Source organism: Periophthalmus magnuspinnatus, chromosome 20 (genome assembly GCF_009829125.3).
Source record: "Periophthalmus magnuspinnatus isolate fPerMag1 chromosome 20, fPerMag1.2.pri, whole genome shotgun sequence".
NCBI classification, from domain to species: Eukaryota; Metazoa; Chordata; class Actinopteri; order Gobiiformes; family Gobiidae; genus Periophthalmus; species Periophthalmus magnuspinnatus.
This window is the reverse complement of record NC_047145.1, coordinates 8,300,590-8,562,540: the sequence shown is the minus strand read 5'-3', so window position 1 is coordinate 8,562,540 and position 261,951 is coordinate 8,300,590. Positions and strand designations below refer to the sequence as shown.

At 39.2% G+C, this 261,951-nt stretch overlaps 3 protein-coding genes across 14 annotated transcripts in view; all 3 read right to left on the bottom strand.

The window, feature by feature from the left end:
- Positions 1-23,112: 23,112 nt before the first annotated feature.
- Positions 23,113-42,687, bottom strand: ift74 (intraflagellar transport 74). The gene is made up of 20 exons (XM_033986053.2): positions 42,624-42,687; positions 41,399-41,517; positions 40,998-41,139; positions 40,085-40,133; positions 39,910-40,008; positions 39,300-39,360; positions 39,110-39,169; positions 38,680-38,741; positions 31,298-31,436; positions 30,549-30,611; positions 29,418-29,561; positions 28,736-28,776; positions 28,575-28,654; positions 28,414-28,467; positions 27,407-27,504; positions 26,504-26,630; positions 25,266-25,429; positions 24,747-24,872; positions 24,167-24,227; positions 23,113-23,764 (listed from the first exon to the last, which is right to left on the bottom strand). The coding sequence occupies exons 2-20, from the start codon at positions 41,510-41,512 to the stop codon at positions 23,643-23,645; spliced, it is 1,806 nt and encodes a 601-aa protein (XP_033841944.1). The 5' UTR covers positions 41,513-41,517; positions 42,624-42,687; the 3' UTR covers positions 23,113-23,642.
- Positions 42,688-43,901: 1,214 nt separating this feature from the next.
- Positions 43,902-155,852, bottom strand: LOC117388678 (microtubule-associated protein 4). 12 transcript variants are annotated; one of them, XM_055230107.1, is made up of 18 exons: positions 155,759-155,852; positions 133,182-133,288; positions 116,988-117,176; positions 114,945-115,001; positions 95,171-95,260; positions 92,242-92,412; positions 85,676-87,022; positions 61,746-62,740; positions 61,042-61,335; positions 59,663-59,816; positions 59,227-59,289; positions 56,445-56,776; positions 54,629-54,685; positions 52,891-52,983; positions 51,878-51,959; positions 51,388-51,500; positions 49,190-49,346; positions 43,902-48,560 (listed from the first exon to the last, which is right to left on the bottom strand). In XM_055230107.1, the coding sequence occupies exons 3-18, from the start codon at positions 117,172-117,174 to the stop codon at positions 48,553-48,555; spliced, it is 4,200 nt and encodes a 1,399-aa protein (XP_055086082.1). In that variant the 5' UTR covers positions 117,175-117,176; positions 133,182-133,288; positions 155,759-155,852; the 3' UTR covers positions 43,902-48,552. The 12 variants fall into 12 exon arrangements, with proteins under 12 accessions (XP_055086082.1, XP_055086084.1, XP_055086085.1 ...); XM_055230109.1 differs by having other exon boundaries at positions 43,902-48,423; positions 155,759-155,843; XM_055230110.1 differs by having other exon boundaries at positions 56,445-56,773; positions 155,759-155,843.
- Positions 155,853-164,500: 8,648 nt separating this feature from the next.
- The window catches only part of kcnh2b (potassium voltage-gated channel, subfamily H (eag-related), member 2b), a 251,259-nt gene continuing 153,808 nt past the window's right edge, over positions 164,501-261,951 (bottom strand). The window contains exons 7-22 of the mRNA XM_033985980.2: positions 181,158-181,337; positions 178,898-179,001; positions 178,059-178,197; positions 176,196-176,350; positions 175,396-175,490; positions 175,112-175,252; positions 173,589-173,788; positions 171,385-171,637; positions 170,182-170,375; positions 169,332-169,434; positions 169,033-169,187; positions 168,336-168,477; positions 167,398-167,587; positions 165,623-165,728; positions 165,075-165,155; positions 164,501-164,806 (exon numbers count right to left, since the gene is read on the bottom strand). Of these exons, the coding sequence (XP_033841871.1) occupies positions 164,501-164,806; positions 165,075-165,155; positions 165,623-165,728; positions 167,398-167,587; positions 168,336-168,477; positions 169,033-169,187; positions 169,332-169,434; positions 170,182-170,375; positions 171,385-171,637; positions 173,589-173,788; positions 175,112-175,252; positions 175,396-175,490; positions 176,196-176,350; positions 178,059-178,197; positions 178,898-179,001; positions 181,158-181,337 (2,544 nt within the window). The remainder of the gene's footprint in view (positions 164,807-165,074; positions 165,156-165,622; positions 165,729-167,397; positions 167,588-168,335; positions 168,478-169,032; positions 169,188-169,331; positions 169,435-170,181; positions 170,376-171,384; positions 171,638-173,588; positions 173,789-175,111; positions 175,253-175,395; positions 175,491-176,195; positions 176,351-178,058; positions 178,198-178,897; positions 179,002-181,157; positions 181,338-261,951) is intronic.

The window sequence follows — 261,951 nt, the reverse complement described above, 5'->3', positions numbered from 1 at the left end:
TCTCATTCTCAGTATATGGTTTGCCATCTGTTTGCCTCCATGGAGCTTTGCCTGGAATGCTCAGTAGTGTGGAATTAAACTTAAATATCTTCATGGAGACAAGCAGCCAATCTTGCTGACAAGGGAGTGGATGTTTTTCAAGGTATTTGTGAGCAATAAAAACATCTGGAACTGAATAAATGCAAGCTATATCTTTGTAATGGCATATTGTGTAACATTCAAGAGCAAGCAACATCATCTCCACTGAGACAAACCCCTGACAACATCTTAAATACAAAACAAGTAAAAGTTCGGACAGGCCTTCCACATTCAGTGTTTTTTTCGTTTTTGTTTACTACTTTATACATGACTGAAGACATCAAAGATATGAAGCAACATGTGTGGAATTATGAAGCAAAGATTTATGTTTTATATTTTCAGCTTCTTCATGGTGGCCACGTGAAAAAGTGTGTCCAGACTTTTGAGTGGTCCTGTATGTGAGCAACATGTAGAGAGATTATTATTATTATTATTATTATTATTATTATTATTATTATTATTATAACTGTGGACTCTTATCTCTTCCTCCTACATTTTGCTAGCTCACTCCCACCTGTATATAAGTTAGTCCTAATATTCCACAGTACCCTATCTATCTATATATATGGTCTGTAATTCAAATGCATGCGTGCAGTTGAAGTCTGGCTCCTGCTTTGGTTTATTCCCTGTCATCACTGCTGTAGTAAGATGGATCTTTGGTTATACTTTATGTCCTATCTGTTCTGTACATCTCTGTGCGTCTCTGTGGGTGTGTGGGGTGGGCTCTGGAGCAAACCGGAGCCCTGAGCAGAGCTAGAGAGTTTGGGCTGACGGAGAACACATGTCCAAACAGGAGCTACATAAATCTGAGGAGGCTTCACAGTCCCCAGAAGGTCCAGTCATTACAAGAGATCACATCCATCTGCTGTCAGGACGATCAACCAACCGCTTTTTAAGCAGGATTTACTGCAAACTGACGAAGTGTTTTTTCTTGATTTTTCAGATTTTTCCAAATCTGGACCAATCATTAAAGGTGCTGTACCTGATTTTTAGGTTCAGGGCCTAGCCTTTAGGGGGCCCTAAGCTGAATTTGCCTTCAGGGGCCCACGCCACTTCAGTGCCACATATTCATATTTGACAACATTAAGACATCATCACAACCATCATCATCACAAAGACTGCAAATTCTACAATTCACAACAGCAATAACCACAAGTATAACAGTATAAAAACATGTAAGGAAGGGGGGTCTGCCAGAGAAATTTTTGAATTCTGGACATTTTTTTCTTGGTTTCTGGTGCATTTTAATGTATTCCAGTTGACTAAAGTGGACTTACATTTATCAATTCTTTATATTATAAAATGCAGGGTTGGATAAAGCAGTCAGAAGATGTGCTTTAGCATGAGTACACTTGCACACACTTCAAAATCATATCACTCAAGAAGTAAGAAGTAGTGATCCAAGTTAAGAGTTGCATAAGAGAAACAGCCTGGACATAACGTCAGATTTATAATATATAATCAGATCATTATTTAAAGACTGAACATTAAATAAAATTTTAGGATCACATTATTTTTATGTTTATTGTCAGATTTTGGATACTGTGATTTCACGTAAATGTTCATATTAATGAGTAGGATGCACAGATACGATACCAGTATCAGGTGCCAGTACTCGTACTCATCAATGGGCTGCCTATACCAAGAGTCCACAGAGCAGTGTGCAGAAGCCATAAAGCTGCACATTCAGCACAGCTGTAATCATATGTGACTGTCACATGAAATATACAAACCTTTAGGACTAAAAGGTGTTTATAATTCACAGAAGATACCAGCAAAGTGCTTGTGTTTACGATAATAGCTAACGTTGCTTATTATAATTGACAAACACATTTAGCGACTGGACAGAGCGAGTTCAGAGCTTTTAAAAGACGTACAGCATGAACATATTAGTCAGAGTGTGGCCCTGATAAAAGTAACACAACACTCACTGTTATGCTAACAGTAGCTCGTTAGCAGTTAGCGTGTTAGCAGTTAGCGCGGAGCGCAGTCTGCAGATCCTATTCTGAATTATCACTCATATCTTCTGCTGTTTAGTGACAAAAGGATCAGACACAACCAAAAACAGCCAGTGTAATAAAGAGACTCACCTGCTGTCCTCTGTTCCTCTGAGGTGTGTCCTGTCTGTCCTCTGTTCCTGAGGTGTGTCCTGTCCTGCAGATTTATACACGTCCAGTTTCACTGTTTTATCTGCAGGTCCAATGATGTACAGTGGAGACATATTTCGAGTCTTCTCTGAAAAGTCCTGTCCCCAAAACGATCTTCCTCTGGCTCTTCAAACATTGTCCCGAACTTTAGATAAACTGAACGTCACAAACCTTTAGTCTTATTCAAATGTCCCTCTGCTGCCTCAGTGCTCCCAGAATGCACCTGGAGGGGAGGGGTCCCTCACACAGGTGTAAACACAGAGCTGTCCACACCACTGTCTGATTAAAAAACAAATGTAGGCAACACATATCTAGTTACTGGAAATAAAACACATCTGATCATTTGAGAAGTATATTTAGACTAGTATAAACACCCGAGTGACATTTAGTTTTCGAAAAAAAAACTACTTTCCAATCATTATTTTCAAAATAAACGTGGGCTCTTGGGGGCCCTCTGGTGGCTTGATTAGGCTTGATTAGGTTCTACACAAAATGAATTATTGGGAGCTTCAAGTAATGTTATAATGTTGCTACCACCTGGAGTTGTGTTTTGTTTCATTCAGACACGTTTGAGTAATCCTGCATTATAGTCTGTCTACATCTCATTGTGAGGGCTGAAATGATCCAACTGATTCTAGTAAAGGTGTATGGAGTTTAAATACACAGCGGAGCACTTCCTGTATTACCACATGACATCACAAGGTGGAACAAAGCGTTTTCTGTTTGAGAGAAGAACACTGCCTAAATATGCAGGGTTTGAGCATTAAACATGTGGGAATGAAAAATGTTTTTGATGAGGAAACAACATTGTATCATACATCAGAAAAAAGTGAAATATGGGCATTTTAAAACATGAAAAACAGAAGTAGTTCATTTTAAACAGTTTGTACAGTTGTCTCTCACTATATCGCGGTTCACCTTTCGCAGCCTCGCTATTTTGCACATTTTTTGTGCAATTTTGCATGCCTATTTTTTTACAGCATATGATCACGCATTGTGTTCTGCGTCCTGATTGGCTAACGGACTGTAGACCATTGTCCATCAGTCTCTGTGCAGTACAGAATGTGTTCAGCCAAATTTACATTAATGTTGGATCACAGTGTTACTCTGAAGTGCTGTATGTTTGCAACTTTTCTCCCCGACAAAACCCACAATGTCGATGAAACGTTCTGCACCGACAAAGGCGCCTACGAAGGTTTGAACTTTGAGAGTGTTTAAACAAGAGCGAAATGTGAGAAAATGTATGTCTATGTGAGAAAAGTGTATAAAGTGTGTGGTGAGGGGTTTTACAGCCTTTAAACATATATAATAAAAAAAAAATCTAAAAAATAAAGCTGACTACTTTGCGGATTTCACCTATTGCAGGTTATTTTTAGAACATAACCCCCGCAATAAATGAGGGACCAGTGTAGTCCAACGTTATTCCTCACTTACCTTACGAATTCTGAACATTCTAATGATGGACCTTGATCAGTTTATAAACTCTTCTCACAACTTTCTGAGGTCACAGTGGTTTGGTGTCACAGTGATGCTAATAGCAGCTAGTATGCTAAAGTGCACTTCCTGTCTCCCAAACACTTTATTCTTAGATGTAGTATGAAAGACAGTGTATAATTATAACCACTCACACAGAGACCCAAGGACTTTAGGAGAGCCAGTACAGCACTTAATATATTCAGTATTTGGAATAGAATCAGCCCCTCAGTTCACGGCGTTATCAGGACTCTGGGCTCACCTTGATCTTGCTCAGACCTTAGATTTACGTGAGACTAGACTATTTTACGTGTTTTGAGCTCTTTCAGGCGAAAATATCATCGCTCATAATGTGGGGCTGACAAGACATATCTTAAGTAATGTAATATTATATTTTTTTACTCTTATTTGGGCTGAATGAAAATGTTGTTCCTTTTGCCCTAACCCTCCAAGATAAAACTCCATGAATAATGTCCCGAAGTTTTAGTTATGGTTTAAACTTTCTATTTCCATGGAATTGTGCAGCTGACGTGCCACCTCCAGAAAGTTACATGCTGTATCTTTAAAAAAATAGCTTACTGTTAATATGAAACATCCCGCTAGTCTTTAATTACTCTAGCGCCTTGAATCGTTCTTCGTTCGCGTATAATTGATTTGTGATTCACTGAAATATAGAGATTTTCCTGTAAAATTTCCCCAGCTAAACTTAGTAACAGACTTGGATTTTCAGACATCCTCCTTCTGTCAGCTTTTACACTAGTCCTAACCCAGTCTGGCCTTGTTGACCCGAGCGTTGGTTGTTTTCAGTGCCTCCCTGTGTCCTCTGCACTTCCTCTGTGTGTCAAAAAGAGTTATTTCTGTTTCCTGTGGACTTGTGAGCACGTCCTCTCTGTTCTCACATCCTCCTTTTTTATTAGGAGTGGGAACTAAGCACTTTTTTCGCGACTAACGTGTGTATTTTGTGTTTTAATAGGATTATCTAATGTTTCGTAGTCTTCTTTTTCTGATCAAAAATGTTTAAATTTAAGCATGTGCTGCCTCCAGTGGTCACTGCAACTGGTGACATCACACAAGACTGTCCTGATTAAAGCTAGGTGTGTCTGTTTACAAACACCTGGCTGCAGGGGCGGAGTTTGAAGTGTTGATACCTGTTAGACGAATCAGACTGTTACTTACACCCCCAGACCCCGCCCCTCGTCCCTCCTCACAGTTCCCTTTAGTCCTCCAGGTGCTGCCCAGTATAGCAGCTCTATTTGAAATGTGGTTGTAGGTGGAGTTTAGTAGTTTAGTCCCATTTTAAAAACAGCATCGGTGAAAGAAATGTCTTCTGTTTACTGCATAGACACTGATGCATAAGTAGCAAATCATACTAAGGACAGAGTTTTTTTTTTGGGGGGGGGGGGGGGGGTTAAAATTGCTGGAGTGCCACAAGTACAAGGCATGGCCCCTTTATTGTTTTTAAATATTATGTACAAAAAAATAAAAAGAATTGTGATATTGTTTTCCAAAATCTGAATCAGACTACAACCATAATATTTGATGCGCCACATACTGGGTATATACGGGCCAGAGTAACAGACATCCTAGAGATTGACTGATTAAGGTTTTTTGGATGGCTGATACCGATTTTAAGTTATTTTCTCGCATCTACAACATTGTTTTACTACTAACCCATTATGGAGCAGTGTAATCTCATTTTCTGCAATGCCTTGTATGCACTTAAATCTTAAAATAAAGTAGTATGCGTCAATTGGTCAGCCCAAACCAAATATCGGCCTGGGCTGAGACTTATATTCGACTTGCAAAAAAGTGCTAATATCAGCCCTTATATTGGTCTATCTCCAGTTCACTTTTGCACATAAGCCACATGAAAACTGGGGCTAAACTGGGACTAAACATGAAACTAACTAGACTAGGACTAAATCAAGACTAGACCAGGACTAAACTGGGCTCAAACCGGGACCAAATCATGGGAAGTGTGAACATACCCTTAAAGCTCCCATTTTCCTGTGTTTTCTCCCATATATCACCACTATCTATGTTACATCTGTCTGATAATGTGACCAGAGCACACAGGTGAGGCTGAACAAAGGCCAGGTGAGGGGAGGTCTAACCAAAAAGGTTATTTGTGTTGTAATTTGCTCTTAAATGGTATGGTCTTATTATAGAGTTATATTTATTTGGAAATTCACAAAAGGGCATGTGTGCTATGTGCAGACGGAGGACATGGACACATCTGTGGTCAGTGATCCCAGGGCCAAACCCACGTCCGGATGCCCAGGCACTCCGGATGGCCAGGCACGCTGCTCTTTTCCTGGACAAACAGCCTCGTGGAAGTGGAAGGCATTCATTATGAAGCAGAGCAGGCCAGGATATGAAAAACATGCACCGTGGCCTCCGCTAATGTGTTTGTGTGGAGGATTGTGTGTTGTACTTTAGGAGACTTTCTGACCCTAAAACCCAAATAAGTTTTCCAGCATTTATGCAGAGTCGTACCACTGGAACCATCCTGATGGTTAGGATGAGAGCGACATTTTCCAAACTCATAAAAGCTCATAAAACAGGAAACGTACCAAACATCATAGCTCTGTTTCTTGACGAGCAGGTTTAGTGACAACTTTTGACATTTATTTAATTTAATTTTAATGATATGAAGCGGAGCAGGGTTGGGCCTGGTTACTTGGATGGGAGATTGCTGGGAATACCAGGTGCCACAGTGGGACAGCAGTGGCAAAGCAGTTCGCCCACAGTGCCTCATATAAATGCGGTGCGTGTGTGTGTGCGTGTATGTGTTGGTTGTGGTGGTTGGAGGGACCAATGACGCACAGTCTTACTTCCGTCAGTCTGTCCTTTGGCAGTTGTGGCTGAATTACTAGTATCGCTACTTGAATGAATGAATAATGTAGCAAATTGTAAAGCAACTTTGAATATCTTGTAATAAAGTGCTATAAGACTAATGCATTATTATATTTAGCAATTTACACATTGTCCATACTAAGGTTTAACTTAAGGTTTAACTTAGTCTGAATGACCAAGAATCATTACCAGTAATATTTTTATAATAACAATGAGTGAATACCAGAGTAGAGGCTTGTTTTTTGTTTTTTTTAAGAATGTCTGCGTAATTTTTCTAATGAAGGGTCACCCTCCTGCTTGTCTCCCTGGAGGTATATGAAGATGGCAGTGCACTTACAGAGAGTATTTTGCTAAATTTATTTATTTATTTTTTTTGTTTTTTGCTTTATATGATGTTATAACATTTCAAACCCTGGATTACAAAATAAAGGAAATTCCAAGAATAGTTAGAAGCAGAGAATAGTAAAATATTCACTTTTTGCACATATTAAATACACAGTATCTATTAGTTTTGTGCACACACTTAGTGCTCTGCTGCTGCACATGGATCACACAGACTCTCTGATCCAGACTGAGGCAGGGCTCTGGCTCGGTCTAAATCCTGGTGCATATTTGTACAGCATTAGCTTTGTTCACAGATCACACATTTCTGACATGCTTGGAGTGAGGCGGGGGGAGGCCAGGAGCACATGTTTACATGTGCTGGCCCAAGGAATAACATTGATCCTTAAGTAAATGTAATCTGTGCTCCACTGTAAACACTCGCAGCACTAATGGCCTGAGAACAAATGAGGACCTGCTGGTGGGCCGGACTACCAGACCCCAAACCCCACCCCCAAACTCCACACATCCAAATTAAATCTCACTTAGGTCTAAACATGTGGGTTAAAACATATCTGGAGAAGGAGCTCATGGTGCGGTGTTTGAGCTGAATCATGATCGGTGCATGTGAACAAGAACCAACCCAAAGGGGCTGTAAAGTGATGTCATCACTGTGACTTTGGCCACTTCTGGTGATGTGCCCATCAAGCCGATGTGCCCAGACACTGTGCACGTTCTAAACCACAAACATGTGCTGCTTGCTTTTAGCTTGATGCTAGCTAAACAGTCAGTCCAGAGGGACAATTGGTCATTAAAAGGAATGACATTTTGGAACAGAGATATAAACTATGGTTAAGGTTAGGATTAGGAAATTGTTATGGTTAGGATTTGGTTAATGTTGGTCAGTCCTTCCGGGCCAGACTACCTTAGAATTACACTACAGGACACGGTGTATGATTATAATGATCTAATATGATGTTACACTTCGAAATATAAATCATACTTATGTTGAAATGGAAAATATTGAATAAATTCAGATAAGCGCAGGTCTATTTTTTCGACAAGCTGTCACTTTGACTGATGGTGTATTTTACTTCTATGGGGTATTAACTGCTAACACATAAAGTGTATTTAGATCATATTGTTACCTTTTACTGTTTTGAAAATGCTATACATTATATTAATGTGCATCCCACTAATGAAACTTCTGCACATCACATCAGGTTTATCAAGTTGTGGTGCACAGTTTTGTATCATGTTTTTGTATATTTATGGAGAATTGTCGTGTGGGAGCATGAATAAGGCTAAGTAGGCTTGTGGCCTAAGCATTGGGTAGAATCTCACAGCTGACCACAAGGAGGGTTTGAATAGTGCATCGCAATATAGTTCAAACACGCATGGATGACATGTAAAACCTCTTCAGACATGTTTTTAATAATGGAACAATGTTATAACATGGTAGAAAGCTCAAATAAATGATTTTACATAATACCCCTCTTTAAGATGGCAGTGAGCTGTCTCACTGTTGAGGCTGGAGGTGGCTGATGGTCCAAAGCTCCAGTTGGAGCTCCATGTCCTCCATTGTAGCTCAATGTCTGTGATGATGGTGTTGGCCAGTTGGGCTTTGGTCTGTTGAGTTCTAAGATATTTGGTGTGGGGGAGCTGTCCTCCACACCTCCGACCCACTATGCCCCCCTGCTCTGTCCCACAGGAGTAGGGGGCCAGTGGGGCAGGGGGGCTGGAGCTGTCACAAAGGCAGCCCAGGCCCGGATCTGTGCAGAGATAAGACAGGCAACAGGAAGGAGACTACCCAGAAGCAACACCACACAGCCACCATTCATTTTTCAGGAAGAAAGAAAAACAACATCAGCTATATCAGATGGAACAGAGACACGGGTAAAATATGGCCCACTAGAAGTCATTATGAGATTATGACTGTCTGTTCTCATAAGTTTACTTTTTTAAGATCAAAGTGTCTGTGAGACGCTGTATTCCCTCATTTCCCTCATTTCCCTCATTCGTCCAGGAGTGGTTCAATGTAGAGATGGTTTCAGTGGTGGTTGTCTAATTATAATAATATATCTGATTTATATAGTGCTTTTTTGGACACTCAAAGATGCTTTTGAATATGAAAAAGGGAGCAAAACTATGGTAGCAATCAGGGGGAATGCCAGATTGAACAGGTGAGTTTTTAGTAGTGATTTGAAGTGCTGTAATGAGTTGTGAAGTGTGCGTTAGCGTGATTTGAGCATTACTGTGATGGTAAAATTCTATTCTGGTCTCTGAAAGTTGTGAAAAGTGCTTATAAACCAGAGGTGGGAACTTGCATGTTGTAACTTGGACTCAAGTCAGACGTGAGTGAAAATTTCGAGGATTTGAGACTTGATTTGAAAAACGGAACTTGACTTTGACTTGAAGGGTAATGACTCGGGAGTTGACTTGCCCTTGGACTTGAGATGAGTTAATGCTTCTCTCTCTCAAAAACAAACAAACAAACAAAAAAAAACGTTTTTAGAAAAAACCTTTGTCTTTACTGTTAATACATTCAGTGCTTAATTTTACAGGAACAAACTGGAACATGTCCCTCCTCAGTCTTGTATTTGTCACTAGTGATGTGACAGTAACTGAAATACTGTGATATTATGGCATCAAATGTCTCACAATAATATTGGGGACTGTCACAGTAAATTAGATTAACAAGCTCCACTGCTTAAATGTTGTTGCAGCAACAGTTAATAAACAGAGGGAACTACACAGACCATGATCCTTTGCCCCATTTCAGTGCATGAAATAACTGTTTTGTAAAAGGGAACATAAGCACATCTACAATTCTGATAATAATTCATTCAGATAAACAGTTTTGGGCATGGTTAGTACCATGACCACAGGGAATACCAGGTGTCACAGTGGACCAGCAGTGGGTCTAGAGGAAACTGATATTGTGTCTTTATGCAAGACACTTCACCCACCTTTTCACACTCTAAGTCAATAAAGACCAAGGCTATGGTGTCAAAAAGCACCAAAATTAATTGAAAAGGCCTGGACCTGATAAGTTGACCCTAAGTTTTCCTGCAGTAATTGCATTTAATTACTTCTGTATTTGAGAGAGTCCACGTGGTCTGCTCCGCTCCCAGTCATGTCATATCTACATGTCATGTGTGGATAAGGACACTGGCACCAGAGCAGAGCCACCTCTTTTGTTTACTGTTTTCACTGCACACATGAATCACTGCTCCTCTGCATACAGGACAAGGAAACGACAGGTGAAGAGAGAGAGGGAGGAGAAAGAGAGGAAGAGCAGAAAGAGAGGACAGGCAGGAGCAGGACAATGACAATGAGAGGAAAAGAGGGTAAGAGAAAGAGCAGACCGGAGGAGGACAATCACAGGACAATGGAAAGGGCCGCACAGAGACAGAGAGAGAGAAAGAGAGAAGGTAGATATTGAGAGAAGCATGAGAGAGAAAGAGAGAGGAGAGAGAAATCATCTGCGCATGGAGCTGGACAATGACAGGCAAAAAGAGAGAAGAGATGACAGAGAGAGGAGAGAGATGAGCAGGTCAATGGCAGGTAAAGAGAGAGAGAGAGGGATAAAGAGGATAGAGAGGATAGAGAGATAAGAGAGAGGAGAGACAAGAGCAGGATCATGCAACTGCTCCACAGGCCCAATAAAACCCCCTGACGTCTCTGATTGTGTCATCACAGTGTGAATGTTTGTGTCTGTGAGCACGAGCACAGAGACATCAGCAAACAGCAGCTTTACATAGATTTACATCTCTTATAATGAAGACGTGATAAACAAATACTGTGAATGAAGTCTGTGAGCAAAGCCACGCCCTCACAAACAAACAAATAAATATAACAAACAGAACAACGCTGGACACACTTTGTAACGGTTGTAGAGGAGGGAGATATAACCAAACATGGATTTTAAAAAAGAGTTATTGAAATATGCAAACATTGTCTATAATTTAAATGAAAACTGTAAAACGTTACAGCTGATTAGTCTGTTAATTAAAGAGAGAAAGAGAGATAGAAGAGAGAGAGAGAAAAGAGCGAGAGAAAGAAGAGAGAGAAGAGAGATAGAAGAGGAGAGAGTGCGCGCTAGAGAGAAGAGAGCGATAGAAGAGAGGAGAGAGAGAAAAGAGAAGAGAAGAGAGAGTGAGAGAGATAGAAGAGAAGAGAGCATGCGCTAGAGAGAAGACAGATAGAAGAGAAGAGAGAGGAAAGAGAAAAGAGAAAAGAGGGAGAGAGAAGAGTGAGAGAGAAGAGAAGAGAGAGAGAGAAGAGAGAGAGAGTGAGAGAGAGAGAAGGGAGAGAGAACAGAGCAAGAGAGAGAAGAGAAAAGAGTGAGAGAGAAAGAAAAGACAGAGAAGAGAAAAGAGCGAGAGAAAGAAAAGAGAGAGAAGAGAGAGAGGAGAAGAGAGCAAGAGAGAGAAGAGAGAAGAGAAAACGACAGAAAGATAGAAGAGAAGTGAGTGAGAGAGAAGAGAAAATAGTGAGAGAAGAGAGTGAGTGAGAGAGAGAGAGAAGAGAGCAAGAGAGAGAGAGAAAAGAGAGAGAGAGAGAGAGAGAGAGTTAAATTACTATCCTAATACACCAGAAATCTGACCAGAACTGAAGAGGTCGCTTGATGAGCAGGGAAACATCTTCACTCCAAAACATTTGTCCAGTCAACAGAAGTGATGTTTCTTTTGCTAGACCCTAATACAGTTTTTAGGATTTAAAAAAAACAATGCAGAAATACATTTGTAGCTTAATTTACTGATTTGCATTGCAGCAGGATATAGTTTATACCAGAGTCAAAATCAGTGTGACAGCCAGGGGGAGTCATGAGCAGCTCTTCAGTCAGGAGGGACGGATTCACCTGGCTGTCTATGATTCTCCAATCTATAACTCAATTGCTAACTAAACAATAAGCTAGTAATGTACAGCTACATCAAATATTTGTGTGTGGCCTCTTACTTAATTTAATAATAATAATAAATAATGATAATACATTAGTCTTCATTAGTTCATTAGTTTCCAAACACTCAAAGTCACTTTACAATTTTGTGCATTTTTCATTCACTCCACACTCGCTGATGGTAAACTACTATTGTAGCCACAGCTGCCCTGGAGTAGAGTGACTGTAGTGAGGCTGCCAATCTGCACAATCTGCCCCTCCAAACATCACCAACACATTCATAATAAGTAATGTGTGTGAAGTGTTATTAACACAAGGACATAACATAAGAGCTTTGTTACCTGCAGCACCTTGTATTCCCAGTGGTCTCCCATTCAAGTACTAATCAAGCCCAGCACTGCTTAGATTCTGAGATTAGACGACATCAGGCTTTGACACGGTTTGGCCACAATTACTAACTTGTACATTATAATGCACTGGTGAGACAAGAGTGAGCTGAGCGATGCAAATCAAGCAACGCATCTTCATGAGATTAACCTAAGTAAACTATATGCAAATGACAAAGAAGTGACCAATCACAGGACAGGTCTGACAAAGCCCCACTGTGGCACCTCGTTTTCCCAGTGGTCTCCCATCCAAGTACTAACCAGGGCCAGCCCTGCATAGCTTCTGAGATCAGACGAGCTCAGGCTTTGACACGGTGGTATAATGTGCGTCCATACTATATTCCAAACTTACCTGTACACAGATCAGCGGCGGTCCTGCTTCATGTTTGCTTTATTTAAGATGATAGTGATCTTGGAGGGGGTTCCTGAGCAGAACAGCAGAGGGGAGCCGTCTTAGTTCTGGTGCTGATGCGATGTTCAAAAAGAAACACATACTCATAAGCTGGAGTCTTCAGATCACAGCGAGGAGTGTGTAACCTGATACACATGGAACAACACTGAGAGTCTTTTAAGATCAAAAACATATATTCTTCTGGACAGTGTAAAGGAATAACATACTGAGGAGGTCCAGTCAGCTTTGAACATAGGCAAGGCTTCGGAAATGAGTGCTGATGAAAAAGTCCAAAAATGTTTTAAAGAATCAATGCAAAATGTAAATAACTTGGTAACACTTCAGTTTAGTGACCACATTAATTGCCAATTGACTTTTTTAACTTTTAACCACATTATATTGTTCCCTTATCCAAAACATACCTGGAGTTGTACAGTATTTTTACTTCATTCACATGTAAAGTCATCTTCTCTGAGCACTCATAAATGCTGTTTGAATTTGCCCAGATTGTTGCATCATAGATAAAAATTCAGACTTCTACTGAACTGTTTTTAAGTCTATAAACCATCACTGTACTCATTAAGCAGAGTGGTTCTGTTAGCGTAGCATTAACGTTTCCCAAGTGCTTCAGCTGTTCCCGTTGCTGACAGCAGAGGGAGCTCCAGCACCTAAATACCTAATTGGAAATGGAGGTGAAGTTAATAAAGTATATTTTCCAAATGTAGACATTATTTTAAGTTAGAAAATGTGTAATACTTATCCAAGGTGACCAAAAGCATGTTTAAAAGAGAGTTAAAGCCACAAGAATGCATCATATCTATTCTTTAAAGAAGGAGTATTACGCAAGAATGATTTTTTTTTTGTAGCTTTCTACCATGTTATAACATCGTTTCCACATCAAAAACATGGCCAAAGAGGTTGTAGATGTCATCCATGCATGTTTGAGTATTTTAGCGATCTCTCTCTTCTGCGTAATGCTCCTACACAACAATTCCCCATAAATATATTAAAGCCTGATACAAAACTGTACACAACAATTTGACAAACCTGTTGTGATGTGCAGTAGTTTCAACAGTTGTGTTGTGATAGCGCTCTGAAAGTGGAGTGACTTTACATGGGGAGCAAAGGGAGACTTAGAGCTTCAAAAATGAAACTAAAACTAAAAAAGAACTTGTTTCATACTTGTTTTTTTGTTTAGTATAGCAGTTTCAAAAAAATAAAAAATAACCTAAATATGTTATGTGTTATGTTAATACCCCATAGAAGTATAACACCTCTTCTTTAACTACTATGTGCCACATATGTGTTTGAGTGTTGCCATTACATTTCGTCACAGGAATTTCATTATTTTGCGTATGATTTTGCGTGTGCACAGCTGTTGGCCTGGCTGTTTGGAGATGGCCCTTAAACTGGGGGCCCCTGACTGGCCCCTCACACCACACAGAGCCCCTTTGTGTCAGACACTAGCAGACTGGGACTGCTGCACCAGAAGATTTACATGTGATGATGGAGAGAGTGAGAGCCGCAGCCGCGGAGCACAGAAATACTGAGATTCATGTCAAATATGGAATCCCTCATAGACCTGTACTGTCTGTCTGCTCCAAGCAATAAGGCTCTGATGACAAAGACTTTTACTTATATGCTAGGAAAGGTGTTGTTTTGTGTTGTACCTAATGGGTTTTCCAAAAAATTTGGCAAACCCATTAGGTAGTATCTGATTTTCAAAATGTATTGAAAATCAGATACTAATCGATACTAAAACTAGTATCGAATCTAGATTCTCATTTGAGTGGGTATCGCTACTAAGTCACATTCACAGGACAGATATGAACTGTTCCTGAAGAGCTTTGAAATGATCTTGACTTGTACACCCATGGACCACTGTGGAACATAGACGACTGAGGCACATTTTTGCCATTTCAGATGCACTAATATACATTTCATACCAGTTTCAGGACAAATCACATTGATTGGTAGATGTAAGATTTCATGGACTGCAAATAAAGAAATGGCACAAAATTTGCACTCATGTCATAAAATATAAAACAGAATATCCCCACCTGAACCCCAGCACCTGCAGTCAATCATTACTCAGTGCTAGTGCAGCCATATACTGAGAATGAGAAACGCTTGTACGTATCCTCTATCTGCAGGTTAAGACACTAGCAACCCAAATGTGATTGTAGTTCATTTTTAAACCACTAAGAGTGAAGGAAAATTGGTTAAATTTGAGTATATCTGGTGTTTTAATAGCGTTCTCTTCTGTTCTTGTTTATGTTTTGTCGATTTTAGTGTGAACTAAGTAGCGGTGTGACATCTCACAGAACTGTCCTGATTACAGCCATCAGGTTATTCTATGAAGTGAGATATGTGGCTAAACAGTGTTAGTCAAGATCAAAACCTGGATTTCCTGTATCACTACAGCGGGTCACTTTTTAGATCACTATAGTAACAGAGGCAAGAGAACTAATCTGATCCGCAGCAAAATAATAATAATAATAATAATAATAATAATAATAATAATAATAATAATAATAATAATAATAATAATAATAATAATAATAATAATAATAATAAAGTTTGCAATCTGCATCTGTAAAAACTTTTTAGGACAAGTTTAGGCTACAGAAGTGTAAAAAATGTATGTGAAGCTTCAATCGATAGTAGAATGAGTTAAGTACGTGCAGCTTTTAAAATGGTACAATGGCGCCATCTGCTGGACAATGTGGATATAGCGCTTGGCTTATCTGTGTCCCCAGACACAAAGTTAATACTGTATATTCAAATACAACTTTTATTGATAACAACTGTAATGCTGATTTATTTTTAATTATAAAAACACCGGACATGTTGGCCAAGTTGTTATAATTTAGTGTTTTGATTCTCAAGACGATTGATTAGTACGATCAGAAAGCAGAATGAGTCTCACATGAGCCTCTCGTGTGTGTTGCCAGTTTCAGTGCTGAAATCTAGTTGGTTAGCATCACACCCCCAGGGAATGTTGATGACATAAGCTGCAAAGTATCAATATATGTATGTGTGTGTGTGTGTGTGTGTGTGTGTGTGTGTGTGTGTGTGTGTGTGTACAGGTGGTGTGTGGCGGTGCCCCTCTCCCTGCTCTGGGCTTTCTCTTCTCGGGTTGGGGCTCTCAGTGGGAGCCTGTCAAAACTTCTTCTCTTCTTAATGGACGAACCAATGGTCAAACTGAGCCAGGACGGGTCTGGTCTGCTCCTCCAAACAGGCACAGAGGCTTATGTTGTATTGAGCTCAGTCACACGTTGGAGCAGTGGCGTGATCTTGCCCTGTTGGTCGCCCTCATCATGAGCACCCATTAAGGAAATATGACTCTTGACATGTACAATAATTTACATTTTACTTTTTTAGTTATTGTTCAGTTAACTCTATAATTTATCATTTTTGGAAAGAAATAGCCAGTGTTCACCTAATGGGCCAACTTTTGTGTGACATAAAACTTGTGCGATAATGTGAACGTTTGCTTCCAGATTCCAGACGTCTGGAGTACAGTGGCTACACAGAAGTGGAACACAAATTAGATCTGTGTAAAACTGATAATAGTGAAGGAGGTGGAAGAAATGTGGACAAAATACTGTCAATAAATGTGAATCTAAAGTTTATTGTAAGTATGTAAATAAACTTTAAAAGAATTCCATGTTAATTTTTTATGTAAAAAACTTAACACAAGTGTCCATGCCTGTATATACCTAGTATACCTACCAAGAGTACCTAAAATACCTAGAGTACCTGCCAGCGTCTCTGGAGGAGAGCACGTCCATGCCCTGCTGCTTACACTGGTAACACACAGTCACCATGAAGACCAGGGAGTCCAGGATGTCGAGACCCCTCCAAATAGCACTGCTCCTCTGGACACACTGGGTGCAAAAATTCACTGAACCCTTTAAAAAAGTGTTTGTGATATTTAGAATATTCATACCCTGTATCATAACGCAAAAAATACTGAAATTTACACATGTAGACATCTAACAATGGCCTAGAATATAACATACATTTATGTCTACATTAAAATCCAGATAAATGTGTATGACTGTGATTTTTAAAAGTTTATTAAAACATGTCTGAAAGCATGTTCTCTTTGGCTGCTGTGGTCCCACAGCTGTGTGAACATCTCCCAGGTCTTCACAGAAATCACTCATCTTCTCCAAAGCCCTTGGCCTGCAGTCCCTGGACACATCAGGAGAGCAAAAGAAGGGCTGCAATGTGCCACACAGAGAGGCCTACTTCAGTACTGTCACTTACTACACAGCCTACTGTAATTATGTATTTTCAGTCTATGACATCACCAAACCAGTAACCCCAAATGAAAACTAGTCAACTTATACTTACTTATAACACTGAAACATTATAAGCTGGTACACATTACTCTTGTGTTTACCTGAATGACTTTCCGGTTAACCAGCTCTTTGGACAGTGCCAAACCCAAATCGCTGGAAAAATCATTTAAATAAGGATGTTCATATTTGTAGAGCTTTGTGAAGCCAAAATGTACCTGTAATCACCAAACCGTGGCCTGTCTCTGTGTGGTAGTCTGTGTGCTGGCCTCTGATCTACTCCACCCTGCAGCAGAGGGAGCTGGTACAGGTACTGTCCACTGGAGGGAGTTCTCTCACTGCTGACTGACAAGAGGCAGGCCTACGGTACAGTGTGCAGTCATGTGTAATTGGAGCCCACAGTCATCAGAGGCTTTGGAGGACTTTGCACCAAACCACAGAAGTAAGTTCTTACTTTGTGAGTTTTGTTCAATGACAATGGCAATAAATCTTTTTTCTGATTCTGATTTAAACTGTGGCTGATGCAGTGGGACTGAGAAAGGAGGCTGTGAACGCTAAGATCTGGGTGAAACAACAACATTGATACCAGTCTCTGATCTTTACTTATATTTAAACCAATAGTATTCATACTCATGGTTTCAAACTAAGAATTTTTGAGCACTTAAAAAAAAAGCCATAATTTATAAGGTAAGTTTAGTGAGTTTAGTGTGTAGCTTTCCAGTAGACTCCAGAAAGTAATGGACTACCCACCAGAAAAGTAAATTGTACAAAAAATATTTACAATTATATAATTATTAAAAAACGAATTCCAAAAAATAACCCCGTTTATTGACAGATTTCCGGACACTCAGGGTGCTCTTCTGATCAGCTCCATCTTGTTCTTCATCTTCTGGAGACACGTTTTTTTCTCGTCAGCTTCATCAGATCACAGGACCACAGCTGGCGCCTCCCAACCGGTCACCATGGAAAAACAGAAAGAGACAATGTTAAGACACTGAGTAAACATTCAGAAGCAGCTTCAGTGGAATTAATATTATTATTTTCTTACGTTTTTTTGAGATCACAGATCACAGGACAACAGCTGGCGCCTCCAAACCGGTCGCCATGGAAAAACAGAAAGACACAGTAATCAGTGTTCAAAATCAGCTTCTATGAAATTATTATTTTCTTATGTTTTTTCTCGTCAGCTTCATCAGATTACAGGACCACAGCTGGCCCCTCCAAACCGGTCACCATGCAAAAACAGAAAGAGATAATGTTAAGACACTGAGTAAACATTCAGAAGCAGCTTCAATGGAATTATTATTATTATTATTATTATTATTTTCTTACTTTTTTCTGTCAGCTTCATCAGATCATAGGCCCCTCCAAACCGGTCACCATGCAAAAACAGAAAGAGAGACACAGTGTTAAGACAGTAAACATTCAAAATCAACTTCTATCGAATTATTATTACTATTTTCTTACTTTTTTTCTGTCAGCTTCATCAGATCATAGGACCACAGCTGGCCCCTCCAAACTGGTCACCATGCAAAAACAGAAAGAGACAATGAGACACTGAGAGACAAAGACACTGAGTAAACATCAGGAAGCAGATTCAGGAATTATCATTATTTTCTTACCACATGTTTTTGATCATGTCTCATTCTTCATCTTCCGGACGTTTTTTTCTCTTCAGCTTCATCAGATCACAGGACCACAGCTGGCCCCTCCAAACCAGTCGCCATGTTAAGACACAGAAACAGAGACATACACATGTTAAGACATACACATCCAAAAGCAGTTTCCACTGTCTTACCTCATGTTTGTTTTGATTATTATTATCAGATTCCAATGTTTTTTTAAGATCACATTAATTAGAATAAAACACCTAAACCTACACATAGATACAAACAAAGTACTTAATTTACAAAAAGAACCAAAAAAACATGTACATAATGTTTCAAATGAAACAAAAAAAAAGAGGAGAAGCGAGTACTGTCTCGCCGACCTACGAGTCAGTGAACGTACCCAGACCTCCAGATACAATCATGTTACATTATGAAACCATCACATAAAAGACGAAACAACAATAACAAGAGATATATGGACTGTCCCAGTGACTGGTGAGTCAGTGAACAAACCCACATCTCCAGATACAATCATTCAGAACAATCAAACTCACTATTTCTGAACAGTCTACAATCAGACTGTTTACAAAGGCTTAAAACTAACAATTAAAGAAACCAAATACAACAACAAAAAGAGGAGAAGAAGGGACTGTCCCACTGACCGATGAGTCAGTGAAAAAACCCACATCTCCAGATACAATCATTCATCACAGTACAAGTCAGTATATGTACAATCTCCAAAGAGATTGTTTACAAAGGTTTACAGTAAAATGCCTATTGGATTTGAAATGGCACGTTACCATCAGACAGTGCAATTTGAACACAACGTAAACAGGAGAAAATTTGTGAACAAAGCCATATCTCTACATATTATTATTATTCACTCACATTTATAATGTGAGATACTTGTTGAGAATATGGCCTCACTGTTTTAAAGCGCTATATAAAGGCTGATCTTGTGTCCGAGTTACTATTTCCTCAAAGGACAAACGCACAGCTTTGTTTGAGCAGAATTAGCTTCAGTGTATCAGAAGGGGGCGCTGCATTAGACGTGGTAGCTGCTGGTTAAAGGTCAGTATTGCACTGGGCTGGTGGGGTCTAAAGCAGGGTCAGAATACCCCAAAGCCAGTCACGCTCTGGACTCTTCAAAATCACTGCTGCATTGGTAATATAAGTTAATGTAATCTGACTATTACTACTGTTACTACTACAGCATTTTTTTGGTCTTTTTTGTGTCATGCAAATAAAATTAGTCTTTAGCAGTTGTACTACTAAGTACTATAAAACACCTCTAACCCTCCTATGCCCAGAAAAGCAAAATAAATGCAAGGTGTACTATGCAGGACTTTCTGACAAACTTTAAGACTAAAATAATTTTGTGTATCAATTAGAACCCACTGTTTCAGTCCAATGTAACCTGAGGTGCAATCACATAATACATGTATTATATTATTGTGTGGCCATGGGCTCTGGCCATATGGTTAAGAATCACTCAATGATAACATGACTAATGACAAAACTTTAAATTTTGTCATCAAGGTTTCTAAAGTTTTCATGAAATCCTATATAATAATCCTTGCAGTTTTTTTACAACTTAAAAACTATAACGTTTCAGAAAGTACAAGGCGTACTATGCAGAAATTTCTGTAAAACTGCAATACTCAGATTCAATTCATAATAGTTATTACACTAAACTCAATAATTAAAGGTGTCTGTTGTTTTATGAAATTCTACATAATATTCCTTAACTTCAATCTACTCCTTTTTTTATGGAAGCCCGTTTCCGCCTTGAAAAAAAAAATAAAAGCCCCACAGAAAGTCGAAATTACGAGTTTTAAACTCGTAATTAGGAGTTTAAAACTCGTAATTAGGACTTTTAAAACTACTAATTATGAGTTTAAAACTCGTAATTATGAGTTTTAAAACTACTAATTATGAGTTTAAAACTCGTAATTAGAACTTTTAAAGTCTTAATTGAGCTTGTAGCACACTGCAACTGAGTGTACAGAGCAGAGGAGACAGGAGGAGGACTGTTATGTTTATCACCTACATACTTTTAAAAAATGAATAAATTAAGCTCCAGTAAAGTTTCTGGCGTCTTGAACAAATCAGTGGGCCCTGAGTGCTGTTCTGACCACTCATGAGCTGTGCTCTGTGTCTGTGAGCGCTCGTTTTCCTGGTCTGAGCAGAGTGCCAGCTGGTCACAACCCCGCTGGTTTATTGAGGAAATTATTAAAATACCAAATTCATTTAATCAAAATTGATAAGGTTCACTTTTTGTAAATGTTACATTCCCAAAATTACGAGTTATAAACTCATAATTCATACTTTTAAAAGTCCTAATTACGAGTTTTAAACTCATAATTAGGAGTTTTAAAACTCCTAATTACGAGTTTAAAACTACTAATTACGAGTTTAAAACTCGTAATTTCGACTTTCTGTGGGGCTTTTATTTTTTTTTTCAAGGCGGAAACGGGCTTCCATATTTTTTAAATCAATCAAGCAAGAAATCAATGGGATGGTGGGTGTGGTTGAAAGTGGTAATGTCGCCGCATTAAGCCAAGCTCTAAGTCTCAGAGGCTGAGTTCAGTCCTCGTCCGACTCAGAGTCTTTGAGCCTTGAAGCTAAACCAAAACCGCACAATGAAATACTGTGTCTTTTAGCCCACCATCACCACACTATCATCAGTATAAGTACTTTGAAGGGACACTGCCAGCATTTGAGTTTGTTTAGTCGGAGGAACCAGACAGCAGCCTATATTCTCATAAAAATACGACTTTATTCTCGTAATATTACGACTTTTTCTTTATTCTCGTAAAATTACGACTTTAATGTCGAAATGCTACGACTTTATTCTCGTAGCTCTCGCTTATTTTGTTTTAATTTAAGTGACCCTTATACTCCGTCGTATTGGATAAACCATTTCATTAATCTTTTTCTCTGTGATGGCAGATGAGGCACCGCCTCCCCTGACTGCACGTCATTGACTGGGCTGATATTCTTAACTCATTCAAGACAAAAAATATCAATAGTAATTGCCAGATATTGCCAGATATAACTTCTTACTATTTTGTCAGTGAAAGATGTGTGTCAGCTATTTGGGATTCACTGTACACTGTTTGCAGCGTGTGGAGAAGAGTGACCTCCTGAGGACCCACGGAGAAGTGCAGGTGATGGAGAGTCAAATAGCAACTGTGCTTCTCAAAGATAGATACTGAACAGAGAAGCTTAGAGGCCCAGATCTACCACACCAGACACGACCCAAGGTGTAGGCTGTGCAAAGAGGCCCCTGAGACAATCCAGTACATAATTACAGGGTGTCAGATGCTGGCAGGAAAAGCATACATGGAGCGGCATAACCAAGTGGTGGGCATAGTGTACAGAAACATCTGTGAAGAGTACGGACTGAAAACCCCAAGATCAAAGTGGAAAACACCTCCAAAGGTAGTGGAGAATGATCGAGCCAAGATCCTGTGGGACTTCCAGATACAGACTAACAGAATGGTGATGGACCAACCGGACATTGTGGTGGTGGATAAACAAAAAAAACAAAGCCGTTGTGGTGGAACATGAGAAATTAGAGAAATACCATGGGCTCAAAGAAGAGCTGGAGAAGGCCTGGAAGGTGAAGGCATCAGTGGTGCCCGTGTTCATCGGAGCACTCAGGGCAGTGACCCCGAAACTGGAGGAGTGGCTATAGCAAATCCCAGGAAAAACATCAGTCATCTCAATCCAGAAAAGTGCAGTACAGTACTAGGAATAGCAAAGATACTGTGCAAAACCCTGCATGGAAAAGAGGGGATGAGACCACCCGCAGAGAGTGAGGATGAGATTTTTTATTTTTTTATATGCAAAATGTCCTGCCCCACTACAGACATATTGTTTAAGCAGCCCTTGCATCCAATTATGAAAGCCTAACTTTACTAACAGAGCTTCGGACAGAGCAGTCTCCAGTTAAACTTTAAACCTAAAAGGACTCTCTCTGATCTGAACTGCTGTAAACCTCAGTAGTGGCTGTATTACTGGGCCATTATGTCATGTCCATGTAATTAAGAATAAATCAGCATTACAATTGTTATCGGTAAAAGTCATATTTGATTTGAACATGTTTACCTCACACCTGGGGACACAGAAAGGTCATGTTTATGAAAGTATTACCATGTTAACAAAATCATTACAGTTATGGTAACACTTTTATTTTAGGGACCATATACATTCGAAGTGCAAAAGGTTAGTATTTTGTACTTATTAATGCTTTTTGTCTTAGGCCATATTTACAAGTATTCAGCCATTGTTTATTGTTGTTCATTAGCATCAGTGGCACTTCATGCTTTTGTAGATGCACTATTTAAACTTTAATAAGCATTTGATAAATACTAATATCTGAGTAACAACTAATGAGCATACCAATGACCACTTAGTTGACGCGTTGCTATAGTTTCCATAATAAAATATTTGACTAAAACAATGGTTTCTTTAAAATGTATCTCTAATTACTAAATGACAGCCTTACAAGATGTGAGAATGATAACTGATATTAGCCCACAACAATGCTCTTCCCACCTCCATATCAAAACCACACTGCATAAACTTTGCATAAATTAAAAAAAAAAGAAAGAAAAATCATGAACACAAGGAATGTAAATATAGACTATTAAAGCTTTATTATTAATAGAGTTGAAAATACAGTCACATAGGCTTAAAGTGCATTTGACAGATAAATATATTTTTCTAATTATGACTTGGTTTGGTGGGATAGTACCTGGTTAAAGAGCGGGAATTACCTGTCTATGGGGTATTAAAGGCAAACACATAACATATTTAGATCACTAATGTTACCTTTTATTGTTTTGAAAATGCTATATTTGCCAAAAATAATGTACATGTTTAATAAGTTTATTTTGTTTTTGATGCTCAGAGTCTCCCCTCCCTTTGCTCTCTGTGCTATGTCACTCCCCCTTCAGAGCGCTATCACAACACAATCAGCATGCATCCGACAAATGAAACTACTGCCCATCACATCTGGTTTGTCAGTTGTTGTATCATGTTTTTGTTTATTTATGGAGAATTGTTGTGTGGGACCGTGGGTGAAGTAGGCTTTATCTGTCAAATGCGCTTTAGTATTTTTACTAAACAAAAATATCTTCTATTAAAAGTACTGGTGGACTGTTCATATGAGACTTCGATTGTTTTGCAGTGAGTCAATGAGCATCTTGTTGTACTCTGCTACCTGCTGGCTGACGCGCTGTGCTACCGGGGCATAGTCACTCTCCTGGGACTTGGAGGCAATGACTGGAGTGTAAAGGGTTAAGGAGCGGACAGAAGAACACAGGAGTACTAATTGATGCTTTGCAATGGCATCACACTGGGGGTGTTCCTCTTGTATGCCTATGGCTGAATGTTCAGCTGTTACCATGGTGATGCATTAGCAATAATTACTAAAACGGTTTAATGCTGTCTGAAAACTCAAGAAAATACAAAATGGATTTAAACAACAGGTGTTTGATTTTCAACAAAAATGTGGGAATGACTAACTGAAAAAAACTGTTGGCTAATGCTAGCTAGCTTTTGACTGTAATGTTATTTGAGAGGGCCTTGTTTAACAGCACAAATCAGCTCACTTGTTGTTGTAGTTTTAGATAAGACAGTTCTTTATGATCAGATTATGTAGATTATGTTAAAACAGAAGGATACATTCTTTCATCACAAAGTTGTTCTGCTCTATGTGCTGCCATTTCTTCTCCAGGTTTGTCAGCTGAAAGAAAGAAGGAAACTGTAATGTAATTTTGAATTGTTAACAAAATAAAAAATAGTTCTTAAGCATTATTGTGAATATATTTAAATACAGAAACAGGTAAGAACAACTCATATATCATATCCACAACCGAGTGTGGAGTGAATGAATAATGTGTGATGCTTTCAGAGGCCTCGACAAACCTGTAAATCTATTATTATTATTTAGTATTAGTAGTATATTTATTATTATTATTAGTTTTATTATTATTAGTATTAGTATTATTATAAACAGGTCCATCGACCCTCTTCGTAGTGGTAGAAGATTTTGGTTAACCTGCTCTTATTGCCGAAAAACGGTAGATGTATTTTGATGAGGGAATACTGTTATATCAAGGTTAAAATCTCATAAAAGTAGATTTTTACATAACATGTCGCGTTTACGTGTTTTGAGGATCTAAAAGAAAAATGCATTCTTATTAAATATTCAAACATTTCCATGATGGTGTAGCTGAAGTAGTGCTGCGTGCTGTCTCCAGACCTGAGAATGTGTCTCATTCTCTTCTAGTTTGGCCTTCAAAGCTTCATACGTGACTGTGATGTGGTCCAACAGCTGTCTGAAAGACTCCTGCCTCTGGCTCAGAGACACACGCTGCTCCTCCAGCTTCTGCAACACCGAAGACACACACATGGTGGGGATGTCAGCAAAAAAAACAAAAAAACCCAAACTTACTTATATATATATATATATATATATATATATATATATATATATATATATACACACACACACACACACACACACACACACACATACTGTATATACATTATATTATATTATAAAATTAAGCAATGAACACACATGCGTTTAGACTGGTTAAATCATTATAACTCATACTTGTGTGCAATCTCCACACCATATGGTACTTCATGTAGCCACACTGCTTTGAGTTAGACTGACCATGAGCACCACCGATCACTCACACTCACTAAAGTGTCTTGCCAAAGAACTTAACAGCAGTATGCTCTCGTCAGAGCTGAGACTGAGCAGTCAGTTTACCTTTTTCTTGTCCTCGGCGTTCCTCTTCAGACTATCTATGTCCCTGTATGTCTTCAGCTCTGTCTCCATGGTGACCAGCTGCTGTCTCTGCACCTCCAGCTCTGAGCTGATCTTCCCCTCCAGCTGCTGCACCTTCTCCAGGTCTTGCTGCAAACGCCTGGACTCTAAACACACACACAACATTGGAAACCTCAGGGATTTGGACCACACACAACCGGTGGGTAGAGTAGCCAAAAAGTTTACTCAAGTAACAGTAATGTCACTTCAAAATAATATAGTAAGTAAAAAAGTATTTGGGAAATGACTACTAAGAATAAGAATAACTGTCTGGAAGTAACATCAGATTTAAAGTTTAAAGTTGACTTAATACTAAGGACAAACATTAAATAATGCACAAAATCTATCCATTATTTCCAAAAAATAAGCAAAAATTTGACAAACTAAAGCATACCTGGAGAAGCAGTGCAAGAAACACAAATGTGGCAGTCATTTAAAGGCCCTATATTACGCGATTTTCTTATCTGTGGTATGTTTCTTCATCGAAAACAGACCTGGAGTTGTGTTTTGTTTCGTTCACGCATATTTAACACACAAAACCTGCATAGATAGGCTGAGTAAATGTAACAGAGTGCTACCCACCTCAGCACATTACATGACAAAAGTTAGTGATTGAGAGGTATTTTTAGGTATTTATATGTAAAAATGCAAATTAAACTCATGAGTCACAAGTTTAATCTGTCTTTACATAAAAATACATTGTTTCCTAGTACATTTTTCTGCCTAAATAGTTGACCTCCATCTTGTGAGTGCAGTTTGGGTCAGATAAAAAGAGATATGTTTTTGAGAGTGAGAATTTCTTTAGTGGACTACAGCGCTAGGATTGCTTTGTCTGGAATGCTCCACGGTATGGCATTAAAGTAATCTATTTGGGTTTTATTGAATTACAGTTTTTTTTATTGCTTGAAAAATAAAATAACTAAGAAACATGCATTCTTAGTGTGGGCTAACCTCTCCACAGATCTGACCTATATCTTGGACTGGTGGCATCAAAAGCTCATCTCTGTTGGATAAGTTTAATGTTACACTGCGGAATGCAAGCAAAGCAACATTACCATGGAGATAAACAGATGGTGAACTCTATTTAAATGTAGCCCAGGGACCAGGGAAGGCCTATAGATTTTGTAAAGATTGGCCAGACATTATAAACTACAGTATGGTATTGATAGCATCTGACTGACCCGTGGTGAGGTTCTTGGCAGTGCTCTCTGATTGGTTGACCTCAGTCTCCTTGGTGACCAGGACTTCCTGCATGTTCCGGAGCTCGTTGGCTGTGATAGTGTCCACATGGTGCAGACGTAACATGCTCTGCAACATAACAAGACATTATTGTGGTATTCTAAGCAAGATCCAGTACACTTTCAAAAGCCCCAATAACTTTAAAGAGGGGTATTTTACTTCTATGGAGTGTTAACTCTTAACACATAACATATTTGTTGCTCAACAATAAAGGATCACTCAAACTTGCATGGGTCAAATGAAATACAACTCTGAGAAAGTTAGTGATGAAGGAACACACATTATAACAAAAAGCTCAAATTCAGTTTACATAATGTCTCCTTTTAGACAAACTAAGTCAAATCCTGTTTAATTTTGTATAACCTTCTTAAACTGGTACTAAACACCTAAATTCCAGCCACAACCACATTTCAAGTAGAGCTGCTAAACTGGGCAGTACCTGACGGACTAAAGATGAAAGTGAGAATAGTGTGATTGGTCAAACAGCTATCCACTCTTCAAACTCTGCCCTCGAACCTAGGTGTTTGTAAACATCTGGCTTTAATCTGGACAGTCATGTGTGATGTCACATAGTACTTGAAATTACAGTGTCCACTGGAGTCAGCACACATTTTTGACCACAATACAGCACCTAGCACCTAGTTTGCACTAAAACTGACTATGAACAGTAGACAATGCAGATGTTGACAGATTGGATAAATATAGCCTTCAATATATGATAAATTCCAACATGGACTTTTTGAAAATTTATGGTCTAAAAAATTGTGATGATGACTAAGACACTGAAAAAGTAGTAGTATGTGAAGATATTGTGAGTATTTGTATGATAGACTCCCTGTACAAACCCGGCTGCACTGCTCCAGCAGAGACTTGATGCTCTCCTGGATCTGTCTCTGTTTGTTTTCCTCTTGGTGTCTGGTCTCTTCAAAAGATTCTAAGAAACCTGCACACAAATACACACAAATACACAAGGACTTTTACTCACAGCTGTACTACATAGAAGTCTGGATTTTTTTGTTTTAAATTATCAAATCAAATTATGGCATTCCTTCAGGAATACTCTTAAAGGTCCTATATTACTCTGTCTATCTCAAAGCTCAAAATGCTCTGTTCCACCTTGTGATGTCATGAAGTGGTCGTTTTCGGGTTAACAGCTACCTTTTACCTTTAGTTTAGTAGAGATTGGCAATTTGAGATCTGAAATCATCCAAATTATTCAAGTGAAGGTTATGGAGTTTAAAAACATAGTGGAGCACTTCCTGTATTGCCACATGACATCACCAGGTTGAACAGCGAGTTTTCCGTTCGAGTGAAGAACTCAGCCTAAAAATGCAGAATTCGAGTGTAAAACATGTCTGAATGAAACAAAATAGAACTCCAGGTATTTTTTTGATGAGGGAAAAACATTATAACATAGATCAGAAAACAGCGTAACATGGGCCCTTTAAACGTCTCTGTAAATGTCTTGATTATGGTTTATGATTAGGATTATGGTTGTCATATTTTCAATACAAATTAAAGTCCTGTCCTCATGTCCTGATACAGTCTGTGTCTAGTTCTGACTTGGACCCACTTTAAAGCTGGTTTAGTATTTTGTCCTGTTTTTGCTGCTTCAAATCTCATGGTTCTTATTTTGTCTAGGTTCAGTCCAGATTTTCACCTGGTTTATCTTGGTTTAATTCTTGTTGTATGTATTCTGATTCTGTCCTTTAACATGTTTTAGACTGCTTAGGCTTTGGTTAAATTCTGATTTCCACTATGAATAAACCCTGAAAGAACCATCTGCCATAACTGTTACATATCTGTCTCCTATAAGCTCACATAACATAACAATCATCATATTGATACTTACTGTCCAGCTCCTCTTCTTTTTTCTTCAACTCTTTATATTGCTGCCGACTTTCCCCTTCAAGAAAAAAAGGTTATGTGGACATTTTTGTTTTATTAAAAAAATACTACTAGATTATTGCTACTGCTACTACTACAAATAATACTAATACTCAAATTTCATACCTTGTGCGTCCTCAGAGTCCTGCTCCATCTGTCTGAGCTCCTCTGTGATCTGCCTGGTCCGCTCTCGGATTTCTGCCAGTCTGAAAGCATTGGGAAACACAAATAATCATAAATATTGTTTTTCATTTACGGACAAAGATTTAGTATGAAAAAGTACATACTGTCGCTCCATGCTGGCTATTTCCTGGTTGTCGTCCTTCACCTTCAAAAAAACAAAACAAAACATTTTATCATATTATACCAGGCATGTCCAAACTATGGCCCGGGGGCCAAATGCGGCCCTGAGACCAATTTTTATTGGCCCTCAAACCTTCAGGTGAACTGGCCCAATTGATAATAATCAGTACTTTTAACAGCAAATTTGAGTAATCCTACCAATATAACCTAAATAACATCACACTGCATTGTCAAACAGACCAAATGTTAATATTTCAAGCCTTATTTAAAGTATGAAGTCAAAACTATGTTAAATGCAATCTGAATTATCCACTGTATTGACCACTGTGGCCCTCCGTGTCGAATATTTTTCAAGATATGGCCCTCGGTGAAAAAAGTTTGGGCACCCCTGGCTTATACTATAAAATCAATCAGTCTAATATAAGGTGCATTATGTAACTCTTTCTTCTGGTGGAGGGCCCGCCACCTGCTTGTCTCCTTAGAGATGTCATCGCCGTGCCTGGAATGTTGGCATTCCATGGAGACAAACGTGTGATATTGGCCTCCAAAAATGACAACTTCTGCGATCATTTATTGAAGGCTAAGTCAATATAGTAATTATTGTGACAGGGCTAACTCCTTCTGCATATCCCTGTTGTAGTAGTTGTGATTTGTAATCCTGTGTACCTGTTTGAAGAGCTTGTCCCTCTCCTCCTGTGGTGAGCCCATGTTCTTCTGCTCGGCCTCCATGGCGTCTCTCTTCTGCTCCAGTGAGGAAAAAGTCTGGTGTAGACGCACAACCTCCTGCTTGGTCTGTGACTGGGACAACTCCTGTGCACACGCAAAAGCATAGTTATAGAAAATACAACTGCTCTAGTGCTAGTAGAGCTGAATGTTTTGGGAAAAAAAGATCAAATTGCAATTTTTCGTAAAAACATTGCTATTAGAATTGTGATTTATGTTTTAATAATGGGATTCTAATCACATTAAAGTGCATGTGACAAGTTATACTATTCACTTACATAAAACATAGTTGACATCATTATATTTAGGGTTATACAAAAAAAAAGTATATATATATATATATATATATATATATATATATATATATATATATATATATATATATATATATATATATATATATATATATATATATATATATATATATATATATATATATATATATATATATATATAGCTACCGGATATTTAGTATGACATGCGTAGAGGTAATTCAAAAACTGTTACCTAGTAACCATAATATTAACAAAGGCATAAACTTATCTAAATTACACAATAGTTATGATTAGGTTTATACAATTAAATAACAACACCTTTATTTTGTTAAATGAAGGTTTAAACTGCTGGAAAAATGCCTTCCTTGCAGATAAATTGTCTTGAGGGGATTTCAGAACTCACCGCTAATTCCTGTATTTTTGTATTTTTCTTCTTAGCTTTCCCCCACAAACTGCCATTTAGCTGATGTAAAACTATCTCACCAAACAAAGTCATAATTAGAAAAACATGAAAACCTGTCATATGCACTTAAAGGAGAAATTACAATAAAACTGAACTGACAAACTAACGCAAATATGACATTTGTTTGCACAGATCTAAACTACAGGGTTTGCAGTTTTTATGCAGAATCAGACTGGATATTTAGTTATTTAGAAGGAAATTATTGTGCAGCCTTTGGGATTTACTAATTGCATCTGTTCAAATTATGATTTCAGTTTGATTGCGATTAATCTTGCAACTCTTGCAAGGGGTTGTTTTGTTATTGATTGAACTGCTGTGCTCATTGGTGTAGCTTACAATGTCATAGTCCTCCTTCCTGGTCAGAAGAATGTCCAGCTCTTCCTGAAGAACAGCCAGCTCCTGTCCAACAGAAAAACAAAAAACAGATGTACAGATGTTAGGATCATTTGGGTTAAGAACAAACAAAAGTACTAGGGTTGTCAAAAGTATTAAAATTCAGACAGTAACTAGATACTAAGAAAAAAAAAGTCACATTCACATAACAGAGCTTTAACAACAGCTTTAGAATGATCTTGAGCTGTATCAGAACAAGTATAAGACCACATAGAGTAGTATGCCTATGGACCATATGGAACATACCTGGATGATTGAGGGATCACACACATATAAGACCACATGTTAATGCTGATTTAATATTGAAAATCACATTTTATTGTCTAAATAAAGAGGCTGTGGTATGATCGTGGCATCAGAATCAGTATTGTTATATTAGAGTCTATTTTTAGTTTAGGTCTTTTTTTATTTTATTTTAAGCTATTTATGTATTATCTTGTTTTATTGCATGTACCATTTTCCATCTGTTCTTTAACTGTGCAGTGCAATATTGAAATTTCCTCACTGTGGGACTAATAAAGGCATATCTTATCTTATCTTATTGGGTATTCCTTAGTATCATAACTGAGCTACTGTTGTGACAACACTAAAAAGTACTTCTAAGTATAGTACTGGAGAATCAAAGTGGCTAACAAGAACAGACGGAGAACTTGTCAGATGATGGCACATGAGAGTCTAGCATAGCCTGTGACCTGCAGCAGCTCCTCGTTGTTGGCTGTCATGGTGTAGTACTTTTCCTGTTTGGCCGAGGGCATAGACTGGACCATCTGTTCTGCCACTCTCCTCTCTTTGCGGATGTTCTCCTCCACGGCCCGGATCGCCTCCTCCCTCCTGCACACAACACACAGCACCAGCTAAACACTCCTAAGTCAAAGGCATGATATTAAAGGAAGCGTTTGTAAAATGTTTATTTCGGTTCTCAAGACGATCCATTCAGAAAACCAGAATAAGCCTCACTTGAGTCTCTCACTTGGGTTGCCAGCTTCAGTGTTGACTCTCTCTGATCTGAATAGTTACTACCAAAACTACTCCTAAACTAGAACTAAACCCCAGCACCTGCAGACAATCATTAATCAGTGCTAGTGCAGCCTCTGCAGCTCAGTGAGTGAATTCTGGAGGTTCTGAGCTTTCACATGAGGCCTGTCCATAAACTGAGAATGAGAAACCTTGTGTGTGTCCTCTATCTGCAGGTTAAAGCTCTGGCAACACAGGTTTAGTTGTGATTGTAGTACCTTTTACAACAAGCAGAGTGCAGGCTACATACCCCACCTTTAACTAACAGAGGACACTTGTAACATGGAATATTGTAATAACGCCATTAGGACTGCAACTTATCAAGACTAATAGGATATAAAAAAATATAGTTGTACAGACTCTGTGTGCAGTGGCATTATTAAATCAAAATATCAAAAGAGAATAGACCATTTCTGACTCAGTGGTTAAATCAACTCAAAGGTCACCAGGCTTTTGCAATATCAACATTGATATGTCAAATTATTTGTGATAATCATATGAAGATAAAAGATAATCATATGAATAAAGTATGTTATATTTAAAAGTAATATACTCAAAAATGATACTTTTATGGCTCTTAATGTGAAAAACAATGCAAGTAAAAGTAATTACAAAGACAGTGTACAATTGTGTATAAAAGTGAGGAAAAACTGCTTTGTTAGAAAACTATACAATTTAAAATAAATTTAAAACTAGTAATTTAATATAACCACATCCTTAACCTCAAATTATGACATGACATGATCTGATTTTCTGATTGGAGACACACATACCGCAGGCTGTGTTTGGTGGATTAGCACAGACATCCTTCAGGTAGAGTAAATGTTTAGCTAACAGCCTAACCTATCTCCAAAGCCTAGCCTAGTATGAGAGAGTGACCCAGTTTTACACAGGGTCAAAGTTCTTTTACAGCTCCTTCAGACTGACAGACATGTAATCTTCTTCTACCTCAGCTCTCAGACGGTAAGGGAATACCATTTTTACACTAACTCATCTTTATTATTGTAACTATAACAAACTCTTATATTCTAAAAGTCTATAAACCACACAAAACCAATGTTATAATTTCTATGTCAAATGCTGACTCATTCACTTAGCCTTGACGGTAACATTATGCAAAAAATGTAGAATTTTATAAGCAACAAATACTTAAGTAACAAACAGTACATTCACTGAAAGAAAATTATGTTTAACTGCAAAAATATATACAACAAAATCTTACTGCGACACCAAATTTGAGTAATTGTGTAAGATGACTCAAAGCTCTGGCAGAAATATTCCATAAACACATTTGAAGAATATTTTGTTCGCTGCTCAAGATCTCTCTCACTGTGAATGTATTTTAAAATGCTAAACATATTGCAATACATAAATTGTTAAGTGTGATGCCACTTCCGGGTCCATCATCTGATTGAAAACAATGCACATGTTTACAATTTCCTCTTTTTTAGCGACAACACATCTTACATTAAAAAGATATTCCAGTTGTTTAAAGATAACAAGGTTATAAACATGGATCTATGGCTATAACTGTGACAGAAAGTGTACGAGGGAGATTGAGGTAAGAAGCTAGGCTAGGCTAAAATGGTATTAGCGGAGACCGACAGTTAGTGAGGTATACACACTGGTAATACTTTGTTATGTTAGATCATGGTTAAACATACACTTTTGAAAGATAACTGTCTCTGTTATTTGATGAGAAAGGAACAAAAACAAAGTTATAAATCAGCTGTGAAGTTTCTAGTTGGACCTGAAAGTGACATCACCACTTAACAACTCTATACCAAAAAATACACACAAATATGGAAATATAAATATATAAACATACAAATATGACAATAAATCATATTGATTCCAATTCCATTTGACTTTTTGTTCAAAGTTGTATGTCTATGTGTTTCACCTTACAGTTTATCCACTTTAGCACTATAACAATTAACAATAATAAAAAAAAAAAGTCCTGTGGATATATAAGGGACTGCTCAGGGACTACAGATGGAAACTGGCTTCAGCTATAATCTGGTGGAAAGCATCTTTAATGTTTTCGCACATTGTCCCTGTCAAATAAACTAATAAAAAAAATAAATTAAAATAAATTCAATCTTAAATTGTCCGTTCAGATTTGGATCATGGCACGACCTAGCCAGTCTCCCCTCTGGATCCTCCTAGCTGTTGGCATTGTATTAAATATTCTAGAAGTGAACATAGCGAAGGAGAGCGGAAGAAATGAACAGGTAGGACTTTTTTTTTTTTTTTTTAAGTAAATAACTGCTAACTCAGCAGCATTCAGCCAACTTCCCTTACTCCCCGTAGGTCAAAGATCTGAGCAACAAGCAGCTCCAGACCATCCCTCCCTGTGAGGCTAACTGTACAGTGACCACCCTGATCCTGAATGGAAACCAGATCAGTCTGAATGAATCCGACCGGTTAGCCTTGGTTAGCTACTGTGGGCTAAGTCAACTCTATCTGGACAATAACATTGTGATAGATATAAAGGCCAAGTATTTCAGTGGAGTGCCGAGCCTCAAAGCGCTGTCTCTGTCTGCAAACAAAATCAGCAGGTAAACAAGACGCAGGTTATGTTAAAATGTCTGAATTTCACACAAAACAATTAACTTTTGTAGCCAATAGCTGTGTGATGTCACTTCCAGGTTCATCATTGAAAACAATTACAAACAAACAATTGTTACAAGTTCCTTTTTTTTTTTTTTACAGGCAACACATCTCATGTTAAAAAGACATTGCAGTCGTTTAAAGCTAATAAGATTATAAGATCTATGAACCTACGGTTAGAACTGTGACAGAAAGTGCATGAAGGAGGTTGAGGAGGCTAGGCTAGGCCAGTCACTAAGCAGTGACTGGCAGTTAGTGAAATATACACACTGGTAATCCAATATTATGCTAGAATATTACTACATTATTTACATATTTGATCAAATTTGTGGTTAAACATGCACTTTTGAAAGGTTGTCTCTTGTTTGATGAAAGTTTCAAGTTGGACCTGGAAGTGACATCACCACTTAGCAACTCTATATAGAGCTTGTGATGGAACATCAAAAAACTATTGTCACCATAGAAATCTGACATGTTTGTGGCAGTACTGCAAAACTCTCAGACATATTAGCTGAAACGACGTTACAAAAGTAAACAAAAGTGTGAAAAACTTCTGTGTCACTAAAATCACTATCACTCCATAGTGTTTGAAAACATCTGAATGTACGCAAAGGCTAGTATTTAGCATCTTACATTTTATGAGGTGTGATGTCACAATCCTGAGTGTATTATGCCTAAGTGACATGTTCAAGTTTGATTTTAGACTCAATCCAGAGGCCTTCAGTGGACTGGAGGGTTTAACTGAACTAGACTTATCCAACAACTCACTGTCAAGTATTCCAGACCAGCTGCTCAACACATTCAAGAATCCCCAGGTAGGAGTTTCATACAGAGCAGGTTCATATGCCACCGATGGCCATATTGGTTCAAGTCGCAAGGTAAACAAATATAACTTTAAAGCAAATATGCTGCTCAAATACAGTATCAGTACAGTCTTTACTGCGAGCTGTGGAGCGGACATTTACACAACAACAAATTACATCATACACAAGTACAACTACATTTTAAAATGTGATTTTTTATTTTTTTTTGTGCAGTGATTTTATTCCTAAAATGCTAATGCTAAATGTAACTCAGTTAAATTTACTCAGCTACATTTACTTGAGTAACTTTTTAAAGAAATTGTACTTTTCAGTGTACTTTTCTAGCAGCATGCTTTTACTCCTTCTTGAGTCATATTTTTTTGTATTGAAGTAGCTATTCTTGTATGAAATAATTTGAACATTGAAAATTGATTGTATGAAATAATTTGAACATTGAAAATACCAGCGGTCATGGATTATTTAATATTTTGTGCTTCCAATTACATTAAAGTCAAATGATAAAATACACCGCCTGTCATAATTCTGTGTACGTAAGTCAAGTAAAGGATGTTCCAAAGCCAAATATCTGTGCTTGCTGACCTGAGTGATATTATATTGCAAAAACTGACACATTTCACGCAGCATTTCTGAAACTTTTTTGGGTATATATAAAGAAAAATCATGATTTTGAAAAAAAAAAAAAAAAACACTGTATTTTTTACAGGTGATGAATGTAAAAGGAAACCCCTGGAACTGCTCATGTGAACTTCTAAGCTTTGGTAATATACATTTATCTAATTATCATTCACAATGCTCACTAGTCACTACGGCAGCAAGATTTATCACAATCAAATCAAAATAACTATTTGAATAGATGAAATTACCAAATTGTAAAATGCATTTAATTCTTGTATTGCTGGATGTCAGATGACGTCACATCATTCTATAGGCCAGTGTTTAATAGAGGTGGGGCAGCTAAAATGAATATTGTTAAAATGCAGATTTATATTGAAACATAGAGAGTTCTTAGGTGTAGTCACTAATAGAAATAGTGAAATTCAACATTTGTGAATTTACCTTTTGGACATTTCATGGCAAAGTACAATGTAATCAACAGGAAATTCTGACTCTTGTCCCCTCTTGTCTTGAAAGTTTGACATCATCAAATTGTAAAATCTAAAAACTAGCAATTAGTTAAACAGTTTATATTTCAGTATTCTCTTAATCCTGGATGTTTTGTTTTTTTTAAAAGAGAAGATATTTTCCCCAAATCTTTCAGTCCCAATACCAAGTGGTTTCATCAAATAAATATAAGCCATAAATATAACTGGCTTGCTTTTGGTTCTTCACAGCCTTTACCGCCACATGTGCCTCTCCACAAAGCATGCTGGGACTCCCCCTGACTGAAGCTATAGCCAAATGTTCCTTGGCTCCAACCACAATCAAGCCCACCTCTTCAAAGACACCCCACATTCTGAAGGCTATACTAACCCCACAATTCAACCGCAGCTTGGGGAAAGGTAAGGGCACACTGGTAAAAACTATTACATAGAATTACATACAAATTCCTTTTAATGATAAAATATAATCTTTAAATGTCAGAGGAGCAACCTGTCAAGAGCAGTGAGTACCTGGGGACCCATCTCCATATCTTGAGCTAGGCTTGGTCAGGGCTACTTTAGCTGGAGGATTTGACCTATACTATACTTTACAGTGACATCACACTGGTTGTGTTCTACATGTGTCTCTATGGTGGAATGTTCAGCTGTTACCATGGTGGCACAATGCACACATTAGTAAAGACAGTTAAAAAAGTTTTAAGATCACACGCACATTGAGCTTTTCATAGAAAAAATACAAAATGAATTTAAACAACTCATTTTGATCACAGCCTGTGATCAATATGAGCGATCAATCCTGTTTAGGTGTTTGATTTTCAATAAAAAAGGTGAGAGTGACTTATTGAAAAACTGTTGGCTAAAACTAGCGAGCTGCTGACTGTAATTTGATGAGTGACAGACTTGTTTCAGAGCACAGATCACGTCACCTGAAACACAATTTTTTTCCAGAACTACCCCAATTATGTCACATCTACTGCCAAACAGTTTTAGATAACAACACAAGATTTTTAGTAAAACCTTGAATATAATGACATGAACTACACCTACTACCTGCACTTTATGTGTTGACAACATGGGCAAACAATCACTCTGTAAGTAGCAAAATTTCTATGTAAATAATTCTACAGGAAAATTTGTAAGACCTCTTTTATCTATAACCACAATACCACTCCCACCCTCTTTAACTCACCCCCTGATTTAACCCCCAACCCTCTCTCTCCTCTCAAGACGAGCCCGTCGCACAAGGTAATTCATGGAAGTTCACCATTAGTGTATTAGCCTTGGTTCTCACCACCGCAGTCGTCATCGTGTGTGCTATCAAAGGCCCTTCCTGGTACAGACTCTTCCATAACTACCAGCATCGCAGACTGCACAACCAGACCACCGAGCCCACGGGGACCACTGTGTTCCAGCAGACCTACAGCTTTGAGGAGGAAGGCAGGAGGAAGAGGAGGGGGGGTGACGAAGTGGAGGATGAAGACGGATACTTTGAAGACCCGTACATCAGAAGAGAGGAGTGAGGTGAGGGACAGTGCTCGCTGATGGTGTAGTGGTTTCAGATGTGGTACATACACTACCAGTCAAAAGTTTAGACAAACCTTCTGATTTAATGTTTTTTTTTTTATGTTTACTACTTTATACTGAAGATATCAAATATCTGGCACAAGATGAGGTCAGATTTTCCGACTTCCAAATTTATACTGTAATAACCTGCAATCTCGGAATTCCTACTCAGAAATGCCGGCAATATTTCAGAACCCCAAACTGGTTCCGAGTTAGAAAATCCAACATGGCTGCACTCTGTGTATTGACAGTATTGCCTTTAGATGTTCTGTACTATCCACCGGCTTCTGTGAACCTGCTCCTACAGCAGTTGAGCCTCTGCTGCTATAACGTATGTACTGTAAATATGCACAGTTATGCTTTGTTATACTAATGAATACATGGGGCTAATGTCAACAAAAGCATAGATTGAAATGCTGATTGAAAGTAACAAATAATGTCTGGGTTAATAAATTGACCAGCATTTTGGCAGATGTGAGCACAGTCTTTATTGTTACTTTGAAGTTGTACTATACATAAAATATAATGTACTGGTCCGTGTTTTTTCTGACGTGAGGTCCCAGTTTCGTCCTCTGAGCATAAATGGAACACACTATAACCCTTGGCCTTCTCTAAATGAGCTTCATGAAGTTTTCTGAAATGGTTTTCACTTCACAGGTGTGTCTTGTCAGAGTTCATTAGTGGAATGTAAAAGTGTGTCCAAATTTTTCACTTGTAGTGTATGTGGCTGTTACCTCCTCAGGGTCATTGGGTCGCCTCCTAGCCACAACCGTTTGGTGAAAATTTCTACCCTCTCTATCCCCATTTCATGCTATGGCTGTCCTGTCCAATAAAGCCTTTGAGCCAGAAAATATTTATTTAAAAAAATAATGTTTTCTCATTGGTTGTCATAATACTGTCTAAAAATCAATCGTAAATCTACCCCACTTTTACTTACAATACAAATCAACAGTGACTTACTCTCTCCTTTCAGTGAAGATGTTGTCAATGCTTTCAGCCTTCTGGTCATTCTGAGCCTTCAACTAAAAACAACAAAACAAATGGGAAATGAATTTCAGTAATGCATTGAACTGACCAGTATGGCCTGCATTGTTTGTTCTCATTGTTATATCTCAATGTTTTGTGTTTTATTGGTTGCTTGGTTGATCAGATCCATCGTTGGAACACCCTGTGGGTGGACTGTGATTGTGTTATTGGACTACTACTACAATAATACATAATAGCTTACAATATGCTATATGAAAAACACAAAATTCAGTATATGCATATGTACTTTTTTTAAATTCAGTTGCTCTGGATTACCATCTAAATGGTATCAGCATTGGTGATGAAAAAACCCTTATTGCTTAATCTCTCTTTAAGTTCATTTCTTGGCGACGGTTGTACTTACAATATTATAGTCACTGATCATCTCCTCCATGTCTGTATTGGTGTTCAACTTGTCCACAAGCTATGGATGTACAAACACAAATGAGTTAGTATGTTTACAAAGATTCAACATGCTTTTAGTGTAAGGTTTTAGAAAATGACAAAATATTGATTACATTTGAAATATCTGACACATTTGCAAATAAAAGTACCATGTTATAATCTGCCAGCTGTCCTTGTAAATCTTTAATCTCTGCAGCAAGACCCTCCGCTCTGTAATGAATACATGACAACCAAAATCAAAATACATTTTCAGAAAATCATTAAAATTAATTCAAATAATGCTTTAAAGGACACATATTATGCATTCTCATGGGTTTAATTATCTTTTAAACTTTGCTTTTGGCCATCTTGGGATAAGTATTTCACATTTTCTAACTTAAAATATTGTGTACACACAAAATATACTGTATAAACAACACTCTGTTTCTAATGAGGCCTTTAAGTGTTGGAGCTCCATTTCATTTCATGTGTTTGCTGTGAACACAATTTAACCTCAGAATGAGTCCAGTGATGGTTTATGAGCTTAAAAAATGTGCAAGAGAAACCCAGGGATTTATCTCTAACACAGCAATCCAGACAAAATGCAAACAGAGTACTTTTGAGTATTTAGATGACGATTAATTATGGATTAATGAAATGTGAATGAAAATACAACTCCATGTATGTTTTTGACAGGGGGCCCAATATCACGTGGTTAAAAGCTAAAAAAAATCAGTTTCGCAAAGTATGTGTCTTTTAAATAAAATTGCATATGCTGACGTCTTCTCATAGGACAGGTAGACTGAGTTCTCCTGGTTGAAGTTGTCTATCTCCTTGTGTAGTTTGCTGGTCTCTGTGGTCAGCTCATTAATCTTACTCCTAAAAATTACAAAATACAATGTTAACCACTCTATTGCCAGGAAAAGAAGTGTGCTTCCTGAGAATGTGAGAATACCTGAGAAGACCGAGGTAGTAGGACTTATCCAGGATCTGTCTCTGAGGTCCTGAGGAGAAAAAAACAACAACAGTAATTTGACCTTTAGAAAGGCTAAAAGCTACATTTTGCATTTTTTCTCATAAAAAACTCAAAAAGGTAATACACATTTTAACATTTTCAAAGATAGTATAATTATGGATTATACTGGACAAGATAATTTAAAAAAAAGGTCCATCCACTAATTGACATATAATTGACGGCATCAGCTACTGATCATGCATACATATTATTATTATCATCATCATCATCATCATCATCATCATCATCATCATCATCATCATCATCATCATCATCATCATCATCATCATCATCATCATCATCATCATCAGTAGTAGTAGTAGTAGTAGTAGTAGTAGTAGTAGTAGTAGTAGTAGTAGTAGTAATGCAACCAAAAGGACACCTACATCTTCAACGCAATTATTTTGGAATTTTCGATATCATTTCAATATGTGTTACATAAAAGCAGCTCTGATGTAAATGCATCTCAGTGAAAACATGAAGCAGCAATGTGGCTGAGTGGTTAACATACTTGTCCTACAGCGAGGAGGTTCAGGGGTTTCTGAACTGAACTAAGCCTTTCTGTGTTGAGTGTATGTGCTCCTTGTATCTGTGTATAACCCTGTACCTGTTTGTATGCACACTGACAGAATAAAACAATAAAAACTTTACACGATCTTCCAAAATTATTTGACAGACTCTTTTTATATAGCAGATGCCCTTTCTGTCGCTATCATCCATATAGTATGCATTTGGGCAGTGCAATTAATCACATTTTTATCATTTCATATCATATCATCGTCTTTTAACAGAGAACTCTACAGCTAATTCACCTGTGTTGACAAAAGTGCGTGTGACAGTATGAAGTACTTACCTTTCATTCCGGTCTTCATGCCACTGAGCCCCTGCTGTGTGACTGGTCTGTCTGTGACTTTGATCTGAGCAGACAACACTCCCGGGACAGCTATAGGGATTCCCCCTCTCATCCCAGAAAGGCCTCCTGTACCAGGGACCATCTGAGAAACATAAAGAACAAGGTATTTTAACACCCTCTGCAAAATGAAGGAGGTTTATGGTTGACACCAAGAACAATGTTTTGTTTGAACCACAGGGGGCAGTATTGAGTACATTGTGCATGACAGTTTTACTTCTTGGGCATGGCTTTGTCAACCATACATGTTTCTGCTATTAGGGTTACAACTAATGATTATTGAGCTCTTAAGATAGTGGCTATGTGCATGCCCTCATTCTCAAATATGTGTGTGTGAGGTGTACCCCGGTGCCCACTCGTATGGCTGTGGGAGGGGGTCGCACTGCAGTGGGGGGTCTCCCAGATCCACTCCTGCTCACAGGCCGGGCCAGTCCTGAGGGGGGCCGCTGAGTCGCCATGACAACTGCACACAAACACAGCACATATAAGGATTACACAGCTCTCATGTTATTGAAATGTTTTTGTACAATCAGAATGTTTTTATGGCTCATCTGTGCTATGCTTTAGAATTTAAAATGTGTATCTTGTGAGAAGGAACACTGCAATTTTACTATTGCCTAACAGCTCTAACTTCAGCATTTGTTCTACCTTTAGCTGTTATATTCACCGTTATTGGTTTATTTGATGGGGACTGTGTTAATGGACATAACTGATCATGCTAATATACACTTTTATTATTATTGGTAGTATTATTACATTTTTTATTTATGTACTGTGATATTTACTGTGTAACCTTGTAATATATTTATGTGTGATTGGCCATGTATGTCAGTACTATTAGACACCTGGATTTCTTCTTCTACAGGATGTATTAAGTACCTATCTATGTAGTAAATATTCTGAACTGGAGGACATAGAAGTGCTATCAGTTGCCCTGTGTTTGCTCTCATGAACACACTTTATACACCATGTAGTTTGAAGACAACTTTGGAGGTGAGGTGGTTGAAGTGTTTTGCTCAAGGACACAATGACTGTACCAGTAAAACCACCAATATTCCTTCTATCTACAAGTCCAAATGTATTTTTATTTCCAAAAACATTCACGGGCTTTCTTATATACCGTTCACCCAATGTGTTTTTTTTTTCATTTCAGATTTCTCAGAACGTGAACTGTAGTGGATGTGCATGAGTGGCACATTAGGTCAAAATAAAGTGCATTTAAACCTGGAGCTAACGTTTTAGCCCATGCTACAAACTCAGTTGTATCATTAGCTAAAGAGTTAAACAACTGTCAAGCATTGCACATAAGCTGGAATCTAATATTTACAATACAATTTAACTAAAGAGATGATCAACAAAGTGCGTTACGTCGGGTCTCATTTGAGTTAGCATTCGCACAGTAGCATTAGCTCATGTTAGCTTCTCCTCTCATTACACAGTCTGAGAATAAGACTAAATCCTGACGTATTTCCCGTCCCGTTTTAAGTGTATAAACGCGCTGTGAGGACGTGGTTATCTGTTTGTGAGAAATGTACAGTTTTAGATCAGAGAAATGTTAGCCCGCGGTACCTTCTGAAGATGTTGTCGTTTCCACAGCAACCGTCTTCGAGGTGGCGTGTGGAATCAGTGCTGCCCCTACTGGCTGGGGCGGGTATTACAGGTTTATCAGGCGTATAAAGACGAACTCTGACTCTCAGTTCTCATAAAAAAAGAAAGTCCTTATTATGTGATTTTTTAACACTAAATATCAAGTCAATCTAAATACCAATAAGCCTAAGTAGGAGATGAATTTGCTCAATAGATTTTAATGAATAGCAATTTTAGTAGCCAAACTTAGTAGCCTATATATATAACGTTTGTATTGAGCCAAGTGCAGTTTACAACTTAATTGGAATAAGATCAGTAGAGCTCAAGATATCTTTTTACATTAAAAGATAAACTAATGTAAAAGTAAAATCACTCAAACTGAAAACAAACATGGTAACAGTTTAGGTATATGTATCTGAAACAAATTTGGGTGTTAAGTTTGACACGTAGAAAATGTATGTGCCACACTATCTGAAATGACAATAGTTTATCATTTAACAAGTATCTGTTTCTCTCCTTGATTGGCAAGGCATTTTAGAGGCAAAAAAGTAAAAATAAATAAATAAAAATTAAGCTTTATTTTAGTTATGTTTTTCATTATTATTAGCCAAGTCAGACTAAATACAAATAAACTTAATAACAGCTGAACTTGAACAATGGATGGATAAATTACATAATTTAGAATCCTATAACTTTATTATTAATTTAATGAACCATTGGATTTATATAGCTCCTTTCAAGACACCCTAAGTGCTTTACAATGCATTATTCCTTTACTCCACACTCTGTGGTGGTAAGATACTATTGTAACCACAGGCTGACAGAAGCGAGGCTTCATTCTGACCAATCAGCCCCTCCAACCACCACCAAGTCACACACCACATCCAGGCAATGTGGGTGAAATGTCTTGCCAAAGGACACTGCAACAGATTTTTGCCAGTGATGCCCCACTGTGGAACATGACATTACCAGCGTCTCCCATCCAAGTACTAACCGGCCCGGCATCATTTATGTGAATTAATATGCAAATGTCATTGTATTATGATGCATATCAAATCTGTATCTGAATGAGTAAATAAATAAATGACTGAATAAATATTACTACCACTCTCACAATATAATGTTTATTGCAATAGGCTGACAGTGTGGAATACTTTTTCTTATAGGGCTATCAACAATAATACAGTAAAACTATTTCAATATAGTTACATTTGAATAAGTCTCAGGGGTTGGATAATAAAAACACAAACTACAAATGAGAGTTTTAGGTCATTTTATTCATGTTTAATAATCACATCACTAATTAACAAGTAATCACAATAAACACTTTGTTCAAACCAAGAAAATAAAATTCTTAATTAATGAAAAAAAAACAACAAAAAAACAAAAACACAAAACAATGAGTTTTCTAAAAATGACAAGAGTAATTCTAGCTAACACTACATCCCATTGTTGGTAGCATGCTCTGGCTTTAGCTAGTGTTATGCTAACAGCTGCTATATGTGCAGTAGCTTTCTCACACAAACTGCACGGCTAATGTCAGATTTTTCTCACACAGGGATAGCATCCGGCCAGGGCAAACCTAGTGTACAAACATGCACCGATAGGTCTAGAAAGGATAGTTTCAGCCCACAATGTGTGAAAGAGAAATGATATCATACATTATTAAGGTTCTTTCCACACTCTTTTATTTCCCTTTTAAACGACATCGTGAATTTCTTAAAACTATTTTGTTTAAGTTAAAAAAGTTATTTAATTAAATAAATTGGATTGATTTGTTGGTGCAAGTGGTGTAGCCATTTAGCTTATAGAAATACATTTGCTATTTGTTTACAGACTTGTCAAAACTGAATATAAGTATTTTTGTGGCAATTTAAACCACTATGCTCTAAATAGGAAGGCTATATAGGCTAGTAAATGTATTTAAATTACCGAGGACATAACTGTGCACAAATATTGGCCTATTGCAGATGAAAAAAGTATTATTGTTAAAATCAAAGTAGATTATCTGATTACACAAAAGACCATGCCAGCTGAAATCTCAAAACACAAATCCCAGTTTTCTCTCCCAAAAGAACAAAATTAAAGTTCACCTTTGCGAATTGTCCAAACACAACTAGCATAGGGCTAACATGAACACAACGATAAATAATATACAAAAGTGTTGCGTCTTTTACAATATATCTCAAAAAAACATTCTTTGCATTTTGACGGCCCCTTCCGAATGAAAAAGGGCCCAAATTCCAACAGGAATCCCATCATCATCATCAGAGGAATAGTCAAGTTAAAATGCTAAAACTGTCAAATTCATTGTCTAAAACCCTCCTTCCACTCGACCCATTGCTATATATTTTTTTTAAATTTTTTTAAGCAAATACTAAAATTTAAATTCTCAGGAAAATATGTGGTAAAATCTAGCAAGATGTGGCAAAAATTAAAAATAAACTAAAATAAAAAAATCTAGTCAAGCTGCATCACTTTAAGTATAGGCCTATAATAACAAGTGTGTTAAAGGGATGGTTATGTGGGGTTAAAATAAAGTATACATATTATTGCTCTATTCACATGCAAAACTTGAATACAAATTTTGAAATAATTTTTAGTCTATTTCTGAAAATCTGAATATTTTAAGGCCTTCTGTTAGAGACCTCTTTGATAAATCATTAAGGTGCTTTTCAATTTTTATAAGCAATATTAAAAAGGGGAAGAATATGATATCAAGGCCAGAGTGAAATTGAGAAAGTAATTTTACAAAGAAAACAACTGTATACAGGTATATGATGTGATGAGTAAATTTTGTGATTTTTGCATAAATTCTTACAACTTAAATACAAATTTTGTAGATTTTAAACTGTCATATATTACTGTAAATTTCAAAATAATTCAAATATGTAATGAAAATCTCTCAATCGGATATGGTTTAAAAATAAGGCAGAGATCTAGCTAGAATTCAGCATTGTCCTTTGGTGCATAGCAGTGGGGTCAGCTGCTACACTGTTACTTTAAGGTACTGGGGTGCTACAATATATGTTTTTATATGTAATATTCAAACACATTTTTTTTCTTGCATTAAACATTTTACAAAACCAATTTATTTTCAATGGTTTAAATAATGGCCTTAACTACTTGTATTAATCTGTTGTATTTTTGTTCTTACCTGATATAGAGGCATGCATAGAACAGCAAAATCACCAACATAGATCACGGACAACAGCTTTTCAATGAAGAGATACAAATCCTGTTTAAAAGGCGCTGTACCCGATTTTTGTCCACGTATTTGAGCAAATTGTGTCTTGTCCCAGTACAGATATATTGTAGAAGCAGCTCTAGAGGTCAAAATAAGTAAGCTGTGTGCTGTCTGACAATCAGGAAGTGCACGGTTAGGATGCTATTTCTTGTTTGTTTTACTGTGACAAGCAAAACCGCGGTCATTGTGGTGAATAATTAAGATGCTCAGAATGAATACGCTAAGTGAGAAAAAAATCAGGTCCAGCGCCTTTAAGATGTGTGGGTCATATTTTCACACAGGGGGTTAGTGCAGAGGGCATGGTCTGGTCATGCGGAGAAAGGCAGCTGGAGGCTACGCTAGAATCCAACTTTGATGCTTTGTCAACAATCTTTCTTTAGTCGTTTCAAACTTTCAACTTTTGTAATACCATTCATTTTCTTATCCACAGGTAAGCAGCAGACTACTTCCTATTGACAACAGGCACTTACAGCAGAGGTGGGGGGTACTCAGTTACATTTACTCGAGCAACTTTCAAATAAAATTGTACTTTTTGCAGTACTTTACTTATACTTGAGTAATATGTTTGACAGTGTAATAGTACCCTTACTTGAGTAAAGTTTTTGGTTACTCTTCTCCCTGTGAGTAAATCTACAAGTGACAAAAACTTTATGTTGACAATGTGAAATGATTTAGACATTTGTGTTTCTTGCACCACTTCTTCAAATATGATTTAGTTTGTCTCATTTTTGCTATATTGCTACATACTTGCAAGATTTTGTGTATTATTTAATGTATTGTCCTTAAAATTACATTAACTTCAAATTATAATTAAGATGTTGCAACCTAAATACTAAATACTTTTATAAAAACTGACTTGAGTGACTCTTAGTACCACTACTTTGTACTTCTACTTGTACTTCTAACACTATTTTAAAGTAACAGTGCTCTTTCTCGAGTACAAGTTCTGATTACTCTGCCCACCTCTGCATACAGAACACAGTTCCTCCCACTTAGGAAAAGTCCTTTGAGTCACTTTCTCTTCCAAAATCGACTTCCTGTTTTTTCTAAACAGACTTCCATGCTCTCATTCCTCTTCCCACTGAGTGCCAGGGTGTACAGAATCCTGTGTGTTTCTGTGACTTATGAGCACTAAAAGAAAAATTAAAATTTCTAAAACTATTAAGAAATTTAACAACAGTCTTAAATGAAATGGAAATAAAATCAAAAACACAGAAACTACACGATTTCACGTCAGCACTAGTACAAGGGTGAAACAGGCTAGCGGTTTTAAATGCGTAGTAGATTTACACTACCAGCCAAAAGTTTGGATGCGCCTTCTTATTCATTGTTTTTTTCTTCATCTTTACTACTTTACACATTGAATATATGAAGCAAGATCCATGGAATTTTGTAGCAAACCCCCTTCCCCCAAACTTGCATTTTAGATTCACATTCCTCAGCGCAGCCACCCTTTGCTTCGTCAACTGCGCTGAAAACTCTCGACTTTCTCTCAATGAGCTTCTTGATGAAGTCTCCTGAAACGATTTTCACTTGAAAGCTTTGCCTTATCAGGGTTATAAAATGTCAAAGCAAAGGGTCAAGGCAATTTTGAAGAATCTAAATATAAAACATTAGTTATTTCACACTTGTGTTCCATGTGTGTTCATTCATTCTTTTGACTGATAGTGTAGTTTTTATGTAGGCTTATGAGTTTGAGTGAGTACTGCAGGATAAGTGACCATATTGTTACAACCAGATGGTAAGTCCGAGGGGTACCAGTGAAGTTGACCTGTATGTATATGATTAATATGGAGGAATATGTCATTAAGGGCTGTCCATACATCAAGTCATATTTGGTCAGTTGATTCAAATGGGAAAGGAGGAATTAGCTGGCATAATTCAGATAGGAAAATATATTGGACATTTGGGAACCCATTGAAAGATAGAATATTTTGTTTTAAATTGTTGAATGTGAATATATTACTGTTGCCAAATGAAAATTGGTACTACTAGTCATCGGATATAGTTTCCTTATATAGTAACTACAATGTTAATAATTTTGATTTAGATAAGTTACACCAAAGCATTTTGTTTTTTTGCAATTTGCTTCCAGAATTTGTTACAATTCAGCAAATATTTGAATTTGAAATAGTGACATGGCGAAAACCATTGCCGTATATGAGTAAGGAAGCTGTTTTGAAATGTATAGAGAATTTGACAAAGTAGCATTTTGCCATATTCTACATATAAATTACAAGATTATAGAGCTTGTAATCTATTCTGAAATATTTATAAATAGTAATAATTAGTTGACGAGTGGGGCAGAGACAAGCTGATGCAATCTGCCAAATCCGAGAGTTCAGTTCGATGGGGAGAGAGCGGTGGTGATGCTGGGGCGAGGAGGAGCCATCTGGGCGTAGGGGGGCGGAGCTACTGCTGTGGTTGCCGCGGTAACGGCTGTCCTGGGGAGGGGGCGGGCCGGGTGATGATGTCAGCGCCGTGGTCCGTGCGAGAGCGAGCTTTCCCGCGGAAGTTGAGCTTGAAAAACTCAATCTGCAGCACAGGGGTGACAGAGGGTGGGGTTTAAACGGGGGGGAGGGGGATATGGTATAAACAAGTATGGAGGGATGAGAGGGGGTGAAAAGGGGGTGAGGTGGTGTCGAGGGCAGAGGGACAGAAGAATTAGAGGCCTGCAACATAAGAAGCCAAAGACGGCGAAGGTGATCAGGGTACATGGACACGAACAACACCACAAACAGAATGTCCACAATCAATGTTTGGTCTTAATGTGTAATTTAACTATAAAATATTTGAAATATTTATGTATCAGATATTAACTTGTATGCAGCAATACACTAAATATATTACAGAAATCTTTTATCATTACAAAGCTTAAAAATAAAATGCAAATGGTCCAACTTCATTTTGGGTTGTTGTTTTCCGATTAGCCGACTATTCAAGTGATTAAAATGCAAATATGGTGCATTAAAACACGGTGTCTGATAGAGAATAAAATGCACCATTTATTTATTTTGTTTTTGAATTCTTGATTTAATAATAGCACTATCTTTGTTATAAAAGGTATTTATTTTAGTGATATATATCACACTTGAAAATGTGTCATCGTGACAGGCCTACCTGCAAACACTGAATCTATCTAACTGGACTTATTAGACTTCTAAAACAAACAGTGATTACCCAACACATTAGTAATGGAAACACATATAAACACAAAGACATAAACAAAATACATAACATCTTCCTGACAACATAGATCCACATTTTTCAGTTGGTCATTCTGGTCACGTCCTGTACTCACTTGTCTCGGGGATGAGGGCATCCAGAGCCTGCGCCCCCTCCCCTTCACAGAGGCCGTTGTGATGGGCCGCTCCCCCCTCTGAGCTGGGGCTGGGGGGGGCGGGAGGGTCTGTCGGCACGGCTGTCCCATGGCCCTCTGGCTCCTGGTCCCCCTCAGCCTACATATAAATAGCAGGGTCAGTGGTGAGGTGGGGGCGGCTCCAAAATCAGTTATGGTAGTGTTTTATTGTCCAATGGTACACGATACGGGTATTTGATATAACTGAAGTTGGAGCGAGACTAAAAAGGAAAAAAAGTGATACTAAGAACATAAAAGTAGTGGTAGCAGTGGAAAACAAAAGCAGTGATACACAGGAAAATGGTAAACCGTGCAGAAGTTACATTTTGAATTTTATCAAATGAAAGGTGAAAGTGATTGGATGGAGTGGTGTTGTTGGGTTTCAAATTATATCACAACATTACAGGCCAATAGTATTTAACACAGATGGGGGCAACTATCCCCATCATCACATTCTAAAATCTGAAAACCACTAATATGTATTGATGCTTTGCTGATGCCATCAGCATTCCCTGAGGGGTGGTGAAGCTAACTGAGGGCACTGCTCTGTCTGAAGCTCTGTTACTCAAGTTAGTCTTTAATCTGAGCTTTGTTTTAACACAATCTGAACATAAAGGACTGACTTGGATGGAATTACAATAGGAGAGATTATTTTATACTATTAAAAAGTTTTTCTCAAATAACATTACGGCCACAAGCTAACTAGCATTAGCCAACAGTTTTTCAGTTAGTCACTCTCGCCTTTATTGTTGAAAATCACCTAATCACCCACACAGGACCATGAACGCTTGCATTGATCACAGGCTCATGAAAATGTGTTGTTTAAATCTATTTTGTAGTTTTTCTCTTGAGTTTTCAGACTAGGAACTTTAAAGAAGACTACAATTGGACTGAGGGATTAGATATGAGCATTTAGTCTTCAAAACCATATGTTATGGCTACACAGCATTGTAAACTGATTGTCTTGTTCAAAGAAAATGAACAGTGAAAAAGTGATATTACCACTGACCTGTAGGGGACAATAATCCCCTATCATTTCACTTACAGACATTTGAAGATATACATAATACACCAAAAAATATTGGGTGGGCAGAAATTGGAATAATGTACATGTAAATAATAATTTTAACATCAAAGTTCTTGTTTTATCTACTGATCCACATATGAAAGCCATTGTTCTGATGTATGAGTTACGGTGTAACTAATGTATGAGTTGCGGTGGTTCATCAGGAGTTCACAGAGATTGTCATTAATAGGATTATGTCTATAAATTTTTTTTAAAATAAAATATTACCTGTGTATAGCCCAACAACACAAAGCTGACAGGAGACTGAATGGCCTTTTGTGTTTATTTTTAGACTGGCACTGCTTTCAGATGTTATTTAATATGATTCCTAAAAGTGTCTGTGACTAAAACAGTAACAGTAACAGTGAGCTCATGCAGAGGATACAGGGATGTGAGGGGATAGGCTGAGGGGACAGGGCAGCGATAACTACTGCCTCTGTTGTACAAAGACTTGACCCAAAATATCACAGTAACGGGACGGCGTAAGTTCAGATTAAAGATATACAGGACGGTTAGCAGAAGTTAAGAGAAGTCTGTTTCAGGTTAATAAGACAAACAACAATAATGGAATGTCACTGACACACTAACACTGCACAGATGTGGACACAACACACAAAACCCACTACCTTATACAACACGTGATATAAAACGCAACTTCAAAATAAAAGGCAAATATACATGTATACAAAGCCCTCATAAATGTACCTGAAAAATATGACAATATGTGCAATTAAATATTACTGTGTCTACATATGCACTCTTATTCTTGTTGTCTCAATGGAGGTACACAAGTTTAATGCCATACAGTGAAACATTCTGGGCAAAATAATAATATCTCCACGGAAACAAGTAGATAGTAGATGGCACACTATAAAAATTGCATGATGTGCCTTTAAAAATAGACTTAAATCATACCCACATTTCAAAGTAGTGTAATTCACATTGGGCGAACCTTTTTAATTGTATATTGTGTTGATAAGCAGATAATAGATAATACAAAACGAGTGGGAGGTTGACAGGTGAAAACGGAGATACAGAATTTAACATATTGAAGCAGCATATTGTAATGTCTCACCTTGACGTTGCCTCCTCCAGGACTGTGGCTCACATTATCCAGGGAGCCCACTTTGGACTGAACCTTGTCTTTAAAGTTGACTTTGTGAGACTCGATCTTCACATCACCTCCTCCTGTAAGGGCACAAACAGGGCCGAGACTGTTATATGCATACACTCACATCTGGACTCATATTTGGAACATGTATTTTCAGACACACATTGACTTGTAGAAAGCAGGACCTTAGTTTTAGAGGACACAATGTGAATACAAGCATGTGAACTTGGGTTAGTTTTGAGAACAAACAATAACTCCATCTGCGCAGCAAATAATGTAACCAACTAAACAGCAAGACACTTTGGTGCATAGTTGTTTTGTGACATACCCATGGTTATCAATATGTCTTTAAATATTTCCAATAGTGTTATCAAAAATATATATATATATAAAAAAAAATCAGATATACTAAAGCTAGTATCAAAAATAGATTCTCATTTGAGCAGGTACTCACCAGGCTTGTACTTGATGTTGTCTTTGGAACCGCACTTGGAGGTCACTTTGCTCAGGTCCACCTTCTTATTTGTGATCTGCACCTGTCGCACACACAAAAATAATCAGCAACATCTGTCAGTAAGCTGTAACAAATACACTGATACATATTCACTAAGGGTAGTGTACATTTGTGCTATTGGATCTGATTAAAATATAAGCTTCTAACCATTTAAATCCAGGAGTATACCACATTACAGTACACCTGCACAGTAGACACAAAACGACTAGGATTCAATCTGTTTTCTGGAGCATGGCTGCAAAACTCGCAATGCTAGGAGTAGTAGAAAGGTTAATTTAACTAAAATAATAATTAAAATGTAATTAAAAATATTATTTTAATAAAAGGTTATGGAAAAAAATAGATATTATTATGTTATTAAAATTATATCAAATTTTAAAGCCCCACTGTGTAACATTTTAGCCAAAATACAGACTAAAATATAAATGTGTTTCTCCCCCATTTTGGTTGTGCTTAGTGTACTGAAAAAACAGAAAAAACCCCATTTCTATCCAACATTTCTGCACTGTGAGCCAGCTTGCACCTCCACAAACCTGACTCATAACTTGGATGCTTGTCTACATGGGAATGCTTTTCCTTTGGCTATAATTTTCCACAGTATGGCATCAAATTCATCCATCTCCATGGAGAATGTTCTGAAGCATTCTAAAGTAGTGTTTTGTCCCACCCACTGTTTAATTAGGGCACATTTTTATATTTCACACATATTTATAATGCCTGTATTTGTGTTTATGGGGAAAAAGAATGACAGATGAACGCAGAAAAAGTTAGAAATGTAATCTGTCTAGTTGAGTTAGTGACAACACAGAAGGGGAGCAAGGAGCTGCAGGAAATTGGGTGGGTTTAGTTTGCCAGCATGCTGCCTAACCAGTCCCTCTCAGCTTCTTTCAGCATCCTACCACTATGAGGTTGTTGGTTGGATTCCCGCTGCTTGAGGACCAGACAGTACTTACTTTCCCTCCACCGGGCACATGCTTGAGATTGTCCTTGGAGCCAAGGCGTGAAGTGACGTGGCTGAAGTCCAGTTTTTTGGAGACTATCTCAACCTATACGGACAGACACGTTGTGGCAGCAGGAAGGGGTGGGGTGCGGGACAGGTCATGTCACAGGAAGTAGGACAGGGTGGACACAGAAGAAGAGAGGACAGGAGAAAGATGGAGAAGTCACCAGCACGTAGGGTTAGAGACATAGGGGCTAGAGCAGGTGCTACAGGAGAAAACAGGATTCAGTCTAATGCAACCGACTAAAAAACTATCAGGGTTCCCACGCTTTGGTTCAAATGATTTTCCAGGACATTTTTGGTTAAGTACTATTGCAGTTCACAAATACATACGGTAATACCCTTTTTAGAGTTCTTCTGATAAAGATATACTTTGACTATTCCAGTGACTAATTAAGGATGCCCCGATCCAGTTTTTTGGCTCCTGATCCGATATATTTGGCTGTGCTCCTCTGCCTGATTTGTTCAAAGTTTGGTTTTCACTTTTGAGGCTCAGTGTGGACATTGCAGAGGTAAACAAATACTATCACTGTCATTAATAATGTTTTAGCTGTTTTAGAGCGTCCCAAGTCTGTGTTTAAGCTGCTCTGGATGTTAGCTGCAGCGTTAGCAATGACAGCTGCGTGTGTATTGGCCTGATCTATTCATCAAATCTGATACAAGCTGATACTCTATAAAAGCCTAGATCAGCAGTCGATACCAATACCAGTAGCGGGACATCCCTAATGTAATAATGGCCAAAAATGCAATATGTTATGGTCTAATTTAATGTAACAATAAAGTAATCCCAAAATAACCTTTGGTAAGATCATAAATAAAATACATGAGTAAACTACATTTCTTGGAGCAAATATGTTGTTGGCAGTTTTGAAGATTGGCTGTCATTTCATTATCAGTTGCTACAAGGCCTCCTACACTCTATTCTAGTATTTGAGTATTTCAGTAGTTTGAAATTCAGCAGTTTGAAATGTTAGAGAAACATTAGTACAGACATTACAGACATACCCTTAGAAAGCAGGACCTTAGCTCTGGAGAACACAAAGTGACTACAGGCATTCGAACATGGGTTAGTGTTGAGAAGAGTTAAAACAACTACACTGGCATTGTAAATTATGTAACTGTTGCATAGATGTTATACCCACCCATGGTCATCAATGACAAGTAAAATATTTACAGTGGGGTTAAATTTAGTGGATCATTGGTTTATAAAGCCTCTTGGTTTACCAACTAGAGTTGCTTGATTATGAAAAAAAAAAAGAAGCATGATTCATTAAATCATAATTGTAATCATATTATTCAAACAATTCTTCACATAGACAGAAGGCAGGGCATCAGTGGCTAAAATGAAGAAAACAGATGACTTTTGTAAATGTATTCTACAAGTGGAAAGGTGCATTCAACACACATAAGAGTTAATGTTGATGATCTCAAATATTAATTTACAGAAGTGATTAGCGCAATAATGATAATTGTAATTGAAACTTGATTAATTGCATAGTCCTACTACAAACATTACCAGAGTGTCTTTGATTAAAAGCATATTTCAACAACAGCAACAGCTAAGCCAAAATTTAACCCACAAATCAAACAGAAGAAACCGATGGAAGGTTGATGAGTAGGCAGACACAGATGGTAGAGTGATAGTGTAGATTGTGTATGTAGATAGAGTGTGTGGAGGGAGGAGGACTCACTTTGGCCTGGCTGGGCTCTTTGGAGGCCACACCCTTGCTCTGTGAGGCTGATGACACCTGGGGACCACGCCCAGCAGATCAACAGAAACATGAATAAAACAAAAAAACAACAACAAAAACAAATAAAACAAACAACTCATAATCAAACACAATGGAATAGTGCATGGACAGGTAAGCACAGGGGAATGGATCAGGGTGAGACAGGCTATAATGATCTAATTGTCTCCAACTTATCAACCAAGAGTCATTTCAATTAGCACTATATGAAAAACAAAACATAAATTAAAAAATAAATAAATAATCATAAACAAAATAAATAAAATAGATGTTATAAATATCATGTCAACAATTTGTTATTTAGGCACAATATGGAATATGGTATTATACAGTTTAAATGGTTTAGATTCTGCAGTGATTTATTTGTATTTGCTTTGACAGTACCAAGAAAGCATACTATTAGTTATTTTAGATGAGCGGCTTGCAAACTAATTAATATACTTGGTTATGCATTTGGTATTACTACCCAGCCCAACCAGGCCAACTGTGGCAGAATACCTACTTTGTTCAACTGTCAAATGCAGTAGGCCTACATACCTTCACTGACTTTACCAAACCTAATCTTATCTTAGAAGATTACATTGTAAAAAATAAATAAATGGGTGATCCCCCATTAGGGGCAGGAACTATGCAAAATATGACTTGGGGACAGTTCACACCTTACTGTAAACTACTAGAGTGTGTTAAGCCTGCCACACAATACAGGATTTTTAAACATGTGACAAAAAGTGCAAATCACAGACACAAGAAGAATGCACACGGAGATTTAAAATCTCATCCCAAAGACTACAGTGGGACATGACAGCGAAGAGACCACTCACCACAAGCTAAAAATTGTGAGCGCACCTCACATCAGCTGTTTCTAGTCTAGACTGAAATGACTTGCTTTGAGGAAATAAAATTTTCCAAATATCAGAGCATAGCATTTCTAGTTTAGATATAAGTCAAAACTCTTTTTTTCTGTGTGTGAAATGGTGCAATGCTCTTAATGCAGAGAAGGCTGGCGATAAATTATCCAAGAAGTAGAACTGCGTTTACTGTAGCAGAAGCTTCATCCCAATCCTCGCTGACTGGATTTATGTAAACAGACACGTGAGGATCTACTCAAACTCTAGGAGTCTGTACTTTGATCCTGATGCTCTGTTTTATTGGCTATTGCTATGGTGATGATTTGTGGTTATGATGACAGCGCAGCTCAGAGTTACAATGACAACACATGAGCGCAGTGGATGCAAAATCGCATATGAGTATCCAAAGTCTGGGAGAAGAAAATCGGGTCCTTAATCAAGCAAATTATCTTGTAGTGTGTGGCGGACTCATACTTTTACTCCTACTTGAGTAAAATATTTGACAGTGTAACAGTACTCTTACTTTGGATTACTCTTCCCACTGTGAGTAAGTTTACAAGTGATAAAAGCTTTATGTTGACAAAATGAAATGATTTGGACATTTGTGTTTCTCGCGCCACTCCTTCAGATATGATTAAGTTTTTCTCATCTTTGTTTCTGTCCTTTAAAAATACCAGATTTTGTACATTATTAAATGTTTTGTCCTTCAGATGTTATGTCCTGACAGTTGCTCTTTAAATTACTCTTGCTTGAGTAGTAGTTTTCCCAAATAGACTTTTACTCTTACTTGAGTTATTTCTAGGACCACTATTTTGTACTTCTACTTGAGTAATATCATTCTGAAGTAACATTACTCTTACCTGAGTACAGTATTTGGTTACTCTACACACCCCTGAACCCATAGGACCCACCTTCCCTCCTCCGGGCTGGTGCTTCATATTGTCTGTGGAGCCGATTTTGGAGCGCACGTTGCGGATGTCCGGAGCCGTGGTAGTCCTTGTGGTGGTTGTCCTGGTGGTGCTGGTCCGTGTGGTGGTGCTTCGTGTTGTGGCTGTAGCTGTGGTGCCAGTGGTGGAGGAGGAGGTGGAGGTGGGGCGAGTTGTCCGGGGGGCAGCGGGCTTCTTCTCTCCCACTGACGAGGAGGGCGTGCTGGGCTTGGCTGCCGTGGGGCGTGGGCGAGCTGCTGGAGCACTGGAGGTGGGGGTAGTGCGTGTGGTGGTGGGTTTGGGTTTAGTTGCATCTGCTGGACAAACAAGAGGGTTACAGCTCAGACATTGTGTAGAGTGCAAAATCTGAAACAATGTGTGCAAATTTACACATTTAGTTTACATAGTTATAAAAAGAAAAGAGTTGGAGTCAGGACTTGAAGTTGAAAAAAGAAGCGAGTTACTGCTGCTTAACTATACAAAAGAAACAACTGACAGCAAAACAACAAAAAAGACTGTGCACACATGAAGAAAATTATCTTGTGAGATTTTTTCCCCATGTGTTTCAGGGTTGTCAAAAGTATCAAAGAGCAGGCACTAATCAATATTAAACCTAGTACTGAAACAAGATACTCAATTGAGCAGGTATCATTACTAAAAAAGTAATATAAACAGGACAGAAATTAACCTTGAAAAATTCCAAATTGTGAACTGATTTATACACATCAAAATCCCGTCTTGTCTCGTTCTCGTGGACCTAATCTCGTGGAAATTGTGTCTTGTCGCATCCCTAGTTAATATAGTTCCCTTAATCTTTAAAATAATTGCCTGAGTGGCAAAAACCACACGCTTTACCATACTTTACAATATGGGGCGGAGTTAGAAGTGTGGATACCTACTAGACCAGTCACATTGTTTCTTTTACCTCCAGACTCCGTATTAGTCCTCCAGGTGCTGCCCAGTTTAGTAGCTCTAAATGTGGTTGTGGAAGGGGTTTTGGTGTTTAGTCATGCATGTTCAAATAATCTTTCTGTCCTGCTTTAACCCTTCTAAAACTTTATGTTCGCGAGGAGCCTGGGCTTTTCTTAATTTCCTTCTCTGTAGCCAATGCAAACAACATAAGACCCATGGCAAATCCTTAGCTTAAACTCCACACTACATTGACACCTACATGTTTGGTGCTTAAACTCTGCACTTTCATAACCCCTCTGCAGTGTCAGCCTGCTCTTTGAGTCCTGCTTAGACCCATCACTGCGCCTGTTGAAAATCTTTAATTGACCGGATCCTGTTTTGTATTTCTGTTTGAGATGAGCTATTGGACGGTTCTGTGTGTACTGTGGCAGATCCAAGACATGTCAGCAAGAGTGCCTGTCAGCAGAGCGCCTGTCAGCACGCAGTGATGCTAATCCACACGGCGCTGTTTCCGAGCGCTTTAACGGCATGGGATTTTTCACTTCTGAAGCCTGTGGAGCCACACATGCTGCATTGTCACCGTAAGAATTAGAGGTGTGGGTGCTGACGGTGCTGTGAGGGTGTGAAAAAGTCACAGCATAAGAGAGAGGAAAGCTACGAGACATGATATAATATCAAGCAGGGCACTGATGTCTATGTACCATGGTGGTAAAAGCACATTTAACAGGTTAGGCTGCCCATTTCAGAAGATAGTTACCATAATTAGATTGAAAGTGCCACCATGTAACTTTTTGGTCAAAAAAAGAAAGAAAAACTCAATGTTGAATGTTGCCCTCACAAAAAGAGAAATGTGTCCTTAGTACTTGACGTCCTATTTCCATGGAATTATGCAGGTGATGTGTGTCACCTCCAGAAAGTAGTGTATGCAGTGTTGCCTTAAGTTTTTGTAAATTCTTCCCATATTGGCTTCAAATGAGGTATTTCCCCAGGATTTCATCATTTTTCTTCACAAACTGACCTTTGACTGGTGTAATGCTTAACATTCACAACCAATATTATCCACCCAAAATCTGATTGCATTAGATTAGAGATTTAAGATTCAACATTAATTTTGCTGTACAATTAAAACACACCCATTAGCATTCACATTTGAGAGAAGACTGAAATCTGAACGGCTAAACTAATTCAAAAATCCCATGCATGGGCTTTTTGTATTCTAAGTTAATGTTTAAGAGACAAGAAAAAGTAGTACAAAGTTTAGAGAGCCAAATTGTGATAGCTATAGACAACTGGGGACTCAGAAGCTGATTTCTGTCAATCAAACTGTCCAAGAAGGAATAGCGCTGAATCATGCTTTTGAATCAAAGTGGTCTAAAGAAAGTTCTCACCAAACTGACAAACACAAGCATAGCATAACTGTAGGCATTTGAGTTAAGAGAAAAGGATAAATTGGATTGAGGTAGTCAAGTATTTTGTAGTCACATGTGTCCAGATCGAGATGGCTTGGGTAAGTACAGAGGCGAGATACTGAAAAGATGGGTACAACAATACTTGGGTTGGAACTTAGGGCCTATAGAAGACCAAAATCCCAGAACGTACATAAACATAACACTCAACCTAATTTCTTAATACACAGAACATCTGCAGTATAATCAAAATATGCAATTTTCTATTTTAAGAGCATAGAACAAATAGTCACTGACCTGAGAGAGCACAGAACTGGGTCATACGCTGTTACGCAACTAATTTATGAGTAACACTTGAGTACGCGTTTACACTTTATGAACACAAAATAACTGAGTTGGAATAAAAGACCTAGTTACCTACATTTGACATATGTATTTAAAGGTTGTACCTGTGGATGTCCTCAGTGTGCCAGGCTTCTTCTCCTCCCCAGGTTTGCTCTCTGTCTTTGCGGCTGAAAAAAATTATAAAAAAATCAATATTATAGAGCTGTAAGCCTTTAGTTATTTAGTCATTTCGATCAACCGGTCAATAGTGTATTAGCTGACCAAAATTTGCATTAGTCAACTAATTATTTAAAAAATTCTTCTAAAACTGCCACGATTCGATTTTCTCAGTCATTTCTTAGTAAGTTGTGAACTGAACAATCACGATTATTGAACATCCCTAATTGCAAGACGTTTCATGCCCCACATGAGTCTATTATCTTTCAAAAGCTTTGCCTTGTTCTGGACTTCCCAATCACTTTCCTGTTGTCTAGTTTGAGGATTTCTTCTTAACACAGAAGCTTGTCTTTGGGATTCCCTGAGTGTAAAATGGAGTCGTACCCAGAGGCTTCCTGGTAGCTGTGGAGGATACAGGGCGAGCAGTGGTTGTAGTGCGGGTCGTGGTACTGCTCCTTGGAGCCACTGTTCCGTTTTTGGCTGCAGCATTTGGATCAGTGGAGACCTTCGGCACAGGGGCGCGCTTCTCTGGGACAGTCTGCACACAACATACATAAACATAAGAATGACAATCTAAACACTGTAAGTTATGGTCCAGAAGACAATAGACAAAAAACTTACCACATTTTTTAAATATTTGATTGAACATTTATTTTAATGTTTCATACTTGATGTTTTGATTCCAACATTATGAGTGATTTTGCTAAAGGACATGCGACCCAGGTGTTGTAACTACAAACCCTAAGTTAAAGGCGCTGTACCTTATCTTAAAAACATGAATTTTCATTTTAAACAGTTTGCAGCAGTCCAAACTTATTCAGCACTTCCCAACTCCTTCCTAGCATCCCAAATGTTCATTGTGATGGGTTTAAAATCATCTCTCACAACTTTTAGAGGTCAGGACTGGACAACACACAGCGGTCTCATTTTGATCCAAAGAGTGCTTTACTACACAGAAAAAAGAGGTACAGGCACTTTAAAGGTTGCCTGTTGGATTCCTGCAACTGGCAAGTGGCATACTACTGTTGATGCTATTGGGCAAGACATTTTACACACCTCGCCTTAGCTTGCCACTATCATCAAACCATGCATAGGATATATGGTGAGTGGAGGAAAGTGGGTCAAATGCTGTCCTGGTCCTGTCTGTTTATCACATTTACCCAGATCTGTGTGACTTGACCGTAGAATCCAGGTCAGAGAATGTACTTGGATTCCTAACATCAGACCTGGAGCGGCAGTTAACTGGCCCCTCAGTGGTACTGACGATGCAGCTGAGCCATGGCAGAGCAGACTGAGTCACCCAGCACCCATGGGTGCTCACAGGCTAAATACAGACTGTGTGTGCTTAAAGGGGTCACGCATACAGGGAGTAAGAGATATAGCTGGAGTGATTTTATTGACAGATTCTAAAGAAGGATTGAATTGTCCTTGTGCAATATTGCTGAAGAGGTATAATACTGATTGCCAAGTCAGCTAAATATTTTGGTGTCACAAAAATATAGTTGGTTAAGGAAGTAAACCACAAACTAGCAGGCTTACAGCAACAGCGCACTCTGTGTTTTTCAGACAATATATGCTTGATAATGATATGCAGACAGCACACAGTGGTCTCATTTTGACATCAAGATGTGTATTTACAATATATCTGTTCTACAATACAAAAAAAAAAACTCAAATACATGGAAAAAACAAGTACAGTCCACATCCCTTTAACATCCACCAATTAATCATGTAATTTCACATCTTCTTATTTTCTTACTCACCTTAGGCTTAATGTCCCTAGTAGCAGTTGTAGTAGATGCAGGGCGGCTGCTTGTGGTGCTGGGGGGTCTCTTGGGCCCAGCTGTGGCTGTGCTTGGGGGCCGGGTGCTAGGGACTTTAGCTGTGGTGGCAGTGGGCTTAGCTGCTGTGGGGGCCCTGGCTGTGAGGGTCTTTTTGTCTGTGGCAGAGGAGGGGGTCGGCCTCTTGGTTGCGGCTGTACCAGTAGGGGGCGCTGTGGTGGAGGTGGGCCGAGTTTTGGTTGTGATACCGGGTTTGGCTGGAGCAGCAGAAGCGGGCTGGGATGAGGGAAAATAAAAAAGCAACATAAAAGAAAAATGCAAATTAACTCAAATGTCATGGTATAAAGGGTTAGCAGCAATGAAATTAGAATTATGCAAATGATAGTAATGAGCTAAAATAAACAGTGGTATTAAAAATTGTATGCAGACAAAATAAAAAATCTTGCTTTAAGCAAAAATAGCGACATGTAGGGCTATAAACAATCAGCATAATTTCATAGTTTTATTTAGGGACAGTCCAAAATAAAAAATTTTGAGCCGATGCCAATATCTGATATTTTGCTTGATGCTGTGGCCGATCACCGATATTAAGCACATGTGCAGGGAAGATGGCCATTATCCGAGATTCATAGAACCATACTTACATACATTACTTTTGGTTCGTTTAAATCATAGCTCTCTCTTACCTTGGTCTTCTCTTTGCTAGGCACCACGCTGCTCCCGTTAGTCACAGGCTTAGCTTTTTTAGCTTTATCCCCTGCCTCTGCTTTAGCTTTCTTCTCATCCTTCTTGTCCACAGTCTTCTTCTCGGGTGCTGCTTTGTTCTGCGTCTCCTCCTGGACCGTCTCAGGCTCCTTTTCAACCTTCTTTACCTCCTCTGTCTTGGTTTGCTCCATCTTGGTCTCCTCCTTCTTCTCAATGGGTTCTGGTTCCACCTTCTTAACAATAGGTTCTGGTTCCACCTTCTTAACAATAGGTTCTGGTTCCACCTTATTCTCAACAGTTTTTTGTTCTACCTTCGTTTCGGTTAGTTCTGGTTCTACCTTCGTCTCAACTGGCTTTTGTTCTACCTTTGTCTCAGTTGGTTCTAGCTCTACCTTTTTCTCAATTGGTTTTGGTTCTACCTTCTCTTCAATTGATTCTTGTTCTACCTTCTTCTCTGTTGGTTCTACAATAGGTTCTTGTGGTTCCGGAGTCTTTAATTCTTCCTTCATTTCAGTTTCTGGCAGCTTTTCTGGCGTTTTGTTCAGAACTTTTTCTTCAACAGTTTCTTGAGGTTCTTTGTTGACACCCATCTTTTCCACATTCTCCTCCATTTTGATTGGTGAATGCTCAAATTCTTCTAGATCAGCTCTGTTTTCAGATGGTTCCACCACTTTGACCATCTTCTCATGTTTTTCTTCAACTTGCATTGGTTCAATTTTAGGTGTCTCCTCAACTTTGACTTGTTTTACCTCCATCTCTTCTTTTTTCTCCACTGGTTGGACTTTTGGTGGCTCTGCTTCCATCTTAGCAGGAGGTTCGTCGCTAGTAAATTCTACTGTTACGCTCTTCTGTTCAACTTTATCGGGTGGACTTAGAACTTCTGGCATCTTCAAACTGTCCTCTAGTTTGTCCTCCATCTTCTCATCTTTCTTCATGTCTTCCTTCTTTTCCTCTTTCTCAGTCTTTTCTGGTTCAACTGGAAACAAAGCATAAAAACAAAATAATTAGTGGAGTTAGTAATTAGACGAAAGGGGTTGCCCAAATCCACGTCTAGATAACTAAAATATCTACATTATCTTTGGGTATCCAAGTTTTCCATGGCTGAAGTTGGTTGCTGTCCAAACTTGAAGCTTTTAAGATATTACATGGAAAGCGTAACTAAACATAGTTGGAAGTCTATACTGACAAAACAAAAATAAATCCAACCACTGTAAAGTGACTGCTCCTACATAAAAAAATATACAAAAATCAATCTCGTAATGCTGCTGTCAAAGCCTACTTAAAGTCATTGTTGGATGTGTGCTGTTTTATTTTACATAACTATTACCAAACAAAACTGGCAACTGAGCTGAATACTAACTAAATTCAAGTTTAGATTGTTATCTAGTACTGGCATTTATGTGGCATATAGTGACCACAAGACCTCCTTCTTTGGATGGATGTTGATGTTGTGACCACATGACGTGTCTGCTTTAAGCCATGGAGGAAACTACTTTATAACATATAAAGTAGCGTAATATGGGCCCTTAAAAGTTTTTACATGGGTGTGACTAACCTACCAAGATGAGGCATGTTAAAAGGTGAAAGGATTCAGTCATGGTTAAACCTTTCTTCACTATGTACTAGTCCTAAATATTACAAAGCCATAATTAAACTCACTCTTTTCATTGAGACCACACTTGTACACAACCATCTTACTTTGCCACGAGCACTCATACCAACAACCTTTCAGCTATACCATAACATTAGCATATAAATGACTTACACATTTACATTACATTGACCTGGTTCAACTGTGCATCACTAATGTAAAGCAAAACACACACACACATCTGTGCTGACCTACATACATAGCTGACAATTTTGTGACAAGACAAAAGGGATAGAATAGAAGAGAAAGAGTGTGAATGAACGAGTGATAAACAATACGAGACTCCAGAGGATGTAGTGGTGTGCTTATTAGGGCAGAAATGTGATATGTTTCTGTGCTGACAAAAGCCGAGAGAAATAGCACTGTTTAAGAGCACCACGGGAGGCCACACCCACTCTCCCTGTGATGAGGGCTCTGACAGCTTCTTCAATTCATTTTTATTTTTTCAATTCATTTTATTTTTGTAACGCCCAAAATCACAACAACAGTTGTCTCGAAGGGCGTTCATGTTTTGGTTGATGGGGGAAACCGGAGTACCTGGAGGAAACCCATCCAGACACGGGGAGAAACATGCAAAACTCCACACAGAAAGGCCTGGGCGACCCGGGGATCGAACCAAACCTTCTTGCTGTGAGGCATGAGTGTTGCCACTCAGCCACTGTGCTGCCTACAGGCCTATGAGTCAGTAATTGCAGTGTGCTGGGGCTACAGAGATTCTAGCTTAACAAGACAACCTAAATTTATGTTGAAATTTCCATATGCGATGCTGATACTGATTAGAGTCCAGAGAAACCGATGGTCAATAAGCTCTAACAGTATTTTTGGGCCGACATTTATCGTAATTTTCCCCAAATTAACAAAGGTGAATGTAGAACAAACTAGGGCTGTAAGAATAATCACAATCAAATCGAAATACCAATTTGGATGGTCGCAATTAGCAAACTGAAAATATTTCAGTACCATAATTTCTTCCGCAAACAAATAACAAATAACCATCCAAGCTGCTAACCCTAGTTTCACTGGTACAAACTTGTTCTGAAATGCATATATTTGTTATATTAGTTTGTCAAATCAATTTGTAAATGCAATGTGCAATTTTGCAATCATACAGCCCTAGTACAGACTCAGCCACAACCTTGTTTTACTACAAACAGTAGTGTTTTTTTTTTTTTTTTTTTTTGCAGTACCGTCTTTGGATTTAAGCATTCAAATAAAGTTTTATGCATATTCTTTAGGCAGCTGGTTGGTCCAAACCAAATATCAGCCTCTACTGGAGATATAAAGCCGATTTGCAAAAAAGTGTGAATGTCGTCCAACCAACCAAGAGGTAGACAGGGCTGTCCAGTTAATCAAATTTTAATCCAATCAAAATCCAATTTCTTCAAAAGGTCAATAATCAGCTTGGGTATTTTTAATCAAGAGGACCACCGCCAATCCTGTCAGAAAAACATGTGGTTTGGAACAGAAAATACTTTTTGTGTTACTTGACACTGATTTTGTTCAAAAAAATGTATGAGTCATATGTGTGAGCTAATTAAAAAAATAATAATAATAAAATTGAAACTAGAATCATGTTGGCTTTGGTTTCAATTATATATTTCTGCATTCGACTCAAGAGCAGTGAAACTAAAGAGTATGTTAGGCGATAAAACTGCATGAGAATTAAATTTGAGATCTTATGCAACTGAGATAAACAAGCCACAGTGCCAGGATACACAGTTTACCACGATTTCACCAATATTGCATAAAATGATCAGAGAATTCAGTCCTTTTGTGTTCCTCATGTTGGTACTAACAAAATATATCCTTGAGCTGAAAAGTAACTACTTTAGATATACAACTATTGTCCTAAAATACAATAATTATAAGAGAATGTAGTCATAATTCACTTTGCAGATAAACCTTTTACATGCAGCAGGTTTGGCCCCCAGCACACTATTATGTATTAGTTTGTCTTACTGATGAAAAAAGGCATTGCTCTTGCCCTTATGAGCTTAGATGCCAAATGCGGTTGCCCTTGCTGAAATCTAGAAAAAAAATCTTGCTTTTTAAATTAACATTTTACCTTGCCAAACAGCTATGGATTACACATTTATTTATTTAAAAAGTGTGCAAGCATTTCCAAAACAAATATTAAAATATGTGTAGTTCTACTTTGTCATCTCATTTTGCTCCTACAGCCTTTGTCACAACAGCTTGCCCCAGGACACATATTCAAATGGTGTTTCTTGTGCTGTTAGGATGAATTATTAACTGCAATGTTTCGAGACAGAATCCCATGAATACAAAATCCAAAAGAGCCATTTTTCTTGTTTCTTGGCGACAGGGGATGTTATAAATTTGAGAAAAGAGTCGACTGCTGAATTCTATTGTTTACACCTGGGTTTCTTGGAGAGAGAAACAAAAATCACTGACATTTTGTTGTGAGTTGATGTCTAGATCAACTATGCCAAGGAAAAAGGATGCAACGATATTCAATATAATATGGAATCACATGATACAGATGTCACGATTTGATACACATGTTCGCTCAATATGCACATGTCCCTCCACGCGCACTGTGTGTCATTTATTTTGATCTGGAAAAGAACCAGTTAACATGCCGTCCTCCTCAGACGCAGCAAGTAAACAGCTCCAAAGAGGGTTTCAGCTGAAATAGAGGTGGGTTTTATCTTTCAGTTACTTTTATTTTACGTTGAGAGACCCAGGAATGACAAGAATATGAACAGCATTGGGAGAGCAGCGTTGACAAAGACATGTAAACATAGTGAGAGGAGAGACAGACTGTGGAGGAAAAGAAATAATCCAAATAAATCATCATCAAAAAAGGAAAAGTCTGATAGTGTAATTCTCCAAGCAGTCGATATCATTATAAAAACTAAGTAAAATACTTCACATATAAAAAGTGATGTTTCATGTTACTATCATCAATCGTTTATATTTTACTCATTAACAGAAAAAAATAAATAAGATGAGAATGATTTTTGTTTTTGCAACTCAAAATCAAATCAATATCATGACCCATACATATCGCGATATGTATCGAATAATGGGAAAACTGTATCGTTGCATCCCTACCAAGAACATAGAGTCATTTCCAGGTAGCTGTCTGCGTGACCTCCCTGTAAATGGACTATCCAATAACAGAGGAACATCCAGGGGGAATAGCCACCATGGGAATCTGAATTATTGACAAGGCACAAGGCGGAAGCATCAATCTCTGACATGGAACAAAACAGGATCATATTTACGGAACAAATTCTGGCAGGACTGGCAATTATAAAGATTTACAAGTAGCAATAAATCAATGTCAATATCTGAGAATAATTATTTTATATAATAAAATAATTTATTTTATATTTATATTTAAAGGAACCATATGTAAGATTTTGGTTTTATATTTCATAAACTTGTTTTAACCGTATCCTATGAAATGAGGTAAACATGTTCAAACATAAACATAACTTTTCCTGATAACAACTGAAATGCTGAATCATTTTTAATTACAAAACACTGGACACGATGGCCAAGTTGCTAGTTATAATTTGGTGTTCTCAAAATGATAAGCCACTTAGAAAGTAGGATGAGCCTCTCATTTGGTTTGCCAGTTTCAATGCTGAAATCCAGGTGGTCTAAATCTAAAAGGACTCTTTCTGATCTGAATCGTGACTTCCTAAACTCCAGTACCTTTATAATATATTGTAGCAGCAAACTCATTAACCCAACAACGCAAAGACCTGGCGACCTTTGGAGCAGAGAGGGGCCGATTCACAGCTGACTTTGATTAGAGCAATAAGGACACTCACAGCTCATTTCGTGTTCAAGAGCAGCTCTCCAGCCCCCTGCACAACCCTCCAACAGCTTGTAATAGACTATTTATGCAGATTAAAACACTCGTCTGGAAGGTGGAGGAGAGCAATCGGCATAACATATACATATATTTGTATAGAGAAAAACAAGACGAAGGTTGTGTATTCCAGGTTCATTTAAGACTTAAAGGTACACTATGTAACTTTTCCTAGGGATGTGGCGGGGTTTGTCTTACCCTCTTGTCGTAAAGGACATGCATTTGCTTTGCCTGGAATTTTCCAAAGTAGGATATTAAACCTATCTATCTTGCATTTACTCAACTACAAGTGTTTTTATTGCTCAAAAATGTCTTGAAAAAACCTTTCCGCAGATCTGACTGGTAACTTTGGCCCTGAGGAGTCTCAAACTCAAAGGAGATAGACAAGTTAAATTTCATACTTTCATTCCAGGCATCTCATTGGAGATAAGCAGATGGCAGAGACTTCACCAGAAAAGTTACATAATGCACCTTTAAAATTCACAATATGCCTACAATTTTACAATATCTTTAATACACACCAGATCAAAACTACACAAGACTATTTAAAAAAAATAAAAATAAATATAAAAATATATGACTTTACTATTATCACTACCATTACAACTCTACCGACATCTACTTACAATAGAATCCCATGCACCACCACTAGTACCACTACCACTAAAATCACTGACATGCATTTGCATGTATTCATTTGTTCTTTGATGACCTTGTAAAGAGGTACATAATAACACTTAGTCCTAACACCAGGGACTGATGACACGAAATACAAAATTTCCCTCCAGCAGACACGGGATAAAGAGCACTGGCCCTTTTAGTCCCTCATGGCTATAGCAGACTGTGGTACATACTAAAGGGGCAGGGAGGAGAGCATGAGATGAACCCAATAAAACCAAGACAAAGAAACTGCACTGTTTACACACATTTCAACATTTCTATCTTTCCATTTACCCTCAACCACATATTTTGACTTTATCATCTTTTCATTAGGGGTCACAGTATCAAATTGTAGTTAGGGGGTATGTATTTTCTTTCTCAATAACAAAATTCTAATAATTTATCAATGGATCAGGAATGTACAAAAATGTGCCAGTAAATGTCTTGATTGAGGTTCAAATATCAGATAAAATTAATGGACAATACAAATTTAATTACTTTATACCTGCATTGGAAAGTAACACTACGCATTTCTGTTTTTTGCATAAAAAACAACAAAAAAACAAAAAAAAACAAAAAAAACCCAAACATTATAATCTTGTTCATATATTTTCCACCTCTAAATTTATGTATATATTTTTGCTGTCTGTCTGTTTTTTGAATGGACCACGAGTCCGAAATAAAGATGAATTGAAATTATGTTAAAAGAAGAAGCATTTTACAGTTATTCCTAATCAACTATGGCCAAACTACAGTGTAAAACTCACACTTTCACTCAAACAATACCACTCCTCTTGGATGAAACCATCTTTATATTTTAGTTTTTAAGATTGCTTTGTGACCCAAATAATCACCATTAACCAAATAATCTTGACTTCTCTAGTATTGATAGATATTTTTGAAAACAAGAATCAGCAGGGGGGAGGGGGCTGTGGAAAAAACACTACATCAAAAATACATACATTGTGTATGTGCACTGTGCATACCATGTGCATTGAACTGCTATGCAATATACAAGAGGCAGATTAAACTACATTTCTGACTGCCTACCTCGCACAAACAAGATTATATTAAACACATTTAAATCACACATTACAGTGGATTGAGTTTTAATTGCAATCATAATTTAAATGGTGACAACTAGAAAATTAGATAAGCTGCTATTACTAAGATAATATCATTTCCCCTGCAACAAAACTACCTCTCTACATGGGGTCTCATTCTGTCTAAAAGCTGCTAATTCTGTAATTCAGACCTCTACAAACATGTTCTGAAATGCATGGAATTCTTGTCTTAGTTTAGCTGTTCGTATTTTAATCTTCTCTCAATTTACTTATGCGTGTGGGTGTGTGAACTATAAACTCAATCTTGTGCTAAAATACAGACAGCAAAACTTTAATCTGAAATACCATTTGCCACAAAACACGTACTTCTCTCCAGATTTCTCCAAAGACATTCCCCCTTAATAAACACAAGAACTGTCAACTGTGATGTCGAAATAAAGGGTGTGTGCGCTTGTCCACCTACCCTCCATTGTGATAAATGGGTTAGTGCTGGGGTTGACGGTCAAACTGCTGTAGTTATCTTCGGCAAGGTCACCCTCCAAATTCCATGCAGCGGTTGACCTGTTCCCAAAGTCAAAACCTGCATTATTGGTAACTTGAGCATCCTTGGAGTACAGATCGTAATGGCTAGCTTGCTCATGATCACGGAAGCCTTTGGGACTTGGAGGCACTGGGAGAACTATACCTCCTGTTTCTTTCTCCAACCTTAATCCATCACTCATAAGTTCCACAGGTGACATGGTGTCTTTCATTGGTGGGAGAGGAGATAAGCGGAATCTTTGTTCTTGAGATTGGCGCAAGTCGATATGAGTTGCACCCGCTGCGGACATTGTTGGTGGAGGGGTTGGTGGTTGGTCTTCTGCCACCGTCAAAGATCTCTTCATGGAGTGTGGAGAACGTCGAGGAACACCCATTGGAGATAGGAGCTGGTCCAACCCATCTCCGCTTGGGTACTTATCAGAAAGATCCAGGCTGGTTGGCACCGAAAGATGGGTGCATTCAGACATTGCCCTCCGCATGGCCTTCCGTTGCATCTGAGCTCGTCCCATCAAACACGGCTCCAGATCTTCTTCCTCCTCCTCCTCTTCCTCCTCCATCTCCTCTTCTTCTTCACTATTGTCTCCCGTGGAACCTTCTACCATGCGACCAGGTAAAGGCGACTCCGCACCGACCAAGACATCTCCGGAACTTTCCATCTCCTGCCCAATGACACAATACTTGGAAGAAGCTACCTGGGGCATTGCGACCTTCGGGCTAGATTGCGGGAAATCGGAATTGTCCCAAGATTCCGATGGCGAGATTCCTTCAGTTGGAGACTCTTCCATCAGTCTTGTCTGATCTCTGGGCATGGTGGAGGGGGAGGAACCACCTTGAGAAGATAGCTGTGCTGGAGAAGGAGATGGAGACGATGAGAGACTATCCGGACTCTCACCAGCGCTCCCCAGTGAGGCATTACCCAGAGAAGGGCTGGTGGACATACCTGATGTCCGAACAGGAACTTTCAAATCCACATCCGCACCACCTCCTCGGGGCTGCTCAAAGAAACACAGCTTATCTTCATCGGTAAGAGAACCTCCAGCAACCACCAATCCCCTCGGAGAACCCATGCTTTGCCAATCCCACGACTGAGGTGGCCCTGCAGAGGACATACCCGGACCCTTGCAGAGCTCGCTGTACTCGGAGAATGGATTGGAAGAGTGTTGGTCCGAAAGTGAAGACATGCTGTCCCCCTTTTGGCTTTTGTCCACCCGTTTGAGTCCTTTTGTCCTGGTATGTCCCACTAACTTATCAGCATGTAATATCTGGCAGTTCTTTTGTGGTCTTGCTTTCACTTGTGTGCAGTGAATGGTCCACTTGCACACTGACGCTCCCCCTGGATGTGCAGCTCTGCCTCTGTCTCCCTCTCTCTCCCCCCCACTCTCTCTCTTCACAGCTGTCACATGACCAGGTTGTGGATGCTGATTGGTCACTGCATGCTGCCCAAACTCCACCTCCTGTGGTGGAGTGAGTAGGTAAGCCCCCTCCTCCTCCCCACAGAGCATCCCCTCGACCCGGTTTCTTATTCTGTCATTTAGCATAGTACACTGCAAAAATGATTATGTATTTAAATAGAGCAGATTCATTATATCTGATCAATTGGAATTTTCACATTTTTTAATGAAATAGAATATAATTAGTAATTTGCTATTTTTCATACTCCACTAAAATGAGGTGATTATGTATTGCAATGAGTTGTAATTTTGATCTGGATTATAGACATCTGAAACTAAGAACAAGTCAGTATTATTAGGTTAATCAATAACTGATAATTCTATTCAAAATCTAAGTTACAAAAAAACAAACCAAAATCAAACACACACACACATATATATATACACACACACACACACACACATATACATATATTATATATATATATATATATATATATATACACACACACACACACACATATACATATATTATATATATATATATACACACACACACATATATATATACACATACACACACCCCCCCCACATATATATACACACACACACACACCCACATATATATATACACACACACACCCACATATATATACACACACCCCCACATATATATATATATATATATATATATATATATACATGTTTATATATATGTTTATATATATGTTTTTGTATTTTTTTTGTCTGGATGTTTATGTCCTATTAATATATATTATAATATATATATTTAAAAAGCTGGTGATATACTACAGGAACGTTTTTATAATGAAAACTAAAACATTTCAGAGTTGTTTGGTCATGGTGTCAATAATCGTGAATAATCGTTAATTTGTGATGTTTCCTCTAGCAATAATCATAACACTAAAATTTGATAATGTGACATCTGTGCTACAAAAACACACTGAAACCAGTCAAGCCATCATGATGCAAGTGAAATTAATCTTGAGAGCAAAAGACCCAAATCAAGATACATTCTGACGGAAAATTTTTTTTACAGTGTAGCCCAGGAGTGTCGAGAGGGAGGTGGGAGGGGGCAGTGAACTCAGGAACCTCGGGAACAGTACACACTCTTATAGGTATACATATATGTATGTTGGATGTCTGTGCGACAAATTTCTGACCTATTGGCGCACTGTAAACATGTATTTTCTCATGACCCACTTATGACCGTTTTCAAACCAACTACCAAGAAGATGTAGTATGTATGCAGAATCCATTACATCTGACGCATAGACATATAAAAATCTTAAGAGAGAATGTTGCCACTTTGAATCAGCTCATTGAGCAGCCGGGATGGGATCACACAGGAACAAGTTTGTTTCTCACTTCATTTGAGTTATCATGACGGATTATAATTAGTAGCACGCAACCTGTTAGATGCTAAATGCTGCATAATATGAATAATATTATGAATAACAGTGTTTTTTTTGGGCTCAAAGTCCCTTTATAATTTCATGTATTATTCATTTACTCACCGCATTGAGTAGTGAATTCTGAAGCAACAGCTGCCCTCGGGTAGACTGATGGAAGCGAAGCTGTCTTTGCCATTGGCTGCTACAACTACCACTAATAGGCCACTAATTGTAGCCACGACTGACCATGTGCAATGTGGTGTGCATGTGTGAAACTCCCAAAAGCCATTTAGAGTGACATCCAAAAATCTCGGAAGATTAAAAAAAAAAAAAGTCCTGTGGACACTGGGAATAATGCAGCAAACAAACCTCCATAGTGGTCAATTGAGTATTCCTCATCTTCACTAAATTACATAATAACTACAAGGCTTACAAGTACACATCTCTTTTTACAATATTATATGACTGCATTTATATGATGAAGTGAGCTGGGTAATCTTATTATACTTGTATGTTACTCTATATGGTCCAGTTCTACTAAATCTAACTGTCCCAGACAAAGAAAGTCACTTAAAGTAAAACGACCAAAAGGGCCTTGCATAATTCTTCGATGGTTGTTCACATCAATTGTGAAAAGTGAAATGGAGAGAGCACTGAGAGATGTCATAATGGGTCAGGGTGATGGGTGACACTAGACGGCCCTGTCCTGTGCATGATTGGGTGCGTATATTTGTTTATTAGAGCGTGTGCGTGGTCTGTCCAGTGCTGGGGGTCACCACAGCTGTCCGTCTGATGGCAGCTCTGGCTCTAGACACCAGTGTGGAAGAGGCAGGCAGACAGTCACACTGGGACAGAGCCAGGGGAACAGACCAAACACTGCTTACATAACAAACATTTCCATCTAACTTTATGTAAATAAAGACACTTACATAAAAAAATCCACTTTCCAATAAAATATGGCTTGCAAAGTGGCAGTGGTGTAGTTGGTTGAATGTCAATCCAGAGGATAGCACATACTTTTGTTGTGTCCCTCACTCACATCTACATATTTAGAACTGGTTTATTATGGCAACCCCAAGTAAATAAAGGAAGGAGTCAAAATAAATAGATTTAAAATGAACAGCACCTTACAAAATACTAAAGTATACTTTTTCATGCATAACAGTTTTCACAATCTTGGCAATACAAACAGTTGCACATGGTACTAAACAAGTCATAATTATGAGTCAATTAGTCACAATTAATCCGATCAGTCTTAGCAGTCCTACTGAACAGAGAATCCCCCCCTCCCCCAATAAGCACTTATGCCAACCTGTAACTCAACCGTGATACCACCATCTAATATCCTTACACTTATGCCTAGTCTTTCCCATCTCACTGGCTTATTTCTAGGTGCACAGAATTTAAATGAAGGCACTTGAATGGTATCCCAAAGCACACGTCTACTTTGAGGCAGGCTCCGGTAATCCCCAGCCTTCCCCGCCACAGGAAGAGAGAGACATTCTAAGGGGAAATATTTCTCCAAAAACGTGAAATGGCCAAGAGATTCTGGGAGGAAAGAGGATTATGCCAAGCTGGTATCGGATAAGCAAAAGAGGCAACTAGGTAGACAAGAGAAGATGTGGTACAGTTACAGTTAAATACAGATGGATTGCCTGTTTTAGCATTTTAGGATTTTTCTAAGGTGGCTACACTGTACAAACAAATGCTTTAATTATCATTCTATATCAGCATAGTTCTGGTTATATGAATTAGGTTGAAGCTTTTGATAATGGCTAGTTTTACATGTGCAAGTTTGATATGTTTTCTACTTCAGACTAAGGTTGTCAAAAGTATCAAAAACCAGACACTAATTGATAGTCAAACTAGCATCGAAAGTAGATACTCATTTGAACAAGTTTTGGTACAAAAAATTCACATTCACAAGACAGAAATGAACCTTTCCTGAATAGCTTTAGATCTTGAGCTGTATCAGAATCAGAATGTATCAAGTATAAGACCACATACACTATGTAATTGTGACGAAATAAATTACAGACCAGGTAGAGAGTTGAAAGAAGTTTATCTCATGAGATGAATGAAGTTGCACACAGCAGGCACATGCATATGTGTATGTGCGTGTGAGTGAGTGTGCGAGTGTGTAAGAGAGTGGAGGTGAGAATGTGTCAGGTTGTGTGTAGGAGAGGGAGAGTGCAGGGGTACAAAGGAGCCATCCAGTACCCCAAGAAAGGTACTATCAATAGAAGCCTGATCCTATAAGGATTTACATACCGGTACTGTCCGTACAAGGTCATAAACAGATATACCGTTAACTGTTTACATGAAGGTAGAATACGTCACTTAAAAGATACTTATATTACTTATAAGATCACTTAAAAGATACTTGCAGTCACTGAAAAGATGTATTACAACACCTCGTCAACCGAAAGATGAATACCCGTATCATGTAACAGAAGTAGCAGGTTCCAGTGTAGACATCTTAAAATAAGCATGTGTTGCAATGTTACAGAGAAACAAGTACACCTCAGTGTTGTAACACACAACACACAGTATTCAACACGAGGTTTAAGAGTAAAGTAGTAAAACAAAAAATCATGCTTTCAAACTAGCACCGCCCACGGACCACTTTGGAACGTATCTGGACAACTGAGAGATTACAGATATAAGGCCACATGTTTATATGAAAAAAAAGTGACATTCTAGACATTCTTCTTATTAAGAAAGGGTTCACCTCCCCACAGATCTAACCTGTAACTTGGTCTGTTGCCGCAAACTGACTGCCTTGATGAAGATGGGTTGATTTAATGCCATATTTAATGCCTAGGAAACATTCCAGCCAAAGCAATAACATCTCCATGGAGACAAGCAGATGATGGAAGAGTTACATAATGCACCTTGAATAATGCAGTATAAAACAGAAAACACACACTACTTGCAAGGATTTAACATTTGATTTCCTTGATATTTGAAGAATTTGCTCATATTTGTTCCAGCACACGTCACGTCTTCCTGCCACAGCGTTCCATGTTTGGACAGTTGTCTCTACGCGCCTGTCGCCATGGTACCCAAGTCTCCTGTCTCCCTGTACAGTCAGATCAGTGGGGCTGTCTCTGGGCTGTCGGGCCGGATCACTGTTCATGTCTGCTCCCTCCATCACACTCTGTACTTCCACGTGGCTTCACACTACTATTGTACCACCAAAGCAAAGTTTAGAGGAGCCTAATGACATTACCTGCGTGCTCAGCATTGTTATGGGCTCAAAGAAAGAGGTCAGCTGACTGAATAAATGAGGCCTGTAGAGCTTCTTTTGCATTACCGATGATTCAGTAAATGGTGTCAGCCTTAGTCAACTGATTTTTTTTATTAGTTGACTTAACTAATTGTATTGAATTATAAGAATTTCAGGATGAAGGAGAACACATGAAGTGAGTTAGCTGGAGTTTTGTGAGTAACTGGACAATTTAAAGGAACCATATGCAAGATTTTGAATTGTATAAGTACAACCTATCTGTATCCCCAGAAACAAGATAGACATGTTTAAATAAATTTTATTGGTAACAACTGTAATGCCAATTGAATTTTCTTCATTATAAAACTATTGGACATGATGGCCAAATTGTTTATGATATAATTTTGGTGTTTTGGTTAGTGAATCTGAAGGATGAAGGTTGTTTCAATGCTAAAATTCAGTTGGTTTAAACCTAAAAGACAATCAATCAGTGCTAGTGCAGCCTCTGCATCTCTGAGTGAATTCCATATACTCGGAATGAGAAAAACCTGCATATTAAGGCAGTAGCAACACAGGCTCAGTTGTGATCGTAGTACCTTTTTAAAGCTGAAAAGAGTGCAGAATACATACAGTTTACTAGTCCTTCTTGGTGTGCATGTTTCTGCATGAAATCTGTGATATTGAGAGCTGTTGCTAGTGCCATGTCTTCTTCAATGCCAAAATTAATCTGGCTCAGATTGTCAAAGAGTGGTTCAGGAGCAGCTCCCAAAAAAGGTATAATCAAAAATACCTAAATTCAGTTCTGTAAATGCTGAATAACAAGAGCCACTTGTCTTATCTACAATGACTTTAAAAATATAAATAGATACAGAATATTATATGTTTGTGTCTAATGTTAAACTTATGCTGTACCCCAAAATGTAATTATTAATCTGTTTTAAATTTAATATTTTATTTCTATGTTAAGGATATCCACCATATTACAACATAAGACAACAATATTTAAGGGGTGCTGGCGGGATGACCTCATGGTTTCTGGGTGGTGGACTGGTCAAACCAAAGTGCTTGGGTCCCACTGAGGCCTGCTAATGTACATCAAGCACTCAGACCAACACTACTGGGACAAATGCACAGAGGCACAATTGGGATGAGCAGTGCGGTTTACAGGTTAAAATAATATACGGTTTTATGTTACAATGTCCAATGTAATCCCTTAATGGCCCACCTGCTGTCAAATAAAAGCACTGGGATAACATAATCATTTTGGTTAATTCTATAACGGAAGGCTACATGCTGACTTGGTGATTCTTTTTTATGTAAAGCTTCTCAAAAAACTTGACTCTGATTAGCATACTGTGTAAACATTTTTGTGTTGAGCATTAAAAGGTCCACTATGTGCTGTAGAATAAATTTGAAGTGGTGAGGCTGGGGGTATAACACAGGATTTGTTTTGTTTTGTTTTTGTTTTTTAACCCATAGACATGAATCCTTAAGACACTGTGATAGAAGTTTACATTCCAGTCTAAACCAGTCCATCCTAAAATCTTTTGTTGTAGGAAGTATTAAACGAGATAACAAGGCCTGAGCTGGCAGTGGGGACTGGTAATTGCAATGTCTCATCACTAGGTAACTTGTCTCCATGACAATGTTTTTCCTTTGCTTGAAATGTTTCATTGTAAGACATTAAGTATTTCCATGTAGAAAAAGAGGTGATGGTATCAGGTACAAGAATGTATGCTTTTCAATGTATTTTTGAACAACAAAACCAATAAAAGTAGCTGAATAAACAAGATACAAGATACAGTTAACACAGTAGTATGGAACATTCAAGGGAAAGCAATAATATCTCCATGAGACAAAGTTATATAATGCACCTTTAACTTAATTTAAGTAACAACGGTAAAGATATTGACAATACAGAAATGGCTGAAAGTACAATCTTTGAGGAACTCCGATAATAAGACTACAATACATAAATGATGGCATATTACGTTTTGCCCAATAAAAATGAAAAACATCTATGCAGCTCACATTTTATGCACCCAGAATTTTCCACAATCCAATAGTATACCAGAAATGTAGCCTATTTCTAATCCTTTGGTGTGTCGCTTTGTTCACTTTAATCCCTCTAAAAATATGCAACAGAATCCTTCACCATTTGAATACAGTTTTTGTGCTCTTTCTCCAATCACAGTCCTGGATAAAAAAAAAGCAGCGCTGATGGCTGAGGTGCAGGAGTGTGTGGATGCTAGCGAGACGTAGCATCTTGAGCTAAGTCTATTTTTACCCTGTTGCGCTCTTTCCCTGGCCCGTCAAAACACCCACGTCCTCTCCGAGCATCTATTGTTTCCGCTCTAGCTCCTCATCCCGTCAGTCGCCAAAGAAACTGCCGCAGGTTGTCATGGAAACATGCTAGGCTAATCAGAGTGGCAGTACCAAATAGCTGGGGATGGTTAGGGGGGGTGGATTTCGTGATGAGGGTCATGGAGTACATTCTGGAAAAGATATGCGCTGGCAATGAAAAGTGAAGTAAAAATAATATTTTTGGTGTCTAGTGAGTACAAATTTAACAAACCTGATAGGAACGATAACAGAATGCAAGTGGTTGTGGTTTATTGGAATTTAAGAACAAAAGATAAAACACATCACAGTCTGCTAACCATCCTTCCACCGATAGCTGGTCAACTAAGAATATTTTCAATGAAGATCAAGATAATGTGGGCTATTTTATGTATTAAAGGACCTATATGTGAGTACTTCATTTTGAGTACTCGCCGATATCGAGTACCAATACCAGACATTTTTTTTAACAGGGATTTGATTACAGTGGTAATTTCATAGGGTTTTTATAGTATAGTCTACTTTTTCGTTTTGTTTTCGTTAGATATAATTCCAATATAATGTATTTACATACGGACCTGTCTTTAGTCTTTATCACTTCGTCTCTGCCGACTGAGCCCTGCTAACTGACAGCGAGCCACTTTTAGCATAACAGTTTGTCAATTACAATAAGTCATAATGCATGCACAAGCAAATAATTGCCAATGTCACTTAGTAACTTTAGCTACTATCGTAAAAACAAGTACTGCGCTGATATCCTTTGTGACTATAAAAACCTTTAGACTCCTAAATATTTTCATGAAAGTATATACATGAAAGTCACATATGATTAAAGATGAGCTTAATGTGCAGAACAGTCAATGTGCTTCTTTACGGTCATCGGTCGTCTGCTGAGATGCAGCACAGTGACAGTGGTATCAGTAGCTCACTGACGAGTATGAGTACTGGCACCTCGTATCAGACCGATACCTGATACTGGCACATCGATATATCCTAGCCTGAGCCACCACCCCGCCCCTCCTCTGTACTAGGCTGCTCATCAGGTGGAAAGGATTATTCCAGATTGCGACAGCTCTCCTCGCACATCTCATTTCCCTGTACACTCAGAGGCTACAATAAATCCCCAAGCAGAATGTTTCAGCTGTGGCTAAGACTGTTTTTGATGTCTTTTTAAAATCATTAATCCATACACAGATCCTCCTACACCCCGGCTTGCAGTTATGGAAAATCTTTCATAGCCAGCAACTCATATTTATTTTCTATGTTTTGGTCTCCACAGCTGCGTTCCATGACCTCATGCTGTGCGCTGGTTAAATAAGAAATCTTAAAGGGCACTGGCTTTTTCAATGCACTCAATACACAAAGCATAAAGCAAGCTCTGGTAACTCAAAGGTGACATCACCGGGCCAAGTTAAAGTCATTTTTAAAGCGTGTGTAAGTTTGTGATCTTTAAAAGGATAACTTGTTAGTCTTTCAGAGGTGAGAAAACACAGCCTGAGCTCAAAAACACAAAAGCTGATGGATTTTAAGGAAAGTTTGTACACTTTCCAAGCATTTTAAATTTATAAATGATACTCCATAATAGGACTGCAACGATCATTTTGGTAATCGATTATTCTTTTGATTGATCAATTAGCTGTTTAGATTGCAAAAGGCCAGTGAATAGGAGATTTTTACTCAATTTGAGATGAAGTTAAAGCCATGCAGCTTAAGAACATCTTCAAAAAGTATATTTGCAACAAAACATGGATTTTCACTAAAAACAAAAAATCTACGCATTGTCATTTCGATGTAATTACTGCTCTATCTGAGTCATAAAACCTTTCCTCTCTGAAATTAACAATTATTTGATTACTAAATTAGTTCATTTCAATACTCGATAAGACTTTGTTGCAGCCCCACTCTACTCAGTGGAAAGGCAAGTCTGCTTACAACAACCAGGCCCATTTTTCAACCTATTTTTGAGCAGTAACTGGATAAGAAATACCTGCCATACTATGGAACCATACATTCTAGGAAAAGCAATTACATCTTCACAAAAGCCTGAACACACCATTAAAATTGTTATTTAAGACTTATGTTAAAATATGAAATTATATCAGAAAGTGTACATGTTCTCCACTCCATAGAGAGCTTCCAGAGCCCAGAAGTCCTGTGCTGCTGTGTCATTATCATAGACCATCATTAGTGCCAGCATCTGCCACCGTTTCTGCACCAATAGTAACTGTTCTTTTGTCTCCATGGCAACACACCCCCACCCTCAGTTTTTCTATTTACTTTTTCCATATTTGAGATGATTTTATGTAGGTGACCTTTTCGTGCGGCTCACTTCAGGACAGTTCTATGCGTGCGTGTTATTTGTCACGTACAGAGATAGTGACTGTGCTAATGGCATCGTTATGGGACTAAAGCCATTTAAGTGTGATCGCGAGAGGAGTTTGTCTGTAGGAGGTGGAGCTGGGCGTAATGATGCAGAGGGAATTGGTAAGTTCATTAAAACCAAATAAACATTCTTCATGGTAAAAATGTGTACTTTTTTTGACAAGATTAATTTGCACAATTAATGGTAAGTAGAGAGCAATAATAGTTTTAAATATTATTTTTCTATGAGAGCTGCATTTGCCATATAAAGTCTACGGCTCAGTATGTAGGACATACATTCTGAAAGAAGAACAGAAGTTGTTCTACTTAAAGTGAAAAGAGAGCGACCCAGAAGCACCAAACAAAGGATCAGATCATTATATAATGCAGTTTGCTAAATACTAGAGCAAGTAAACAATTAACAGTTAGGTCAAAAGAATATGTTTTAAGCAATAAGACTAATAGTTAATCCCATTAGGTACACAAAATACTATACTGTTAAACTACAGTTAGCATGAGTGTTTCAGCACCATGGACAGGGACAGCTGAACAGTTGAGCTCAAAGGGTCATTGACAAACAGGACAAACTCTGATAATGTCATTGTCATAATATCTGCAAAATAGGCACCTCTCTAATGTGCATTAAACATAAATGAATGGGAAACATTACAAACATTGATAGGTTGCCCTGTGCATCACTAGAGGCTTTTCTTTACCTGGAACCTTAGGACTTTAATTTCACATAACGTTAGAGATATACCTATTTGTGTAGTTCAATAACGTAGTGTAGTGTAGTTCAATAGATCTAGTTAGTGTAGTTAGCTCCTCCCTTCAGACAAATGTAAAGGAGTCCCACCAGTAATCTGACCAGAATTGAAGAAGGGGTGAAATGTCCTCACTCTAAAACATTTGTCCATTCCTTTGCTATCTAGTAGCTGAAGTCAGGACTGAAGCATTTTGTAATTATTGATGTCCAGGTATGTTTTTGAGGTGTGAAACAAGATTACAAACATGGCCAAACGTTTTGTTAGTATTTTGTTTAGTATCAAGCACAAGTATGACTCTCACGGTTTATGTGAGAAGATGGGCCTGTCCACAGTCCTCAAAACATACCTCGAAGTGACCGCTGTACTGTCCATTTCTGGCCCCTGCAGTGTTCAGGAGCAGGCTACTCCAGACACCTCCCCCAAAGCAGTCACACTACATTAGTTCATAACACGCAACAACCCTAACCAAGAGGAGACGGAAGAAGAGCCGGACTGTACAACTGTCCCTCCCAGGCTTCCATAGCACAGAGGAGCTACAACAACGTGTGGTAAAAATAGTCTGCTTCTATTGTAAACTCAGGTCTTTAAAGAATTTGAGTAGCGAGATGAATTGTAGTTTTACTAATTATTACCATAAAATAAAGCTGGAGGAGAATAGCTTGGTATAGTTAATAATATTGACATTTAAAAGTAAAAAGAGGATTGACACAAGGTTAAAAAGAAAATTCTAAGTTTTAGTAAGCAAGACAAAATATTGCTAATTAAAAAAGCAATCAAACAGTGTGAGTGTTTAATGAAGCATAATATGGCTCTCACCAGACTGATATGCCAACTTGTTGAGTGGAGCTGTATGTAGCCTGCCCTCTTACTGTTTTAAAAAGTAAATACAATCACAACTGAACCTATGCCATAAATGTGCAATGTCTAATTTTTCTGATAGCGGGCCTGCCACCTGCTTGACAACGTGAAGGTGTTATTGTTTTTTTCCTGGAATGTTATACAATATGGCACTTTATTTAACTAACCTTTAACCTGCAGAACCTCTAAAATTCACTCACGGAGCTGCAGAGGCTGCACTAGCATTGATTAATGATTGGCTGTAGGTGCGGGAGTTTAGGTAGTGACGACTCAGATCAGAAAGAGCCCTTTTAAGAGAGCCCGTTTAATGCAACTGGATTTCAACATTGCTCATTCTGCTTTCTGATAACACCAAAGTACAACATAAGTAAGAATAAAACAGCATTAAAATTCTTATCAGCAAAAGCGAGAGACCAAACCAGTTTTGAACAACAGTAGTAAGTGAACTGGAGCACTGTTTGCACTGGGCACCACAGAGCAGAGCGTCTTGGTACAGCAAGGCTCAGAACCTGCTGTCACCAGAACACAAATGAGGCACATTTCCAGTAATTTCACCCACCAAGGTTTACAGCTAAACAAAAACAAACAAGACAAGACAAGTGAAGACAAGATGGAAAGTCAGAGTAAAACTAATTACATTGTAGATTTAGTGGACTAATCCTGTGTGAAAGGCAGGTGTGAACCATAACTGACTCGCACACATTTCTATTTCTATTTGACCAGAGGGTTATTCTAAATTCAAAATACTTCTTCATAGAATCGTTCATAGAACGATAGTTACATTCTGAACTTTTGTTTGTCACAAAAATAAATTGTTCAGTTTCTTATACTTTAGATTCTTCTGTACAGACCTCATACCTTGGCAGTTTTGACTGCACTCTGCTGCCTTCCTCAGAAGTGTCACATGATGTTACGGTATGAAACAAATAGAGGTCTGTACAGAAGAATCTAAACTATAATCAATACAGAAAACCCAGTTAACCTAATGGGACCGTTCAAATTTTTCTATAAAGTCTGGATTTTGCTTCAAAACCGCACTCCAGTCTGACCGAGGACTGGCTGTAGACCTTTCCATAAATAAAGTCATAGTTGATCAGTGATGATTTAAAACAATTTAATCAAGATTAACTGCAGATCCTAGACTTTTAGAACATTACATTTTTATTGGCTTGTACCAGACTATATTTTCTTCTTTCTACCCCCACTTCAAACTCCCCAGTCTGACTATGGAACATGTTGTTTTGTGCACACTGCTGTCTCGTCTTATACACAGTTAAGCAGCACCCTGATGACAGAGGCACACCCTTGGCACCGCTAAGGCTCTTATTACTGTAAGGCAGGGTGAAGGCAGCTGTGAGGGGCTGAATTCTCCTGATCAATCCCCACATCTACATCTACAGCAAGGACAAAAGCGGGTGAAACCCAAGGGTACAGGTGTCCAGTAACATTTTTGCTGTGCCACAATGTTTGTTTTGACATGGACCATGTATTTCTCTGATTGGTTAACTCGACTGTTAATCACACCCATCAGTAATAGTTTTGTTTCCAGACCCAAAAGTCTTTGTAAAATATTGCAAAAAAACCAAAATAATAATAAATGTATGTATGTATATATATATATATATATATATATATATATATATATATATATATATATATATATATATATATATATATATATATATATATATATATATATATATATATATATACACACACACACATACATATATACACACACACACGCGCATTTTCCCATTTTTTTGTTTGTAAACAATTCAGATATACATACATATACGTTGTCATGTCTAATGGGATAGTTATTGAATACAACATTTTTCATCATATTGCGCAGCCGTAAATATTCTCAGTTTTCTATAGTCCAATCCTTTTTTTTTTGTGCTATGTTGGAAAGTTGCACTAACAAGCTTTAATCAGCATTCAGATGGACACAAGTAACATCTTTATGACACAGCATCAGTTTACACCACACATTTGGTCGAAGTGACAAACCAAACTCACAGAGCCTCAGCTATTTTTACCTCCGCTCTCACTCGCTGCAGTAAACATGAACATTTCACAGTCTGCTGGAGCTAATGGAGCCACGCTGAGCTACTCTGACAACAACATACATCACAAGGCACAGTACAAAACAGCCACAAAAACAACTCAAATTCTATCATTTTTCAAACTCAGCTATATACATTTAGTTACACTATATGGAAAAAAACAAGTTCTTTCCAGTCATGGTTAGAACATTGAAATAACAGCCTTAACATACTTGTAGTGATTCCATTACTATTGTATTTTTTTTTAGGAACAATACTAAGAATGCAATGAAAACCTAAATGTATTTGACTACTAAAGCCTCGGTATGCAACTAAAGAGCTAAAAAAAAAAAAAAAGAAGAATAATTAAGTTTTTTTTGTTTGTTTTTTTATTGCACTGAAATGGTAAAAAAACAAAAAAACACAAAACATGCTTCCTTACTGTGAGTGAGCTTGCATTTCATAAAACGTATCTATCTCCATGGAGAATGTTCCTAAGTATGATTTTAACTTTCGCTTTCCATGCAATACTGAAGGTGACATCCCACCACCAGGAAGTTGCACACTGTACCTGTAATTCAAGGCATAGCATCTTCCGGAGTACAAAAACTACCTTACGTAAACCGAATTGCATCGACCTAAAACCAAATCTTCATCTGACTTGCCTTATAATTTCGGACAATTCTTCCAATCAACTTCTAGAACAAGCAAGCAAATTATAACTCAGAATTTTTCCCATATATATTTTGCCGTTTTAAGTATACAGGCAAACTTGAAATTTCCACAATTATACCAAAATTGAGCATAAATTGTAACGTAAAACATGACTCACCTAAAAGTAGATCAGCAGACAGCAATCAGCACATACAAAGGAAGAAAGAGAGAAATAACTGTTAGAATTTGACATGATCAGAATTGACAAAAATCACAATCTACATTTATAATAATTTGATTCAAACGAGAGATTAAATACAGACACTGATTAGTACAAAGATCACCCCACACCTGGATTCAAGAAACTGTTATTGTTAAAAGACAGTTGCACGGTTTTGATTTGGACAGTGCTGTGAAAGAGAATGATTTTGATTGGTTAGTGATATCCATCATCATCAACGTGGTTAACAGAACATTGGTGCAATTTGGTGTGAATTTACAACAGAGTTAGACAAAGGACGTCCCGCAGCCAGAGTTGGACTTGGGTTGGTGCATTAGTTACAAGACAAGAGAAAATTGTCATTGTTGTGATCATGCAAGGAAAAGACACGTTGGTGGTTAGTCTTCTACATCAGTGATTCTCAAACTTAAGGCATCCCCTCAAATATATGTTTTTCAAATACTGCTTTAAATGAACTAAAGTAGGTCTAAATTATGACTTAACAGAACTATACCAGGTGTGAAGAATAAACTTGCAACCAGGCTTAAGTTAAATTTGAACTTAGGGCTGGGTAATTATTTATTTTCTGTTCTGAATGCTTTATTGGACAAAATACCCTCTCTCTCCCAATTTTATACTATAGCTAGAGACATTTGGTAAACGGGTACATTTGAACTAAGACTAAAACCAGACAAAAAGACTCCTGAACACCACAGTTTGAGAACCACTTGATCTAATATTCTAGCATTCACATTGGTCCTAAAAGCTGGTTAACAAACATCAGTGATCTAAACAAGCAAACGCTGGAACACCATGCGGGTAGGGATGTCTAGAACTTCTACTGTCCAGCGCTGACGCCAACAAACCTTCAACAACAGGAGACACTGGTGAGACCTCTGCGGGGTCCCCCACTGAGTCAGCAAAACTGGGAAAGAAAGGCTTGGCTGCTGGGTTAAGCGCAGACCCGGGCGCAGGTGGTGAAGATGGGCTGATTGCTTGAGAGTCCTCGGCTGGAATAGGTTTAGCATCTGGTGAGGTCGGACTCTTTGAAGAAGACGATGATTGCCGTGACTTTCTGGACTTCTTTGTGTCTTTGGGTTGTGACTCTTGAGCTGTAGTTTTCGGGGACCGTAGAGGAGCTGGACTCGGGGTATCAAAGGAGAGGCCAAGGGGAAGCTGGTGACCGGAACTATCAGTGAACTCAAAAATATCGTTACCGCTGCTCACTTGGGATTCGTTGAGGAACCATGAAGCGTCCGACGGGGATAGTGGTGGAGCAGACGCCTGGACGTCATCCTTGGGTGGCGGGCTGGCCTGGGAAGCAGAACTGAATGCCGAAGTGTCTCCGTCTGCCATCACTTGCGAATCTTGGAGGGGTGTAGTTTTGTCAAAGATGCCACTGTCCACCATGTCTCCTGCTGGAACTTCAGGCGAAAACGTAGAAGAGAATGTTTGGTTGCCATTTTCCAGATCCATTAAGAGGTCAAATGAATCATCAGGTTTGGCCGCTGCCGGGAATGATCCAGGCATGGTGAACGGAGGAGCAGTGGCTTTGAGCTCGCTGTTTAGCACCAAGGGGCTGATGGGATTGATTGTTGGCGCGAAAACATCTTGGGATAAAGGAGTCGGAATGAGGCTCTCTTCTGCTGGGGGTTCCGGTCTCCAATTGTGATGATCAGGAAAGGGAGAGTCCACACCACCAGAACTTCCAATCTCCATCATGACGTCAGGGACAATCTGGGCGGTGGCGGCAGTAGATGGAACGAAGGGTTCCGCCATGACGCTCCACTCTTCCGGAATCTTTTTACGGCTTTTGTTTTTCTTGCCTCTGCCTTTGCCGAGCTGTTCCTCCCAGCCAGCCTCCCCTCTGTCCCTCCTCGGACCGATCCTGTTGTAGAAGTCTTCTCCTGGTGAACTTTCTCCCTGGACCTGTGCCTCTGCTGGGCCCCTGCTCTCCATGTGCTCAAACACCCCTTCATCTTTCTGTCGTCTTTTCTTCTTTTTCTTCTGCTTTCGGTCCGATCCCTCAGTTTCTCTCTCGTCACCGCCAGCATGGCCTCCGCTTTCCCGGCCCAGCCACCCATCAGGTTGGTCCTCGGGGCTAGCTCCAAGATGGCTGGCGTGACGACTGATCACCGTGGAGACGCTGGGGGTGAACGGGAGGTCTGAGTCCAAACATGAGCCTTTGTTGGGCCAGGAGTCACCAATTGCACCTTGTTGTGGATGGAGAGGGGATAGTTTCAGTGGAAGAGATATTCATACACATTTCGTTGTAAGTAAATCTTAGAAACACTTAGCGTTCTCATGTTTTTTTTTAAGTGATGCTGTCTGGAATATAAGACAAGGTTACACTGACAATTGATTGACATTCACTCATCGGTAACAAAAAGTGACTAGGCAGCAAGACATTTTTGCCCTATACCTGCAATTGTTATCAGGCAATCCCAGCATGCAGTGGCAGTGGTAGTGCAGAGTACAGAAACTAACTGCATCGGCCGTTAAGTGTAAGCCTGGGCCTTTTCCCGGACTTACAAAGCTCCAGATTGACAGAAGTGGATTCCTGCAGTTAAACAGACTAGCAGCTAATCAAGCCGTGAACGTGAGTGAGGACCTCTCCTGGTCACTTTAACACCCCGGCCATGGTTTAAAAAAGATATTGCTACTTCACTCTATACGATACTTCACTCTACCTGAGCAGAGCAAAGGCTATAGTCTCAGACCAGTCCAACCCTACCCACCTGCTGTTTGATCTGTTACCCTCACTAAGGTGTTACAGCTCGATGTAGTAATTACACTGAAAAGCTTTCTTCCAACAGCTATTAACGTGCTAAATAATTTTCCTGAGAGGGAGTTGCTAATTGTAATTTCATTCTTTGTTTTCTCATTCAATGACAAAGAAATCACTCAATCAAATCACAAACTTCTGCTAAACCAGTGTTTTCTGGGTGTTTCTTACGCTGACATGAGTGATTTAGCCTGCTATGTAGGCTACAACAGTTGTGCATTAGTATATTTTTCACAAATATGTCCAGGGACCCTTTCTGATAATATAAGAAGGTGAAAAGTAAACCAGATGTCCAGATATTGCAGAATTAAGGGGAAATCTATGCAATCTATTCACCTTATTCTGGAAGTTACTGTGGGCGCTTCCATCATCATTTGGCATGTATTATTTTGCATGTGGCTGCCGATCTTGACAGCAAATGATTCTATATGGACCACAGAGATGTTTTAAAGCCTCCCAGAGAATCGGTGCACTATTGAAATATGGTTGCACATGAACATTGAACATTCTGAAAATCAATCTACTTTATCCCGTTTAACCTGAAGTGCCACCACAAAGAAAGCACCGTTTAGCAGCATTTATGGTAAAAGTGGGCAGGGAAGAATAAGGTCAATACTCTTTAAAATAACATCTGTGCCACGTAAAGGTCACTAATGATAGTTTTAAGATAAATCATTGCCTATGACTTGATTTATTGACAAACCCCCCCCCAAAAAAAACAAAATAAAACAGTCTTGATGCCTAGTTCACCACTGCCAATATGGTGTCCCAATCAAATTTGAGCACGTGGGTGCAGGAGCTCTCTTATAAAAAAAACTTATTTACAAATGCACTACCCTCAATGAGTGGAAGTGAATAAGCAGTGAGACATTTTTAATTGTTGTGTCACAACAGTTAAGACTGTAGTATCAGAATATATTGGAAGAGAGTTGGAATAATGTTAAGCACTCTTTTCTCACCACAAGAAGATTCAATTCCTAGACCGAGTAGGGGCTGTCTCTGTGGTGTTCACTAATTTTTTCTTGATCTGCAAGGTTTTTTTCTAAAATAGCATATCCTTCTGGGACAATAATCCTCTGTCTATGTCATTATGAATTCAAATCGGATTTATATAAGATAATAGATATGTGAAGGTTAACTGGCTGGCCCATTTTTCACATTTTGTGATCCCTCTGTACTCTACTATGGATTCATTAAAAGTACCTCGACCTCCAAAATCATATAAACATCGCGCAGTGTAAGTAATTACTAAACTAAAGGAGGCAGAATGTGAATATTCATACTAACAATATAATGTATGTAATGACAAATAGGCATGTGCAATTGAAAGTTTTGCTGCAATACTATTTTTTTTTTATTATCCAATCTGACACTTGGGCTCAGTGTATTTGCAGATATCATTACCAGTCTGATACCGCATAGTGTGAAGTAGTATAGACAAGACAAATTCTTGTGATTTTTGTGAGTTCACAAACTGGAGAATGCATCTTGGAACACCTATCAATTTGGTGAGATTGATAGTAGAAAAAAAGAGAAAAAAAGTAAAAGGGTATCTGAAGAAAATCATCCATAAAAGACAGTACCGTAATAAAAGAGATTTTGAGAACTGGTATTAGAGTCATGTAAAATATTTAGGGTCCTCACCAGGACAATAAAGAATCGTATTGGATCAGTGATTTGGTCTGAGTACCAATACCTGAAAAATGTGTGATATCTGAGCTTTTGCTGATACCATAATCTGTATATAATAATATTGGAAAAAATTATATTCAATGCACGTACACCACAATTAAGTACTGGGAGGAGCTTTCTCCATGTAGACATAAAATGATTAACTATCAGCTAATGATCCTGGACAGAAGGTCAATGACTGTCCAACTCTGGCTCTGGTCTAACTAATGAACAGATCTCATCGATGCTGGACGTAACAGCAGAGAAGGAACAAAAAGTTACAAGGTGTTCCACTTTGTCCTAGTTTGCTGTTGGTTTTTGCTGCGTCTTTACTCACTCGAACCTATTCAGGAGAGTTTAAGTAGAGCAGCTGTCAGACTGCATACAGGGCTCTGGTTCTCGAGAGGACCATTCTTATTATTCTTATTATATTCTTATTATTATATTAACACAACCATGACAGAATCGGCTCTGTACAAGTGCGGAACTTAGGCTAGAAAAAGACACAGGTCAAAGGGAGCAAAATTGATAATTATGCTGTGGGACATCATTGTGTGGGACAGATATAGTCACATGTAATATTGTCTTATGTTTTCAGATCACATTTATACTATACAAATGAACAAGGCAGCATTAGCTGGTCCTATAACTCAAAAAATGTCAGTTCAGTACCTTCGACTGGCTGGTGATTGTCCTTGGGCATAACACCATCCATATATGTGTTTGTGTACCAAACATTGTTTTTATGTTGTAAGCCTAGGAACATATGGCTAAATGAAGAGCTAAAATTAAATTAAATTACAATGGAATAATTACAAGAGGCTGAACTTACAGTGTGTTGTATGTCATGTATTGTAGAGTTCTGCTCTGTAGCAGCTCTGTAATTTATGTGATTCTTACAAGCAGTTAATATTTCAGACAAGCCAATATATTATGTATCTCAGTGTCTAAGCACAGACTCACACTAGGCTTTTTGAATGTTGTTGGGCTCAAGCATGATTGCGGAGCATTCTATGGCCCACACTCAGACCAGCATAACCCTGAACCACGCCTGGTGATGTCGTCACACAGCACTGTTTTTTTGCTGAAGAGCTAACACTTTACATTGAAAATAAAGCAAGCAACATGAAATATCTTATATAGTGAGGCAGATATGAGTCCTTCCTGTGGTTCAAGCTCAGTATGGATTTTAAAGCAGTTTGGAGCAGTGAGGGAAACAAGAGATGAGATGCTGTAAAATCCTTATTGAAGGTATGACTGGATCTGCCCTGTGTTTCCTATACTGTCCTTTGCTGCTCTCTATATGTGCCAGAGGGCGCTGCCTGGTGTTTCCGCTTTCTTGCTGCCCTCACAGTCGGAACTTTTCTAGTGAACACTTGAATGCTCCCTACAGGACCTCATGCGCACTAGACTGGAGGAAGGCCCTTGGTCAGAGAGAAGAGTGGACATTAGAGAGACAGCTTCTTACTGTGGGATAAATACACACATGACAACTGCCCTGTACATGTCAGCATCAGATGAGCACTGACCTTGTACCGAGAGAGAGGCTACTATAGAGGGACACGCAACAGCAAGCCAGAGGAGGGCTAGCTGTTGCATTCCACTCATATGGGCAGTACAGAAAAACCATGAACGTATTTTTATAATAGCTGTTGAGTATTTTGTAGGATTGGTCCAATATTAATTTTTTGTGCTCTTACAGACATCCAATAATTGTCTTTGGTTGGGGCTTATTAAGTTGCAACTAACAGAGGTGGGTAGAGTAGCCACAAAAGTACTCAAGTAAGAATAAAGTTACTTCAAAATAATATACAAGTACGAAAAGTATTTAGGAGAAGTACTGCTCAAGTAACAGAAACTTAAAGAGTAACTGTCAGGATGTAACATCTGATTCACAATTTGAAATTAATGTAATTTGAAGGACAAAACATTAAGTGAGGGAAAAAATCTGATATTTTCATAGGATAGAGAAAAATGACACAAACTAATAACACAAATGTTCAAATCATTTCATGCTGTCAACACAAAGCTTTTGCGACTTGTACTTGACTTACTCACAGTGGGAGGGGTAATAGTAACCAAAACCTTCACTCAAGTAAGAGTACTATTACTTCCAATAAAAACATTACTCAAGTAGAAGTAAAAGTGTGCTGCCAGAAAATTACTCTGGAAAGTACAATTTCTTGGAGTGCTACCCACCTCTGGCAAGTCAAAAATAATTTCTATTGTGCTTTGAAACATTTTAAATACATTATTATCAACCAAGGTTAAAATATGGAGAAGGCTTCTAAATTGAGAATATGTATGGAAAATGTGGAATACTGATAAATATAATATATGATCATATCTGAAATAGCTTATTCTTTTTTGACATTTTGATTTAATGTCACCGTCTTTGTTATTTAAAATATGGTATTTTTATGTGTTTTAGAGTCCGCATAGTTCAGATAGCGATTATGATGATAAAAATACAACGATTATGTTTTATAGTTGACTAGTCAAGATTAGACTAGTCTTGCAGACCAAGTGGCTTATATTTTACATTATTTGTCAATATTATTATTTTAAGTGCATAGCAAGGTCCCCTTAATAGTAATAAAGTTCACTAATTAACTGAAACTAAGTATCACATGGACACAAAAAGAATGGGGCATAAAACAAAATATGGACACAATCTTGTTTCCACATTTTTTTTCATTACCAATATATGAAAAAATCCAGCATATCCAATACTATATTATATTGCAATATATTGTATACTCTTACAAGTTTGACCTAGAGTATCAGGTATTATTTCACAGCCGATTTATGTAAATAAGTAGAAGAAAAACTTCTAATTTTTAAACAAATGTAACAGCCATCTTGCTTGTATTTACTAATACCATTAGGGTCAAAATAGGTGGATGACGCTGTATGTTTTAGGTAAAAATGATGTATTATTATGACTACTCCTGTACCATGAGGAGGAGGGGTTACCTGGGAGTAGGTCCATGGGGCTGCGTGGAGGCTGAGGCTCTGGGAGCATCGGGCTGTGGTCTTTAGGCACATCTGAAGCTGACTGGGGGGTGGACAGCTGAGCCTCTGCTACACTGGGGGGCTTTTCACCAGACAGGGGGGCTGCGCTGAAATCCACTGGCTGGGAGAAATCTGAGGAAGAGGTGGATATACAAAGTCAAAAGAATGGAGTTTGATACATATTTGAGTTGAAGGCCAAAAAGGTCATTTGGACATAGTTATTGAATCAAGACGCTTCAACTCCTGTAAACAGCAGGCAGAAGGTAATTTAACTTAGAATTTCTGTTCCATTAAAGCAGTGTTTTTCAACCTTATCTGAGTCACAGAGCACGTTTTTGGTTAAAGAAAGGGTATTACACTTCTACAAGGTAGTAATTGCTGACACTTAACATTTAGATCACCATGCTACATTTAATAGTTTTGAAAATACTATATTCGCAGAAAATAACTTATTAAAAGGTTTAATAAATTTCACTTTCGTTTTTGGTGCCCTGAGTCCCCCACTCAACTTGCTTCCCCTTTGGAGTGCTAACACAATCAGCGTGCATCCCGGTAATTAAACTACTGCATCAGGCTTGTGAAGTTGTAGTGTATTGTTTTGTATGCTGCTTTTGTATATTTATGGGAATTTGTCATGAAGGGGCATGGGTGACATAAGCTTGCAGCTTGAGCATTGGACAGGATCATACTGCTAACCATAGAAGGGTTCAAATAGCACCTACGAGAGATCACTAGATAACTCAAACATCAACAATTCCAAACAGATAAATATGGCCATTTAACTACCCAGTTTCACCTCTGAAGCTTCTCCCTATATCTGGTGCTTTTCTTTGAGAGTTCTCCCATCAACTTAACACAGGCACAGTGGGCTAGTCCTCCTAGTCCTGATCATTCACCCACTGCTCCTGACAGGTTGCCCCAGTGTCAGTGAAGGCTGGGCCAAATGCACGGGATACGGCTGTGTTCACACTTGCACACAGGCAACACATTCACATTGGGACTAAAATTGGGAATAAACCTGGAGCTAAAAACCTGAACTAAACCAGAAAAACACAACCACAACATGAGCAATTTGAGACTTTTGAGCTCCTCACTCCTCATAAGAGAAATCAGAGGCAGAGTTGAGACCACAGCAGAATGTAGCACTCATGACAAGAGAACAACAACAAATGCAAACTTTGACCTTTAAAATGCCAGGGACTTCCTCTTATCTGTACCCAGATTAGCCAAATAGATTCTAACTTAAGAAAAAATATGTTTTGCACAAGTTTAGTTCACATTAAATTAAAAAAAAAACATTACACTGGTTTTCATATTGTTTATGTAGTGCTTATTGATGCTATGGCCAAGTAGGTTCACAAATCAAATCCCATTGCTGCCTCATGGCTCCATATTCCATTACATCAAATATCAAGAAATCCACTTCTGTATTAAAAAAAATGGATAGTTGTGTATAGGAACTGACAGTAGTAGTAGTAGTAGTAGTAGTACTAGTAGTAGTACTAGTAGTACTAGTAGTAGTAGTAGTACTAGTACTAGTGCTAGTGCTAGTAGTAGTAGTAGTAGTAGTAGTAGTAGTAGTAGTAGTAGTAGTAGTAGTAGTAGTAGTAGTAGTAGTAGTAGTAGTAGTAGTAGTAGTAGTAGTAGTAGTAGCAGTAGCAGTAGTAGTAGTAGTAGTAAAGGAGCCTGCAGTGATGAACATAATAAAAACTCCACTCAGTCCATTAACAAGTGCATGTGTGGAAGTCCAGAGTGGAAAACAAAGCTATACCTGAGAACGCTGCAGCCCGCCCAGGCTCCATCATGTGGGTAGAGCCACTGAGGTGGCCCCGGGGGTGGGAGTGACTGGTCATGGAGGCTGAGAGGGGTCAGAGAGTGGAGGGGTGTGGCAGGAGAAGAGGAGAGAGAAGAGGTGGAGAAGGTTGTAGTGGCGAGGTATTCATAATTTAAACAGGGACGGGTCAACAACAAGGAGCAGGGACAGAAATAGAGAAAAGCCATTAAAGTATCCACTGTGCTTTTGTGCATTTGTGTGTTGAAATATTCAAAAGACATGTTTGCTGCCCTGAACTCAGCCCTGTACCTTTAACGCTTTCTCAGATGAAATTAAAGAAACTATTAAAGAAACTATTATGCGTTCTAGATGCTGAAAGTCACTTTACAATTCTATGGATTATTCATTCATTCCCCACATGGTGATGGTAAACTACTACTGTAGCCACAGCTGCCCTGGGATAGACACAGAGAGGCTGCCCATCTGTGCCATTGGCCTGTCAGACCAACACCAGGACTCAAGCACACACCACATTCTTACTAGGCAAGGTGGGTGAAGTGTCTTGCCTAAGGCCACAACAACACCTTGCTATTCCCGGTCTCCCATCAAAGTACTAAGGAGACGTGACACTGCGACAGTTCTGAGATCAGACAAAATCATGCACTCTCAAAATTGTTTTGCCAGTGTGTTGCTTTTTCCTTTATGGCTAGTGTAGGATTTGTGCAGAATTTTAAATTGTACAATTTATTTTTAGCATATTCTTTTTAGTTTCCAAGTACCCCACAATAAAATCTACTGGGCGATCTTCAGCGCAGCGGAACAGAAGTTCACATGAACTACATTCTGGAGATTTAGCAACTTAGCAACACTTGTTTACTGGCCTATTATTTGTCCACGTTCCTTTGTGTGTAGCAGTGACTGGTCGATTTGTATGTGCTGTTAAATACTTTGATCCAGGTATCATACCATCACGTGCTCTGTGACTCTAGAGCAAAAGTATAGTCCAAAATAATAAAGGCATAGAGAAGACGACGAGATGGACGGCTTCTTCTTGGAAACCATTCCCATTTCAGGGTTGATCTCTACACTCTCTCTGATATGTCTAGTGGAATTTACCTGCTAACAAGTCGATGTTGAAGGCCTGGTCCAGAGAAGGCGGCCGCACCTCTCCCTGTGGCTCTGAGTGTGATGCTGCCAGCTTCAAACCTGTGAAATACAAAGCTGTCAATAACACACTGTCCAGACATTAGTGATTCCGTTAGTTAGATTATAACGGCCCTATGAAGCTATAAACACTAGTGTCTCCTTTTAACAGGACAGAAAAGTTCTCCATTCATCAATCATGAATTAAAGCAAAACCTACAATTATTTAAGTATAACTTGGAGTAAAACATGCTAATCCATGTCGTTTGACCTCTATAGATATGTTCTGTAATGCATGGATTTGTTGAAGCTGTTGTCTATGTTTCCAATTCACATGGCATCCAATTTATAGAAAAATATATCATTCTTTCCATTTTATTTTTATTTTGAAAATGCAAGTATTACATACATTTCTTAGACACAATTACAACATCTTCATTAATTGTAATGCGGTTTTATGAGCAAGTTGTCTAGTATTTATATGCTATGTAATTAATAATCCTAATTTATGTCCATTGAATGCAGACTGAAGGTTAAACTAATTTCAAATCTAAATCACAACATAGATCAGAAAAATTCCACTTTGGATATTTTTCTGGCTCAGCCCTACCTTCTAAAAGTCAGATCCCCATCAGCTGAGTGCAGTGTCTGTCTCCAGTGTGCTAGCCTTACTCTGAACCCCATGTCTCCCTGTCTCCCTCTCTCTCTTTCTCACTCTCTCTCTCTCCACAGTCTGAGGCAGTAGTCTGGTCCACTATGACGTCTCTGGTCCCAGATCCCTCTGCCTACCTCCCTGTGCACTACATTTTGGTTATACTTCGTACATCTCAATACTGGTATTACATTATTCAATAGCCCTAATGTCTATAATTGACGTAAGATAGACGTAAGGATTTATTTATGTATAGATCTGTGTGTGGTATAAGGAAAACAGACCTCCTGACATACTCTCACTAAAGAAAAAGGTCAATTGTGAAAGTCTGATAATTAAAAATGTAAAGTCTCCCAATGAAAATGGTGAAATATTGCAACTTTGTCCTCATTATCAATATTGTAGGGATAATACTCCAAACCTATATCCAGATCCAAATCAATACTAAAACTAATCAAAACGAAATACTGATTTGACAAACATCAATAATTTTAAAATGAAAACATCATAATAGTTTCAGTTGATCTACATTACCAGTCAAGTGTTTGGACACACTTTTTCATTTATGTTCATATACATTGTAGATTCTAAAAACTTTGAATGACACATATGGAACATGGTAAACAAAAAAGTGAAATAACTCAAAATGTTGTTTTATGTTTTTGATTCCTAAAATTACATTTAACCTTTGCTTTGATCATTGCTTCCAATAAGGAATCCTGACATGGCACACCTTGAAAACCATTTCAAGTGATTTCATCATGAAGCTCATTGAGAGAAGTCCAAGGGTTTGCAACGCTACCGACAAAGCAAAGGGTCACTACATTGAGGAATCCGAATCTTTTTCTTTTTTTTTTAAAGCTACATAATTCCATATGTCTTGCTAGATTTAATATCTTCAGTCTGTATCTAAATTGTAGAAACAAAGAAAAAAACACTGAAAGAGAAGATGTGTCCAAACCTTAGGCTGTGAGTGTATATCAGTACTAGTAAGACAACTTGGTAATATTAGAGAAGCTATACTTTTAATACTATCATATGTTGAAAATTTCATCCTGTTATCTAAAAAACCCCATTTAATTTAATTTTAGTTTTTTGTCATTACGATATCGAACTTGAGTCTGTGAGTCTGGTTTGCCTATGAACCAGAATACACAAGATATGAGTCTGGTCATAGGTGAATCTCCCCAAGTTCAGATGAGCGTGATTGACAGGTGGATAAGCCAATAAGGGACATACATGGTCCATTGATATCAAAACTGCTAATAAGAAGAAAAAAAAGATCAAATTGAATTCACTGAATGAAAACACTGCTGCAGTTTAGTCCTAGCAGCATCCTCCGAGTGACGGTGAGGAGAGTGGACAGGAGCACACCCACAGACACACAGGAGCAGAGGGAGGTGAGGGGGGGTGGCATTGTCGCGTTCACAAGGACGAGATTACAAACAAACCAAAGGCAGGGTCATCCATCGCCCATCCACTCACAGCATGTCATGACCAGCACCCAGCTCCTCCAAATAACAACACAACCAGGGGGGGATTTCTAGGACTAAACACTTAAATGCACAAGGGTGGTTAGTTTGGTGAAGTTTATCATTTTATTTTCTCGCTGGACATGAGAAGCAGATATGACATGCAGATATGAAGTAATTCCATAACAGTTACCTAGCAACCATGCTAACACACGCATTGTCTAAATTGCACAATTGTTTTGAATAAACTAATAAAAATAAATGGCTACACCTTAATCTTTTCAATGAAGGTTTATATAATATATAATATATTATATAAATGAAGGTTTAAATGGCCAAAAAAAGCCTTCCTTGTGTGTAAATTGTCTCTGCATTTTGGATAGAATGTTCAATGTTGGTGACATAGGGAGAGGTATTCCGTTATACAAATTCTTCGCAAAACTATGATAAATACTGACCACAGGTACTATTTCACCAAAGGAAAAACATGAAAAGTTGTCATATGCACTTAAAGAATTGTGGGTGGGTTTGAGATGCCCTTTTTGTGATGGTGCATAAGTGACACAGGAGCACATGTGGCCAGAGGTGTACAGCACTGGGTTATGTTAGTGACCTGACAGTGTGCTTGTCTGCTGTTGGCTAAATGTTGCACCTGCTAAAAACAGATCTACTGACACTCCTCTTTATCACTGTATCGTTCAAGACAGATGAAGCTGCAGAAGCCAGACTGGCATGTGTAGTGTGAGCGAAGCTGGTATCTCTATCACTGAAATAATTAGAAAGGCTCAGACTGTATATATACCGTAAATTTCGGACTACAGAGCGCACCTTGATATAAGCCGCACCAGCTAAATTTGAAGAGAAAATCAATTTTGTACATATATAAGCCGCACCTGAATAAAAGCCGCAGGTTTTCATATTGTAACATGAGATATTTACACAGAAAGACGGTGCACCGACACGCTTTTTTAAAACTGTGCCTGAAAATTGGAACCAACACGACAACAACACGGGATGAACACATCTGCAGGTTTAGAAAATAAAGCTGCACCAACACGGAAAATCTGCTTTTATTTCCTCTGAAAACTTTTGTCGTCTTTTTACATTGACCAAGTTAGATTCATTGATGTCGAGCTTACGTGCAGTGGCTCTATTTCAGGGGTCGGCAACTCGCGGCTCCGGAGCCGTATGCGCCTCTTTCAGCCTTATACTGCGGTTCTGCGTGGCTTGGGAACTAACACAGACACAGCTCACAGTCCTGCGTAAAGAGCCCTGATTTTCAGACGCTGTGCGCACAGGGGTCAGGAGCAACTTTGGCCCGTCCCTAATGACACACTAATAAGCTCGTCCGTAGATGAATCATGAAAATCCTGCTGGAAATCGCCACAGAAATCTATTTGATGTAGTAGCAAGTATATTATCTGCTCTTGTCTCCGCGGTGACGTATCACGTATAACACATCAGACACGACGCACAAAAGTAGAGCCACAAGCGAGTGAAAATGAGCCAAAACAAAAGTCTTTGGAGATCTTTTTAACAAAGGGGAAAAGGACAACTGAGGAGCCAGAAGAGGAGACTACGACCTCCAAGAAAAAGAAAGATAAATTTAACAGACAATGCCTACTTAAAATCTGGGTTTGTCGCTGCAGGTGACTCTCACGCACAGAGTCCGCTCTGCGTAACATACGGGAAAAGCAAATACGGCAATGAAACCTTCAAAACTGCTTAGGCACATGGAGAATAAGCACCTGGGATTAAACGATACGCTACGAGTTTTTTTGTTGTTGTTTTTTTAAAGAAACTGCGGAGTAGAGTAGACATAATCACATAATCAGCGCGATGCATGATGCAGCGGTTTGGTGAGTTGTATTTTTTTAATGCACTTAAGTTGTTTTTGCCATATTTATCTGCCACGTGTAGAAGGCTTGTCCGTGAAAGTAAAACCTACATTATTCCGTTACATTATTGTTATTATACAGTGTTATCTTCATTTTAGATGTCAAAAAGTATTTGCGGCTCCCAGTGTTTTATTTTATGTGGAAAGTGGGTCCAAATGGCTCTTTGCGTGTTAAAGGCCGACCCCTGCTCTGTTTCCTTTCTGTTTCTTTATCTTAAAAACTGCATCATATCCATTTCATGATGCGCAAAATGATCGTTCAAAATCAAAACTAGTGAATTCTTCAGAGCAGAATCTTTCCCCACGTCTGTCTCACTTTTACGTTTACAGCTAGAGAGCGCCCCCCAGGGGCCGTTATCCAGTAAAATTCCATATATAAGCCGCACTGCTGTAAAAGCCGCAGGGTTCAAAGCGTGGAAAAAAAGTAGCGGCTTATAATCCGAAATTTACGGTAGATGGACATAACTTGCCCACTAGCCACCGCATTACAAATAGGAAGTGAGCATGGGTGCGATTCAGCTCCATCAATTCCAATTCACTTCCCCCTGAGAAATAGAGGCTCCTCTCTTCTGTTGTGAACCTCATCATTTTGTTCTTAAGATGTTCATTTTAACCCGCTCTACATGATCCCAGTATTTTCATTTTACCATTTTGTCTGCAAATCTAGATATGAACATTAAAAATAGACCAATCAGGTGCCTTCTTTCCCCTAGGTCAACTCACACTAGCATTAGCAACAGGTTTGATTAACAGCGTTATTAAGTTCTCATCCCTGCTTGTCAAACCAAGAATGCGAGTGGGAAGGGGTGAGTGCTCTCAATAACCTTGGTCCTGATTGGCTCTTTGGTTGCTATGATACAGAATCTCGGGATTCCAAACATGGAATTCTGCGCCAAATTAGCCTCAATTGGCTTCATTTGGCTGGAGATGAATGCTATGGTTGATGCCACACTGCCTCAGTGTTTTTTTTTTTTTTAAACTTTGCTTAAATCTAGTTTAGAGAAACGTACTCTTTCCCATCCACAAATACACAAATTGCTGTTGCACGTTTTTCAAAAACATTTAGTTCAACTGTATTATAATGCCACCATGTTTGGTTTGTTTAGGGGCTTCACCTTTGTCACTTATCACACAACTGCCCCGTCATTGGTCTGAGCACAAATGTAGCCATGTGTGTGGTACAAGATTTTTGTGAGCTTGTGAACTCTTGCAAGATTTCATTTTGCAATTAGACCAGACTCCCGACTGACTCCTTTCTATAGGTTTGGTCGAGACTTATGTTGGTAGACCAGGAGGGTAAGATCTAGGTTAAAGGGCTAACATCTCTGAGTTACTGCTTCTGACACTGTGATAGGGTTAGTCCAGGCAATGCTAGCTCTGGACCGTGTGCAATCTGATACATTACAAACATTTCATATGAAAAAAAGTAATGTGGCTCCTCCTCTTACTGGACCTTATGTAATCCTGTTTAGTAGCAGAGACAATGCTGACATTGGTCTGTCACAAACACTTCACATCTTCTCCTGTTTACTTAGACACTTCTTACCACCACATTATGTAAGAACATGGACCTTACTGTATTCTGTATATGCACGGGTGTAGGGGTATGTGTGTGTGACCCTGGACACATGGGGTCATCTTTATTCATTCATATCATTATTCTAGCACATTCTTGCCAAACCAATCACAGCCTGTGGAGGGGAAGGAGTGGGGCTATATCAGTGGTGGGCAAACTTTTTGACACACAGGCCACAATGGGTTCTAAAATTTGACAGAGGGGCCGGGCCAGGATATATAGATGTATATATTACATTATCAATTTGGCCTGTAACATGTAGCAAAGCATGAATATGCAAGGCTCATTGTACAAATTGTTTTCCAAATGCACTGATTAAATGAATAATTAATTTATTATTTCAGTTAAATAAACACAGCAGAAAAACTCTGAACAACTTTTATCCTTACCTATTTCAATATAATTTGGTCACTTTTGGCGGGCTGGATTAAAAAGCCCAAAGGGCCGTGTGTGGCCCTCGGGCCGTAGTTTGCCCATGTCTGGGCTATATTCAGTACAATAGTTATATAAATTGTATTTGTTCCAAAAATACGCTGAGGAGCTTCAAATACTACAGAAAATGAGTAGGGCTCAAAAGATGATGAATGATGATGAATGATTTCCAGACTGTTCATAATGGGCCTAAATTGATACTCATGGAAAATATAATGTGGCCACACCACCTCCATCTAGTCTGAGCTCGGAAACTAAGCAGGATTGGCCCTGGTGTCTTTGAGTCCAGGAAGTGCTATTAAAATCAAATATTATTATATAACCTATGTTGGCATCAGATTGACAATGTTGCTATACTCAATAGTTTCTCATTTCCTTTTTTGCCGTAGCTAGCAGATTCAAATTTACTCCACACTGCACACTCATACAAAACACACTAATCTCTGCACCATGAACCAAACTTTATCCTCCCAGACAGGGCTTGGGAGATGTTCCACTCCACCACACTGACACATGCTTGGAACATCATTGGCCCTTACAGCTAGTCTCTGTCCCCTACATGACCCCTGTCCTAGCCTCTGTATACAGGCTTCCCTCCGCTGTGGAGGGTCAAGACAACCACAAACCACACGCTGAAAAACACACATTAATCAAGAGTTAGGCTATGCTGTGTGACATAAGCTCATTACAAAAACAAGCCTCCAGTTAACAACTACTACTTAGATCACCCACCACTGAAAACATGTCACTTTGACCCAAAGCATTACATTTTATTATAATTTAGCTGTCCATTAAAATCAGAAATGCTCTATATAGAATATCCCCTACATGTGCAAAAAGATGCCTGCAAATGTTTCGGTGAAGGTTCAAAAATGACTCAAAATGTGAGTGCACTATAAAATTAAGTAAATAAAGTGCAAGGCATATGATACCTTATAAAAAGTCTATAGTAAATTTTTTGCAAGGTACATTGTGTATGCCATACTATGTAACATCCCAGACCAAGTAATAACATCACCATGGAGAAAGTGGTGGACCCTCCCCCATAAAGGTTGCGTGAGCACCTTTAAAGATTTTACTTCATTTTAAAACAACCACTGCCTGCTGTGTTCATCTGATTTTAAAGCATTTTTTATTGTCTACAAATCAGGAAATAAGGATAGTGCATTGTAAGCATGCTAGTTGTTATCATTACTACAATAGAAATGGTTCCTGAAAGTTGTGAATAGTGCTTATAAACAAATTGTAGTGAATAATTAGAATGCTAGGAATGTATTTGGGAGTCAGGTGTAAGTTGTACTGTACTAGCTCTGTTTTTTACATTTTTAAGACGGTAAAATCAGGTACTGCTCATTAAATACTTGAATCTCCAATATCAAAGTTTAGAAAAGGGATACAAACACATTGTTGACTCAACTCATTCTATCATGAACAGACAGATCAACATGTGTCCTCTGCCTGAACCTCCGCTGTAGCCTGCGGAGCCGTTGCCTTGCCCGGGCGTATAACTGCTGTGTCTGCGTGTCTCTGTCTCTATCCACTGGAGGATAGGGGTCACCCAGAGGACAGCTCATCCCCGATTACTTTGTTTGGGTCAAGTCAGCTGGAGGAGCGTGCCATGCCCAATCTGGGGTAAGGAAAGATTGAGAGGGCGTAGTTCCTTAAGCTCAAGTGTCAGGAAGCTCCAAGCTGCCCAAAATAAGGGCAAAAAGGGATTCAAGTTGGTGAGAAAAAAGCAAACAAACATTTTATTATAATAATACATTTTATTTATCAGGCTCTTCTAGACAGTCAAGGTCACTCTACAACAATAAACAAATACAAAAGCATTATTATAGAACGAAGTTAAATACAGCTCAGGCCTGGGGTGGGGGAGTGAATAGGCCAGTGTGAACAGGTGCATTCTGAGTTTGGACTTGAAGTGTGGGACTGAGGTCAAGGGGGAGAGTGTTCCACATGGTGACGAGGCGGATAGGAGGAAACGAGAGAAGTAAGTAAATTTGTCTTTGGAGATGCTGTGCTTGTAGTGGAGAGTGTGGTTTGTGTACATGTCTTTATGAATAGTCAGTTGAGTTTTCTTATAGAGTCTTTTGAGTTGACAGCCTTTTCCTTTAAACTGTCTGACAGCGGGGGTGAACCAGGGTGTGAGTGTGAGTGAATGAGATAGATGTAGTTTTGGGTGGAGGAAGAGTGTTGAGAATATTTTGAGATGGGTGTTATATGAGTGACCGGGTGATCTGGAGCTGTAAAACTGTCAGGACTGGGTAGGTTTCTGATCTGAGAGAATAAAGTGTCCAAGCCAATGTCCTCAATTTTGCAGAACATTATGGCGCGAGAACGGTTTGCTTTGGAGTGAGGCAAATTGACATTAACTGTAAGCAGCATGAGGTTAAAGAAAGGGATATATATATATATAACGTAGTTTGTTTTACAGTCTGTGGGCATCACACCTGAGTCGCAGATAAGGTCCAAAATATGTTCTTTTGAGTGATTTTGTTTATATGTTCAGTATTTTAGTATCTGTTGAATTGATTAAAAATAGTTTTGCCAGTTTAGCCCTGATTTAGAAAGTCACATGAAGAAAGTCACAAGTTGGTACTAATCATATCATTGGGTACTATGCAAAATATTAATGAAAAAACACATACATTAAATAATTAGTTTTGTCACATAAAAGTATTGTAATCTACAGTTTTATCAAAAATATAAATTTCCGGCAATAATGATCTTAACAATAGTAAAATCACAAAGTTTTTTTTTTTGTTTTGTTTTTTTGTTTTATTTTCTTGTTAGAATCAAGAAGGGTCTGGAACGAAACCACAGAGTGTGAAAAACCTCCGTCGTAACTTGGGACGGTCCAACCACAGCCTCTAATTTGCAGCAGCAGTAGCATTTCTGTTAAATTCTTGTAACTTTCAGAAATAAATATAATCACTATTTTTTACCTGAGATAAATAAGAGTTTGGTGCTTGATTGTTGTTTCAGCAGAAATCTGTTCTTTTTCTCAGTCCTCGGTGTTACATAAACTGCCATGTTTGTTTTTACCTGACTGGAGCATGCGTCTCTAATTGGTTAATCTGCCTGTCAATCATACCCTCTGGAATGGGGGAGAGGGGATAAGTTTCCAGATCCACTCATCTTTGTTTTGTCAATGTGTGTGGTTCTGACTGAACAGGTAAGAAAAATTTGGGTCAAAGGATATGGTGCAAGTCATCACTGAATCAACAACAATTATTTATGTAGTGTCAAAAACTATCCTGAAGAATAGAGAAGGAGAGCACAGCTGGCCCACACCACCCTTGGGTGCTGTGTGTCCATTATGTCAGTATGTCTGCCACACCTCCTGCTTGTAGCCCTGGAACAAATGAGTGTGAGGAGACACTGTAGTGCGAGTTTCTCAGTCCTACTGGGACTGTGGGCTGTCCTTGTCACTGTAAGAGCACTCTGTTCATCTAAACAACGTCGTCACAGGTAGTGCAATGTAATGAGTTTTCTGAATTCAAACTACAACAATTACATTTCTGGTCAAGTTTAATAAATCAACCGTTGTTTAGGTATTTTAAATGTGCACAATGTTTCTGGGGGACTGTCCCACACCTGCTTGTCTCCAAGGAGATGTTATTGTTTTGCCTGGCATCTTCTGCTCTGTGATCTTATCTATTATCCTTATCTGCAACCCCAATTGCAATGAAGTTGGGACGCAGTGTTAAAAAAAAAACAAAAAAACAAAAAACAGAATACAATGATTTGCAAATCCTTTTCACCCTGTTTTTAACTGAATTAACTACAAAGACATGATATTTAAGGTTCAAACTAATAAACTTAATTGTTTTTATGCAAATATTCACTCATTTTCAATTTGATAGCTGCAACAGCTGGGACAGGGGCAACCAAAGAATGGGAAAGTTGAGGAACACTTAAAATACACCTTTTTGAAACTGTCCACAGGTGAACAGGTTAATTGGAAACAGGTGAGTGTCATGATTGGGTATAAAAGGAGCATCTCCGAAGGGCTCAGTCATTCACAAACAAGGATGGAGCGAGGTTCACCACCTTGTGAACAACTGCGTGAGCAAATAGTCCAACAGTCTAAGAACAAGTTTTATACAGCTTCCCAACTTCATTGGAATTGGGGTTGCATCTCCATGGGGATGAACAGGTCAGGTCAAGCCACCAGGCCAAGTTACAGGTCAGATCTGTGGAGCCTGCTCATAATTAAAATGCAACGTTTAACATACGTTTAATGTCGTAATGTGGAGAGTTCTGCCAAAGTGTTTTATGCAGCAAGGGTAATTTTACATTTGTCTGATATTTAAACTTCAACTTATGCATTCAAAGATATGTCTGAAGCCCATTTTTTATGTTTGATTTAATAATTGCGGGATATTGTTATCAAGATAAGATCAATTGTACCCACCTCTAGCTCTGATATGACTCTGTCCTGAGTTCTGATTATGTAAAGGACAGAGACTATATAAAACTATACATGAAATATGTATGGAGCAAACCCCAGCTCACAGCCTCAGAGGAGCCTCTGCACAGCCCTGTGTGTGGGAGGAGAACACTGTGTCCTGTTCTGAAGTGCTATGAAGTAAGAATGTAATTGCACGCATTCAAGTTCAGATGTCTTGGATTTGAAAAAAATATATATACGTGTGTGTGTGTTGTCTGTGAGTAGACTAATGTTAGAAGGTGATCGACAGGTCAAAGGTCACCTAGCTAAGGGAGAGTGCTCATGGAGAAGTGAGGGAGACTTAATGGGACTTCCAATCAATATCCAAAGATGCACGTCCACCTAGTATCACATTACCACTACATAAGAAAATATGGAACGTCTTGGACTGTTCAGATAATAATTTGGCAATCCATCAAAAATGTGTCAAAATCCTTATAAATCTTGGATGGGTTTCAGGTATTACACAAATGTGAATGTGGAGAAATGGAGAAATATAACACTATGTTCTTGTTTGGAAGATTACATCAAGTTTATCTCTTTATTTTTAATCAGCTATTTTTGCGTGCCTTTTTAACTGTCACCAAAACAACAACTGCACTATCCATGTTTACATAAGCAGATATTTTAAGTTCCAGTGGTAGAAAGTAACAAAGTACAAACAGTACAAAACCTACAAAACGTAAAAGTACTGCACTTAAGTCAAGTAAAGATAATAATTGTACTTCAGTAAATTTCACAAGAGACTCTTAACTATTACTTCACTACATTTGAGAACAGGTATCTTTACTTTCTACTTCACTTTTGAACAGGACTGGAATGTAAAAAGTGCTTTTTATATGATTTGAGAGGTTAGCTTTAGCACATTCATGGTAACATCCTGACTAAAGGTTTTCAGTTCAAGTCCTGATTTGAGCAAACAAAAATATATACATACAATACAATAGAAGAATTAAGAAATGGGGTCATATTGTCACTGTTGACCAAAAACCTGCAGACTGCATAAATATAGTATTAATCAATATAAAAATATTGATTATTACTACATTTATGTAACACTTTAACTGTTCTCAAAATCAGTGTGGAATACTTTTACATTTGACTCTTACAGTACATTTTAAACAGGTACTTTTGTCTTTTTACTTGCATAGATTTTTTCATGTAATACTTGTTCTTCTTGTCCCTGTAACTATATTTGTACGTCTTCCTGTGCTCCATAGATGTCATTAGGCCTGTCATGATAAATACTATATCAATTTACTGTTCAATATATGAAATCTGGAACAACTTATTTAACATATTTATCGGGAATACTTTGCAAATGTGGGAAGATTTGGAGAGATTCTGTAGAGGGGTGAATATGTCCTTTTTATGGCTAATTATCGGTACATTCTGTCATTTATTTGTTGCAGTTCATGTCTTTTAATGAGTCTATTTAAAAATAGTTTACTGGGATTATCTTGCATTATTTAAATCCTAATTAGCGACATACAGTAGTTTCAATATTATCATTTATCGCAATATTTCTCTGTCGCAATTTATTGTGCATCAAGATATGTTATCGTAGCAGGTCTAGAAGTCGTTCCATCGTTCACTGTGTAGAATGAAGCTCTTACTGCCAAACCACTATTTATTTTTTATTAGGTTTTAATCCACCCGAATTCACTGCTCATCTCCTCCCAAAAATGAAAGAGTAACACTTTTATTATAACAAAGAGGCATCAGAACTTTATCATCTGAAGAATATGCTAATATGGCTAAGCTGTAAAACTGCCTGTGCTAACTGCCAAAATGAACAGGAACAGTATCTGTAAAAGCTCAGGGTAGAATGCAGTGGGGAAGACTGACATTGAAAAAGTGAGTAACACAATATCAGTGAAGGTGCTAGGGTTGTTGAAAGTATTGAAAATCAAATACCAATTAATAATAAAACTTGAATTGAAACTAGATACTCGTTTGAGCAGGTATTGATACTCATTTTAGTATCGTAATACACTAAATGGTGCGTTATGTAACTTTTCCATTTTTTCCCCCAATTTCATGTGAGTGGGGCCGCCTCTCCACAGATCTGTCATGTAACTCAGCTTGATGGTATCACCTGTTTGTCTCCATGATTATATACAGTACATGTTTAGACATACCTTCTCATTCAGTGTTGTTTTTTTTTTCTTTGTTTACTATTTTCTACACTTTAAATATGGAAGACATGAGATATATGCAGCAAAATATATGGAATTATGTGGCAAGAGTGAAAAGAAAAAGTGAAATAACTTCTTTTTAATAAATATATATACATGCATTTTAGATTCAGATTATCACTTCACAGGCGTGCCATGAATGTTAAGAATGCAAAGCAGTGACCAAATCAAAGGGTAAAGGCTATTTTGAAGAATCTAAAATATAAAACATATTTGGAGTCATTTCATACTTTTTTGTTAGTACTATACTGCTACTGCTACTACTACTACTACAAACCAGACTCTCTTATTTGCCCTATAGAATAACCTTCATGCAGTTGACTTTCCACCTCCAGAAAGTTACAACTATCACTTTAATGCCATACTGTGGAACACCCAGAAAAAGCTATACAATCTTCACGGTGACAAGCAAGTAGCATGAACTCAACGAGAAAGTTTCCATAGTGCACCTTTAAGTTTAACTTATTTGATGAGAATTTGAGAGCATTTTGAACAAAGAGAAAACAGGCAGTAAGTGTGGTTCCATTGGTTTATTAGCACAGCACACAGCAGAGGCACACTTAGTCAACAGGCTGGATCAAAGCATGCAAATTAATATAGGAGTTAAAACTAAAACTACAAAACATCTACAACAGTGATGGTAAAAAGGACTTTAATAATAAATGATTTCAAAATGTGTCGTATTTTAAGTGTCGTTTTGGTGCATTTCTTACCCTGAATGACCATAAATGCTACATATAAAATTGCGTATATTTGGTTAAAATATGTTTAATATTTCTAACTTATAAATATTTTACTTTTGTGTCAGTATTCATGGTCATTATTGTATTGTTTGTTTGTAGAAAAGGTTGAAATCTATCAACCGGACAGATTTTAAGAGCGATTATGTTTCTCTACTCAAGTAGCTTCTTCAGTTTTGATAGGTGACAAGTCTCTTATTCCCATTTACTCCATCCTCAGACTAATAAATACAATAAATACAATAAATAAATAGGGCAACAATATCTTGATGATGTCACTTGAATGTAGCATTATTTTATTGTCCAGTTGACAGAATTCAACCTATTTTTGCTATGGACCACTTGGGGATTACATATGACACATTGTTTTTTGTTGTTGAGAATAATGTGAGTGCGTTCAGCATGAGACAAACAACTCAAAAGTTATTAATTGGTTGTAGAAAAATACACAGTGCATATTAAGATTATATATTGCATTGCGTAGATCCACTACTTCAGGGCTGGTTTGAACGACAAGTGCAAAATATCTATGCAAAGGCAGCAGTTTGAATGATTGCTTTAGAAGACTACAATATTGCATACAAAACTAAGGAATTAAGTACAGGAATCACATGCATGTTTGTAGAAGTCTAAACATCAGGGTTAGCAGCCAGAAAACAATTTATTTGTGTTTTATTATCTTTTTAATTATTTTAGCTTGGGCAAAGTGCATACGACAGGTCAAACTAGAGAACACATACAAGTTTGTGTCATTCTCAGTATATGGACGCGCCCCATGTGAAAGCTCAGAACCTCCAAAAATGTCTCACTCATTAATGACTGGCTGCAGGTACTAGGGTTTAGGTTGCGGCGATTCAGACCAAAGAGAGTCCTTTTAGGTTTCTACCAACTGGTTTTCAGGATTGAAACTGGCAACCCAATGAGAGACTCGTGGGGGGCACATTCTGCTTTCTGATTGCATAATTGTCTTGAAAATCAAACTAATCAAATTATAACAAATGGGCCATCATGTCCAATGTTTTTGTGATTAAGAATAAATCAGGATTACAGTTGCCATCAGTAAGAGCTAGATTTGATTTAAACATGTCTATATTGTTTTTGGGGACACAGTTAGGTCATATTGATGGAATTTAAAGTCAAAATCTTACATACAATTCCTTTAAAATCTGTAAAGGTTAAAGATTGTCTTATGTATTCAACAGTTATTATTAGACATACAAATTATATGAAAACTGATTATGTGTTAAATCAATGTTTAACTTTAACTTTTAAAAAATCTGGCTTTTAGGTGGAACTCTGGGTCTTGTTAATAGAGAATGAATGGAACGGTAAGAGAAGATCTGCAATTTTGAGGTACTCAAAAATAGCCTATTATCCTACAAAATGATGTAGTCATTAGAAAAAAAAAAAATGTATATATGAACCCTGTCATATGCACTTCACGCTTCAACCGAGGCCAGTGCCACATTAACATAAAATACTAAGCAACACAAACGCTAGGCTACTGTTCAAGATTAAACGTGTTGAGTTTTTGCTACAATAAAAATTAAAGTGCAACTCTTTTGCTTTATTATCGCCCTGCTAATATGTTTTTACAGTATAGTGAATACCAATATTGTGATCACTGCAAAACCACAGTCTAAAAAGGTACAAGGTGTTCTGAGGCGACTACAGTCTAACAGTGCACAGGGTTGTCATGGCGACGTCACGTGTGTCTGTGGAAAGAGGGAGGAGCGGACCCGCACAGGAAGCACAGCACTGACCGCCATGGCGACGGCGGCGAGCTCTAGTCCTCTGAAGCGTGGGGGACGGAGAGGAGGGGGGCAGCCAAAATCCAAATAATGTCAACAAAATTACGTGAAAATAAGAGAAAGAGGGTTGATGAAAATAAGTTTGAAATGAACCAAAAGGGGAGGGAAAAGCAGAAACAAGTTAGTAAAGCTGTAAATGAAGAGCAACGCAGACCATCGAAACATTAGACCAACCTGAGGACCTGAGATCTGGAGTCAGAATCAAAAATCAGATACTAAGCCATACTAAAACTAATATCTAATATTGAGCAGGTATTGATAAAATAAAAGTCCCAGGACAAAATATGAGCTTTCCTGAAAAGTTTTAGAGTCATTTTGAGCTTTATCAAAACAAATATAAGACTTCATACTAAAATTAAGAAAGTACTATTACTGTCATTGTGGTACTGTAATTGGTAGTGTATTGAGTGAATTTATTAGCACCTAAAGAGAGTTTGAAATTGTATTATTGTGGCAATACTACTAGGGTTGCAAGATTAATCACAATTTGAATGGACACAATCAACAAATCATAAACTGCAATTTTTAAAGTAAAACAATTTCCTTCACAAGCACGTAAATCTCCCGTCAGTTTATGGAATGGAATTTGATTTTTTTCCCTAAATCATGCAGTCCTAGTTTTCACCAGTCAATTTAGACTCGGCATGGAACTAGTTTGCAAATGTACTCTTCTGTGAAGCTATACTGGTGTACAATAACAGCTAAAAGCTTGTCAGTTCAGAAATAACCCTATTTTAGTTAGTTTTTTTTTTTAAATGGCAACATACCAAAGAGTTTTGCCACACTTTTCATAGAAAGTTGCGTATTGCCAACTGTTGGGTAGAAATGTTTTTTATTTGTTTTTTCAAGATTTCTGAATGCAATGATGTCCTTTTCTTAGATGGGGACAGGAGCCACTATAGATTTTGCAATGTTATTACTGATGCATTGAACCCAATGATATGAATGACAACAAACGACAAATATCTTATCGTTTTCTTCTATTCTTGGGTTTCAGCTTCATGTTAAGTGTCATTTTGAGGACTTTTTTTTCCCTCATTCAAAATATAAAATTTCTGTTTTAAAATGTTATTCGCTATGGTAACAGTCCTAATTTTCCTAATCATTCTGAAACCCATGGATTGAATGATATGCGATCACCTGAAACCCATCAACAGTCCTCAGATTGGTCAATTATTAAAAACATAGTAAAGTGACTTATACTTTAGCGTGCCATGCAGAAGCGCCATGCATCGGGCTCATATACACCCTCTCCACACACACTTAAACATATATGTTGGGTTTCCATGCTTCCTGGGGACATTACTTTGGCTTCCATTTATTTCCTGGAGATTTATTTCCTTATCTTAATAGTTATACTTGATTGTCTAATAATAAATGATTAAAATCGAAATTTGAGTTGCCACAGTTATCAAATCACACAGTCTGCAATTATTTAGATGACAGAATGTCCTCTGCAAAATCTTGTTGTACCTGCAGTTTTGACTAGGGCTGTCGCTGTAACCACAATATTGCAATACCATATGATCAATCACACCGCACAAGGGCTCAAGTGACTGCAGTAACTGCATTTTGCATTTTAATGAGTACATGCCGGCATAATTTTACTATTCAACTATAAACCAATCCATGGTTAGAGATGCTAGCAATATGCAACGGAGGTTCCTCTGCCCCTTTAAGAAAAAACATGTCGGTGCTAAAGCTAAACGCTAGCATGTCTCTTCAATCAGAGGGCTCAAGTCTGCCTGCAGAGCCAACAAGTGTCCACACGCTCTGACCCAGAAGAGTTTGGTGCAGGACAGTGTTATAACACAATAATATATATCGTAACTTGTCTCTGAAACTACATTTAGTGAATGTTTCTGACATGTGCAAACACGTGTCTGTCAATCATAAACTGTTGTTTTATATCGCTATTTTTCAAGTATAACTCAAATTTACATATATTATTATGAGCCTCTCTGCTAATCAAATACATCACGGTGCTGAGCCACATAAAGTTACTGTGAAGGAAATTCAGCAACAGCCCTAGTTTAGACCTCTACAAACGTCCCCATGAGTGTTTTTTTTTAGTCCCCACAATGTCATAAATACGCGCTCATACGCATATACTCATACACGGCCCTTATACAGTATGTGCCAGATGCTGTGACCCATTTTCCACTTGCACTGCTGTGTCCTGATAGTTAGAGCTGGGGACACAGTGATGAATGAACCCCAGCTACATGAAAAGGACAGAGGAATACACCAATAAACATATGGCCCTATCTCGCAATAACTTATATCTACAGATCTTCTAGATGAAAGGGAGATTTCTTCTTTTTCAGGAAAACCACTTTTATTCATAAATTGTAGAGGGAGCTATTTGTGAACACAACTAGACGGAAGGACATTGCCTACTAAAACACATATTGGAAGAGAACTATAAAGGAAAGACAAACTTCCAAGGAAAGACAATATATTACCCAATCAGAAATGTTATTTGATGAGAACCATGGGGAAACAACCCTCTGGGCCAATCCTAGATGATTGTTTCTCTGTCACGGTTTAAAACATGACTAAGTAGAGCTGCCAGATTTTCAGAGAGCAACTAGTTAAATGTTAAATATTGCTTGCCGCTGCTAAAGGAATTCTACTGAACTGCACACATTTTTAAAATAACAGTAAGTTAGAAATAGATAGTTAAAATCACAGTTGGAACATTTTCAATGGAGATAGGTTTTATGTCATACTGTGGAATATATAACCATGGAAACAACAAACAGAAGGCTCTCCTCCAGGCCAAATAAGAGTCAGGTTTGTGGAGATGCCAAACCAAATAAACTAAATTGAAAACACATGCTTTTATTATAGTCGGTCTTTGGCAAAAGTTACATTCTGGGACTTTAATTGCATATTTTACATTAATACTGCCTTTAAACAGCTTGTATTTCATTGTCTATCACCATTCTTTCATTATTGGGTTTATTCATTTAAAATAGAAATGAAAGAAGGCTAAGAAATAATCCCTTTAATGACAGAAAGTCCCAAAAAATGCAACTCGTAACTGTCAGACTTTCCAAAGTGGTTATAAAGAGTTTGACTCGGCAACTCTAGGACTAAGTGGGCGGGTCTAACAGGTCAGACTGAAACGTGTCCTTTCACCCAAGGTTCAAAAGTGGGTGCAGGCCTTTTATTATTATGTCATTTACCTTGATACCAAAATAACAACCAAACCACTGCAGCCAAGAAGTCCTCTCTATTCAGCCCTATCTTTTGAGCTGAACGTAAAATCAGCATCTGTATGAGCAGTCAGACCTATCCACACAGTTGTCACGGAGACACAAGCTCAAGCCATGCACAAAACCACACACAGCTAACATACTAATAGGACCAAGTGCTCCTCCCACTGTCAGCAACACACTACTACAAGCCGTGGGGTTTACAACATAGCCTCAAGAATAAAACTTTTTACAGGAAAAAAGTACCAGTGCTTTTCATGTTTTAATCCATACAAGGTTTTCTTCAAAATAAATAAAGCAAAATAAAACTGTGGCTCTGTAGCATCAGGTACAGCCCTGAACAAAAACTGGTGCTCAGTGCTTCTGAGATCAGACCAATGAAGGCTTGGGTTAAATTTATGCTTTTGTTTAGCATTTTGCCGCAGCGTGACATTCTGTCAGTGGGGGTCAACATATAACCTGTGCATGCAGTTCATGCAGATCACAAATGACTGATGATGAGAAAAAAAAAACAACAACTATAGAATAAATAAAAAGAATAAACAGATAAGAATACACAACAGAAAAGAGCAAACTGATGGAGGAGGGGCTTCCACTACTACAAAACAAGCTGTACCTTTGTCACTTTTCAAACTACATCCAAAGTATAATTTTGCTACCATCCCTTCAACGCACTCAACAGACCAACAACTGATAGCTGCTATTGTGTGAGCAATTGGTTACTAATGAAAGAATGGAATTACATGTACCACAAGTTACATGTTACATATATGCATATAGTTAAATGTAACTATATCTGTACTATTTTACAGTTTTCAACTGTAACAATTGTAACATGATCATTTAGTTGCACTTTTCAAAGTTGTAATGCAACATAATTAGTATTCAGCAATTGAAATGTTTTGCTTGAAAAAAAAAATGTATGCAAACAGATGTGAATAGACCTACCAAAATATATACAATTTGCATCGTCTTAAAAATAAAATGTAAAATATAATGAGAACATTTGTCACAGTAAAATGAAAGTGAGTTACCACTACCAAGTGCAAAGACATCACTGCTTCACTAGAGGGCACTGTGGTTACCCTTTTTGCCAAAGAAAATATTTACAATGAAAACAGGATAAGATAAACAGTTGATGGTAATTGAGAAACACCCTCCGAAAGCAAAAAATAAAGAAATGAATAATAATTTTGACAAAAAAGAACAAACACAGACATGATGACCAAAGCACTAAATGCTGTGACTGGTGCATATAGATGATGTGTGGTCCAGACATGATAGAAAGGTCTTACCAGGCTTCTGTACTCCCTGCACCTCCTTCTCCCCATTCTCCAGCGCTGAGCCCGCCGCTGCACACACAGCAAACACACCTTTACACCCCCACACTCGCATTATAATCATATACATTTAAGTAACATTTAAGTATGCATTTTATTGTGAGCTGAGTTGTCAGATCTGTAACTTTGCTTTGTGGCATCAACTACTTCTATCTATGGAGAAGGATATAAGTTTAATGCCATACTGTGGAACATTCCAGGTAAAGAAGTACCATTTTTACGGAGATAAGCAGCTGCCAGATCCTCCACCAGAAAAGTAACATAGTGCATCTTTAATATTATCAATTTAATACAAATTTATTTTCACTGTGGTGCTTGTGACAGGGTTAGCACTCTACCCTCACAGTCGCTCGGGCCGTTCTGAGTGAAGTCTGCATATTTAGGTAAAATCCTCCAGCTAAGGTAGTCCTGACCAAGACTAGTTCAAGATTTGGAGACTGTTCCCCGGGCGTGGCACTGCAGCGCCCACTGCTCCTGACAGGTTGCCCCACAAAACAATGATGGATGGGTCCAATTTTCCTACAGAGGAAAAGCTAACCTTAACCATACTTAATGTACTGCTGCTTTCACAGAAGAACAATAAAACAACAAATCATCTGGGTAAAAATGTTAGTAAACACTTTCAAGTGAGTCAGACTAAATGCTCTGGCTCCTCTTCACTCCAATGGGACCTGGGCCAGACACACAGATTATGTGTACCTCACAGCTCCCCTCAAGCTCAGCACAGCCCAGGGAGGGAGAGAGGGGGCAGAGAGAGAAGGAGGGCAGAGGGACAGAGGGAGAGAGGGGGCAGAGAGAGAGAGGGGGGGGGGGGGGTAGAGGGATACAGGGGGCAGAAGAAGAGAGGAGGAAGAGGGATGGAGGGCGCAGAGGGAGAGAGGGGGCAGAGGGACATAGGGGGCAGAGGAACAGAGGCAGACAGGGGGCAGAAGCGCAGAGGGAGAGAGAGGATAGAAGGACAGAGGGAGAGAGGGTGCAGAGAGACAGAGGGAGAGAGGGGGCAGAGGAAAAGAGGGGGCAGAGGGACAGAGGAGGCAGAGGGACAGAGGGGGCAGAGGGACAGAGGAGAGAGGGAGCAGAGAGAGGGGAGGCAGTGGGACACAGGGGGAAAAGGAAGAGAGGGTGAAGAGGAACAGTGGGGGCAGAGGGATAGAGGGGGCAGAGGAACAGAGGAGAGATGGGGCAGAGAGGGGGGGCAGAGGAATAGAGGGGGAAGTGAGACAGAGGGCAGAGGGAGAGAGGAGGCAGAGTGACAAAAGGGGAAGAGAGAAAGAGGGCAGAGGGAGAGAGGAGGCAGAGAGACAGACGGAGAGAGGGGGCAGAGGGACAAGGGAGATAAAGGGAGAGAGGGGGCAGAAAAAGACAAAGGGAAGGGGAGGGGAGAAGGGGGCAAAGGGCAGTGTCCACAGACAGGGAACAATAGCAGCAGACAGCCCAGCCTGGTGGTACTGGACATTTCAACATGTCTGTAGTGTGCTCTGGCTCCTCACTGGCACCAGCACCCATGGGCCCCTCCAGCACCCCCACTCATCTTCTACAGGGGGATATTAGGGGTCCATGCCCACTTTTAGCCTCTATAAATAGCCTTTGTAAGTCACTGTTAATCACATTTGGCATTAGTGTTGTAGAATATAAAGGTGCACTATGTCACTTTTCCAATAGGGCCACTGACCTGTCTCTATGAACATATTGCTTTGCCTGGAATGTTCCATCATTAAACACATCTATCTTCATTAGGGCTGGTTTATGTTTTAATAATATCAGTAGTTAATAAGTACTCATGTGGACTCATGTTTGGTATTTGAGTCATAGCATCTGTTAAAAGGTGCACTATGTCACATTTCTGGTGAAGGGGGGGTCTGCCACCTGCTCGTCTCTATGGAGATGGCTAGCCCATCATCATTACAAATACTGACTGGTATTATTTTTTTTCATCAGGGTAACAGGGACTCCCTCATCCCTGTTATGATGATAGCTGTTAGCCGCGCTGTAGCTAACCTGCTCTGTTATCATCGTTGTCCAGCAGGGGGATGTAGTCCGTCTTGCCCACCGTCTCCCCCACCTCGTCTTCAAATGGCTCGGCCTCCAGCTGAGCTACAAAGTCCCTCTCCACCCTGCTCTCCGGGCTGGCCTGGGGAACCCCGTCTGTCAGAGCATCACTGAGGCTCAGGTCCAACTCCGCCATGGCTGAACAAAAATAAACATATGTAATATGCATTAGTGATGGAACAAAAAAAATGTGTCACTTGGCAACATATTTCAATTAATCAAAAGTAAATTTCGGAAAACTAATCATATTTCAAAGACAGATTATCATGAATTTTAAAAGGATTTTCTCATTAATTATTGTCTTCGTCACATTAGTGGCCATTTTTCTGTAACATTCTTTGTTAAAACCTGCACAGAAAGACATTAGATTACTCACATTAGATGGAACTGTTTAAACTATATATCAATAATCTGATAAATCCAGAAATGAGATTATGATCAGATTTTAGAATTTTTGGTGTGCATGTAAACATAGCCACTGGTCTACATAATACAGGTGCATAAAACAAAAACACAGCCTATATCATAACTTGGTTCTGAGTACGGCATAGTATGAGATATTTAGGTATTGTGGTTCCTATTGGCTATTAAGAGCAGAGCAGCAACCCAAACTTTTTTCATGTTGGAATGAGGCTAGCACATTGGATACAGCAGTTCCACATGATTTTGATCAACAATTTTAGAAAAACTTTTAGATAGAATGGGTTACATTGGGTAAACTTCTTCATCACACCACAATGAGGAGCCTAACCAACCAGGCACATCTTGCCTGGGATCCAGAATACATACTTCAGTATTCCGATCTTTTTCTAGATGGGCGTGATTGACAGGTGAGTGTGTCAATCACAGGTGGATTAGCCAATCTGGGATATGCATGATCTATCCATGTCAAAAACAAATATAGCTACTTAGGAGTAAAAGAAAAACAAAAATATCACAGGGGAAACAGAATTGTGCAGTTTTTGTCCAGGAAACCCCTATAAAATGTTCCTTTAGAGTTTAAAAGCTGTCTATCTAAAAGTGAAAGGATTGTTTACGCAGGATTCCCCACCAAAAATATCTGTTGACTGATAGTACCATATCCATCCAGATCAAGCTTTGATCCCAGCAAATGTATCTGTATTTTTGCACAAGAACCGTTGCATGTCACGGGCATGTGGATTTTCTGTACCTAGATCACCTGGAGCCTGTAAATACCCTCCCCAATGCAAGTCACTGTGTTGATGTCATAATTCGCAATCACTTTGAGAATGCTGTTGGCAACATATGCCTCGATCCACATAATGTGACAACTGAAGCATCCATACAGTAATTTATGCAAATACCATACAGCTTCAGTTTATCATATGAATCCAAATGCCACAGTGCGTTTAGCCCCCTTACACTGCACTGTCTACGGTGAAGATGCCGTCTTCTTTGCAACTCTAGCCCATATTGATTCAGTATTCTCAGTAAAATCCAAACAGTTTCTTGAGATACAACAAATCCTCCAACATCCTCCTGGTTCCTCCAACATAACAAACCCAAACACTTGCAGTGTTGCTTAAAAGTACTTAGACTGATGACAGTGTGATGATGGTGGGCTGAAAGATTTCTTTGCATGTAAACCACAATTGAACGTATACCTGAACAAAATGCTCCAAATTCTCTATAATGAATGAAGCATTAGTCTAATATAATGACTTTATACATAAAATTACAACTTTTTCTGGCTTTGACCTTGTTCTGGTATCGCCTGCATATTTTATCATTTTAATGTGGCATCTATACTCCGTCATAGAAAAGTCATGAAAATGAATGATCTGATTTATAATATTGCTAAGCCTTCACTGGAGAAAGAATGAACTACAGAAAAAGTACTAAATTGTAACATCTAACTTCTGACAAACAGAGAAACAGCTCCCTCTGCTGAGGACACAGTGACACAAGTGCATCAGTTCCAGAGCCAATCACAACAATGACAAAAAGGGCTAGTCTATTTGATTAGCCCAGTTCAAACACAGGGTACCGTAAATTTCGGATTATAAGCCGCTACTTTTTTTCCACGCTTTGAACCCTGCGGCTTTTACAGCAGTGCGGCTTATATATGGAATTTTACTGGATAACGGACCCTGGGGGGCGCTCTCTAGCTGTAAACGTAAAAGTGAGACAGACGTGGGGAAAGATTCTGCTCTGAAGAATTCACTAGTTTTGATTTTGAACGATCATTTTGCGCATCATGAAATGGATATGATGCAGTTTTTAAGATAAAGAAACAGAAAGGAAACAGAGCAGGGGTCGGCCTTTAACACGCAAAGAGCCATTTGGACCCACTTTCCACATAAAATAAAACACTGGGAGCCGCAAATACTTTTTGACATCTAAAATGAATCTAACACTGTATAATAACAATAATGTAACGGAATAATGTAGGTTTTACTTTCACGGACAAGCCTTCTACACGTGGCAGATAAATATGGCAAAAACAACTTAAGTGCATTAAAAAAATACAACTCACCAAACCGCTGCATCATGCATCGCGCTGATTATGTGATTATGTCTACTCTACTCCGCAGTTTCTTTAAAAAAACAACAACAAAAAAACTCGTAGCGTATCGTTTAATCCCAGGTGCTTATTCTCCATGTGCCAAAGCAGTTTTGAAGGTTTCATTGCCTTATTTGCTTTTCCCGTATGTTACGTAGAGCGGACTGTGCGTGAGTCACCTGCAGCGACAAACCCAGATTTTAAGTAGGCATTGTCTGTTAAATTTATCTTTCTTTTTCTTGGAGGTGTAGTCTCTTCTTCTGGCTCCTCAGTTGTCCTTTTCCCCTTTGTTAAAAAGATCTCCAAAGACTTTTGTTTTGGCTCATTTTCACTCGCTTGTGGCTCTACTTTTGTGCGTCGTGTCTGATGTGTTATACGTGATACGTCACCGCGGAGACAAGAGCAGATAATATACTTGCTACTACATCAAATAGATTTCTGTGGCGATTTCCAGCAGGATTTTCATGATACATCTACGGACGAGCTTATTAGTGTGTCATTAGGGACGGGCCAAAGTTGCTCCTGACCCCTGTGCGCACAACGTCTGAAAATCAGGGCTCTTTACGCAGGACTGAGCTGTGTCTGTCAGTTCCCAAGCCACGCAGAGCCGCAGTATGAGGCGGAGAGAGGCGCATGCGGCTCCGGAGCCGCGAGTTGCCGACCCCTGAAATAGAGCCACTGCACGTAAGCTCGACATCAATGAATCCAACTTGGTCAATGTAAAAAGACAACAAAAGTTTTCAGAGGAAATAAAAGCAGATTTTCTGTGTTGGTGCAGCTTTAGTTTCTAAACCTGCAGATGTGTTCATCCCGTGTTGTTGTCGTGTTGGTGCCAATTTTCAGGCACAGTTTAAAAAAAAGCGTGTCGGTGCAGCGTCTTTCTGCGTAAATATCTCATGTTACAATATGAAAACCTGCGGCTTTTATTCAGGTGCGGCTTATATATGTACAAAATTGATTTTCTCTTCAAATTTAGCTGGTGCGGCTTATATCAAGGTGCGCTCTGTAGTCCGAAATTTACGGTAATTCAAAGTGCTCACAAAGGGAAATCCAAGTGTTAACACACATTGTAATACATGTGTACGAACTACACAGTGATTTATACAGTGTCAAGTCTGTCATAAATATTATATCATAAAAGGGTATTTCTAGATTGAAAGGAATTCTGGAAATCAAATTTGTTAATGCCTTATTTTCTGTTGTTTTAGTCAAACAGTTAAAAATAACCCTGTAGACTTTCATGCAATCTTTATCACTGTCAGATATAGTTTTGAATGATTAATAATTAGCACTGTGGCTCTAGAAAGAAGTCCAATATCCAATACTACTAGCCAGACTTCATATGTCCATGTAGCCCATTCCTAAGTCATGTTTAGATTGGCACAGATCTGTATGGTGCGGCTCCCTCTAGCCAGGGTGTTTTTCCATGCCCCGGGCATGGCTCTGGGTCCGGGGGCAAGGCTCTGCTACGAGAATAACTCATGTCACCAAAAATAACGTTTTCTTAATAAATACAAACAAAAAGATGTTTAGCTTTGCTAAAATATAAACAACAACATACAAAGCTGCCATTACTGGAAACACGGCAGTTTATCACAAGATCAAGTCAGTGTTTGGTGAGAATTTTTTGCTATTTTTTTTTGCTTATATAAGCTTTTTGCATTCTTGTTTTCATCTGTGATTGCATTCTCTTGTGTGCACTCATCTTGTTTTGTTGTGTAGTCACACCTTGGCTAAAGTGATCTGGTTGCCGTACCATGCTAGACCCTCTTGGAAATTCTCTTAGTATTCCCCCAAGGTATGTTTCAGATCCTTCAAACTGGCTGGTACCGGTAAGGTTCACTTTAGACAATGCAGACATTTTCAGACCGCACTTGAGCACAAACCAAACATGTACCATCTCTATTAGAAGCCATTAGATCACCAGTATATAAACAACTATATAGCTAAACTCTAGATAGTTATATTTGTATGGCAGAAATGGTTGCGATCAGTCTGCACAAACCGTGGGTCCCTATGTGCAGCTGCCTGTGTGCAGCTGGGAGCAGGGTGTGGCCAGCCTCTCCCACAACCTCAGCCTGGGCTCCACTCAGGCCCACTTTCCAAATTTAACCTGGGCTAACCTCCAGGCACAGAGGGGAGCAGCTTTGGACCTCACTGCCATGTTTGTATTTCTGTTTATAGTTTATTTGTAATTTGGTGCATTTGTATTTATTTGTCGGTTCCTTGTGCAATTTGAGCTTTCATTAGCGACTGCCAACTACCGCTAATGAATTATTTAGTGAATCATTTAAAGAAATCCAATGACTCATGCGTCCCGTGATCTCCCACGCATGTACTTCAATATTTATGAATGAAGAGCAGTCTCAACAAACTGGTAACAACCCTCACAAATCATATTCAAGTGGAACTCAGTAACCGGGCTTTCTCATCTGCAGCGCTAGAACTTCAGCATGCTATATAAACAAACAGTGCTACATGATGCTGTCATAGATCTTAGCTCGGTTTTTAGTGTGAGTGTGTGATTACAGACAGTTTTGTGGCTTGTATTCAAGCAATTCTCAGGTCACACGTAGAACCTACATAAAAACTGAAAAAACTTAAAATCCGATGTATTTTAATGTTATAACTAGGGCTGCACAATATAGGAAAGTCCAAAAAAAAGATAAATAAAAATCAGTCAAGATATCAAGAAGAGTAATGTGGACTTGCACAAGTCTGCTTCATCCTTGGGTGCAATTCCCAGATGCTTGAACGTGCCACGTTCATCTGTTCAAACAATTATATGCAAGTAAAAACACCATGGGAATCTCCATCTATCATACCACTCAGGGAGGAGACGGGTTCTGTGTCCCAGAGATGAACGTGCTTTGGTCCGAAATGTGCATATCAACCCAAGAACAAAAGCATAAGACCTTGTGAAGATACTGGCTGAAGCTGGAAAGAGTGTGTCATTAGAGTGTGTGAAACGAGTGTGTGAAATTAGGGGCTTGTAAGCCTAAGAACACCATCCCGATTGTGAAATACAGGGTTGCCAGCATCCTGCTGTGGGGTTGTTTTGCTGCAGGAGAGACTGGTGCACCTCACAAATAAATGGCATCATGAAGAAAGAACAGTATGTAGAAATACTGAAGCAACATCTCAAGCCATCAGCTAGGAAGTTAAAGCTTGGGCACAAATGGGTCTTGGACAATGACCTGAAGCGTACTGACAAACTGGTTACAAAGTGGCTTAAGGACAACAAAGTCAGTGTTTTGGAGTGGCCAAAGTGGCTCAGTCACATTGAAAATTCATGGGCAGACCTGAAAAGGAATGTGTGAGTAAGGCAGCCTACAAACTTGGCTTAGTTACACCTGTTCTGTCAGGAGAAATGAGCCAAAATTCCTGCCAACTATTGTGAGAAGCTTGTGGAAGGATATCCAAAACGTTTGAGCCAAGTCATAAAGTTTGAAGGCAATGGCACTAAATACTAATGAAATGTATGTAAACATTTAACTTCGAAGAAAGTAATGAAACATTGACAAAAAAAATCCTTCTCAACTTATTCTGGAATTTAGCAAATAGAAATCATTTTGGTAATCTTAATTCATTTTAATCTTAATTTTTGATCATCTTAATTGATACAGTAAAGGTTTTGTCTGATTTCATGTCAGACAGAAAAAAAAGCATGTACAATAAGATCTGAGCTGTAGAGGCTTGAATAAATAACTTCTATTGCTCATTCTAGTTACAAACTTACTACTAATGCATTTCATTTTCATTCTGCTATTTATTATTTAATGCAGTTGATGTGTATATTAACCATATTATACATTTAGAATAGTTTGGGGGACAATTGTACTAAGTTATTGTGTCATTGTGTCAATATTATCATTTATGCTCGATATTTTATTCAGCAATATATTGTACTTCGTTTACAGAGTTTGCATGTTCTCCCTTTGTCAAAGAATGCACAATAGGTCAAATCTTTCAGCTAAGGTAGTCCTGCCCAATCCTAGCTCACGATCTGGAGATGGGTCCCACTGCTCCTGACAGGTTGCCCCAGCGGTATTGAAGGAGTATACATAATCATCACCTTTGTACAGAGCTCAAAACACTCTTCCACCTCGGGACATAATTAGATGTTACACAAGAGAAAGTCTTTTGAACCTGCATACGTAAAGTTTCACTTGCCTTCAAAATGTTGTATGCAACAGGCTAAACACTACATTACACAATATGCACTAGCAATGATGGGATGTCCAAAAGTATTTCAAATAGTGTTGTTACTATACTAAAACTCAAATTCGATAGGAATGGACTGAATACTTAATACCTCTTCCAATACCACGACAATAATAAAAAAAAAAAAAAAAAAACACTCTTTATCTACACAATACAATGTGTTTATCAACATTAAATCGTAGTACTTAGTAGTAGTATCATGTGGTCTTATATCTGTGTAATCCCTCAGTCATCTATGTAGGTTCCATAGTGGGCCAGTTCTAGTCCCATCTGTTCTTATACTTGTTCTGATACAGCAGGAAAGGTTCATTTCTGTCCTGCCAATGTGACTTTTTTAGTATCAGTACCTGCGATACCTCAAATGAGTTTTGATGCTAGTTTTAGTATAGATTAGTATCTATACTATTAGTATCCATGATTTAAAATAAGACTTTTAAAACCTCATATCTAGCATTATGCTCTTTCAGAATACACCAAGTTTCGTTCTCTTCCTAAAACTCCAATTTCCATTTCCACAAGACCACAGCCTTTCATTTTCCTGCTCACTGATGAATTTACACACTGCAAACTGCTTTTTGTCCACACTGGGCTGCTGCAGTTTGGGCTTCTGCTTTCCTGTCCAGCTCACTCGGAAATAATCTGCTTTCAACAAAGGAAGGAAATCCCGCGCTTGTATAGTGCAGTCCAGTCGCTAACGTGCCTGTACTAGGGTGTGTGCCTGAGCCTAAAACACAGAGGTGAGGGGTAATCCTGTCTAAATCTGCTCCATCCCACCGTCACTAATAAAGCTCCATGACGTGTCACGTGGTTAGCGAGCAACACAATCGGGAACATTCATGATAAGAAAAAGATTACAACATGTTAAGGTTGTCAAAAGTATCAAATGTCTGACACTAAGTGATACTAAAACTGAGATAAGCTGTAATAAGCAAGCAATATTTTTGGGTCAACATATAGTGCAATTTTTTCCTCAAATCATGCAATAAAAATTTACTACAAACTGACTCACAGCCCCTTTTTATAACACAAACTTTTAAGAGATTAGAGTATCACATTTAGTACAGTTGTCTCTTTGTATTAAGAGCTTTGTGTGTATGTTCTAAGCAGCAAAATTACCAAAACTAAATACCGGTCTGTGCTGAAGATTTAAGGCCGACAGCCGATATGCTAAAAGTCAAAATATTGTCTTGGTCTATATCTAACCAATCCCTCAGTCATTCAGGCCTGATCTATAGTAAAAGCCAAAGTTAAAATCTAACCAATAATACTTTTTTCCAAAATCAGTCCGAATACTTGAGTAATTGCTGATACCAAGAAAAATTTTACAGGGGTTCTATTGCAGTAGTTAATCCAATTCATTATTTATTATCCAATATTATTATTATTCAATTCATTATTTCATTAAAGCCTATATTTTATGTACAATTTAATTATAGTATAGCCCACTTTTTCACTGGAATACTTTCGACTAAAATACTTGTGGTAAGGTATATTTCCAATCTAATTTAGTACCTTTATATATTTACCCTGTCTTTGCAGATTGTGCTCCACGCTAGCTGCTAAAGAGCCACTAGCATAATGGTGAGTGCATCTCTCCCATGACATTTTGGTAGTAATCTGAACAATATGCAGACACAAAGCAGTGTGGAGACATTTTCAAGGACTTTTTTTTTTTCCCAGGACATTTGGCCTTCTCATTTTCCATGTATTTTCATATCTGGAAATACAGGACAATTATTTGACAGGATTTCCAGGAAATGAGGGAACCCTGAAGTTAAGTTTAATTGTCTACACTTTACTACTACTATTAAGTATACTGTTCTACCTCGTTAGTAGACACTGTGTCATAAACCAGATACAACATGTACCAAAATATTATCTTTCACATTAACCAACCAAAAGACTACAAGTACAACAGAACCACAACTGTATAAAAAATACAACTAATACTGTGCGCAAAAGAAAGGTGAATCTCCAGCCTCAGAGAGCAGAGAGAGACTAGTCCTGTCCCTAAGCTCCCAGGAGCACAGGGCCTGTAAAGACCATCACTGAGGCATGACATAACTCTACTAATCCCCAAATCACAGCAACATGTTCCTGCTCCTTTAATATAACTGTACAATGTAACAAACATAATCCCAGAGGAAGGTTAGTACCACATTGTGGGTATAGTGCTGGGTATCATTTAGGTACTCAGTTATCTCATATCCAACTGCAACATGCCTAACCGCCAAGTTATGTAGTTTGGACTCTGGATCCTGGCTCAGATCAGAAAAATGATCGAGCATGGTACACGCAGTGGATTCAAATTAGGGTTGTCAAAAGTATCGAAAATCAGACAGTATTTGATAAAACGAACTTTGACCTTTTTGGAAGTTTTAGAATAATCTTGAGCTCAGAACTAGTAGATGGTAGCATAAAGGACGTAGAATTATGTTACTATTACTAAAAGTAAAGAATTAGAAAAAATATCACTGAAGTATCAAAATTGGTATCAAGAATCAAATTAAGAGCTTAAACTTTTGGCATTTACTGTGACAACACTAATTCAAATATGGATTTAAGAGACAATACTATCTCACATAGTACAGTCATTCTATTTCAGATATCTTGAGCAATGTAATCACTCAATAAACTAAAATACAGTGATTGTAAAAGTGAATGTATGTATATAAAAGTAGGAATAATGAAAAAGCTACGTCTATAAAACTGCAACACACTGAAGAGTGAACACTACAGTTTCCTCTTAAGCCTGCAGTGGAGGATAAGCCATTTAAACAGAAATCTCAATGTACCATAACACAGAGGTGAAGGTTAAGTCTCAGATCAATCTGCTTCCCTGTTTCACTAGGGTCAGTAAGAAAGCTGCATGACATGTCCAGGCTCCAACTGTGAAAACAAGTCACTCCAACAAATGTTTGTCTATAGGCATAATAAACAAGTGTGTATACACATTAAAATGCTTTAACTTGTATAATATCCCCTTTTTAGTAAGGCTGATGTGTCAATAAAATTCTAATTGTGATCTGATCTCTAATGATAAGCTAATGTGGTGATATATTGTAATTCAGTAATTTTAATGAAGCTCTATGCTCAAACACAGACTTTCCCCAACCCATTCCTCCTATTGGCCAGCTTCAATTAAACTCTGAGTGAGTGACAGCTGTATTTAACCAATCACTCTGAACTTTGAATCATCATTTGGCTTCAAGAAATGTGTGATATATTGTTTTATATGGCATATTGCCTTTTCTGTGTTTGGCAACATGAGCTTGTGTTAAAAAAACATTTGTTAAAAACTATTTGTGTTTTTTATTATCATTTTTATCTGTGCAGCACTTTGGAAAGGGTTTTGTTTATAAAATGTGTTTCTTAAATAAAGTGGATTTGGACAATAGTAAATTCAAAAATATCTTCCTTCATTAACTGTTGGCCTAATCACCACTGCCCTGCTGATGACCAGCCCCAACAGAGTGAGTGGAGTCAGGTTAACTTCAGGTCAGCCTCCCTCCCTCATTCCTCTACTCTACTCTGACTCCAGTGGGCACTGTGTACAGAGCAGAGTACAGCCAACCGCTGAGGCTGTCAAACTCATGTCCACCATGACCACTGAGCCCTGTGATTACAGAGGTCAGACAAAGCACGCCCAGACACTGAGCTCACTGCTGTCTGCATGGGGAAGTGACGTCAGGAAGTGCGACGTGCACAAGGCAGGGATTGGTCAAAAATAAAACTAGAATAACAGACAGAATACATCATATTTGAATGTGCTCATCCATGCAATACCACAATAAGGACATCAGACAATCTGAAATTGAATCTGTGTTCACTCCCAAATGACCTTATAGGAGTTGAAGCCTGGACAGTAACTTATGCTGTAGGACAGATGATAAAAATCTAATTGTGGTCTGATGCCTGAGACGATATGCTATTTTGGTGAAATTGGTATATCATGTTCCACTACTTTTCCCCACTTATCCTATTGGCCAGCCTCTGTCAGGCTTTGAGGTGGACAGGTGGATTTAAAGCGGACCTGTTATGTAAAATCGACCAATCAAATAACCATGTTATAGTTCTTTCCCTTTTCATTTAAAGTTGTATTTAGAGATGTGCTTCTCAATTATTTTCTATCATGCCCCCCCCTATAAAGAAGAAAAAACTTCACGCCCCCCCAAATATTTTATTTTATTTCTTTTATTTTAACCTTATTTGAACTATACATATTGTTGGAACAACTGAGTGAACCATTTGATACTCAAAAAATAAAATAAAATATAATGAAATGTAATTAAATATAAAAAAAAATAAAAAATTAAATAAACATCAAATGAATCAATTAAAATTAAATAAATATCAAAATAATACATTAAAATTAAATAAATATCAAATTAAAACAAGCAATTTGGTACGCTACCTTACATGATGCTAACAGTGCTCGCTGGTTTAAGTGACATGATTGTTGTTAATATTTGGCACGTTTACGCTGAAAAAACTCCAGCGTCTTATCAGCGTGACTAAGGTGTAATGAGGTGATGCCTTAACTTATCTGGCTTCATACTGTCCGCTGCCACAGCAGACACCGGTCTGTCCTCGTGTCTCACCGGAGTCACAGTGAAGCCAAGTGCTCCATACTCTTCATCAGACTTCCTCATCTTACTTTTCATGTGACTTTCGCGCGTCTCATTACCTCCGTCTATGTCCACCTTTCTTTTCATCCCTGTTAAAATGTTTTCCGTAGTGACTCTTCAGCAAAAGTGTTTCTTGTTCACTGTCCTGAGCGAACAGATCGTTACGATCAGTTCGCTCTCTCCTGTTCTTTGCAGTGTGCACGCTGTGTACGCGCTGTCTACAGTACTACAGTGTCATGCGCGGAGTCATACGCGCCCCCCCCCGGCATCTCGGCCCACTATTTGAGAACCGCTGATTTAGAGGGATTCATGCATTTGATTAATTTTCAATCTCCTATGTTCAAGATGTCATTGCTCTGATCTACCACCGTTTTCACTGTCATCGGTACATGCCCATTGCTCTGTACTTACTTCATTCTCCAACATTATTTTTGTAAGCAGTGGTACGCATAGAATTTGGCAGCGTTGTGTAGCCATTTTGGTACAAATGAAAAAAAAGATACGCAACTCGCAGCTATCCATAGAAACAGCCGACAGCTGCACAACTCTTTGTTGTGATGACGTTTACTGCAAGTTCCCATTGAGCTCCGCAGTTTTAAGCTGACTTGTTTTTTTTAAGTTGTTTTAGATCAATATTGCAATTTAAAATGGCCTAATTCTAACGTAATCATCCGTGGGTAATTATAACTATATAGCAGACAAAAGCACAATGTGTCTTCTTTAACAAATCACAGTCAAGTGTCAACACTCAGGTTTAGCAGATTGCCATAGTTACCTCTTTAACACTTTAAGCTCCTTCAAATTGTGACAAAATAAAATAAAAAAAATTATAATCTAGGCAGTGGAAAAGTGTGTTAACACTTTTGGACTTATTGTCCATCCCTATTGTACGATATGGGATTGACAGTGGCTGGGTAGTACAGGCCTGAAATCACAAAATGTTGTTATAATGATGGATTTAGAAGTTATGGTTGGTAAAGCATTTTTACCAACCATAATGCACACTGTCCTCAATCACACTGTCCACCACAGCTACTTTTGTACAGTGTATAGGACTACATATATATGTAATCTGCATCAAAAGCGAAGTCATAAAAAACACATTCACACAAGCAAGATAAATGAACTGTTTTGCCCAGGAATAATGCTTCTACAAAGCAGGGACAGAACCACCAACGTTCTAGTTAGCAGTTAAAAATGTGCAGATTTGCTTTCCTGTACCTCCCCTTTAATCCACACTTCTGGTTTTGAGGTAGCAGATTCGCATAGATTGCTGACTCAGCACTTTGGCCCACAGTCGCTCTAACACGCTCTGAACTTCTGCACAGCCAATGGGTTTAATTAAAACATATTTTACCTCCAAACAGCTCAACCTCACTGTAGTCTGTTAGCTTTAGCATGGGTTTTCTCCAGCTAGGACAAGCCAACAGCACTGACGCCTGCCCCAGGTCATATTACAAACAGCTCATTGGAAAGTCATGCATTGACACTGACCTAATTATTAGACAGAAAAAAGAGTCAAGGTCATAATGTTAATGCAGGGTTCAAAAGTTTATATCGAGTGTAGTAAAATATTGATTCACAAAATGCACAGTAAATGCATAGGATCTATACTGACCATCCTGGTACATTATTGAAAGTATTGATCAGGGCTAGAGCTAACCTTAAAAAGGTATTAAAAGCCAGGCTGAGTCAATGGAAGTATAAAGTTACGTATACCACTGGCCTGTAGGGTTCAATATAGGTAGAAAAGGGATGAGCACAAAGAGCATGAGCTAATTTCTAATTTTCTCAAATACCAAAGAGTTATAATTATATACAGCATTGTTATTAAAAATTTACCCAAAAGCTAATAATAGCTATAATACAAAAAAATGCAGTCCAGCATTTCCCATTAAGGGATCCCATTGTCAGATTTTTACCCCCATAGTATTGTTATAATCTAGAATTATCTGTAGTCAATGCTTTTTGGATCAGTAGAAGCAATAAGTGACTTAAAAAATTCTATTAAAGAGAATGATTCAAGTATGATTGCCTGCACCACCATAGTCTCAATATGAATCAGTGGGAAACACTGCAGTCTATAGTCTAAACAACACAAGTTACAGTCTCACTAACCCTTTTGCACATTGTTAATATCACATGAATAAATTTTTGGGCTTTAGAGTCATCTTTTTTCAGACAGCGAAGTGAGCCATGACATCAGAGCGCTGCTTTCGAAGCTTAAGTCAAGGTTGATGAGAAATAAATATATTTTATTATTATATACCCCAGCTTTAATGAAATAAACCACACAATAATTGACACTTATTTGTACAATTGCCCAGTCTTTGATATAATGAATTCGATAGCTTTGTTTATCAGAAGATTGTCCAAGAATGTCTGGAATCTGTGTCTGGTGTGCACCATAATGTAATGCAATGTGTAAATGAACAGAAGACACGAGTTAGAGGTTAGCCTAAAATATGTAGCTCTGGTAAAATACATTGAGACATACAAGACATGGTTTACCACACAGTCAGAGGTAAAGATGTGTACTCCCAAGTTCTTTATGATACGACAATATATTTTCTTTACGGCAATATATATTTGAAACCAGAAGTTTGCATGTGCTATATAAAAAGACACATATGCCTTTTTTTCTCACTATCTGACATGAAATGAGAATAAACTTTTCCTGTTTTAGGTCAATTGAGATAATCAAAATTATTTCTATTTAAATTAGCTAAATTATATTTTTTGACATTTTTTCAATACTTTCTTCAAAGTCAGAAGTGTACATACATTGCATTAGTATTTGGTACCATTGCCTTTAAACTCTATGACCTGGGTCAAACATTTTGGATATTCTTCCACAACCTTCTCACAATAGCTGGCAGGAATTTTGACCCATTCCTCCTGACAGAACAGGTGTAACTGAGCCAAGTTTGTAGGCTGCCTTGCTTACACATGCATTTTCAGATTTGCCCATAAAGTTTCAATAGTATTGAGAGCAGGGCTTTGTGATGGCCACTGCAAAACATGGACTTTGTTCTCCTTGAGCCACTTTGTAACCAGTTTGGCAGTATTTCACAGTTTGGATGGTGTTCTCAGGCTTGCAAGCTTCCCCCATTCAATCAGGACCCGAAGATGGTGAAGTGTCTTGCCATAGGAGACAACAGAACTACCATGAGTGCAGTTTGAAATGGGCAACCTTTTAATTACTGGTCTCTAAATTAACATATCCTTCTATATACCACAAACCTTACATCAACCATACCTTAACTTTATATCTGACTGTTAACAATATTTTGTTAAACAGTCAGAAAGATGGTCAGAAAACACAGAAAGAATACAAAATGGATGATCAATACAATATTTTTTGGTCCCAGTTTGGCATTTGATTTTCAATAAAAAGGGTAAGTGTGGCTAACTGAAAAACTGCTAATGCTAACTATCTTGTGACTGTAATGTTAATAGGGACTTGGTTACCAGCAAAAATCAGCTCACCTGTTGCAGTTCCAAAGAAGTCTTTATGTTCAGATTGTGTTAAAACAAAACTCATATTAAAGTTTAATCTGAGTAATAGAGCTTCACACAGAGCAGTGTCTCCAGTTAGCGTTGTCCCTCCAAAGTAAAGAATTATCTCATTGAAAGCTATCATTAGGGTCTTAGTAATAGTCATGCTGGCAAAAACTAATTGGCTGTCTGTGCTCTAAGGTCATCCAAAATTAGCCAAATGAAGTCTTACCCCTGCTGACCCCAACAACCCCATGTCCCAGCCTGGCCCATGACTTACACTCTGAGGATGTGGAGAGCTTTAATGTGTAACCCAACACTGTAAAAGTCTGCTCCAGGACGCCCCTCACCCCTGCACTTTATGTCAGACACTTTATAACAGACAGGCTTCTAGGGAAAGTGGAGGGGTTTGGACCGGGGATTCTCAACCAGAGGTACGTGGACCACTAAAGAAGAATGATTAAAAAAAAAAAGTATAAGAGTATGTGTTATGATTTTCAGAGTTGTCATGAAAATTGATAATCAGTGTTCATACTAATTGATACTAACTTATACTAAAACTCATATTGAAACAAGATAGATATTCATTTAAACACGTATCAAGGGGGACAAAATCTCATAAAAAAAATAAAAAAAATATTTTTATGGATGCAGATTAGATTATGGTTTATTTCCTTAATACCATACAGCAAAAGATGGTGCAAGGGGCACAAGATCTAAAGTTTATGAACTTACACAAACATAAAGCACTCTTTTGGTTTACATGAAAGCAGGTGAGCAAGTCAGTATGCAGCTACATGATACCTGTTCACAGCCTTTAAATCACTACTCTAGCAGCCCCCAGAGACCCCTCCCTCTCCTCCTACACTAAACACATAAGACATACTCGTTTCCACAGGAGTGTTAGCTGTCCCATGCTAACAGGCCAGGGGCTAATACAGTCTGCAGCTAAAATGACATGTTTCAGCGTTTAATGTGTGACCTAGATATGATTTCAAACATACAATGAGAAAGGGATGAACTCATATGTAAGTGACTAATGTGTGTGTTTTGCCCAAGGACACAACGGTAACATTAGAAGCACGGTTTGAACTGTCAATCTTTAAGCTAGCCACCAAATGCCCCCAAATACTTGCCTATTAAATCATACATTTAAACAATTTTATTAATTAAAGTTTGCATTTGAAATTTTGCTAAAAGGTTAGAAATCACCAGATATTTTTATGCTAAGACTATACTAACATTTATGTTAATTTTGTATTGCATTACCTTACAGCAGCTCCTTGAAAGTGAAGTGGTAGGCTCCCCTTTGGTGCAGGACGTCGGGGGTTCTATTCCCTTGCAGAGCACCAAAAACGTCTAGCCAGTCCCAAGCCCTGATGAAAAGAGAGTTCTGTTAAGTTACATACAATGTCATTGCTGTATAATGCAATTTCATAATATCAAAACATTGCCAATATTTTTTACAACCACTACAAATACAGTGGGGCAAAAAAGTATTTAGTCACAAATTGTGCAAGTTCTCTCATTTAAAAAGATAAGAGAGGCGTGTAATATTCATCATAGATTCACTTCAACTATGAGAAACAGAATGGGGGAAATAATCCAGGAAATCACATTGTAGGCTTTTTTATGAATTAATTGATACATTTCTTAGGTAGATTTTGAGTGAAAACCTCCTTCCATCAGCAAGGGCATTGAAGATGAAATGTGTCTGGGTCTTTCAGCGTGACAATGATCCCAAAAACACACCGCCTGGGCAACGAAGGAGTGCATATGTAAGAAGCATTTCAAGGTCTTGGAGTGGCCTAGCCAGTCTCCTGATCGCAACCTCATAGAAAATCTTTGGAGGGAGTTGAAAGTCCATGTTGCCCAGTGACAGCCCTAAAACATAACTGCTCTAGAGGAGATCTGGGAGGAATGGGCCAAATTACCAGCAACAGGGTGTGAAAACCTTGTGGACACTTACAGAAAACATCTGACCTCCATCACTGCCAACAAAAGGTATATAACAAAGTACTGAGATGAACTTTTGTTACTGACCAAATACTTATTTTCCACCATAATTTGCAAATAAGTTCTTTAAAAATCAGACAATGTGATTGATGTTTTTAGATTTTTTTTCTCATTTTGTCTCTCATAGTTGAAGTGAACCTATGATGAAAATTACAGACCTCTCTCATCTTTTTAATTGGGAGAACTTGCACAACTGGTAGCTGACTAAATACTTTTTTGCCCCACTGTATACTTGCACAGTATAATGTTTCTAGTGAGTGGTTCTGCCACCTGCTTGCATCCATGTAGATGTTATTACTTTGATTAGACTGTCCTACAGTATGGCATAAAATGTATCTACCTCCATGGAGACAAGCAGGTAACACTACTAGGCCAAGTCAGAGAAGAAGAATCCACTTTTAATCAATTAAAATACCAGCAATGACAAAAATGCTGTATACATAAGTTAAACGCCATTTTTTTAAAATGATGATTATTTCTGATTATTTGTGTTTTGATTTGTGTGATTTTAATGTCTTTCTTATTCTGTAAAGCACTTTGAATTACCTTGTGTACGAATTGTGCTATACAAATAAACTTGTCTTGCCTTGCTGTGCAACTTTCCAGACAAAGCAATAATATCCCCATGGAGATGAGGAGGTAGCCTTCACCAAAGACTACATGTATAGTCCACCTTTAAAGGAGCAGTGTAAGATACTACAATCACAAATAAACATGGGATGTCAGTGCCTTAACCTGCACATAGCAGACATACATTTTTTTCTCATTCTCAGTATATGGACAGGCCATGCCTCATGTGACGGCTCAGTGCCTCCAGAATTCACTCACTGAGCTGCAGAGGCTGCACTTGCACTGATTAATGATTGGCTACAGGTGCTGGGGTTTAGGTAGTGACCATTCAGATCAAAGAGAGTGTTTTAGGTTTAAACCAACTGGATTTCAGAACTGAAACTGGCAACCCACATGAGAGACTAATGTGAGGCTCAATCTGCTTTCTGATTGGATAAGTAAATGAAATAACTAAATTTAACATAAACAAATAGCTTGACCATCATGTCCCATGTTTTTATAAGTAAGAATAAAGTAAGTAAGTAAGCTTGCATAAACATTACAACTGTTAGTAAAAGTTTTATTTACCTTATATCTGGAGACACATTTTTTAAAATGAAATTTTAAATCTAAATTTTACATACTGCCCCTTTAAACCAAAGTAGCGCAACTGGCCTGAAGAAAGGTTAGCATAGCAGTTATCGCCTAGCTGCACTAATCTGACAGAGATGTTATCATGCACATTCCTGACGGGCCTTTAGCTCAGCGTCACACACACACACGCCCTCAAAACAACATACAGCTGCACACAAACATTAACACAACGCACACAATGTACAAAATACACACATGAATACCAGGGATTCCTACAGCACACCACATCCAAAACTCTGCAGCATTTTGTAACAGGGGAGGGAGTTTTGATTTGGTGAGGAGTAATACAACAGATTATGATAAAAGACAATATTGAAGACCACTTATGCTGCTCACAAAAAAACCTAAGGCAGGCTAATCAACTTTTTAACTACCGTAAATTTCGGATTATAAGCCGCTACTTTTTTTCCACGCTTTGAACCCTGCGGCTTTTACAGCAGTGCGGCTTATATATGGAATTTTACTGGATAACGGCCCCTGGGGGGCGCTCTCTAGCTGTAAACGTAAAAGTGAGACAGACGTGGGGAAAGATTCTGCTCTGAAGAATTCACTAGTTTTGATTTTGAACGATCATTTTGCGCATCATGAAATGGATATGATGCAGTTTTTAAGATAAAGAAACAGAAAGGAAACAGAGCAGGGGTCGGCCTTTAACACGCACGCAAAGAGCCATTTGGACCCACTTTCCACATAAAATAAAACACTGGGAGCCGCAAATACTTTTTGACATCTAAAATGAAGATAACACTGTATAATAACAATAATGTAACGGAATAATGTAGGTTTTACTTTCACGGACAAGCCTTCTACACGTGGCAGATAAATATGGCAAAAACAACTTAAGTGCATTAAAAAAATACAACTCACCAAACCGCTGCATCATGCATCGCGCTGATTATGTGATTATGTCTACTCTACTCCGCAGTTTCTTTAAAAAAACAACAACAAAAAAACTCGTAGCGTATCGTTTAATCCCAGGTGCTTATTCTCCATGTGCCAAAGCAGTTTTGAAGGTTTCATTGCCTTATTTGCTTTTCCCGTATGTTACGCAGAGCGGACTCTGTGCGTGAGTCACCTGTAGCGACAAACCCAGATTTTAAGTAGGCATTGTCTGTTAAATTTATCTTTCTTTTTCTTGGAGGTCGTAGTCTCTTCTTCTGGCTCCTCAGTTGTCCTTTTCCCCTTTGTTAAAAAGATCTCCAAAGACTTTTGTTTTGGCTCATTTTCACTCGCTTGTGGCTCTACTTTAATGCGTCGTGTCTGATGTGTTAAACGTGATACGTCACCGCGGAGACAAGAGCAGATAATATACTTGCTACTACATCAAATAGATTTCTGTGGCGATTTCCAGCAGGATTTTCATGATACATCTACGGACGAGCTTATTAGTGCGTCATTAGGGACGGGCCAAAGTTGCTCCTGACCCCTGTGCGCACAACGTCTGAAAATCAGGGCTCTTTACGCAGGACTGAGCTGTGTCTGTGTTAGTTCCCAAGCCACGCAGAGCCGCAGTATGAGGCGGAAAGAGGCGCATGCGGCTCCGGAGCCGCGAGTTGCCGACCCCTGAAATAGAGCCACTGCACGTAAGCTCGACATCAATGAATCCAACTTGGTCAATGTAAAAAGACGACAAAAGTTTTCAGAGGAAATAAAAGCAGATTTTCCGTGTTGGTGCAGCTTTATTTTCTAAACCTGCAGATGTGTTCATCCCGTGTTGTTGTCGTGTTGGTGCCAATTTTCAGGCACAGTTTAAAAAAAAGCGTGTCGGTGCACCGTCTTTCTGTGTAAATATCTCATGTTACAATATGAAAACCTGCGGCTTTTATTCAGGTGCGGCTTATATATGTACAAAATTGATTTTCTCTTCAAATTTAGCTGGTGCGGCTTATATCAAGGTGCGCTCTGTAGTCCGAAATTTACGGTAGCTGCAAAATATGACAAGCACAATGAACACTTGAGTACTTGGTTAGTATAATGAATGAATCCTAGATGTGTTAATTTCAATCTAGACAGATTTAATGAGTGATAAATATTTTTGGCACTTAGATCCCAGCAGGACTGATGAGCATTAGCATTCTGAGGGAGATGAATGACCAAGATGCAAACTGGAATCTCAATCCCCCCAGAGCCTGAGGGAGGAGTCCAGACACAGGGGGTGGAGCCTATAGACACTGGGGAGGAGCCTATATATAATGGGGGAGGGGATTCAAAAGGGGGAGGGCGGAGCCTAGACAGTGGGGGCAGAGCCTAGACACTGGGGTGGAGCCTAGACCCTGGGTGTGGAGCCTAGACCCTGGGTGTGGAGCCTAAACGCTGGGGGTGGAACCTAGACACTGTGGGTGAAGCTTAACGATGAATTTGGAGGAGAAACTAAGCCACTGAGGAGGAGATGGAGGGGTGGGGAGTTCCAGGCAGGTGGTGCTCCAGGGCGGTGATGAATAAGCAGAGGCAGGAATGAGGCAGTGGATCTGACAAGGCTTGAATGGTGACAGGTGAAGGGGCAGTCTTTCAGTCTGAACACCACAGCTACATTAGTCACACAGTCACACACACTACAGCTCAAATGCATAACTTTTCTGTTGGCCACCTGCTTATCTTCAAGAATATTGTATTGCTTTGCTTGAAATGTTTCAAGGTATGACATGTCATACTCAACTATTTCAATTGAGACAAGCAGGTGGCGCCACCAGGCAAAGTTGTTCTGTGGACAGGAGCACAATAAAAAGAATGCACATTTTTCCAGTATTTTTTTTTTTTTTTTTTGAGCTATAAAAACACCCATGAAGAAATTTCCAAAGACAAGCAGGTGGTATGCCTTGAGAAACGTACTCAAAAAAGTACTATTATTAAATGTACTATTATTTAATGTTGAAAATCCCATTCTACTGTCTAAAGAAAGACTGTTTTATAATTATAATTGTGGTATCAGAATTATATTGAGTATTGAGTCTATTCCTTAGTATCTGAATCGAGTTTGAAATTCTACCGTATTCCAATCTCTGCTTGAAAACTGTTCTTCTTACAGTATGTTCTCTTATTATACTGGTAGTGTGAATTTTACAGTAGTTTCCCGTGGGCTGTAGAAGGAATGCTGACTCAGGCTTGACATAGTTGGTGCTGGGCCAGATGAAGACGAGCCCAGAGCCCAGAGGGGAGCTTCCATGTCAAGTGGAGTCTAGCTCACAAGGTATCATTAAGCAGTCAGATTACAGCACCCGAGAGTGGGCCTTTGTTTAAGGAGCGGTGACTGCAATTGGCTTTACTCTGATACAGACGTGAGCCATGCTGACAGGAACATAATAGCATCTAATAACAGAAATAAACATCAGGCAATTTGTTGTAATCGAGACTGCACTAAACTATTATCTCTGTAGTTAAAGTGCATGTTTGTGAACTGCAACAATTACAGACTTTGCAAACAGCAGATTGTCCTTTGACCTTTACCATGACAATTTTCCATCCACCAATGTAAAGGATATTTTTTTCTTTCCTAGCAAATTTGCTGTAGCATTTGGGCGTGCTTTCTGTCCCACTGGCAATATGTTACCTTGCAATACTAGAGTTTCATATGCACCAAAAAAGCAGCCTGAAGTCCCTGGCAATTCAATTTTGATTATTGGAGTCATGATTCGATTTAAAAATATTCTCAAACCTAAAATGATTCTTGATTCTAAACTGATTCTGAATTAAATTCTGAAGCTAATTTTCATTCAAAACCTTTTACTTTACACATTTCAAGTTCTCTTTTGTAACAATCTTTGATGTAAACTGAACATGCATACAAAATAGAAATGTTCTTAGATCTGGGAAGAATCTGAAAAATGGTACAGATATCTTTCTTTTTCACATATGCAAAAAAAAAGCGCTTTCTTCTGCATGTTTAAAAAACAACAAAATAATATGTATTTCTGCTGAAATGTGCTGAAGTGTGTCCAGCACCATGTTTGTTTTGGGCGCTTCACCTTTGGCTCCTGCCCAAACCACCATGCTGTCATGTGATTGGTCTGAACCAGTGGTGGCCTGGGCCCATTCACAACCAGGCCAGATGAATTCTTGCAAGTTTGTACTCAGAAATACCATGAGCATTCATCTTACTGTGCAACGTATTTGTGTCCGTTTTTGCAAAAGCCAATGAAAAGTCATAGTAAATGCTACTATGATGTTATTGCCTTCCCTTGTATTAATTGAATGATAATCCCTCAGTACCATGCCATGTCTGCACACACAGAACTGTGCAGCAGTGATTTGTGTGTGATCTGTGAGAGGCTGGACAGCTAACGTTTCTAATAGTTCACAATAGTTTACACAACGCCCTGGCACACAATGTGCTCACACCTGCTTTATCCATGACTTCCTCCTGTCACAGTGGAAGCATACACACCCACACAAGCACAGACACACACCCACATCACCATATACCCAGAGAAGCACACAAAGGGCCAGACGATGGACTGTATAAAGAAATGGACTAAGGGAGTGTGACGTCACCTAAATGAAGCCAATTGAGGTTCGCAGATAGGGGCAAATTTTGAGCTGAGTTTCAAGCTTGGAATTCCAACTGCAAGTATCATAGTAACCAAAGAACCAATCCGGAGCAAGGATGTCAAGGATGCTGTACCGCTGGTTTGGCAGGGGGTGGGCACTTAACAACAACCTGTTGCACTACTGCACTGCAACCCTAGCAGGAAAGGCCTTAGGGAAAGAAGTCACCTGACTTTTCTGTTATGAATGTTCATATCTTGATTTACAGACAAAATATTGAAATAAAAAAACAGGATCATGTAGAGCAAGTAAATACAAACATTTTAAGACCAAAATGGCAAGTCTGACAACAGCAGTTACAGAGAGAGGCAACGTTTTTTCAACATAAAGTGAATTGGAGCCAGAGTCGATGGAGCCAGAAGCGCACCTATGCTCAATTCCTATTTGGAACGCGGCTGTTAACGGGTTAGCTATGCCCATTTATAGAGACTATGGGCCAGACACAGAGACCGCAGCTGTGTTATTTCCTGGTTTTCGGACATTAAAAACATTTTATTGAAGAATTAATGTAGCCTATATGAAATATTACCAGGGGACAGAAAGTCTATTAAGCCTATTAGTCTATTTTGACCATGTGAGCAGGCTACAACTCAATACTGTTATTTGTAAATGCAATATTTTTAAGGCTGTATATGCATTATTTGGTGTGCTTTAGTCACATTTAGACTTATGAACTAACACAAAGAAATAATAGTTTGACAGTTCAAAATTCAGGTTAATTTAAAATGTATTATTGGTTTTGCTTTAACGGCTATTGATGACACATATCTTAAAATTAAGGGTTATTGTATCAGGTGAAAATTCTATTATCATGCATCGTGAGTTTTTTTTCATGAGCGATGCGATGGCCTATGTTTTTTGGTGATGTGTAGAGCTGATTATGATTAAACTTACTACAAACTCACCCATAGCCCTTTTAATACACACTTATAATAGAGCTGTGCAGTTATCTCATTGCACTTAAGTGTTTCAACAAAGCTTTATATTCCTTAGGCAACAGGTCGGCCAAAAACAAAATATCGGCCTTTGTGGGAGATTTAAGGCCGGTGGTAAATATGCTAAAAGCTGCAATTCTCAGCCTGAAAGAACTAACAGTGACGACACACAGCAGTTTCATTTTGACCAATTTGACCAAGAGCTGCTTTCACAATACATCTGTACTGGGACAAAACAAATTGTTCTTTATTACATGAAAAAAGTCCAGTACAGCCCTTTAAGATGAGTTACGCACAAATGCAAACATGAGGAGTCCCAACAGTTTGTCTTGGCGCTTCCTCATGTCTTGTGCCATATGGACTCTTGTTATATAATGCACAGCAGATGTATAATGAATGGAACAGAGGGGCTGTGACGGTGGCTAAGCGTTTTCCCGTGTAACTCGTCATAGTCTTAAAGAACAAACTGCCGCTCTCCTCTGCCTCATGTTCAACCACACCCGGACAAGAGGGAACAGGGCAGATGCAAACTCTACCAAAGTGCATCACAGTAAAGATAAGCCCAAAGTCCACTTTGCAGTTAATCATGACATATAATTTTTAAAAAAAAACATACTAAGACTTTTACAAGAAAAAAAAGAAGAAAGAATTGTAAATCCCATTTTAAGTAAAGATCTTAACTTTAACTATAAAAGTAAGTGAAGTAAATAAAGGATTTCACTAGATTTCCATGACGTGATAATAGAAAAATGCAGTAATAATAATAATGCCTTGCAGTTGTAATGCTACAGGCTTGTCAAAACCTCACAAAGTGCTACACTGTAGTCATTCATTCACTCCGCTCTGTGGTGATAAGCTACTATTGTAGCCACAGCTGCTCTGGGGCAGATCGACGGAAGCAAGGCTGCTAATCTGCGACAAAAGCCCTTTCAGCAAGCACCAATTAGACCCACCTCTTTGATACTAGGCAGCGTGGGTTAAGTGTCTTTTCCTAAGGCCATAACAAAAGAACTTTGTCCACTAACCCGAAGGTCGGAGGAACAATTTCATCTCAGACCAACTTGTGCTCTAACTTAGGCTTTCGCTATAATCACAATAGCTCATAAACATCACCATTACTCCTGCGGACATTGTCATAAAAATGTATATATATATATATAGTTGAGGGTTGACCAATTCATTCCCTCTCTTTGGAATCAGGTCACACGTCAGCAGATAGTTCAACATTTCATCAGGGCAACTATTTGAAGTTATGAAAAATATTTGTGTTCAATAGAAAAACTTTGCATTGGCAGTATTTAGTAAAAATACAGCAAAGTGTTTTATAATAAAAAACAATCAACAAAACATAATCACATAACTGAAGCCTGACGCACTTCATACTAAAAATAAATGTGATGATGTAATGTATTTCCATGGAGAGACTGTGAAATGAAGCAGACAGACACAGACATTATAAAAGTGAAATGCAGAATGGGTCTAAAGGCTGACGTCATTCTGAGGCGCTCTGACCAAAGTCCTGTACTGGGCACAGTGCAACAGAGTGGGCACCTGGCTGGGGTCCAGATAAATATTGTTTCCAACTAGGCAACTACAGTTTTAACCTCACAGCTTCGATGTTGAAGACATATTATTTCAAATGGCAGCCAGGTTTGTTATATGATAAGACAATCTTCAAAAATAAGAACTTTAAAAAAAATATGTGGCTCTGGTTAAAATAAAGCAATAGCAGCTAGTTTCAAATGTAATAAAGGCAATTTAGTTCTGGTTCTGTTTAGCTGTGCATATGACTGAAAAGTTTTTATTCTGCACTCTTCTCTTTTAATGTTAATTTATAATGATTATTTTTGTTTTGATTTGTTTCTATTGTGATTTTAATGTCTTTCTTACTCTGTAAAGCACTTTGTGTAGAACAATTCGTATGCAAAGTAATTCAAATAAACTTGCCTTGGCTATGCTTTTTTGGAACTAGTTTCTGAGAGGTGTAATGTAAAACACATAGAAGGGAGGGGGGAATCTCATTAGATCATGCTACTCATGTGTTCAGTCTTGTGGCAATTTTATCTCCCATCTCTAACGCATTTTAAATCAGAGAAAATATATTGATCCAGCTGTCATTTATTAAGTCAATATTGTAATTATCATGAGCAAATATATGGATAAGTTGTGCTCATATCTGCCAATACAACTGAAGAGCATTGGATAATTGCATAATCCTGATGTCCTCCATGAGTTCTCCATTAGTGCTGTGTGTAAAGATAGTGTGTGTGTCAGCTGTCAATGTCTGATGTGTTCATTAGCTGTACCTAGGCTCCACTTCCACCCACAGTGAGAGCGTTCAGAGCCCAGTCAAAGAGCCAGTGTTCTGCCTGTGAGGGAGTGTGAGAGTGGTCCTAACAGAATCAGCCCTCCTCCTCGCTCTCAGGGACAGGGGCTGTAATGCAGGGCTGCTGGTGCTGTATTAACCAGCACATACGTACTGGGCACGTCACATTTATCACATGTAAAACTAATGAGGTCCTGCTTTTACAGAGACCTTTGGTTCAAACTGAATTACAGAAACATGTATGACTGAATGTTATGAATGAATTCAAGTAATCCACATCACCTAAACAGGATATTTTGCATGAACATATTCTGTATAGGGTCGACAGGGGGGCAGTGAGTTAAGTGTTTGTCCACCATCAAGAAGATTACCAGTGTAATCTTTACCCCAGACCATACTGTTCCTGGATCCTTAAGCAAGACACTTGACATACTTTATGCCAAAAATTGAAAGATCAACAGCTTTGTTTAATCTCAAAGACAGGACAAGCGTGTTTTAATAGAAAGAAGTCAATCCTGTGACAGTTGCAGCGTGTGGTACAGAAGAGAAGTTACCGATCTCTGGTTAATGTGAAAGCTCTGAGTAGGCATATCACGATAATGACTGTATCGACTTGTCATTCAATATGAGAGCTGGAACAACCCATTTTGGGGCTCAAAATTTAAAAGTGTGGAGATTTGGGGTATTATTTTAGTTGTAGTATGATATGATTTGTGCTGGTTGAAAAAGTACTTCTTTGGCCAGTTATTCCTTCATTCTACTGTTTATTTGTTGCAGCCTATGCCACATAATGATTTAAAAATGTTTACTGAGACTATCTTACATTATTGTTATTGTATCAGTGGCATAAAGTAGTTTCAATATTATCGTTTATCACCATATATCTCTGTAACGATATGTCACGCTTCAAAACAGACAGATATTTTAAACCATAAGTTTGCCCATTTAATTTGGGACTTCTCTGCACTCCCTGCCATAGTAGTACATGCCTCCTCGCCTTTTATCTCTATGGAAAGCAGTACAACAGTACTGAATGGGCCCGCTGTCTGAGGCCCCGCCCCCTCGTGCTCCCAAACACAATAACATTCTCTCACTCACGGTGCACACTGTGGCCTATTGTCACTCACCCGGCTGAGCACATCCCAGAGGAATGCCAAACACTGCACATGCTAACAGGAGCGCAGGCTAACATGAGCACAGACTTGGGCACAGACAGACAGGGAGGGGCACAGGAAGCCCAACTCACAGGTCGAGGCTGAATACAATGTAGTGATAACACTTTCACTTTTATCTGCGCCATTTTGTTTAAACTCCTGCTACAGTCCATTTTATTGCTGTGTGCAATTCTGTCTACATTTATTCTTTCCCCAACTGTTGCATCCTTGGGCAAGACACTTCACTGTCTGTGCCCACTTCCAATACATTATGTGACTGATTACAGCACAAAGGACCTCCATCTGGCAAATCAGCTGCTCAAATTGATTTTGCTTTAAAGATCTCAATAATAAATGTAGAGTTGACTTTTGAAATAAAAAGCATAACCCTTCATAACAATCTTCTGCTTGCACAAACATGCAAGCAGAAGATGGATAAGTTAATCCCACATTGTTGGCAAAGCAATAACATCTCCATAGAGACAAGCAGGTCATGCACCTCCAACAGAAAGGTTACACAGAGCACAGTAGTACTAGTTATGCATAATTTACATTTTTAGTATTAGATGCTATTTTTTATTTATTTTTTATTTTAATGTAGCATTATTATAGTATTATTATACTATATAACAGAATGTACGCAATGTCTGGACTAGATTTCCATCCGTATGTGAAAAGTCCGTCCTTAAATAATGCTGATCTATAGCCTGAGTCATGTGGGATCAGGTGACAGTCGTGAATAATGGAGAGTGAGCGCAGGCATTTTCACAGCATCTGAACACACCCACAGCAGTCATTTACAAGAGCAGGTGAAAAGTGTGTGCTATCTCCCATGTACATGTCACCTATTAATCCTCACTGTAAACCCCACACCATGCAGCTAGCCATGACCCAAGACAGCTAACAGCTATCAGATACGAACAGGAGGAGCAGGAGGATATTTTGAACCTGAAAATGAAATTATGAAATTTTAAATGGTTTGTATTAGTAGTTCAAAGTTATTCCTCTCTTTTCATAACATATTCCCCCAATGGATTTATAAGCGCTTTTCACAACTTTCACCTAGATAGAGTTTGGATGTCACACCATTGCTTAGAACAGATAGCATGCCAACAGTGAACCAGCGTTATTTCCTGGTTTGCAGGTGATAAAAAGGCTTTATAATTAGAGCCATACAGCAGACACACGCTAGCTGCTTTTATCTGTACTGGTAAAATGGTCCATAGTCACATTTGTTATGTTTTTTATCTTCAAAGCATTCACCATTCACCCATATAGAACTGACAACGACATTATTCATCTACGGGAGCTGTGACTGCTCTACCACCCATGATGTTCATGTCGGGAGCGGGATTTGAACAAAAATGCATAACAGAGGTGGGGTGGGGTGAAAGTCTTCCTTATTTGACCTGCATTAAAACACTGAATAATATAAACGATAATATTGAAACCAAACCCTAAAGCAGAATTATCCTCACAAAACTATTCTAAATGTACAATATATATAAAAAAAATAATTAAAAAAACATGGGCTCAAATAACTAAATGGCAGATTGCAACACTTAAGTAATCTGTATCTATAATGAGTAATGGAAGTTATTTATTCAACTTTCTACAGCTCAAACCTTATCATACTGCAAAAAAATATGCCACTACTGGAAAGAAAAAGTAAAAATACTGTTCCATCCATCATGTATAACAATAAGTCGATATAGTAATTATTGAGGCAGGTTTTCATCATCATTCCTCATGGACCCAGTAACGTGATCTGTCTCAGAGACAACGCGTCTTGTCCCACCCCTTGTAGTACACTAAGCCTTATCATTTCTCGTTAATTACTATTATCACCCGACACCTTGCGCTTCCCGTCGCGTTCTCCTTTGAGTCAGATGGGAAAATAAAAAAACACAAAGCATGACTCAGATCGAGACAGATGATCCAGTGTTTCTCAGACATCTTACACAACACTCAGAGATAGCCCGTTGTTCTTGGTAAGGACACTGCTAAAGAGACAACACACAACACCGTAGGGTCAAACCAGGCCAGCGCTGACAACAGTTTACTATTGTGCACTAGCATCCTACACATCCCAGAGGAAACAATCTCAACGCAATGCAGAAAAGTACACGCATAGTTAGGCTAGTCGCGATAATTTCCGTATCAACAAGACTTTTTGGGGGTCAATATTTACCATGGGTACTTTTTCTCTGCATTAGTGGAAAAAATTTGCTTATTTTTGTGTACTTTGATAAGATTTGAACTGTAGAGGGTTGAATAAATAACTTCTATCACTCATTATAGATACAAACTGAGTGTTAGTAACATTCTGTTATGTATTTATCGCAGCTCATATTTTTTTCACAATATTGTACATTTAGAATACTTTTGGGGGGATACTTCTGCTTTATGGTTTTGTTTTGATATTATCGTTTATCGTCTATATTGAGTTCAACAGTATATCTCACTTCAGAATGTGTTGTCGTGACAGGCCTACGCTTAGTTAGAATCATAGGGATGTTGTTTTACAGGGAAAAGCTGATAACAAAAGTCATATTTGAATTAAATGCAAAAAAGAACTGGACTCTTTCCCTGTCCAGCCTTGAACTCCCTGATCCTCTTTCCTCTTCCTTTTCCTCTCTCTTCCACTCTGTGCCTTTTCCTCTCTTCTTTACTCATCGCTTCTCCTCCTCTCAAGGCCTGTCACGATAACAAATTAAGAAGTGTATCGATGAAAAAAATAGAGACGATATACAATAATACTGAAACTAATTTATGTCAGAATGAAACACTTTAGTAGTTAGGTGGAATCTATAATGAGCCAGAGAAGTAATTCATTCACCCTTTTAAATGGTTTAAATTGTATCATATTGCAAAAAAATTACCATCAATTTCCCAGTAGTGAAACACCCCAAAAATATTCTTTCAGCTTACATATATTGAATAAAAAGTAGAAGAATTAATTAAGAGGATGCCTCTTAATTATTGTGAGAGGCATCCTCCTCTCTACTATTCCTGCTCCTTTTTCTATTGTTCTCTCCTTCTCTGTGCATTTCTCAACCTTCGCCTCTGCTCTTCTCTCTCCTCTCTTGGAACCTCTTCCCCTCTCCTCTTCTTCTTCTTTACTCCTCTCTCTCCCCCCTCCTCCTCCTCCTTCAACTTCCTTTGTCCTCCCCTCCTCCTCTGTTCTTCTACTCTTCCTCTCTCATCTCCTGATCGACCTCTGCTCCTCTCTTTGCTGTACACCACTCCAGCTGCTGCAGTGCTGAGGGGATTATGATGGACGGTCAAAATCCTATTCTTTCTCCTCTATCCGCTCTCCATCCCTCATTCATTTATTCAATCCATGGATGTCATGCAATGTCATCCTTCTAGTGTCAAATGTTATGCAATCACATGTATGCAACTTTCAATATATATATTTTTTTTTAGGAATAGACTCGATACTCAATACCACGATGATAATACAAAACTCTTTTAGACAATAGAATGTGATTTTCAACATTAAATTGTAGTACTTTATTTTATATTCCCATATGGCCATATATCTGTGTAATCCCTCAGTCGTCCAGGTAGGTTCCATAGTGGTCCATGTTTGTATTCCAGTCTGTGGACTGCCAATAAGTTACCTAGAGCTGAATAGCAAGAGATGACTAGTAATGACTTTACATGGACAAATATGCTAGTCTGATTCCAAAAGCACTTCTGTGTTTTAAAGCTTCCTCCTTATATTGGTCTCTGAGCAGTTGTCATGAATAATGCAGTTGTAATAAGGAGACGGGCTGATGGTTTCCCAAATATACCTAGATACTTCAGAACACATTAGCAAGGAAAATAAACAACAACACTAGAACTCAGCTTAAGATGGTAGTGTTAAATATCACATGGAGATGAAAAGGAATACAGATTTGCTTGTTTTTTTTTGTTTTTTTTAGAGCTATGCAAGATTAGTATTCTTTATATTTCTAATAAAACAGTTTAAAAAGAGCTGATTACACTATAATCATCATCATCTTTCAAACAATGGTATACAATAATATATCTGTACTTTTAGTAAGAACTATATGAAAATATCCTAAAGTATCACTGATACCGATGATCCCTAATCTTACAGTTCATTATGCAAAGCAAAACTGCAACTTCCTGGAGGTGGCATGTTATGCCATGATTCCATGGAAGCAGAAAGTTAAAACCATACTTCAGAACCTTCTACATGGAGGTAGAGAGGTTTTATGTCATAGTGCGGAATATTATAGCCAAAGGAAGAACATTTTCATGAAAAAAGCAGTAGGAAGCCCTTCACCAAGGCAAATAAGAGTCAGGCTTGTGGAGATGCAAGCCCACTCACAGTAAGGACACATGTTTTTTTGTTTTTCTTTTGTTTCTCTCAGTGCAATGAACAAAACCAAAATAAAAGAAACATGCTTTTATTTGAGTCTATGTTTTGGTTAAAATGTTACATACTGGTTTTGTGTCACATTCAAGTCACAACCAAGATATTTACAGTGATGTTTAAGCACGTTTTGGTTGGATTGTTAAAATATTAAGTTAATATTGACAACATGAGGACAGACTGTAAATTGTCTTTTTGTTTTGGTGTTTCTATACAAGTCACAGTATAGGTCTAACTTCACAGTGTAGCGTTGGTCTCATCAGCAGAGCCAGTGATCCCCAGTCTAAATGAGCGGTCTCGCAGGGATAATGGGGGTGACCAGGCCAGTGTTTAGGTCTGACCTCTGGATTGACGAGCTGTGTGCAGTCAGCTCGCACACACATAATTATAGCACAAGCACTCCCACACTCACAGTAGCAGCAGCCTCTGGACATGTTTACAACCCCCCCGACTGCTCCATTTCCAATAGTAATTAACTGCATTCAGCACCCTATTGACCTTTTTCTGTCCCACCTACTTTTGCCTCTAAATACTACTAAACTGCCCTTTCTTTGTGATGGTAATTCCAGTGAAGCAAGAATCCCATTCATTTCAATGGAGAATTTTTAAATTTAAGTTTTGCTTCTATAATATGATCAAATAAAAATTGGGGCACCTCTAAAATAAATACAATCAAGCATCATCATTTTACAATTATTCACAATTATTGACAAACATTGGTAAAATTCCAAATTCACTTGGCACAAGGGTTCAAGTGACTGCAGTAATTGTATTTTACATTTTAATGAGGCTACACGCACATGCCCGCCGTAATTTTACTATTCAACTATGAACCAATTCATGTTTACGTGGCTCTAAGCTCCGGAGACATAGTGCTAAAGCTAAATGCTAGCGTGTCCCTTCAGTCAAAGGGCTCGAGCCTGGAGCAGACAGGGTTTACCGTGGGTGTACGGGCTTTGTGTGTTACTCACTGAAGGAGCGGCAGACTTGAATGCAAATCCACTCATTGGGAAGCGCTAAAACCACGTCAAGTTTTGCTCAGCCCTCGAGAACCTGCGTTCTGCCTGCCGAGTAAACAAGTGTCCACAAGAGTTTAGTGCAGGACAGTGTTATAACATGACACAATAGTATAGCTTTGTAACTCGTCTCTAAAATAACATTTAGTGAACAGACGTGGCTGTTTCTGACGCATGCACAAGCATGTTAGTCATACCACGATGTTGTTTTAAATAGCCATTTTTCATGTACAACTCCAATTTACATGTATTATTACACTGCAGTGCTGAGGCATGTACAGTTACCACAAGGGAAATTCTTTAACCTCAACAGCCCTAATTGTGATTCTGGTTAGATTTGTGATTTATATGTTTTAATAATAGGATTCTGTTCGAAGTCGATGTTCGAAGTTCACTTTTTAAACATGTCCAGAAGAACTGAGAAAAAGACCGAAATATGAACTGGCAAACTAATACAAGGATCACATTTCAGAACATGTTTGTACAGATCTAAACTACAGGGTTAGCAGTTTTTATGCAGAATAAGACAGGAGACTTGGTTGTTTGTGGAGGAAATTACTGTACTAATAAATTGCAAACTTTGCGATTTGCCAATTGCATCCATTCAAATTGTGATTTGGGTTAGATTGCCATTCATCTTGCAGTCTTAATCTTGACAAATAGCAAAACTGAAAACAGACCACGTGAGTGCAGTGCTGAGTATTAGATGGGTAAATGTGGCCTGAGCAGCTGTGAGAGTGATGCATGTGAGAACAGGCTCCACACAGGTCGATGGAGATGAAATGGTTTTCCAGCACAGAGATCCATAGCTGTAGAAGCATATGGACAAGTACCACTCCAGAGTGGATAGGAGCTATCACTTTGGGACTGGTATGTTTGTCATAAGTATCATAATCGAGACACTAATGGTAAATGGTCACATTTTTATACCGTGCTTTTCCGCCTTCAAGGTGCAAAAGCATTGCATCAAGGAACCACTCACCCATTCACACACACATTCATACACCAGTGTACGCCGACACACAAAATGGGTTAAGTGCCCAAAAGACACAATGACAACATTCATCTGTGGGAGCTGGAATCGCACCACCAACCTGTGGGTCAGTGGATCTGACCACTCAAACAATGATTTTAATGTTGCGAGCAGGATTTGAACCACCAACCTTCGAAGCAGAGGGCGAACACTCTAAATTCAAAACTAGATGCACATATGAAGTACCAATATACTGAAAAAAATTACAGAACACTTTTCCTGATCTCTGATTTATCAAAATTTGAACGCCACAACATATTTTTCCTTGTATAGTTTAGACTTAAGTGTTAATGAGCCAACTGACACTTGAGTCAGCCCGCATTCCACACACAGGAGTCATTTGGATGAACACTCCTGACTTTCTCCAGTTTCCTTGAACACTTCCTCCCTCCTCTGCCCCTGACCCCCCTCTTCCTCCATTCCTCCTTTGTCCCTGACTCCTTTTGCCCCCATCCCTAAAAAACCCCTTCTCTCCCTCCATCTCTCACCCTACCTTCTACTCTGACTCACCTCTTCCTCATCCACCCCCCTTCCAACTCCCCTTTTCTTTCCCCCTCCCCTCCATCCTCTTCTCCCTCCCCTTTTGCTCCCTTCCATCCCTTCCTCCTCTGCCCCTCCCTTTCCTCCCTCCACCCCCGCACCTCTCCTCTTCCCCACACTCACCTCTCCCTTCCTGTATTGCTGCCTCCTTCCTCTCATGCGTTTATTGTTTATATGGCCTTGCTTTGATGAGCGTCACCAACCTCCCATCAGGTGGTCACTGCACAGGACATAATCCACTTTATGAATGCACACGAGAGTTCACCTTCATGTAAAAAAAAACAAAAACAAAAAAAAAAAACAGTGAAAAAATAAATAAATAAATAAAAGGTTTTAAATCCACAAGAGAAGAGGCAGAATAGCATTAGGTCCAGTGAAGATTGGCGCTTAGGGAAAATACAATTGAGGCCTCTATAGTCGATTAGGGTTGAAATGTCAGATCCAAACACACATGGTTTATTAAATTCTTCGCATGTATTGTCCAGAGCCAGGGAGTGGACAGGAAAAATGGATTTGAATCTTTAGGCTCGGAGGCACCTGGCAAAACAACAGTGGAGCAAAGTAATGTGGGTAATATTAAAGTATTACGCAGCAACTTTTTGTTTACCTTACATAAACAACTTGAGTCAGTGTGATGGGGGAGATGAGTTGTTCTTAAACCGAAACTAAATAATAAATCTCCTTTTCTTGCTACTAAACTCTGTATATTGTGACAATATTATTGTGCGCTGGGCTGGGCAAAAATCTATTACATCTATGAAGCTAAGTTGAAATTCAAATCGATTTGTTTGGAAGAAAATCTTTATCTTCCCCACTTTCTTGCATTGGAAATGGCACTGAAAACGCAAGAAAGCTGCTCACTGCTGTCACAGGAAGCAGAGTTTAGCACAGGGCTGTGCACAGAGCCCTGCAGCTCTGACTACTTTCAAATCAGTGACGTCAAATGCAATGTTGGGGCTGCATGTTTAATGCAATAGTTTGTTTTATCGCATTCATAAAATATTTCTCTAATGGCCAATGGATTCAATATGATCACTGCATACAATCATATCAGTTTTGGCCATTTTCTCTAGTTTGCAGAACATTTTTAGTGGAGAGAAGAAAAATTTTTTTTAAGGCAAAGCCCTAGTGCAAACTAGATAAACAAGTGAGTCAAAAAGTGAGTGTTTCCTGGCTCCAGAGACCACTGCAATTTCAAGTACTATGTGACATCACATATGGCTGCCAGGTGTTTTTTCTGTGATTTGTGTGATTACAAACACCTGGCTGCAGGTTCAGAGTATGAAATGTGGATATCTGCTAGACCAATCAGTTTTTTCATAGGTCCAGACCCCACCCCTCCTCCCCTCTCAGACTGCGTTCACACCAAGAGACATGAGCGACAAGCTCCAATTCATTTCCTACACAGGCTGGCGCAGGGAGGAGACCAGGGGAAGTGGAGAGGAGAGCGGCGTGATTCAAGCGACCTGAACATAGCAGATCTGAACTGATGTCAACTTTATGCAAATGGCCACTCAGTGAACACCTTTTGACAAACACGTGAGGCATTGGTCAAGGCACTAAACTCACTCCTAATTACCCCTTCACGTGGTTAACTCCCCGTTGAGGACTGGAGACAACATGAGAGCGCAGGAAAGCCATTTTGTCACTCTGTGAGTGGTGTCTGTAGCCCTTCAGGAACTGTTCAGTTTAGCAGCTCTACCTGAAATGTGGTTGTGGGCAGAGCTTAGGAGTTTAGTCCTACTTTACGTACTGGTACAGAAAAAATATCATACAGAAAGTGGTTATTTTATATGTTATACTTATGTTGTATACTGATAAATACAATAGCATACCGAAAAAAAAAACCCTGTTTGTACAAACATGTAATGAAACCAGCCACAGACTGCTTTGAACCTTGAAGATTGGGTTAGATTTAAAGTGTATTCAGATGTGTTCACAAGGCGTTTGACTGTGATATTATTTCCTGACAGTATGAATCTGGATTTGAAAACCATAATATTAGAATATATTCAGCTTTGCTTGGGAAATGTGATTTTCAGTTGTTCCTGGCACAGTCTGGCACACCCTGGCACACATTGGCACAGAGCTGGTGAAGTGGAGCTAATAATGGAACTAGACTCTTTCTATTTTAAATCGCCATGAGGAAAACAGATGTCGGCATTTATTTGCTGGTTTTCAGTGGAAAGCATTGGGAATGACCACGCTCCTGCTGCGCTGCTCCTCTTGTGCTGTTTGCCTGTCTAGTTCTGGCCTACACCCGGAGCAGTGGGACGTCCTGGCTGGGCTCCATAATGACTTGTCCCTCCTATGTCTCCTCTAGGCTGTAATCTGCCGCAGGATTGGGTTGGAGGTGGTAATCAGGATAGAAGGAGGAGAGGGAGCCATCCGAACAGACTAGCTAAGGTCTCTAAATCGTGCTGTGTGCAAAGGCTATGTCTGCTGCACACTGCACAGACTAAACTATTACAACTCCCAGGCTTAAGTAGCACACATTTTCAAGGTTAGAGTTGTATACATTATATTGGCTAAGAAACTGTTAGAAAATGCAGAGGGATTAAAAACTATACAGTAATATCAGTTACAGTATCATTATCATGTCGATACAGAGCTGCCTATATTGACATCAGCCTTATCGATATCAGCCAATATTCTTATCCAATACAGATATTTGATGCCAATATTTTTTTGACACTGTTCCATTTTCTGCGTGCTCCTGTGTTATTCCCAGATTGATGATAGATATTGAATTTAAAAGCTAAATATCACTGTTGGCAAGTATCAGTTATCGGCCAGAGCAGCAGGCCAAATATTGGATATCGGTATTGGCTCAAAAAATCTATCATCTACAACCAAAATACTAAAATGCATTAAGATTAGCATTGTACTGACTCTGCCCTGTTGCACCGTAGCAGAAGCATGGTCCAGCTGGCCTAAAATTCTCTACAAATCTCTACTTGAGGACTAAAGCTTGTTTACTGTGAAACACCTTCACAACTTCAGCAAAGCCAGTTTCTCAGGCTCTGCTTTGGTTAGGAACTCATGCATGACTACCAGAGAGTAGAGATGAAAAGAGTACTGAAACTTTGTTCTTAAAAAGGGAGAATTTACTTCCATGCGCCATTAACTGCAAACACATAGCATATTTAAATCACCATATTACTGTTTGTTTTGAAAACAGTATATTCAACGAAAATAAGATCAATGCAACATGTTTTATAAGTTTCACTATCGTTTTTGATGCCCTGAGTCTCCCCTCCCTTCACGTTAACTACTACACATCGCATCAGATTTGTCAAGTTGTAGTGTAGTGTTTAGTATCATGTTTTTCTAGACTTATTTTCATGTGGGAGCATTGCACAGCTGCTTTACTGCTAACTGTAAGGAGGGTTTCGAATAGTGCCTGGGAGAGATCAGTAAATTACTGAAACTTGCATGGATGACATCTAAAACCTCTTCAGACATGTTTTTGATGAGGGAACAACATTATAACGTGGTTGAAAGCTAAAAAAAAAAAATCATAATAACCCCTCATTAAACAGTGTTATATCAGAGGGACATTTTCTGATGACAAGACAGGCATATTCATATATAGAGGAGGAAGTGAAAGGATAACTCCGGAAAAGAGCAGTGAATTAAGTGTGCTCAGAGGGGTCGATGGTGACTACTTCCTGCACAGCCAAGTGAAAAATGAAAGGAACCTGTCCATTAAACGCTATTGATCGAAATCAGACACAGTTTCATGCAGCAAGCACAACATGTGAAACAACCACCCCGCCTACTTAAAGCATCACTCATCCAGCTAGATACTCCTAGTCCAGCTCCCATTGGACACCACAGTTTTTCTTTTTTTTATTCTTTATTTGTCAGGGCCCATGTGCAAACCCATTAATCCTACAAAAGAAAAGATTTGTACCAGATCTAGCTACTGCCACGGGTGTCATAGATAATAAGTATATAGCAGATTCCAGCAGGTCAGATCTGTGGAGAGGCCACCCCACTCAGAAATAAATACATGAATAAGATATAATTAGTTTCATTTAATCAACTCGATGTCGTACTATGTAACAAATGTCACATATTACGCCTTTAACTATCAATAAAAACTATATGAAACCCGGGATATATTTGTTTTAGCTTATGTACTGACTAAGAAATGCTTTCAGTATCTACATGGCATTAAATCTCAATGAATATGTAGGCTGGGAAAGTAGCACATTTCTTTATTGATCTGCAACCAAATAGTAGGCCTACACATTTGAATTACAAACATTTCCATTGTGTCCTCGCTCTGTCCTGCGCTACAACTTTCCTCTGCTCGTATGACACTGCAACTTCTCCACGCTGTGCACGCTGCTGCCTCAAGCGCCTCTATCCTGAGCTGTGACCACCGACCAACCGCCTCCTCCTCCATTCATGAGCATACGTGGAGTACCAAAAGTGAAAGCTAACCCGCCATTGACCACCCAAACACCTCGGAGTTAGCAAAAACACACGCAACCCCTCGCGCTATCCGCTGCCGTTGACGTGATGCGTGCTGTCCGCGAGCTCACTCATCCAAAAATCACCGTCATTCCACTGCTAACGCGCACTTTGACCGTTTCAAAACCGCTCCACGCGCGCCCAAAACCCTCCACGCTTACCCACACCGCAGCCAACACGCCATAACTCCTCTTTTAAGTCGTACTCACCGTTTGTTGTCCGCTTTTTGACACTTTTGTCGGGAGTCTCCCACCGTCGCTGTCACCGCTATGAACCGCCCACCCGACACTGCTCGCCTCCGTCAACGCCGACCCCGGTCTCGCCCATTGAGAGCAGCCTTAGCCAATCACAAGTCGAGAAATGTAACAGTCAGGTATTTTGACCAATAGAAATAAAGTTACGTGAAGAGGGACAGGAGAACTAGCCAATCACATTGTCTAAATCTCCCCCGGGGCTTAAGTCGTCACCGCGTGCCCTTTTGACAGACACTGCGGACGTTCAATGGAGCCGTTTGACTCCTTTTACGGGACGGTGCTGGTCCAATCGCCCGAGGGAAAGAGCTCAGAGCACGGCCACAGCCCCAGGAAGAGCCGCCCTATGGTTAGACTCGGCGCAGCACAGCGGAATGTCCCTGGGATGTGAGGAACAGAAAGGAGTGAAATTGAGTAGTTTTTTTTTTTGTTTTTTTTTAAAGGGTGAAAGCGTTTCCTGTAATAATGGACAGCTTTGACTAAGTTAGAGTTTAGTGACGGTGCAAAAACGAAAGGAGCCGTACTTTGCCCCTTTGTCTTAGAGTTGGTTTAGAGGGACATCTTCTGGTGTTGTTTGTGAATTGCATATATACTGGTATTTGATATGTTTTTGCCTATTCACTTTTTGACATCTTGGGCTTTGGAGTTTTCAAGTGTTAACTAGACTAAAATCATTTATTAAAAGCATTTATTTTAACATTTGGCAAGTGCGAGCTGTACATGTCAGTGACAAAATTAGGCCTATCATAAATAAAATGTTATTTCTGTAAACAGTGGAACATGGTTAGTTTGCCAGTTCTCTATGGGGGACAGTAAAATATATCTTAACCTATATCTATCACATTATTATTTGGACTAAATATTCCTAATGAAACTACTCTTAATACTTCTTATTTACTGAAAAGCAAGTATTTCAATTATTTTCTTCAGGTTCAGTGTGGTAGGCCTATTAGAATGGTAAAATCTTAGTCAGTTGACAGTCTTATTGTTTTTTATAGACTGTATGTTATGACTTACCACACAACAAAACATTGTACAATGAACTTATAGGGCTAGATTTAAGTAAAATAAGAAAAAAACAAAAAACTGTTTCCATTTATTGATACTTTGCAGCTGATGTCATCAACATTCCCTGGTTGTGATGCTAACTGTAGGCATGCTGTCTGAGGTTTCGTTAAACTTTAATCTGAGCTTTATTTCAACACAATATGACCAGAAAGAACTGACATAGTTGGAACTACAATAGGTGAGATGATTTTTACTGCTAAACGCCTGTTTCAAGTAAAATCACAAGCTAATTAGCATTACCCAGCAGTTTTTTAGTAAGTCACTCTCAGCTTTTTGTTGAAAATCAAACACCTAAACAGGACCATGAAAGCTTGTATTGATCAAAGACGCCAGAAAATGTGTTCTTAAGATCTATTTAGTTTTCTTTTTGCTAATGTGGGCATTGTGTCACTATGGTAACTGCTGAATATTTCTCTAAACACATCCATGTAGAACACCCTCAGTGTAATGTCACTGCAAAGTATCAATAAAATGACTGCTGCTTTCACTATGCAAAAGAATTTTTACAAGAGTTTGTTTTCAAAGAAGTTTATTGAAAGAAATATTCTTGAAATTGTATAAAGTTCAACCATTGATAATGCTATCACACATCAGATTCTGAAGCTTCACCGTGTCTTCTTCATCTTTTCATCATCTGATATGAATATGAATCATAACATTATTAAGTATCTCAATACAACATTATATCAGCATTCTACAGTGTTCTGCCATGTTGGGATGGGCTTTGACTCAAACACATCATCTATCGTCTAAAGTTATTACAATAATGAATCACATCCTGCCCAGCCATATTCATTCATTTTGTGTGGGAATCTTTTGGTCACTGGTATGAACAAAAAAGCTTAAGATTAGTGGTTATTTGTTGTCATCGATTTACCTGCAGGTGCATGGTAAAACTAGGAGTAAACAGAAAGAAAATGCGCACTACAGGATCTGAAAATCAAACTCACAACCTGATATCCACAAACTTAAATAGAAGACAAAGAAATAAACATGTATCTGTATCATTACAGCCCACTTCAGACTCAGAACTGCACTGATAGGAACATTTCAAATGTATATTTTGTACCAGAGGTGGATAGGCTAGTACTTGCATAACTTAAAAAAAAAAAAAAAGTTATTTTCCAAGTACTTTTTCCACAGCATACTTTTACTTCTACTTGAGTAACACTTTTATTGAAGTAACAGTACTCTTACTTGAGTAAAAGATTTGGTTGAAGTGTGGCTTTATGTTGACAATATGAAATGATTTGAACATTTGTGTTTCTTGCACCACTCCTGCAGGTATAATGTTGTTTATCTAATTTGTACATCTATCCTTTGAAAATACCACATGTTGTCCTTCTAATCATAATCACTTCAAATTATAAATCAGATGTTTTGTCCTGTCAGTTACTCTTTAAGTTACTCGTACTTTAGCGGTTTTCCCAAATATTCTTTTACTCTTACTTGAGTAACTTTTTGAACCACTACTTTGTACTTCTACTTGAGTAATATTATTTTGACACAACATTACTTTTACTTGAGTACAATGTTTGGCTACTCTACCCACCTCTGATTGCTGCCAAATGAATGTATACAGCTGGCCATGCACTTAAAAAAACTACACGCCACATCCCAGACACTTTTCAGAACTTGGAATATTTACTCTGTGCTTGGTTTAACTCCTTTAACACCCTGTTAGTTAAATCAAGCACTCCTTCGCAGATCAGTTTTGTCCAGGACTACCACACTTCATACTCCTTATAATCATGACACTGTACCATCTAGGACCACTATAATTGCAACTATTCCGTACCTCCCTCTTCCTTCCATGAGCTGGAAGTAAAATGTATTTTTATTTAAATATTAATATATGTAAATATAAATAGGGCTCTCCCGTTTCCCGGAAGAATTCAGTGTTTTCACTCTACACACAGTTTGCAAGCATACAGCAAAAAGATGCGCTGCCTGGCACTTGAACCATCTCCCCTGGACGATTCTCAGTGCAGCATGCAAGTAAAAATGTGCACGATTCTAAAAGTCTCCTCTGCCTTCACTTTTCACTATAGGGATGGGACGATATATTTATAAGTGAAACAATACAGATATCCGATATTTGTGTTGCTGCTGTGGCCACTAGTCGATATTTGCCGGTACGAATTAGATTTTAAAAACATAGCAAGTCCCACAAATTTATGTTAAAGTATACATATTATGCATTCTTGTGGCTTTCATTCTCTTATAAAACAGGTCACCTTGGGATAAGTATTTAACATTTTTTAACCTAAAATAATGTCTACAATTGGAAAGCATACTTAGTTTATAAAGTTATATAAACTACACATCTGTTTCTAATGAGGCATTTTGGCATTAAGAGCTTCTTCTGCTGTCAGCAATGTCGATTAACAGTGAGAAGTAAACAAATGAACACCCATGTGAATGCTGTGCTAATTGAGCTGTGTGTTCAGTGTTCACACCAGTGACTGAATCACTGAATAAGTAAAGTCCAGATTTTACCTGTGATGCAACAATCCAGCCAAAATGTTAATGGAGCATTTTTGAGAGCTCAGAGAAGACAACCCCAGGTATGTTTTTTTTATGAGAGGTATAACATGGTTGAAAGCACAAAAAGTCAATTTTGCATAATATGTGCCCTTTAATTTAAGTTAAAGTACAGTTCACAAATTAACTTAACATATTGTATTTCTCTGAAAATTTAAACAAATTAGTTGCATGATTGTGTAAACACATTTCAAAATTTGCAAAATTTTAGCCTAAAAAGTCTTCTAATACAATTTTTATTCATGAGTCTGATCAAAAAGACAAATCTGATGCACTGTAGACAAATTGAGAATGACACATGGACACACATACAGACTGGGGCAGTGCAGAAAAAATATCGGTTCCAAATATCTGCAACATTTTCAATATCTGAAAATACTGATATTGGAAACGGATATATCGTCCATCCCTGTTTTTTACCCCATAATAAGGTGATATTTTCAGAGCAGACTTTTTCACTATTCAGTATATTTCCTCTATAGTATTCTGCATTTCAAAGCATGCCAAAGACTGCATAGTGCTGGCTATACGATGCCAAAGAGTTTTCGATTCCTTTACAATAAGTCGAAGAAAAGTCGGTATATACAGGCAAGGAGTGACAGCAGATCCCCCCCTCCCCAAGTGCTCAAAATATCTACAAACCCAAAGACAACAAGGAAAAACGACCAGACATGACGGAAGATTTATGGGCATCGAAATGCGAAGTACAGCCACTCCTCAGCCCCGAAAACAGATCTCTGAAATGCACTCTCCGCTTTAAATATCTTACACGTGTCACATTAAACTTTGGGATAACAACTGACGGGACCCACATTCTAGATTTGAGGTCTTAATTCAGAACGTACTACACAGCTCAGGCCACTAGGTGACAGTAGTTGCACATGGATGGACAAACATTAGCTACAGGACATGAGCACTGGAGATGGTCATTGCCTCTTTCGCACTGGATGCACTTTGTGCGTTTAGCTAGAATTTCATTAGCATGAAAGGTAGCTGTCATGCTCTCTGTTAGCTTAAAATGTTAATTAAAAACTATAATTGACTTTCTACCGGTGCTAAAGGTGGGCATCCGATACAGAAATGGCAATGACAGATTACTTTGTGACTGCAACTTTGGGGAAAAAAAGTGGGGGTCAAGGGTCATGTATGAGAATGTCATGTTTGAAAACTTATGGTCAACTTGAAAATACATTTTGTAATTGTGCCTCATGTGAACACTGAAAAAGGGACTCCAGAAATAATGAATGGCCAACTACCAATTTACTATAGCTTCTTAGACTGCGTTCACATTTGGAATTGTGAGTAAACCCAGATTAAACACGGAACTAATCTGAATTAAACCAGGTTTTCACAAGTACTAAACTAGGATGTGAACACTACATGTGAAGGCAGCCTTGGACCGAATTTACCAATCATTCCATTACACAGATAACATTGGTTGCATGGTCAGTTACTACCTACCAGGGCTGACCCTAGCTTTCAGAGGGCCCTAAGCAGAATGCATCTCTGAGCCCCTGGGCAGTGGATGTACCTGGGCTCAGCTATTGGTGACTCGCATTTGACAACATTATGACCCTGCTCTCATCACCTTGTCCAATTGTGTTTCTATTTACATGACCAAAAGACTGAAATGATCTAATCTAGCTTGTAATTCTGATTCTTCTAATTCTGATTCTGATTCTAGGTAAAATAGCCATTCAAAAGTACCTCAGCGGCCTCAGTGCGCCTCAGGGGTGTAAACACATAGATAAAACAAATGTAGGCAGCAGATATGTTGCTACTATATATAAAAAACAAATGTAATCTTTATAGAGGGATATTTAGGCTGCTGTAAACACCCAAGAACTGTTTCCAGTATAACTTTACATATTATATTATTTTCAATTCAGATGTGTGGGCTCTTGGGGCCCTCTGGTGGCTTTGGGGCCCTAAGCAGCTGCTTTGTCTGCTTATAGGCTGGACTGGCCCTGGTTACCACAACTAGAGAAGGTTCACTCAGTTAAGTAAGAGTTACTATTTTGGACAGATTTTTAAGATTTGGATCCCAATGGCAACCCTAGTTACACAAACAGTAGGCAAACAACCTATCACCATGTTGTTAGCGGCTTAGCTGCAGTAGCCCATGCTAGGAATCCCCTTTTCAGTGCGTAAGTGTTTTAATCAATTTTTTTTTGTATCATCCCACTAGTTATTTCTTTAGCCACAACATCACCAATGGACCGTTCATATTTTTCACATTCACATCAGAGCACACAAGGGTTGAGTGGGGAGTTCACTTGCTTTGGTTCCATAAAGTGCGTGATGGCAACAACAACGTCGCCCTATTTCTAACCTGGTACAGACAACATAACAGATTATAGACGTGCTCATGTGGGCTAGAGGTGAGGTGAAATGATCCTTCATAAATAAAAATACAGACAAAATCACAGAACATACAGGTCAAACTATGATATCTCTTCAACCAAATAAATAAATCACTCAGCTTCGACCAGCAAGCGTACAATCGTCACTAGTCTGCATTAAAGGGGACTTCCATGGACATTAAAAGTTATCTGACAGAAATATAAATAATTTGACGTATTTTAGACGATATTTTAGAATGAAGTCTATGACATCTGCCACACATTCCTGAGTCTGCTAACACATGTGCACTGTCAGACGAATAAAGTGCGGATGAAACAAAGCTGCTACAACGTCATAGTAAAGGACTATTGCACTCTGAAAGGGTCTGCTCTGACGGACGCATCGGGAAGACTAGTTTCAAAGATGTCATAGGTTCCACACTCTCCTTCAGCTAAGTGTTACAGTACTATATCCAACTAGTGCCATCATATAATCCTGGGTTCAGACTGCACGCGGTGCAGCTTCGGTCCAGTGATCGCAAGTATTCCATGTACTTCAAAGTAACTAGTAACAGTGGTGCCAGCGGTGGTGCCAGCGGTGGTGCCAGCGGTGGTGCCAGCGGTGGTGCCAGCGGTGGTGCCAGCGGTGGTGCCAGCGGTGGTGCCAGCGGTGGTGCCACGGCACTCCAGATTAATTTTTATTGTAAATCTATTTTTGCCGGACACCAGAGCCAACCGCAGCTTTTTCCCTTAATAAATCAACAAATACGTGGTCTTGCACATGCAGCTTAAAAAGCGGTGACCACAACAGTGCAGAAGAGCTCCAGTCCTTGTGTAAGTGTCACACCGCAGCAACATCAGTCCAAGAGTGGAATCACAGCTGGACCGTGTGCAGTCTGAGCGAGGAATAACAGTGCACCTTCAGTCAGAACTCAGGGAAAACATTACTTTATATTGCAACTGTAAGCTATTAGATGTTGTGGCCCTTCCTTTTTTCTTAACAAGGAGGAGATCCTAAACTTATGGTTTAACAAAAATGCTGAGGAGCATTTTAAGTTAAACAAAACTGTGGTGAGGCTGTGTTAGCTATTAAACTTACCTAGCACATCACAGGCCTATAGGCCTCAATTAGAATAAGAAACATGCTAAATATGCCATTTCCAGGACTGTTGAGAAGCTAAGCTTGGAAGCTTTGCTAGGCTGGTAACAAACATGATGTGGATATGGCCACTTTATGGTTATGATAATGCTAAAAATCTGAAATATCAAAACAGTTCTGCCTAAGTTTAGAATCCCCTTCTTAGAAATACAGACTTTTTTTTTTTTTATAAGAATTCAATTATTATTTCATAAAATGAACAAAAACTCACTCAAAATCAAATTAGTTGGAATAAACATATGAGTAAATTCTAATCTATCAGCAATCTTTCCAACTCACCACTGACTAATCTCTAATTAGAAAGAACATTTTAGCCGGAAAAATGGTGAAGGCCTATGTACTTTGGGTCAGGGTGTTCCTGTTTTAGTCCTATATTTTAAAGGGAATATATTGTAAAGGTGGTAGTATTTCTCTCTTGATGAGCCAGGACCTTCTGTGCGGAATGGGAGCTGTGCACACCCATAGACAGACGACAGAGCGCAGCACAGTCACTGTTTGCATATTAGACTGTACATGAATAACGACGCGTTCAGCTGGTCTGCGTAAACTGGCAAACTTGTGTCGTACAGGGTTTCACATCAGGGACAGGAACATTAAGTATACATGAACTGTAAGGACTTTCTCTGCTGAAAACAGATGGACAGATGCAGTCTGAGGTAGCATTAGAACATAGAGACGCTTCTTCAAATAGACATGTGCTTTGGAAAAGTGGAGCAGGCCTCGTTCAAAAAAACTGACTGTCTCAAATATGTGCCTTCATTGAAAAGCATATCTGGAACATTTTACACTGGTTATTACTAACATAAATAAGTTAATCTGTACCTTCTGTGACTCAAAGTTTCTACAAACATGTTCCACACAGAACTTTACCACATTTTGTCTTTCTTTAGTTGTAAGTTTGCCAGTTTACTACCCGTGACCCTGCCTAAGCATGCCATGTGTTTTTCAGTCACCAGCAAACTGTACAATGTTCATGACAGGGTCATTGATATGTTCATTGAGAAAATTCATGGCTTTTACCCCTCCAGTTCCCACTCCTGAGGTGAAAAGCAGCCAATCCAGTGTGTGCTCTTGGGAAAGGGGTGGCCTTAGCATGAGCTCCACCCACCCCTTGGGGGAAGGACTTTAGAAGGAAGGAACCAATGAGTGAAGAGGACAGCAGATCTTCTGTTAGGCCAGCTAACACGTCTCCAACCACCAGTTTTTAAGTTCTTGGGAAGCGCCGCGGACATAGACAATCTAGAATAATATCATAGGATTCAGTGCAAGGTGAAACATGGCTACTTATTGAGAGCTTCATAGTCTGATGCTTGTGTCTTCCAGCTGTGAATACAGCAGTAAAGGGATTGTTGGAGCACACAGTCTGTGAGCAGGTCTGTACAGTTAAGAGGACAGCGCCCCATGCTGAGAGGATTTGGTTAAAGTAACATGTACCATGTGGAGCTCCTCTGATGGGAGCAGAGGCAGCTGTTCTAGTGGCTTCTCCTGTAGTTGTAAGGTGAGTCTGAAGTGTGCCCTAAAGGGAGTGTGCCCCTCTGTCTGCGCTGGGCATGGAGCTGGGCCTGGAGTCTAAATGCCCCAGGAGCCTTAGCTTCCCCCTGGGTCAGATCGGTGTCTCTGAGGTGTCCGTGAGTCCAGGGGGGTCTGTGGCTCCTGAAGGGACAACCTGCGTTGGCTCTCTGGGTCCATGGAGACACAGGCCCCTGGAGTGAGCTCCATACCACCACTGCTCTGCTCTGGACCCAGGCCGGTCCCGGGCCCCGGCACCAGCCCAGCCCCAGTTCCTCGTCCCAACTGCAGCTCCAGAGCACCCAGTCCTGGGGGGTGACTGCTCATCACAGTGCCCTCATGTGGCCTGGGCGGGAATTCTTCAAAGTCCTGCGCCTCCAGGATCTACACACACACGCACACACACCCACGCACACACACACACACACACACACACAAACATATAAAAATATAGCAACTTCACTTCACTATGCAACTTCACTGCACTGTGTCATGTGCTGTGTGTCTGTGGGAGTCTGTGAAATGGCCTCTGACAGTGACAATACATATTCCATGTTTGTAAATTAAACTTCTGCTGCTATGATGTGTATTTATCACTGATTCTTCTAAACTCATGGAGGCTGGTGTATATTGTGTGTGGTGTGTCTCTTGCCTGTGACAATGAGGACAGAGTGTCTGTCTCCAGAGGGGGCACTGTTCTATCCCCTGGACCGGGGCCTGGGTACGGAGACACCTGTGGACCACACACAAATTACGCGCATGTACCTAACCATCCATCTAACCATGACATATAAACAAGTATTATGTTTATACTCATTGTGTTTATAATATTTATGTCCCTTGCACAATAAAGGATTCCAACAGATCCTTGAAGAGCACCTCATTCCCAGGTTTCCTTTTAGGCATCAAAGCCAAACTGATGCGTTCACATTTATTCCAGAATTAAATTAGTAATTCAAACATCTGCATGGCGCCTAGTGTGTCGGCTGCTTCTTTGCATTTGCTCCACGTCTGTCAATGTGGAGACAAGACACAAATGCGTATGAAGAATCAGGATGTGTAGCGGTTTCCTGTAAACATGTGGTCATGTTGAACAGTTCAATAACATCAGAGAAATGGTGTTTTAAGTCAGGTGTAAAACACTTGATGCAGTTCACAGTAAATGAGCAGGTTGACAGAGTCTTGTGACGGCCATCGTACCTGAGGAGGGGAGGACACTGCGCTGTAGGCTGGAGGCACTAGGGCCATCTGTCTCTGCAGCAGCTGCATGATGGCCCCGATGTCTGCAGACATGCGACTCTCCAATCTGATGCCACAACAAGGGGACACATGATTCATTAGGGTACACCTATAGACTGTACATATAAATGGACATAGCGAGCCTGGTAGCTGCTGTGATCCAAATAGGAAGTGAGCGTGGGAGTGATTTTATTCTGGCACCAATTCAGTTTCTATTGAAAAAACATTTCTCTCTCTTTAACTGCTGCTACCAGACTTGTCACTGTGGTTTTAAAATGTTCATATTATCCCACTCTACATGATCCTGGTGTTTTTATTTCACTATTTTGTCCGTAAATTAATATATGAACATTAATAACAGAGCAACAGTGCCTTCTTTCCTTAAGATCAGCTCCAAATAGTCATAGCAACAGATTTGGTTGACAATTATTGTGCTTTGTTGCTAAGCGCTTGTCCCCTGCCAAAACCAGCGGTGAGGACGGGAAGGGGCATATACGTTCAACATCCTCACTCCTGACTGGCTCTTTGTTTGTGCATTTGAAAGTCCAATCATGGAACTTGGCACCAAATTAACCACTTTAACTGCTAGCCTTAATTTGCTTCAAAACGCTATGGGTGATGCCACACTCCCTCAATCTAATTTGATATACAGTCTATGAATTCACCACTTGAAACATTAGTCAAGACATTTCAGAAGTTTTATTCTAACCAAAAATATGACAGATGAATAGGTTCAACCAGACTGCCTCATAAAACTCAATAGAAATACCTCTGACTTGATTTTGCTTATGTTGCTTGATGCTTTAACAATTACTTTCCCCCAGGAGTCAACCATGCCTTATGAATCTTATTAATAGCCCAGCTTCTGTCAGACACTGTGAGTAAATGGTTGTGTGTGCGACTGTGTTTCTGTTAAAGGCAGTTTTGGACCCTCAGTGCAGCTAATAGGCTCTGACTGCAGATGTATAGGCAAAACACAACATAAATAAAAACAAATTTAACAATTGCACCCAGAACTAAACAGAATTAAAACGAACTAAACCCCAGGCTAAATCTAAAGTGGGTGTAAACATGATGAGGGCAAAATCCAACTTTAATGAAGGACTTGAACAAAACTAAATAAGAACCACCAGAGGGAGCCAGTGTACATGTACAGCAGTTTGGGAAGAACAGGATTAGGGAAAGGTGCAAAATGTAAGTTTTCTAGTGTAGGGTCTGCCACCTGCTTGTCTCTATGGAGATGTTGTGTTTTGCCTATAGACGTTTTCACAGTATAGTATTAAATAACAGGTGATCACCATGCTACCTTTTATTTTTTCAAAATGCTATATTAACAGGTTATATAATTTCCACCTTTGTTTTTGACGTTTTTGCTCTCCGCGTTAAGTCAATTCACCTTCAGGGCATTATCACAACACAATCCGTGTGCGTTCCGGTAATGATACCACAGCACACTGCATCAGGTTTATCAAGTTGCCATGTACAGTTTTGTATCATGTTGTTGTATATTTATGGAGAATTGTCATGTGGGAGCACGGAAGACGTAGGCTTGTGAGCAGAGCATTCCACAGAATTTTACAACCCAGGAGAAATTAAAATACTCAAAATACTCAAACATGCATGAATGACATCTAAAACCTCTTCAGGCATGTTTTTGATGAGTGAGCAATGTAGGAAGATATATATATATGTATTAAAAAAATAAATAAAATAGGGAGACGTTTCATGGATCATACCTGTTGAGTTGTTTCTGGAGCAGGTCTAGCCGTGCGTCGAGCTGACTCCTCTGCTGTCTGCTCAGACTGTGCACGGGGGTGTGGAGAGGGGGAGGAGAGGCCAGACTACAGCTGGGGACCTCTTGGTATTGCCCCCCACCACGGCTCTCCCCCCAGAAACTGAAGATATTAGATACCCCCGAGAAGGCTCCTGGGAGGGGAGACAAATCATCAAATTAATTCAACCGGGAAGACTTTACAAACTTTCTATGTTACCTGAATTCAGACTAGACCAACCTTAGCCAACTATAGTCTGCTAACACTTCATCCTAACCCAGGGCTGTCCAAACTACGGCCCAGGGGCCAAATGTGGCCCTCAGATCAATTTTTGTTGGCCCTAATGCCTCCTCCTAAAATGGCCCAATTGATCAGGAAGTATTTTTTACAGCAAACTGAAGAGATTCTACCTCTATAACCTGAATAACATCAAATCGCATTGTGACACAGACGTAAAAATAATATTCCAAGTCTTATTAAAGGTACAATGGCTCTGTCAAACCTGTGTTAAATGCACCTTTTGACTCCCTGTATCGACACCAGTGTGTGGCCCTCTGCTTCAAATATGTTTTCGGTATGCGGCCTTCAGTGAAAAAAGTTTGGACACCCCTGTATTATTTTGAATGTGAACAAGTAAATTACGTCAATACTATGTGTATAATGTAGCCCAATGTAGTACAAAGACTTGACCATATAGACTTTTACAATACTTTACAAAGACATAGTTAGCTGGCTGCGATTGGCCAAGACTGTGGAACATTCCAGCTGTAACATCTCAATAGAGACAAGAAGAAAAGTTACATAGTGCACCTGTAAGTATAGAAATGACTTTGAGGCTGTTACTTTTATTACACTCATTAAAGTAAACCACTGTAGTACACTAACACCAGCTCTGGTCTGACCTGACAGAGCGTTGCATGTGTTGCCAGTCTTAGGTCCTCCCTCGGGTTCTGTGTTCTCTCTGAAGTTCAGGGCCTTGGCTGGAGCATGAGGGTTCCCCAGAGCAGGAGGAGGAGCCAGGCCCGTCACCACTGTCTCATCCCCCTGGAACATACACACAGAGTTTCATATCCCAGGGTACTGCATGTTGTGTCTGTGAGCAAGATCCAGTCAAAAGTTTGGACACATCATCTCTTTCAATGTTTGTTTGTTTTTTTTCCATTATGTTTGTTGCTTTTAACGTTGTAGATACCAGTGGTGGAAGGTAACGAAGTGCAAGTAGTAAGTAAAAAGTACTTTTCATATGATGTATGTTATTTTTACCATGTTTGAGCTAACAAGTTTTTGAGTTCAAGCGTTGATCAAAAACAAAAATAAATACACAAAATTCATGAGAATCAATATCACTACATTTAACTCTTTAACAAATGAATAAGAGTTGTGTTATATATTAAAATGCAATAAAAAGTTTAGTATCTGGGTATGGTATCTGTTAGCTGTGGGCTGACAACCCATGAGAACTACTTCTACTGCATGTACTTTCAAGGACTTAGTGAGAAAGTGTGTCAGACCAAGGAGAAGAAAGTGCTTGGTGCCTGCGGGTGAAGTGAATACATAAGAGCTTATCAAAAGTACTTAGCTCCAGGTCCCTCCACTCACCTCATCCCCACTGGAGTGAGAGGACACAGAGCTGCGAGGGGCCGTCCACTCTCGGGCCTGGGGGATTTCCTCTGTTCTCTGGGTGTGGGAAGTGTCTCTCTGTCGCCTCCTGATGGCTTTGTGGGACTTTTTGATCTCACCGGCGTCTGCATCATCTACACACAAGAATGGAAGTCAAGGTCAAAAAGTCAAAAAAGTCAAAACTCAAATACTAATCAATACTGGAAGTTGTATCAAACCTAAATATTCATTTGAACAATATTCCAGTAGTAAATCCCATTTCCCCTCTGCTGAGATACCTTTCTCCGTGCGGCGTCTGAAGGACAACTTGCGTCTGCGGAGTTTGTTGAAGCCTCCAGACTTGGACTCGTCGCTGCTGGGAGACCCCGGGATCATGTTTGTCTGAAAAAGCATGGACTTTTAAATATCAAAGAACATGCACTTATGAATATCAAGGAAACATAATCTCAGTGTGTTTTCTGACATATATGTTGGTTAGTTCCAGCTGTGATGACAGTAAATTAATCTTACATACCGGTAATAATTCTTTAATTTTATTTTTTTTTAAATTGATTTTAGTGTTTTATTGTGTTATTTATTGCTTTATTAAAATATATATTTTATGTATAGTATAGCTAATTTATAATAATCATTAAGGCAACATGTTGTTGTTGTTTTTTTTTCAATTGGATGTATATTTATTGCTTAAAAACACATCATTCTTAGCAGGCTGCTTCCCCACTAAACGGAGCCTGGTGATACCACCCGTTGCCATGTAAACAGAATACTGTAATGCCATACTGTGGAACATTCAAGGAAAAGAAATAACATCTCAATAGAGACACACAAGTGGCATACCCTCCACCTGAAATGTCTTTATTATGTCTTTATTATGTGTTTATATTTTCATGTGGTATTGGTGTTACTTGATGTATGGAATTTAGCAAAAAAAAATAAAAATCAATAAAAAAAAAAATAAAATAACTGCATTACCATCCCTGGCTTTTAAAATATTTTGTCTTGAATTTTATTATTATTGTTTATATATATATATATATATATATATATATATATATATATAGTCATAAATAAGTCACTATACTCCAAATGCAATGATACTAAATTATTCCCTGTGTTGTGTCAACGTACATCTCTGAGGTTGAAGGTGATCTCCAGGTTGTTCCAGAAATGGTCTGCAAACTCAGGGTACATGTCCAGCACCTCCATGATGTCCTCCCTCAGGATCTTGTGCAGGTCGCAGTAGGTCAGGGCCCTCACATCTGCGTTAGACTTCCCTGGACGCGAGTACAGGTTTATGGGCTCGCCGAAGATGTCATTCTTACCTGAGACAAGGAAAAGATGTTTTATAACATGGTGATATCCCTCTCTCAGACAGGATCAGGAGTGTTGTTAAAGGAAATTACTACTCAAGTGAGAGACATAGTTATCATTTGAAGATGTACAAAATCTTGTATTCAAAAAACTAAATTATATCTGAAGGAGCGGTGCAATGAAATGTTCAAATCATTTCATACTGTCAGCATAAAGCTTTTGTCACTTGTAGATTTACTCACAGTGGGAAGAGTAACCAAAACCTTTATTCAAGTAAGAGTACTGTTATATTGTATACTCTATTAGTAGAAGTATTACAGTAAGTACAATTCCAGGAAAAAGCTACTTTAATGTATCTACCCACTTAAGCATTTAGTTTGTCCCCATTCCTAAGCGAGTCACCTTATTCTTAATAGATAAATAATGATATCGAACACACTTTAGACAATGTTGTGCAAGAGAATATTTTTGGCTACAGCATTTAGTTTAACCCGTCATATTGTGTGTGTTTGAGAGTCGTGTACACCATTCAGTCACCCACACAGCACTCCAGGTCACATACATTAGTACCATCTTGCTTAAAGCAGAGTTGTCTAAGTTTGTTTTGTTTTTAATTTCTGATAATGTCTCGCCTAAAGCTTTGACAAACTTCCTTGTCAAAGCCTGATCTTGTCACATCTCAGGGGGCTAAGCAGGGCTGGGCCTGGTTAGTACTTGGATGGGAGACTGCTGGGAATACCAAATACACAAACACAGTGGGACAGTGGTGGAAAACAGTTGTTGTGGCGAGGTACTACACCCCCATTGCCTAGTACAAATGTGGTGTATGTGCGTGTATGCTTTCACTTCCAAAGGTCTGCATGAAGCATATGAATAATGCATGAAATGACTTTGAGTGTCTGGAAAAGCTCTATATACGCCTAATGCATTTTTACTAAAACAATGACAATGACAATCAAACGGTGTCTCTTTCGTATTCACACAATTCCAGACACACTGTTACAAAAAGCTCTTCCTCACCCAAGATGGCCACCACCACGTCCCCACGCAGGATCTCGATGGAGCCGCGTGAGATGAAGTATAGCGCCGTGAGGACGTCGCCCGCGTGCACCAGCGTGTCCCCGGGCGGCGCGTGTGTGGTCTTAAACTTCATGGCCAGCGCACGCAGACAGCCCTTAGTGGAGCCCTTAAACGCCTTACAGTTCTGCAGCAGAGTCCTGTTCAGGTGCAAGCAGATGTCGGCCTGCAGACACTCAGGGAAGCCTTTGAGAACCTGCAGCGGGGGAGCAAGAAGATGAGAGAAAAAGAGGAGAGAGAAAGAGCATGTGAGTGGGTAGAAAAGGTGCAATAGTGTTAGCAGGGGTTAGCAGAGCACAGCAAATCTGCGGTAAAAAAGAGATGAATTGTAGTTTTCAATACTGACGATTTGGCACAGTTTAAGCACTACGCTACAGGTCTGGGTATTTGCAAAGTGTTTTAGAAGTTCTGAAGAGCAGAGTGAAGTCTACATTGTTCAGTATGAGAGAATACTCATACACACACAGCCCAGATAGATTATTTGCAAATTTTGAGCAACTTAGATACTCATTCATTTGTCTTATCTTGGTGCAATATCATGTGAACATTATTAACCCAGATATCGCCCGTATTTTTTTCATTATTATAGCATTATATTCTAAGAGTGAGCTTTACTTTGCTAACCTTGGACTCTTATTAGCACAAGGCTGGGACGGCTCAGGGCTACTGCAGCTGCATTTGTATGAGTTTGAGCAGATAGAGTAGCAGAGGCAATAGTAAAGGCAATGCTAGGATAGGTCACTAAGAAGCAGCAGTGTGTTGTGCTGTAAAAACTTACATAAGGGAATCTGCTAACCTTATGGAATTGACCCTGAGAGCCAATAGTTTTCTATGCATTTTTGAGCAATACAGACCTCTAATTGAAATTGTTGTTGCCCCTTTACTTCCAGAATACATTTTTAAAGCACAATCATGTGTAAATAATGAAAAAATGAATAAAAACACACGCTTAATAAAAGACGGTAGCACTATGAACCCAAATGGCACTCGTACGCATCAGAATCCACACAGAAAGGCTACGGCTAAGACTTATCAGTGCACACATAGACTATTATTGATAGACACTGTATGGGCCTGGGAGCATCTCCTGTATTACATTATAATAATAGGTTTAGCTGTGTGTTTAGCCATGTGGTCACTGTCTATCAGTAAGGCTGGTCTATGCATGCACGTCCACGCCCAAACGCCTGCTCTACTCTTCGCAGTGTTTGGCATACTTACATTAGTCCTATTCTCCATGTTGGGGTTGGGCCATGACCAAGCATGATGTGGCTTCAGATCGTCCTAGCAACGCACAACGCAAGCTCAACAACATGCACGGATACCTTCAGTAGGGAACCATATAGAAGTACGCTAGGCTATACCTCACACTGCAGCTAATGGTACTGGAGAAATTGTATGTTTTTATGTTGGCTAAACTGAAATGAATGGTTGTGGCTGAGTGGGTGCAACATTTGCCACACAGCAAGTAGGTTCTTAGTTTAATACTCAGGCCTTTCTGTGTGGAATCTGCATTTGCATTTGCATTTCCTACTCTGACTTCACTCAACCTTAACTATGCATAGTAGACAAATCCTTCAGCTGGTTACTCCTGTTACACCTGAACCCCGGAAGATGGGTCCTTGGGCGCTACACTATGGTCGTTCACTGCTCCTACAGGTTTCATATGTTCATAAAAGTTCTAAAAAAAAAAAAATCAAGTTATACCTACCTATGTCTGCTGTTAAAGATGCACTACATAACTTTTCTGGGGACAGGGTCACCTACATGTCTCTATTGCTTTGCTTGAAGTGTTCCGCAGGCATTAAACTTAGAAATACAAGACAATTGTGTTTCCATTGATGTTTAATGCCTTACTGTGGAATATTCTGGGCAAAGCATGTCTATGGGGCTGTCCCTCCACCAGAAAAAATGGCACACTGCATCTTTAATACAACCATCTACACTGAAACAACTCTAGACAACTTTAGACCCAGGACCTTACAGTTTGACAAGCCAATATTGTTACATCCCTACTACCTAGCCTTTGTGTGTGTACTAATGCGTATCTCTCACACTCTTTGGCACCATGGAGACAGGGGCGTGGCACACAGGTAAGGATGGGGGCGGGGCATACAGGTAGGACTCGAGAGTTTTGGGATACTCACGGCGTTCATGTCGATCCCATTGGTGTAGGACCAGGCGTGTTGGAAGTATTCCTCCAGCCTCTGCCTCAGGGGGTTGGGGATCTGGTGGAACCGGATAAACTCGCGCACTCGGAGCATCTGTGTGTGGTACCGTGCCGTGCCCGAGTACAGACGCTGGATGATGGCTGACACGTTACCGAAGATGCTGGCGTACATGAGCGCTGATGAGCAATAGAGGTAGAGGTTATTAAAGACGCTGTACTGGATTTTTAGTCTGTCAAAACCAAAACTTGCTCATTTTAAACAGTTTGCAGTGGTCCAAAGTTATTCCTCACTTATCTTATGCTTTCTGAGCATCCAAATTATTCACCAGTTTGGTTTATTAGCGCTTTTCACGACTCTGAGACCACTGCGGAGTTTTGCTGTCACCGTAATGCTAACAAACAACAGCAACAGTGCACTAAACCTGATTATCGGTCAATAAAATGCTTTAAATATATGTGAGTCTGGTCAAGATGGATTTTAGAAACTCAGACATACACTCCCGGATTACCAACAAATAACATTAACACTAATAGGTGACTGTTTATAAAGTTAGAGCCTAAATTTTAGCAGGACTATTATTATTCAAACATTCAAAAATGAAACAGATCTTGGTATGAACATTCACTATTGTTATAACATTTAAGTTGCTGTATCTGAAATGTACTGTCTTGAAAATGTGAAAAACGGATTCACCATTCATTTTAATGGTTTGCAGTGGTCCAAAGTTATTCTTCACTTTCTTAACACATCCTAGCATCCTGATTATTCACCACGATGAGTTTATAAGCCCTTTACACACGTTTTACAGACTACTACTACTAAGGGATGAGGCATATTAAGACATATTTTACATTATTACCTGAAAAAAATCACTTACAGCCACTTTAACACTAAAAGCTCCCAAAATAGATATAGCTATACAGTATAAATCTACTGTATTTCCAATTGTGTTTTCTCTACTCCATCTGCACGTTCAGACGAGCTCTTTTAGCCGATCCATTACTAGCGTTTTCACTCTCCAGAGGACATTCCATGCTTTGTCCTTTTGTCCACTTGTCATGTCGGACACTGCTGACCTTTGCATCGCTGTCAGCTCTCATCAGTGTCCCTGCTCTGCCCACTAACTGCCCAGTCTCATGTGTGGCGCTGTGAGGAGACAATGGCTGTGTCTGAACATGCTTTCTATGGTCCCTGTCAATCACTCCACAGACAGTGAATTTAGCAACAGCAAAATAGTAGCTTAGCTCATCCTTCAAACATGAACTTTGTCTGCCCTGTCAAATAAATGTGTAGATATGAATGGGCTTACAGATGCGTATATAAGATGTAACTATCCAGGAAAAATTGAAACGGAGTGATTTCTAAGGCTCAGACCAAAACAACTTCTAAACAACAGGATTAATGAAGCTATAGCTCCAGGTATGTTTTTAATGAGGCAACATATACATATAAAACCCAAAACCCATTCCTGTAAGCAATTAATTAGTGGTTAGACTTACAGCCGATGAGCATAACACATATGGAGAAGATCTTTTCAGAGTTGGTGTTGGGGGACACGTTTCCAAAGCCCACGCTGGTCAGACTGCTGAAGGTGAAGTACAGCGCCGTCACATACTTGTCTTTGATGGAGGGGCCAGAGCCTGGAGGACATTCAGACACATGTGGTCAGAGAGGGGTTACAAAAGTGTCAGAAAAGGGTCAGAGGGCACGTTTGAGCGCCCTGAGCATATCTATGTCTGGGAGGAGATCTGCAGTCAGACTGCCGTGGAGCAGTGAGCAGTACCTTTAATAGAGCCATTGTAGTGCTTCCCGAGTTGGTCCCCCAGTGTGTGGAGCCAGCCAATAGAACCATTCCTCTCCACACTCCCAATGGCATACCTGGAAAAGATGAAAGGATACATTTCTCTAACAACTCTTTCACTCTCCCTTTATTTTTTTATGTCTATTTTAAGCCCTCTTGGTTAAAACTTAATGGTCTATAATTATGAAAATAGATATGAATATTACATCGGCATAATAAGGACTGTCTGAAATAGAAACCAGGAGCTGTATTTGGAGTAGAGGGTGCATCGAGACAAAACAGAAGAATCTATTCACAGTGCACTCTATGTAATGACGATGAGGTTCAAAATAGTGCCCTCTGATGTAGTGCACTCAGAGCTTTTTACATGGCATTATGGGAAAGAAGGATCCACAAAGTCCAGAGAGTTGGTATCAAATGTGACACTTCTTTGACTGCCCCCTATTGTTTCACTTATATATTGACTTGACATGTAATAATTATAATGTTTTAGACTAAAACTAGTTGAAAATAAACTTAAAAGAACATCTGAATGGTCACTACCGAACCCGCAGTAGTGACCATGTCTGGGTTAGTCCATGCAGGTAAGAGAAACTTATCTAGAAAATGTTCTGCCAGCTTTGTATTACAGGCCTCTGGTGTTTTTGATGACCAGATTCCTTTGTGTATGGTAACATATGCTAAAAATCAATATGCTGGGTTATCTGATTACTCCAGTGATCTGATTTGGTCTTATAAATGTAGCTATGTGCACTATGACATGCTCCTGTTACTATAGTTACCAGATGCAGGCGAGCCAGTGGGCGATGAGGGCGAAGGTGCACATGAGCAGGAACAGCACGGCTGCTCCGTACTCTGAATATCGGTCCAACTTCCTGGCCACACGGACCAATCGGAGCAGACGGGCCGTTTTCAGCAGACCAATCAGAGTCGTCGTCTGTGGGAATGACACACAAAAGGACACATTCACTAGGTTTACTACAATCAGCTCCTGCAGCCAAATGTTTGTAAGCAGAAACACCTGGCGTTAATTAGGCAGTCTTGCGTGATATCACATATTACTTGAACTTGCATTGGCCACTGGAGGCAGTACACACTCAGTTTTTGATAATATTATACAGTACATCATATGCACAGTTTATTAGCAATTTAGATGTAGTGTTTAGTTCCATTTTAAGCACCCACGCATCATAGTTGTAATCGTGTGGGGTATAAATGTGTTTTTTTGTAAATGTTTAGTCGTACTCGGTGCTATAAATGGTCCCATGGTTCATGTCTCAAATAGAAGACTTGCATTGTTCCAGAAGCAGTAATTCTCACTCATTACACATTATTGTTGGGTCACTCATCTGGCGCTGAACCCATGCAGCCACATCCAGACTGGAAGTAATATTGTTTTTGTGCTGTGAAAATGTCCTCTCTCACATTTAGGACAGAGTAAACCAAATCTGTCTTGGCAGGAGAATAAGTATTGATCTTTGAGGTTGGCAGAGTGGTTTCATATAGGAACAACCTATACACTATTACCTGGGTAGTCAAAACCACAAACTTCCACATTACTTTAAAAAGATGTATGTTCTATAACTGTATCCTGTCTCCACAATTTGACAATTTGATTGACATGTGGATGAACTAATCCATGGACTGAGAAATATAATGTTCCAAGATATTGCGTGTATTAAATGTATCTGTCTTGCATTAACTCAAACCCCAACAAGGACCAATTAAATGTACCTTTTAATTTTGAATCCTCTCACCACTACTGATCGTGATGTATTATTCACTAAATATAATGTGTTTTTAAAAGACTTCATTTGTCCTCTCTAAGTGCACAGTGTCAGTGAGGTGCAGATGTGAGACTGGCAGCTACTACAATCACATTACTTTATATGGGGAGGAGTATCTTAGTGGTTTTGGCCACAACTTCCAACCTTCTAAGTGCCCTTTGTATTTTTATATCCAGCTAATTCATTCCGAAATTTCCATTTTAATGATAATAAATTGTCCAAGAGAGTCACATTTTAAATGAAGACCTTACGACCAACATGATAATGATGCTGACCTCGGTCTAAATCACTTTCAGAAGCTACAGGTTTTTATTATTTTATTATGGTGTAGTATGCACAAAATAGATGGTGTACATGAGTATATGGTAGTATAGATTAGGTTGTGTACATGAGTATGCGGTACACATAGTAGTAGGTATTCTCCATTGCAGTATTTACATGTGTACAAGAATGTGGTATATCCTCCCTGTTGCAGCATTTACATAAGTATGTAGAAATAAAGTATATGTGGTAGTACTTACAGTGTTTATACACATAATGCATGTGTTAGTATGTGTGTGTGTATGTGTGTATGTTTGCATAACAGTGTTTAATCACTAGAGTCTAGCAGTACCTGTGCTAGTAGCTCCTTTCTGTTGCAGTATTTACACAGTGCATATAATACACATGACAGTTCCTCTTCTCCTTTGTGTACAGGATGTTGTATAGTACATGTGGTAATCACACCTCTTTGTATGTATACATTTCATCTGTGGTAGTACCTGCTTTATAGTATATACTCAGTACTTCATAGTAATATAGTAGTACCTCCCCACCTTTGTGTTATTTACCCAGTACTTATAATACTTATAGTAGTACCTCCTCTCCATTGCGGTAGATGAGCAGGTCGAAGGGGATAGCAGCCACCATGTCTATGAGGAACCAGCCTTTGAAGTAGTGTACAGCGATCTTTATGGGATGGCTCACCACCTCGTCATTAGAGTTCACATAGGTCGTCCTGAAGGCACAACACACCGTATATATTACAGGAACTATAACTGAACATTTAATCACAGACAGATTTTAAAAAATAAATTTTCAAAGGTTAATTTTGTTGCATATTAAAGGTTATTTGGGCATATCAAATATCACATGTGGCTAGGAATCAGACGTGAAAGCTGCTGTACTTGATTCCTGGCATCCCAATTATTCACATCCCAATTATTCACATGTTTCAGAGTGCAGTTTAGGTACCATGCTACTGCTACATGCACGCTTGCGGAGTCTCCCCTCTCTTTACTCTCCGCTAATGAAACTACTGCACATCGCATCAGGTTTGTGAAGTTGCAGTGTATTGTTTTGCATGCTTTTGTATATCTATGAAGAATTGTTGTGCAGGAGCATGGGTGACGTAGGGTTGTGTGCTGAGCCTTTTACAAGAAACATGAGCTTATACTGAAGGGTTTGAAAAGGGCCCTGGAGAGATTGCTAGATTACTCAAACATGCATGGATGACATCTAAAACCTCTTCAGGCATGTTTTTGTTGAGCAACATTATAACAAGGTAGAAAGCTCCAAAAACAAAAATGTTCTTAATACTTCGTCTTTAATATACTTATATATATTTTGCAAATTATTGCAAAACTGTGACATAATTATTGTTCCTAAGTTTAACCAAAAGCACAGATCAGTGTTGTGCCTTGCTTGTGAGTACCCACCTGAAGTTAATGAGGATGTCAATGATGAACATGATGTCCACGATGAGGTCCACCACATTGAGAGGGGAGCAGGAGTACCCACAGCTCTGCATGATCTGCTCCTCCTGCACATAAACAGAGAGAGCACAGGGAGCGCCCAGCATGGGGGAGTTAGCAACGTGCTCTTTAGCATCAGGCTAAAAATAGTGTGGCAGAGGGATTATCTGTAGCACTTTTTATACTTGATTTGCATACACTCTGAGGAACTTCAAAAGAGCTTGGAGCTAAAAAACATCTTCAGGGCAGGATTTAGCAACATATGCTGTTCAGTGGAAATAGGAAAATATAAGTATAAATGTACTACTGTGTATATACAATGTATGTATAATGCATATTAGCCAAATAAACTGGACTAAACTTCAATTGCAATTAATACTATAAGTTCAAATACAATTACTTCAACAACAACTTCTAAAACTGCTAGCCTACAAAAAACAACAACTGCTGCTGCTACTACTGCTACTGCTACTGCTACTGCTACTACTACTACTACTACTACTACTACTACTACTACTACTACTACTACTACTACTACTACTAAAACTATAACAACTGCTACAACAATTAGTACTTCTACTACAACTGCAGCAACTACTACAATTACAACAACTAGCACTACTATAACTACAAGCCAACTAGAATAACAGCTACTACAACTAAAGCTAGATCAACTACTGGTACTACAACTGTTACTCCTACAACTACAACAACTACTATTACAACTACTCCTCCAACTACTACTACTACTACTACTACTACTACTATTAGTAACAACCAGAATTACAATAACTACTATTATAACTATTGCTACTACTGCTATTGCCAACAATACTAGAACTTGCACTAGCAAACTACTGTTACTACCACTTCTTACTTATTTACTACTTCTGTACTCAGTGAAATGCATGATGTGTGTAAAAGGGTGTTGGCCTACAAATGGAACAGTCCCTTAGGTGGTTTGTGTTATGTAATGTCCTATAAATGTTGTTTGTAGTTTATAGATAGAAGTGCTCTGTCTTTTATTGGTACTTGCTAAACTGCTGCTGATGTCATCCCAAAGTCATGACCAGCTGGTAATTTGAAACAAAGATGACACATTTTAAAAGTGCAGTTACCCAGACAACGCACATTTGCAGTAGGTTTTCATTTTTGTTGGTGATTGCTTTTTTTTTTACTAAACAATTGCTGAGTCACTTTGACAGAGTAATGAGTAATACAGCCTACTTCAGTTCACATGAATCCACACAGGCTGGGAGTATTTTGGATTGGATCTGGAGAAGTATCTTTAAGTAAGTGTAAAAGCTCAATCCAATAGTGACCATGACTTTTTTCAAAACAGCAATCAAATATTTCTTTTTGGTCAGATGAAGACGATGTACTTGTGTTTTCAAGGCTAAACTGCAGAACTATCGGAGTCTATCTGAAACCTGGTGACAGGTTTCTCTCCCCTGGGTGAGAAGCGGTATGATTAGTCAGATTGTCCTGTCAGGTCCATCAGGCTCTTCATGCCTTGGGAGGTTAAGTTCACTTTTATTGTACCATCCTTCAATGCTTTCAATCGTCAAATTGATATGTGCTGCCCTCTGAATAGAGTTCTACATCAATCTGGGATGGCTCTCGCTGAAAACTTTTGGAACCAATGATTAGAGCATTCATAAAAATACTTCACGCTGATTGGTCGAAGAGTCATAATAGTGGAAAAAGTTAAAAAATCTAACTTTAATTGAATCCATTTAAGAGAAAAGCACTGGTGTCTTATCCATCTGCAAATGCAAAAAGTGCTTCTATCTGGACATTTTTCACAAACAAAATAGTCTGTTTTTCTACTGAACTAGGCCATGTTTGTTTAGTTTTGTTCTGTCATGGCTTCTGCAAAAACCACAGTGCGGCTCTGGTTGATGGGGGAAACCGGAGTACCCTATCACGAAGACCTCAGCAGGCTTGTGTCCTGTGTTTAGTTAGCAAAACCACCTTCTCCACCCAAAATGATGATCTCTCACTGAAACTCTTGCTGCTCATTCACTCTGAAGTCCATTCTATTAGTCGTCTGATTTGCGCCTATTTGTTTTTTTGACTTGCTGTAGACTGGGAGTGATGTGACAGGTTCTGGGGCAAAGATAATTTGAATTTGGTTGTTTCACACTCCCAGAGCTCTCTGCGCATGTAAACATAGTAGCTGTTACTAGTACAGGGACGGGATAGGACTCTAATGAGGACATACCTGGTCGTTGAGTAGAAAAGCTGCGGAGTAGGGCGTGAGGATGGCTGTGTAGATGACCAGCAGCAGGATGAGCCAGTCCCACACGGCTTTGAACGGACTGTAGTGCAGCACCGTCCATTTGTGGATCCGAGGGGCCTGGAGCTTGTACTCAGGTAACACATCTGCACCCAGGGACAGCACCTTAGGGAGACACACGACAAACTGTGAGGACATGTCTGCACCCAGGGACAGAACCTAAGGGAGGCACGTGGCAAACTGTGAGGACATGTCTGCACCCAACGAGGGCATGTCAAGTCCGCGCACATTATGTTGAGTACATGCTAGCACCCAGAGATAGCACCTATGGGAAACAACTACATTGCACTTTGAGAAAATGTCAGCACCCAGGGATAGCATCCATGGGAGACACATACACCACACTGAGGACGTGTCTGAAATGTATTACGCTATTTTATCTATGTTATAATGTTATTTTCTCATCAAAAACATAACCGGAGTTGTGTTTTGTTTCATTCACACTTATTATCACACAAACCCTGCGTATTTATCATCAGAGGTTATAATACTCCCTACAGTAAAAGCATAGTCAGGCTTAAATGGACAATGTATCACAGTGTGTTGATCGCTCATGTGTCCCGGTATAACAAATATACCTGCCGTTAGTCTAGGGGGCGGAGGTCAATCTGGCCTGTTATAAAAGGGGGTATGTATTGGATTCCTAGTTGTGATCCTTCCTCAGAGTCATGAATTAGATCCCTCTTTGAACGTATCCTGCTGAAATCCTGCTGCTCTCTCCCACAGCACAGAGGAACATATACAGAGCTCCTCACACATGCAATATAGATGAGTGTAGTCAGTGTAGTGCAGTATGGAATCGTGTATTATTCATTTTATAAAGACGATTCTTCTGTCCACAAGACCAGCCAATAGACTTAAGCCCGGCCAGTCCTTGTTTTATCTCAATTTGTTGAATAACTACTACTACTACCACTACCACTACCATTACTACTACTACTATTACAACTAGTACTTCAACTACAACTTTAGCAACTACAATTACAACAACTACTACTACTACACCTACTAGCCTACTAGAATAACAACTACTACAAGTTCTACTACTTCTACTGCAACTAAAACTAGAACAACAACTACTACTACAACTACGTCCCCTTGTATAGCTGCCACTAGTAACAACTACTACAGGCTCTATTTCTGCGTCTACAACTGCTACTAAAGTAACAACTAAAACTAAAACAGCAACTACTATTACTACTACTACTACTATTACAACTAGTACTTCAACTACGACTTTAGCAACCACTACAATTACAACAACTACTACACCTACTAGAATAATAATAATAAAAAAAAAAAAAACTACTACAAGTTTTACTACTTTTACTGCAACTAAAACTAGAACAGCATCTACTAGCTACCATTTCTAAAAACTACTACAGGTTCTAGTTCTACTTCTACAACTACTATTACAACTGCTACAACTACCAGAATTAGGATAACTACTACTACTACTTCCAACAATATTACAACTTGTACTAGCCAAGTACTGCTTCTACCACTTCTTACTTTTTACTTAATACTTCTGTACTGAGAAAACAAATGGGACAGTCCCTTCATAAATAGTTTGTGGCAATTTAGTTTTGTTCTTAATCACAAGTAAATACATTTTTTTCGATAGTTTTAGTAAATACGTAGCAACATGTAGGTAATAAAGGAGTACACTAATAAACTTGTTGGAGCAGAAGTAGCTTTAGTCCATACGAAGGGGAATACTACATGAATGTGGTGAACTGTAGAATTCCCATGTACTGAAATGTGTATTTGGTGTTAGGATATGAAAAATAGTCCTCTTTGATCCAGATTTAGTCCTCGTTTTATGATAGTGCGGTCCACAATTTTGACTGTGAACGCAGCCCAAGAGATACCGATATTGTTTATTTCAAGCATATAATTTAGCAGTTCAAATAGACTATCTTATCAGGCTTATTTCCCATATTAAATAAACCATTTCCTCCCTGCCTCCTGCCTCACCAGTGCACTCCTCTGTATAAAACATCTCGACAGTCGGTTCCATTGACTCGTGCTGTTGCGCTCATTAAACACGGCATCAGAATATTCCAGTGTTTATCGCATCTCAACACGGTCCAAATGAGATATCTTCAAAGGCTACAGTATTAAACTATTAATCTGTCCCGACTGAAGTTCAGCCAATATGATATGATATGAACAAACATGGAAGTCATTAAGAATATGAATGAGCCGGGTTTGATGATTAGGGATAAGCTCTGTATTAATGAAACGTTGCATTTGATGTGCTGAGGACATTTTGGCATAATTTACAACATTTTGATTTGTATTATCTTAACAGAAAAACAGAACTAGCTCATTTTTAATCGTTTGCGCGGTCCAAAGTCATTTGTCATTCTCCTAATGCATTCCGAGCATCCTATATACTCACCATGATGAGTTTATAAGTGCTTTTCACAACTTTCAGAGACTGTAACGGTGATGCTAATGGTAAACGGTCACATTTTTATATAGCGCTTTTCCACCTTCAAGGCTCTCAATGTGATCACCCATTCACACACACATTCATACATTAGGGTATGATGGTTTAAGTGTCTTGCCCAAGGACACAAGAACAGCATTCATCTGTAGGCGCTAGAATCGCACCGCACAACCTGTGGGTCAGTGGACTAACTCTCTACCAGTTGAGCTACTGCTGCACGGTTAGAAGTTGTTTGTAGCATGCTAACAACAACTAGCATGCTAACAATTGCAATTACGAAAGTTGAAACTAAGTATAGGATCAGATCTCGCTTATGTAAATAGATACTGCGTGGTCTTACCGTCTTATTCGGCGTACAAACTGCTAAGCCTGTAGTTTTGATCTGTACAAACATGTTCTGAAATGTGATTCTTATATTGGTTTGTCGGTTCATAGTTCAGTCTTTTTCTCAGTTCTCCTGGAAGTTTAAAATGAGAGCTTTTCAACTGAATCCTATTTTTAAAACATAAATTCTAAATCTAATTGTAATCGTAATGCTTGTCTGAAAAATCACAAATAGATCTTTTTCCCAAATCCTCCTTGGTTACTGATACTTGAACACCAAAAATCTGTGTTATTATTACAAGTTACACTGAACCACTAGACCTTTATTCTTGCTTACATCCTCAGTGGGACACATTAAATATTTGATATGCTTCTTAAAGTAGATTTTCAGAAAGATACAGTAAAAAGTACTGTTTAAGGTAATATGGGCCAATTCACCTGGGAGCTTGAGGGCCAAGAAAAACTGGTCTGAGGGCCGCATTTGGCACCCGGGCCACAGTTTGGACATGCCAGCCATATGCCATATCGTGTTAAATTGTAATGTGAAATGAGAATGCACAAAGTCACTATGTTTTTGAACAGGGAATCTCATAATAACATGCAAAGAAGTTGATTTCACCTTCAATATGTGTCGATTCAGCCAATGAGCCAAAATTAGCTAAAACTTTCAGAAACTAGGCCTGTCACGATAATTACTACATCGACTTATCGCTCAATACATGTTAGATGAAGCAATACTTTTTTGGGGGTCAATATTTATCATGGGCACTTTTTCTTTGTACTAGTGCAGAACTTTTTGTTATTTTTCCTGTTCTACGATTAGAGTTGAGCTGCTGAGGCTGAATAAATAACTTCTATGATTCATTATGTAAACAAACTAATTACCAAGTGATTAGTTTAGCTTAATTACACTTTATTTATTATTGCAGTTTTATTATTTTGTTTAGAATATAAACATGATCCTGCTATAGAGTTATTGTGTCGTTGGAGTATTGTATTGTGCTTAGGGTGTGACAGTATTATCATTTATTGATCCATAAATCACACTTCAGAATTTATCATTGTGACAGGCCTGACAGAAATATAATTGAAAGCAAAATTTTTTCCAACATTATCCACTTTCTCAGCCTGAATGCACCTAAAATTCACACTTTGTACCTCAATCAAAGCTATCTTAAAATAACGAAACATGGCATTTGATTTGGACTTTCAATCTTGTCTGTACCATCCCAAGCAAACCGAAGTGTGTAGTCCAACGCTTAGGGCCAATCTGTCCTTTAGAACGAGACGGGATGAGACGAGACAGGAGGACAAAGGAGGACAATATGAAGTCCACAAAAGAACATGGATTCTGACAGGGTATACATCACTGTTAGGACCAAATGCCACTGACCATCACATGTCAAACGCCTAGGACTTAAGTGACTGTCTCACATAAATGTATAAAGCAGTGAAATATCAAAATGTCACCACAGTGAACATGGAAAGATATCTACACAATCAAACTCACCATATGGAGTATAAGAGTGGCAATGGTTCGTGTGGTCTTTTAAAGGTGTATTATGGAGCTTTTCTGATGGAGCGTGTCTCATTTAGATGTTATTGCTTTGCCTGAAATGTTTCACAGTATGGAATTAGACTGATCTATTTTGGAGATTCATTTACAGCAGTGGTGAAAGAAGTACTCACTTTTGTTATTGAAGTAAAAGTACAGATACCGGAGCAAAAAAATACTCAAGTAAAAGTATCACATGAAAAAATCTACTTAAGTAAAAGTATTAAAAAACCTGTTTAAAAATGTGATTAAAGAGTAAAAAGTACAAGTGTTTCGTACAGATTTTGAGATCTAATAAAACTTCAAATGTAGTGATTTTGATAAAGATTTATGCTGAATTTTGTTCAACAGAAATAATAGAATTGATCTCGTTCAGGCCGTTTTTATTTGTTTATTTGTAGTAAAGTATGAACATATTAAAAATAAACCCCTCAGCCTTTTTTGCAGGTCTCAAACAATAATAAAAAATACTTGTCACATTCAGTCCTGTTCATGATGTAGTTGAGTTGAAAGTACAGACACCTGCTCTCAAATTTAGTGAAGTAAAAGTAAAAAGTATCCACTTAAAAATGTACTTGCCTCTCCACAAAACGAATCTGTAACTTGGTCTAATCATGTCACCAAGGAAATATGGAAGGAACAATGTCATTTCAGGACAGCTGCGGCTACAACTTTGGAATAAGGCCTTATGAAAAGAAGACATTTATCTCTCAGGGAGTTGGTGCATTTGCCCCTATCTTGCAATGGTCACTTTTCCAAACCCATATCTTACTATACTTACTCAAACATTTTCGGCACCTTTTTGGTCCAAGTGCAGCCACAGCATACTTTCAGATTTTGGTCAGCATTTCAGTGTCAGAGATTACTTTCATCTTCAATCTACTCCTCTATCATGCTGCATATTAGCTTTAATGCCACGGTGGCCAGTGAGGGCAAATTACAGAAAAGAAACTGGCTCAAAGTTCTGCTGATGGGTAAAAAATGCAGACTTACATCTTGTGAGGCAGGATTTGCATGGATTAGACTCACCCAAAAAGTATAAAAACATATCTACAGTAAACAGGAGGGACACTAAGGTTATCTGGTGCTTAGGTACAAACATTGCAGCATCGGCTTCGAACACAGTCAAGTCCACTTTAGGACACAAGACAAGCAAAATATACAAATGTGCAACCAAGACTATCTACAGATATATGTGGAGTATTCCTAACTTGCACAGCAAGATGAATTGTGAAATTTGTGAGTTCACAAACTCTTGACAATCCATCTGACAGTGATTACCTGATTAACCAGTGGTTCAGACCAATCACAGAGCAGCACTGTGGTCTGGGCGGAGCCAAACGTGAAGCTCCCAAACCAACCAAAACCAAAGGTGACACTGATGGACATACTTAGTCTATTTTAGCAAAAATATGGACTATTTAAAGTGCAGAGTGAAGCACTTTGTGGATAGAAGATATCTGTGCTTTTCTCTCAGTTGGGTGTAATAAAAGTTAGATTTTTTTTTTCTGGTTCCACTGTTGTGATAATTCCACCAGTGACATTAATGACGTTCCACCAATTTCTGATCTCTTTCAAGAGTCATTCCATTGATAAATGTGTAGAACTCAGTTTAGAGTGCTGCACATTGGCATTATCCAGGTTAGAATATTTCCCCCACAAGCCACTGCTGCAAAATATGAAGGTAAAATATTATCATGATACAATTGTATTCAAATTATAAACAACAACAATGATATTATTCTGGCAGGGTCCACCTTCTGCTATTTGTTGAAAAATGCAAAAAATGTATTACAGCACAATGTCACTATGACTCCAGGACATATCCAGTGTTGACAGCCACTGGATTCTGTTAAAGTGGATGCTGTGAGACTGGGGCTGTGTGAATATGAGCTGAGCAGTTTGATCAGATCTGAAATATTGATCTAAGCTCCTGTGAAATATTCACATCGCCCCAGGCTTCCACAGAAAGCTCCAATAGGATACAGTGAAGGACATGAAGTAACATTTCAGAAGTCTCTTTACAACAATATACATCTGTGAAAATTCATTTAGATCTTACACTTAAAGGTATGGGCACTATGACAACCAACTATGTGGCCATTTAGTCTTAGGACTGACAGAAAAGCATTCATTTAATATTAACTTCCCTAAACTGACTGGGCTAAATTATATACAGCTTATACCAAGATACATGTAAAAATGTGTCTATAAAATGCATCTCAACATCCAAACCAGCGCCTATTGTTATGAGCCTCATTTATGTTGAATCCCAGTTTGATCTTTCATATGGTTTATGTTATTACTGTATAAATTACACATTTTCTTGCAATATAGAAAAAAAAGAAAATGTCACTTAAAAGTCCTAACACCAGGTATAAGTTCAATACAGTATTTCTTACATTATTTTAAATTATGTTTATGACTTTTAATTCAGCAAACTCTACTTAAAGAGGTATTAAGCACTAAATCTGTTTTTTTTTTTTTTTGTTTTTTTGCTATTGTTGTGATTTTAGTGCAAACTAGGCCAATTTGTGGTTTTCTAGTCAAGAATATATCAAAATGGGTGTGTCCTGTGACCACTGCATTTTCCAGTAGTTGGTGATATCACACAGCACTGCCCTGATTACAGCCAAATGTCTCTGATCACTTTAAAGGTGCACTCTGTAACATTTCTAGAGCATGCTTGTTTTCATGAAGATGTTAATGTGTGGCCTGATATATTCCACTGTATGCTATTGTGCGTACCTTTACTGGATTTATTTAGTTAAGAATAATGTCATTGCTCAAAAAACCTTTCAAAAACAGGTATCCTTACAGTGAGTGGGGTCGCTTCTCCGCAGATCTGATTTGTAACATGGCCTGGTGGCATCAACTGCTTGTCTCACTGGAGATAGATGTTAATGCCATACTGCCATTTTTAGCAAAGCATTGACATCTCCATGGAAACAAAGCAGGTGGTGGACTCTCTACCAGAAAATCTCTAACAATTTGTAATCCCTGTAACAATCAATCAAACATTCGCTGACTTGTCACATCTGACACACACACATACACGCACATGCGCGCACCCCCCCACATGCGCGCACCCCCCCCCCCCCCCACACACCCCCACACACCCCCACACACACACACACACACACACACACACACACACACACACATTTAAAGACCATTTTGTCCCTGTCTCTGAGCTGTCTGCTCTTGTCACCTTTCACTGTCCATTTGAATGTTTGGATTTCAGGCACACAGAAGCTTTAACTCAGTTTGACCTGCAGACACTGGAGGTATTATTAGATGGTGTGGGGAGACAGAAGCCAACAGTGCACTAAAAGGTGTGTCCCATTTCTGTTTTAGTCCGCTCCTTAATTCCTTAGCTGTCACTCATGTTCACTGTTTCCTATTGGTTCTCTCTTCTTGGTGGGCGGGATTTACAGTTCAGGAAAAGAGGATCTATGAGGTATTATCTGCTAACACATAACATACTTAGATCACAGTGTCAGTATTAACATGTTTTATATATTTTGTTTTTTACTCTCCATGCTCAACCAAAAGATGATTTACTCGTTACTGTCAGCCAGTCAGAACAAATACCATAATTGCAGAAATTTTGACAGAAAAACAAAAATTATTTGAAGCTCACAAAATGGCAATTTGACTGTCAACAAAAAAATACCAAGAGAAAAATTAGGCAAAACTGACACGCAACATCATGATTATAAATTTAATCTGAGCTGTCTCTCTGATGTGTGTATGTGCCCATGAGGAGAGTGCATGTGTCTTAAGAAGTACATGAATGAGAGCTCATGCACGTGTCAGAAGAGTGTGCATGTGGCAGAGGAGTGAGTATGTTTCAGAGGAAATGCGCATTTCAGAGAAGTATGCACATATCAGGAGTGTGCATGTGTTGGAGGAGCGTGCATGTGTCAGAGGAGCGTGCACTTTTCAGAGGAGCGTGCACCTGTCGGAGGAGCGTGCATGTGTCAGAGAAGCGTGCACCTGTCAGAGGAGCATGCATGTGTCAGAGGAGTGTGCATGTGTCAGAGGAGCGTGCACGTGTCAGAGGAGCGTGCATGTGTCAGAGTTGCATGCTTTTATGTGTGAGGAGCGAGCACATGTGAATGGAGCAGGCTTATGCCTTCAGAAGTGCATGTTTGTGAGCGTGCACGTGTGAGGAGCGTACGCGTGTGAGAGGAGCGTGCACGTGCCTTCAGCACTGACCTTTCTGTGTGCAGCTCTGACACATCCCATTAGAACATAACAAAGCAGCAAGTCCTCTAGCACTCTTCCTCTCTCTTCTCTTTTCCTTCTTCTTCCTCTCCTTTCTCTCTCCACTTAATCTCTTTCTTCTTTCCTCCTTTTTCTCCCTCCTCTGCTCCCTCTTATATTTATCTCTTCCTCTGCTCCCTCCTCTTCCTCTCTCTCTCCTCTTTATTTCTTTCCCCTCTGAGCTTAAATTTGGCCTTTTTCCTTTTTTCCTGCATATCCTGTAGCATCACAATCAGGTTATTTTTCTTCCAATACGGCAATGGAAAAATCAGTACTGTTCATACCCTCACCCTGACCACTCTGACCATAACTGCTCTGTCTTTTAATCTATATTTGTTTTTAAATGTATTTTTAATCATTTTACATTGTTCTATTTGTATTGTGTATGTGTGTATATGTGTACGGCGACCTTGAGAGCCTTGAAAGGCGCCTTGAAAGGCGCCTAACAAATAAAATGTATTATTATTATTGTTATTATTATTACCCAAATATTGTATTAAAAATAACAGCTATTTTCAATATATTCAGTTGACCTCCCATCACACATTTACAACTAAGATATAATGCAAAGTAAATATCCTAACAGATGCTAACAGCTAATGCTACAATGTGGCTTCCGTTCAAAGACACCGGGACAGAAGAGAACAATGCAAGTAAAGTGTCTTGCCTAAGGACACAATGGTGGTATATACATTAGCAGCTGTAACCAAATCCTACCAAATCAACTGACCCATAAGATGTAGTTTCATCATAAAAGGTCACTCATTGGTCATGGCCTCATCTGAATGTTCCGCACCACAGCTTTATATTACGTTGCATTGTTTGGATAATCTCTGAACAGCTGAATGTATGACACAGGCTCATGTAAACAGATGTGTAAATCTGAGCTCCTGCAGGCGTTCAGTGTGTGGTGGAGCAGAAGAAGTGACTCTCCGGTGGTCCCCTGCACACCCAGAGCCCCCCTCCTCCCCCACACATGTACACAGAGCCCCCTCGCTTCATCGAGCCCTACGGTCTCTTGTGTACATTCAGAAAACCAAACACACTTGAACGCATCGCTAGATATGAACTTGGTAATGTTATACAGATGACATTAATGAGATAAGAGCTGGAGAGTAAATGTTGTGTAAATAATGGGAGATTTATGTATCTAGAGCATGAACAGCAAATCCTAGATGAGCGCTGTAATTATAAAAAAAAACCACAAAAAAACACAAAAAACTTTCTTTTCTTGTGTATTTTGTATTGAAGTATACTGTATATAACATACATACATACACAGCTTTTTTTGTAAACTGTAACACTGAAAACCTGATTTTTAATTGAAAACAAAATGGTTGTTCCTTTTTTTTTAACCCTACATGTATGATCTGGAGGCAGACATTTTTTGAATAATCACAAGTAAATACAGGTCTGTAGGCGGAGAAAGGGGGTAGGTGAAAACCGAAAATTTCTCCTTTAATGAATGCAAAACTATATTTTGAGAGCAGACATTGTATCCAAACATGCTTATACTGCAAGACAAAATGACTGTAAGAATAAAAAAAATATTAAACTGAATAAATACATATTTTCCACAATTGTTAGGCCCTTGTATGGGACAATATATAAAGGTGAGTGAAATGTCTTGCCCAAGGACACAAAGACAGCACCAAGGTTGAACTGCCCAACTTTGCATTGTTTTTATTCTGTGCTGTAATCCATATTAACAAACATATCTACTGCTCTGTGCATTTGTATTTGTTTGTATTATGTCTCACATTGTTCAACCAACAACAGCTATTTATGCAGAGAAAAGTACTAAGTATTTATATAAAGAGAGATTGAACTCATGAGCTTAATCTTCCATACAATACAATAATCTTCCATACAATACAATAAAACACCATATCTTTGGCTAATTCACTCCATACCTTCTCTTTTCTGCACTTGCTCCCAATATAAATTCTTCTAATCAACATAAAATTGACCAATTAATTGACTAACAGCCTTCAGCGCTGATTATAACATGGTATAAATGACAAAAAGTCTGTATTGCATAACATAAAACCTCTACCTCACACATTCCCCTCCTCCCTTCATCTCTTTCTCCATCCTCCCTCTCTCCCTCCTCCATATCACTCTCTCTTAGGCTGACTTATTAGACGGGATGTTCCCTTAATCCCAGCCGCACACAGCCAGTTCTGGAGCTTTCTTTGGAGCTGTGTGAGGCTTTGTCCCCGGTGCTTTGGCTGTTTCTGTCTTCACCCTCGTGGGTATAAGGTCTAAGCTACTGCGTATCTCTCCTATACCTCTATTAGATCTCTACTAAGAGAAGGGGAACTGTGCAGAATTCAGATTTACATAGAAATAATGAACACATTGTGGAAATCGTGCAAGCATTAAGATATTTGATGCAATGGTTAACACAAGTTTGCAATTGTGCTAGTACTTTAAAAACTGCATTATTTTGACGTTATAACTAAACAAATGTCAATCATCTTGTAGCCTACTAACCACCTGCTCCATCAAGATGTTACTGCTTTGCCATGTTTAATGCCATACTGCGGAATACTGCAGGAAAAGTAGTAACATCTCAGCAGGTGTAGACCAGTAAAGTTACGCAGTGCACCTAAAGAAGATATGCTTGTGTCTGCTCTATATTTATAATCTATGACACCTCTGGATCATTATGTTATCATTTGCCCATTTTAAATCACAGTATTGATCTAAAATGACTTCGTAAAAATAACAAATTTGCTGACTTCCTCTTTAGACAACTGGGGTGCCCAGTGGGAGCGGATGTCACTGTAAACGTCATCACTACAAAGAGGTGTATGGATAGCTGCACATCACGCTAGCAAGCCACAGAATTTTTTCATTTGTGCCAAAATTACTACTTAATACTGCTGAATTCTATGCGCATCACAGATTACGGATATAAAATTGGACAACAAAGTAAACAGAGGGCAGTGGGCGTGTACCGGGGACTGTGAAAATATGAGTGATTAGCAAAAATAATCAGTTAAAGATTGCTCAAACATGCAAAAATCTCTTCAAATACAACTCTGGGCGAGAACATTGTGAGGGGAAAGAACTATAATATGGTTAAAATGGTTTAAAAAAAAGTAAAAATAGTTAAAATAAAACAAAATTACTATCTTATACTGTTATCACCACAAAATACAAATGCAGTCATGATGAATTAAATGCAAAAATCTTATGCAAAGTAGAAATCCAAGCAGGCTCAGTCAACGTACATGCTATTAGTAATTTAAAGGTACTATATCACGCAAAATTGACTCTTGTGAGCTTTAAGCCATGTTATAATGCTGTTACCTCACCAAAAACATACCTGGAGTTGTGTTTTGTTTCATTCATGTTTGAGTAATCCTTTATTATTAATCTGTCTACAAATAGTTTTCATATTAACAGCTACCCCGCATCCTGTATGGAGTTTAAAAACACATTGGAGCACTTCCTGTATTGCCACATGACATCACAAAATGGAGCGTTTTCCGTCTTAGAGAAGAACCCAGCTTAAGTATGCAGGGTTTGTGTGTTAAACTTTTGAATGATACAAAACACATCTCCAGGTCTGTTTTTGATGAGGAAATAACATTATAACATAGATCAGAAAATACTGCAGTATGGGCCCTTTAAAGACATTATGTAATAATTATGTATTTAACAGACTAGTCATATCTACCCACCTGTCTTGTAAACCTTTATATGTGTGTAATAGCTCAAACCCACATGAAACAGTGACACATCAGGTTTAGCCAGAGTCCTGTTGCATAACTTGATCCTGGCAGCAGCAGGTAGAGCAGAACTACGGGTGCCTGCAGGAGTCAAACTAGCCTGTGTGAGAGCTGTGTGGGAGGAAGGCAAAATACAACACAGCAAAACTAGAGTGAGGTTTATGCAATAATCTCAACATATTTACCTCAGAAGAATTTCTACATTAAAATGACTTGAATAACAGCTATATTAATCTAAGTAGTTTAAAGATGCATTATGTAACTTTTTAGTAGAGGGTCCACCATTCGCAATAGTGATGATACTCATTTGAGCGAGACATTTCATCTTAATGGAGTTAAGCAAGTGCAGGACACCTCAATCAGAAAACGTTACATAGAGGGTTTAATTATTTGATTGAATTTGATGTTGAAAACTATTAAAACATAATTATCCACTATATAGGGTACCCCAAAGTTCCTGGAGATTCTTCTCTAAGGGTGCACTTGTTGTTATCTGGACCTAAATTGAGCCCATTTTAGTCCTGATGTAGACTTAGTTTGGTCCTGTTCTATCCCTTGTTTGGCCCTGGTCTAGTCCAGGTTTAGTTTATTTTTTAGTCCTGGTTTAGTCTGTAATTGGATGTATTGAATGTGCAACTGTGAACACATCCTATATCTTGAGCAAGGAGAACTTAACTCAAAGATCTGGTGTCGACGTTTTAATTTCAAGTGCAATTTTCAAAAACTAGGTATTGATCTTGAAATAAATAAGTGATTCAATTTCAGATATCTCAAAGTGATACATTCTGATTTCAAATAGTTTTACGTATTCTACCAAAAATGACAAACTACTACATATTTAGCCCATCTCCAACTCAAATTGCTCAATCCTCACCTCTTAATGTCATCAGATGGTAAACGGAAAATAGTCAGATATTTATACAGCGCTTTTCCACCTTCAAGGCATTTATTTCACACACACACACATTCATACACCAGTGTACGCAGACATTTGGGGAAAAAGGGGAGGTTTAAGTGTCTTACCCAAGGACACAACAATAGCATTCATCTGTGGGAGCTGGAATCACACCTCAGTCCAATAACACTCCTTGCGCCCTCTAGTGGCCTTCCCAACACACTCATATTAACCCATACAATTCCGATATGAACTCCCCTGAACCTGTTCTTACATAACTCTTACATTTGCATAGTTTGTTTAGTATTTGACATGAGGGACACTTAGAAGCGTTTATCTAGGCCACTATCAATCCTGACCATAATCTGACCTGACAGCAGTTAGCCTATGGACACCAGCGCACATGGAACAGAGCAGCAAACGCACAACGTACTCAGAGACGTTTTCACAAAAAAACGTATCCTCACAGTCTCATATCGTCTACTCAATCGTCTCAAGCATCTCACCTTCAAGAAGAATACGCAGATGAGATACTGCCTCCTCAATTTGAGATTCGCAAAGAATAGATTGTACGGTTTGAAAAGGTCAGTGTAACCAAAGGCCTTTTCATAATGGTAAAAGTAATAGAATTCAGCTCTGTCGGGTTTTCAATATCCACAGGAAGGAAAGAGGCAGCAGAGGATGAAATTCTGTCTGTTACTTAAGTAAAAGAGGTAAATGTTACTCAAGTCAAAGTAAAAGTATCATATGGAAAAATCTAAGTGGAAGTATTTGAGTACCTGTTTAAAAATGTACTTTAAGACTAAAAAGTAAAAGTATTTCACTCATGTTTTGTTAATTTGTTAAAGTGTTAAATGTAGTGATACTGATTAAAAAAAGATACATATTTTGGTCAATCGTAACAATACAAATCTATTTCTTAATTTTTCTTATGAATTTTCTGTATTTATTTTCGTTTGCTCAAAGCTGAAGCTTGAACTTCAAAACTTTAGTCAGGATGTTAGCACCAACGTGGTAAAAATAACCCTTCAAATGATATGAATTTTATTTTATTTTTTTATTATTTTCAGTCCAGTTAAAAAAATGTAGTGGAATAGAAAGTACAGATACCTGCTTTCAAATGTAGTGAAGTAAAAGTAAAAAGTATCCACTGTAAAATGTAAAGTACAGATACCTAAAAACTCTACTTAAGTGCAGTACTTTACTACTACTTCCACCACTTTAGAGGGAACTTCCACAGACAAATCCTCGGCTGTGCCATGGGCTCACCGGTCTCTCCTATTATGACTAACTTATATATGGAACAGGATGCACTGGCCTCATTTCCAGGCACACCACCCACACATTGGTATCAATACGTGGATGACAACTGGACAAAAATCAAAATTCAGGATCTGGAACCCTTTACTGCACATACTGTTTTAATGCTGTGGATTCAAACATCAAGTTCACACAGGAAGAAACCAAGGAGAACAAACTGGCCTTCTTCCATTGTGCAGTAACAATAGGAGAGGAGAAGCTTCAGGAAACCCACACACACTGACCAATACCTGCAGTTTGATTCACACCATCCACTGCAGCACAAACTCAGAGTAGAGCTCCAAACTCTACAACACAGAGCTCAAGTGGTGCCCACAAACACAGAGGGAAAAGTGAAGGAGGAACAACATGTGGAGAAAGCCCTCTCTGCTTGTGGAGATCCAAAATGGGCCTTCAATAGATCTAAGAGAGCTAAAAAACAGGACAACAGGGAATCGGAACCTAGAAGGAAAGGCACACACACTAACTTACACACTTCAGAGAATTTTCAGACAGATTGAGATTGCGGTCTTTTTCAAACCTACAAACACTTTAAGACAGAAACTGGTTCATCCAAAGGTCAAAACTCTGAGCCATAAACAAAGTAATGTGGTCTACTCCATTCAGTGTAGTGTAGAGTGCAGTGAGCGGTACATTGGAGAAACTAAACAGCCACGGCATAAGAGAATGGACCAACACCGACACGAGAACTCCTCTGGACTCCGGTCCACTGTACATCTCCATCTCAAAGCCAATTACCACTCCTTGGAAGATAGTGAGGTACAGATCTTAGCCAGAGGAAAAAATAAAAAAGGTTTGAGAATGGAGTTAAAGAAGCTATTTTTGTGAGGAAAGACAATCCTTTTAACAGGAATGGGAGCCTTAAATATATTATTTCCCCCACCTATAACTTCATCCTCAGACCCAAGGCAAACAAAGAAAACCACACCTATTAACCAAGATCCCAAGAGGTGTGTGAGCACCCATTAAGAGTTGTATGAATATGCTAATTATGACTCCAGCACCGTGCACACTTAGTATAGCTCAACAGACCTAGCCTACATACAGAAACTGTAAACAAAAGCTGTTTCCAGTTTCAGTGTAGTTAGCTCCTCCCATCAGACATATATCAGTGTCCACTGGCAATCTGACCAGAGCAGCGAAACAACTTCACTCCTACAACTTTTTTGTCCAGTTGACAGATTTACTCTTGGCTTTTATCTAAAATTATAGCCAAAATAGTTACTAACACCAGAGAAAAAAGTGCTGCTCTTTTTCTTTGTATAGTTTGCTTTAAATACCTGGCCAACAGAATTTGCTTCATTTAAAACAGTTTGCAGTGGTCCAAAATACATTTCTCACTTTCCTAACACAAAGCTAGAGTTGTCAATCAGAAATCAGATACTAATCGATATTAAAACTAGATACTCATTTGAGCAGGTAACAATACTGAAAAAGTCACGTTCACAGGACAGAAATGAGCCTTTCCTAAACAGCTTTAGTACACACCCATGGACCACTATGGAACCAACCTGCTCAAATGAGGGATTACAGAGATATAAGACCTTATGGTAATATAAAAGAAAGCACTATGTTGAAAATCACATTCTATTGTGTAAATAAATTGTGTTTTTTTTTAAATTATCATCTTGGTATTGGAATCGATATTGAGTATCATGTCAGTATTGAGAATTTACTTGAAATCGAGTTTAAAGTTTTAGTACAACACCAGCCAGAGCAGAGTTTTGACATCACAGTAATACAGCAACAATAACTAGCATGCTAACAGTGCATTTGCTAACAATGGGAAATGCATTATACTTTTTCAATCCTCAACTTGAAAATGAACCGAAATCTAGACAAAACAAACCGGAATTCTGATGAGTTATGCTAGACTTTTACAGAATTCCAAGATGGCCGACCAGGACAAAGATACACCAGCCTATAGAGCTGCCCCTCCCTCACCTCTCGCTCCTCAGTGGGCAGGTGCGGACTGGCGTGCTCCCTGTCCCAGCCGCGTCGGTACGAGGCCAGCGTGAGTCCGGCTGGGCGGGGCATCAGAGCGTTTGGGCAGCAGCAGCAGCACTGGGGGACTTTGAGCAGGGCGGACTCCAGGAAGACGTTCAGGAGCTGGGGCAGCGACGGTACGACCATGGTCCCGCCGATGGGGGACAGAGGGAAGGTCGAGGGGGGTTCAGGGGGTACGGGTCAGAGCGGGCCCCCAGCGATTGACAGGAGCCAGGGGCCACAGGCGAGTGCGGAGGTCAGGGTATGCGCTGTGCTGGTCACATGCCCCGGGACAAGAGGTCACATGGGTCTATGAGCTCTGAGTCACTGATGGAGGGTGGCACTGTGTATGACTGATCTATTTAATATAATGTAGTATATGTAGTAGTCCATCACAAACACTTTTTTAAAGGTGAAGATTTAGTTTTACGGTATAATATTATAATTTTCAATAAATAAAATGCAACTTTTTGTTTTGGTTACATGAAGTAATCTTTAAATTTTAACACTTTGGAAAATCAGACTAATACTATCGCTCAAGTGTGATATAAAGCCATCTAATCATACATAGACGAACATTTGAATTATTACATAAATGTGAAGCCAGTGTAAAAGTAAAAAAAAAAAAAAAAAGATTGCAATATGTTCCTACAGTTTTAAAATATTAAAATACCTTTCATATTTCATTATTCACTTTTCTCTGCAATTAATGACTTAAACAGAGATAATTACTCTACTGTACACAACATATCTTAGTTACTACACATAGAAGTGAACGAATATTTTACATTTCTTTTTTAGATAATTCAGTGGAATTTTGTGACATATATCATAACATATATTCTTAAATTAACTGTAGTGCTTTACATAAAAATTGTGTTCACATTGAAACAAACAGTGCCACACATCCACACATGATCATGCTACAGAACGCTACATGCCACGACCACACCGCTCTGTACCCCCTCTTCTCTTCTCTTCCAGTGGTTTAGTGCTTCTCGTTTCTTCCTCTCTTTTCATTCGTGAGTCCTTCTTTACTTTCCCCCAAAACGCCTTCAACTCCCTCGCTCATATCACTCAGCGGATACATCGGCCAGAAACAACGCGTATGTAAGCGGGCAACAGGCTAGACAACGCTGCTGATGTGAGGAGAGGAGGAAGAGGAGCGCGCGGAAGACGAAGAGCTACAAGTATTTAGGCTAAAGAGAGCGAGAGAGAGAGAGAGTGAGAGAGAAAGCATGAGAGAGAGAGAGAGAGAGAAAGCAAAGCACGAGAAAGAGAGAGAGAGAGAAAGAGAGAGAGATGTGCATCGGTGAAGTTAATCAGATAGGAAATGTTGACACTGGAGGAGAGGAGGAAGAAGAGGAGGGGAAGAGAAGGGGTAGAGAAGGAGGGAGAGAAGGAGGAGAGGAGGGAAGAAGAGAGAGGAGAGGAGGGCGAGAGAGGAGGGAAGGAAGAGAAGGAGAGGGCGAGAGGAGCAGGAGAGAGGGTCACCTATGCAATGGGGGGGGGTTGAGTCTGGTGCAGGAGGAGGAGGACAGAGGCGGAGGAGGAGAGGAGGGGTTGAGGAGGAGGAGGGTCGCATATGGAATAGGAGCCGTTGAGTGTAGAGGAGGAAGAGGAGGAGAAGGAAAGAGGAGTAGAGGAGGAGTAGAGGAGGAGGGGAGTTGCATATGCAAGAGGAGTGGTTGAGTCTGGAGGAGGAGAAGAAGGCGGAGAAGAGGGGTTGAGGAGCAGGGGGGTCGCATATGCAAGAGGAGCACGAGGAGGAGAGAGGAGTAGAGGAAGAGGGGAGTCGCATATGCAAGAGGAGTGGTTGAATCTGGAGGAGGACGAGGAGGAGAGAGGAGGAGAGGAGGAGGGGAGTCGCATATGCAAGAGGAGTGGTTGAGTCTGGAGGAGGAGAAGAAGGAGGAGAAGAGGGGTTGAGGAGCAGGGGGGTCGCATATGCAAGAGGAGCTGTTGAGTCTGGAGGAGGACGAGGAGGAGAGAGGAGTAGAGGAGGAGGGGAGTCGCATATGCAAGAGGAGTGGTTGAATCTGGAGGAGGACGAGGAGGAGAGAGGAGGAGAGGAGGAGGGGAGTCGCATATTCAAGAGGAGTGGTTGAGTCTGGAGGAGGAGAAGAAGGAGGAGAAGAGGGGTTGAGGAGCAGGGGGGTCGCATATGCAAGAGGAGCCGTTGAGTCTGGAGGAGGACGAGGAGGAGAGAGGACCAGAGGAGTAGAGGAGGAGGGGAGTCGCATATGCAAGAGGAGTGGTTGAGTCTGGAGGAGGAGAAGGAGGAGAGAGGAGGAGAGGGGGGGTTGAGGAGCAGGGGAGTCGCATATGTAAGCAGAGTAGTTGAGTCTGGAGGAGGAGGAGGAGGAAGAGGAGAAGAGAGGAGGAGACGAGAGGTTGAGGAGGAGGGGGGTCGCATATGCACTAGGAAAGGTTGAGACTGGAGGAGGAGGGAAAGAGGAGGAGAGAAGGGAGAGAAGAGAAGTGGAGAGGAGGAGAAGAGGATGGAGCAGTGGAGGGACGAGGAGGAGAGGAGGAGGGGGTCTCGTATGTAAACATGAGCGGCTGCCTGCTGACACTTTGAAATGTCATGTGCATATAGCCCAAGGAGCTTAAATAAATGATGTAAAAGTGAATATTTCAAATCTTGCGGGAAAAAGTACACTCTAAAATGAAATGTTGACCCTGCATAAATAATCAGTATGTCTCCTTAATCATTTCATGCTGCTCCAAAATAAATATTTACATTTTAAGATTACATATACATTAAGTTACCATATAAGTCATATTGAACACATTTTATTTATTACATAGCCCCACGTCAAAACACTGCAGCACTATTGAAAGCAGTGATGCCAGTGAGCCATGTGTTTCAGTGAAATAAACAAAAACACCGTTGCTATGGCAATTACAAATTTGCATTATACTACAGTTCACTGATCCACATAAACACAGGGAGTTTTAGCCGTGCTCAGTGTCTTTGGCTTAACTGTGCAGAGCTCCTGATGGCAGAGTGCTGCAGCTTACATAACTATTCACAACTATTCCACTGCACCAGCCTCACTGCTCTTTCACTAGATCTCACACAGTACTATTATATGCCTTATATTTGTTCAGGTTTACGCAGCCCAAATGACCAAAATACTGACTTTGTAATCTTTATAATAGTTTGAACTGAGTTTTTTGCCTTGTGTTAAGAAGGTGACAACAGACAGATACTTACGAAACTATACATGACTGAAACTTACAACTTTGAGCTCATTCACTCCACACTCGATGGTGGTGGAGAGTGGGCAGGAAATGTGGATGAAGTATCTAGTATTATAGGACAAAACAACACAAAAGCTGAACAGGTCCGGCTCTGCTTGGCAAAAGAGATTAGAAGATAATGCCTTAATGACGAGGTTTGGTAACTGTAGATATATATATGAAGATGAAAGCCAGTACATTTCTAAAGCCTGTACATTTCTACTGAAAACTGCTAACAAGTTTTATAAAGTTAGCTTCTACGTACTACCACCATGTCTGAATGATTTTGGAAAGGTATCTATAATGCAAGTTTCATGATTGCCACTTTGCTACGATTGAGAGCACAATACAGAGAAAACAAACAAAAAACTTCTCAACTAACACAAGAATCCCTGCATTTCAGAACAGAGAAGTACACAGACAACATGCAGTCACAATACGTCTTGATTGCAGTAGCCTAAATGACATATTCTCTCTGTGATTGCAGTCTTTGCCATTTGCTAATTCCGACTATTCAAACTGAGCTGTCAGTTTGACTGCAGTCCTAGCTCATATGTCTGTTTGCCTCTATAATGCATTTTCTCGCATTAAACGTGCACTAACTTTTCTGTTGGGTCTCTCACCCGCTTGTCTCCATGGAGTTGTTATTGCTTTGCCTGGAATGTTCCACAATATGGCATTAAACTTAACTATCTTTAAGAAGATGAGCAGATGATTCAAACAGGCCAAGTTACTGTTCGATCTGCGGTGATGCTACACTGCTCACATTAAGAAGAGATTTTTAGTAATAAAGTGCTTCTAAATATCATTTTCCCTGTGTATTTGAGCAAAATGTGTCTTGCCCCAATACAGACATATTGTATAAGCAGCTCTTGAGGTCAATCTACGTCCACTGTGTGCTGTCTGCATCTACTTATAAAGCATTTTATTGTCCGATAATTAAGAAGCGCGTATTAGCATGCTAGTTTTTGCTAACATGCTAGTTATGTTACCATGAAAGCAAAACTCTAAGTGAGGAATAACTCTTGACCACTGCAAACTGTTTAAAATCTACTACTTCTGTTTTTCATCTTTTTAAAACTGTAAAAATCTAACACAGCACCATCATATGTGAGATAGACAAGTTTAATGCCTATCTGCGGAAAATCTCTGGTACAACAATAACATATCTATAACAAGCAAGTGGCATACCTGCCTCCAGAAAAGCTACATAGTGCAACTATAGTCTAACTATGAGGGTGCATGTAGGCATATATTTTCCAAAAATATCACAAATAAATGGTGAAACGTTGGGCAGAGGTAACAGGTGAAATTGGCCTTATCTTGGAGCTCTGTTGTGGTAAAGGTCAGGATGTTGTTTGAATTTGGAGCTCCAGGCTAACACTCACATTAAGCTCAGCTCCTGCTCTGAAAATAGACTTTGGGGATTTTTCTTCCACAGTTTCAGCCCCTCTGCTGAAACTGGATGTAATAATGTATACATATCCTAGATGCTGCATTCTGGATGCTAATCTATTTGCATATGAACTTTTAGGTGTTTTCACACAAAGTCACTTCACAGTTTCCTGCATTATTCATTCACTCCACACTCTGTGGCGATAAGTTACTATTATAGTCACCGTTACCCCTGGGACAGAGTGACAGAGGCAAGGCTGCCAATCTGCACCATCAGCCCCTCCAGCCACCAATCAAGACTCTCTTCCAGAAGCTATTTTCAATTTGATGGCAATGGTTTGAGGAACTATAGGATTTATAATACTCTGAATTAACCAAGTCCAGCCCCTAAGAGAGGTATTTTAGAGTGAAACTGTTCTGCCCTTGTTTACTACCTAACATCACTGTGGGTCTTTATTGTGTGGCTGTCTCATCTTCAGCATTGTTAAGTACCTGATCAGCATTTTATTGGCTTGTTGTGGTCTGTGGGAGTTGAGAACATTTCTGTAAACAGCTGGTAGATTAAAGTTCAATCTACAAGAGACTTTCTTTCTTCACAAAAATAACTTCCTTTGCTCCTCTTGCAAACAACTTTTTCTCTCTGCTTAAAATTTGCACTTTCCTGTCCTGATTTGTGGTTTTAAGATGAAAGTGAACTGCTGACTGTGTACCCGAATTGGATTGTTGGAATTGGAAGTACATTACTCATTTGTGTTGGTGGGATGAACCAGTTTCTTTCTTAGTTTATGACATGTGACGACACAATCCCCAGCTATATAGGAGTTTCTTGCACTGATAAGAACACAGCAGTATAACATAAGATTAGATTTAAAAGAGTTGTTCCGCCCTGTAGTTCAAAGTTCCACATAGTGACACAGTTGCGGGGAGTTTTCTGGGTTGTTGCTCTGTGGAGGAGGTTGGGGAGGGCTTTCATGTGTGATGCTCTCATAATGGGACCCAGCTGCTGTGATAAATATATCTGATTGTGGACTTGTTGTGCTGCTGTGCTATTTGGAGCTAGCGCACCTGTCTCCGTGCGCATACCTCACACTACGTTCAACAGTAATCACATCATAATAAGGGATCAGCACGGCAGGACAGTGGGCATTGGGCGGGTCGGAACCAAATTCCAGGGATTTGATTTTGGAGAAGTTGGATCCATAACACTTAAGAAGATATTATAAGTAGATGTGTTGCGCAAAACTTGTATGGTTTTGATGGACGGCACAGTGGCTTAATCGCTAGGACTCTCACCTCACAGCAAGGAGGTTTTGGGTTAGACTCCTGGGTCTTTCTGTGTGAGTTTGCATGTGTTTCCTTAGGGCATTCTGGTTTTTCCCATCAAACCAAAACATGCACAATAAGTCAGGTCCTCCAGCTACGGTAGTCCTGACCAAGACCGCCTCAAGGTCTGGAGATGGGTCTCACCGTTCCCGACTCTGTCCCAGCAGCATTGAAGGATGGGTCCAATGCAGAGGACAAAGTTCTTGAAAATGTCAATGCAACAGTTTTGAACATTTGTGTATGATATAGTCAGAATTTGTCAAAGACTCACAGTAATTACAGAGCAGTGGATGGTTTTCGGGGGTGAAAACACAAATTTTCTGACCGCTCAAGCTACAAATGCAGGACAATACAGGGTTTAACATACATGAATCAATCAGAATACAACTCTGAGCAAATTAATGGTGAGAGAACACTGTTTTAACAAGCTCAGAAAAGCAGATTTTTCATAATATATCATAATGGCGCGATTCATTCACTCTCCCATTCATTTCCCACTTCCTTCCAGCAAACATCTTTAAATCTCTGTTAAAATGTGACACCAAGCAAAATTAAAGGCACAGCAAATCCAGATCACACAAATTTCCCCTCAGCATACCTCTGCAAAAGTTCCCTCCAAAGTCCTCGATGGGTCCCAGCATCTCTCGCCCCTCTCCTCCTCATCATCACTCTTCTTCCTCAACATTCTAGCTTTATAAATGCAGTTCTACTCAAGAGGAACTACTGTTGAAAACATAAAGTCCATTTCGGTTACTTGATACTTTAGTTTTCATAACGCACTCCCAGCTTATGCAAAACACTAGTGGTGAAAATGAGTGCCTTGTTGACCTACAAATGTGATCTGATATGCAAAAAAATGTATTCTCAGGCTAGCTCATGTTAGTACTGTTCAGTTAAAGGGAACTAAACACTAAATCGTCTGTGTTTGCTGCTAAACTCTATATGCCGTTTGAATAGCATTGTCTACTGTTCCTATTATAATTTTAGTGCAAACCTGGTAAATTTGCAGCTTTGTGTTCAAAAACAGTCAAAAACTGAGTAACTGCTTTCTCCAGTGGCCAATGCAATTTCAGGTACTACATGACATCACACAAGACTGCCCTGGTTACAGCCAAGTGTTTCTCATTAAAAACACCTGGGAGCAGAGGCGGAGTTTGAAGTGTGGATATCTGTTAAGACCAATCACACTGTTGCTCATATGTCCAAACCCCGCCCCTCCTGCTCTTGTCTCACGCTCTTCTTTAATCCTCCAGGTGCTGCCCAGTTTAGCAGCTCTATTTGAAATGTGGTTGCGGGCAGAGTTTTGGTGCTAAGTCCCTCTTTAAGTTGACTTTCACAGTATCTGTCATCTCCTTGTCTCCATAGAGATGTTATTTCATTGCCTGGAGTACAGTATACCACCATATGGCATTAAACTTATCTTCTTTTTATCTATCAAAGAGGCATCTCCAAAGGCTCTGACCTGTAAGTCATATTCAGATGACATTATTTATACCCAAGATCAATTCTCTGGTAGCTCCACAGCCATGTATTCAATCATCAAAAACATAGAAGACACAAGTCAGTGGACAAGTCAATACAAGAGAGAGTGAGATAGTGCAATATATTAAAGACCTATTGTGATCGTGTCTGCTATATAGTTACAGCTATAATCTAAGATCATTATGTTATAAATTGTACATTTTAAATCGCAATATTGTTGTAAAAATATCATAATATCGATCCAATGGCAGCTGATGTCACCGTAAAAAGTCGTCACAACAAAGCTGAATGCTACATTCATGCTGAATCCTACATGTATCATCGATTAAGAAAATAAAACTGGAGAATAAAGTCAGTACAGAGCAGGGGGCATATGCCAGTGGCGGTGAAAACATGGGTTGACAATGATGTCTTGAAAACAGGAGAATAAAGAATGCTCAAATACATAAATCACACTAAATGCAACTTCGAGAGGGTGAATGAGAAGAACAACTATAACATGGTTAAAGCTCTGAAAAGAATAGATTTCCTTTGAGAATGGGTCATATCAGTGTTTCGTAGCTTAATGACTGAAGGTGTAAAAGAAAGCAAATAACTCTTTGTTTTGGCATTGTTATAGCGCCACCTGGAGGGAATCATGGAGAACTCGGTAGACAGGAGAGAAAGAGAAATACACAAGATTTAAAGCTACAGTCAAACGATATCTAATAGTGTATAAACTATTTTCTTCAGAGTTACCACTGAGGAGGTGGAAAAGATTTTTGTTTTTTTTCTACAAATTACAACTATAAGTACTTCACCACACAATACACATTCACAAAGCAATTGGCTCACATTCATTCTGATGCATGCTAAATTTTACGATGGCATCCGCATAATAACTTTAAGCCACATTTATGAATATAAACTGTTACAGCCCAGCTGCTCTAGCACAGAATGTCATTTCACTTGGCAATAGTCTCCACCTGTCTCATTTTTACATGCCCTCTCATCCTCCACACAAGAAACTTTAAAGAGGAGGTATAACACTTCTGTCGGGTATTAGCATCACTTTAATTTTTAATGCTCTGAGTCTCACCTCCCTTTGTTCCCCTTGCTAAGTCTCTCCCCCTTCAGAGTGACACCAAAACTACTCCACATTGCATCAGGTTTGTGAAGAAAAGTGTCCGTCCTGTAGCATCGGTGACGTAGGCTTGTGTCCTGAGCTTTGGACAGAACTACTTAAACATGCATGGATGACATATCAAACCTTTTCATGCATGTTTTTAATGAGGGAACAACATATAACATGGCGGAAAGCTCCAAAAAGTCTTGCATAATACCTCCTCTTTAAAATCCAGGGTTACTACTACACTATCACATCCACTACTGCAGCCAGTTCATTCAGACACACAGAGGTTGAAAAACTGAATAGCTTTAAGTGTGGGCGGGCACCTGCAGGCCCCTCACACAGGTGCAGACAGGTGCGGGCAGATTGCCAGGAGACGGAGAGAGAGACTTCTGCTAAATTTACCCAGGATCAGAGCATCGCTTTGGGAGCGGATACAGAGGAGTGCAGAGGATGGATGCATCATGATGTAAGCACACATGAGGAGCACAGTATGAGCCAAAGTGTATTTTTTGTTCTATGGATTCTTTTTGATACATAAAACATATTTGCTTTTGATAATGAATAAACTATGCTTTCTTTCACAATGTTATAGCTATATAGTCATGAATGTCCTATATAGGTCCTATATACGCAAAATTGACTCATGTTATAATGTTGTTACCTCGTCATAAAACATACCCGGAGTTGTGTTTTGTTTCATTCACACATGTTTGAGTAATGCTTTATTATTAGTCTGTCTACATATCCAAAGCGCAAAATGCTCTGCTCCACCTTGTGATGTCATGAAGTGGCATCAAGTTAACAGCCCTTTTTACCTTTTGTTCAGTAGAGATGGGCAATTCCAAGCTGAAATTATCCAAATGATTCTAGGGAAGGTGTGTGGAGTTTAAATACACAATGGAGCACTTCCTGTATCGCCACATGACATCACAAGGTGGAACAGTGTGTTTTCTGTTTGAGAGAAGAACACTGCCTAAATATGCAGGTTTTATGTGTTAAACATGTGTGAATGAAACAAAACACAACTCCAGGTCTGTCTGTGATGAGGGAACAACATTGGAACATAGATCAGAAAATAGCATAATATGAGCCCTTTAAAGTAGCCTAATTGTGTTCAGATATGTTGTGGTGCTGCATTTATAAATTAAGTGCAATAATAATAATTATAATCATTAATTAAATAGGGCTACTGTAATTTATACTTTAAGGGACATTAGTAAGTAAATATATATATATAAATATATATATATATATATGTTTATAAGTACGTTTTTCTTTTTTTTTTTTTTTAGTACTTAGTAAGTGTTGGTTAAAACTCATCTCTGCTATTATTAAAACAAACATTACAGGGTTTTGTCTCAATATATTTAGATTGGAGTTATGTTCATGAGCATTAGCAGCAGTTGTATAGGCTTTTGTGATAAAGAGAGAGAACAGCACCCCTTCCTGGCCACATGATGACAACACATGACACACGACACACAACTCCTCCTTATGCTTCTGCAGCTTTAGACAATTTATCTGGAATATCAAGAACTTACAATTAATGACATGACTTGGATAAAATGTTCATTTTTTTTTTCAGTTTAATCAAGTTATAAATTCTGGCAATTGTTTGTATTATTGATACTTTGCAGTGACATCACACTGGGGAAATTTCATGTATGTCTATGGTGGAATGTTCAGCAGTTACCATGGTGACACAATCCATACATTAGCAAACACTGCCTGATACGTTTTTAGATCGTCTGAAAACTCCAAAAAATATATACAAAGGATTTAAACACAAACACATAACTGAAAAACTTAAACTAGAAACTGGACAAGTTTAATAGCACAAATCATCTCGTCTGTTGTAGTTCTTTATGGTCATATTATGTTTTAACAAAGAACAGATTAAAGTCTAACTTGAGTAACAGAGCTTCAGACAGAGCAGTGCCTCTAGTTAGCGTCACACTCTGGGGAATATTGATGACATAAGCTGCAAGGAATCAATTGTGTACCCTCAGAAATATATTATTAGATATATGTTATAAGATATACTATTGTTTAAGCTGTAAAAAGTAGGACTGTAAAAAGTAGGACTGTAGATTTAAAAGCACAATATTGACCCTCTGTATTCAGCTGAACTATCTACTTACACTCCCGTCACTTGTATTACCTCATGAGTGCAGTGTTGGGATTGGCACACGGTGGGTACACATCTCCCCAGACTCCTGTCGCAGCTGGGCAGTGCTGACATGACTGATGAGAGGGTGAGAGCTTGGCACGGGGCAGGGGAACTTTGGGTCATCATGGGGCTGTTAGACTAATGGGACAGCACTTAAAGCCATCACACGGGACAAGATAAGGACCTGTTCAGATGAGGAATGCATCAGAGACATTGGAGGAGTGCCCACTGGTGGAATGCCAATTCTAAATAAAACCCAACAGGGAGAGTGAAGACAAGGCCACTTTAAATGAGTCATGAACAGACATATGTAGTATTATGAAAACTTAATTTGAAACTTTTGTAGTTTATGCCCAAAATAGTAAGAAAAATGTATTAAGTGTATTAAAATGTATGTATGTATGTATGCATGTATGCATGTATGCATGTATGTATGTATGTATGTATCGTGTAATGTTTCCATGTAAAAGTAAGGCATATTTGTGTACAAACTGACAATTTTTAGGACATATGAATTAGATACAAAAAAATTACAGATGGGATTTTGGATGTCTTATTTAGTGTCTGTGTAAACCAGACATGACTGAAAATTGGCCTAAAAATTCACATTGTGGCTAATGTTTTCAAGTTTAAAGTTAAATAAATCAGACTTTGAATTAGATATCAACAAATCCTTTTACGATTTGTCAAGTGCAAACGCAAAATTGTAAAAAAAATAAAATAAATAAAAAAATCTATGGATGTCACCTGCTTAAATGAAATATTAACACATCTTTCGCTGCAGAGTGGACAATGTTGTTGTCTCCACATGAAAACATGTATGCTGTGAGACCAAACTGATCAAAAAAACAAAAATTGAAAACATGTATTTTACCTGTTGTGTCTTCCCTTAAATTTAAAGTTGCACTATGTAACATTTCTGGTAAGTAGTGGAATGTTCTTGTTTTGCCTGGAATGTTCCATGGTATGGCATTAAACTTATATGTTTGTCAAAACATCTTTGAAGGGCCCCTGTGCACACCGACCGGAGCCTCTCAGGCAAGAAGCTCTCAGGCCGCACTAGTGGCAAAGATCAAAAACACAGAGAGCAGCTTCTTTCACACTGTCAGTCATACAGTGTGCTCTGGAAACCTACATGCAAACCAAAGGAATACTGGGGGGACAATTGAACATTTGCAGTTTAATCTCCAAAAGACATCAGATCTGCTCTTCTCCTGGAGTCCAACTTGGACTATCTCTGTTGAACAGAATCCTGGTTTCACAGTAATATTTAATCAAATATGACATTTCTGGCTACCGATGATTTAAAAAGGACAGAAACTCTGGGAAGTGTGCAGGTGTCTTCATATACATAAAAGACACATTTAAATGTGATCTAGTTGAACTGAACACTACACCTGAATGCCCTGATTCCATCAATGATTTTTAATGTTGTAGTCCTCTATTATACACCTTCTCATTCTGCTGATGAACTGAGCAATACTGTTAAAAAGCTTTATGGTATGGTGACTTCAACATGAACTGCTCTGACAAAAGCCCTAAACTAAAATTTAAAACACTGATGACCAAGTTTAGTGACTAGAATAATAATTGCACTCTGACCATAAAGTGACCCTGACAGTGAGAAAACTGACACGAAAAAGGCTTCAATATTTTGATCAATCTAATAATATTAATATGAAATGAGTTATTCCCAAATCTAAAGTTTTGCAGTTTGAAAAATAATTAAATCATTTTAAGTTGGGAGCAGATAATGGCCTTAGAGGATGTGGAGGATTGCTATAATTCATTAATGGGAAAATTTATACAGCAACAAAAGTACAAACAAAAACCATGGATAAATGGATTAAGACAATTGATGAAGATGCGAGTAATGGCTCTTAAGAAATCCTTGCACACAAAGCTTAATACTGACCTCTTGGCATACAAAAGCTTAAGAACAAAAGTGGGACAAGTCTCATATTACACTCAACTCATGGGCAACATTAAGGGAAATGATAATCCTAAACATATCATACTACATTACAGCATAGGCCTAAACACATTATTTTACACTGAAGCAATAAAGATCACAGGGAAAAAAAACAATCGGTTACTAGTATACACCCATGGACCACTATGGAACCTACTGGACGACTGAGGGACTACACATATAAGTACACATGGTGATATAAATATATTCACAATCACATTCTATTGAGAATCAAGTCTATTCCTTAGTATTGAAATCAAGATTGAAAGGTTAGTATCCTGATCACACTAACGTCTACAGTAGAATACCTAGAAATTCTTGCTTCATGTTTTTGTGTCTGGGCACAGGCTCCACACTGATGTCAGGTCTGCTCAGTGTGGACATTTCAGAAGTGCACACATAAGAGTGTCAGCGTGCTACCATACGCCTGCACTTCTGAATGTTCTACCCCAGCTGTCATCAAAGTCCTGTTCCATCATGTTCTACCGCTAAAAAACTCGGAAAAGTAGTTTTGCTAAGTACTTTTTTTGTTGTGTGATGTAACATGAGAAGTTTGGAATGACAAAAGCTGCTGCGACATCAGCTGTGTGCTATCTTTAGATCAAACAGCGCTAGAGGCAACACTGAACTAACTCTTTTCAAAATGTCTACCATGTTATAGTGTTATTTACTCAGGCACGCTGATATAGTTTTTAAAAAAGGTTAAAGTGGGACTAAACACCTAAACTCCGCCCACAATCACATTTCAAATAAAGCTGCTACATTGGGCAGTATCTGTGTTCATAATCAGAAATGCCTGGCTGTGATCAGGGCAGTTTTGTGTGGTGTCATTAACCACTTGAAATTGCAGAGAAAAAGTATCTATAAGTTTGTGCGAAAGTTCCCAAAAATGATTAGGAACAGTAAACAATGCAGTTGAGTGTTATAGTTAAAGGAACAGCATTTTCATGGAAACGATAAGGTCCTCCTTCAGGCAAAATAAGAGTCAGGTTTGTGGAGATGCAAGCCTGCTCAATGTAAGTGCATGTTTTTATATGTTTTTCAGTGCTACAAGAACATAAAAAAGCTTTACTTTTATTTTAGGGTTTTTATTAAAAGTTACATACTACATACATACATACATACTAATAATATTGATAAAAGAGCAGTATGTAAATCAGTCACCCAATTGTCTCCATGGTATTGCTGTTGCTTTGCTGAAAATGTTCCACAGTATGGAATTCATGTTATCTACCTCCATGGAGAAAGTTATGAGTCAGATGTGTGGACAGGCAAGTCCGCTCATAGTAAGAATGCATGTTTTTAAGATATTTTAGCAAGAAAAAAAGTAATTGTTTAAGTTTAAAGTCATTCTGTGGACCATTCAAGGCAAAGCATAGAAACAAGCAGGTGTCAGACCCCCGAACCAGAAAAGTTACATATTGCAGCTTTAAGTACATTTTCTTTCAATAATATAGATGCTCTGCATTTGACCCATCCTTCAGTGTCGATCTGCAAATCAAACTGAAGACCTTCTTGCTGCAAGTATTTCGATTTCGATACTAAGGAAAAGACCTCATACTTAATAACAATTCCGATACAATAATGGCAAAAAACACATTTTATTTGGACAATAGAATGCGATTTTCAACATTAAATCGTAGTATTTTCTTTTATATTCTCATGTGGTCTCATATCTGTGTAATTCTTCAGTCATCCAGGTATATTCCATAGTAGCCCATGAGCATATACTAGTCTATGTGTCTTATACTTGATACAGCTCAAACATTCTAAAGCTATTCAGGAAAGGTTCATTTCTGTGCTGTGAATGTGACTTTTTTAGTATTGATACTTGCTCAAATAAGTATCTAGCTTCGTACTAGTTTTAGTATCAATTAGTATCTGGTTTCAGTACTTTTAACAACCCTAAAGGACAGTCCTAACCAATTTACTACAATTTTTGTCATTTGCAGGTTCAAAAGTAGAAATTATGTCCATGTAAACAAACCACAAATCTCCCAAATGTTCCTAGCAGTTTAACTCACTTGGCTGTGTGCTATCTGACTATGACTATAATTAGCATCAGCGCCGTCCGACACTTGATTTAGAGATCGAGAAATCACATTAGTTGGAGAGATTTAATAAGCGCTATCAGGACACAGGAGTCCAAACTAGAGCTGAGTCACACTGATACTTTGGATACTGCATCAGCCAAGTTCATATCAGGAGAGAGAAGTAATATTTGAAGTAGAGATAGTACAAGTACAAGTACAAGTATTTGCTCCTGGTTCCTCCCTCCTGTCACCGTTATCCAAACACAAGCTGCCTCTCAACCAATCAGCTCTCAAATCCCTCATATCATCCTGCCATTTCAGTTTCCAGATCACCTCCACCGCAGCAGGAGAACCATCAGCCTCTTCAGCCTCTCCAACTCTTACCGCCAGGGGGAGATAATAGTACCATAAATTAAAAAAAAAGTGCCCTTAAGTGTCATGCTCAAGGACACAAAGTACTCGGCACATCGGGGGTGTCCAGACTTTTTCTTAAACAGTTTGCAGTATTCCAAAGTTATTCCTCACTTATTTATGCATTTCCAAACATCCTAATTATTCACCATGATGAGTTTATAAGCACTTTTCACATCTTTAAACAGTTTATAAATAGATTAGGTATAGATTAGACAGTACATAGCTGTCTCATTTTGACCTCAAGAGCTGCTTTTACAATATCAATTATACATGGAAAATAGGGGTGAATAATAGTACATGGGTCAAACCAATCCATCTGTCTCCATAACAACCAGCTGTACCACCCTGACACCAAATCACTCTCTATGTGGACCCTCTGACAGACCCCGCCCCCTCCTTTTAGACATTTCTCATGTGATTAATGGCCCCTCCCTCTCCCTCTGTTGCTGTGGTGATGTACGGAAGGCTCCAGAGGCACCGGGGGGCCTTGACCGGTGACGTCCCCAGACAGGAGCTCTCTTAATCAGGCATGCGCTGTGAGCCCCCCCCCCCCCCCCCCCCCCATGGGCCTGGAACTTGGTGCATCCATCACTCAGAGGGACACTACATACACTGCACCTGCTCAGTCTGGTACTACGCTACAGAATTTATGGTACTATGAAAACCACAAGGACTTAATAGTATTTGCCAAGTCCTTTATAGTAAACTATGGACTAGACTGAGCGGAAATGGGTTTACTTGGTTCATTATGAGTAACTATGACACCAGCGCAGTAAGAATAAGAAACATGCGATACGAATGATTATTATTTCAATCCAATACCAAGTAATGCTACGGCAAATATCGCAATCTATCTAATACCGATACCAGTGAGTTTTGTATACATTAAAATGCATTGAAACGTCTGTATTATAACAAATTTACCTTGCTCCATCCAAGCTTGAACTGATCCAAAATATTTACAAAATGACTACAATTTTGCTAAGAAAAAATGTATCAATATCAATAGTATCAATATTTTTGGATGAGAAAGAACACTTCCATCAGTAATGTAGTGGCTTATATATTTGTATTTGAACTTCAATTTTATGGGCTCTTGTTTGGGGAGAGGAACAGCTGCATAGTACCACCATGGGGAGGAGGGGTGGTGGGGTACAGTGAGGTAGATCCACAGATGGGGTAAAGGGTAAACAGTGCACCAATATAAAAATAATTGTTTGTGCTGAATGAAAATAGTGTTGCTTTAAGTTAAAAGCTGATGCTAATCTGAACTATAGTTTCTTTACTTCTATATTTCCTTCCTCCATGTGCAGAAGGCCCTGCATAAAAGATCTTTGACAGTGACCATAAACAGACTCGGGGGACTGCGCTTCTAGCTCACTCACACCTGGGACACAACTGAATGAAAGATCACCAGCACAAGCCCTGATGGGGCTATCAGGTTGGCAGCGAAATGTCGACTTCTAAAACTAAGCAAGTCCAGTTGTTTTAGTTTAACTTGTTGATAATATCTTATTCTTGGACACATTTTGATATAGTGCTTTTCCACCTTCAAGGCACTCAAACTGCTTTACATCAAGGAATCACTCACCCATTCACAAACACATTCATACGCCAGTGTACAAAGACACTGAGGGCAAGATGTAATGAAAACCAAATTATGTCCAAATATTGACTTTCAGCTGTTTTTAATTCACTTAGTTCTATCATTTAAAATTTGAACACAAACTAGTTGAATTTCCCTGAAGATAAAATAATTTGATAATTTCAGCATTTGGTCTTAAGAAATATTTAGAGTAGCAACTTGGAACTAACATCACAATCGAATCAAATTACAAATTGAGTTGAATTACCAAATCCAGAAGACTGATTGTTAAATGATCCTACGCTGCTAACAGTTTCGTTTTTAGACCTCGACATGTTCTCAAGTGGGTTTCTTGTATTTGTTTAACAGTTAAAATGGTGTACTTAAAGTGGAACTAAACACTAAATCCATTGTTTTCACTAATAAACTGACTGTGGTGTTTAAATTGTAAAATCCTATGTTCCATGGATGGCAGACATGATTTTTTTGATGAACTGATGATAAACCTGATCTTCTCTGTCCAGGTTGGATGTCAGACATGTTGTTTTTGAAGTGTCTGGCTCAAGGGAACAACAATAGCATTAATTTGTGGTAGCTGGAATCGCACCGCCAACCTGTGGGCCAGTGGATCTGATCGCTCAACCAATGATGTTTATGTCGAGAGCGGGATTCAAACCGCTAACATTTGGATCAGTGGATAAACGCTCTCCCAACTGAAGAACTGGAGAAAGTAACATGCATTCATTAATACAGATTTTGTTTATAAAATGTGAAGAAATACCAAATATATATATACCCAAAAGTGAAAAAGTGTGAATGTGACTAATACAGGATGATAAACGGTATATAAACATAGATACAGATGTGTTTGAAGGGCTGGTTCTATAGTGAAGTGTAAATTGTGCAGTGCAGGAGAATACATAATACATGACAGCTGACTTAGACTGCTGCAGCCAACCAGACAGTATCTGAAACAATAGTGAGAGACAGAATGAAAGAAAGAAAGGAAGAAAGGAAGAAAGGGAGAGAGGCAGAGAGACGGAAAGAGAGAAAATGAGAGAGCAAGAGAGGGGGAGTGAGGTACAAAAGGAGAAAGGAAGCGAGAAAAATAAAAAGAAGGGGTGATGGAAATGGCGAGATAAAGAGAGGTGGGAGACTGGGAGAAAAGAGAGAGGAGAAGTAGAAGGATGGTGATGGAGTGGAGAGACATGGAGGGGAGGAGAAAGTTGGCTAGAGAGAGCGAAAGGGAGAGGTGTGGAGACAAAGAGAAGGGGAGGGAACGAGAATGAAAAAGAAAGGGGAAGAGAAAAAGGGAAACGGAGAGAAAGGGAGAGAGAGAACTGGTGAGCAAGCGAGAATGATGGCGAGAGAATGAAAGAGAAAAAGACAGAGAGAGAGAGAAAGAGAGAGAGGGAGAGACAGACAGAGATTGAGATTGAGAGGGATAGACAGAGAGGTAGAGACAAAGGGGGAGTGAGAGAGTGACAAGAAGAGACAGAGATAGAGAGAAAGAGGCAGAGATGGAGAGAGAGAATGAGACAGAATGAGGGATGAGCAGAGGAAAGAATAGGCTGATATATAGCCAGATACAGTGTTAAATGATGGAGGGAGGACTGCTGCATTGGAAGAAGAATAACAGTTCACTTCATTATTATGTGGTTATGGATACTTCTACCAGACGTGTTAATGCCATGGAAGTTATGGAGCCACTTTATAATAACTACACCTTGATTAGCTTTAATTAAGGTTACAGAGTTAGGAGTCAGGGTTAGGGTCAAGCTTAATTACTAAACTTGATTCACTCTCAATAAACTATTATTAAAAGTCTTTGTACATGCTTGATTAAAGTATATTATGCATTCTCATGGATTTAATTCTCTTTTAAATATGCCTGTGGTCACCTTGGGATAAGTATTTCACATTTTCTAACTTAAAACAATGTCTGCATATGGAAAATAGACTTTATAAACTACACCTCTGTTTTCAATGTGGTATTTTGGTGTTGGAGCTCCCTCTGCTGTTAATAAGGGGAATTAACATTTAGAAAGTAAACAAATTAAGTCCTTATCCCTCCTGAATGCTACGCTAATAGAGCCATGTGTTCGTTGTAAACAATTTGAGCATAGAATGAGTCCAGTTTATGGCCTTAATAACTGCACAGGAGGAGTTTGGGTTTTTATTTGTGATGCAACAATCCATGCAAAATGGAGACAGTGCTCAAAGAAGATGACTTTGGGTTAATTGATTCATGAAACAAGTGTGAATGAAACAAATATAACTCCAGGTATGTTTTGGACAAGGAGACAAAAATAAAGCATGTTTAAATGGTGAAAAAAATAAATTTTGTGCAATATGTGTTCTTTAAAGTTAATTTAAGTGTAGTTATTATAAAGTGTTACTGAAGTTAGCTTACACCTAATGACTGAAATCTACTAAAATCCTGACCTTTCGCCACCTCTATCACCACATTCCGCTCGAGATAATACAGATGGAGATATTTATAAGAATATAAAAATATATATATTCTAAAATAAATATTTTTTCTGGAATTTCAAGCTAATTTACAAACCTATCGGCAACTACCACCAATCACTCTCAAAGCACAATTTATACATAGATAAGGGAGGTGAAGTGTCTTGCTCAAGTGCACATATTGTAAGCATTAGTTGGAGCAGGAACTGAACCATCCGCCAACACATTATTCACAGTATAGTCTCGTTTTAAGATGTTATGGTGTCATTTATTTCATTTGTACATAAAATTTTCGATCAAAATTATATAGAAATTGGAATTACAAACTCAAATCCACATATATTTTTTTCCACAAACTGATACCTACTAATTGGTACATACATTAAAACTAAAACTAAACTTCATCAAATCAATATTCATATTCTGAATTGATTATGTGTGGGTTACTTTTTTTGCAGTGACATAACGAAACAGACATAACTTTGACTCCATGTTGTGATCAGAAATACCTGTGGATAATATAATCAGAATTACACCTCCGACAGTTTTAATCTTTGAGAATGATTTGCATATTTGACCAACGGGGCACAGCAGGCCGATTATACAGAAGCACTCCTGTTGTTCAGATTATTACTAGATCTGAAGCAGGGAATGCATGGATCTTTATGGCAGTAGACCAAGGATTTGACCATCTCTGACATGTTAGTGCCATATGAACCATCTCACACTTTGAGGACTTCAGGACCAGTCTCCTGCTGGTGCCCAGAGTCAGGACTAAACACGGGCAATCGGCATTTCAGTTTCGCCTTTAGCATTTCAATATAATGCTTTATAACTTATAGCATTATCCCTTCAGTCCTTCAGGTGTGATTCAAAACATGGGCTCTGAAACTGAGCAGAGAAGTGTAATTTTATGAAAAAATAAATGACTATGTCGTAGTAACCACCTCTGATCATCACATTTCTGTCCTATACAAAGGGCTCACACTGCCAGTTCAGTCCTTGTTATGTTGTTGGTGTATGTCATCAGAGGTATAATACTCCCTACAATGGAAGTATAGACGGACTGGACTGGACTAGACTGGAATGGACAACACTATCACAATGTGTTAAATAAATAAAGTTCTCCAGCTTCATGCCTCCACCTCCTACAATAAAAAAACAAAACAAAAAAACAAGGTCCCCCTAGTGGATTATCATGAGAATGTTCAGTTTTTACACTTAATGAAATAGAATGAATGGTTTTACTCTGGAGCAGACTGGGTTCAGTGTTCCTCATGGGTCACTATCTTACTAAATGTTTGTGGGGTCAAATGCAGAGGACAGCTGGAGTATATAGGCCTGTAAATGTGTGCCAGAGGAGAGGAAAGAGAAAGAAAGAAGAGAAAGTGGAGAGAGAAGGTAGAAAGGAGAGATGGATGACAGGAAAAGAGAAAGAAGTAGAGGGAGATGGAGAGAAAAATGGAAAAAGAGAATAAGAGCAAAAGAGGGAAAGAGAAGAACTAGCAGTATCTTGTTAAGTTTGGGGGAAAATGTCTAAAGTTAGTAGTTAAAAACCTGGCTGACTGAAGGATTACACAGATGTTTAAAGTTGATCTAAATCAGAACTAGTCAAGAAGTCAACATAAAATAGGATTAAACCAGATCTAAACCAGGACTAAGCCAAGACCCCCCATGAAGTACCCTTTCTTGTCCCCTATTCCTTCTTGTTCCTGCCCCTTGAGGACTCTGGTGAGGATTCTGGCTTTCATGTCCTCTCAACCTCGCCCTTGGGTGCTCCATTCTCACTCCACACATCCTCAGAGACAGAGTTTGACGCAAGGGCCTAAAGATAAGAACTTAGGGCGAATGAGGACACGAGATGAGGAAAAAATAGTCCCCAAGCTAAATCCAAAATCTGAGACCCCGGAATAGGATTGTGGTATTGATTTGAGTGATGTGTATGTGAGGAGGAGATATTTTCACCAAATGCAACATCAGTGCAATCGCTAAAGGTTTCATTACTCGGGATGGATGTAATACACAGACTAATGTGTCAATAGAACCAAGTATGTTCATTAAAAAGCTATGCAAAAGACATCAGGAGTCGCTTCATAAAACAGATGAGCTGGAGATAACTTAGGCTAAGCAAAGACTAAGCTGGTACGGAACAGGGAATATGCCGAGGACTAAACCCAGTCCAAACGAAGGTCTCCAGAGTTAATCCTGATATCTGTTCTGTTCACTTTTTCAGTCAAAACTTTACATAATACTCTTGAATTAACCTTAAACTGAATTCATAACAAATCAACAAGTACTTAAAGAGTGAGTATTATGCAAAATCGACTTTTTGGAGTACCTCTCTCCAAGGTTTTTATAGAATACTCCGCCCACAAGCCTATGTCACCCATGCTCCCACACGACAGTCCTCCATAAATATACAAAAACATGATACAAAACAATACACTACAACTTCCCAAACCTGATTCGATGTGCGGTTTTATTGGTGGGATGCACGGTGATTGTGTCGTGACAGTGCTCTGAAGGGGGAGTGACTCAGAACACGGTTATGGTTATGCATGGTTTAATACCCAATAGAAATGTAATACCCCTCTTTCAGTTTAATTAAGGTGTAGTTATTATGGAGGAGAAATATTTGCTTTTCGCAGGGTTGGTGATGAATAAAAATGATGAGTACGCTTTGTTTTGAAGTCTAGGGCTGAGTTATAGTTCATTATTACATTGAAATTAAAGGTGCGCTATGTAACTTTTCTGGTAGACTCTGTATCTCGATGCTTTTTCACATCCAAGCTGATGTTATGTGTGTATTTTAAGTGCAGCTGTCCTCTATATTTAAAAGGTTGCCATTTACTGAATTTGAGGTTAATTTTATTCTATCTGTCACTTAATGGCTTCTCTGACACCATAATTTAATTTAATACAGCGATATCTTATCTCATGTCTTATTGGAGATGTTAGTGCTTGTCCTAAAATATTCAACAGTATGGCATTAAACTAATCAATTTTGCATTTATTCTGTTAAATGTTTTGGGGATTTTTTGCTCAAAGAATACACAACACACATTTTTATGGTGTGTTTGCACATAGAAAACATTAAAATCAGGACAAAAACTGGGACTAAACCAGGAACTGAACCTGGACTTCGTCTGCACTAAACCAAAACTAAAACAGGACTAAACCAAGTCTACATCAGGACTAAACTGAGCTCAAACCAAAACCAAATCACTGAGTGTAAAGGCATTCTTACTGTGAGAAACATCACCTCTCCACAGATCTGACCTATAACCTGGCTCAGTACTTGTCTCCATGCAAAAGAAGTCTACTGCCAGGAACATTCCAGGCAAAGCAATAACAACTCCATCAGGACAAGCAGGTGATGGAAAAGTTACATAGTGCACCTTTAATTAGGTATGTTTTAAAGGTGTTATTAAAAAAAGAACTAGCTCATTTTAAACATTTTGTTGTGGTCCAAAGTTATTCCTCACTTACCTTATGCCAGAGGTGCCCAAACTTTTTTTTATCGAGGGCGGCATCTCAAAACATATTGGAAGCGGAGGGCCACAGACCGGTGATCAATGCGGTGCGGTGCTTTATTCAGAGCTGTGACAGAGCCGCTGTATATTAATAAGGCCTGAAACACATTCATTTTAGGTCTGTATCACACTGCAATGTGACGTTTAAGGATATAGTGGTAGAAATAGTTTTATTTACTGTTAAGGGTACTGCTTATGATCAATTGGGCCGGTTCAGCAGGAGCCTTGAGGGCCAATAACAACTGGTGTGAGGGCCGCATTTGGCCCCCGGGTCATAGTTTGGACACCCCTGCCTTATGCATTCTGGGCATCTTAATTATTCACAGTGATGAGTTTATAAGCACCTTTCCCAACTCTCAGGGACCAGAGAGTTTGTTGTCACAGAAAAGCTAACAACAGCTACCATGGTAACGCACACTTCCTGATTATCGGATAACAATCGCTTTATAATTCGATGCAAACAATACACGTGACTTACTTGCTTATACAACATATCTGTACAGGGGCAAGTCACATTTTACTTAAATACATGGGAAAAATCAAATACAAGGCCTTTAATTATTTTTTTGTGTGTGTGTTTGCTTATTTAATGCAGTCTGTTCTTTCACTGGTTACCTCACTGTCCGCCTCTAGAAAATACATGAACATAGCCTAACCAATATAAAAGAGGCAGCCATCTCCAGAGTGCTATGGGGACACAATTTAGACTCCTACACAATCTGAGCTGATGTGTTTGTCTGGAGGTGCAGCGTGGTGCGTTCAAGGACGGTGGGAGAGGTGATGGATGGGCATTGTTAGCGCCTGTGTCCATGTGAAGACTCCCCGCATGCACACGGTAACACTGGTTTTCCCTGCAGGCCCTGAAGGGGACGTGGAAAAACACTATTTGTCTTGGACGCGTTCTCTGCTTCACTCGGCTCTGGTTCAGTTCTGAGACTGGGAAGAGCAAAATAAATATTATATTTATCTCATTTTAATATTATACCCCGGAAATAAAATGCTTTCTAATTTCCCTTCAAAAAATGTCTGGAAGATGTGAATTTGGACTTAAAAATAAGCCTGTTTACTCTCATAATACTTTATTTCACAGCGCCCTTTATACAGTGTACCTAGCTCATAGAAATACTGTGTCCTTGTCTGCTGTGTAGGTACGATCTATGTCACCCGTGGATCATTATATTATCAACTGGACCTTTCAAATCACAATACTGATCTAAAACGACTTAATAAAAGAAACACGTAAACTGACTTCCGACTTAATGAAAAAATATTATAATGTATAACTCAGAGTAAGAATTAATAGGATAATCAAAGGTAATTAGAGAGCAGTGGGCGGAGATGGGGGGTATGTGAAAAAAGACGATGATGAAGGAACACAGTTATAACATGGCTAAAAGCTCATAAAAGTTGATGTCCCCTTTAACCTTAAGTTGTTGTTACATAACTCGTCCTGTAAAATAAAGTGTCCAGGAGTATGATTTGCTTTGACCAGATGGACCAATATGTTTTTTTTCATAGCCAATGATGATACCAATATTTCACCATAAACTATTTTTGACAGATTTTTGCCAACAATATAAGATCTGAAATGACTACATTACTGTCTATACAATGTACTGGCCCCAAGAGAGCAGTGTAATCACATTTAGTGTCGTGTCCTCTTTGCAGTAAGTGTTCAAATTAAGCTTTACAACTTCTTTTAAGCAGCTGGTAAGCCCAATGAAATAATGACCTTCGCTGGAAAGTTAAAGCTGATAGCCCGTATGCTAAAAAGTGCTTTGATATAGCGGTCAACTATATCTACATTTTGTTCATACATAAGAAATCCAGCATATACAGTCTGTACATCCCTCCTTAGATCTTAAAACACTCAGCCTAACATCTCATAATTATATTTCCAAAGTGCTCCTGTGCGTTTTTAAAGTCCATTCATATTCACTTCCCTCATTTACCAACACTACAGAACTTTCACAGTTACAGTTTTAGCCTTGTTTTTGGGGCTGGAATCCCCCCCCCCCAGCGTTTAAGTACACACAATCATAAGACTTCAGATAACATCATGTATTTTTTCTGCACTATTTTGGGTTACGCAACATTAGACACACAACACTCTAAGCACAATTTTTCAATCAAGTCACTCAACAGTCAACAGTACCATGATTGAAGTGGGCAATGGGGATGAGTTATGCCCAAGGACACAACAGCATACTATCCACATATTGGTGCTTTGACAATTACAACCACTGTTTTGGATTTGTACTTTGCAAACCATAAGTTAAATCATTAATTGAACCAAAAGTGAGCATTTTGTAGTAAGAAAAGTGTGCCATCTCCAGTCAGGAAAGCTGTTAAAATCTAAAAACTATTATTATCACAATGCAGCTTTGTACTGTCTGTTTGTGTCTAGTGAGAAAAAAAAAATCCAGTTTCAAAGTGCAGAGCAAAGCAGAACGTTTGTCAGCTGCCACCCCCCTGCTCCACTTCTCCTCTGAATAAGTCCCCATACAGACACAAACACACGCACAAACACACAAACTTTGGGTTTCTATGCTTTTTGGGGACAGTACATGGACTTCCATTCATTTCCTGGAGACCGACCCTAACTTTAATCATAGTCACTACTTGTCTAACCTTAACCTAAACCCCAACCTTAACCTATTTTGTTGATCTAATAATAAAATCATTATTAGATCAACAAAATTTTGTCCCCACACAATGTGATAAATCCAAACCAAATCATACACAGACACACACATGTCTGTCCTGGTAAAAGGTTGAATGATGAAGGATTTGAAGGAGTTTATTTCTAAAAACGCAAAATATGAGGATGTCTAAGTCAGGGGGGTGTCCAAACTTTTTCCACTAAGGGCTGCATATTGAAACATATTTGAAGCTGAGAGCAGCATACCGGTGTTGAAGCAATGAGTTATTCATATTGGTGCATTTTACATAGCTTGGACAGAGCCTCCCGTATCTTTAATAAGGCTTAAAACACCAGTTGTATGTCTGCATCACAATGCAAAGCCATACAATTGAAGTAATAGTGGTAGAATTACTTATATTTATAGTAAAAAGTTCTGCCTATGATCAGATGGCCCATTCAGCGGGAGGCTTGAGGGTCAACAAAAATTGGTTTGATGGTTCCTGGTGTCCAAACTAGGTATCCCCAGGTCTAAGGTCTGTTCTTGCAAAAATAAATTGTCATAATGAAGAGATATAATAATATATAACGATATAATATGGCACCAGTAAACACAGTCAATCAAATAATTTAATCACCCAATCAACAAACTAACCACCTGACTAATCAATCAACAAGCCAACCAAATGATTAATCAACCAACAAGCAAGCAACCAACCTAGAAAACAAACTAACATACCAATTAACCATCCATCCAATCGATCTACCAACCTGCCAGACTACATACAACGCATCAATATAGAAAATGACCAATGAGCTAACAAACCTATACAACAATTGACTAACCCAGTGTTTTTTGTTTGTTTAAAGGTCATATATCAAACAAAATTGACTCTTGTGCGATTTAAACTATGTTATAATGCCGTCACCTCCTCACAAAACATACCCGGAGTTGTGTTTTGTTTCATTCAGGCATGTTTGAGTAGCACTTTATTATTAGTCTATCTACATCTCCAAAGCTCAAAATGCTCTGTTCCGCCTTGTGATGTTAGTTAGTGGTGCTTTAGTTCAGTGGAGCTTGATAATTCCATCCGAATGATTTTACTGAAGGTGTGTGAAGTTACATACAAAATAGTGGGTTGAATATGTGTGAACGGAACAAAACAGGACTTCGGGTATGTTTTGTCGAGGAAACGAAATTATAAAATAGATCAGAAAATACCGTAATATAGCTCCTTGGCGGTGATTATCTTTTTGTTTTGTATTCAGAAGGTCCAAACTGAACTGAACTTGAATGAATGTGTGAATTAGCATCTGAAAGTGGATTTTGTCCCAAGGCACACCAGGCAATACACTGGTTCAAAATCAATCAACAACCAACCAACCACGATCCATCCAATCAACCTCAACCCAACAACTAACAATGTGACAAGCTAACAAACTAATGAACCAACCAACCGATAAACCAATCTACTATCTAACAAGCTAACAAACGAACCAACCTCTAGACACGAAAAGGAGATGCAGCCTTCAATGCTAATGCAATCGATTCATCACCATCAAGCTTGACCGCTAGTTTTTAGAATTCTGGAGCCGCAGTCTCAAAGCGGAGGCATGGGGCTCTTTAAATATTTTACTGTCATTACGTCAGTCTGCTTACGTTGTCCCTTGAAGAATCAGAGCGCAGGTGTCGCAGGGATTTTGCCAGTCAGTTATACGATGCGTTAAAGGAATAATACGAACGGATGTTGACACTTCCTTTAACATGTGACTCTACGCCAAGTGTTCGCGAGTGTTCTTACTAATATCTATGGACCAACCAATAAGCTACCATGAAACAAACTGACAAATCAATACGCTTGGTAACTAAATTAAAACAAATTCAACCCGTTGTAACCTTTTTCTACTTAAAGCTGCTCTCTGCTGGCCTGGTATTTAAGTAATGGACTTTTACTTTTAGTCAGAGGGTTTTAAAAGTTGTAGAAATCTGCAGTGCTGTTCTTGGAGGTAATTATTCATTGTAAAAAGATTAAATTAGGTGAAACTGCCGCCTTTAATAAATCACTGGATTCGCATTGCAGTCTTAACATATTAACATCACTACAATGCGATATTTTGAGTTAGTAACAGTCGTCCATCTCCTTTCAACGTAATAAACATGTATCTGACTCTAGATGGTTAATAGCTGTCCATCAAAATCTGTTTCTCCAATATCTGCTCCATTAGGCCGTACGTAAAGACTAGCTCCAGTCTCAAACGGCACCTATGGGACCACAGCGGGCACGGATGAAAAACGCCATCAATACATTTATGTGGATTATAGATTTGATAAAGTTATGCATAAATCAGAATAGCATTGACTCTGATGGAAAGCCATGTAACCCAATGACGGTAATTATTCACTGTAGTACTGCACTTACTGGCTAGCAACACCTCTGCCCTAAACAATGACAAATGAGCAAACCACTACTACTTTTGCTCATCTCAAGGAAACATGGACTAAATGACTTACGGTAATTACTATGTTTTTTATACAATGGGATATCAGTCTGGTCAAAACTCCCTCCGTTGCATCTCTGGCCAGGTGAGAGCGTTTTATTATCATTGTGGTGTTTGAATCTGTATTGAGTATAGAGTCTATTTCTTAGTATTGAAATCGTGTTTGAAATATTAGTATTCTGACAGCACTGTAACAAAGTACTGACATAACACACAAAACTCCCCCAAATCTAAAATATAGTATATTATCTTTAGCTTTATTATGAGATACATTTCTTGGTATGTCTCTGCCTCTGCTCGACACTAGGATCTGTTGAAATAACTATGTCCTAAAGGTTTGTGTCCTCTGGCCTCGAGCATCCACTGACCTGTCTGTCTGTCTGTCTCTGTGGGAAGGAATGCAGGGGATCAATGGTAGTAAGGTGAGGGCAAAAACACAAAATGCCCAGGTACCCATAGTTTTAATAAACAGCAATATTGATTTCAGCCTGTAATAATATATATTTTTTATTTAAGCAATGCGGGACATTTTTAGGAAAATTTAGATTCTTGCTAGTCTCAGTAATGTGTCTGGTTAAATCAGGCCAAACGTCTACATCTACTGAACTACAGAGTGTAGAGACGCAATAGTTCACAAATACTAGACAGCACTGCACACAATGGACTGTAAAGATAGTAGTATATAATACCACTATGCCCGTGGGCTCCAGTCGATATATGAACTCTATATTCTCTTATACTGATCTATACTGATATTTTCAGACCACTGGAGGGTTTTTTTTTTTTTTAAGGACAAAGCCAGACTATCTCACTTCACTTTTTGTTTTCAGCTCCTTCACTTCTTTATAAAAAGTGTTTCTGTGAAAACGTCAGGGACCTTCAGCAGTGAAAAGACATTGACGTCAGTGTTTCTATCAGATGTGTGTGTGAGTGTTCCTCACAGCAGCCCCTAACACCAACCCACAGCCCCTCACATAGAGGGCAGAGATCAGAAGTCTAACAGAGCCACAATCATACAGCCGCATGTTCTGCCTGATTACTACACACACTCATCTGACCCTCCACCACACACACTCAAGCACGCGTACTTGCACACAGACACGCACGCAATCACACGCGCACACACGTACATGCACGGAGCACCCATGTGCAGATTTCCCTGTGTACATAACTACATCAGACTTGTGCAGGTGCACATGTATCACAGTCACGAAAGTAAGAGCATGTTCCTCTAACTTCAGCTCTGCACAGCTCTGCTCTGTCACTCTGGCACACCCCAGTATGTAACCCAGAGTGTGGTGGAGCAGATGCATACAGAGCAGTCCCATGGGCTCGTACAGGTGCTCACCTCCTGTGCCACGAGGGAGGAAATCCGGACTGCTCGGCGGACCCTGGCGTTGCGACCTCCCTCCTGGGGCAGACTGTCTCTGCCGCTCAGGGACATCTCACTCATGTGGTCGGCCCAGGAGCCCCGGCCCAGGGGGACCTCTCCCCAGCTGCCCCCCCTGTCCCCCCTGGCCCCTCCATCCGCACTCCCTCGTCCTGCCACGCCGTCGGCCGTCCTCGCCCCTCCGCTCTGCCCCAGAGACGGGAAGGGCGAAGGCGGCACCACAGCGGGCACTGTGGGCACCGTCAGTGTGGCCCCTGGACCGGTCCTGTCCTGTCCACCTCCTCGTCCCGTCTGAGTGCTTTCACTGACTGTCCTCACGTATGTCCAGGGTGCTCCGGGGTGCTCCTGGGTGCTCCTGTGGGTCCTCTGTGAGTGAGCCTCAGGGTGCTCTGTGGGCTGCAGTCTTCTTGTCAGCAGTGAGTGCACAGCTGGAGTCAGCCTATGTGCTCTGCCTCCTCTCTCCTCTTCCTCTCTATCCTCTCTCCTCTCTCTCTTCTTCTTCAGATGGTGTCCTGGATGCAGGCTCTCCTCGCTGTAGGCACTCCTCGCTGGGCACTCTCACCTCACTAGGTTCTCCATGTCTTTTGTCCCTGCCGTGTGTGTGTCTCAGGAGACTTTGAACGCTCCTTCACTCCTTCGGAGTGTGAACGTTTTTGTTGTTGGTCTCCTCTTAAGCCCTCGCTCTCTCTCGCTCTCTCTGCCTGTGCGCCCTCCCTCCTCTCCTCTCTCTCCCCTCACTCTCTCTCTCTTTCTCATCACTAACACATGAGCTCCACTTTACTCACAAACCTTACACCTCCAAAATTTCACCGCTCTTAAAGTCCACACAAAGCCTCCATACACAAACATCATTACATAACATATACATAGACCAACTACTACCACTAAACACATTATTTCTCTCTTACTCCCCTGTCCCTGGTTGAGTGTTTGGATGCGTTTTGTGCCTAAATCTACCCCAGCGCCAGAGCCTCTTGCTGGGGGTGCTGACTGCCGCTGCCCCCCCCTCCCCTGACTCTCCCGTCCCGTCTGTTGGGTCTCATTACTGCCTGGGCACAGCTGGATTACACTGCTTTCTTAACCAGGATTGTGTCTACTTGGCATTTGGGATTTTTCTGTCAGGAATTTCATCTCATTCCAAACAACAAGCAGTCATTTACAGAAGGAATATGGTACGGTATTATCACGCTATTAAAGGGGCAGTACCTGAATTGTACGTGTAAAAACATGAAAAACAGAACAAACGGTTTGCAGTGGTTCAGAGTTTAAACGTCAGGGTAAAGCTAGGCACAACTAGTATGCTAACAGTGCAGTTACTGATTGTCTGACGGTAAAACACTTTCTAATTAGATGCAGGCAGGACACATTTGACCTGAAGAGCTGCTTCTACAGGATATCTGTACTGGGGCAGGACACATTTTGCTCAAATACATGAAAAAAAAATGAGTACAGGACCTTTAATGGTACTTTCTTTTCACAGTATTGTGGGGTAAGTGCACTGTACATGTGAATATAGTATTTTTAAATGTGTCTTGCCCCTCGTCATACAACTATCAGTATTAAAGACAGTATTAAAGACCCTGTACCCATTTTTTTTCCCTCTATGTATTTGAGCAAAATGTGACTTACCTCAGTACAGCTCTTGAGGTCAAAATTAGTCAGTTGTGTACTGTCTGTATCTAATTATAAAACGTTTTATTCTCAGAGCAGGAGCTGTACAGTTAGCATGCTAGTTGTTGTTAGCATTACTGTGACGGCCAAGTTTTGCTCTTTGGTCTCTGAAAGTTTTGAAAAGTACTCTATCAAGGTGAATAATTACAATGTTTGGAATGCATAAGGTAACTTTGGACCACTGCAAACTGGGTGAATATATATTGTGAATATTCTACTTTTAAATTTATGTGCTTCATTTTCTTAGTAGATTTTTTTTTCCCCAGATGCCCTTCTTATACAACAAGTAGAAGTGACTGGAATGGGTAATGTGCAGTGTTGGGAAGTAAATACATATACCGAAAATACTAATTCAGAATACAAATTTTGAGTAACTGTATTCTGGCATGGTTACTCTTACATTTGGAGGTACTCAGATATACATTTGAGTTACTTTCCTAAAATCAAATTAATACACGGTGGTCATTTTGTTGTGATACATACACATGCATCACAACTCAATCAACTATATGTGAAAGTGTCCCAAGTATTCAGCATACAGTACTCTGAATACACCAGGTATCGGAGGTACGCTACTTGCTTGTCTTCATAGAGATGTTGTCACCTGGCCTAAAATGCTACACAGTGCGGTGTTAGACTTATCTAAAGCAAAGTTACAGGTCATATCTGTGTAGAGGTGACCCCAATCTTGCCAGCGTTAATGGTGTGTAAGTTAAGGTCTACACTGGATGGCGTGGTGTCAGAGATTGCGTGATGCTGGTTTGTGATTGGCTGAGAGGCTGCATATCAGATTGCATTGTGACAGATCCCCAGTCCTGAGCTGACCTTCAAACACAAAGGGAGGAGAGCACATTGTACAGGGTATAATGGGCTGTGTAATAATCATCACGCACACACATTTGTCACATCTAACTTCATTTCGCACTTTTATTTTTGACACGGTATAAAACTGTTCCCAAAAAGATCACACATTGAATAGTGTTTTGTTCTAATCACAATAATAATTTGGGTTGTATTTACTGCCGTAGCTCCATTAAGTGGTAACCCAGAAGAGCTCTTTGTTTATAGTCTATTCTCTTGGAATTCTGATCATTGAAGTGGTCAAATGGCTTACATTTGCTGCTTAATACAAGAAAGTATTGTTATTAGCCTTATTTAGGGGACCTGTACCTAATTTTTACTATGTTAAAACCGTAAAAAACAGAACTAGTTCACTTTAAACAGTTTGCAGTGTTCCAAAGTTATTCCTCACTTATCTTACGCATTCTCAGCATCCTAATTATTCACCACAATGAGTTTATAAGTGTTTTTCACAACTTTCAGAGACAAGCGTGGAGTTTTGTCATCACACTACAATAAACAACTGGCATGCTAACACGCACTTCCTGACTATCGGACAAGAAAATGCTTCATAATTTCATGTATTTTGACCATACAATATCTCTGTACTGGTACGAGACAATTTTTGGTCAAATATATTGGAAGAAATGGTAAAAATAAATAAATAAATAGATGTATAAATAAATAAATGCATAAATTAAAAAAAGCATAAATAAATAAGTACATGTAACTGGCTGTATTCATCATAATGACCAGACATTTTACATATTACCACATAAACGTCATGCCTTGATGGGGGTCTATATTCATTCAGGCTACAACCAAAACAAAACAAACTAACTGTCCCTCATGTGGCCTTGTACGTGACTCCTCTCAGCTCTAACAAGATCCAAATAGAAGGACTACTCTTAGACCAGCTAGTATTTTTACAATAATGTTTGTGTAATGGCTGTTGTTTCTTGTTTTTTTCTCTGCAGCACTTTGGGACTTTGGGTCACATGTTTAAGTGCAATACAGATAACATGAGTGATGTCCACATGCTCTCTCCCCTGGTGGTCTGTTAGGAGGTCACTGTACCGGAGGAGGCTTTTGGCAGTTTTCCCTTATTCCCGTTAGATCCAGCCAATAAAGGATTTGTCTGGAGGGATTAAAATAGACATGAATAATGGTTTTCTTGCATTATTAAATATACCTGTTCCGGTGTAAATTGCTCCCTAGGTTCTAAGAGGAATTTTAATAAGATATATGCTGAATAGAAGTTTTAGAGCTTTTAACCACTTTTCTTCATCTAAAACAGTTGGACTGTTTTGTTTTATTCATGTCTGTTGACGTCTGTGTGATCCCTCAGTCGTCCAGGTATGATCCATAACAAAAGATTAATTCTATTCTGTCAGCTGACGAAAAATTTTAGAGTGAAGACGTTTCGCTGCTCATCCAAGAGGCTTCTTTAGTTCTGGTCAGATTGCTGGTGGTCACTGCCTTTTATCCATCTGAAAGGAGGGGCTGACTACACTGAAACTAATGACTTAGATCTGAGGATGGAGTTATTTATCTATTATATAACTCTTAACCTAAATCAAAACAAGGAAAACAATACTTATAGCCAGTGCAATAGTACTTTATTGACCCTGTAGGAAACTTTGTCCTCTGCATTTGACCTGTCCTTCAGTGTCTCTGGGTTAAACTAGTCAGGAACAATGGGCGTGGTATTGCCAGACCTGGGGACCCATTTCCAGATTTTGAGCTACTCTTTGTCAGGACTACCTTAACTGGATGAGTGTGCCTAATGTGCATGTTTTGGGTTGATGGAGGAAACAGGAGTGCCTGGAGGAAACATGAAAACTCTCCCAAAATCTACTTGATGTAAAGTTAAAGTGGCACTCAGTCGAGCACTTACTCATACCTTATTCATACTTATTCATACCCGTTATGAGATCTTCAGTATCGATGCTTAATTAGTTATAAAAGTATGTCATAAAACCTGGATAATTGATATTTTGGAGCTTCGACGCTAAGATTGGAGGCACATTATAAGCAACAGACGGTAATCGAAGTTAGCTTAAAAAAGTAATGACTAGTGCTAACGCCCAAAGCCGGTCTTAAACAGTCATTCTGCTTCATATTGATCTGCAGTGCTGGTTTCTCTTTCATAACAGAGGAAGCTCTTTGGCTGACCTAGATACACTTTTGTGTCTGTACATGTGCACCGCGAGTCACTGGTGTAAAAACATACTCCGCTTATGCTACATGCACACGGTGGGGCTACCTGGAATGAACCACGCTAGACAAACACTAACGCTTTACAAGAGTCATTGCGAGAACTTTAGAGGCAGATCCATGCAGCGATAGTTAGCTAATAGTTACACTTGGCGATTTACAATTTGCAGAGAGGAAATTAACTTGATGGTCGATATGCAGGTTGAGGCTATAGAGTCCGGTACAAATAGCCTTTGCAAACAATGTATTAGTGATGGGAATAAAGTGCTTTGGCTTTAGTAAAAGTAAACAGAAAACTATAGATGTATATGGGACATTGCAACAGTTTTCTAATAATATTAATACTTAAAATCACTGTTTTACTTTCTTAAAAAAACATGAAAAATAGAGCATCCTAAATATTAACTGTGGTAAAGTTAACAACAACTAGCATGCTACCGTGCACTTCCTGATTATCACACAATAGAACACTTTGAAATTAGAAGCGGACAGCACACAGCAGACTTATTTTGACCTCAAGAGCTACCTATACAATAAATCTGTACTTGCGTTGAAACATGAAAAAATGGGTACATACTCTCTAAATACTAAATAAGACATCCAAATTTCACTCTTTAAAAGTTTATATCGGCCATGTCCACAAAATGAACCAAGTAATGAGTTTAATCTGCCTTCAATTTCAATTCATGTACCTCTGTGTAATTGTTATTGGTGTGATTGGTGTGTGAACAACGGAAAAGCGTATACATACACGTACAGTTACCATGAAGAAGCTGGTCGTAATGATTTGGCTCATATTGTATGCACCAGCGACTTGGTTTACAGTTCATTTGTGAGTGTCCTTAAAGCACCCCAATAACACCGCATCCATTTGACAAGCACACATCCACCTGTCCATCCTTCTCTCTTATTTATTTATTTGCTCCTTTATATCTTCGTGCTGTCTGCCTGACGTGAGCGCTCGGCCTTCATAAATAAGAACAAAGCTGTGGTGGGCAGGAGATGTGACAAATGAGGCCAGATTGACCTTCTACAGATGAACCAGAGGAGAATTGTCCATGAGTTCTCCAAAAATCCACATCTAACTCAACGTTTAAATGCAATATAACATAATTAAAATATATCAACAACATATTTTTCTTGTAATTTAGGGTTGTTTTGTCATGGTTAGGGTTAGTGCTAATACTAATTTATACTAAAACTTGTATACATTCACACACACAGGACAGAAATGAACCTTTCCTGAATAGCTTTAGAATGGTCTGTATCAGAACAAGTATAAGACACATAGTATAGACATAGTATATGCCCATGGACCACTATGGAACCTACCTGAACGACTGAGGGATTACACAGATAAAAGAGCACAGGGTAATATACGGGTGCATTCACACTAGAAGAAAATAAGTCCAGTGGCATATAATAACTCTTAAAAAGTGAGGCAGATACGAGTCCTGCTGTGATACGCTCCTCCGTGAGATTATGGAGTGTGGAGAAGCGAGGACAATATCAGACAAGGCTTCAAAACTTCTGTCTGTCCACAGTCTTTATCCTCCATCTTCCCCGCGCATAAGACAGGGCTGGGAAATATAAATTGTGTGCACGTACATGAGCAACTATGACCTGCTTTGACCCAACAACTGCGCATGTGTATTTGAGCAATCCTGAATTATCCTACATTCGAGACTCGACTAGCGTTCATCTTGGAGCTCATTGCCTCGCTGCTCTTAATGGTGGACTGTATTTCCTGACACGGGCATGAGGCTCTGACATCACCCAAAATAATGTCTACTCCAGGTATGTTTTTGATGAGGAAACAACTTTATAACATAGATCAGAAAATGGAGTAATATGGGCCCATTAAGACAGTGGAGACATTTTTAAAGTGCTTCTCTCTGCTCCAAAGCGACCCAGTGGAGACATGGCATACTACTGCAACTGTGACAAGTACTACTACTACTACTACTCCAGTCTATTAAGTTCACAGCATCCACTCCTCACCTCACCTCTCCTCCTCTTTCTCTTTAATATGGTGTACAGTGCCATTATGAAAGTGCCTCAGCCCAGAGAAGACTGATGAGTGTAGTCTGGTGATAGGAGCCGAGCAGGGAGCCGCTGTAATGTGCCTGATTAAAGATGGAATTATTGGGCAGGTAGGACAAAAGAGCTGAGGTGGGTCGGCTCCGGTGCGGAGGAGGGGGCGGGCCCAAGGAGAGCATAATTCACATGATAGATGATGTCTTCAGGCCAGAAACGAGTTAGGACACGAGAGAGAGAGGGGGGAAGAGGAGAGAGAGAAGAAGGAGAATGGAGTAAGAGAGAGAAAGAGATTGGAGGATGAGGAGAGAGAGAGAGGAAAAAAGTTAAGGTTGAGGAGAGTGACATAGAGAGAAAGAGAGGAGGAGGAGGAGACTAGGGCGAGAGAGAAAGACAGAGGAGGATGAGAAGAGTGATAGAGAGGAGGAAAGTGAAGGTTGAGGAGAGTGAACGGGAGATGGAGAGAGGAGGAGGAGATTAGGGTAAGAGAGAGAAAGAGAGGAGGAGGTGGAGGAGAGAGATAAGGAGAGAAGACGGAGGAGGAGACTAGGGTGACAGAGAGAAAGAGAGGAGGAGGAGAGAGATAGAGAGAGAGGATAAGGAGGAGGAGACTAAGGTGAGAAAGAAAGAGAGGAGGATGAGGAGAGAGATAGAGAGGAGAAGGAGGAGGAGACTAGGTTGAGAAAGAGAAAGAGAGAGGAGGATGAGGAGAGAGATAGAGAGAGGAGAAGGAGGAGAAAGAGAGAGGAGGATGAGAAGAGAGAGAGAAAGAAAGTGAAGGTTAAGGAGAGGGAGATTGAGAGAGAGGAGAAGACTAGGGTGAGAGAAAGAGAGAGGAGGATGAGGAGAGAGATAGAGAGGAAGAAAGTGAAGATTGAGGAGAGTAGGAGAGAGATAGAGAGAGAGAAGGAGGTTAAAAGAGGAAGAGGGAGGGAGAGAGGAGGAGAGTGTAAGAGAGAGCAAGAGAGTGGAGGATAAGGAGAGAGAGGGAAAAGTGTGGAGGATGAGGAGAGAGATAGAGAAGAAGAAAATTAAGGTTGAGGAGAGTGAGACGGCGATAGATAGAGATCGCGGAGGAGGAGACTAGGGTAAGAGAGAGAAAGAGAGAGGAGGAGGAGGAGAGCGATAGAGAGAGAAAGTGGAGGTTGAAGAGAGAGAGAGAGCGGGGGACAAGAGGAGAAGGAAGAGAAAGAAGTAAAAGAGAGAAAAGGAGGAGAAGAGAGTAAGAGAGAAAAAGAAAGGCAGGCAGAGAGTGACAGAGGGTTTTTTCCAGGAAAGGGAATAATTGCAGTCAAAGCAGTAGTTGTAGTGAAGTAGAAAATACATAAGTACAAACCATACAAAGTGTGAAAGCCCTGTAATGAAATGTATGATGTGCAATTCCCTGCAGGTCTGATGCTAACTGTCGCCACGTCCTACTATCTAAATAAAGAGTGCTATTTTTTGTGGTATTCAAATCAGCATTGAGTATCGAGTCTATTCCTTAGTATCGAAATCAGGTTGGAAATTTCAGTTTCATTACAACATGAGCAACTATAACAGGATGAAGTTTCACACACCTCTGAACTTCTAGATAACTACAATCGTTATTCTCTAGGAACAGTATATTTTCCCCCACACCCTAGGAAGCTGTCTCGCACTTCAAACCTGAGTCAACAGCCTTTAGCTTCCTCTGTAGGTCCGTTCCACACTCTTAGAAAAGCACAGTGGTCCCATGGTTAGAGTGGAGTTTTTAAGAGAACTTTGATTGAGCGCTGTGAGGCCAAATCTGTTGTGAAGTTTAGTGATTATCCCAGTCTGCCTTTTACCCACCCGCTCCTCTGCCTTACTCCGTGCAGCTCTGTGGGCTCGGGTGTGATGGGAGAGAGGGGGGACTAGAAGCTTGCAGGATTTCCCAGAGGTTGCAGCAAGGCTTTTTCTGCGCATACTTCAGATCGCATTACAGCGCTTGTCAGTTACACCGGCGCAAACGTTCAGCGAGGAGAATACAACGTTTAAATGGGAAAGTTGTGTCTGGACAAGATAAGCTGCAGAGAACATATGCGGCACACTGCAGAGAAGTTTGTGGTTTAAAGTGGATATGAGCGGTAAGACTCCACAATGCACTAAAACATAGTTAACATTACTATAATTATTACTCAAAATATTCTGTAGTCTTCTTTAGTTTTGCAATTTTGGTGGTTTATAATTTTACTTCCTGGTTAGACACACAGACTGTATAAAGAAGTGGACGAAGTGACTGTGACGTCATCCATAGTGTTTGGCTCCAGTCAAATGAAGCTCATCGAGGCTTGCAGTTATAGGGGCGAAGTTTGAGCCATGGTCCATATTACGAGTTCTGACCACGAGTATCATAGCAACCAAAGAGCCAATGTGGATTTGTTTCTTATTAATGTTCAGATCTTGCGCTGTGGACACAATAGTGAAATAAAATGACCAGGATCATGTAGAGCGGGTTAATACAAACATTTTAAGACCAAAATGTTGAGCCTGACAGCAGCAATTATGATTCCCACCTGCTTGGAACGCTACGGTTAGCAGGTTAGCTACATCCATTTATTTATACAGTCTATGGTTGGACATGTGCAGCAGATGTGTGAATTCGTAAAGGCAATTCCGTAATGTTCATAATGTTCACAACCTGCTCATAAACTCCTCCATCCTAGTTGCTGTTGCCAATAATCAAGTAGTAGTATTAGTAGTAGTAGTAGTAGTAGAAGTACCATGAAAAAGGGGTTCAAGTTTGGGACTCAAACCTGTGATCTACTTGCTGCATGACTTACTATGGTTGGCTATGTGTTCAAATTCATTCACAACAGGACATTATAATAAATTACTGGTTACTAATTGGATGGGAGATCACTGGCAACACCACAGTGGAGCAGCAGTGGCTCTGGTGAAAACTGTTGTTGTGTCCTTGAGCAAGATTTCACCCATCTTGCATAATATGAATGCAGTGTGTGAGAAAGTGATTGGTGATGGTCGTGGTGGTCGGAGGTCCCCAAGAGCGCAGTCTCACTTCTAGGGCAACTGTGACTACAGTAGTAGTTTACCACCACAAGTACTAAGTGAATGAATAATGCACTGTAAAAGCACTTTGGGTGTCTTGAAAAACATTATATAAATCAAAGACATTATGCATATTATTAAAGGCTTAAAAATGAGTTCATTTTTAACGGTTTGCAGTGGCCTCGCCTTATGGATTCTGAGCATCCTAATTATTCACCATGATGAGTTTAGTACAAGCTACATAAGCAGATGAGGCACATAAGCTCTTTTGCCTCCTTTGCATGTTTGAATACGTGTCAAAATGTAACAGTTAAAATGCACAAAATAAACATTTATACTGGTAATAAAGGTATTTAAGAACTATTGTCACCATTGATTTCAGTCTTCATCATTCATAATGATGAAGACTGAAATCATATTTGAAATCTATTTTGATGGTGGTCGCTGCTATGACACTTTCAGCTTTCCACAGAATTGTTACAAGTTTAAGTTACATTTAACTACATATTACATATAAAACACTTTATAATTAAATGCAGACAGTACACAGTGGACATATTTTGACCTCAAGCTGCTTATACAAGATATCTGTACTGGTGCAAGACATCACTCCAATACATGTCTTGGAGTACAGGAACACATCAGATACAGAGCCTTGAAGACACTGAGAAGCAAGTAAAACAACATTAACTTGTTGAGTACATTGCAGTATACAACCTTACAAGGCTGTGTTGACATTTGAGTAGATTTCACACTTGCCGTGACTCCCTCTCACCACTAATCTCACTGCTACATATACCTGCACCAGTGCTCTGTGCCAAAAACATGCCACGCTACGCCTCTCTCCCCTTCCTCTTGGTGCATACACAACGGTGGGTGCCTTTGTATGCGCGTCGGTCCCACCAGGGGCAGTTGTTAGCTCCACGCTAGCATTCCCAGGTACAAAGGGGCAAGCGGCCATGTTTAATTAGCTGTGGGATTTGGTTTCCACACACACAAAAGAAGCATGAGTTAAGATACATGACAGGAGAATATAGCTCCACTGGCTCTTAAGAGCATGGGGAGGGGGTGGGGGTAAGGGTTGTGTGGGGGTATGGGGTTAGGAGGATAGTAGTAGTCTGTACAGGTGTTGCACACCTGCTCAACGGTGACCCACATGGACAAGGGCATGCAAGGTAAGAAAGTGAAACTTATAAACCATATTAATATGTTGTGAATATAGCATTCACAAAATAATAAAACGTAACATGGTGGTAACTGTATAAAAAGACACACTAAGAAGTAAAAGATCTACAAACAGTGTAAACAAACAGAGTAGAAAATAAACCCATTTAGTGTGTCGTTTGCAGTGTAAGCAGTGAGCCTTCTGGAGAGGTGACAGCACAGGACTGTACAGGTGTCGGGGCCCCTGCTCAACAGAGGGCCCTCAGAGACACCACAGGAGTCCCACACACTTTGAGCTATTAGTATTTAGCTGTGCATCAGCAGTATCACTACAGAGGAGTATGTGATTTATAGCATGTCGGAGAGCTAACATCTGCTCTGTTTGGTATGTTCAAACAGCACAAACTTCTGGATTGAAAAAAAAAAAACTATACAAGGGACATGAGCCAGAGGAGATTTGTGTAGAGCTGTGGACACATTTGTTTGTCCCAATATCTCACATACAGCACATTTAAACTCCCAAAACTTTAGCCTACATTATACATTAGTAAACTGTTGGCAATGTTAACTTTAGCATTGCAGGAAACCATTTAAACGTTATATTAGTATAATTATCATTATATTTCAAATGCATATATACAATTATTATTTTGTGTTTATATCACCTATGATAAATGCTGTAAATAAGAAGAGGTACTGTTCAGAGGTCAGAAAACTACAGAGTCTAATCAGATTTGGTGTTGTTTTGGAAGTTACATGTTCAGAACTGCGCGCTCATTCGCCTGGCCTGCAGACAGTAGCAGAGGGCCCAGGTATTGGCGCTGACCAATCAGATTTTCCCTTAGGAATGGACTGACAGGCAGAAAGCAGCACTAGTGCATTGGTTTAGTCCCATCCACACCTTCTCACAGACCTGTACTGCTCCTGTGTAATGCCTGGGGGGGGGGGGGCTCCAGCTGGTGCCTGATTGTTTTGTTTGTATTGACGGCTTGATCAATATTGAACCTTTGGAGTTTAAGAAAAAAACAACAACTTTTGTTTGGACTTTTCATTTGGACTAATAATGGGATTATGTTTCACAGAAATAATTTGTGTTCTTATGTAAGCTGATGTGAATCATCTAGGTGCATCTAAATCCAACCAGACTTTTAGCCAAGGATTTACTGACACTCGGACCTCTCCGAGCACAGAATGAATCAACTGTTGGATTAGACACGGAGCCGGATATATGTACAAGAAGCGCTAAATAAACACTAATCTGATGAAAGTAACAGAGGTAACTGAAGTGTAATAACAGTGTGGTGAAGATTATAATGCGATCTGTGTGCAGTGGATAGAAGAAAACAGGAAAAAGTGAGAAATGGTGATGGAGGGTGTATGACCGTGGTGGTTCTTACTCGGTGTGTGCACGTGTGATTATATCATTCAGCTGATGCTTTATGTTGGGGAAATGTGTTGAGACTAGAGGAGCGTTTCACTCTAATCTGACATGCAAACATTTAAACACTAAGATTGTTTAGAGTGTCTGAACGCCTGGTTTGCCACTGCATGAAATGTTTTGTTTAAAGTCATCCTGTAAACTGCACCACACAAATGCATGAAAGAGCCAACATTTTTTGTGATTTTAAAATTGGCAATGCGACTTAAAAGAACGTCAAAATCACTCTGAACATCACGCAGTGCAAGCCAAGTTTTACTCTGGTCTATATGTATTTCAGCTGGATTTAACAACACAGAGTGGAAACCAGGAGCAATTTTCATAAAACCAGTACATCACGTCAAGTTTTTGAAAGTTTGTTTTGCAAAGTCCATCGAAGAAGTCTCCACATGGTCCAGGAATCGAGCCCGGAATCATTTAGTCACATCGAGTTTGATCGAGAGCTAACTGACACTGGCTTATACCACAACATAACGTTATACCTCATCTTGTCATCTTGAACTAGGACTAGAATCTCAATAAACCTCCAGCCTCATCTCTGAATACTTAAACCTCATCATATTTTTGGCTCTTTAGGGTAATCAGTGCTTCCTGTAATTTTGTCTAATTAGTGCTCAGGCCTGATCTGACGAGGAGGAGGACTGCTCAGCCTAATTGAGTGTGTAAATCAAACGGCATTAGGTAGAATTCATCACCATTTTATAGCTCCATTTTCTGTACGGTGTCAGGAGGCAAAACTTAAAACTCTGACTAGTGAATCTTGTCCTCACATAATCCGCATCCTAATTTAGACAATAGATCTTACAAAATACATGGTGGTTCTTGGACAACTTTATTCGCATTACATCCATCTTTGTCTGAAATTAGCGGAGACAGACCGTCAGGAAGCTATTATTACAGCTGGGGCCGCATATAGCATCAGGGCAGATTAATATGAGCGTGGATAGGGGCCAGACGAATGTGACGTCAGGGCCCCCAACCCCAATCCAGAGGTGTGATATCTACAGAGACTTTGTGTAATGGATTACGAAAGATCTAGCCGAGTGGTAATCTCCCCAAATCCTACTTTGTTCATCTACTTGAATCATATTATTTTGAAGTAACATGTACTTGGCTGTATTTGGCTACTCTTCCCACCTCTGTAGCATGAATATGGCGAATGAAATAAAGTCATACGTACACATAAAAGGAACATTTCAGACTTCCCCGTATCGTTCTCTTTCGTAACAAATGACTCCATTGTTTCACCTGTGTCCCACTTATACTGACACCCCCACCTCCTCCTCCTCCCCCACCTCCCCCTCGTACGTGGTAGACCCCAGCTCATGTCCTGTGGGGATAGAATGACGCCTGCTGTTTGGCTCATGAGCGCGAGGGCAGTGTGTGCGTGCGTGTGTGTGTGTGTGTTCATGTGTGACAGATACTTATGACATCGTAGTGCGTGCGTCATTGCTCCGTATGGTTGTGCGGCTTTACCCTTGAGTGGTAGGGAGCAGTGCACGTAAGGAGAATACATGTGGTAGTTCATTTGTACTGTTAAATGTGCAGTATTCCAGTCCATTTGGTTTGCAGATGTAAAGAAGCCAGAGACAGATGTTTAAAGCCACGTGATCCAAGAAATACGCATGAATAAGTTTATAATGATAAAAGATGGATTTTTAATAATTTTGATATTTTTATTAGTCAACATTTTCAAAGCCTCCAGCAAACACTGACCTGATCATTATTAAATGTGCAGTATGTACCTTTCTAGACACTTCACAGAAATAGAAAGTTTAAACCAGGAGTCTCAAACTTGCAGCCCGTGAGACGATATTTTGTGGCCCACAGGACAATATGAAAGTTTAATGTTAGTGTGGCATTACCATGTTGCGTGTATCTGTAAAAATCTGTAAACCAAATCTGTAAACCCCAAACATATGTGTCACTTGTGCTGTGTACTCAACGATGTACATCCATAAAATCCACAAGAATTGGCATATTTCCTCATGTATGTTGAAAACAGCGATGACGTTTGAGAAAATTTAAACAAAGCTTTTTTTGTGGAACACCTGATGCGGCCCAGCTTCACCCAGACTCTGCCTCCTGCGGCCCCCAGATATTTGAGTTTGAGACCCCTGATTTAAATCATAGTTTGGAACATTTTCCATGGCGATAGATACGTTTTATCCCATACTGTATAATATTATAGCCACAGAAACAGCATTTCCATGGAAACAAGCAGGATGAGACCCTTCACCAGGCCAAGTGAGAGTCATTTTTGTGGAGATGAAAGCATGCATTTTTTTTTACAGCATAACTAAAACATCAAAACAAAACATGCTTTTATTTTTGGGTTAAAATGTTACACACTGTGGCTTTTAATGTTACACTATGTAACTTCTAGTGGAGGGTTCGAGATTTTATTGCTTTTCCTGGAATGTTTCACAGTATGGCATTAGATTTCTTGCATGTATTCATTACAGTTGTTTTAATTGCTTAAAAATACATAGAAAAAAAAAATTAAAAGCTGGAGGTCAGAGGTCAACCCGGGCAGGACAAGTGCATCATGGGCAAACTCCCAAAAAAATCTATTTGGGTGAAAATTACTTCTGAACTCTGAATGTTAGTTATATAGATTTATTAAATACACACCAGGAATTCACATAATTGTTGGCATTAATTGTGTCTGTCTTGTAGTTATTCATTGCAGTTGCTTTACTTCCTTAAAAATACATTAGAATAGTAGCGGACCACTCTACTAGAAAAGTTGCACAGTGCACCTTTAAATCGTAAACGCTCCATGCTGTTCTCTGGAGGTGACGGCAAACCAATCAACACATATGAGACATTACTGCACTTGTACTACTAGTTAACGGAGACAAAAATACACACAGAGCCTTATGGTGACACTAATGAATGCTGAACACAATTAACAGCTAGCTAGCTACGCAGCTGAGTGGAAGTGCTAACCAATGCTAATGACAGTGTGAAGGCTCTAGAGGGAATGTAGCAGTTTGTTTTGGCTTGTGCATATTGACATGGGACAGTAAGTCAGATTTTGTTCACATATATCCCACATCTCCCAACCTTAAGCTCAAGTGAGGTTATGGGGTATAAACAGTAGAGTCTCCTGATGGTTCTATTTGAGCACTGCCCCAATTCTGATCAGCCCAGATTGATTTAGATCAGTCATACTCCCCCCCCCCCCACCCCACCCCACACACACACACACACTCCCACTGTCACCACCATCTGTCTGCTGCTGTAAAAAACTCAGAAGAGTCTATCATACAGTATCCAGACCTTTTAAACACGAGTCATCTTAGCCTTGTTAAAAGTGCACAATGTTACTTTTCCGATAAAGAGTCCGTCACCTGCGTGAATAGTTCACAGTATGGCATTAAACGTATCTATCTCCATGGTGACAAGAAGGTGACAACACCAGGTCAGGTTAAAGGCAAAGTTAAGACTGTGTGTTTTTGCAAGATCTTTTTGAGCATCAAAAATACCTGCATTTGAATGAATTGAATTTTGGCAGATTGGCAGATTGGTAGATATGTTGATAGGTTCCTAGATTGATAGATTGATTAATTGATTGCCATATATTCCAGCAAAATGTGTCTTGCCCCAGTACAGATATATTGTTTAAGTACCTCTTCAGTTCAAAATATGTCCACTGTGTTCTGTTTGCATCTAATTGTAAAGAGTTTTATTGACCGATAATCAGGAAGTGTATTGTTAGCATGCTAGTTGTGTTGTTCTTAGCTTGATGATGATGGAAAAACTCCACTGTGGCCTCTGAAAGTTGTGGAAAGCACTTATAAACTCATCGTGGTGAATAATTAAGATGCTCTGAATGCATAAGCTAAAGTACTGAGCCTTTAATGTACAATCCAACACAGAAGTTGTAGTAGTTTTTTATTTGGGGGTGAATTTTCTGTACCATTACTTCACTCTCTATATAAAATCTTTGTGTTATTAAGATGTGCGCTTTCACTTCAGGACTTTAAACTGCACTTTGTTCTATGAGTTTTATCCTTTGGTGTCACTGTGGCTTTGTCGGGGGATTTGAGCGTTCCAACCGGATTTGTGACGCCCCGGGGACAGGGAGAGAGGGAGGGAGGGAGGAGGAAGGAGAGCTGGAGGTCAGAGGTCAGTCCGACAGGACAAGTGCATCGTGGGTAAATGTTAGTGTGATTCACGTGGACAGCCCCCAAAGGAACATGACACATCAGAACAACTGCAGTCAGCAACAAAATTAAGAAAAAGTATAAATATTAGGAATACACTCCAAAATATCTGTCTTTAGGTTAAAATGACTTATGAATTATAAATTAAGAATTAAATAAGTAAGGATTAAACAACGAGAGGCTTTGTGTTATGCCGCTTTAATGCACAACACAGAGACAAAATCATAGATTGTTGCTTTGCCGGGTATTGGTATTGGTTTAACAATATCACAATTTCTGAAGAGACTGTTACAGAACTAGATAGGAAGACAATCGGTGACCCAACTCACACTCTTCAGTAAGTTTGTATAAAGTATATGATAATGTACTGAACGATTTCAACAATTAAAGTCAATAATATGCTAAACTCAGACAGCGCTCAACAGTAAAAGTAAGTCATAAATAAGTGGCAGGTGGGCAGCTTTAGGGAATGTGCTATCAAAAAGGAAAGATGTCTTGTGCTTTTCTCTTGCATTTTAACAGTAATTTGATTTATCTTCTTGTTCTTCTGTTGTGACACTGTACATATTGGAGATGGGCTTTGGTTCCTTGCTATAATCCTCAAGAGGCTCTACCCAAATGTAGCATCTTTGTACAAAAAGTACAACTGCTGTCACATATTTTATAAGAAGATATGACAATGAGACTGCAATCACCTCCATAATCAGCAGAGGTAGAGGTGAGTACGGTAGCCTAAAATTGTACTCAAGTAAGAGTGACGTCACTTCTCGCTGGCTCACACTAGATTGCTATGTGTAGTACTATGAACTGAGTTCTACACATCAATCTGGAACAGCTCTCACTGAAAGTGATCGGTAAACAAGGAACGCCACAACGATTGTGATTGAAATCTGATTGGTTAAATTGTCATAACAGTGGAACAAGCTGAAAAATCTAATTTTAGTTACATTCAGTTAAAAGAAAAGCACAGACACAAGTCCACAAGTGCACACAGCATGTACCTTTTTCACAAACAAAATCGAAATACGTCTGTTGGCGTCACCATGTTTGTTTTTGTTTGTTTGAGCACTTTGTCTTCGGCTTCATCAGAAACTTCAGTGCTACTCTATGATTGGTCCTCCAGCTCAATTAAGCTCACAGCAAAAGTCTCTCAAATTGTAATCCTCTGAGTTTGTGAACAAATATTGCAAGAACCCATCTTGTTGTGCAAGATCAGTAGTGATCCAAAATCCAAATTAATCAAGTAAGAGTGAAAAGGTATTTGGGAAAATACTACTTAAGTAAGGAATTTTCTGAACATAACATCTCATGTATAGTTTAAAGTGCCTGTAAATTCAAGGATCAAACATTAAATAAAACACAAAATACCTATGTGAAAAATCAATGGAAAATTGACTTCTGGAACCAGAACGAGGAGTTACTGTTGAGCTCTATACCAAAATACACTGTCCAACCCCAGAGGTACATGTAACCTTAATCTCCACTTGAACCAGGTCATCCCAGTGCCACCTCGTACTGAAAAAAAATGAGTACGGGTGAGTCATGTTTGTTTACAGGTAGTGGCAAAGAGCTTGTTCCTGTGTACCAGGTCTGCTGTAGAATCATTATGTGAATGCAAATAAGTGAAAGTGAGTGAAGAGGCCAAAAACATACTTGTGTAATAGTACATCAAAATACTTTTGCTCAAGAAGTATTATTGTCTAATATACTGATATCTCTCTGTATTTCTATCGAGGGATATGAGTCTGGTCACCGCTCCCTCCGTCGTATCTCGAGTACTGTTACTCTGTAAATGTACTTGAGTAAATGTCAGTAAATGTCAGTCAGTAAATGTCAGTGTTTCCCATCATCAAATCATGTTGAATCATAAGGTTTGATAACAGAAAAATTCTGATAGTTGGTACATTTAAAAATGAAATCCCTGTTGTACTCACTAGCTACTTCAGTTGATGGATGCATGACAGCTTTGAAAGAATTCTATTATACTTTTCTTTTGCATATTTTGGTCATGAAAAAAGTTGCAAGATGCCATGTAAAGGTCAACAAGGTATTTCATAATATTCAACATAAACAATACAAACATAGGAGCAAGGTGAGCATGACGGTCCATTCTCTTTGACACATATTTGACATGTATGTAAAGTACAAAACCGCTTACATTTCTCCTGCATACACCATACACGATGAATGATTCATTTACAGTATATTACCATGGCAGTCCCCCCTCTCTCTATTTGTAAATGTAAAAAGCTGTGAAGTAGTTGTGTTGTTGGAACCATGTCTTTAGAAATCACATCAGCACCCCAGGGTTATTCCAGTGGAATTAACAGTGTGTAGTCCTGCCTGGGTTCTCTCTTTAAAGTGCATTGACGGGTTATGACTTGGTTTGGTGCAATAGTAAATGTGGTAAATATTTATCATAGTTTTACATCAGTTAAGTGGCAGTTTGTAGAAAAAGTTGAAAAGAAAAATACAAAATACAGGAAGTAGTGGAAGACAGAATACCCCTACCCTACCAGGCCACCAACACAGAAAATCCGATCTAAAATAAGACTATTTAAGTGTAAAGAAGTAATTTTTCTGACAGTGTAAAGCTATCATCTTTAAGTTTTTATTTTTCACCTGTAGATATCAGATGTAAAACCTGTCCCCCCTTTACTTTACCCCTCTAGTTCTCAAATAGCTTTAATCTGCAGAATTTTAAGTCATGTGTGAATGAACAAAACCTAACTCCAAGTATATTTTAATGAGAAAAGATGATTGAAAATGACTAAGTAACCTTAACACGGGGCCTTTAACCATTTCTTTTTTTTTTTTTTGCAGTGTACAATCTTACATAACCACGCATATCCACTTAAGTGACTGTCCCAGAAACTACCTTCTTTTCCCTCCCAATATTAAACTATTCACCCACACAACACACTAGGAGGAGAGGCTGTACAGTACACCCATCCCAGGGACATGGAGGTGATATGAGGTTATCTGAGTGATGATAGAGCAATGACCACAGGGGACACGGCTCTGATGACTCCTCGTATACGTCCTCTACTGTACCACGGTCCCATATAAAACCAAGGACAAAGAGCGAACTGCGATCTGAGTGGACATCTTGGGACACAGCCAATAAAGAGCTGCGCCGATCAGGGATTACACTTATGAGGGCGATAAGGATGGCGTCGCGTTTGAGAATGACAATCAGAAATATGTTGAAGCAGGATATGAAAGGCAAAAACCACAACTGACCAATCTGCACCTTAAAGAAAAAGACCTATTGTGCTTGGGTCTGCTGTATAGTTATATTCTAGCATCACTGTATAATTTGCACATTTTAAATTGCAATGGGAGCTGCCGACGCCGTAAACGTCATCACAACGAAGAGCACGCTGTCAACACCTCCCATGGATAGCTGCACATCACGTTAGCAAGTAGCGGATTTTTTTCATTTGTTTTCGTATTTGTCAGCATTTTTTTTGGCGATAATCTGCAGTGTCTCGTCTTAACAACATACTGGCACTCAAACGTCCACTGTAAACTGTCCCTCTTGTCCTAATTACACAGAAACCTTGCAGACAGCACAGACAATTATGGGATCCCTGCTCCCGAAGTCTCCAATCAACTTTTATTTCCGTCTGGCCGCTGTCAAACTTTGAGGTCAAAACAAAACTCTGATTCTCTGCATTGCTGGACACAGACACATAGCAAATGTCTTTCATTGCTTAATTCACTGCTAATACCTGTCCCAACTCTGCTCCATCGCACTGTAGCAGCAGAACCATCAGCTTCCTCAGCACTCTTCACAGTTTAAAGACGATCATTTTCATTCTCTTTCTTTTCATCAGTTTTATCCCTTCAAATTAATTGCAAAAGTCATCAAGCACAGTGTTGATTACTAAGCAAATTCAGTAATGGGCATCAATGTGGTTTGGCAAAAAAACATGGCAGACTGTAAGCTCGAATATTCACAATGATAAATCACTCCACAGATACGAGCTGGGCACCTGTAGGGAGCATGATGTTAGTCAAGCTGGACACTTGTAGGGACCGTGATTTAGATTTAGTAAAGCTGTTCACCTGTAGGGAGCATGATGTAAGTGAAGCTCAGTCTCTGCAGGGAGCATGATGTTAGCTGTATCATGGGGCTGGATACCTGTAGGGAGTATGGCGCTAGCTTTACCAGAGCTGGACACATGTAGGGAGCCTACTGTTAGTGAGTGATGTCAGTGAGACTGCATAACTGCAGAGAGTATGATACTAGCTGTAGTGAAGCTGGACATTTGCAGGGAGTACAGTGTTACCTATAGCAGATTTGATCACCAGTAAGGACCACATTGTTAACTGTTAGCCTGGACACCTGAAGGGAACCTGATGTCAACTTTAACGACCCTGGACGCCCGGTGGGTGTGTAATGTTCGTGGAGCTGGACACCTGTAGGGAGTATTAGTTGTAGCAAACTGAAAGCGGGGAGGGAGCATAATGTTAGCTGTAGAGGAGCTGGACACCTGTAGTAAGTATGGCGTTAATTGTGGCAGAGCTGGTCACCCGTAAGGATCATGAGGTTAGCTTTCCCAGCCCTTGTCCCCTGCAGGGAGTGTAATGTTATTGAAGCTGGACACCTGTAGGGATCAAGATGTGAGCTGTAGAGAAGCTGTAGATCTGTAGGGAGCACGAGGAACACGTCCATGTACCAAAAAAGAGCTAATGAACAGCTGAAAGGAGCACCCAGGGACCCACATGCAGGTATTCTCTGATGCTTACTCTATTATAACACTAGTAGTATTATTTATTTTGGATTGTGTATTGTGTTATGTATTTTAGTGTAGAGTATGGATAACTTTAAATATGTTTTTGTGCAATAATGAATTAATAAAAAATGCTAGGAATGGTACACCAACCACACGTGACACACCGCTCAAATCTGCACATTAAGTTTTAAGCAAACCTGAACCGCGCCACTCAAAGCCATCACTTAAATGTAAAAAATATGTCTCAAACTGTACGCTCCTTTATTATTCATACACTCTAGCTTAATGCTTGTACTTGCATCTTTCCCGCATCGTGTTGGGGTGTACCGCTTTTGGAAAAAATCCAGAGTACAGACGCGTGATAAGTGTCAAAAAGTCCACAAAAGCAGTGTGTTTTTGACGTTTGGTAAAGGTTAAGTTCTAATGGAGAGTAGGATTGTAGCCGATAGGGGTAACTGCCAACTGATCTGATTTATGTCCAACTACTCTTGTTTCTACAGCAGCTCAAAGAAACCAGTAAGGGACTATAAATTCAGGTGCGTCCATAGTCTGAGTTATACCGTAATCTGAAGTGAATATAATTGGAAAGGCAAAAAATGTAATAATGCACAAAATCTGTTATTTTCAAAGGTTAGATACAAAAATGAAAAAAACAAAATATCTGAAGGAGCGGTGCAAGAAACACAAATGCTCAAATCATTTCATATCGTCAACATAAAGCTTTTGTCACTTGCAGTGCAGTGCAGTAGAAAAGTACATTTTCTTTTAAAAGTTACTCAAGGAAATGTAACTGAGTACTACCCTCTTCTGACACCACAAATAAACACATTGACTCTTCCAGTTTTATTTTCACTTATCGAAACAATAGAACAACATGTGCTAGTCTGTGGTGAGGGACTGTAGTTTATCATCGCTCCTGGTCGAAAACAAGTGAATACATGTCCAAACACATATCTACCGCGTGCAGTTGAACGCCTCTCCCAACCTGCTCCTAATGTAAATCCAATTGTACTGTTGTCTAAGTATGTGTCGGCTTCTTTAGATGTGTTAATGGGATCTCAGCAATTCGATTCACGGGCAGCACAGTCCGATTGGTGCAGACTAGGAGAGGCATTCAACTGCATGAGGTAAGAAACAGCCAGGAAAATATTCTACATGTGTTTGGATGAGTACAGCGGTAAGAAAGTACAGCCTCTCCACCGAGCACGTGTTGCTTTGTTTTGGTCGGCTACGTTAAAGGGAAACTGAAGATGAAATTGGAGCTTCAATGTTTATTTGTGCTGTGAAGAGCAAATAACTTGAGAGCACCACACCTCCTAGCACGTCTGAAAATCAAATGGTCCACGTAAAAGAGACGATGCTTATCTTTTTCTTTGACCTGCTGTAGAGTAGGACAAGAGTGGGTTTGAGGCAAAGATGACTTGAATTTAGTTGTTTAGTGCACTCGGACTTCTCTGTGCATGTAAGTGTATAGTGATTGGGCAGGTCTCTGTGAAATGTGCAGGTATAGGGCTTTTAATGGTGTGTTAAATAATGAAGCATGCAGGTAAGCAGAGGGACATCAAGTGGACTTAATGTACAGCAGTAGTGCAATATGCATATAGGGGAGCCGCAGGGGGAAGTTGTTGATTTAAGTGCCAATACTTTAATAATTTATGGAGTTCCGAAGTGTGTTTATGATGCAGTGAGTTGGTAAATATTGTGCTGAAAAAAGCTAGTTTGAGGTGAGTACAGTACAATTCAGATCAAAAGAAAAAAAAAACAACAAACTTTTCTTTTGTCAATACATAGGCAGCACTGTGGCTGAGTGGCAGGCACGCTCACCTCACAGCACAAACTGTATGGTGTTTGCAATACAACCAGTAAGTTAAACGTTGCATTAAGGAGATGTGGTAAGGTAAGGCAGGTATTTAGGGTATTTAATAATGTCCTCAGAACTGCTTTAAAACAGTACTTAACTGTTGACTGCCTCTATTTATTAACTTGGTCTATTGGTCTACCGTGAAACAGAGCTGAAAAATACGTGATAATTTTATGCTGGGGAAAAGATGGCAGTTTTGTAGTTTACTTTAAAGAGAGGGTAATGCAATTTTGTTTTATTAATTAATTTTTACCTTTCTACCACATTATAACATTGTTCTACCATCAAAAACATGCCTGAAGAGGTATTAGATGCCATCAATGTGTGTTTGCTTATTTTAGCAATCTCTCCTTATTCAAACCCTCCTTACAGTTAGCTGTAAGATTCTGTCCAAGCCAACATCACCCATGCTCCCACAAAACAATTCTCCATTCATCAATCCATTTTCTTCCGCTTATCCGGGGCGGGTTGCGGGGGCAGCCGTCTGAGCAGGGACTCCCAGACTTCTTATCCCCCAGACACATCCTCCAGCTCCACCGGTGGCACCCCAAAGCGTTCCCAGGCCAGCCGAGAGACGTAGTCCCTACAGCGTTTCCTGGGTCTTCCCCAGGGCCTCATCCTGGTGGGACATGCCTGGAACACCTCCCTAGGGAGGCATCCAGGGGCATCCTGGACAGATGCCCAAGCCACCTCAGCTGGCTCCTCTCGATGAGGAGGAGCAGTGGCTCTAGTCTGAGCTCCTCCCATGTGACCAAGCTTTTCACCCTATCTCTAAGGGAGCACCCAGCCACCCCACGGAGGCTTGTATCCGCAATCTTGTCCTTTTCATCATTACCCGAAGCTCATGACCATAGGTGAGAGTAGGAACGTAAATTGACTGGTTAATCGAGAGTTTTGCCTTCCGGTTCAGCTCCTTCTTTACCAAAACAGACCGATACTGAGACCACATCTTTGCAGACACTGCACCGATCCGCCTGTCAATCTCACTCTCCATCCTTCCCTCACTCATGAACAAGACCCCGAGAAAGGTGAACTCCTCCACTTGAGGTAGAGACTCCCCACCCACCCGGAGAGGGCAAATCACCTTTTACCAGTTGAGAACAATGGCCTCAGATTTGGAGGAGCTGATTCTCATCCCACCCGCTTCAGTCGGCTGCAAACCGCCCCAGTGCCTGCTGCAGGTCTTGGCTTGATGAAGCCATCAGGACAACATCATCTGCAAACAGCAGAGATGAAATCCTGTGGTTCCCAAACCAGACCCCCTCCGCCCCCTGGCTGCGCCTAGAACACAACAATTCTATATCTATATATTCCATATACAAAAGCATGACACAAAACTGAATAAAACAACTTGACTGCACATCGCATCAAGCCTGATGCGATGTAGTTTCATTAGTGGGACACACACAGATTTTGTGATAGCGTTCTGAAGGGGGTGTGACTTAGCACAGAGAGTAAGAGAGGGGAGATGTTAATACACTTTTTTTGGGGCAAATACAGCATTTTCAACATGGGGATCTAACTATATTATGTGTTCAAAGTGAATACCCCATAGAAATAAAACACTCTCTCTTTAATATGTTCCTAAATTGCCAATAATCTCAGAGTGGCCTGTAGGTAGTTTGTGTTCTGTCGTGTACCCATGCCCCGTGCTGAGAGGCCACACAGAGAGGACAGATCAGGTGTGAGGGGCCGTGTGCACACAGAGTTGGGCTTAGTGAACAAAGTCAGGCTCAGCAGGCTGACTGTGCACTGAATTACATGTGACCTCGGCTGACCAATCAAAGCTCACCTCACTCCACCTGCTACCCCAGACAACCCTGTGGTTCAGAGGGACACAACTTGTTGTTTTTTTTTAAGTCCAGGTGGTGAATAACTACTTTTTGTTTTCCCTTTTATACATTGATGCTTTTCCTTTTTAAACTTTATAGCTTTATACCAAGTTATTCACGAAAATACATTTAGGAAAACATACAGGACAGAGTGAAGTCTTGGTTCAGCTTAAAAAGGGGAGTGTTTTTTGCTATAGTATACATTTTTTGTTGTTAGAAAATAAGTATGACAATTTTATTAAAAAAACACACACAAAAAAAACTTAAAAATTAAACTTTATTTTAAAAAATGGTGGTTGTAGATATAGTTGAAATTTGAGTTTTCTAGTCTAGATTTAATTATTTTTTTAATGGAACACATCTTATTTATTTATTTATTTATCACACATTTATCATTTTTATTACTCAGGTAAAACAGAAAAAAATGGGGGGAAAAAAACTGAAAAAGTTAAATGACCATTTTACCTGTAGTCGCTGGCCTTGAAATTTGGAAACATTTCTAATTTTGTTGGCTAGTGAAGACTCCAGGTGGTATTTAGCAAAGACCCCAACCACCTCCCCTCTCCCAACTGATCGTGTCTCCATATCTATGTCTACTAAGCATTTTCTGCACCCCTAAATAGGCCAAAAGTGTGTAAGTAATTCCTCATTTTGTCAGGAATCTGGTTTCTCCTGCTCTGTGACTCTCTGCTCCCAAATAAAATCATTTTTGGAGATCCACATATGCAGCTAGCCATTGGTTAACCCACAGGTGAACCATGAAACACGGGAGTTAAGCTGCACCTGCCCAGATGGTTCTGTGTCCTGTCAGACAACCAGAGAGCAGACCCACAACAAGGCAACGGGTTAGGTTTTGGGGGGGCATGTTATACAAGAATGAGTATATATTTGTAGATAAAAGAATGTTGAAACTGTGGTGTTGCCAGGATACAACTATGAGGTTAAGGTAATGGTTTGTTGAGTTTTCAATTTGGGTCTGCAAACAGTCTGATACCTCTGAGCAGCAAATGTGAAATTATATATCAAGTAGTCCAACAGAATCAACATAGAAACCACAAAATAAAGTAAAAAAAAAAAAAAAAAAAAAAATCTCTCTCATCTGTACTTTTTCTTTGTCATTATCAAAATAATTCCCACCGCAGCAGCACAACCATCAACCCCTTTAGCCTCTCCATCTTCATTTCACTACTTCAAATATTTTCTAATGGCTGTGTCTAATCCTAACTGCGTATTCATTTTTTGATAAATCCCCAACCTCTATTGTCAACGTAAAGCTTTTGTCACTTGTAGAATGACTCTGTGGGAAAAGTAATCAAAACTTTTACTCAAGTAAGAGTATTGTTACACTGTGCGATATATATTCGAGTAGGAGCAAAAGCATGACGTCTGAAAACTACTCTGTGAAGTACTTTTTTCAGTTACTCGAGTAAACGTGCTTGCAAAATAACGTAGTACTCCCCACCTACATCCAGATTGTGCATTTGTGACACCTGCACTTTAGTTTGATTCTTGTTTTACATTTTCTGTCAAGACTCCCCCATAAGCTCCACACATGAGCCACAATAAACGCACGGCCTGCTGAACTTCTTGCTGTCTCAGAAGGTCGGAGCATGGAATTGACTGCAGCGTTCCCTGTATTACACTGCACTCCAGGGATTAGCTAGTACCATCTCCGCGCAATCACCAGGGAACGCCACATGAGGCTAACATTTATACTCCAGTCATTATCCCTGACCCTGAGCACAGACAGGCCTGTGCAAATACCATGGTAAATATCAGCTCCAGTAGAATGTACAGTGGAGCTATAGGAGGAGAGGGGGTGATACCAGATTTCAAGCCCACTGTGGTTTAATATCAGCGGGGTACAGAGGGGCACGCATGCACCCTGGTACCGCCAAAATATATCCAAGCGTGTATCACTCTATTAGGGGTACACACTGTGGAAGCCGTTGTAAAGCTCAACCGTGCAACTTTTCAAATTAACCTTGGCTCTGTTATGGCTTTATTGCTTGGTTCATGCTAGAATGCCAGGTCATGAGGGAAGGATGGAGAGTGAGATTGACAGCGGATCAGCGATGCGGTTGCTGTATCGGACTGTTGTGGTGAAGAAGGAGCTGAGTCCAAAGACAAAGCTCTCAATTTACCGGTCAATCTACGTCCCCACCTTCACCTGTGGTCATGAGCTCTGGGTAATGATCGAAAGAAAAAGATCACGGACACAAGCCACTAAAATGGGTTTCCTCTGCAGGGTGGTTGGGCAGTCACTTAGAGATAGGGTAAGGAGCTCGGTCACACGGAAGGAGCTCGGAGTAGAGCCACTGCTCCTCCACGTCGAGAGGAGCCAGCTGAGGTGGTTCGGGCATCTGTTTAAGATGTCTCCTGGTGTTCTGGGCATGTCCCACCGGGAGGAGGCCCCAGGGAAGACCCAGAACATGCTGGAGGGACTATGTCTCTCGGCTGGCCTGGGAACACCATGGGGTCCCACTGGAAGAGTTGAAGGACGTGTCTGGGGTGAAGGACGTCTGGGAGTCCCTGCTTAGACTGCTGCGACCGTGACCTGGCCCCGGATAAGCGGAAGAAAATGGATGGATGGAAAATTGGTTCATGTTTGGGTTTGCCAAATGGTTAAGATTAGGGTTTGATTAGGTTTAAGAATATGATTTTATTAAAGTGAGGAAAATGGTTAAGGGAAAGGTAAGGAAAAGGTTTTAGGATACTTAACATGTTAGCAGAAATCTTAAAAAAAAAAACAAATGCATTACCTACTAGCCATAGCTCAACACCATAAAAACATGCAAATATAGCCTACAACATTTTAAGCCTGTTCATAGCGACAAAAGCTAACACATAACCATGGCAACCAGAGATATGGCATCACTTTCATCTCTTCAAATGTAACTATCTAGGACTCTCTGATCTGAATCGTCACTACCTAAACCCTAGCACCTGCAACCAATCATTAGTCAGTGCTAGTGCAGCCTCTGGAGGTTTTGAGCGTTCACATGAAGCAAGGCCTGTCCATATAGTCAGAAAAACTTGTATGTGTCCGCTATCTGCAGGTTAAGGCACTGGTAACCCAGGTTCAGATGGGATTATAGTACCACATTTCAAATTTTAAGAGTACAGGCTACAAATAATTAGCAAAAAGGAAATCATCGCCGCTTGCAGAGTACATACATCATACATAACACTGAATGAATGGTGTCTGTATCTGATCAAACCTAAATAGAAAATCCACAGTAACATCGGGAGCACATGCAGACTTTTGTAAGGCCATCCTCATTCTCTCCCATGTCAGTGACAGAGCACCAGACATGCCCACCTCGCCTCACTCCACTACCCCCAGATATGAGCCTCGTCCCTGGGTACTCCTGCCCACACACCCCCTGGAGCCCTGTGATCGATCGGTCCACTCCACACACACACCTGAATGCTTGGCTAACCCCACGCGGACGCTACCATTTCCTGAACGGGGATGAGGCAGAATCTATCATGTGAGTGAGACAATAACACAAGGCGACCCTCACCCAACCTAAAGAAACTCTACAGAGAACTATATGTGCTGTTGGTCACTCACATAGACACATCTGCCCTGGGCTCACTGATGGAAGAGCGGCTGCCATTCTGCCTCCTTGGCTCACCTCTTTACCTACCAAAACATCGTGAGCTGAAGAGTAAGGGGGTGCTGCAGCAGGAGTAGTAGTGGTGATCGAACCAACTTGCCAACTTGTGTTAATGGATCAACAAATGATGTTTACGTCAAGAGTGGGATTCGAACTGCCAACCTTCTGATCAGTGGGCAAACACCGTACCAGCTGACCTACTGTTGCCCCACTGTCTCTTGCCCACCCCTAATGTTATCTCTCCCAACAGAAAAGATCAAAATGAAGAAGTTTATTCATGTCCCACTGCTGCCCTCCGTCTGACTGACACAAAGAATGCTGCCAATTTCATACAACATGGGGGTGTGGGTGGTCCACTACCCTGAGGAATGTTCCACAGTCTGGCATTACACTTCTTGCATTTGTTCAAGCGTTCTTATAGTTGAAAAAAAAATATATATCTTCATTCTGTCCTGTGACTTTGTCTGGTGGCCACCTATTGTCTCCATGGAGATGCCATAATGCCATACTGTAGAACATTTTAGCAAAGCTATTACATCTTTCCCAGAAGTTACATAATATTTACAGAACATTTTGGTTGGTATAGATTTTGTTTCTTTTTTTCTGATGGAAGGTACCCCATTTTGTTTCCATAGAGGTCAGATAAGTGAAGAAGTGAGCATGTTTTTAAATGTTTTTTTTTATTCCACACAAAGCATGGAGACAATCAGGTGAAAAGTTGCACAGTGTACCTGTAAAGATTACAGGCCTGGTGTGTGGTGTTTTGATGCCATAATGAAACCTAACTCTATCTTATATTCTTGGAACCTTTCATATCATATCATAAGCCCCATTTCCTCCAAAATAGCAGCTGTCCAAAAGCACAGTAGACGTGGAGGCTAAATGAGTGAGCAATCAATGGCGGGTTGCCACAGCGCCCTCAAATTCGATTACCCCCAGTGTGATGAGGGGAGGGGGGTGAAGCACGGCCCCACTGCCCTGTGATGGATGGGGCAAGGACAGGGGAACTGGGGCATCCATAGAGAGGGAGAGGAGAGAGGAGGAGAGAGCAGGAGAGAGGGAGGAGAGAGAGAAGAGAAAAAGGAGGTAAAGCAAGTTGGGAGTTTGGAAATGGGGGAGGAGGGAGAATAGAGAGGGAGAGAGAGTGGGGAGAGAGAGTTGTGGAGGGAGAGAGAGGGAGAGGAGAGAAAAAGAGTGAGGCATAGAGAAATGGAGATGGGAGAAAGAGAGAGTGAAGCGCAGGAGGAGAGGGAGAGGAGTGAGGAAATAGGGAGAGAGAGGGAAAAAGAGGGGCAGAGGAGTGAGAGGTTGAGAGGAGAGAGGATAGAGGAGAGAGTGTTTCTTCAAAAACTATTACAATTATCCTACAGTAACATGTATACTTCATGTATTGTACTGTAAGTACCACCCTTTCCCCACAGGCTCACTGTATATCTTAGTTATGTTTTATAAGTCCATTTATGACAGTATCCATTTTCATATCTGACACTGAAATCCATCTCCATTCCCTGTCTGTGTGTTCCCTGTATTCCTCTCCCCAGTGTGTATGTAAGGGCATCTGAAGTGATATAGAGCATTACAAATGGACAATCGATGTAGAAACTCTTCCCAAGAGAATACATTTGTCTGATTTATACCAAACAAATACACATTTTACTGATATTACACGAACTGTATGTAAGATTTGGATTTCAAATTTCATAAACTTGACTCTATATGTCCCCAGATACGTGGTAAACATGCTCAAATCAAACATAGCGTTTACTGATAGCAATTGTAATGCTAATTTATTCTTAGTTACAGAAACATTGGAAACAGTGTCCCATTTGTTTATGTTATCATTTCAAGACAATTACTCAGAAAGCAGAATGAACCTCACATGAGTCTCTCATTTGTGTTGCCAGTTTCACTGCTGAAATCTAGTTGGTTTAAACCTAAAAGGACTGATCTGATCTGAATCGTCACTACCTAAACCACAGCACCTGCAGCCAATCATGAATCAGTGCTAGTGCAGCCTCTGCAGCTCAGTGAGTGAATTCTGGAGGTTCTGAGCTTTCACATGAGACATGACCAGTCCCTATACTGAGAATGAGAAAAACTTGAACTCAGTTGTGATTGCAGTACAACAGTAATACTGCAGGCTCCATACAGTTCCTTTAAATGTTTGTTTGTCCAGAGTACATTAAGGCCCAGAGTAAGGAGCGTCATGTCTTTGTGTGTCTTTGTTGTGAGGTCATATCTGATAAACACAGATGTTTCAATAAGAGCCTGTAGCTGTTCAATTTTGCAGCTCACTGAATTCTCTGAACACATTTTTGCATCACCTTGAAACTTCAACAGTTAAACAAGGTGGACACTGTCAATGTAAAGAACTTTAAAATGTGGGAAAAAATTGAGCCAAAAATGCTCCAAAAATATATTTTCTATAAAAGAACAAAGTATCCTAACCTCTTGTGTTTAGACCCTCAGATAGCGTCCCGCTGTGGCCCGTGTCATGTGACTGATGACCTCAGCAGAATTGTACATACATGAGCTGGAGATGGCTTTGGTATGCTGTTTTAGAGGTGAGAGCATTAACCAAAATACGCTTAAAAAATGTATATTTAGCTTGGTGAAAAACAATAAAAAGGGCACCTAGGTTCAAATTCACTTAGAGTGTCAAGCTAACCTCAGTTTCACACTTAGTTGGGTTAGAATTAAATAATAAAGTGCTTTTGAATGAATAATGCAGTATGTGAAATCTTCATGCATACACATAATTGTATCCAAATATAAGGATTTTTTTATACTGTCAGTTAAAATCATGTGTCTTGTCATCTGTATTTATCACATTGAACTATCTGAAAGAGTCTGCTATGTCAGATACTGTCTTGTAAAATATTTGGCTTTTCAAGTATCACCAGGACAAGACCAAGACTATATTCAGACTAAACCAAGTCATGATTAAACTACACCAACTCCATCTTAAAGAGGGGGCATTATATAAAGTTTTTTGGGGAGCTTTCTACCATGTTATAATATAGTTTCCCTCATCACAAACATGCCTGAAGAGGTTTTAGACGTCATCCATGCATGTTTGAGTAATCTAGTGATCTCTCATCGGCAGGGGCAGTACAAGCCCACGCCTCTCGTACAAGGCTCAGCCCACAACCCTACATAACCTATGCTCCAATATGGCAATTTGTCATAAATATACAAAAGCATGACACAAAAGAATGCACTATAACTTGACAAACCTGATCCAATGTGCTGTAATTTCATCAGTGGAATGCACTCTGACTGTGTTGTGATTGCGCTCTGAAGGGGGAGTGACGTCAAAACAATAAAACATAACATGGTGATCTAAATATGCTGTGTTTTAACAATTAATACCCATAGGCTGAACTCATTAGCCACTGTTCTCAAATAGGAAGTGCACTGCTGGCTTCATAGACTCACTTTATATCAATTCACTTTACATTAGAAAACTGTCACCCCCCTCTCTGTAACTGCTGCTGTGAGGCTCATCATTTTGGTCTTAAAATGTTTGTATTGACCCACTCTACATGATCCTGGTGTTTTTGTTTCACAATTTTGTCTGTAAATCAAGATAACAGACACAAATGCCTTCTTTCCCCGCTAGCGTCAGCAACAGGTTTGAGTGATAGCTTTACAAAGAGCCTGCTCTCTACTAAACCAGCGGGGCAAGGCATTTTCACAACTAACAGATCTTGACAGTTGGAGTTTTTAGTAGTTAAAATAATTAGATATATACATATTAAAGCGCCTACATAACACATATTTTAATCTATGTTATAATGTTGTTTCCTCATCAAAAAACATTCCAGGAGTTGTATTTAGTTTCATTCTCCCCTATGTGTGAATGTGTCAAATCCTGCATCCTGAGTTCTTGTCTGAAACTGAAAACAGTCTGTTCCACCCTGTGATGTCATTGAGTATATAGAAAACACTCCCCTGTATTTTTAAACTCCATACACCTTCACTTGAATCATTTGAATCATTTGCAGGGCTGGAATTGCCTAACTTTGTAACTACAGCTATTGTTTGAGCCTTGTTGAACCTTCTTTGCTTCTCTGTGCACCAGAAGATACTGTAGACTTTCTGTGGCAATCTCAACTGAACAAAAGGTTTAAAAAGGAGAAAAGGTATGGTTATTCTAGGGTATTATAGAGTCAAACACAATTCAGTTGAGGCTAAAAATTGCTTTAAAACTACCATTTCCAACATGACTGAAGCTCATAAGAGTCAATTTTGCATAATACCTTTAATAAAAATATCTGCACAATAGCTTCTCTTGGCATTATACACTTTACATAATCAAAAATTAGTCAGCTCATTTTCATACCCTTTTATTTGCTATATTCCCTTCCTCCTATCCTTTTTCTTTCCCTCCACTTGCACACACAACTGCTCTGCCCTCATTTATTCACATGAGCATAGTTAATATCTGCTGCATAAGCATGAAAATGCATCCCGCGATTTTTTATAACAGCGACCTAAAATTGCCAGGGAATTTTTCATTGTAAGACAGCAAAAATAACCTACAGACCGTTCATCAAATCCTTCATATATGCAAGATCATATGATAATCCACACATAATCACACTACAGTAAACATAGCTCATTGTGTTCATCTAAGTCACATATTCGACCCAGATTTGGTGCTCGGTAATGGAACAACATGGCACAAGTATCCAGGCTAAGTGATGTTATGTGGACTGTCCTATATACACAACAAACAAGGCGCTTCAGTCAAGGAAAGAAAAACAAGAGAGGCATAGCTTAAAAAACTAACTATAAAAAGCAGTTGGGGTTTGCACCATCAGCAGGAAGTGGCTTGGGAGGAGATAGACATTGGAACAAATAAAGGTAGAATTCAATTCAATTTGTAGTAAAAAATACTTCCTGATCAATTGGGCCAGTTTAGGAGGAGGCACGAGGGGCAACAAAAATTGGTCTGAGGGCCGCATTTCACCCCTGGGCCATAGTTTGGAAAGCCCTGCATTTAACCAAACCATCTTTTCAATTATAAATATTTTAATTGCTAAAAATACCTTGAAAAATTGTTAACGTAAACGGGCTTGCCTCTCCACAGATCTGTCTTGTAACTTGGACCGTTTGTGTATATAGTTTTTATATTCATGGTTAAAAAGCATGTGGCACATCCTCCACTAAAAAAGTTGCATAGTGTATCTTTGTTTCATTCACACATGTAGACACACTGATAAAGTATTACTGGAACATCTCCACTCAACACTCAAAACGCTCTGTTCCACTTTGTGATGTCATATAGTGGTAGTTTGCACGTTAATGTCTACCTTTTGCCTTCAGTTCAGTAGAGATTGAAAATTCCAGGGTTGAAATTATCCAAATTATTCTAGTGAAGGTGTATGGAGTTTCAAAACACAGCGGAGCACTTCCTGTATTACCACATGATGACATCACAAGGTGGAACAGGGTGTTTTCCGTTTGAGAGAAGAACTCAGCCTAAATATGCAGGGTTCGTGTGTTAAACACTTGAATGATACAAAACACAATTCCAGGTATGTTTGTGATGAGGAAACAACATTATAAAATAGATCAGAAAATAGCGTAATATGGGCCCTTTAAAAAACAGCAAAGATATATTCCGGTCCATTTGGCATCCAGAAACTAGTAACCAACTTGAAAGATGTTTTTTTTTTTAATGGCTCCACTATGATCAGAACACAAAACAACTTACAAAATCATTTAGCAGTTTCAGAAGTAATAACTACAGCCAAGAGTCAAACAGACAACACAAATGAGCTAGTTTACAGGCATTCAGAGTCCACATCTCTTTTAACTATGACACCATAAACTATGCAACAGCCCACACCGTAAAATAAATCAGTCTTTATTATGCTGCACAACACTAAATCAAAAGTTGTTCAAAACACTTAAAGATTTCACTTGACTAATTGAAAATTCATTGGATCGCTTGGCAGTTCTACCTGTGCTAAAATAACTACTTAGTGTTTCCGGTAAACTCCAGTGTTGGATTCCCTAGGAATGCTAAAATAAGTTCTTATTGTGACTACAGTGGTCATGGAAGTACCAGAATTACAGAAAAGTCTTAAAGTTGTACACAAAAGTTTGAGTTATTATGATTTTTATAGGCAATTTAACTTTTTTCTTGATTCAAACTAATTTATACCAGCGCAGTGAAGCAGTTTAGCAACTTTCTCGCTCCACCGGCTTGATGCTTCATGAAAAAAATAAAATAAAATAAAATAATAAATAAAGAACACATTTTGAAAAAAACTCAAAAACCCAAAATCTACT

Excerpts from the sequence above, each read along its gene's own strand:
- ift74 (XM_033986053.2), bottom strand. The coding sequence starts at position 41,512 with ATGGCGACTCAGCGGCCCCCCTCAGGACTGGCCCGGCCTGTGAGCAGG. Across the intron at positions 40,009-40,084 it reads TACTACCTCGGTCTTCTCAG|GAGTAAGATTAATGAGCTGA; the intron begins GTATTCTCACAT and ends TGTAATTTTTAG. Across the intron at positions 39,361-39,909 it reads TACCTGTCCTATGAGAAGAC|AGCGGAGGGTCTTGCTGCAG; the intron begins GTCAGCATATGC and ends TATTCATTACAG.
- LOC117388678 (XM_055230107.1), bottom strand. The coding sequence starts at position 117,174 with ATGGCGGAGTTGGACCTGAGCCTCAGTGATGCTCTGACAGACGGGGTT. Across the intron at positions 56,777-59,226 it reads CACACTGAGGACATCCACAG|CAGATGCAACTAAACCCAAA; the intron begins GTACAACCTTTA and ends TTGTTTGTCCAG. Across the intron at positions 54,686-56,444 it reads ACCAGCCCGGAGGAGGGAAG|GTGTCATCAGCCTCACAGAG; the intron begins GTGGGTCCTATG and ends CGTGGTCCCCAG.